Below are 286435 nucleotides of genomic sequence, written 5' to 3'. Positions count from 1 at the left end.
AAACTTAATGTGACACAGCAAATGAACAGTTTTAGCACAGTTTTTTTTTCAGGTCTTCAGACAAGGACAAGAGTTATGCTTGCTTGAAAATTTTATTGACACAACTGTTTGGTCCCAACACACAAAACAGCACTTGAGCCACAAAAGAAAGTGTTCAAACAAAGACAGCTAAGAAAAGAATTTTTTTCTTCTCCCTCCCATTCCAAAAAAAAAGATAGTGCATAAATTGAGGGCTTCAGTGACATTTTTTTTAAACAGACATGAATCTGAAGTAGTACATTTAATTGTTAAAGAATTTCATGGTTGTAATGCTTTTAAATCTGTAAGTCACATCATTCATTTAACCCTTTGAATAAAAAAATATATTGCAATTCAATTAGCTATTTTGTTACACTATGAACACAACTTCTCAAAAGTATTATTCTATTACTTTCAAACAGCGATTTCATCAGAATCACACATGAATCCAGAAAAGATATGCTGACCTCCATGAATGGTATAACCACCACACTCACTTTGACAAATACTGTATTCTCCTTTGAAGCAAAAACCTGGTTTTCTTTAGTATTCCAGATGACTTGTAGCTGCATCCCATGAGAATATAGTTTTAAGCTGGTCTTTTCTCCAATGTATGTTCTTCTGAAACAAAGATCTAGACTGATCAGTGTTAACCTTATCAAACCAAAGGTGAAAGCATGTGTTCTTGCATTTAACTCATTAAAAGTGTTCCAAGAAATACTACTTCTAAATTTCTTTCTATAGCAGTATGTCTGTAGAGGTTTACTAAGGACTCAAAATACTGAGCCATAATGCTCAGAAAAACTTCCAAGTGCTTCTTTGCATTCACAATGGCTATAAATTCACTACTGGTGATACTTGCATAAATTTAAAAGATTTTATAACAAAATCTGACTAGTAAAATTCTGTCTATAGCCATTACTCAGTGGCATTTCTTGTTGCTGGCTGAGAAATTAGAGCCTGTGCTCCGTCTCTTGTATATCACAATAGAACCCACCTAAAAAATTTTCAGTTGGCCAGTGGAAAACCTCTAGTATAGGTTCTTTCAATACTACAAACAATTTATTTGCTGCCTGGCAAATACAACCCATTGTAAATGCCATGGTTACCCAGAATGGGTATAAAAATCTCATACACTGGACATTTCTGCTAACTAGAGTTAAGGTCATCCACTGACTTAAACTCTCTTTCAAAAGCTGGCCCCTTCAAAAGCCAACACAAGACACCACAAATTGAAAAAACTTCCAACACTAGGAGTAAGTTTTAGAGTAAAACAAGACACAGCTAAAAGACAGCACATCAAAGAATAAGCTTCCCATTTACTGAACATGCTTAAAAATAGAAAACAAGGTTAAGCAGAACAACCTTAGCATTTCCACATGTAGTTAGAACTTTCCTTACAGGTGGAAATAGCATCAATATCTTCCATCACAAAACATTTTAATAAGACCAGCTCTATTATCTGTAATTTATGCATTAAATGCATATTTCAGAAATATCAGAATCTTCCTAACTTCACTTCTAGACACAATAAAGTGTGTGTGTCTGTATCTTAAACTCATAACACCAAGACAGTCTTTTCCTTAACCAAACCCATGCCAGACTGGAACTAAATATAAAAGGGAAGCTTAAAGCATCAATATTCTAGAAAGCTCCTAAGTGGAACTGAAAGCTACAGAAAATATTTAAAACTAGTTTTACAAAAAAATCCACATAATCTTCTACAGACATCTTTAGACAAAAGAATTCCCAATGCAGTTACAGGTCATCTGAAAGGTCAGAGAACAATTATCTCCTTCACCTTTGCCATTTCAGGTCAGCAAGTTAAAGTTTCTCAACAGGCTTTTGAAAGACAGATCATGCATTTTATTAATACTGTCTGAAACAATACCAGTAAGCAACAGCCTATAGAATACAATATGCTACATTTATGATTAACAACAACGAGGCTTAAAGAAAATAAAATCTGTTCAATTTTAGTTGAATTAATATTTTGCTTTTACTGAACACACATTTATGAAAAATCGTAAAATTTAAGAATAATTTAACTAATGCCAGAATTTTTTTTTTCAAAATAATAGAAAAAAATCTGCTAACAGCTGTGTTCAGTGTAAAAGGAACAAAATCTTCACGGAATACATTAAATACAAATTAATTCTTTTAGGCCTTTCATTAAAATACATAAGGGCTAGCAAATAGCTTTACTTTGTGCAGAGTCCATAGGTATTTGTCTTTCACACTAAAAAGAAAGAGTTAAAGCTTGGTTACAGGTGCAAGTGAGAAGTTTGCTGCCAATTTCACCTTGTTTTTGTGTTGCTTTTTGGCTGGGCTGTCCATCGCTTCCTTGTTTAGTTGGGTTTCAGAGGACTGACAGGGAGGTACTGAGGCATTCTCTATGGTGTTAGATACCACAGAACCAGAGGCCAATTTTTCTTGAGCTGTGGTAACAATTCTTTGTTTTTCTTCTTCTGTTAAAATCATTATCTCTAAAATAAGTAAGATAACTCAAGTTATTCATGTTCTGTTATTGAAAAATAAAGAAAATTTCTCTGGTAATAAGCAACAAAATATTTAAAAATAACTTGTCAGCCTGACTGAAGCCAGGAGATGTGTCATGTTCACCTCTGGAGCTGATGTAATGTTTGTTTCTGGCTCTGTCTGCATCATATACTATTTAGAAGGTTTCACTTAACTGTCACATATTAAATCTCTCAGCAATCGGAAAAGCACTGTGAAATTACTGTGGTGAAAAGGTTGCTACAGACTGAAAATGCCATTTTTGGGGTGGATAAGGTTCCGATAAAATTCACCCCCAAGAATCATAGTAGGTCACTTACGGTCAGTACTCAAGTTTCTGACGGAAGCCACTTGCATTTCCAACACATCCCATTGTGTGATATATATACATATGTATTTAAAATGGAACTTTATATAATCAACCATTTGTTTGATGCTTTATTTACCAGTTTGTATGAGTTATCATCCGTAAGTAATACAACATAAGAGCAAACTCTTACCAGAGAGAGGTGCAGGGCGTTCCTCAAACTGAATGAGGTCTGCAGACTCAAGAACCACTGGATCAGGTCTCAGTTGCGGGGATGGTAGGCAGGAAGGAACTGGCTCACACAAGAGGTCAACGGGAGATGTATTTGTGAGGCAAAGAAGTTCTTGCTCAGTTTGATTAGAACCTACAAAAATACAGGAACATCTTTGAAAGTATCTGTAAGCTGTAAAAGTGTCATTACTTCAGAGCTGATAAATGTAAAGTCTTCAAATGTGATTATGAGGATTTGAGACCTATGCCATGTTTAGAATACTAATATCAAACTAATTTAATTAATGCTAACCTCAGATTTACTCAAGAGTTAACTTAGTTAGATGCTTTTGATCCAGCAAATTACAATACAGCAGATGAAGCAGTAGTATGTTAAACCTATTGTTTGCCTGAGTAAATATACCCCCATAGTAAAATCTGGTATTTGCCAAACTTGAGTAATAGAAGAGCTGAGTAAACAAGACCTACAGGAACATCTTTAACAGAGAAGGGTAATTTACCAGACAACTCCCCTGCAGGCATATCAATACCCTATCAACTAATTATGTACCATTTAGCACATTTACATGTGAAAATTAAGCCGAAAGTTTCAAAATAAAGTGACTTGCCATTATTAAAAGCGACAAGCCTAGACTTCTGAAATAACTCAACAACCATTCCATGAGTTCTCCAACCTCCAGGTAGTAAAAGAATTGGAGACCACAGCACGATATGAACTACAAAGTCACCATTTCCTGGTTATTTTTACTTGGAGACAGATTTATACTAACAGGAGTGCCATTATTATTTGAAAATAAGTAACAACACAAAATCAACATAAAACGCCACAAAAGAGTACTATATTCTCATCAGAACATGGGAGGACATTCCTAGCAGAAGCTGCTACTGACCATCTTCTCTCATTAGCTTTATGCTTATAGACTTCAATTTCCACTAAAATCCATGGGAAACAGTACTGTAGCAGCTATGTATATACTGTCACCTGAGGACAACAGATGTCCTCGTCAAGAGGACACATGCTTAGCTACATACTTTAAGAAGTTCAGCAGCTTTCAAGACATAAAGCATTTTTACATAAGTTCAGATTGAGTAACTCACAGCTTTCCCCATGCTGCTTTGATTACTCTGCTTATTTCCTCTAAGAAAATAAATTTCTCATATAAATCAATTTTGCATTACCATTGCTAGGTGTTCCCAGACTTAGTTCCATTGATGAAGTGGATCCTGGGGTCTCCATAATATGTCCATTATTGTCAGCAAGTTGATTTCCATGATCATCCACATGATCAGCAGGGGGAAAACTAGGTGAGCTAAAACGAGCTACAAAAAGGCAAGTTCATTTGGTTCATTTACTCAAGTCACCTCTTAAGAAAAATGAAACTAAGATACTGCTCAAAATTCAAATAGCTTACTTTTCATATCATTCTTTAGTACCACAATTCTCTTATGGCCATGTCCTTTAATCCAGACCACCTACAGAGAAAAAAAAAGCAGAATTAAACATCAGCATGTGATAAGGTCAAAGCCTAAAGCAGCTTATACTCTGCCTTTCATCTAGCCTTGCACTGCCATTGTTTCTAAAATTAAATTAAACCATGTTGCTAATTTGTACCACACTACCCAAGTAAAAGCTCTGTCTCAAAAATAACTGATGCCAAAGGCAACCGATAGGGCTAGAAAGTATACTAACTATATATTAACAGAACTGTATGTTCAAACATTGAGTTTTAAAATTCCATTTCATCACTCTCCAGAAAGAATAATTTACTTAAAAGAAAGCTTATAGCCATGAACTGGGTCACAAAGTTATCCTAGAACACTTAGGACATGGGCATAAGAAAAAGCCACAGCAAAATTCCACTATGTGACACTTCTGATAAAGTCCCACAACTCTTTGCTCCTAAAACAAATAATCTACCCTGACCAAAATTAAGCTTCAGTACTATACAGTCATTCATTCAAGACAGAAATCAATTATCTCACTTGATAAAGATGCCAAGGATGTTTATGGCCTCACCAGGAACTGTTCTTAAGAAAAATCTGACCAAGATGTAAAAGAAAAATAAATTTTTCTCATTACACTCCAGATTCCTGAGAAGCTATTAAAAATAAAACTGCTATAAGACTCTGAAGAAAGTAATTATTCCAGTAATTCACACCAATTAATAGAAAACACAATTGTGTAATTATTTTTAATTCATGTGGAAATCTCAATGTAATTGTGCAAAACAGAATTCTTCTCACCTGTGGAATTGCTCCTAAGAGCTCTTCTAAATTACTGCATCCATACGCTTTAGGTTGCAGCACCTCTCCTGTGTATTTGCTATATGCTACTGGGAACTCATGAAGAAAAATCTGCTGATAGTGGTAAGTGTGAAGTAAGGACCTTACATTCTTTGCAAACATATACAGATTTGTAAGCTTCACGTACTCTTCTGCTGCACCATTGCTAAAAACCTATCAGAACAAGAGAAGAGAAAGAATTAGAGTGCATACTTCCATCTCCTGTAGTCACAGTATCTTTTCACTGAAGCACACCAGAAAGAAGAGCTTACATACCTCAATCAAGTAAGGTAGACTCTTCAGGAGTTCAGTGAAGGTCATAAATCCATATTCACAGGGATTAAGCGAAGTACTATGGATTGTTTCATAATGCTGTTTAAGCTGTTCAACAGAGAGAAAGGATGTTCCATCCCAGGACATCAACAAGACCAGCAATTGGGTAGTAAGAGTCCGCAGAGATTTTCTATTTATCAGCTGAATTTGCTTGCCAGATTCTGTGTCAACAATCTAGAAAAAAGAATTGATAATGAAGTTAGGGACAGAGAAGAGATTAATTTATAAATTGTGTAGATGGGCTTTGTTCAAGCACAGCTGTATCTGATATTACATACCAGCATCTGATAGTCCCCTTGCCAAGAGCACACAGGATAAAGCAGCTTATTATATGGAAAAATTTACTTTAAATATATGAAAGCTGTGTAGTAGTTTCTGCCCACATGGTAGACATGATTTTACTCTTTGTTCTAAGCCAGCTGGACCTGACTGTACACCAGCCTGAACACCAGCTGCTAAATTAACCTAACTGGAGCAACTAAACCAGTATACCCATGTACATGTAGATGTAAACTTTCTTTTCCACTGACATGTAATACCATCTATGTATTTACATGCAGAGTCAAAGCCTCAAACCATAGATCTAAACATTTAGGAATATAAAGCATTAGGAAACTGATAACTATTATGGTTATCTGGTGTCTATTGCTTTTACACAGTTAGAAGTCAGGTGAAAAAAAAACCCACCAATTTGTATTGTTAAAGTAAGTACCATAATATAATCTTTTACTTATTATTTGGTAAACAAGCAAGAGTTTTCCCAGAGAAAGTTGAAAGGTAACAAAGGTACAAAGAGAACATCATAGGAATATAGAAGCTACATTTAAAATCCCTTTGGACTTTCCTGCACCCAACTTAATGAAATCTTGTTTCTGCAGTACAATATTAAGCAGATTGAGGGATGTAATTTGAGACAGGAAATTCCTTAACAGAACATTACATACCTTTTAGAGGGATAAACTACAAAGATAAGAGATTACCTTTACAACATGGCAAAGTTTTTGCATTAAAGCTGAAACTGAGCTAACATCATAGTCATGAAGGCGCAGTGTGTACCCAAATGTTTTACTGTACTCTGTCAGTATATCAGTCATCATAAGGCAGTTGTCTTTCTGAGACCGCAGCAGTTTAACAAACTGAGCAGCAACTGCTTTGACTTGTTCTACCTCCGTGAGCGTGAGAATTTTCTCCTCCCCACATTCCAATACCTACAAAACAGAAATTACACTTTTCATTAGTGATTTACCTAGTCTGGATGAAAAAAAAGTGTAATCTGCAACTAAAGTTCAGTGCTTGCAGGCAATCATTTGATATGTAGCAGGGATCAGCTACCTCAAAAGATACTTATATAACAAGCAGAACTGTGTAATTTCTGAAATACAACAAAATAGGCACTTAAATAGTTATTAACCTTTCTAAAGCAGGTTTAACTTTACAGGAACTTAGCTCTAATTTTGATGCACTGAGTTTTGTAAATATTATCCAATTTAGAGAACTTGAATTTGTTAACAAATGCAGCTTGAACATGCTAAAAACCTCGGACATTTTACCAAAACAGCTGTACCAGATACTTGCTTAAATACAGCTGTCCAACATCAGTGCAAGTTATAAACTGTACACACCTCTAAAGTTAATGAGAAATATAACCCCTGCTGAAACAGTTGTACAGATCTCAAAAATGCTTTAGTACATTTTAGGATTTTAGAACTTACAAGTAAGACATCTGGTATGGCTTCAAAGAGTTCAAGTAGTTTTGTAAAACCATAGTAAGCAAGTTTGCACTGACGACCGAAGTGGTGGTGATAAGAAGGAATAAATTTATTGAAGGGCATTCGAAAATGGGGTTGATGGCGCAGTAAGTCTACTACCTCTTTAGAAAATTGTTTGGTTCTTTCAATTTCTTCTTGTGTACGTTCTAAAATTAAAAAAACAAAGCAAGAGCTATGTACCAATACACTTGTAAAATACAACAGAATATAATAAAATACAGCGTTTGAGTTTCAGCAAAATCACGTATCACACTAAGTCACTATTTTCTTCTACTCCTGAAGACCTTTACTAAACTTTAAACATGTAAGTCCAAAACAATCAGGCGATCACTTCAGAAGATGTTAAACAGCCAAATATGTTGGTATTTTTGCTGTGCGGAAAAAATCCACTCTCTAATCATTGCACAGAAAGTTTAACTACATCCAGAAGTAGCAACATTAATTATTTTATGTTTTCTGACACCTGCTTTCCTGTCTGTTCCATTAGAAGTGTTGCTAGAATGATAAATTCTTTATTTGCTAGAAGTTCATAACTTAGTTATGACGGTAGCAACACAAATATAAAAAACCCCAAGTCTAGGACAGCTTTAAAATAGTCAAAGGGTAATTTATTTGGCAACAATGAAAAAAATGTACATGGACTTACCTCTTTTGGGAATACAAATTACCATTTCATTGTCTTGCTGTGACAAACAGATGGTTGTATCTGGAATTTCTGATATAATATCAGACAGTTCACACACTCCGTACTCAGTAACATCCCAGTCCTTAGAGAAGCACCTGAAAGTTTTAGAAAATTGTGTAATACAAGTATTAATACATGCTGTGTAAGCAAAGAATGTGGAAATTGAGAGAATAAGCCTCAAATTCTAAAGAAATAAGCATAATTTCCACATTGGCAGAAACACTAGCATGTGAAACAATAGGGAAAAGTATTCCTAATTCAAATTATCTATCCATTCTAACCAGAAAACTAAGATGCACTGATGTTCACATGATACTGGAAGAAAGTGCTGTATAACAGCCAGTGGATGCCTCGGACTAGTTATGGCAAGTGACAGTGCAGAGTAATTTTTTTCAAGCTCAAGTTATAATTACATTTTCTTAAATCACTTATGTTATACAGCTCCATATAGCTACACTTTCAACAGTCAGTTTCTGCTTAATAGATACAGACATACACTCTTCTTAAATGGTATTAATTCATGAGTAGGCAGAGACCATATCCTGAAAAACACCATATTATGGTTCACAACACTATGTAAAATATTAAAAGGTATTTTACTCTCCCTGCTTCCCTGACAGGAAGTCTCAAAAGCAAGAACACTTCACATATATCCTTACTGAACAAATGGCCAGAGCTGACTACAATGGAGATGCACATTTAGTAGATTTAGAAACAACCAATAACGTGTTTTTGCCAATAGTGGAAACATAAGTAGAAGCATGCATTGCCAAAAAGAACCTATTGGCACATGCAGCACAAGAGCACACATGCAAAGGCAGACCATGTGTAGCACTAAGATGTTATGGTTTCTTCAAAGTACATTAAGCACTACTTTCTATCTTCCCATTAAAAAAGCCAAACCCCCCACTTTTTACCATGCTAGAACAGAACGTTATTCCTGGTAATAGCAAGACATGTTGTGCCATTGCTAGGTCCAGTTAAAGTAGTGCCTATTGACAATCAGTCCCTTTAAAGAAAACCTAACGCTAAAATTACCTTTTATTGTTCATGTTAACATGCCATGACCTGCTTGCAGTCATGACTTCAAAGACAACTAATTAACTACAATAAATGAACCTAGTACTCAAGGAAGCAGTGAAGTCTGCCAGAGAGCTTTAGTTTTCATTAGAAATTTGACTTCCACATCACAATGAAGAGGTAATGTAGTTTGTACTAAGATTTAGCAGTGCTGACTTCTCTTGCACTGTGTTTTAAAACCACCAATAACAAATGCGCCCTGCACAGATGTTCTTATTTCATTACAGATAACTTACCAGTGATAAGCCTGTAAAAATTCCCTCACAATAACTTGCTTACTGGCCTGGGACTTGAGAAGCTTCAGTAAGTCTTGTGTAAAGCGCTTCACTTGAGCTCTGTGCGTCAGAGTTAATAAGCGTTTGGAACCCATACCAAGAATCTGAAAGAAAATTTTTATTTGATCATTCACATCTAGCATCCTCTGATTCTTTTACAATATATTTAGAAGTCATTTCTTGTATAGGTAGGCTAGAAATAAAGGATAATACAGACAGTGTTTGGAAAGACAGCTTCATGAAGCCATACACTCACTGTACTAAGGCATGTCATCAAGAAATTAAGACATGCTTCCTCTGTGAGGGCTACTGCAACTGTTGCACATTTGTATTGGTTATTTTAAAATTCTAGGGCAAACTGGTATTCAAAGTAGCAAGCTAATGTGACCACAGTATTTCTTTTTTGTAACAATAGGCCACATGACTTATTTCACACAGATACCCTTCAAGTCACAAGGCTACACATCACAGCCTAACTTCCAAGCACTCAGCATTCGCAGTGTTCTTATGATAGAGAGCACAACTAAAACCTTTTACCCAAGCACTAGTCACAGGCTAAAAGCTGCTTCTAACTTTAATCTAAACCTCTGGAATAGAGAGTTAATTTCCCCAGAAGCCATTTTGTAAGCGTGGGGACAATAAAAACAAACAGAAGCAACATCTCAAAAAAGGAAACAGTTACACTCCAAGGTTCAATTAACCATCTCTTTCAAGGTGGACTAGGTAACTGCATTGCATCTATTATACAATACCAGCCAGTAATTCCAACAGATAAAGATACAATTCCCCAAATTAAAAGAAACAGTGCCATGTAACTCACTTGCAGTACATGAGGCACTGCTTCTAGCAGCTCCATTAATTTAGAATACCCATAGTCAGACACACGGCATTGTTTTGCAAAGTGATGATGGTAGGTTGGGATGAATTTACTGACAGGTATGACGCAGGACGGTTGACTTTTAAGTAGATCTATTACTTCTCTACTGAACTGAATAAGTTGTGGGTTACCTACAGGGCTCTTAGAACGTAGAAGCCAAGGATCTACAAAAAGAAAAAAAAAATCATATTACTGAACCTTTTATTAATACTCTTCCACCAAACACTACACTATTTGACACATGGTAGAGCACAGGAGAAAATTGGAATGAAGATTCAAGCTAAAAGTTTCTCTTATAAAATTTAACAATTAGACAAGATGTTTACTTTATGCTATTTTTTAGTAGAAAGATTAGTTCAGAGAAAAGATTTTAAATAGAAATATTTACCTGTAGTAGGAGGTGGTGGTTTGTTATGTATCCATTTAATAACTTTAATGCCATTTTGGGCAGTGGCAATGTTAACTCCAGGAACACAGGTAATTAGATGTTCTAAAGGAACGCCACCATTGCCTTCTGGCACCATTTCAAGATCACTGAACTCTGACATATAACAATCAGGAAAACTTTGGAAGAAAAAAAAAAACAACTTCCATTTACACTAAAATACTACTGTAATAATTGTCCTAAAAATATCATTATTTTTAGACACTTCCTGAGCAAGAGGCTTCAATATCTTATCAACAAATTACAGAAGTCTTTATAAAAATGTATATTTTAAATGTGTGCCTTTTTGCTCAACAAGAATTCCAGAAGTAGTAATTTCATAAGGCAATTACTTGCTATAAAGGATACCACCTTACATAAGAATCAGAGGTTTTTATACAACAGGCAGTTTCAAAGCATTACAGCCATCAGTAAAGTTTTAAATCTTTAACAGATCAGCCCCTAAAAGCCTAAATTAAAATACTTTACCTTAATAAAGGCACAGTACCCTCATGTGTCTGTAGAAGACTGTGAACTTGGGGAGCAAATGTCTTCAGAGACAAAATCACAAAAGGAATTCTGTAAGAATCTGGATCAAACTCATGCTCACTGTAAAAACAATAGGTTGAAGTTTATATGATCATTCTACACATAGCTTTAGCATAGTATGCCTGTGCACCCATACACACCCATAGTAAACATTATTCTACATGCATACAATGTTCTGCTACTAGCTGACAATACCACTGTGTACAGTCACAAGCAACTCCCATCTTTTCTTCACAAAAATTAACACAGCTACAGCTAACCTCCAGAAGACAAGCAACACTCAGAGGATCACAATTCTATTATCATTACACTAAATTTTTCAAAATAAATGTTAGCATCACATACCAGGCAGTTAACAGTGAACACCTGTGCTCTAGTAGCACAGTCTGGCTGCTGTTGAATAAAACAAAAAACTTTATAGATAGCTTCAGGAAATCTTCAGCCCAGTATGAATCACTTAAGTGTAGCTGGAGGATAAAGATGAATGATCAGTTCCAGCTATAATTACATAATAAAATTCAGGCTAACAGAAATCTCTACTATGTATAACCTTCCTATATAACCAGAGGAAGGTAGTTCTATATAACCAGAGGTAGGAAGGAGTTTCAGCTTCTGCTGAAGAAGTATTCAATCTTGGCAGCTGTGCTAGAACACAGTAACCTTACCTGAACAGACTGATCTGTAAGAACTGCCTAGAAAATTCACTGTGCCATCTATTTTCTGCCTGACTTATTCTCATAAGCATATAAACAGTGACTGGAGCATGCTATATGAACATATATACCTCAACTCTAATATACCTATAAGTGTTAAATGCTGTTGAAATATTTTGTAATATTTTTTAGTATTTTATACACAGCTTACATAAAGTCTTTATTCAGGCAATGCTGCTTACAAACAGGCTCGTGATATTCCAATTCTTCAAATATTATGGGACTACAGTTTGTAGATGAACCATCATGTGACTGTGAAGATCCCAATGGACTCTGCCGAGCCTGGCTGCTGGGTAGGAGGCACACCAGCCGCCCACTTCCTTGGTCACGGATTGCCACAGTATCTGTTAGTTTATACAAGTCCGATACAGTTAATTTACGCCCAAATCTAAAAGAAAAAAAAATGAAATACAAACACATTATAAACACAGTTAGAGAATGCAGTAATCTACATTTGCTGCTTAAGAAACAGGAATATGCTAGAAACTGTTCTATGCAAGGTGTTACGGTAACTAATCTATTCATCCCAATGCAGAAAAAAAAGTAAAATACTGAAAGTAAAACCCTCTAAGAAAGGCCAGTATTACAGTCATTGCCTCTGGATAGATAATATGCTGCAACATCTAACAACAAAAAACCCCCATAATTCTCCATAAACAAATCACACAAGATCAGACCATTTTTAGGAATACAGGAGAAAAAACAACAGTTAAGAACTTACTTTTTTTCATAGATTTCTGTGAATTTGAACACAGGCAGACAACAAGCAGGTGCATCCTGCAGAATGGACATCGTTTCAGAGCTATAAAAGAAGTTTTGTAACATTAGCACAAAGTTATTCTTAGTATTAGTCTCCAGCCCAAATTGGTGAGATATTTACAAATGTAGTTTATGAACTATAAAAATAATAGAACAACTTGCATTACTTTCCATCTCAGCACTACAAAAGTTGACACTTCAGATCAGGGGAGTGCAAGCAGTAACATTTCTGCTAATTCATTAGGTAATGTCTCTGAAGGAGTTGCGTCTTTCATAAGTGGTGGTAAGATTTTTGCATCCATAAAATACAACATTATAGCTGCAGCATTAGAAGTTACCGTCCTGGTCATTACATTATGAACTCTGAACAGGCACAAACTAAAACGCAAGAATGAAATAAAATTGTAAATTATACCATGGCAAATAGCACATAATTGTAGAATACTCTATACTCCAAGCACTATTTTCACTGGAGCTTTCTGGGAAAAAAATGAAGACAACTTTTTTCCTAATGCTTTCTTTCAGTAAGGAAAAAATTGAAACCAAAAATTACTTGTATTCTCACTATCAGCACTCTAGTTCCATCATCTTTCCATACAGAAAATGGAGATCAAAGAAACACCAACAGCATTTAAACTGTGTATCCCATCCTCAAAGAAAAAAATCATATGCATTTTCTTGAAGAGAAGAAGAAATAAAGATGCCAAGTGTAATCTTAACTTAGCTGCACAAACGAAGTCATTGAGGTATAACAGTATTAGAGAGAGTAATGGTGAAATTTAAGCACTATTAAAGAAATCTTGTCTCTCCAGATGCAACTTACATTTTAAGTAGTGTAAAAATGCTGAACTGTAAAGTAGCCTAGTTGTATTTAACACATTCATCAGGCCATAAGATGTTACTCTATTTCCCTATCATTCCTTTGCTCAATATTTCAAATTACCTCTCAGCTACTCAATACACACTAGAATAATTAAGAAGATGCCAGAGTGCTTATTACCTAAGTAGAGAGAGTGATTTACTAGTAGCTCCGGTTGCTAATGAGACCTGGATCCTTTTACTGCCAATTTTGTATCTGTGAAGAATGCTGACAGCACTGATCGCTTCTTGCAGATTTTCCATCTGAACTGTAGCCTTCAGTTGGTAGTCTGTATGAGGACTGAGCTCTACACTTTTCACCTGAAAGAAAGAAAGCACTTTGTACATTTATCACAAAATATTAGCCCAAGGCAAGCCAACACAACAGTAGCGCAGCCTTGCTTTGACCACAAGCCGAGTACAGTGCAAAAGAGAACAGAGTATGATGAACCATGGCCAATAGGAAAATGCAAATAAGAACCAAGTGCAATGAGCCTTGGCCAAAGCAAGGCCATGATATTCCCTTAACATGAGCATCATCTTTCCATGTAGATGATTATGCCAGAAGAATGTCATCTACAGATCAGACAGGAATAGAACCACTGCAGAAATGACATCTCCTTGCATAGCTGCTTTTTACCAGTTCACACACTCCATGTCTGTTTTTGATCACTTCTGATTCACAACAGAAACTCAGTTTTCACCGTGATTTTTAAGGTGATATTAGGAATTCAGCTTTACGGCTTAAAAAGATCATGCAGTTAAAGCCTGAGTCTCTTCCCTGCATGAGCCATTTACTAAGAATTTTATATACAAAACTTCAGAATACCAGATCTATGGAGATCACACGCAAATTAAGAACCTAGTGTAAGTGATGATTTTTTTTTTAAATGAAAAACATAATGCCTCATTTTAACCGTCATGTATGGATAGCTCTCCATTCCTACTCACTTAAAGCTAGACCACAAACATGTCCATAAATACATAAATAGGAAGTATTTAAAACAGATTTAATAAAAGGTATTTTAGACCCTACCTTGCCATGTCTTGAGAAAATTTCTTGTAAATTTTGCTGCAACTCTTTTCTGGACAATCTGTAATCTATATTGCTGATCTGAATGTCTGTACCATTTGCAAAAGGATCAGAGCAGTCTGTACCGCTGGTATTATTTACTATATTAAATGTGAGTGGAGATGATCTATTTGAGAGGTTTGGAGACATACTCCTGAGTAAAATAAACACATTTATGAGCTAAAGTACCTATTGCACAATTCATATATATGCACGTCTCAAAATTAATCAGAAAATAGACACAGGTCAAATGCACAAATACAGCACAGATTTCACCACAAGCAAAACACTTTAACAAGACAAATACTTCCTACAAGAAAGGAATTAATTCATATCATGTTTCAGTCACCGTATTTAGTAATACTTTTGACACCCAGTTTTCTCATATCTTACTAACACATTTAAAAAGTCAAATTCATTCACATGATTTTAATAATTGGCAAAGGCCAGATATTTAGGTCCATGAGAACTTAACATAGTTTACTACTGGGAATGTCAAAGGCACAGAAGTTAAGAGAAGGTGTCTAATACTTCTGAAGATTTTTCAGAAGCTTTAAAGACAAAGTTTGCAGGAAACAACTGCCACACAGTAAGTTTCTGAAAAAGAGTTCACTCAAACTTATATTTACATCCACCCTCTCTTAAGTGGTTCAGCACCATCACGCTTTCCTTTTGCCTCCACATAAATCAGTGCATTAAAGTAATGTGCTTAGCATACACAACTCCATATGCAGCTGTCAACAATCAATGTATATACTGAAGTCTCACTTCACCTCCCAAATAAGACATAGACACTTACCGAGATGACCAGCAACTCTGAGACATGAGTAAAGGACTCAGTTGTCTTGAGGCCGTCAACTTACTGAAAGCAGAGGGATAGCTGACCTGAAATACAGTTTCATCTTTATCTTTTTTATCTACAGGGGAATTGGTAATGCTCCTGGAAGCAGAGATCTCTTTTCTATTTAGACATATAAGAAAAAGAAAAACACATTATGTTGCAGAATTCACATTAAAAAAAAAAAAAAGTAGCAAACACTGATGTCTTTAAACATACTTCTGACTACTTTTACAGGTTGATTCTCCTGTTCCAGTTTTTTTGGTTGCCAGAGATACAGGAATTGCTGTATTAGAGTTACTCTGAGGAGAAAGAATTTGTTCTCTTAAATGTTCTTGCTGGTTTTCATTACTTCTATTGATGGTCTTTGATTCAAGGCGGCACAGCTCCTGCATGAAACAGATGAAAGGTCAGCATAAAAGCACAAGACATTCCTTGCTAGAGGCTCTCCTTGTGATGGAAACCTAGATAACTGACAATTTTTTCTTTAATAGCGTTTTCATTGGCACTTCATACCTAGGAATATTTGATTTTCTGTGACAAAAAATAGCAAACTGTCAATTACTTGAAATATGTTTGCTACACTGTACATCTACCCTACTTCTTAAAACTATCAAAGTGGGTCACTCTAGATGTTATACTCAACACCAATACAAGAGTCAAAACTGGCCTAGAATTTGAGACGAAATAAGTACCAGAAGTATTTTCAAATTGAGAAAAAGGTGGTAGGGAGAGTGAAAAAAAGCATCCTCAAATTCATCGCCTGCTTTCCAAGCAGATAAATATAGCTCTCATTCAGGAAGGTTAATATATATTACAGTTACTCATTAAATAGGATTGACAAGTTGAAGAAAGCTGTAACAGAAACAATCCTCAAAACATGAGGGAAAGCAAGAATACTAATAAAGGTGGAAGAATACCTGTAAACTTTTAACATTTGTGGGTTTGACGATAGACCCATGAATCTGGAATCCTCTCCCAGCAGAGCCTTTGGTACCAGAAGAGTGATCACTTGAGTCTTTATTGAGGAGGCATAGCTTTGTGTTCTTGTTAATTTTTTTGGGAGACTTCACCTTTTCAGCTCCTGCAGAGCTGGAGCTTTTTGTTTCATTAAGTTCTTTGTTTTTGGGAGTAAAAGACACTACAATCCTGTTGCCAAAAACATCTTCATTTTCCATTCGCTTCCGAGCCCGTTCAGCACTTTCTTGATTTAAAAAACGGAGAATTGCACTGCTTGCAGAAATGCTTAGCACCTTCCCTCCACAGTTGTCTGACAAACGCCTGAGTCTGTTACTGACACTTTTGCTGTCTCTGTTTGTTGGCAGATTATAAACATATAATAGCGTATGGCATGCCTGTTTAAAGGGAGTAAGATTTTAATTGATGTCAGAACACTCTTGTTCAAAACCAGTATTTTTACATTTATTCTGGTGACACATGCTCTCCCTTCACCCCCCCCCGAGTCACTCTTTTTAAACCATTCAATTTGTTTGAAAAACTCACACCAAGGTAGATCCTCAAACTTTCATCTCCAAGATAGTTTAACATTAGAAGAGACTAGAGTCCCTGATCAATGGATTAATACCTGACCACTTTTCCAGATATGAAAGCATCACTGTTTTCAACCCAAGAATTCTATATATTCTACATGTGCATGTGAACATGTAGTTCAGAAGTTACCTCAAAGAAAAAAGGCTGTGCGTGCCCTGCAAAGACAACACAGCAAATCCAGAGGGAATTGTCAGGAAGACAAAAAAAAACACTCAAGAAAACAGTAGACAAGTCAGTCAAAACTGCTAAGAAAGCAGAGCTGTCTTAATACACAACTAAGTTCTTACCCTTTCTGCCAGTGAAAAGCCTGTCACATACATTATCTGATAAATTTAGTGATAAGAATGTGACCGTGCTATTTTACTTCAGTTAAAGTACTTTTATTATTTCATTCTTTCAGTCAAAGCAGAAAGCATACATTCACATGGTAATAACTGAAACATAGACAATGGTTAAATACGCAGCATGCATCATGTCTCACCATAAAACCACACAATTTCAGCCTGCTTTCTCTCTAAGTTAGAAAAGAAGTTGACACTCTGAAATGTCTGTTGCATTAAGAATTAAAAACCTTACCGGCATTTTTAGTGGTAACCTTGGTGGCAAGTCTGAAATAAATTCTTCAAAACAAATAAGCTCATGAGCATGATGTAAGAGTGCTTCTGAAGCTTGGTTTTTATGTACCAAAATTATCCGAAAACCATGTCGATGTCTCAGGTCACTGAGTTCCAAAGCAAAGTTTACATCCGCTAGAGGAAAAAAAAAAAAAAAAAAAAAGGGGGAAAGAAAAAAAACAGAATGAACATGAAAAAAGCTAATAAAAAAATCAGATTAAACAAACACAACCCTGTGTCTTACTTGACAAGTTCTATTTATCACTGAAAATTTACAGTGAAAAAGCACCAGCTACAAGGCTTCTCAATAGCTATAATTTAAATTATCAGCAGTTAGTCTCAGACAAGGGCTTCCTTTTAATAGCAAGTTTAGCAATTTATCAGCAAGGCATTCAACTGGTACTGTGTACTTTACAACAAACGTTTGTTTAGCTTTAGGGAGAAACCCAAGGCAACACATGGCAATTAAATAGCTGAGTGGCTTGCACATTTAACGGTATAGTACACTGCTACAAGAATAAAAACCAAATCAAATAGATTTTGCTCAAAGTATTCTGAAAGATTACCATAAGGAAGACTCAATGAGTTTTACTTCATTAGCTTCCTGCTGAAGCTGTCTAACTTTAGACGGTATTTATACACATACCTACTGACACCCAACAGGACATCAGATTCCAGTGCTGATTTAACTAAGACAAGTTCTCATCTTACTGTCCCTACTTTTCCCTTGCTGACACTGACATTATTAATAATTCTCGAGCAATTCAGAGAAAGCTGATTGTAAACACAACCCTTGGAAAGCAGAACAGTGTCATACACAAAAGTGCTACTGAAGAAAGGAATTGAATTCTGCCCTATAGGCAAGTACCACTAACACTTACTTGACACAAGAACCACAGTGGCAGGTGCAGTGTGTGTATCAGCAAATCTCCTAAGACTCTGTCTGAGTTTGTCATCAGCAGCATTCTTTGCTGTAGCATTGATGTGTGCAACAGTCACCTGTGGAAATAAATAGATACACTCTAAAGAGAAGCCTGAACATGAACTACGCTTGCTTAGAATTAATTTTTAAAAAAGTTAACATAACTACAAGCTTTCACACGCACCTTTTATTTAGATAATTTAATGCACACATGCATGAAATAAAACATGTATGGATCTCAGACTGTTCTAAAGAGCAATGAACTTCAACCCTATTTGTTCAGCATTGTTTTAGGAATGACTTCTGTTCTGTGTTAAAGATCACAATTTATGTACCTTAAAAACATTGTCACCCCTCTTCCAAATGACGGTTTATGAAAACATAGCAAGTACTCACTATCAATTACTTTTACCTCGCATGAGCAGATAAACCATCAACATATATCTGCAGTTTAGGGGAGGGGGGAAGGGAATTTCTGGCTTAGAGACCTGCACAAAATGTTGAAAAAATACCAAGAAACAAAAGGTATTGATGGAAAAATATGCAGTGTTAAAGGGGCCCCAATCAATACCACTAATGTATAAGTGTCCTCACTAATCAGCACAGTAATCACTAACAAAAGTAAAAAAGTTCACAGAATCATAGTTCTTCTAAGTTAATGATTCAGTCACAGATTTGAAATATGACACTAAAAATGCCACCACCACTTCTCAGTGGATGAAATTAAAATCTCTGTGAACATTAAAACTAAAGCTAAAAGAGTAATCTAAATGTAATGGAATGCAGTTTCAGTTTTTAAAAAACATCACACCAGGGAAGTTCAGCATTACACACCCCATCCATAAACTAATTATAAGCTCATGCACAGAAGCTAACAAAGCTTTAGCGAACAAGAATCACTACTAGCACACTGCGTACACAAATTCAAGTAAAAACACCAAGTAGGTGCTGTTTTGATACCTGGCAGTTGTTTAGCTCCTGAATAACTTCTTTATTTTCTTTACTGATGTCACACACACAGATGAATTCTGCCTCTCTGTGACCTTTAAAAAACTTTTCACGAATTCTCTGTACAACTGCTATAGCTGAACGGCCAGTGGGGACTGAACAATTTTCAATATCCCAGAAGACTCCAATGGGGGGCAAGTTTTCCAGAATTTGGCCTGTTACTGCAACTTCCGGAGACCCTGTACAAGTTTGACAAAACAGTTAATTTTAGTCTCCAAATACTGAAAACATTAAAATTCGCATACTATAAACTTGCTCAGTAATGCAAGTTCAGTTTTATTTTCTTAAGGAATCTAAAAAACAGTCTTAAAGAGAAATTTAGTCACTGTTAAGTTAGGATAAAGATGCAAGACAACTTCAGCTTTACTTTTGAACTCAAAAAAAAAATAATCAAATAATGTATTTAAAAAACAATTCTATCAAGTGCTGAGCTGGCACATGCTCTGGAAACAGTCTGAAGTTGTGTCACACTAAACTTAGTGGGTGCTATCAGTAACAGAAGTGAAACATGGAAGTTGTTCAAATCCACAGTGTGAATTAGATAAAGAATCTAAACAAAACTGGAGGAGGTTACCAGTATAGCGACAGTGATTACAGAGAATTAAGGCAGCATGGAACAAACACAAAGGTATCCTACAGTTCAGGAGAGTGAGGTTAAGAGTCTTTGCTATTACAGACTAAGAAGTGCAGATAAAGTTCCTGGTGTTTCAGCACTCTGAATATCGATTTAATTTTGAATTACGATTATAAACACATTCCATCCGCACAAAACAACTGGAAAAGTAACATGAGGAATGACATAGAACCCTCACAGGTCAAAAACAAGCTAAGAACTAGTTAGCTACGAATATAAAATTAAGCACAGCAGACAAATGTCGTATTTGTCTGGGTATATGTTGACTAGTTATTTTTCTACAAGGGTCACTGGAAATGTCCTTGCAAAATGCAATTAATTGGGGTGTTGCACCTTATAAACCTAAAAATGGGTGTATTCTTAAAATGATGTAAAACTAATCTTTTTTTATTCTTCCATGACACTTACGTTTGTAACTTTCTACTATGATTTTGTAACTGAAGCAGTATTAACACTGTAGAAAGATCATATCATTATTTCACACAATATTTTCCTCAAGAACACCGAAAAAAGCTATATTGTAATTATAAACATTACAACTTTACTGCATATAAAGTGACAATAGACACTACAGACTAAGAAAATGTTTTTCAAAGAATGACTGAAGATATTTTCTTTATACACCTCCAGAACAATACAGCTTCCAAGTCCCTAGAATTACTTTATCTAGTTCTTAAAATGGTAAAAAACCCGTAATAGTAAAAAAAAAAAAAAATCAAAATTCTATGCAAACACCACAGTAAGTTAGCTAGGTAGTCAAAACATGTAAATCCAAGTTATGACTTCTCAAAACAGAAATAAGGTCTTTTTTTTCCCCCCCCCCACTGTTTAGTCTTCTAGGACTTTAGAGAAGTTTCCAGATAACAGTGCCATTTAAGAAAAAACTCTTCATGTGCAACAGTACTTAAGGAGGACATCCACTAAGTGCAAGTTTCAAACAAATGTGGTTTACCATATTTCTGTGGTGATTTGCCAAGGCTGCTTGCCAGTAGCAAACTCTTCTCATTTCCTGTTCCTTTGGTTCCACAGCCATTACATATTGGGATAGGAACAGGTGCAGCATGTGGACTTGGAGGAGGAATATTTGGCCAGATTTTAGCAGCATCAACTAGGCTGTTTCTGGTTGGCTGTTGGGACAATTTTTCAAAATACACGTTCATTTAGTATACAATATTAAACACATACTATTCCATGCTAGAGATACTCAGTTTCCCTTCTGCAACAAATGCAAGTTCTGATCTACTTTATAAAGTTAATTAACAAGAGTATCACCGCGTGAAGGAAGCTTCTGTCCTAAAGTCTTTCTTAGCATACTTAGCTCTGGATTTCCAAATGCAAGGAAAGAATCTATTGAAATCTGCACATCAAGATGCGTCATCTTTAAGAAGTACTAATATGTATTTAAAGGAAAAAAAAAAAAAGCCTAGCATGTGATATCAGCACAAGGTTGAATCACCTCTCTCACCCCTAGAATAGTGGTCATAATGCCAAACTTAATGAATTCACCATTTAGTTTATTGAAATGACGACATTTCACTCATATTGGAAATTCAAATTTGGAAGCTAAAGTAACACATCTTGCAAAGTTGTGTATATTATTTCACTTGAAATTCCTAATAAAATTCAAGTACAGTTTTAATCAGTTCGAGTATACTAAATTGGTATTGAAGTATAAATTACAAATTTGGGAGGACTGAACTAAGACCTATCAAACCAAACCAAAACTAGAATATCCTTACAGCATCAGACATTTCACTTGACTTACAGATGGATCTTTATTGATCAGCTGCCCAAGGATACATGTTAACTGTCATTAGCCTTTTCTCAGTTGCTACTATGGAACATTTTAATTGGAGCTGCCGAGATAACTGTCTTTCAAATCCAGTCAAGATTCTGCTCGAGTAGAGTACAGATCCCCTCTAAGCTCAACAATGTGTGAGTCTCTTTTGTCTTCCTATCAAATTGAATGTTACCTCAGAAAAGAGATCATCTTCCTAAAGGTTATCTGAAACATTTGGACTGTGCATCACCAACTAAGGGGATGCAAGCTGCAATCCATGGAAGCTGGTGTTTTGCTCAAATAACATTTCAGCATTAACCATATACCGTGCTTAACAAGTAAGAAACACTATGTGTACAAACCTTGCTCAAGCAGTCATTGCAGTAGTGAGAGCCCTTTAAACAAACTGAAGGTGCCACGTTTAGGTGCAAAGGGTTGGCGCACACACGTGATGTTAACTCCGACTGTGCAATATGCTCATCCAAGTGGCCTGTAGCCCCACTTGTGAATTCAGAACAAGGAAAATAGCCAGAAGATGTGCAGCTCGGAAGGGCTGGAAACTGATGCAGTTTGTGCACGTTACCATGACAGGACTGGAAATGGAGTTTTCCACAACAGGGCAGATGTTGACAGGAAGACAAACTGTTTTCTACACACATGCCAGGGAACTCACTCGCAATGCCTGCCAAATTGCTTCTAGCTGGAGGGTTCTTCAGTGAGGATGCAGACTGATAAGCAAATCCTGACCCTACTTGACAAGTAATCGTCCCAGTGCTTTTTGAGTCTAATATTGTGCCAGGGTGAATCAAGTTACCACCACCACCACCACAATGCATCTGTGGAGTACAAGAAGAGTCAGAGCCATGAGCACAGCAGCTTACTTTCGGGCCTGACGAAAGCTGTATTTGCTGTTGCTGAAGAGGATGAACATCAGGAAGTGGTACTGCAGGAAACAGTTTTGAGCCAGCATTATGAGGAGATGAAGCATCCTTCAACTCTGCAGCAACTTTCTTGTTCTCCATGTAATCTTTCTACAAAAGGAAAGCTCAGTTACATTCAGATACATAAACAATTTTATAGTATAAATGAGCATATTCTTAGACTGTTACCATTTTGACACTAACCTAGATTTTGAAAAGCATTATCTTTATGATTACTATTACCTCACTGTCTGAACATGTAAAATATTAAGAGAAACATGCCAGTTATGTGTGCCAGCCTGAGATATCTTGATATCGGTGGATTTCGGAAGCAACAAAACCAAAAAGCTATAAAGCAAATAGCAATGGGTCTGTAAAACAGAATTTAGAAAGCAGAAAACTGTTAGGCTAAGACTGAGAAATACTCTGCAATTACAAAGCAAAACAAGATTTATTTCTTGTAATAGCAAACGTAGATGGATGCGATGTAAAGTAAAAAAACCCACAATTTGGAGGTACATAAGTAATTACCTACTTCAAATAAGGACTTTAAAATTGTATTACAGTTTTAGAAATAATGCATTAAGAGATTAAGACTGTTAAAAAGGAGATATAAAGGCGACGAAAGACCTTAAATTCCCATGCAGATTTTGTACTTACCACAGTAACTGCTGTCTCCTCCTCCCCTCCCCACTCGCCCCCTTTTGTCAGCAATAACACTGCAGTTAGTTATACCACTCTGTACCAGGATAGCAACCGGGCTTTTAGTAAAGCAACGAATTACCGTTTTCGCACTGCAAGGCAAAGACTTTTCAGAAGAAGAAAAGCAATTAGAAAGTTTCCACAGCCATGGTTTAGCATCATTCTCTTGTTGCTGAAGCCATCCAAATGATCTATTGCAGAGGTTCTCCGTCCTGTTTCCTTCCATCATACAGCCAAACAAAAATGTTCAACATTCTTTCATTTCCCCTTCCTTTCATTCTTCCCACCTGATAAAGAGGAAAAAAAAACAAAAATGTAAGCTTTAAATAACTTTTACATTAATATAGAAAAAAAATGCGGTCTTATGAATTCTACTACTTCTAGATCTCTGGACCTGCATTATTTATGTTAAATTTAATTATGCACATGGGACATGGCCTTGACTATTCCTGTTTAGTACAGAAATATTCCTCATGATCTGCAGCACAGCTGAGGCAGTCCGAGGGAAACACTATTTAAGTACATGGCATTAACTACAGACTCCCAGAAAGGTACTGCTGCTGACATGAAATATTCCCTGAAACATTCAGTGCATTCTCCTTGAAAGAGAGGGCAGGAGGTAGGTTTTCCAAGGACAGCTCATCAGTAAATACCAAATAGGTGCAACTGAACTCAGCTGGAAGAATTAAGCTGCATATTCACTGGCTTTCCATTAGCTAACAAAACTATATATACACCTATATCAAACACACAACATTTAGTATTTAAACAGAGCTTTAAATTATTAAAATTATTTACAAATATTTCTCTTAATTCTCAAGCTACCCCACTGCACACCATATCAATTTAGCATTAGAGAGCCACAAAGAAGCAAAGCAACTTGTTTAAGGCCCAGTCACACTGTGCTAGAAAAACTATGATTATCGCCCGTACATGCACTGCATTCATTACACTACACTCCTGGTTTTTTGCATTTCATGTTAAACAGAATAACCATGGGATGCATTCCAATTGCCCTAGCAGTGTTTTTAAGACAAAAGTTTTCTGTTTTGGTTTTGGGGTTTTTTTTTGTTTTTTTTTTTTTTTTTCTTTTTTTAGCAGAAACGTTTATTCACACGAACCCTAAGTACCCACAAATTCTGCTGTATAGAGTTGTAAGTTGCAAAGCTCTCTAACTCTTGAATACGTTACTTTTAAAAACGTCTGACAGCACCACTCGGTTCAGGAATTCAAACGACCCGTAAGCTGCGTTAACCACCCACGCCCGCGCTTCGCCCCCGGCGCCCGGCAACTCCCCGGGCGCTTACAGCCCAGCTCGCCCCGGCCGCAACCCGGGGAGCGCCGGCGGGGCCCGACCCCCCGCGCCCACACCCCCAGCCCCAGCGCACCCCGAGGCGCTGCCGGGCGAACGGCCGCTCCCTCCCTCCCTCCCGCCCGGCCGCGGGGCGGCGCCGGGCCGAGACCGTTGTGCGGCTCCGCCCGGGGGCCGGGCTGCCGCCCGCGAGGGGAGCGGGCCCCGGCCCCGCCATTCCGCCGGGGCCTTCCCGCTGCTGCAGGCCGGTGGGGGCCGCCCCGGGGTGGCGGGAGCGGACGGGCCCAGCTCAGCGTTGCTCTGCCCCCGCCGCTCCTCACCTGAGCCGCCCCCCGCGCCGCCGGCCCCCACACGCCGCCGGGTCCCCTCACACCCCTTTGTTGTCCTCCCTCCTCCCTCTCCGCTCCTTCTGCCGTCAAGCGACACCGAGCGCCGGAAACCAGTCCGCTGCCGCAAATGCGGCTGTCGTAACGTCCCACTCCCTCCTCCTCCTTCTATTTCTTCTCCTCTTCTTCTTCTTTTATCTTCTTCCTCCTCCTCCTCCCGGGCGCGCCGTGGGCCGCTCTGGGCTGGGAGCGATGGTTTTTAAACCTGCCCGGGGCTCTCGGCAGCCGTCGGCGTGCTGGCCGGGGCGGAGCCCAACAACACCCCCGGCCCGGGGTAGAGGGGCTGCGAAGGAGCCCGCGCTCCGTCCTGAGGGGATGAGGGCGACCCCGCTCAGAGGCAGAGGGGCGCTCCGCGGCCGGCCCGCTGACAAACGCCCCTCTTCCCCCTTACACCGGGACCTCCTCACCCCTTACACTGCAGGGCCGGACAGAGCGGGAGGAGCCGGCCCCGGGGCCTCCGGGTATTCCTGTGGCGGGGCCGCGGCTGCCGGCAGGTACTGGAGCTGCTGTGCGCGCCGTTCAGGCATACGGCAGGCAGTGAGGAAACTGCCGCGGCGTTGAACTGGGCTCTTACAGGTAATGTTTAACGCCTTGTGCAGAATTTAGCTTTCACTTAAAGCTTTTTTTTTGTTTGTTTGTTTTTTGCTAACACATAAAAAAGTCTCAGTAGGTTGCCAGGGACGGACAGTTTTAACCACTTTTAAAAGCCTGTTTACTTGAAGGCAGTGTATAGTCCTAAACCCAAGGACAGCAGCTGAATATCAGTATATTCAGAAATCTGCTGTTTGCTTATTTTAACAGAAGTTTGTGACCTCTTTGTACTGTTCTCTGGATCGCTTTGGGCATCATTAGCTGTGTATAAAGAAATAACCCAAGTAAGATATATACAGCTTAAAAATATTAAGCAATTACTGGCTAACAAAAAAGAACAACTTACTAACAAGCCTCTGGATTAGACATTAATGTGGTCCTCACCCCCTGATAAAACACCTGAAGTCTGCTGGCCAAACAAGCACCAAGAAAAGGGTCAGCCTCCTCTGCTACCTCAGTTTTAATAACTTGTCATTCACTTAGTTTGTTGCTATAGAGCAGTGCCTTAAAAGCACCTGGCTTGCCAGCTGATTGTACATTGAAATGCAGAGCTGGGTGACCATACCTACAACAGGTATGGATGATAGCAGAAGTCTCTGATGAGCCCTACTAAGAACACTCGCCACCAACTTGACTTTCCCCGGTGCCAGTCCCAGTTACAGATGCATAGACACAAATAGACAGAAATTAAGGCATAACACTAACATTTATTAAGAGCAAACATATGAAAGATTACAAATAATAGTAAAATAAAAGAGTTTGCAGCAGTGTAAGAGGAAGGGGTCCCATACTCACAATCCTTATGGCAAACTAGGGGAGTCTGTGGGACAGATGGTAAGGTGGCAGCTTCTGTACAGAAGACATCCCTGAAGAATCTCACAATTTGGGGTCTTTATACCTGCTTTTTATACTCTTTGAGGAGAGATCTAATAATCCTCACCCATGTACGGAGAGATCCAGTAATCATTATACACATGTACGTAGAGGTCTGATAACCATCATGCACTGAGACAGTTGTGGGTTTTTTGTTCTTACAGGGGAACTACACAAATACACAGCTGTGGTCATGATTAGTCCCATATGTGGAAAATTGTGGCTCATTTGTAATGCTGAGCTAGCTCTTTAGCTCTGTTACAATCTTGGTATGACAGGAGGGTTGTACAGTTTGTGATTTGATATAACAGGAGGGTGGTATGACCATGGCTTCTTCTGTCCTCTAGAAGGTAACACCAGACTAGCTCCCCAGCTCTGTTTAACCTTCGACCTGTGCCCAGAGTCAGTCACTGACGAGTTTTTAGCAACAATAATGCCAAGGTCTAAGGCCTCGCAAAGTCTTGCCCCTGCTACGATGGTTCACTCAGGGTGTAATGCTGCTGTGTACCAAGGCCTTGCATGGTGTTATATTTTGCTTTGCTTAACAAGCCAGAGATATTAATGAACATTTAACAGTTTCATGAAAAATTTGTCAGTTCAAGATATCAAAAGGGTTTTAAAGTAGTGAGAATCTGTTTCTTGCTTAAGCATGTGGAAATCCAATTTTACTTATACAGACTGCAGAGAATTATCTAACATCTTTAAAGCGACAGAAATAGGTTTTATTGATGTTAAATATTTGCTCTTCAGTGACAGCAATATTTCCATATAATATTCTGATACATATGTTTGTCACATCTTGTTATGAGTATCAGTAATCCATTTAAAAAAAAAGTTCAGTAGTTTGTAATTACAATTGATGAGCATTTCATCCGTGGAGTGAGTGGTTCTGTGGTGAGTTATTTAATTCTTGCAGCAAAGCAAATCTTGTTTCCCATAAGAAGCTTATTGACAAAAGATAAGGTGTTGCAACCTTACCAGAACTTAAAGTGTATCCATTTTTGCCCACTTAGTTTTCATGGAAGAGTCAGCGTGGCGTTCTCATTAAAATAGCCAGCACATGAACCCTAGCACCACAAAAATCTGCCATTTGTTAATTATTAATCAGTAAACTAAAAATAAATGCATAAAATACTTTCTTCTTCTCCTCTGCTAATTTTAAAACAGACAAATGTTCTCATTCTTCTTTCAAACAAGGCAATGATAGCAATTATAGTAACCTTCTTCTTAATATTTATTGCTTGTGTACAGTAGTGCCTCTGAGCCTCTGGCACTTGCTAGGGTGCTGTTACACTGGTTTGGAATTGGATGAGGGGTTAAACAGCTTCCTCTGAAATATGAGAATTTTTGCTATGTTTTACAAGTATTTCAAGATGAGAACTATTAAAAATACTCAGGTGTACCTTTGATATAATCTCTGTACTCATGCTATCCTCAGAGATTTGTTCAAAGAGTTGAAATAAAATGTCCTTTGTCCCAAACTTGCAAACAACGTACACATTTTTTAATTACTGGGGACATACTACAATAGTATGTGGTTTATTTTCTGTAACTTATCTGATAATAAAAACATTCCGGAGTAATGACAGAACTGCCAGTTGCTGGTAACCCAATTTTTAAAATACCTAATTTAGTTTTCTATTCCTAGTTGTATAATAGTTTGTCTCCATTTATTTCTGCTGAACATCTGACCTCAAAATATAAATATTTTGCTGAATACCTGACCTGAAAGTTTAATTGTTTTACTGACCCTTTTCAGTTAAAGTTATCTTAGCTGTGGATAGATTTCTTTTAGTGGAGTATTCTTACAGAATAGCGTCTGTCCTCTTTGTTACAGTCCCAGCCTTGTTCTACAGAATCTGGGAGAGGCACGTTCCCAGTTTAGGCAGTGAAGTTTTTTCAGGATCAGACTCTGCTCCAGGCCTGGTATTGCATCACAGTAGTAAATGAAACAGGGATGGGGGCCCCTGCTGTGGGTGCCTCTCATCTGGCAGTTTGGAAAGCGTGCTGCTGGGGTGTGAAGTGATACTTGGTGACATACAGCCATATGAATGTGGGCTGGAGTGTATCTACATATATGTGATAACTTGTGTTTTTGTTTTGACTCGGGGAAACAAATGCCAGACACGCCTAATGACCAAGTGTTTGTGTACACTGTTGGGTGGGAACACACCTTGGGCACCTGAGGCAGCCTCCGCATACCTCAGTGCCCTTCCCATCCATCCAGCGTGGTGAGGGCACTGCGAGTAATTAGTTGGCTGCGTTGAGCTGAGCTCCGTCCAATTGTCTGCGGGGAGCAACTTCCCCCTGCGGATGCTTGCAGCTCCTTTTCTGGAATGGTGACACAATGCTGAGATAGAGATGAGTGCAAGTGTCTAATATTTCACAGGCTGCATTGTCCTTGTGAAACAGGCTTCAGTGACACAGAAGCCTTTTCCTTGGTTGTGAAAAGAGGACCTTAGTCTAAAAATGTTGCATTGACATTAAATAGTCTCACCGCTTGGACTTTCGGAAGAGGCCTTCGGGATTAAAAAAAAAAATGAATATTTGATGTAAAGCTTGTCCTCTTTTAGAATATTTCAAGGGAAAACATACTTAAAATTATAGCATGGTGGTAAATGCTGATTTATTAACACCTGAGAAGATGCAGGCCCTTGTGCACACTGTAGCCCACAAGGGCTGGTAACAGGGCTGAGCGTGAGGGTGCTCAGAGCACGCGGCCGGTCGCTCCCCACTTTGGGGGTGACGGCTGAGGGCGGGAGCCGAGCCGAGCCCGCCCCGGCCGCCGCCCCCCCCAAGCGCCTTTTGAAAGTAGCGAAAGTTTCCAAACCTCCCAGCAGACGCGCTGTGGCGGCGCTGATTGGCGGAGCCCTCCGCGGCACGTGACCGGCGGCCAATGGGGCGGCCGGGCCGGGCCGAGCCGAGCCGAGCCGAGCGGTGGCTGCCGGCGCGGCGCGAGCTCCCCGCGGCTGTGGCGGCGGTGTTGGTGAGAGCGGGGCTGCCCCCACTGCCCGAGCGCCCTTGCCACGGGTAGAGGAGGGAAGGGCGGTTTTGGTGCGGCGCAGCCCCTCCTGGCGCCCCTGGTCGTGCGGCGGTAACTGGGGCAGGGTCGGGGTGTCGGAGCTGGGACTTGCCTCTCTGCGGGCCGCTCGCCCCTTCCCGCGGCCTTCCTTGCGAGCTTGTGTCGCCTCCTGTTTGTGGAGCTGCTCTTGCGGTAGCTGGTGGGGAGGGGAATGGAGCGGAGCGTGGGAGTCGTGCCCGCTGGTTTAACTCCCTCCTGGCTTCGTGCTCCGACTGGGAATGGGGAGCCCCAGAGCGCTGCCCAGCTGGAAGCATCAAGATTAGGCGTTTCGAGAGAGAAAACTTCCTCGAGCTTCCGTAGAAATCACTGGAAACTCGGAAGTATTGGAATTGGGCTGATATTTGAAAACACGAAGGCTTTGCTGAATAAAGCTTTTCGGTAGAGAAGACCCTGAGAAGATGACCCTTTTCAGCGCTGGCTGTGGGAGTCTGTAGTAATCCTGGCACTCTGACCTTTTCCTTGTCTTTCTCTGTTGTGGTGATTTTCTTTTGTATTGCTTAAACAAAAGAAAATAGGCTCTTGTGTTACAGGAAGACCCTTGCAAGGAGACTGCTGTTGTAAGAAAATGTAATTTTCATAGGATGGGAATGTTACTTTTCAGGAGCAAAGAGGGGTTTTGTTTTGGTTTATATTTAGGGAAAAACGTTTAATAAGAGCTTAATCATCTCTGCTGTGGATAATTCAGCAGTATTTATGGTGCTGTTTTACTTTTTTTATTACAATATTAATTTATCTGACTTGGACCATCAGGTATTGCTACAGAAATAGGGCAACATGGTTCACCAAGCTAAAATGTTATTTAAAAAAAAAAAAATTCGGTATGCAGAGTTGTCTTGAGTCCTCTATGCTAGGACTGCAACATAATCTAAGATGAGGTCCTCATGAATTTGGTGACCTCAGACTGATTCCCAAGTTGAAGTTCCTTCAATAATTTTGTGTGTGGCTTTTCTTAATGTTGTGTGTTTTTTTTTTTTTTTTTCCTTAAGAATTTTGCAATTCTGCTCTCACTTGTATGAAATTGTTTCCTGCAGCACTTATGCTGAGATATTTTTCTCCTTGCAGAAGTCCGTTCCCCACACCCATGAACATTTCCACTTCCTGTATGATGTAGAGGTTTTACAATGTTTGTGACCAGCACTTGTGCTGCTTGTATGCCGGAAATCTGGCCACATGTCTCTTCTGCCTTCACGTGTGTGAAAACAAATAAGGTGCAGCCTGTGTATGCCTGGTATATACTATGACTTTCTCTCCTTGTTTTTTTCCACATTTGCCAATGTTTAACAAAACATTATTAAAACCTCTTTCACCCCTTTTGCTCTCCCCCCTTTTGTAGTGAGCCTAGACAATGAAGAGTTCTTAATTGGTTTAATTAATTACTCTCCAGGCATTTTGCATGCTGTCTCTAAGCTGTTAAAAATCAAGGGGAGAAGGCAGTAGGGGGAAAACAAAAAGTCAAAGACCTAACCTTGCTACAGGCAGTTTAGAAAGATTTATGTGAGTGGTTTTTTGTTGTGGTTTTTTTTTTTTTTTTTTTTCAAAACAAATTTCAGAAAATAAAAAGAGGCTTTAATACTTTGTGTAAAACTTGAAATTTTCCTTTTCAGTTTAGGTCTGTATCTTGCATCTTTGGATAGTTTGAAAATCCATGTGAGATAAGATGTAGTGCAGGTGTACAGGGAATGTAATAGGTCTTCCTTTTGTGTTATGGACAAAGAGCATGTGCCTGTGGCATGGGACAGTAGTGAAACAATCTCTGCCATGTTGTGTTATCTCTGTGGTATAAATATAGGTCCACAGTCCTTGCATGTGTTTGCAGTTTAACAATTAATTTTAAATTATAAGTACTGTTTTGTAATGGGTACCATGAAACAGAGCGTATTAGTAACAGAGAACATCCTTAGTGGGTCCATAGTCCTATATTTACAAAGAGAGAAACCAAAGGGGACAGCATCTAAATGTTTCTGTCAAAGTTACCAAGGTTCTGTGGAACTCTTAAATCTTATGGCTTGGTTAGGGAAAGTTTCATATGTGACCATACAATCTTAAAAAAATGCAAATTAGTGCATTCTTGTAGTCCTTCCAAAGTGCAGTGTAAAAACAAGTGAGAGCCAGATAAGAGCAAATTCGAGCTTTTGGGGCCAACAGGAGCTGTGTCTTTTGGTTTCAAAAGGTTATTTGAAAGCTTTTGGGAGCAAAATGTCTTGCATTCCATCTTTATCTTGTTTGACTTCCTTTTGTTGACTGTCTGAACACAAATACGGGATTTATTATAATGCTTGCTCAGAAGAATTCCTCTTTGGAGACTTCTGAAATGTATTTTAATTTGTGTAGCAAAACCAGGCATACCCTGAGTTGAATCTCTGTTCTTGAAGAAATACAGAAACTTCCTGTTGTCTGAGTGGTGAGAAATAACTATCTAAAGGAAACTCTGACTTGTTCTCTGGAGTGGTTTGGCCACAGTAATGGATGCTGGTCCTTCTTGGTTTTTCATTGAAACTGCATCGCTTCTTTGTGTCTGTCCCTCATCTGCAGAAGAGAAGTTTTTTCTTCACAAGTGCACTGCAAGGATTGGTGTATGTCTGCACAGTGCCTTGAGCATAAGGACATGCTCATTAACATCAAAGGTACTTTCAGTTCGCTTAAAAATAATAGACTAGATGTGTTGTAAACTATCCCAATGGTTTACTAATTATGCTTGGTCAGGATTTTCTATTTAATGGGCAAGGGTACTATTTGGAAAATCACTCTTTCTAACATTCCTTTTCATCTTCCTCCTTCCTTCCCCCCCAGTGCATACTTCTATAAATGCATATGAAGAGCAGCAGCCTTGAGACTTCTTGCTGGAAGTGTGTCAATACATCACTCAGTGGTTTTATTTGTTAAAAGAAAGATGTAGTTTTGTCTTATTAACATTTTGTGTTAGGAATCTGAATTATAAAAACTAAAACCTGGTAACTTTCCCCCGTACCTTCCAGCTCCCCTTCTAAATAATGCTGTAATTTCTGCGTGTGTGTAGCTGAGGTGTGCGAGCACAGCCCAGTTAGCTGTGACAGCTGCTTATTCTTTGCTCAATAATCTGAAAATCACCTATGCTGTGAAAAGGACTTGTGCATTGCAGCATTGCTTGGGTAGGTAAGAATTGGGCTTTAGATCACCAGACTACTTTGAGTACTTAATAGTGTTTTCTGTAGTAGAGGTGAGAACCACTAATATTTGTTTCAGCAGAGTTACTAAATAGATGGCTGTTAATCCTGTTTAAACCAGGTGATTTTCTGGAGAGGAAAGTCTCAATGTGGGTTATGAATGATTTTTTTCTATGGAGTTCAGTGGATGTGCAGTGGATGTATGCTTTCTTCAGCTATGACATGTTTCTCAGAAGGTCTAATCCAGCATTTCCTGAGTATCATAAATAAGAAAAGTAAAAGGCAAGACTGATATCTAAATGGTCTTTGAAGTCTTTGGCTGTTTTCCTCTATTTCATAAGGATTACCTCTAGGAAATGTTTTGCTGAGTAGATCTGGAGCTGAAACTTGGTAGAATAACTGTTTCCTCAGTCATTAGATTTCAGTGATACATTTTTCTGAGAACTGTCATTGTCATGAATTGTTCAACTCGACTTTTATTTACTGTTCTTGATCTATTTGGGTTTATATTAATTTGATAATGTCTGTGTGGAATCTGCCTCACCCAGGGTTGGACATGGGCAGATTATCCAGAGCATTAGGTTTGATATTTCTCTACTGTCAAGACTAACTCATATAAAATGATATTAGTGAGTGACCTGCTTATTAGAGTGCATAATGCAGATCAGAGGGCATTTATTTAATTGTGGTATCCAGATACTTAAGTCTTCAAGTGGGAGTGACCAACTTCAGGTTATTGATTCCCCTGTGGCTCTTTCATGTGTCATTCCCACTTGGGACTATGTCCTATGACTGGGTTTATGCTGGCACAGGGACAATTGAGTGGTCTGGATTGCTCACTGGATTGCTGCAATCTCTCTGCATACCTAGTCCAGTCAGGTGGTATCCCACTAAAATCTCTGTGGAGACTTTATCCTCATTTCCCTGGGAATTTCTGGAGCTCCCTTCTCCCATGGCTTTCTGAGGTATCCAGATATATTGTGGTTCTCAGACATACATGTATTGTGATATTTCAGGTTTAAAATTGGGTAGTTTTGTCTATATCAACCTAGGCAGAAATTTTTCACGTGTCCATCAGTTATGTCCTTAAAAAGCTTAAGTGTTCCTGGTAATGTTAACACAGGAAATTAGTATGTTGAATACATTATCTGTGTCTCTCTGAAGTTTCTCTTTAATTTCATGGTGTCTTCAGGGTTGTTGAAATCAACCTTAATTACACTGTTTTTGGAGCTGAAGTTGTGCCTGAGATGTTTTCTCTTTTACTTGTGTTCTCTGTGTGTTGGCAGAGCTGCAGCTTGATGCTCGGTGCTGTGTGGTCAGAGAGTGGGGAAGATACTTACTGGTGGGGATGTGGTGTGAGCATCCAGCAGACTTGGGAGAACTGGAGAAAGGGACCTGATTACTCAGTAGTGATTCTTTCACATTTATGGTATATCTGACGGAGCCCTGTCAAGGCTGCTCTTCAGTTTGGTCTTCAGATGTGCAGTGACTTTCTGCGAGGAGGGATGCACTGATGTGCATCAAAAAGTACTGACATAGATCACTGCATTAGTTCTTATGCCCAATCCTTTTGTTTTCCAGGGGGAGAAAAATGACACAGGAGTTTTAAACTTAGAGGACTCATAATGGAAGACACAGAAGGACATAATTTCAACTCAGTAGAAGAGGAAACCGGATACTGGAAAGAGTTGGCTATGAAATACAAGCAGTGGTAAGGCAGTGGCTTCATTCCTCTTAAATTGTTTGATAGAGAGCATAAGACTGCATGCAAAGACATAGGTAGCACCACATAGGGGAGTAGATTCAGGGTGGTTCAGCTATATTAAGTGGCAGCAGTAGCAATGCTTCTGCATGAGCTACAGTGGCCCAGAATCCCTTATGCTTGTTTGAGCGGTGGATCTGTGGTGCCGTGGCACTGTCGGTGTTGGCTTCTGCTCTGGTCCGAGTAGGACTCGGTGCTGAAATTGTGCCTCTGACTGCAGTCTGTGGGCAGCCCAGGTAAATGTAACTCACTGCAGAACCTTGTTGGGGGTGGGTGGTCTGGGTCATTGCAGAGAGAGATCCTGCTGTTCCTTCTTTAGATCTCTGTGGATCAAGAACAGTTTGACAGCATGCACATGGAGAATCCCCAGCTGAGAATGGACATACTTGGCTCTTCCCCTTAGCTCAGTATGTTGCTCTAAATGCAGTAACTGGTGAAAAAAATCAAGACTTTTTAAATGCTAATATTGGTAGGTCCTTTCTTAGACTAGATGTTCAGACCTTTTTGATGAATTCTGTTGCTGGACTTACTGTCTAGTGCTGAGAATACACAGGAGGAATTGCGTGAATTCCAAGAAGGGAGTCGAGAGTATGAAGCTGAACTGGAAACTCAGCTGCAGCAAACAGAGTCCAGAAACAGAGACCTTCTGTCAGAAAACAATCGTCTGCGAATGGAACTGGAGGCAGTTAAGGTAAGAGTGGATGATGCATACAGTATCTGTACATCCTAAGTGCAAAGGTGAATGAGACAGGCATGTGCAGATTCAACTTGCCTTGTGGAGCATTATATAACAACTGAACAGAAAACTGCAGAAAAAAAAGTATTGAAAAATTAAGACATACCAATCTGTTGTCTGCTTTGGGGGTGTTGGATACCTTGGTAATGCTCCTGTACCCCTGTTTGCAAGGTGTGGCTCTGTGTCAGGGTAGATTTGAGACAGGAGAAAATTGTTTGCAGTAGAGTAAACATGAGCATAACTGAGCTGCTGTTTTATTACTTATTCCATCTACTTAGTGCTTTTGTTCACAGCTTTCTTGCTGTCTGCATTGTGAAGACACAGATAATATTGCAGAACAATCAAAATATAAACATTTTTGCATTATGTAAGAAAACTCAGTAGTTTTAAACATTTTTTTACATAGTTGTGTATTTATTATCTGGCATCCCAGATAAGATGGGAAGTAGCAGCCAGTGGGTAACACATAGAACTGAGACACAAAACAGTTTCTGTCCTGGTTTTGTTACTGAATCTGTCTGTACTTGGGGGAAAAGTAATTTATCCACTTCACACTTGGTTAGCCTTCTGTGAAACTAAGAACCATCTAAAAAGCATTAACTTCCATAATTATAAAACATAAGGGATGTGAACTTTTTGAGATTGAACTTCTTACCAGAATGACTTAAGAAATAATGAAGCTATCTAGAGTGTGAAGAATGATGAGTCTGCCTCATTTCAATCCCATTAAAGATGTTGCTAGTCCCCTGTGCTAGGTGACAGATTTAGGAAATACTGGTAAGTTTCCTTAAACTTGAAAAAAAATTGTCACTGAAGTTGGTGTGCTGTTTAAAGGTTTGATCTTGTTGGCCTTTTAGTTAAAGGTGAGACGTAGTCACCCAAGAAAGAGTAGGCTGTATTTTGTAGGGCTAGGTCAATATCTGTGGAAGCATAGATTAATTTAATTATACTTCTTCTACTTAATTGGATACAGTGATGAGTTAATGGGAGTTAAAGTATTTGTGTAAGGATTAATACAGATTTGCAACCCCTTTTGTCTAAGCTGTTGTCCGAATTACTGTATTAAGGAAATACTCTTCCATCCCAGACAGATGTCCTGTCCCTCTATCACCAACTTAGTGATCTTCTCCCCACTTTTTGACAGCAAAGCCTCCAAGACTTGTTTTGTTCTGTATGTTATGTTGCACTGATGTTTGTTCTTGTATTTAATTGCCTTAGCAGTATTAAATGTTGTGTGGAGTATTGGTCTGCTGTTCCATGTAGCCACATAAGCGCATGGAAGCTGATGGGTGTGGAGAGAAGGCATAAGTTTGACAAAAATAAAACCTGCAGTTCATTAAATTCAGGAGGGTGTGGACTATTTTCTTTTTCTAGAGGAGCTAGGATGAGAGAAGGGGACAATGAACCAGCCAAAGCAATTAAAAATAAAACCAGTAGGAAACAATATAGAACTTCAGAAAGTGGAGGGTAAATATATTTTAGAAAAATCTTAAATTATTCTTCACAGTAGGTAACTTTATTAAAACATATTCTGCTTGAAACAAACCTTTTAACAATTAGCTATTAATGTGGCCTGCAAACTGCAGTAACAGTCTGCAGCGAAGGAACAGAGACTCCATTGATGGCCAGATCAGCTGATAGCTTATTACAATTGGCTAAAAATAAAGACTCAAGCCTTGCAGTTCTGGTCTTTTATCTGAATCAATTCAAGAGCAAAGCATTAAACTAGTGAAGCTATTGAGCAGCAGTGTTAACTGAGCCCACCATCTGGGTCAACACTAGTGAACTTTGCCAGGCCCACACAGCTTGTGGCTTTGAGCTTACCAGCCTAGTGTGTGTGCTTGTTCCCCCCTCAGAAACCAGCATTCACACTACTTAAAAATAAATGGAAATAATGCTTTGGAGGGTTTGTTTAGAGTCTTGAAAAGCTAGTTGAAAGTAATCTACCTCTTAGAGCTTGAGGGCTCTTAAATTCAGCATGTAACTATGCTTCAGAGATTCAGAATTATAGCACTGTCACCACACTGTAATCAAATAAGGATTTCTTAATTCAGAATGGATATCTCTTTCCCTCCTTGACTATACATTTCATGTGCTAAAATAGCTATCTTCAAATTATCAGTCATGCTAGACTACATGCCACGGTTTTCAAATTCCAGTGCGTGGATTTGTTTCCAGTGCCGTCAAGTGTATTGTACTTAAAATCTGGATGGAGAAAGCACTTCAGGAATGCTATATTACTCTTGGAGTTTCTCTGTCATGTTGAAGTGAGCTGATAGCAGGGTGGTGGAATGTAAAGTGTTTTAGTAGATGGTGTGCTGTCATGTGATGTAGAGTTAACTGAATGTAGCTGCGATAGCAGGAGAGAGTGATGGAGAAGCTAAGTCTTCCTTTCCGCCTGTGCCTCTCTTAAATGTACCTTTGTGTGCATGCTTTAAAGGAAGGCAGAGTTTTAGGTTCATGTCCAAAGCATGTTGCACAACTGCAGCTGAGATAGTTTGCGATCTAGAACTCTGAACCTGCTTTGGGCTACTAAAAGCACAGGGGCACTGGAGAGTCCTGCTGGTTCCACAGCACTATGTAAGTGTCATGCTTGGATTATTTTTTTTTTATTGTTATTTAGGCTCTTAAGTACTGCTTGACTTTTTATTAGAGTTGAAAATAAGTGGCTTCTCTTGCATCCTGCTTTGTGTGCTGCTAAAGCTCTTGGGACTCAAAAATTGTGCTGAGTCTCACTGTCTGGGAGAGCAGGGAATGGCCCTGTGCTGTGGAGGTCAGGAACTATTCCCCAGCACTGTTGTTTGATAAGCAGTGACTGGAAGAGCTCTTGTCTGCTGGCAGCCCAGAAGTATGTGAGCTTTGGCATTTTACCATATGTAAGGTGATGTTTCTCAAGAACAATGTCATAGAAAGAGAACATGTGTTGCTAAGTCACTAATATGATGTTTGATTTGCCCTTGATTAGGAGAAGATTGAAATGCAGCATTCGGAAGGATACAGGCAAATCTCTGCACTGGAAGATGACTTGGCACAGACAAAAGCTATCAAAGATCAACTTCAGAAATACATTCGAGAACTTGAGCAAGCAAATGATGACTTGGAAAGAGCAAAAAGGTGACCCAACTTCTGTGTTTTCTTTTTCCTCCTCTGTTCTGTCCTGTGAGTGTGGTGTTGCTGAGCTTAGCACTGCCATCACTTAGTTGATGATTGTAAAGATGTTTGGGGCAGATTGGAAGTGTGATAATTTTTTTTCCCTTCCATTGCCCCCACTGCATGCTTTCATATCTTACAAGCTAAAATAAAAAATAATACTAAACCAAAGCAAACAAGACAAAAATTCTACATTATCTTTTTTCTTGTGAGAGAGGGTGTTCCTCTGTCTGCTTGAAGGATCTGGTAGTGACATTTTGTGCACTCTTTTTCAGAGCCACTATAATGTCCCTTGAGGATTTTGAACAGCGTTTAAATCAGGCTATTGAAAGAAATGCTTTTCTGGAGAGTGAGCTGGATGAGAAAGAAAACCTTCTGGAGTCCGTGCAGCGTCTGAAAGATGAAGCTAGAGGTTAGACAGAAATTCCTTGCGTTGTTCCCTTTCTCCCCTCCTGGCTTTTAGCTGTTCAGCTCTCTCCATATATCTTAGAGCTAGGCTTTTAAGTTCACATCTTTTAAATCTATCTGAAATGTAGAAGCAAATGAGGAAGCTTTAAAACTGTCCCCCCCACTCGTTGAACTCCTGACCTTGTTCCAGAGCTGCTCACAGAAGCAAAAGTCTGTTCCAGCCTTCTTCTAATCTGTGGTAATGCTTTGAGGCTTTAGGGGGTTACGAAGAGCCAGTCCAGCTGGGGCATGTGCTGGTCTGACTTCCTGTAACCCATGAAGCTCAGCCTTAATAACTACTAACCTCACTATGTCCTGGCCTGTGAAAAGTGGAGTCAATGAAACACTAATGGGGCAGTAAAACAGGAGCGCTGTGACTGTCTTCTAGTTACCTTTGAATAGCCTCATGTTCTAGCTGCTTGATATCTATCAATAAGGCTGAGTGAGAAGAGAGAGACCATGGAGCTGGAAAAATGCCTTCTATTTTTCAGATCTGTTCAGGTTCTGTGCCCTTGAGAGGTTTTTATAAGCTACAGTCTGGCTGTGGGACAGAAGTGCTCTATTCCTTGGCTTGATAGTGGTGTGGCTTCCACCTGGCTTCAACTCAGGTTTCCTTCATGTGGAAACCAGGGTAGAAGAGAAAAGGGTACAATCCATAGGATCTCAACCTGGCAGGGAGCTGGAATGTAGCCAAGGTGTGCCAAGCTGCCTAGCCTCAGTCTTGATGTGCCTCTTCTTATCAGCCTGTAGCATTTGGAAAGTAGATAATTCCCTGCCTCAAACGGAGGCTTGTGAAAGGGTGTGAAAATTAAAGCCAGGTAACAGCAACTGAACTAATACTACAGAAACATTTTGAGCCACAATACTAGAAAAGCCTTTAGTGATCATCTGGATTTTGAACATATGCCTGAAATAAGATTTACAAGGATAAGTGACTTGACTTCACAAGGGGGAAAAGTCTTTTGAGCAAAACATTCTCACCTGTTTTTATCTTGGTGGATGCATACTCCAGAGGCTTGATTTGTGTTGCTTCCTTTACAGATCTACGACAAGAGCTTGCAGTGCAGCAGAAACAAGAGAAACCCAAAACACCGATGCAAACTACTCTGGAAACAGAAAGAACAGACACTGCAGTTCAAGCGTCTTTATCTGTGCCTTCAACTCCCTTGGTGCACCGGGCACCCAACATCAACATACCCACCCCTGTGACATTTAGGAGAGGTGACTGACAGAGAACCAGCACAGAAATATTATTTGATGCTCTTATTTTTACTATAATTTCTGGCTACAGGAGAAATGAGAAGAAGGGCGCAGAGTTGAGTCTTTTGGTTAAATACACCCAAATCCAGTCACCATGGTCTCAGTATTCAAAGACTCTGATTTTGGGGTTTATTAATAGGCTGTTCATTTCCATTTGACTTGAACTGTCTAGTAAACATAATTGTGAGGGACAAGATGAGCTGTTGGGGCTTTACTAATAGGTCATAACTGGCCCAGAGATATTGGGTTAACTTAGGGGAAGGATTTTAGAAACTTCAGTGTGATCTTTAATGTCACACTCATGTCACTTGAATTGGCTTCTTTGTGAGAGTAGGTGCTCTTTGAGAGAGGCTTTCTTTTTACTCTGGAACAGCAGGACACCGATAAGTCATCCTAGTTGTCTGTACTAAATGACTATGTCTCTGCTTTCATGTTAATAATATCAGTTACTTGTTTTTTGTTATCACCAATTATTTCAATATTTGAAACCTCTAACACTCTCCCATCTTCTTACTTAAAAAGCCAGAAATCTGTGTAACTCTTTTCGTGTGTATGTGTAAACGGAGTTGTACTGTCACATTCTGATGATTCGATATTATAGCTCTGAGCACTAACAAAGTTTGATTGTGGGCTTCAATATGCTTAACCTAAAACTGTGTGTCTTCTGTGGGTGAATTAATGCCTCTGTAAAAGTGAGAGGATTTGGTGATTTGTAGTAAAATGAGAGATGATGGTCCTCTCTGAGGACACATCCCTCTGGTTCCACTGCAGCAACAGAGATGCAAAGTAGGCTGGTAGAACAGATCTCTAGAAACCCAAGCCACAGCATGTCTAGGGACTTTAGCTTAGGATAGTGTAACTTGAGCTGTCTTAGGGAGACAGTGCTTCATATTCCTAATGGATATGAAAGATCTGGAGGTGAGATACAAAATGGTGAAGATATTGATGTTTCCTCTGCTCTGCATGTCGGGCTGTCTTCTGACTTCCAATGTCAAAGCTGCTTTTTTTTTTTTTTTTTTTTTTTTTTAATGAGCAATGTATACTTCTTTAACCTGCCCTGCAGGTCTTGAGGACAGTTATGGTGCAACTCCTCTTACACCTGCTGCAAGAATATCTGCACTTAACATCGTGGGAGACTTGCTGCGAAAAGTGGGGGTGAGTGATTACATGGTAGGCAATGCAATTGAAAAGGTAGAGCTGTCTGAGACTGCAGCCAGCATTATTTGTGCTGCTGTTCAGGGAGACTGGAAAGAGTAACTTGCCTCCAGGTTAGCTAAGCATGGCCTTGAAATTTGATCTGGATTTGATATGTTTCTGTCCAACCCCTGAATGAAGATGGACCTTGCTCTGCTTTTCTAATGCTTTGCACTATGAGTTTCTGAAAACACATGTGCAGAAAGAATAAATCAGCATGAGTAAATTAAGAAGGGATTTGCTCCTATGAAAGGCAGAGGAGAAAGCAGGCTGGTGCCTGCTGTCCAGAGGTTTCTGGTGAACCTTAAGAGTCCAGTAGTCTTTTGAGCAAAGCCTAATGTCATGTTGAGCTGTAGTTTGACATTTAAGGTAGTGCTGATGCTAGAAAAGTTATCCTATGATTTCCTTCTGTTTTCTCCCTTATGCCCCAGTGCTGTGTTGGCACAAGCATTTATATGAATCTTTGGGCTGAGCTGCAGAACTGATACAGCTGAACCCAGCAACAAAGACAGAGTGATCTGGGATGAGTGTGTGTTAGAGAATAGGTTATCTGTGGCTCAGCTCCTTCACCTAGTACATACAACCTACATGTGTCTAGGGAAACAGAGAGCTTAAATGAATATTTAGTAATCTAAAAAGTGATGCCTGCAAGAAAGGTGTCAAAATCTCCCTGAGGAAGCTGAAGATTTTGTGTTCCTGCTGGTGAACAGCATCAACTCTTTAACCTCTCCTACAGAAACAAATTCAGCTTTAGAGACATTGTTGTCCCTCAAACAGGGTATGTTACCCAGTGTGCAAAAAGCCAATCTTACACACAGAGCTGAGAGATCATTTTATTCCACATTTGCAGAAAGAGGGGTGCTAGGTGGTAATTCCACAGAGCTAGCACATCACACAAGAACTTCAAGGTATTTTACACTTCAGGCTACACAAATACGTATCTACTATAATGACCATAGGGTGGTTTCTTATCACTTTATCTCTCATTGGTTAGTAATATGACTTTTGTTGATTTAAAGTTACAGTGTGTTTTAATTTTTCTGCACAGGCTCAAAGGGTAAGGGTCTTTATTTGGGCAGGGGTCCTCAGAGCAGTGGGTGTGATTTTTATTCTTACAATGAAGATAGTTCCTCCAAAGGACACTCCAATCTTTAAGTAAGCTGATTTATGGTAAACAATTTTAATGAGCTTCCGTATTTCAGGATGTAGTTCTTCAAGGACAGTAGCTCCTGATGAGAAGTTCCTTACTAAATCATTGCAGATGGTTTAAAGAACAGACTGACCTAACTGATATCCTATATGTCCTTGTACTTGATGAGAAACATTTGTGTGGGCTACAAAATGATGGGCTTAATCTCTTCAGAAATTCAGAATTCATGCTGCACTGTGGTTGGGCAGGTTCCGCTACTAGACAACTCATAAAAGAAACCGAAAAAAACAAACCTGAACATTCTTAATGCCATTTTGGTGTGCCGCAGTGCCATCTTGTGAAAGGGAAGGGTGTGATATCTGACACTTACTATATCTGTGTTTACATTAGGCTTTGGAGTCCAAACTTGCATCTTGCCGAAATTTTGTGTATGACCAGTCTCCAAACAGAACCACGGTGTCTATGTACATGAACAGAGATGTTCTTGAAACACGCCTGAGTCATCAGCCTCTGTGTGATACAGGGTGAGTCTATTCTCTACTGTTGTGTCTTTGTGAGAACTGTTGGTGTTAGAACTTAGTGTCTGGTACTGTACTATTTAGTATTACTACTTTTTTTTTGGTAGAGTCAGATTTGTTTTTGAAAGACATAAAATTTAGTTATTCAGGATTATGATTTGAATGTTTCAGATCAGTTTAAAATTTGGAATCACTAGCTGCTGAAATCCAAAGACTAGATGGAATCAAGTTTTGAAAAACCACAAATTGAAAGCAATTGTAACATGTTTTATTATAAACCCAATGTTTAAATGGGATATGAAGTACAACAGAGGAGTTCTTGCTTACTGGCTCAATTTGTTTTATGCCTTACGCTCTTGCACAAATGATGTCTCTGGAACATTTTGGCAGGTAAGGACTTCCTTTAGCACAGTTAAGATTCTCATTTATGTGAGAACTGGTAAAAGGCAAATAATAGATTCACTCAGAGTGCTTTATGGTTGCTAAGATGTTTTTCCAAGGAGCAGCTGACAGGAAGTTACCTGAATGGACTTATAAATTTGTCTGAAAGTATGTACTGTTAAAAAAACCAACCAAACAAACAAAAAACAAAGAAAACAAAACAAAAACAAACAAACAACAACAACAACAAAAAACCAAACAAAAACAAAAAAAAGGAAAACAAAACAACAAACCAACAAAACCACCAGAAAAGAAATGAAGAAAAATCAGCAAGGTTATTGCAAATTGCAGTTTAGTGCCACCTTAAACCCTGTCAGTTCTGTACTGCACGTTCTTTAGATTCCCTGTAAATTAAATGCCTACACTACAGTTTGTTCCAAACTTAGTTATTCAGCAAGACCCTTGCCCTGGGAATACTGATTTGACCTGTTACCCAAAGTTGCTGTGTGGAAGAAGTACACCACATTGTACTTGATATCCCAGCCTGGGGAGAAACCTCATGAAAGCTCCTACAGGAAAGCTTCAAGGGCCATATATTTACATACACATTCAGCTGATTATACATTTACTGCTGTAATGCTAGAACTGAAATTCCAACACCTGTAAAAGATAGCCTCTTGCTACTCAGAGGGAAACATAGCCATGTGTTGCAGTGGAAACTCAGCCCGGTTAAGTAGTGGGCTCACTTAGGTGCTCAGAGTGATATTCTCTTATCTGTTGATTTCTCAAGCTGAGTGGTGTACTCTGGAAGTGACCAGTTACTCTGAAGATGGTAACACTGAGCAAGAAATGCACTAACTTCTATTTTGTATTTTCAGGTTAGTGAAACGCCTGGAGTTTGGAACACGGGCTTCAAATATTCCAGGACCAGTGAGCCATCCCTCGCAAAGTGTTGTCAAGATGCTGCTATGAAAAGCCTGGCTGGCTTTGGAAAAGGAATATATATAAACATATATATTTTAAACTTTAGTTTTAAAGAAAATATCAATGAGCAAACAGGCAGCAGTCTCAGGGGAGGTGAGAACTGAGCAAGAAGCTGCAACTGGCAATGGCCTCCTGTGGCCTTGCCCAGTCTGGCCTTGGCCAAGTTCTGTGGGTAGTGTGATAAAGCAATGCCGCCTAGCAGTGCAGGACTTAAATTGCTTCATACATCAGTTGCTGTACATGGCTCACTGAAAGTTGTTTCTTTTGACACTGCCAGTCAAACTCATTGTCCCTCTACCTACAACAGAGACAGTATTCCCTATGCAGTTCCTCAGGCTTTGGCTTTTGGTGTTAATACAGCACCATGGCTTAAGTTCTAGTTGTGCTGACTTTCTATCATGGATGTTGTGTGCTGCAGTCACCCAAATTAGAGGAGTATTTTTACCTGGAGAAAGGCGTATTTCTGTGGGGAAGATGCTCAGCTCTGTGGGATGTTTGCTGGTCAGAATCTTGCTACACAAAAACCTGCCTCTATAGTGGTAAGATGGTTCTGTAAGCAATGATTTGCCGTTAAGAACAAGTCATGGTTAAAGGTGAGGAATGCCTAGTGCTTAAGAGTACTCAGGAGATCCCAGAGCTAACAGCAAGGTAGGAGACTTTGGACTTGCTTAGCATACAGACATCTTTTTGCCATATTGTGACCCATAAAGCCTGGTTGTTGTAGGAAGCAAGAGAGCTGATTAAGTTCCTAGTTCTAACATCTGAATAGGTAGGTTTTACTGCTTTCCAAACATCCCTTTATTAATGTGCCTTGGGTATTAATGATTTTTTTCTTGTTTTATTATTTTTTCTATGATAATATATGCTAGTTGTTACTAATTTAGAAATGGGTTTTTAACCTGAAAACTTCTTTATGCTAGACAAATGTATACGAGTAGAGAATTATTTTTAAATTAGTTTTTTCCCCTATAGAATATTACTGTGTTTTTCTTTTTTTTTTTTTTTTTTTTTTAATTGAATAGGTGCACTCACAGTATTAATGTATCTTATGGAAGCCTGTACTTGCAAATAATAATCATGTAATCATGACTAAACAATTTATGGTTTCTTTGCAGGGGGTGGGGTAGGGAGGGCTTGACAAAAGAATGCATAAATGGGTTTGGGTATTCTTGTTTTTATTTTTTGTTTTGTTTTGAGGGTTTTTTTATGTTGCTGTGGGTTTTTGGTGGGTATGTTTTTGTTTGTTTGGTTTGGTGTTTTTTTTTTTTTTTTTTAGAAAATACTGTGAAAACAGCCACCGATGCATCTATTTCTCTGGAATAGGAAATAACTACAGATCATTTCCATATCTACAAAGTTGGCTTAACTGGGGAGCAGAATAAAGCTTATTTTCAATGCTAGTTGTTGATTCATTTTGAGATTTTTTGCAAGTTGTCACTGTGGTTTATGCACAGATGTTTGCTACCAGTTTCTTGAATGTTTCTGATCAATGGTGCTGAAAGAGACCTTGTTTTGCTGAACTGTACACAAAGATTTTCCTACACCTCTTTCTTCTCATGGTTTCCTACCCTAAGGAATGTAAATACTGCCACAGCTAAAGATGCCTCTGGGATTTACAGTGCTTATTTCTGGCATTGAGCTCTCTTAGAATCTCAAACTCTGGCTGTTTTAACATGATTTTTGTCCTCTCGCACACAGAGTATACACTCTTCTTACCCACGAGGAGCAGAAGCATGTGGGCTGTTTATAGTTGTGCTGACACATGAACTATGGTTCAGTGGACTGTGTAGCCTGGAGGGAGCAGTCAAGACAAGTTTGGTTTTCCTTATCTTGCCAGAATTTGCCTGCTTTGTGAGAAAGCTGGCTTGCAGTCAGATTGAGATACAGCCTTGAGATATGGTAGAAAGTTGGAAAATCATGGCAGTGCTAGTATTATATATCTTACAGATATGCTATTAATGAGACCACAGATATAATCAGACAGACTAGAAGTGGATATGTTATTGAGAATTGTCAAAATAATTTAGTCTAGAACAGTCACTTCTAATGGTACAGAGTGGGATGTGTTTTTAGGAGAGGAACTTCAATTTGGCCACTGTTGCAGAAGAATGCTTTCTGTGGTGTTACTAAAGAAACTGACTCCTTGTCTTGTCACAGGCTTTGCACAACAGGCACTGGAACCCGAGTTTCTCAAGTGATAAGGGAGTGTTCTAACCATGAGACCAACATCTACCATTATGCATGTGGATTTTCTAGATTAATTCTTATTACAAGTTTCCATGTTCAGTTTGCTGGTTCTGCTCCAAGCATTGGTGCTCTAGACCATTTTATATGAAGTCTGACTTCCTTGGTCTCCTTGTTCCCACACACGCAGGCTCACAAGTTGTGTGTTTAACAGCCAGCTCTTGAGCATGTTTACAGAGCTGGTCTGCATGGCTGATGAAGTAATGAAAAGGTCTTATCTGATAGCTCCTAACTGCCTCCTGCAGCTTGCCATCTAAATTGCACTAAATGGACTCTTATTTAAACTCTTCCTTTATGCTTTTGTGAGCAGAGAGCATTCTTTGGGCTCTGATTCTGCTGGCTAAATGGTGCCTATCTGAATCTCCAGTTCATGATCTCTGTGCCTTCTGGAACAATGCTTAGATTTAGAAAACGGTTGCATTAGCTGTCAAGGTGGATGTTTTTGCATGACTTGCTCTCCTTGAAGTCACACTGCTTAAGGTTCACAGACTTGGCATAAACTCTCTGTACTCGATTTTGAGTAATTCTGCACCTGGATTTGCTGTGCATGGCTGTCTGCTGCCCCAGTATGACTAGCTAGCTGTTCTCGGAAAGTACTGGAGCTGCATGGATTTTGTGGTAGGTCCTGATAGTTCCCAGGAATGGGCTGTGGTCCTATTGGAGTGCTCCAAAAATAAAATGTAACTATGTGCAGTTCCTTTAATGCAGAATAGCTTGGCTTGGATCACTGCATTTGGTGTGGGCTGCTGTTTCTAATTTAGACGCTTTAGTTGAAAATCTCCCCACATGTAGAGACTTCAAGGGTGGGTTCAGTTGCCTGAAAACAGACGTTTTAGGGCCCTGCCTGCTTTCAAGTTGCTGCACCAAAGTGCTGCAAGTCACCTGCTGGTCCTATGTCATGTCTGTCAGTCCTTGGATACATCCTAGGGCACCTCAGCACTATGTGTCCATGAGGTAATCAAACCTGTCCTAAGTACTTCATGTCATTTTACATTCAGTTTGGTGTACCTTTTCTTTATTCCTTGAAAAGCAATTGCAAAGGCGAAAATCAGGGTTTTGTTCTAATGATTACAGATGACTTTTTCTAAAAAATATTTGACTTGTAAAGAAGCTCTACTGCATCCCCCATTCCCTTGGAGCATGCTGCATTGCACCCAAGTCACATATATACACAAGAATACTGGAGTAGTTTTTATAGATTTTTATTAGTGTGTAAGCACATCCATGGTGCATATAAAACTGTAACAGTTGACTTAATTTGAACAAATGATATTTTATTTTTCAGTAAGTGATTAAAAAGGCACTTCCACCTTGTGAATGGTGCATCAGGGGTGTAGTAACCAGGAAAATACCTTATATTAATTGAATACTCAAGACAAAATGGAAGTTTAAGAAAAGATTAACTGACCAATGCTTTTTTTTTTTTTCCCCTTCCAACAGTCTCACAAATCCTGTGTAAACTATAGTTCACTGGGATTGGAATCATCTGAGGTACTAAAGCTCACTTTCTGGAAGATTCTCAAAGTGAATTACTCTGTTAAAAAAACCTTTTCAAATACACTTCATGGTAAAATAAGTTTTGGAGTACTTCTAACATCAGTTGATACATTGGAGACAAGGCAGTTGTGCTTTTATCATTGTCAGAGGAGTGGGTGTATGTGACCTTGACACTAAGAGTAGACTTATACAGTGCTAAATATTGTCCTCCCTCCCCTCGCTGCAGTGCAATTTTAAAAAGCGTGTTTATTCACTGGCTTTTGTTCCATTGAAATCTCCATCTCTTGCATCCATTTCTTCATCACCTCCTTCTGTTGCATTCTCAATTATTCTTCGGCCTCCAGATCTACGTGGTGGGGCAAAAGATGCTGGCTCATTTCCCCTCCTGCAATAAGAGGGGGGAAAAAAAATAATAAAAAAATCAGGTATTAGGTCACTTGCAGTCCTCACAAATAAACACAGAGTTTTGTAACAGTACCTGTGGGGCTTATGTTTTTAAATGCAGAACAGCTGTGGGCCTCTTAATACCTCTTTCTGTTCTATAGCATGTAAGAATAATTTGGGAACAGGTTGAAACTCCCTGGGATGGGATTCTTGTACTTTTGTTTAAAGTTCTCCTCTAAATAGTCTCATCTGCCCCAAGCCTTGCCCCCACTCTTCCCTGCATTTCACTGTTTTCCCCTATGGTGTCTGCAGCTGGTTGTGCTTGGAAGGAATGGGAAAGGGCCCTGCTTGTACCCACGACAGCAGGGAAGGGTCCTCCTTGCCCTTTTAAAAGAGCAAGGGGAGAACAGCTTATGCTGAAGCTGACCTGCAGGTGGAATAAACCCACCAGTTACTGAAGGCCCATGAGACCTGGGACTGGAGCGGTGCTGTGGATGTCAGCAGGTATTTTTGAGCCCTCAGTCCCCCTCTGCAGAGGCTGCATTGATCAGAGCACCACAGGTGCCTTGACACATCTCGCATCCTAGGTTGTGAGTAGCTCAAATCTCTTTCCCAACAGAGAGAGGACACCAGTGCTGCTTTGGAACTGTGTTGTAACTCAGGTGCTGACACTTAACAGTGCAAGTGTCTTGCAGAAGTGCTTATAGAAAATGCTTTTTCCCATCTCGCCCCCTTTTCCTCTCCCATTTCCCTCCCATCCCCATATATTTCATAGCCGCAGCTCAAGGCAGGGACACTTTAGTCCTCAAGGTTAATTTTTTGGGGAGGTGTGAGCAAGTGAGACAGAAGATTGGTTTGTCTCTTCTTGGCCTCCATTGCTACTGTGTTACAAAACACGTAAGTTTTGTAATCTGGCCTCTCACTTGCCCCCATTAAGCAAACCTTTGTAAAGGCTTGAGACCACAGATACAAGCAATAAAATAAATTCATGATCACTGAATGTTGTGCCAAAATTACTAATTTGGTGTTAAATACACCCAACTCTGCACTTTTGGGTACAGCAATCATGCGTAAATATTTAAAGGCTTGTCTTGTCCTTGCAAAAGACTAAGCCAGTGGTGCCCTTTCTAAAGCAGCTATTTAAGTCCTGAGTTCAATCTTCCATGTACGGGAAGTGGGTAGGAACTTTGGCTGGACTAACTTATTTCAGAGGCACAAATCTGTGTTTCCAGGGTGGAAATGTGATGTAGTCTGTCTTCCCCAATTTTGCCCTTAAACTTCAGTGTGAGCAAGCAATTAGCTGGATAATAAAGGTTCATTTAAGATCTGCTGTTAGTTAACTGTAGTTGTTCTGGTGCCGATGGCATGTATTGAACACAAGGGTATGTCATTTCTATTCTAGCAGGTGCTTGACAGTCTTAACAGCAGTGTCTATTATTTTATGATAGCAGATATTTGTTATTACTGCGTAACAGGAAAGTTCTAGTTAGGTCAGTAAATGCATTAATTCTTGTCACTAAAGGAAGAGCTCTTTATCCCCTTGAACTCCTGCTATCTGGACTCAATTACTGATGAGAAATTTCTAAGATAACTCTTTAAGCTGCAGTAATCCACTGAAGCGTTATAAAGGAACATGGAACTCGTGGGGAGTAACAGCAAGAGTCTAACCAAATTGTGCAATACAGTTTTGGCTACAAAGAGAACTCCGTATCACACACTAACCACTTATTAACATAAACTATTGCAGCATGCATCAACTTAATACTTCTTTAAACTGGTATTAGCCCTGTGGATGAGCACTCTTTGTTCGTATCTGTTCCTCTTAAACAGGTTTATGGGTTTAATAATATTCATGTGGGCATTCGCATTAGTATCTTTAGAATAATGCGTATAGTTGAGGCAAGCCTTGAGCATTAGTGATTGCTTAGTAGCTCTGTATTTAATCTACCTGTGAACAAGTGCTACGGGAGTAGTGCTTGAATAACAGTCTGACTGGACATATTAGGCTGACTAAAAGGCACATGCAAGGACAAGACATCATCTTTAAATATTTGTGTATTCACAGCAAAATCCAGCATATGTAAAATAGAAGATATACAAATATTACAAGGCAGTAGCTATTTAATTTTTGCAACAGCAGATATTATTCCTATCTCCAGAGAATGTGATAAAGTATAATATAATACTGTGCTAGGTTACAGTGTTAATACTAATTTCTGTGTCCGTGCTTTATGCTTTAATAACAGTAGACAAACAACATGACTGCAAAATAGCTCTAAAGGCCTAAGTAATAGCTATTTGTAAGCAATACAAGCACGGAGTGCTAAGTAATGAAAGATAAGATTTTCTCTTTTGTCTGTCATTGTGTGGTATAAGTTCAGTAATTCACATGCAAGTAAGATCTTACCAAATCTCAGGTGAGTTAGATGAGATCTTACCTTAGAGTCAGCGTTACATTATGTGCAAGAAATACTGTGAAATTCTAATGACATGCTGTGACGCTTCATATTCATTAGTCTTTTTAATCAATTTTACTAACCAATGGTGTATTTGATTTGAAAAATTTTAATCTTTGTGGCTGTGCACAAAGATGAGGTGCAAAAAAGACAATTTTCATGCAGAAAAAGTCAGAGTACTTTATTAGGTACTCTATTGGTAGAGCTTGTGAGAATGCAACATGGGTGAGTCTACATCAGTACGTAACCTACTTGTAAGAAAGATGTATCACTGATGAAAAGCTGATGGTAGCTAGATTATTGTAATATTTGTCTCTTTTTGATAAAACAGATTAATGCCAAGATATCCAAGCCTTCACAGTTTGCAGAAACCTCACATAATTTTATAAACCTCACAGAATTTTTACTTGGGCCAAAGAAAATGGAAATTTGTGGAACACAAGCTAGCTGCAAAGTTGAAGGCATGGTACCTGCTTAGTCATGCGAAGGTTCCTGTGTCCCTCTGAAACAGAGATAGAGAGTCCTGGGCAGTTATACTAAGCACATGGTCATGATCAGAGGTAGGTAGATTAATTTTAAATAATTAAACAAAGTACATTACAGCCAATTACATTACATTCAGATAAAACAAAAATGAGCCTCATGCTATTCTATGTAAAAAGGGCTGAACACAGCCACTCCTTTGTAAAGTGGCCAGCAGCATGTGCCACCCAAGATGGTGCTAATAGAAAAGGCTACCACATCCCTAACCCTTCATTTTGCAGTTAATACACATCTGAAGGTTCATGCATGTTCCTGGTAAGCACAGTGGCAAACTGCTTCTAGAACACAACTAGTCAAGTGCTTTACTGTCATCTGAAATATTGTTGATTTTAGGTAGAAAACAAAGTTTTACATTGTGATGATGCAGATAGAACAATTTCCTTATAATTCAAATCAGCCTCTTTATTTCAGTGAGCTTGTGTTTTCAAACCCAGTGAGTGCAGGAGAACTCTGAATCAGCTGACTGACCACAGCTTTATCTTTTTCCCCAGTCAGTTTTAATAAGAAAATGCAAAGGGACGTTTTGATCTTTTCCTTTGTCTGATGACACTGAATCCCATTGTGGTGAAGTCCAAAAAGACTTTTGCAGAAGAGTTATATAATGTGCTTTGCCTTCTGTCACCTGTGATGTTGTCTAAGACTTTACGATTGTGTGAGTTGTCCATGTTTGAAAGTGTGAAAAGCAGAAGCATTTCTACCTGTTTGTGACTGCTTCTGGAGAAATACATACAGCCATTATAAAAGGGGTGTTTTCCAAAATAACCAAGCCTAATTCTGTTCCTATTTAAGCCAACAGGAGTTTTGATTAGAAACAGAGTAAGGCCTGTGCCATGTTATCACAGTTGTTCATCTCAGAGATGAAATCCTGACATTGCTGCAGTGTATGAAATGCACTTCACCTTCTGATTTGGACCTTTTGTTGTACCTGCCAAGCTAATGCAAGGAGTGAGTAACTTTGCAGCATTATCAGCATCTGTTCTTTAGCAGCTTTTTTTTCACTTCTCTAGTTTACTTCTAAATTTCAAGGCTGTCAGTGAGTGGGAACAGCTATCCCAAACAAGGGCATTCTACCTGAGCTTGCTCTTCAGTGCTGCAACCTCACGGCCCAGGGCATCGTTACTCTCAGTAGCTTCATCCAGCTCTCTCTGCAGCTTCCTGCGGTTTGCATTAATACGCTGAGACTCTTCCTCAGCCTCCTCCAGCTGCCTTTTCAGTTGCTTGAGTCGTGTGTTGCCCTTCTCGGCCTAAAAGGAGATTTTAGAGTAATGCCTTGAAAGAGATACAATAGCTTTACATTCCTCATTTTAATTTCATACTTCTCTTGAGAGTTTTACTGAAACATGGCCTGAATCAAAGGTAGAAGTTTAAAATCTAAAAAATATAAAAATAACTTTGTTTTGTGGGAGTTCATTTTGTTGATAGACACTGTATTCAGACACTACCTTGTTTCTTTTGCTGCACAGTCCTACCTCTGCTTTTCTGGCTTGCAGGTTGGTGGCATTAGGCAAAGCTAAAATTTTAAACAAAAACGTGTTCATAATCTCCATTCATATACCCATAAGGATGTTGTGCACAGTCCTGTATATCACTGTGCAGTCAGACCATTGCAGCTGGCTCATTGACAAGGACTAGTGCTTTGGCACTTGACTCAGCAGGGAAGAAGAATTATATTGTCCTGTCTTTTAGCAAAGGGCTATGTAACTCCCAGCATAGAATCCAGGCAGACAGCATGCTTTCTAGAAAGGTATTTCTTTAAGGCAGAACATGGACTTTTCCTTTCTTTGGCTAAAACCTGAAAATCCCCGTCCCCCAGACTAAGACCCTCATGACACAGCCTAATACCTGATCTTTGTACTGTTCCGCTTGCTTTCTTTCATCCTCCACCTGCAGCAATGCATCCTTTAGCTTCTTGTCCTTCTGGCGCAACGTCTTGGCTGCAGCCTGCTTCTCTCTGCAAACGACAGTGCAACGTTTGGTGATGTGGAAGGTCTATAGTCTTCACCTGCCTCAGGCATGTTGCTCATGAAACTGGCACCAAGGACCCATATGTTAAAGGCCTTACTGAATTTAACAGATGAATTCTAAGCAAAACTTAAAGGTCATGTTCTTCTGGTCAAAACAAATATGTGTCTTTGCTCTGTGCTTGAGGTGCTCCAGGAGATCTGTTCTAAAACACAAGGTGATTTCCTCAAGAAATAATCCTACAAATGGCACAATGTGTTATGGTAATTAACCTGGTCGGGTCATAGGGTAGTTACTATAAAACATAGGGGAGCAGATCCTTGTCTTTGATACCAGTAGAACTTTTCAGCTATGAAGTGGTTCTTAATCAGAACCTGTAACACCACCAGTTACTGGCCATGTGTCTAAGAAATGGCTTTACCAAGCATTAAAGGCACTGAGAGCCTCATGACACAAATCCTGTACACCTTTGTTTACTTTCTGTCTCATTATCTGGAACAATAAATGGACATTTGTGCCCTCTGGGAGACCAATACCTGGCTTCCTGTTCCAATTGCTCTTCAAGAGAAGCAATTTTGGCCTCCAGAGCAGCAATTGTAGTTTTGAATTTGGACTTCACAGCTCCCTCCATCTCCTGCAGCTTACTCTTCAGCTCTTTGTTCTGCCTCTCCAGTTGCTGCCGAGCATTTTCATTCTTCTGTGCAGTTGAGCGCTCTGTTGCCAGCTCATTGTTCAGCTGCTCTGCCTGCAAGGGTGAGAATGGATGCTGTCAAAAGTGTTGCATGCTTTCAGAGAAATGACAGGTGGCAATTTGGGGTGGCAATTCTCCAAATATTTATTCAGAACCACAAATAGCTTTTGCTGGAATACAAACAAAGTGACGTGCTGAAATGAGCTCTACCTGCTGTACTGCTTTCCTCATACGATCACCCATGGCCTCTATGTTGCTTTGTTCCTCTTCTAGCTCTTCCTCCAGTTGGGCAATTCTTGCCTCCAGACGCCGTTTATCATCCTGAAGGCTTGTCCTGTGAGTTTAAATTTAGTAAGTGTGTAGTTATGGATCTGACCAGTTGACTGTGTCTGAAACTATTATGAACTACCAATAATTCATAAAGAAAAGAGAACTAGTGAAACCAGTGAAATATATTAAACTAATCATATATGTGCATGTTGTGTTGTCAAAACGAGATGACTATTGGGAGAGGAACATAACTTCTCTTGGCAGCCATGCAACATTCAGCAGCATGTTTACAGCCTTGTGAGTAATCCAGTCTATTCCTACCTTCCAGAAGTAGCACTTGCAAGTTCCTCTGCCATCTCTTCTTTCTCCAGATCTGCTTGTTTGCGAGCTCTCTCTGCAGCAGCCAGATCCTAGGAGAAAAGGAAAAGGCAGTATAGTAAAGAAATGAACAAATAAATGTTCAAACAGTTATAGCATGATACATAGGCCTGTAAACTTTCTAAAACAGATATAAGATGGGTTGTCTTGTTAACAGAATAAATTCTTGTCATACCATAAATGCTAGGGAAGTACAATGAAATACAATTTATCCAGCCAGTCAGCTGGTTTCTATTTTATGGGTTTTAGTCACAAGATTGCCATTTAATACACATAGGAATAACAGCACTAACGAGACTTCAGAAATGTATAGCTACTGAAAACAATTTGTGTTGGATCATACAGTTAATTTCCCTTTAAGACTGGTGAACTGTGCCTTTCTCCAAGGTGATTTTTTTCAGCTGAATCAGGCTATGCTCAGATGTAGATCCAGCAACTTTAGTGGAGTGCATGGAGCACGTGGAATTTGTTACAAGTGGTTCTTATAGCTTTCCATCCCTGATAGCTATTATTTCAGTGCAGTTATGTTTTGCTACTGAAGGTCATGTGTAGTCTGCTTCATACTGCTCTAAGTTCACCACTTTACCTCTTGAAGCTGGATAAGTTCTGCTTCCAAGCCCTTTGCTTTCTTCTCATTTTCTCTGGCTGTAGCAAATATTTCTTCTCTGGCAGCCCGTGCATCATCCAGCTCTCGTTGGTAGTCCTTCATCTGAGCCTTGTTGAAAAGAATAAGAGAGATTTATTTTTTCTGTAGAAATAAATTTGGACAAAATACAACACATACACATTTACATAGTCATAATGCCTACTTAAATTATATTTTCTGGAGAGATCAGCTAGCACATGTTGGAAAGGTCTGAAACGCGATTCCAAGAAGAGTGACGCTTCCACCTGCACACTGTGACTTTTGTAACGCCTGTTGTCCATATTTCTTCTGAATATTTGGGTACATGTGCAGTCTTAATCTTTCCGATACATGCATTTTTGTTGTTTAGCTGTCAGCATATGACAGAACAGCTGATATGGAGGCTTACAGTATAAACAGGAGAATTCTAATTCAGAGACAATGTAATTTCTGAACAGTCTTTCTGTCACTTCTAAGTGTTAGAACCAGGATTGAAGTCCTGTAATAGATTTTACCGTCTAGCCCTTTCTCTAGGTAGGAATCTGTGTTTTTATTCATGTGGGTAAGTCAACAGCGGATAAGTGTTGGCCAGGGAATTTTAGAACCTCTCTGCAATAGTGAAATTTAAGATTTTCATCGTTTTGCATGTGAAGTTTTCCATTGTCTCTCAAACTGAGCATTTTACAGTACAGATACATGAATCTGGGAGTCTAATTAAAAATTCCCCTCTAACCAATTATCTGTAATAGGCATCAAGTTCATAGATGTCACCTAACTTTCATATTGTGACTGTACAAAAACAGAAGTAGGAAAAACTGTATTTATGGGATTATATACCTGTAATTTGCGAAGTTGTTTGATGGCTTCTTCCCGAGCTTTATTAGCAGAATCAGCTTGGCTTTCTAGGTCTTTAACGTCAATCTCCAGCTTCTTTTTAGCTGCAGCTGCCAGGGCACGTTGCTTCCGTTCATCTTCCAGTTCTGTTTCATATTCATGGAGCTGATCATTAAAGAAAATAACTTAAGTTTGGGAAAGTCCTTGATCACTCTTAAACACTTTGTGTATGTATACAGCCCCCTGTATCTCTATGAATTGTGATTTCCCTGGCAGTTAAAATAGATTTTCATTTTGTCCAAAACCTAAAGATTCTTGAAAGGAGTCAGCATGTATTCACAGAAAAATGTATATTACAAAGCGATGACTACAGCAGTTGCCCTTGCTGTCAGTAGGCTGTGTCTTCTCTGTTTTTATTTCCAATGATTTTGTATCCATTCAGTGCACCTTGGAAAGGCAGATATATTAGAAGCTGTCTTTTTTCACTTGCACTGAGAATATAGGGAAGATTCTTTTGACTGTGTCAGAAATAACAATTCATATGTTTTATATTATATTGGTTGTAGTGTTAAGTTGCTACACCTGTTGGTAGTTGTGGATCTGCTACTGAAACAGCAAGTAACCTGTTATATAGTTTTGTTCCTTTTTCAGTAAAATAACCTATTTTATAACCTTTTTTTAATTGTTATTATTTGCAAAGCACAAGGGAATATGATGTTTTCTTCTCATTCTAGTAAGGTGTTTTTAATAATGGCATGAGGCTGGGTATTTTCAACTGGCTTGTTAGATATTTACAAAGGCAATAATAGAGAATGGTACCTGTTTAAGGAGTTGTCTTCTCTTCTCCTCATTCTGTTCATCTCTGGCTTGCAAATCTCTTTCAAATTGGCCTTTCAGGGCCTGCATGTTAACCTCCAACCTGAGTTTGGCATCTTCAGCAGCCTGTAGCTCATCTTCTAGCTCTTCTAATTGTGTCTTCATCTCTTCTACTTGCTGTTCAAGGGTCCGCTTAGATTTTTCCAATTCGTGGACCTTTCAAGCAATGAGCATTTAATAGACTTATTATAAGAAATAAAAGTAATTCTAGTTAAACACAATCTGACTGCAGTATAGGCCATACTTGAAAACATCAGCTCTGGACAATGAATGAACTAATTTGCACTGAAAATGGTAAATTAGCATTTTTTGTATACTTGCAAATATTTCTTAAAATAACCTGAGATTCTCTTTATCCCAAACTTTCATTTTTAATCTTATCAATTATTATAATTGAATTTATTTAGTGTTAGATGTAATACTATTATATCACTGTAATAAAAGAAGTGATTGGCAATGCTTCAGTTGAAATTTGTTGCAGCTGTACAAGTAAATGTTAGGTTGGTGGTAATGTCAAATATAACTAATAAAATCAGATTCGTGGAGTTTACAACTTCAAAGCTGTTTAATAAAGTATTTAGAATGTCTTTAATGTTTTTTCAGTCTTAGAAATCAGTAAGAATCTTCATGCTTGAGATCATGTTAAAAATAAAGATGGCTAACAGTTACTTAGCCAAGTCTCTTGAAAGTTTGGACACATATAGAATAACCTTTGAATTCTGTACGAAATATCTGATCTTGCTGAATGGATTTGTGTGCTGCATAGAATTTCCCACACTGAAAACAATGATCTGTTAATTAGCTGCAATTTTAAGTTATTGTTGTGGAAATTATTCTAAGCCCAAAACTTACATTCTTGCCAACATCATCTTTGGAGCTAACAAGATCTTCCATTTCAGCTTTCAACATTTTGTTTGTTCTCTCCAGTTCTTCTTTGGCTTCCAAAGCCTCTTCAAGTGCTCGGGCCAATGACAAAGCCTTTGTTTCTTTTTCTCTAGCTTCAGCTTCTGCTCTGTCCCTTTCATCTGCATATTTTGAAGAGATGTTTTTCTCTTCAGCTAGCATCTGTAAAAAGGTAGTGTTAGTACTGGAAGTTATTGATAATTAGTAATAGGGTTTTACTATTGCAACAGTCTTGTCAGTTGTTAATGACAGAGAAAAATCTCAGCTTTTTGATAGAGGAATATAAATACAAAATTAACCAGTGTATTTGTAATTAAATTTTAGTTTATTTTTTGTCCCTGCTTCATCTTTCACTAAATCAGTGGAGGCTCTGTGAATTCCAGAGAAGTTCGGTGTTGACAGAGCAAGGGAGAATCTTAAATCCATACCTGATCAAACTTCTTCTGTTTCTTCTCCAGGTTGGAGACCAGCTGGCGCTGGTTGTCCAAGTCCACCACCAGGTCATCCAGCTCCTGCTGGAGTCTGTTCTTGGTTTTTTCCAGTTTGTCGTAAGAAGCAGCCTTTTCCTCAAACTGTTGTGTGAGACTTTCAATTTCCTTCTGAAGTTTCTTTTTGCCTTCTTCCATGGTTTCTATTGTGCTGGAATATTCCTGCAGCTTCTTCTTAGAGTCAGAGAGCTGAAATTTTAATTCATAGAACAAATCTTATAGCAGTCACAACAAATCTTGGCAGAGAAGATGGCCATGAGACAACCAAGACATACAAATCTTATCTAATGTGAAGCTAGTGACTAGTTTTCTATCACCCAGCCTTCATAAAATGAGGTAGACCACAGCCCTAGCGTGATCATACAGGCCTAGTGTGAAAGACTATCTTGGGAGCTACCTTGCATTTGTACCTGTCCTAGAGATCACAATTTAAAGAGGAGAGAGACTGCTGGCTCCATCATGGAGCTTCACTGACGCTGTTTGAGCTAACAGCACTAGTTCCCTGAAGGTCCATGTGCTGTGCCAGGATAGTTCTACAGTTCTGAAACCTCTGGAATTACTGTCAAAACTCTCAGTGATGGAGCTAGTGTTTAAGCTATGGCACTGATACCTGTATTGTCAGTGTTGAAATATGTCTCTCCAGATTTTGTTTTGCTTCTACTTCTTCATCCAACTGCTCTTGCAAGCTGTTCTTCTCATCCTCCAACTGCCGAAGCTTGGTAGACACATTTAGCTTCTGCCGCGTTTCTTCCTGAAGCAGCTCCTACAGTCACCACATCAATCAGCAATACAGTGATTAGTCTTTTTATAGTGCATTTTATAAATATTTTGATGAGCTGTTACTGGATGCAGGTTTACCTGTGTATCTTGTAGCTGAGATCCTAAGGTTGCAACATCTTTGGTCAATTTGATTGTCTTGCTTTCTGCTTCATTGAGCAAACCAGTAACATTTTCAACTTCAACCTATGAGACACCACAATGAATAAACTCAGTTATTTTGCACAACTTAAAAATCTTCCTCCAAACTTTAGTTTGCTCTAGATTAAAATCCTAACTTTGAACAGGATCTGAATCTGTTCCTATGCTTTTGGGTCACCTCAAGCACCAACAGTGTTTCTATCTTAACTGGAATTCACAATTTTGCCATAATTTTTCTGGACAATATGTGGGATTTAAGTCGTGTGGAACTAAATCCTACACACAAATTCTGGAGTGCCTGCACATGTCATCTTTGGGACCTGTGTATTAAGAACCCCAAGGTCTAATGCCTTTTTTGTCCAGTTTACCTTAGTATTTTATTACTGTATATCAACAACTAGTCATATTCATAAGGCAATATTAGTATGTTCCTTTCAGTTCATTGTAACGGGGAATGGGGATTTTTATGGATTTTCCTTCTTCTTCACAAGTTTGACAGAAGTTGATGTATTTTGATTATATTTTCTTATTTATCCACTAACCTAAAATAATAAAGAAAAGCTTAGTGCTGCTATGAACAAAGTTGTAACAATAAGCTTCATTAGTATAGCTCGACATTGAACATCTACCAAAGAACCATTTAAAATTATCTTTAGTTATTTCTGATTAGATGCTAAATCACAGATAAGTGAGCATTCTCATTTCCTTGTCATTTTTTTCTGAGCACATCTTATATGTTTAATAGCTCATTAATCCATTTCCAGTAGCCACATTCCTATCAATATTCCCCACCACCCAAAAATGAATGAGCAGAAAGAAACTCTGTAAACATGCAGCACAGCCACTGAACCAGTGGTGACATTACAGGCTGCAATATGTACAGAGGGATGGTGAGACTAAAAGCTCTCAGTTCCATGAGACAGAGTGGTTGTAATTGTTTAATTGTGTGATAATTGCGGTAAGTGTTCAAGGTAGGAACCCTAAAGATGACAAAAATGAGCATTTCTGCTGAAGTCAACAGAGCCAGGATTCTTCCAGATATACCCTCACAGAACAGTATAAACCAATGTTCTCAAGCCCAAGGTGTTACAGCAAAAGGTCAAACTCCTTCCCACCTGTAGCTTATGAACTTTTTCATTGAGTTCTGTCCGAATACGCTCTCCATCAGTGTATTTGGACTGTAACTCTTGCAGCTGTACTTCCAGCTTCTTCTTTTTGTGCTCCATATCTTGTTTAGCCTGATTCAGGCTCCTGACTTCATTAGCCAGATCAACGTTGTCTTTCTCCAGTGTCTGTTTGGTCTTATCCAAGTTTGCTTTAGCCTACAAGCATAAGGTGAAGAAAGATAATCTATAAAAGGAAGCCATGTTATTAGTGGATATTTCTCAATAAGATGGGTTTCTGTTTACTCGTTTAAACTGTTCCAGCTGCTCTGTTAGCTCTTCCACAGCTTGAGTGTGCTTTTGCCTCATCTCCTGGACCTGGGCTTCATGAGTTCGAGTCTCCTCCTCCAGAGCTCTCTTCAGCACTGTGACCTCCTGTTCACGCTTCGCTCTGGAAAGTAACACACATAAATGGAGCAGCAGCAAAGAGTGTTCCAGTCACTGGGAAAATAGCACTACTGCACAGTTACTAGACAGTACTGTAAAGTACTAGACAGTACTGTAAAGTAAGCTTGGTGACATTTATTTTTGGCCCATGTGCTGCATCTCCTTACCTGAGCTCTTGCTGGGTGGCTGTGGTATCCAAAGTATCCTCAAGTTCTGTTTTAAGAGCCTCCAGCTCTTCACCTAGGTCTCTCTTCTGTTTTTCGGCTTTGTTTCTTGCAGCTCTTTCAGATTCCAAGTCTTCTTGGAGATCAGAGATGTGAGATTCCAACTCACGGATCTTCTTGAGGGCATTGTTCTTCTGACTAGTTTCATCTTCAAGCCTGAAAAGAGAGTATTTAATTGTATATATTAAAAGCCAAAAATCATTTCACTTTGACAAAATCGGTATACAGAGATTAAAGGTTTCTAGGTTCCATGCAAGAAAGTACCAAAGAAAGAGAGGGGGTTGATGCAAGAAGGATCTGGCAGCTGTTCTTCATCAGGACACAATTCCTGGAGATGCTGATCAGCCCATTCAGCAAAAGTTTTGGTTCAGTATTGTCCCTTTTAAATTCATACAGAAAATCCACTGAGACTCTGGAATTGATCAAGGTCAGTAATTTTTGCGTTTTGCCAATGAAGTATGTGGTTACATTTCTTTCTTTACTTGATGGCACTGCCAATGCCATTGGGAAGAGGCATTTTCATTGATATCTGGAGGTAAGACTACGTGTCTATGGGCAAAAAATAGTATAATTATTTTTTGTAAAAGGGAATTTGGAAAATGGGGAAAGCATGCAGGGAGTATGTAACTGAGAGAGGGGATTCATGGCTGCAGCATCCCAGCAACTGGGAAGGGGAGAGATACATGTTCCAGCCTGGGCTTTCAACCTTGTATGCAGATTCATGAGTGAGTACCTGGCTAGAGCAGCCTGCAGCTCTTCTTCCTTCTTGGCTAGTTGTGCCTTCAGCTCAGCAATTTGTGCCTGGAGCTCTGCGATTTGCTCATGTAGATCACCTGACTCCCCTTCCAACTTCCTCTTAATTTTCTCCAGTTCTTGTCTGCTCTTCTCTTCCTTCTTCAGTCGCACTGAGAAAGTAAGCATTTTGGTCATGGGAGTGTGTTAATTGAAGGAGTCCTTAATCCAACCTTTAACTTAGGCAAAAAAATGTTCTGGCCTCCAGTGAGGCCATACATGGAACTACAAGTCACTGCATTTCTGAAGCAACATGCAATAACTTACTGTCATTATTTATTTCTAGCCATCCCAAAGAATAATTTATGTATCTTTCTCCTGAGGAAGCATTACGTTTTCTTCTCAATTTTCCCTCCTCTTTTGTATGTAAAATACAGGTATCTATCGTTTATGCATCCTGGGGTTTTGGTGATTCTCATGCACAAAATTGCTTCAACATAAGAAAATTGGAAAACACCCCACAAATTTTTTTTAAGTTCTCTCCAGATTATGTTTATGGGTTTTTTGTGTGCCAAAGCAAAAAAAAAAAAACAATATAAAACAGTTTTGTTCATGTTACCTTCGAGTTCTGAAATCATAGATTCATGCTTGTTTTTCAGCTTTGTAAGATTTTTGGCTTTTTCTTCTTCTTCTGCAAGATTTGTTGTTAGATCACTTATTCTTTCCTCAAGGAGTTTTCTTTCCTTAAGAAAAATAAAAGACTTCTGTTAACAAAAGTGTCTGTCATTGCTGATCATGAAGCAACTCTTTGCCAACTAAAAATGTCCAAGATACTGTCTTTTTAGGCTATATTTCTTAAGATTATAGTCATATATTTCAATTTGTGAATTACAGAGGAGCTGAGGAGTGCTTCCATATTCTCTAATCTGCTATTAGAATCTTGTACTCACTCTAATGGCTGGTAAGTACAAGGCCCAGTTCAGAGGAGCATCCTCTTTCAAAAAGTATAGGAATACATGCTTACTTCCAGCTTCAGTAATGAAGTCTGGTTGAAATTAGTTGAAAACCAAGACAGTTATTTATGCTGAGGCCAAGAAGACATCTCTTCCACTGACTGTGCTTGACTGCTATTGGTTATTTTACTTGAAAAAATTGTTACCACAATAGACCTCAAACCCAGTAGTTTTACACAATTTTGAATTGTTTAAATGAACATGGAAAAATTATGAGGAATTTATTCGACAGAGGCTGGACTAATGGTCTGGTCAATCTGTACACCCATGAGACTATATAAGAGTACTCCTAGCAGAAGAGAAAGTTTTCTCTCATCTTGCACAAATGGTTCTTTTTCACAAAGAAAATGGACCCACAATGCTTACTTTGGTTAGCTTGTTATTCTGATCTTCCATTATGAGAATATCATCTTCCATTTTCTTTATCTTGCCATCTGCTGTCACTTTTTCAAGTTGCAGTTTCTGCCTTGCAGCTTCTTCTTCTTCCAGCTGTTCCTCCAGGTCCTTTGAGGGGAAAAAGAAATCCACAAAACATCAACTCTGGAAGTACAATACTGCTTAGATTATAAGAAATGTTTAATGTTTGTCACTGTATGTGGGGTATGTTGTAGCCTTTGTTGTTTTTATTAAAAACTAGGCAACCTCTAATGCTTGGTGATTTAGAAGGAAAGATTTGTTAAAATATTCTTTTAGAGAAAAGAATATTTAAAATTAGGATGGGGAAGAAGAGAACTCTGGAGGAAAGAGCATCAGCTGATTGTTCTTACTTCAGTGGCACAGACATATTCTACAGAGGGCTGAATAGCAAACACTTTCATAAGATCTAAGGTTTGCCAGTCTCCATTCTTTGTGAGATACAAGTTACTATCTCTATTTGTCGCTTATGCCTCCTTACCAGCATTTGTTGTTGCATCTTTTTCTTTTCTGCTTGCAACTGCTGGCTGCGCTCCTCCTCTTCCTCAATTCTGGCTTCCATCTCATGCAGAATTTCTTCCAGCTCTTGTTTCTTAGCAGCTAAACGGACTCTCATCTCTTCAGCTTCAGCATACAGTTCAGTTTCTGCCTGAAGCTGTTCCTGAAGGAGGTTCTTCTCTTCACAAAGCTATGCAAATAAAATGGATAGGAAGTGAAGTCTTGGACTGCAAACTGCCCCACAGTGTCTTTTTACTAGATAGTCCTAGCGTACAGGCAGGCAGCTCTACCACAGGTTCTTGTGTGGGTGCTAGGCCTCAACTGGGAGTTTGCCTGCACTGAACTTTTGTTCTGGACCATCGCTGTGAATACAATCTTGAGTACAAAGAAAAAAGACACCTAATTTGTAATAGCTTCTAGAAATGGTGAAAGAATAGCTAGCATTTCCCAGAGGCTCAGAGCTGCAAATCACCTGTGTGTGTTTCAGTTCCAGCTCCTTCAATTCACTCTCTGCTTTTTGTTGTCTTTCCTTAGTTTTTTGTAGTTCTTCATCTTTGGCCTGCATTTCTTCTTCCTGGCGGGTGACTTGCAGCAGTGGTTTCACCTGAAAATAAAAAGTTCTTTTAAGAATGTTTTCTGTCAGTATTTATGTTATTGAGCATGGTACTTAAAGGTGCCCTGCTGACTGGCACTAATGGTAGCATTGTCTGTTGTTGCTCAGGTAGTGGACAAATACTGTCCAGCCAAGCTTGATGTAAGCATCTTTAAACCAGCAAGCTTCAGCAGTGTTGGTCTTGGCCATCTCTGTGTTAATTCTTGGAGCCTTGTTAGCACCTCTGCCTCCAATAGTGTCACTTTTTGAATGGCTCCAAGGCTGGTTTTGTCCATTGATAATGTACAAAATCTACATCTTCTGCATAGAAAGGCAATGTGCACATGCAGGTGTGTGTTACTGCCTATTTTTGGTTGCAGAGGAGGTTGCTATCAATGCAAGTAGGAACAGTTTTCTGAACTGAAAGTGAAGACCATTCTTGAGGGGGGAAAACAAACAAACAAATAAACAACAAAAAACAAACAGGCCTCTTCAATAGGCAAATGGACTTAATTTGCTTGAGTTCCTAGTAGGAAGATGGTTAGTGTCCCAGTTCAGGGAGCTACTGGGTCCCCCATAGATATGACTCTTCATGTTCACAAAATTCAGTTTTACTCTGTCTTATTATTCACCCCTATGAAATTATTTAATTTTTGGCAATTAAAAAAGGTCCCCAAACATGCAAAATCTTTTATGAATCTCTGGTTAACTAGTTTGTTTTTTTCTCAGGCTAGAATTAACTTTAATGTTAATGACATTATATAACTATCCAGAGTATTTCTTAACCCAAAATTTTATGAAGCTAATGAGGCTTCGGCCATCAGCTGCAATGGACTTTGGAACAAGGAGTGTGCCTCACATGGTATGCCTCAGTATCTTGTGCATTTAATTTCTTTTGAAAAGCTGAGGAGAGAGAGATTCACTGATAGCAGTCACTCACTTTAGTGAACAGTCTCCACCACTGCCAGTTCCTCAGCTTCAGGTAAGCAGCACAATTTCTTTGGATAACCTTCATTGCAGTCAGCTGTTGCTGTCTCTTGGCAAAGGCTCTGCGATTAAAATCATAAAGCAAATTGGTTTAGTCTGAGGATATAAGGTCTCTGCAAGATATACACATTAAGCAAAGAAACTGTGGCGTAAGTCTGCTGATTAGCCACATGGCTTGAGGATTCAGGCACAAATTAATTTGTCACTTAAACTGTGACTGTGATTTCTTGAGGAAATGTGATAATTGTTTAGCTTTCTGGTATTGTATTTAGTCTTCTGTTTTTTGGCTGTTTGTACTCCATAGGTAGGCACAAACCACAAAGTATAGATCTAGTTCTGGATGTGAATATCTTCCCAGAGTACATGAGCACTCGGAACTTGCATTGATCATCATTCTTGAAACCTATTGTATTTAAATTTCTTTGCTCAGCAATCTGAAAGCCTTGGTAGTGTGCAGAAAAAAGGCACTATTGTTAATAGATTTGTGATGTACATTAACTGAGATCATGCTAGATGATCAGTTCTTCATGCCCAAGCTGTGGAAGAAATTATTTTATGTTTTACAAATGCCAGTGGTGTTGCTACTTGTAATAGTGCATAAAACTCCAGTCATAGGCTAGGATGCTCCTTCTGCTTGTACAAACACATGTTTAAATGATGGGTCATTTCCTCAGAGAGCTTACTGTACAGAGGGTGTAAGCAGCCTTACAATGTAACTGCATCCTTTTAATAATACCTAATAAGCCTCTTCTGGGCAGGAAGTGAGTCCTTCATTGGACACAAGTTGAGCTCTAATGCAATACAAATAAGAGATGATAATAATAAAACGTCTTATTATCTTCAGTTTGTTGTACAGAGAACTAAAGGCTTCTATAGATACTCTGCTGCAAAAGACGTTCTTTTTATTAGTACATAGTCTTACTTTCTTGCTAGGTATCCTCGGCACTGAGCCTGGAAGGCGATAATAACATCTGTGATCTTCAGGTCTCTCTCTTCTTCCAGGTGAGCCAGAACGCCAGTTCTGAAGAAGATTTTACTCTGTCCAATTCTGTACAAGTTGGGATCAAGTTCTAATGCTTTGATCTGGAGGAAACCAGGGATATTTGTTAACTCCATTGCTGAGGTTTACGGTATTAAAAGTTACTTCTCATTTCTGTGTACTCTCAACAGCTTTTATATACGTATTAAAGACCTGATTATCAATAGGATCAAAAATGTTTTCCTCACCATCAGTATGCAAGCCTGCTTCCCATCCATGAATCCTTTAGGAATAGCATTTGCAGCAAGAATTTCATATCTGCCGAAAGACATTGATGTTAGGGAGGTTGAAACACATCAGATTATTTTGTACAGACAAACATGTATTACACCACCATTAAACCCAGAGTTAGGACCGACTGAGGGATTCCTACCTCTGACGAAACTCCTGGAAGACAATCCTGTTGGGGAATCCTTGCCGGCAGATACGAATACCTTCTAAGACACCATTGCAGCGCAACTGCTCCAGCACTAAATGGGCATCAAGTTTGCCAGCCTGAAGAAGGAACAGAAAGTATTTTTAGCACAGTAGATATTTATAAAAATGTTACCAGCCGCATATCTATGTTTGAAGACATCATTCAGCTCTGCGATGTGCTGGTACAGTGAGCAGCTCAACATGAATAATGTGCCAGGAGTCTGAAAATTGAGTATTTGAAATTTACCCTTTTTTCATGATTTGGAATGATACAGCGGACAAAGTTGGGATTGGTATTCCTTAAGGTGGTCATCAGTTTGGTCAGCTGCTCCTTATAGAGTTGTCCAACTGTACGGAACATGCCTTTCTTGGTTTTTGAAGCACTAGGGAGTGAGCTTTCAGTCATCTTGGCCATCTGGTCCAGCCCAACTATACGATCCACTGAAATATAGAACAGAATATAAATTATATAAATTGTCCTCACCTCACATTATATCTGCCACTGGTGTTGTTAAACTGCAGCTTCCCAAAGAGGACCAGTATATTTTTGGTGCAGTAGAAATGTACTAACAAAAGTACTAAAAGAGCCTTCTGGGTAAATAGTCTACTTCTGCCAAACAAGTAAATGAGGATCTTTGTTAACTAGTGACAGAATGGAGCAACTAAATACGCCGAATGTATTTTATTTTATGCTTGCTCAAAAAAGGACAGCCCATCTGCAAAATATCCAATTGGTAGGCTGGTGTCAGAACCAGGAACAACATTTCTTGACGCCCATCTGTTACCCAGTGGTTCTCAAAGTCTAGCTAATAATGTCCCTTAGTTATTTGATAATTCAGAGACACCTTGCTGGTGTCTGCATGCACGTTTATGTCCATATATTAAATATTTATACTCTAGTATACATGTTACAGATCCATATAAACTTTTTTAAAACAAAGTTTTATATGCATACAGACATTCTTCTGATTGAGTTTTGCTGAGATTGTACAGCACTGGAGAGAACTGTGCAGGACTTCTGGGAGAGGAGTATTTAAGGTAAGTCATTCATAAAACCCAATAATAACCTCTATTAAATGAGATCTACAATATCACATATTCAGCAACATTGTAACAAATAATTTTTATTCTGTTGCTGAATAATATTAAGGAAATTTTTTTATAGTGCTTAAAACTATCTAATGATACTTTCCATAAATATGTCTTTAGAACATATTATTCTTGATTCTTATTTTAATCTCTTCTATGATTATAATTTTCACACTTCTGTCCTGCCAGCAAGGGATGGCAGTCGAAAAGTTCTGGTAGAAGTTTCTCCCTCTAAACCACATTTCTGATTTAGAGTTACAATTCATACCATCTTTCCAAAGGTCTGCTACAAATTTATCTGAAGACTGGTTCAGCAGAGAAGTCACATTGTCATTTAGCGGATCCATGTTCTTTGTTAGCCAGGCAGTTGCATTGTAGGTAACCTGCAGGAAAGAGTGATACATCAAAAATCAGTTATTGATAAACACATCTGGAGTGACCAAGAGCATAGGGCACTGTCTTAACACAAAATCATACATATAGTAATGTGAAAAGCTTTCTGTGGTTGAGAGCTGAGTTGAGTATTTCTTCTTACATGTACTAGCACCTGCAAAGCTTTTTGCAGACTTATCCATGGCAAGGCACCTGCCTTGCCTTTAAAAAATCTACTTGCTAGAAGGAGTCTGAATTATTTGGATTTTCAATAATGCCCGTGCTGGTTATTTTTGTTTTCATGTGAGTTTAGCACAGCAATTAATGTTTTGCAAATCTTATTTTATGATATGTAATTAAAGCACTTAATATATACATTTTATAATTAAAGCTGTCCCATATCAATGTGGGTAGCAGACCATTTTTTTTACCATATGGGCATCAAAGAATCAAATTTCCCTAAGTCAAAATAGATCAATCTGTCCAGTACCTTTCCTGCATAGTGCATTATACAGAATTCAGTTTTATCCTTAAGTTGCTTGGGCTTCTGGAATTTGGGATGGTTGCCTTGTTCTTGACATAGTTTCTCCACAAAGGATGTGTCAGTAGCTTTGGGGAACCAGCATTCTTCATCCAGCAGAGCCAGGACGCCTGGAGGGTTGGTCTGCAATGTAAGCAATATCAGATCAGTATCATCACAGGCAGAGACAGAGAAAAGCACCACCTTCTTTATCCCTTATGTTACAAATCCTCCCAGGCAACAAAGGATCTGAAATACCTTAAATGGCTCTCTCATTATACCCATACATAACTGACTCTCATGCAACCTGTGTAGTATCCCACTTATAGAGATATAATCTTACTGGTCTTTCAATCAGCTCAATGCAAGGTTGCAGGTCAAGGCCAAAGTCAATGAAATTCCATTCAATGCCCTCTCGCTGGTATTCCTCTTGCTCCAATATAAACATTGTGTGGTTGAAAAGCTGCTGAAGTTTTTCATTAGTGTAATTGATGCACAGCTGCTCAAAGGAATTGATCTGTGAGGAGGAAAAAAGTGATTTCCTAGTGTTAGAAAGAGACCTTCAAGAGGGAACTTAAATGCCAAGATGAAATTTGCTATCTTCTATTTCTTTTTACATATTGCAATAATTCAAGTATAAGGATCAATATTTTTCTAATATAAGGTCTTGAAAATTTACGGTAAGTTCTCAAGGGGTAAATTTTTGTACTGGGAGCTATTCAATAAACCATAAAAAGCAGACCCTGGCTTTAAACACTGAGCCCTGCAGAAGCCCATCAGGAGCAGGCTGCCAGCCCTAACCCTTCCTGCCCAAGGGAAAGGCAAGCAGCCAGAAATATTATAGTAGACCTGTGGGTCCTGCTGGCCATTGGCTGCTAGCCAACTTGAAATAACCAAATTGCTTTTGTGGCTCTGAACTTAGATTTTTGTCTTCTTATATCCCAGCCACTGCATGATAATAAGGAGTTTAGCCAACTTGTGTCCCATAGTATGTACCTCAAAAATTTCAAATCCAGCAATATCAAGGATCCCCAAGAAGGAAGCACCTTGTCTTTTTGTTTTATCAAGAGCTTTGTTTACGCGAGCTAGAATCCAACGGAAAAGACGTTCAAATTGTGCCTTGGCCAAAGCCTCTATGGCAAAGTCTGCCTGAAAAAAAGGAGAGAAAATTTTAAGTGGAAGAAGAATCCAATTAACTGCCAATTTCTGTAGAGATAATGAGATAGAAAACTGACATTTCCCTTTAGGCAAGGTGTAAGAAGAAAACAAGAAAAAACAGTTTCAGGAGAGCTGATCAGACTGCAAGTAGATACCTGCTCTTTGGTCTGAGCTTTCTGAACGACATCTCGTCCTACTTTGATCCTTGGGGTTAGAATAGATCTTGTGAAATCTGTCACATTAATCCCCATCAGGTGACACACTTTTTGTGCAGCTAGAATAAAAGAGTGATACTTTATTTCAGATTGAATTTTCTCTTATCAGGTCAGTAAGTGTGAATACAAGCAGCTGAGCAAATATGTGAAGTTATTTATCTTCCTTAAAAGCTCCTTTATTGTACATACAAGAGGATGTATATATACTTTCTGTAAAACTGTTCTTCATGATCCAAGTGGCAAATTCACCATCAATTTATGGATTCAAGATTACTAGAAAAGATAATGATAATTGAGCTGATTTTAAGAATGGTGTATCTTTTAAAGCCTGAGAAGTATGTATGTAATAACAATCAAATAAAAAATACCGATAAAGAGTGCTTACTCAGCTGCTATTTTATTAACATCATGAAATTAACTAAATCTTTTAAGGGGCAAATCATACCAGTATTGTCTGGCATAGAAGCCTGATCGGTGTTTCTCTCCTTCTTGAAGACAATATTACCCAGTTGTAGGACAGATGAAACAACCCTCAATATAGCTGTAAGAGAAGCAGATAATATAAATGAGGAACAGAATGGACACATTTGGAAAGTTCTATTCTCTGCAATAATGAAGATTCATCTTATTGCCTATGGTAGTCTGTACCTCTATGGAAAGAGCTAGGTTTGCTTTAAAATCCTGTGCCATTAACTGCAGGAGTTTGAGAGCTGATTGAGCAGCATCTCAACAATCTGTGCAGTGGAGTAAATAGGCCAGACTGAGAGCACCAGCACCTCTGAGCTAAGTTGGGCTTGCTCCCCAGGCAGACCCCAAGGTGTCAGGAATTCATCTCCCACTCACAGTGTTTTATAGCACCTTCCCTGCTCAGTCACTTGACAAGCTGTATCTCTGTCTTTAAAACTTAAAAGTATCTATGAGTTACCAGTAGCTTCAAAAATGTGCGGCACTTCTGAAGCTCCAGTTATGCAGGTACATGTGGATATTTAGCTGTGCAACTAACATCAAATGTATACAAGTCTCTGAAGGATTAGTGTTGAAGTACAGAAAAGTAATTGCTTAATGTTTGATTACTAAAATACATATAAACGTGATGTTGCCTAACTTTGGGCAGTAAAATCTACTGGTATGCTACAGATGAGATTGTATGAATCTAGAGAGTTCTATTTGTTCGGTAAACTTACACAGGAGAAGAATACTGTCCTAATGGTCTTATAATTTAGAACATGTGATCAAAGGGTTCAGACAGTAACATAATGACTCCTATTGTTGTAATGGAGAATGCTGCTATGAACACTAATACACATGCCCTGGCAGGAGAACGAACTGGTCTTCATCAGCAACATCATCTGAATTTACCAAGACTGGGATTTGCACTGTTGTCCTGAAAGACAAGACATTTTTTCTCAGCACCACTCAGTCACTGATGCAGGGGTGGGACGTGACGGAGCTCTGCTCCTGGTTGCCACAGCTGGTCCAAGGTTCAAGTGATGGGGCGATGCTGGTTTTGCCACCAGGTGTCACTTGGGACATAGCAATTTGCATCCATGGGCGATGCACACTGGCATGCACCCGCTGAAGCCCTGTACACTTCCAGGAATAGGGAGAGGTAAAAGCTGTGCAGATAGATGACTCTGGCAGGCCCACATTTTTGAGATAGTTTAGTTGTTGTTCATGCTCTTTGATTTTATTTCACTTTTCTCTGAATCAGTGAATAGAAATATGAGCTATTTGAGCCTGTTCCATTTTTGAGAAGTTTTGCCTTAATGGATAACCTTCACTCTCTTTCCATAAGACATCTATGATTTAATGCTTCTAATACCTCCTGAGAAGGAGGGAAAGCTACGGACAGTAATTCACAGTGCACTTAGAAACAGCAGCTATGTAATGGTTGGTAATAGCTTTACACAGTGGAAATAACAGGCAAACAAGTTAAATAACATGAGCACATTTAGAATCCTCCAGTTGGTGGTTCATTCAGGATCACAGTTCTCCAGAGAAACATGGACATAAAATCTAAATAATTTTCTTACACGAATGTAGAATCTTACTTCATATGCATATTTTGCAAAGTGATTATTCTGGACAGAATTAACCTCTATGCATTAGCATCTCTATATAGTGTCCCTTCAGATGTGTAACTTGAATACAATCTTGCTAACAATTCTCACCTATCTGTTCCTCCTCAGTAAAGCCCATAATTGTCATGGCTTCCAAGGTCTCCTGAAACATCTCATCATCTTGTTGAGCCGGAATAGGCACATGGCCATTAGATAGAAAGGTATAATTGTTGAAGCCTTCCAGCAACAGATCATCTAAAAAGCAAAGAAGAAAAGCTTTACTTAAGTGCATCAACTTAATGCTCTTGGTTCATGAGTTCTCCCAATGAACAACAGGGAAAACCCCAGTATTTTCACTAAAGGAAGACTCTGCTTTTATGAGTTTAGGGTTTTGTGGTGCACAAATATTTTAAAGGTAACTCCTCATATAGCAAGCTTGATTGTGTTAAGTTTCCAGTTTTCATTAGTAACTGGGGAATGTCTCTGCCCCTCAGTGGAATTTTGCACCCTATGGACTCAGATCTGAGCCCTTCTTCCCAAAAGTCTTTCATTTACTGCCATGTGTAACCTACTCAGAATTATGCCTCTCCCTGTGGGGATTCATATCAGGTAATAATAAGAATGGAACTAGGTAAAATCTGTAGTTGGCCAGATCAAAAGACTCTTCAGCCCTATACTGTGGCCAACAGCAGATTCTTTGGTAAGGAGCATAAAAAAAAAGGGAAAATACAGATTTATCCACTGATTTATACATTCTTTGGCAATCAATGATTTAGGGAAATATGTCATATTTGAACCATGATGTTCCAGTACATATTATGTCTAAACCTTTTTTGGATCCACTTACACTTTTCACCTTCTCGACATTCTGAAGCTATGGGTTTAACAGTGTAATAATGTGCTGTGGGAAAGACATTATCTTAATTTGTTTTAAAACCACGAGCCAATATTTTTATTGGGAAGCCCCATTTCTTTTGTGTATAAAATAATTAATAACTCTTCCCTATTCATCTTTGCAATATCTTTCAAGATGGGATCTGAATGGGTTTACATCTCCTGTAAATTGAAACATCCTGTAAACTGCAAACAACCTGGCTCAAACAGGTAGGCATCAGTTGAAGCTTTCTTACAATTCACTTGAGAGAGTTATTTTCTATAGCTAAAGAGATGTTTATTTATAGAAAGGATTTAATGACATATAGTTAAAGAAGTTAAGATAAATTACTTAAGTAAGCCGTTGCTCAGACTGTTCAAAGATATCTAAGAATCATTAGCAAGTAACTTACTTCTCATTTGTTCAGAAGCTCCAGCAATCAAATAGTAAAAGATATGAAATGTTCGCTCATCTTTAGCCTGACGAATAGCACGGGATTTTTCAAGCAAATCTGTTTGTCAAGTGTGTTAAAAAAAATCAGTAACATATTTCAGTCCTCCCTTAATTGTGCCATCAGCCTCAGAACCATCAATAACATTGCTGAAATATTTGCCATGAGCTTGTCTAACATGAATGTGCATCTGATTCTATGGCAGGAGCTCTGGTATTGGTATAATTATCACCACAATGAGCAGATCAGTTTCCTACCTCTTACTGTATGGTAAATTCTGGTAATCAGAGTAATAAGCACCACAATAGACAGAAACACTTCTAAAATCAGATACATAAAAATATTATTCATGATATAATTCACACCACTTAAAATGAAGTACCAATATGGTTCTTTCAACATAAGGTGGAGTTGCTAGAAAAAAAGCTCTTGAGGCCAGTATTGTAGGTATAAAAGCAATAAAAGCAAACTTTATTTATGGTCCATTTTTGTAACTATAAACTACTAAAAATGCGGTTGGCAATCACCAGTCAGTGATTCACTCTTTAAAAGCTATAGTGCTATAGATAAAACTTCAGTTAAGACCAAAAAAAATTAAAACTTGATTTATTCTAAAGATCACTTGTCACAATAAGAGCAGAAAGATAAACTGTTTGTTGTTTAATGCTACACCCAGGAGTTAAGGTCCTTCTTTATAGTTGCATCTTTCTTTCTCTTTCTTATTATTGGAGCAAGCAGCTCCTTGTCTATGTAAAGATGAGCAATGCAGCACTGAAAAATCTAGCTACATGTTAATTTGTTCATTAAAACGCACTATCTCATAAATACAGCCAAGGGAAGAGGCAACAGTACTTGGCAAGTGAAGTCAGGCTAAGCTGAATTTCTCTGAAATTTCTGTACTTTTTTCCTGAAAAAAATACATCAAGGTTATTGATATATAGCTCACTGCTCTGGATGTGTCATTTGAAACAGCAGGGCAGCATTTAGGATACAGAGTGGGCAAGTTCTCTGGGAATATCTAGGACTTGGTGCTATCTGGGGCATCAACACCAGCAAAATATTTGCTTCACTTCAGTTGAGTGACTTTCTGCATGTAATTTCTGACCATGACTGTCTAACAAAATATGCAGAGTTCAATCCAATTTCAGGCTAAATTGTTCCTTGGTTTGACAAAGGGAGCAGAACAGTAAGGACCCTGAGATAGCTCTTCTGACTGCACCATGTTCTTTGCCTTTTCCTGTCTCTTTTGTCTTTATTAATATAAAGTCTTTAGAGGGGTGGAAGAAAAAGGTATATTACTTTTATTTAAAAGACCCCCTCAATCCTCCAGATATGCATTAGAAAGCTGTCATACTAGGTATCATATAGAAGTCTCCCTTAACAGATTATTCTCAGTGCTTTTTCTCGGAATGCCTCTATCCCAGTACAACATACATGACCTCTGGTATACCTAAACAGCAGGGCAGATGCAGCCACAGGTTTGATCATTCAGTCTGCAAGGCTCAGGACCCTTCCCTTGCAGAAGCCAGGGTGCACAGGGCTGAGGGTCAGATCGTAATGAGCATCTGAACTTAATCCCAACATGCTGTCAGGACAAGGACAAAGTGCCAAACCTGGACTTGAAAACTGAGAAGCACTCTCCAAGTTCCAGGGAGAACTGTAGTGATAATACTGAACATTCACTGTTTTTTCAAAGTGCCTGTCACAGCACCAGTAAGAAACAGTAAAGCTTAAAAACTTTTTAGGCAGCTGGAAACGTAGACCACAGAAAACCAGAGTGACCCATGCAGGATCACACTGATAGGAAACAAAAAGACCTCAAGATCACATGCAGTCTTAACCACAAAACAATCTCTTCCCACTATTGTATTATTGGGACTCTGCTTTTAAAGTCCCCTGCTGTTGCTTTAGGTATGGGGCTTCCATTTTCTGAAGCTGTATATGGGGAATAGCACGCTTTCCTATAGCTAAGAAAACAGACTTGAAAATGTAAACATGAGTAAGACAAACTGAGAAGCTGGTATCAGCATAAATGGAGTCACTTCGCTCCATCTGTGTTTATATCAGCCTCAGCAATATTTGCCTTTCTTAGACATGCCATGCAGCTTGTTTATCTTACTTCCTTCTGCTCACCCTAGTTAGCTTCCAGTGCAGCCCACTGAAAAGGATACAAGTCTCTATGTTTGCTCCGACAATGTAGCCTGTCACATCAAAGTTGATGCGGATGAATTTACCCTGTGAATGAAAAGAAGATCTAGATTGGGCTATTCTTTCAGGTTATGCCAGGTTTTCCAATATTAGTATCTAGCCTGTTTAATAAGACATGTATATCATTCTCTTAAGAGTAACATCCTCTCCTGATAGGACAACCCATGGAAAAGCCTGGAAGGAAGTGAACTTCTCTGATGTTCCCTCTGCAGAGATTTGCCCCCATGTTTCATTTAGGCACTTAGAGGGAAAGGAGTCCTCCCTACTGGACCAGGCTTTGGAACCTGAGGATAGGACAGACAAAATCCACAAGGTCAATGAAGGAATAGCATTGGATCTGTGTAACTCCCTCTGCTGAGGTTCATCTGCATGGATCCCTGAACTTTTCAGGGAGAGAGCAGAGGTTCAAGAGGAGGGTCTGCAGGGAAAACAAGTATCTGTCAGCATTCCCAGAAAAAAGTGTCATCAAATAGTGACAGCCCTCAACTCATCATTTTAACTTGAATCTGTATGACTGGCTTTTCTTTTTCTCCTGTAGTTTTAAATTTAATATATTAACCACTCCTGCTAAGTAACAGTCGCACCTTTATGAGATATATGCTCAATAATGGTGCAAAGAAAAATAAAGTACAGATCTTGTTTGCAAATATGCTGAAGGTGGATATGTCCTGGATCCAGAATTGACTCTGGAAGGCCACACATAGACTGCTAAATTGTGAGAGGATAATGGTACTGTCAAGTTTGAGCTTGATCTCTAATCTTCTATATGGCCGAATTCCTATTTCAGAGAGGAATTCTAAACTGGTTTTAAGGGATGAGTTTTAAGATGCTCTTTAGAGAAAAGCACCAATGAAGGCCACTGTCTGTACATTGTGTTTTAAATGATGCTATACCTCCCCCCGACATGGACCCAACTGGATTTCTCCTACTTACAAATCTGGAGGAGTTGTCATTCTTCACAGTTTTGGCATTTCCAAAAGCTTCGAGAATAGGGTTTGCCTGTAGAAGCTGTTTTTCCAGCTCACCCTAAAATTCATTCAGAAGCAGTTAACCCTAAACTTCATAATTACTTAATTAAAACCAACATGTGCACTGGAGAAAAATGTGAAAGATAATTTAAGCCTCTAACTTTTTTTTTTTTCTGAATACTGCACTTCATGTGGATTTGTACTCATTCTCTGTTAATCTTTGTGTTTATATAGTTATGCAGTTGACTGCTGTCCTGTATACATGACCCTTTTCCAGCCCTGTTGCCTGTGACAGATCATAGTCTCTTAATCTGTTTAGCATCATCACTGGCCTTTCTTAAAAAAAAGGGTCATTCAATGTCAATTTTTTTTTTCCAGTTTAATATCATTTTTAGAAGGGATATTCTTAAAGGAACCTCTAGCATGTCTTTTTCTAGTTAGTTTATTGAGATCCTTTGCTAGCAAATGACGATGTAATTAGAATAACTTGCTGAGAATCATTTTAATGTAATGCAGCACAAAGCTACAAAGCTACAAAGCAGATTTCATCAAGTCTATTAATAGTGATGCATGCAAGGCTATTTAGGTTAAACATGGAAATGCACTGATTTATTTCAAACTAAGATAATGAATTCTCATGCAAACACACAAACTTTGTATTACATTGTTAATTGTGATTGGTAATTACTAATGAAACAAATCATGCAGTGAAACAAGCATGCATTTAATACTCCTATTTCTAAACAAATCAGTAAAGTTGAAAAAAACCTTCGCCTATGAATACAGGTTTTCTGAACTTTTAATTCAACTCTGTCCTATGAGGTCACTCACTTTCACAGTTGCTTCTTGTCATGCTATTCTTTGAGTACTACTCTTCAGTAGCATGCATTATTTCAAATAACTCACCCTGAAAAGGAAGAAGTCCCTGATAGATAATATGATATTATTTAAATTAATTAGAAAATCAGGCAATATTTATGTTGACTCTATGGGAAATAATTTGGAAAATGACAGTGCTTCCCAATTAGTGTGCAAAATTGGTAACCTTTCTTAAAATGCCATTCCTGAATGTTTTGTAACCTATGTGGCAATGATGAGAGCTGCCTCAAAAATATCATTAAAAAGTAACAGATTGTTAACCAATTTCTAAACCTATCTACATGGTCACAAAACGGGAGGATGACCGCCTTCCTGAAAGAATAGATCTTTTGAGAGTGAAGGCATGTATCAAGACTGCATTTTGAAACAAGAAGAGAAAAGCTACACCAAAAATCCCCCAAAGCTTACTACTTAACAGTTGGAGGAAGAGGGAAGCAAGATTTCCAAACAGGCTAATACAGGAGTCCTAGAATAAGTAATGATTTCCTAAAAGTCCCTGAAGTTTGACTGTATTTGAGCAACTCTTTCCAGTTACACTCTGTAGACTTAAAACCACCACTGTAAGCATAGGATGTTGCTGAAGTCACATGGTGACAGCTAAAATAGAGCCTTGTCTGCTAAACTGAGACATGTACCACATGCTTCTAGTGAGAACTGAACTATGCCATCAACTTGGGGTACAAAACTGTGGCTCCAAATTATGTATGCAATTTTTAGTCCACTGAACTCCACAGAGTTGCCTATGCCATCAACTTGGGGTACAAAACTGTGGCTCCAAATTATGTATGCAATTTTTAGTCCACTGAACTCCACAGAGTTGCCTATGCCAGCAATGAATTAGTTTTTTTGCAAGGAGCTTGTCAAATGAAGTACTCAATTAACTAAGGGGCAACCCATTGCTGTTTGTCATAGCCAAAGTCTGAGAGGCAGCAGTTAGAATGGGGAAAAAATCCCATTTGCCTGGCACAGAAACAGGAAAAATATGCCAGCATACCTGCCTATATTCCCAAAGCATTGGTATGCTTGTATGGCACACCGTGATACAGGAGGGCCCATGAGAGCCTGTAAGAAACTGCCATAACACACCTGCAGACACACGCTGCAGTGGGAATTGCTCTGTTGCACATCATAGCAGCAAGCTAGGAACATGCTAACCTTTGTGGATGTGAACAACTCTCAACAGTTACATGAAAATGTAAAATTGAAAGCAATATCAAATGGAAAGCATGCAGCCACTGTGAGGTTTAGGAATTATTTCACAACAGTCCCAAAAAGTTCAACCTGAAGCACAGAAAGCATTTGGGTATTTACACTCAGAAATCATGTTGCTCAGTTTCAGGCTGAGTGGCTCTTTCAGGATCGTGGGAAATTTCATTCAAACTATGGCAATTTGAACACACACATATAGAAGAGAGTGATCTTTGAAAGATGACCCTGCCTGTGTCAGACCTCATCCTTTACCATGGAGCCTGACACAGTTAGGGTTGATTTGTGAGAGCATTTGGCGCTATTGTTGCTTTTTATCATATCATACAACATATTTCAACAAAATGTCTCTTAAATTTTTGAGGTGCAACAATAGCATGCAGATCTACACTCAGTGCCTTAAACACACATCAAACAGTCTAAGTTACTCACGTAAGAAAAAGATGGACCTTGCTGTATTGAATAACGTGGTATAAAACAAGTGTCAGTATCATTTCCATTACATAGACATTTTTATTGTTTTTCCTGTATTAAAATAACCAATACACAGTTTCCATGCAAATAAACCAGGAATATAAATACAAACAATCTATTGCAGACATACCAAGAGTACAAATACCATTAACATATATAAAACATTTTAACTGAAGAAAAAAAACAACCCTGAAGCAAAGGGATGGGTTTTGGATCCAGTCCCAGATTAGTCTCCCAGGATCAGACAAGGACAGATATTTTTATGGTAAATTCCCAGTTCTTCTCTGGTGCAACTGCGACATTTTGCTATTCATTATTTTTTAATGACTGAAATTGCAGTATCCTAAGTCTCAGTCACTGAATTACTGTTAGCATGTCATAGACTTTCTCTCAGCTCCTGTCTGGTGGCTGTTTGCCTTCAGGTCTGTCTCAGGGCCAATCTGATCCTGAGACTCACTTAATTCTCCAGGAGAGCCAGCAGCAACTGCAGTTACATGCCTGTTAGGGATGGCCTTGAAACCACAAGTTCATTTCCCCCAGCCACTGAGCAGGGACCCAGTAGGAAGAAATAAGTTTTTTTGCATAAACATTCAACAAAGGAAAATGATGCCTTTAGTCTTGAACTGTTTCTGCTAAATTTAATCACAGATTTCTAGAAAACACGACCCAAAGGGACATCTACTCCCTCCCCTGTCCCAAAGCAGAATCTGCTGTACATAAACAAAATTTATTTATGGTGGAAGAGGCCAGGCTGCACACCCTGTGCTCTGGAGTCCTCTGCCTGCTGGCATACAGGGTAGACAAGAGCAGCTGCAAGACCCAGCACAGGTGTGGTCATGAGATTTTTACTTTGTTTCCCATTACCCTACTATTTACTTATTTTGTACCTAGTCTTGCATTTAGGACACACTGAAATGTCTTCTTGAATTAAGCCTTTTGTCATAAAAGTGAAATGCCACATTTTTTTTGCAGAAGTTTGAGTAACTGACTGGAAGGCTGGAAATGACATAGGACCTGGAGTTGTAACACTCAAAACGGCAAAGATGGTTGAGAGCCTCAGCCACACTAATGATCTCCAGGAACTGGTCAGGTATAAGCTTGTATTATGGTTCAGAGCAAGAAAATTAACCTTAGTCACTAAGGCAAGACTTTTACAAATTTTGAAGGAAGAAGGGACTTTAAAAAAATTGTACCTTTCAAAATTGTTCTCTCTGACAGAGGAATAAAAACTAAAGACAAGTTTTATCCTGGGATTCCTTGCTAGTTAGTAAGAAAACTCACTCGCAAACAAAGCCAATCAAAACTCTGGGTGTTTAAACACTGGTATACATTTTTGTGATTCATTTGGACAATGTGTTAGTTAAAGGCTTTCCCAAACTTCTCAGTTGCCAGAGGCCAAGGGTAAAATAAGGATCCAAGCCCTTGCAGACTTCAAGGCCTTCATACTAGGTTATAAATAGGTGCTATGCCTATGTAAAGCTATGAATACTTCTCTTCTTGCGAAGTACATTCTGATTTGATGCCTAAAGGGGTGTCAAACAAAAGGTTTTTTCCATAAACACAGAGCTGTGATGTAATTGTGTACTCTTAATATGTCAACTGTTTGGCAAGCCATAGAGATTGACTTGCTGTTAGCATAGTCAGCTCAGTACAGTCCTAACAGGCTTGAAGAAGAGTTGAATGCAGAAGAGCTCACTTACAGTGATGCTGATGTCCTTTTTGCCCTTATGTGATGAAGCAACAACAGCCAGGTACTGAATGACCTTTTTGGTGTTTTCTGTCTTGCCAGCACCAGATTCACCTCTGAGGGGAAAGAAAATAACACAAAAGAAAGTAGGTAATTAGTGGGACTCCTTCTGCCATGTGATGTATTTAGTGTATAAAAACAGGACTGGAAACTGCCTGGCTCAGTTAGTATTTACCCCAGAACACCGTCTCTCCAAACCCACCTGACTTCAGCATGCAAAGAACGCATTATCAGAGCTATATATCTGTCCCGTTAGTATTTTGACTGGACATTGGGCCATTTAAGGCAATTCTAAAACATGATGCATTTTTGAACAGCATTTCATCTTGCTTTGGCAGCATCTGAACATTTATGAGATGTGGAGCTGGCAGGGAGTCTGCTTGTATTTTAAGACCAAAAAATACAACATTAACGATGATGTAGTACAGCCGTAAGAAAAAACATCAACAGTAATACAACCGTTTTCTCTTCTGAAACTCTGACATTAAAGTAGGCTAACAGTTTGTATCAGTGCTGGAGAATAAACAAATGATCCCACCTCATCTGAACTACATGTTCAAATGCTCCTTGAATTCAGTGGGACCAGAGCTGGGACTGCCTGAGGTGTCCCTGCTAACTGGGTGGTAAGGGACAGCTCGTGGGGGGAGATGTCTGACCAGCAGAAATGGCACCCCAGCTGTGCTCTGGGCAGTGCCCCATGGGGAGAAGGAAGGCAGTGGTAATGTTTCACCTTCCAGAGGACTTCCAGGCTGGAGTTTATTTACAACTCTGAAGCCCTTCCTTAAAGCAAAATAGTGGTTTTCAAAGTTCAGGTACAAGGGCCAGATTTATAGTCTTTTCTTAGAAGATCATTTCCAGCCTACTTTTCCCTAAGTGTCACATTACGTTGTTTCACGTCTGCTAGATACCTTTGGCTCTGATGATTATATAGATGAAAATGTTTTTATACTGTCCTGTCTCAGCAATCAAAAAGGGTCTTCAATTGGGTGTGGCTGTAATAAAGTAGTTCTCTCAACTGTATCAAGCTAGTGCTGTGAGGAGGGCAACAGTCTAAATGTAAGTTTGACCTCTTTGAATTTAAACTAAAATGGATTTAAAAATAAAAACAAAAATACATTAAAAAATCCCATGGGTATTTGTAAAATCTTTTGAAGCTGAAACTATTTAGCTGGATCCATTGCAGTTCTGCTTCTTTTCCTAATTAGGAAATACAGGAGTTAATTTTCCCTACCAAGGGACCAGTGATAAATGGATATAAAAAATATGGGTAAATGCTGGGCAGAACTTTCAAGATGGAATGACATTGATGTAAACCTTAGGAAAGCAGAAACAATTCTTGCCTGAGGTATGACATGATGTGAAGTGGTTCTTCTGGCTTTTACAGTTTTAACCAGAAAAAATTGAGATTAATATGTTCCTTTTCACAAGACCTGGGTTAATTTGCACAGTTTAGAGGTTGGTTTCATCTCTGCCTGGGCTCCAGTGCTAAAACATTTCCATGTTTTATTGATAAAAATTAAGTGTCCTGGGAACAATTCCAAAACAAGCACACCAATTTGAAGACATATGCATGCAAAGTTTTCAAATAAATCTACCTTGCAACTTTGTTTCTTTGGAAAAAATAAAAAAAAAAAAAAACCTTTCTTCAAACAAACCCCAGGCTTTGAACTATTCCATTTTATTAAAGGTTACTTGTAGTTCATCACTACAGGAATTGCATTTCCTTTCTCCCAGGGCAACAGTGCCCATCATTTGGCTTTCCCCTGAATCCCTGTGAGTATTACCATATATGGCATCATTTTACTTGTAATTATCCTACCATACTGTAATGCTTGAGTTACTTAACATTTTGTTCTGTGCTTTCATCCTTAACTCTTTGCTCCTTCACATGTTGGGGGTTTTCCTATTTTCTGCAGATACACTTTGAGGCTTTAACTTCCTTTTGAAGAGGACGATAAAAAGTTCTTCAACATGAAATGGAAAAACTTCAACATGAGATGGAAAACAGACAGGATCTCAACAGCAACAAGTAGGAAAAATATATCTAAGTTCAATAAGTAATGAAGAATAATGTCCAATAGCTGATAAATACATCTAGTTTTTCAACACATCAGATGATTTTTAAATGTCTGTGACAATAGACAGATCTGATAAACAAGTATCCATTAAACAACATTAGTAGCCCTCATTTTCTGAAGGATGCATCACAGCTGTATGACAACATCTAGATTTCATCTCAGTGATAAAATACCATGTGTTTAAAAACTAACTAATCAGAGGGAATGTCTAGATCAGGTTCAATGCCTCTAAGCACAGAGAAGCTTACAAGGGAAGAGACCCAGGAGGAAGAGAGCATGTGAATCTCTTAGTTCACAAGTGAATTAAATTCTTCCTAGAAATATTGAGCTGCAACTGAATTGGTCATGCTGCTTTTTTTTTCCCTCTGCATTCACCTTGAAGTACAATCATTTCTGGGGTGGCAGAAACAACTTTCATTGTGAAGTGGTATGAGAAATCCCACCTGTTTTAAAATCCACATGCTCTCCCATGTTCAGTGACTAAATTTTTAAAGATGGGTCTTTTTCTTGCAAGCATCTTTCAGTGCTATTGGCATAGACCATACACAACAGGGTTCCTCCAAGGAGGCATCTGCTTCTCTCTCCTGAGTGCCTGTTCTCCCCAGTCTTTGCCCCTAAATTATGTTCCAAAGAGGCTGTTCACCATATAAATGCTGTTACCGCTGTCCTAATCATGATCTTTTGGGAGCAGACTGATCATTTGTTTAATTGAAGCATCTCAAATCATTCTTGTTGCCTGCCATACATAGAGGCAGCACATTTACTGCCAGTTCTGTTCTTGGCACACAGCTCAGAGGGGCAACACAAAAAAAACAGATCCCAAGCAGGTCCCATTGCACAGTTCTGATCATCCCAACAGCAGTACTTTATCTACTTCCCATACATGTTTTCCTCCTAAGAAACTCCTTAGCTTTCCCAGAGCAAAAGGGTCTACTAGGCTTACAGGCTTGCTCTGTTAAAAACACCCCTCACAATGTGTGGCATAGTTTAAATTTATTCTTCCCTCATTTCTTGCTATACACTGTTTTAGGAGCTGAGTACAGGATTTAAAGCACATAAGCTCACATACATAGTATTCAGCTATAGCAGAGGTTTTGTACCACATGAGCTACTAAATCCTTCATGACTCCATTACCTTCACCTTAAATTAAAATTATCCCAGTTAGAATAGGCTTCCAAATTAGGACAAGATTAGACTAGCAAATTGGCCCCATTGTTGTGGGGTGAGCCTGTGGTGTAGCTAGGACTCTTGTACATTTGGGTCTAAATTGTTTTTTTTTGTTGAAAATTTTGTTGAAAATTTTAAAGCTTTCTATATTAATATTATGACATAAGACTTAGCTTAATTCCACTTTTGGAAACATCTAAAAAGTAACAGCAGAATTTATTTCCATCATTTGTTTCAGTAAGCAATGAACCACAAAAATTGCCCATTCACACATTTCTTAATCTGTCTATGCTGGCGCTGTGGGAAGCCCCTGTGCACACAGCAGTCAATGAGGTGCTCTAAATCACATTAGGGCTTGGCAGGCTTTATCCTGCAGTATGAGATGTGCAGAGATAATGACAATCTTTGTCCTAGACCAGCTGTACCCCACTAGAGACCAGCCTCAGAAGCCAGCCCACTGATCCTAATCATTTACTTATAAAAAATTCCCCAAAGAGACCATGTTGGTTCAGCACCAAGCTCCACCCCAGGTCTGAAAGCTACACAAGATATCTGTATGGGAGGAGGGCCAGGCAGCAACGCTTGCCAGCTCCAGCTGAGATTTAGTGAGCTGGGAAAGAAGAGTTTAGCTCTCTTGTGGAGGAGTCTTTTGACTAATGGGGCTTTGCAGTTTGGAGGATGTTCTGGATGACTCTGCTTCTTGACATGTGTCAGGGGAGAAAGTGGGCTGAAGTCCCGTGGCTGGGTGAGGCTCTGCAGGGTTTGTCCGAAACAAGAGAGGGGAGGAAGGGGAAAAGGGCAGCATGGTCACAGCCTCACTCAATATTTTGTCTGTTACTTTATCAAATTAAGTGGAAATGGCACCCTGCTACCACATATTTTTATAGAAGCTATTCGAACTAAATACATGTATAAAAAAAAGTACAAGGTAATGAAAAAGCATATGATTATATGTACAAATCAAGTGTTTAACAAGTATTTGTTTTCATAGGCTTCACATTACCCCAAACTTTCAGAATTTTGATCAGATATTTTTTCTTCATTCATTTAAGGTGCTTTTTTGTTTAACTGATACTTGTGCATAGTCATTTTAGTCACATCTGCTCTCTAGAAAATAATCTACCCACTCTTCAGGACGTGGCTAAAATGTGATAACCCCAAGATCAGACAGGTTTAAGAGGAGATCTTTAAAACACTCATGTGCTTAGCTATGCAAATAAGAACCTGTGGAATTTTTAGTAAAAAACTTTTTGAAAACTCCAGGAGAATCCACTTGTATCTTTAGAAACCAAACAACTGAGACACCAGAAGTCTCCTTTGAGGAGACTTACATTGGAAGAAGCTTGAAAAGTCACAAGCCTGTTGGCTTGCCATCGCTTAGTGCAATTCACACTTAATTGCTGATGCACCAAGGTTGCTCAGATCTCTGAGTAACTGAACAGGTTTCTTGGGATTTTTCCTTCAGCAACATCTAATGTGCTGGTCAACACAGACCAGCATGGTCTTTGCAAGAGTGAATACAGAATATTTCATGGCCAATTCAGATGTCAAAGAAGAGAGACAGCAGTGGGGGAGGCCTAAGGGCAGGCCGGAATTTCAAGGAATCCCAATAGCCAGGCAGAGCAGTGAAGGCTGCCCAGAACAGTACAGGGACCAAAACATAAGGATGGAAAAGTCTTAACCCCCTTAATTTTCAGACACATAAAATAATAAGATTTCATGCCCTTAGTGCAGTATTATATATATTGTATGTGTATTACATATGTTACTTTGCATTATGTTACGTTATAATAATGCAGCCACAAATATATAAGTAAGCACAGCCATGGTATAAAGCTTCTTATGTTCCAGAGAGGCAGCTTGTAAATGTGCATGATAGGATGTGTGGGTTTGAGGCTGACTGTAAAGTAGCAGTGACGAACTAGCAGGGAATGACATGAGAGGATGTTCAGGGATGCTGCCCATGGGAAAGAGCTAACAGCAGAGAGGAAGTGTGCACAGAGGAGAGCAGATCAAAGGCAGTATGTGTGTAGTTATTAATAAAATGTAGAGGAAATAATGAAGTCTATGAAAGATGGGGAATTCTGAGGAAGCATTCGAACCCATGAGTATTAAAGACATATGGAACATTTTAAACATACCACAGTTAATCACACAAAGGGTAGGTATTGGAAAAGAATGCAAACACTTAACCACATGAGGGTAGGTTCAATGAACTGAGGGTGAAGTCCTGAGAATGAGCGTATTTATACTCAGAAACACGGAATCACGCCTAGTTCTCAGATGTCCCTGCCTATGCCTCAGCGTCATTTCAGGCGAGTCCCAGCGACTCAGCATCCCACCAGGCTTTTGGTTTCCAGGTGAGCTCTATTAACAGTGGAATAACTTTGCTGGAGTACTACAAAGCACACAGCACAGGGTACTTAAAAACAAAGTGCACGATTTCTGCTTGCATTTTGACATCACTATTTTGGCTATCCTGCTGAATTGCCATAAGGTGAATAGCAAAAAGTTATTTGTGGGAGATGGGTGGGAGTAATTGGAAGAATGCAAGAGCCTACACTGCAGCATCACTGAACATAAGTGAGTTTCTGGCAGCATCCACAACTACTTATATAGGAACCCTTACAGCTACAGTTTTTACAGTTCAGGTAATTGGAAAGTTTGAGTCTGTAGCTTTTTGAAGATCCCAGCTGATCAAAGCCAACGAAGTCTTCAGTTATGGTTACATATTTTAGGCAAAAAGATAATTTCTTAGAATTTTTAGCAATTCTATAAAATAAAGCAAATTGCTTCCACTTGACAGCTGCCCAGCTGAAAGCCAAGTGAACTTCCTTCTTTCTGTACAGCCAAAAAAGGCCAACAAGGGTGATAAACCAGTAGTGGTTAAGGTTGTATATGTTGGTTTTCGCTTGACTAATTTTCATGGTTTAAAAGATGTGTGAGGACTCTTTTAAGCTATGGGTCACGATGCCCATCCAACATACAGCAGTTATTCTAAACATTTCAATGAATCACTTACTGTGGCTGTTTTCAAAACAGAAAGACATTTTATTCTCTCTATTTTATGTATTACTGCTGTGAAACACCTTATGTTTCCAACTTAGATGGCTAGGTGAAAAAAAGGTATTTTCAATATATGGTAGCTGTCAGAAGTGAATCCTTCAATGGATTTTCATGTAAAAAAAAGGCATAGATTTGCAAAAGAAAGTCCCTTTCTTAAAAATCCTAATATTCCAAAGTGAAAAGAAGATCTGAAGATTTACTAATGAAAAAATAAACTGAAGTACAGGAAGAGAAGGAGGAAATGCATATTGTAAATTAGTCTTCATTACCATGGCATGTTTCATCCTGGGAAGAATGTGATGGTCAATTTTTATTTCATCATTGCAGCAATCTTAGATTTCTTTTTTGGTATTAATGCATTTTTGGACAGATTCTTGATTTATATACTTACATGTAATGAATTCTTGTTACAACAGAGGTGAGAGTTATGCTAGCCTTTATGGTACCAGATACAGTACATCATTTTTATTCTTTCTTAGGTGATAAACTTTTTCCAATTAGCAGTGGCACTCACAAGTAAATGTATGTCTGGTGACCAGTAGCAGTGCTTTTTAAAAGCTGTTTTATAAATATATGCAGTCAATCAGGAGCAACATTTTCACAGATAACCTAAGACCAGTGCAGTTTGGGACTATGTATTTATAATACTTGACAGACTACAGCATCACTGTATGAACCTGCTATAAATAATATGCATGCCACTTTCTGCAAACAATAATAAGTATTTTCACAGGATCAAATCCTACCTTTGAACAGGAAAACTGGAAGATGGCTAATACTACAAACACAAAATTACGTCAAAAGCATCATCAGTGGCATTCAAATAAATAAAGCCAACTAACTAGCCACAGAGGAATGAAGAAATGGTCAAAACTGAAGGTGAAATAGGAGATCCCTGTCCAATTCATCAGTCTGAGTGTTTTGCAAAATAGGTAGGAATGATAAACCACTGGGATTTTGTGGAGCAGTAAACTGTGCACAGCAATGCTTATTGCAGCACAGCAGCTGAACCCCCCACACTAGTGCTGTCCAAGCACCGGTGGGTCAAAACTCAAGGAGGAGGCCTTCAGCAAGCCGGGACACAATAAAATTGGAGGGTCCAAACCAGGGTTGGCTTAGCTGGTGTTTCACTATTGTCTAAACTGATTAGGTAGGGACTGCAGAAGGGTCCAACCCGTGCACTGCTGCTGAGCCTGGCCGTGTGCACTGGTGTCAGGGGTGTCCGCTGCCAGCCCGGAGGTACCGGTCCTGCCCCCATCTAGCTACCGGATATGCAAACAGCACAAAACAGCAGCATGAACAGGAAAGATCACGCTTTTCTGCAATTCCAGCTGAATTAGGAAGTTGTGGTGAGTCACCAACAGCTAAATATGAAAAGCTATTCAATAAATATCTGGGATGGTCTGTGTTCCTCAGTTTTTTCTGTTCCTCAGCTTCCTCTAGGAACCTTGTAAAATCCTTTGTTCTCTCTAAACACTCAGTTTTACAACTATACTCCCCAGTTGTTCATTGTAAACTCTTAAATCGCTGGATTCAGAAAGTCAATTTAAAGAAATAAGTTTGCGCATTAAAGACTGCCTACAACACTGATACCTGATTTTTATGTTATCAACAAGTAAACTGAAGTAAACAATCTACTGAAGTAGATTTACTTGTTGATTTACTCTACTGAGTAGTTTACTTGTTTATCTACTGGGATAGATTTAGGACTGGACTTCAAGCTGACTGAAGATGAAGAGAATATGTCCATTCCATCAAAATTTGACATACATTTGAATAAAAAAATAGATTGTAATATTGGGATATACTAAAATATATTAGTTTACTTACGTGCACAGGATAGACTGGTCTTCTCGATCTGTGAACAAAGGGAAAAAAAAATCTATTAATTAGGGAAAATGGCTGTCCTGACAGAAGCACTTATATTTATAAGGTTTTACACTGAACATCCTAAACCTTCCAAAATCTGGAAATCTATGATTAGTAAAAAGTACTGGATTCACATCTTATTTAATTTGCCCTTGCATTTAAACAACCATCTCTAATGGAGATATTTTGTACAAAAAATGAACAAAAGGTTAAGAGTTCAAAAATATTTTTTGTAAATTCCATTAGAGATGAACTGTAATGAGGACAGCAGAAAGACCAGGCTCTCTATAAGAAGATTATAACTGAAAATTTCAAACCTGAAACTCAAGTTTTCACTATGCTTATGAAGTATGGCTACCAGCCCACTTGAGACAGTCTGGACAGATAAGGCATCAAAAACTAAAATATTTTAAGCTGGTCATGAAAAGCTTTGAATTTTGAAAGCAGAGAAGTTCAGATACCTGAATAATGTACTCACTATTTCATTTCAGACAGATACAACTTTTATCAAGAGGACAAGTAATTTATTTGAGATGTCCTTCAAATAATAAGATAAAACAAGATACTTCACCTATTTTACAAGAGCATGTCAACAAGTACATAAGTATTCTTCATGCTTTTTACTATGAACAGGACCATCAAACACATTTTGGATCATCATGATTTATAAAATGGTGGGCCAAACCCTCTATTTCTGCTATGTGAGGCAAGTCAGAGGTTTCTGCGCAGCAGAGTCCAGTATGCTGTAATACTGCAGGAAGGTTTAGGATTACATCCTGGCTCCATAACCTGCTCTTGCAGCGTTCCTCCCTGCTTATGCTTTTGGAGTTTCTCTTTACCTTCAGAACGTTTACACAGAATTTTCTATGAAAAGGCTGATCTCAGGCTAAGATCTCTAGACTGTGATGGACAGTGAATACACACAGACGTTTCATAATGTGCTCCACAATGTTAAACTATTTTGTAAAGCTCCATTGAAGCAAGACTTCCAGAAAAGTCTGTGGTAATGGGGGGCTTTACAATTTGCCCTCTATGTAAAGATGCTTCACTACCGTGTTTGCTGTGATCAGTTCTGAGGTAGAACAGTCTTTTTCACTGTGGAAATAGTCAAATATTGGGACAGATTTCCCAGACAGTGTGGTATATCCACCCTTGGAGCTATTTGGAAGTAGATTTGAACAAGGGTCTGAGCAACCTGCCCTGGCACTGAGGTTGGCCTTTCTTTGAGTGAGACTGTCACAGACCTTCTTTTACAGACTGCAGAAAACTCTTCTGACTTAGGAAAATAAGTTCCCAGGCAGGTCAAATACATTCTTGAAAAGTGTGCATAGTTAACAAATCTGAGACTTGAGGGAGATAATTAAAGCAGAAGCAACTGATTCTGTATGGTTTGGCATTATTTATCAAATGCAGAGCTAGCATTAGCCCAGTGGAGCCTCCAGTCAGAGGTTAAGACATGAACTCCTTCCTCCTTTAATTCAGTGGGTGGGGTGATTTGCAGGGCTACCTATCTGATTGCTTACCCCCAAATGCTGACCCTGTATGTAATAAATACCGAGAGATAAACAAGCTTTCTGTACAGTGTAAAGATAATGGAGATAAATTCGACCTATTAAGCTTGCAAGTTGTAATTGCTGCTTGGACCACAGCCAGTCTAGGAAAAGCAGTAGAGGATTCTGCTATGGCTTGGATTAATATTAAACAACTGTTTTACTCGCAGTTTCTCAATAGCTATAACATTAACTGCTTTATTGATCACTCACACAGCAAATGGTGTGACTTTACTGCTTTGTTCGGTAAATTGGTGCAAAATTACTCACTACTTTTGTATTTGAGATATTTGTCAGCAATCAGCACAGCAGGACTCTTCCACATAAACATTTGGGAGGAGAGGAGCTGTAAGCCATGTTTATTTTTCACTGCAGGATATGCACTAGGCTTTCTTTTAAGTTAAAAAAGTGAGAACACGGTAGAATTTCTGCTAAAAATACACTGTTGTGTAAATAGAAACCATGGGTATATATTGATATTTCATCACAAACCCATAAATACCATAAAGAAAATAAAAGTGACTCCTTGATAGAGTTGCCAGTGGAATTTCTGAGCTCAGGGAACATTAGAAAAAGTCAGTCTCCTCCAAGCCAAGTATTTTCTCACTACTCTTTGCTGCCCATTGCTGACCTTCTTTTGCTCTGCAGTAAGTTAAAAACCTCTCCTGAAGGTATCTCATAAACTGGCCCACCGCAGGGGTTTGCATGAGTGCACACATATGGGCAGTTCTGCTGAAATGTAAGAGCAGAAGAAGGATTAGGAACATCAGAAGTTGCACCAAGTACCCTCTGGGACTGAGAACAGGCCATGCAAGCCAAGACTGGGTTACTGAATTTCTCTGGACTCGATCAGCCCAGCCCTGCATACAGATAGTGGGAACAAACCCTGCTGAAAGGGGAGTAAGAGGGAAGGGAGGAAACAGTGGGTCTTTGGTCCAGGAAGGACTCAAACTGAAATCTGGGACTTCTGGGTGGTTGCTGGCTCTCCAAGGATGCCTTCTGGTGAAGCAGCACTTCAGTGATTCTGAGTGACTGCAACTTGCTTGAGGGCTAGTGGGAGTTCTTGGAGGGGAAAAAAGCAATTATTTATTTGCTTTCAGCTTTCTCTTGTAGTCTGAGAGGCTTCCAGGATTTGACCTATGTGATTTGCCTGTTCTCTGCAAGTGAACAACCACATGGCATTCTTGCAAGCTTCCCTCTTGGTCATTGGACTTATCCCCTTCTAATTTCCCTTGTGTTTGGCAGCCATATGAAATCTCAAAGCTTTCAGCCCTGTATTGCTGAACTGTGCAGCGTGTCCTGCGAAACCTCATGCTGACTAACTGTCCTGGGAACATTCATGGAGGGAGAATTCCAGATGTTACTCTATTTCCTTCAGTAGTTCTAACAAATTGCAAAGGTAAGGAGGAAATGTATCAGGAAATCTAATCCTATTCTGTTATGACTTGAGATGCAGATACTGGTCTCAATTACTTTCAAGGGCTCTCCTGTTTGGCTACTCCTATTTCTGTTCTATAATGTTTTATTTTATATAGAAAGGACTGTGCCCTATTTTGGGAGTCTGCAACTTTATGTAGGTAGATGGATCAGAAGAGAATGACTCACATGAATAAAACTCCTTAAACATAATTCCTGGGGCTTAAAAAGTAACAAAATATGTGTTCTAGATTCCAATATCTTTTTGGTTAATGCCTTTTTAAAGAATTTGGCACTACCTGTAAGACTATCATATCCACTCCCTGTACGTCTGTATTAGATGTTTTTGACATTTAAAAAATTTCTCCTCAGTTTTCAATAGCACAGAGATCTACATTTACATTCTAAACCCCACCAGCTTTCTTAAACACTCAGTTGACATTTTTGTTTTTCTGGAATTTGCTTAGCTTTATCACCAAACACCTCCAGATTGCTTGTAAGAATCATATGCCCCTCTGTTCTTGATAGACCAGCCAGCTCTACTAAATCACAAACAAAATCTGATGGTTTATCACAATGAAGCAGCAAGTTGGCAGCTTTACCATAAAAGGAGAAAGACAGACTGAAACCATGTTCCAACATTCGCTTACTGCTTCTTTACATTTACTAATAATGACACTGCATAAAGGGGACATTTCTGTACAGTCTTGTTAAAGACACAGTAAACAGATGGTTTTTCACAGCAGCCTCCTTTTCTAAGATCCTGGGAACAGTGTTTCCCTCCCATACCTCCCAGTAACTATCAGGTTGTTTGTTTTTCCATCTTTAACTCAAGTTTGCATAAAAATGGCTTTGCAGAAAATAAATAACCTTCTTGAATCTGCAGAAAGTTGTGATATATCTTCTCCATGATGATATATTGCCAGAGAACTTAAGCCTAAACATCCACATGAAAACTTTTTATCTATTACTACTGCTACATAACCTGACTTTTCACATTTGTATTGTTTATCACTGATTTGCCGTTTGCTGCATGCAGGGAAGATGGCAGAAGGCAGCAGAATTACTCCTCTTTACAGGACCAGTGTCTCAGCTCCATCAACCCTGGAGGTTGGCAGTGCTGCAGGAAGAAGTCATCCACCCACCTCCAGCTCCTCTTCCCTGGCCCGCACTGCCCTCTCCTTGCTGCTGTGACCAGTGTTCATGCAGCCACACTGTGCCCCAGGAAGGGGTGACACACCTTAGAACTAATTCAGCAAAAAGCAAGGGATGGTTTTCACCTGGAGCAGTTTTGCATGATGACTGCATGAAGAGTGGTGCTGGCAGTACAGGAGTTGGAATGTTGGTCAAGCCCTCGTATGGCAGCTGTGCCCCTGGGGAGCTACTTCATCCGAAACACAGGAGAGAGAGGTGGGTGCAGAAGCATAGGGTGATTTTTATGATTACAGCCTCTAAGTGTAGTAGTAGTCAGCTAACTTGTCTGTATAGACAGTTGGTGGGGCCCAGTTCAGTGTGGTAGTTCCTGGGGACAGATACACACACAAAATGCTCTTGTGGAATATTCTTTTATTTGTTATATTCTCTTAGTCTTATAGGTTAAAGAAAACTGAAGTGGATAAAGTTTATTCTTATTCTGGCTGGAAATGAGCATCAGTGACTGTGCCTGGGCAGCAATCATACTGCATTAGTGATGTGGAAATCAGTAGATTCAACAAGATATCCAGCACTCCAGTTTGAGCATGAGACAGCATAATTGTGATTTGTAAAGGGGTCTTGGGGGCTCAGACCCACTTGAAACAAGTGGAAAGTTTATCTCTGCCCAGCCAACATCTTTGTTAATTCCCGTGTCCTGTGAGATGTCAGCTTTTCTTCATATTTGGAAGAAATTCCAATTATCTTATTTCTGTTAACCGTGGCTAAGTGTTATTACCAGAACAACTTTGATGGGACTTAATCATCATCCCTAATAAATACATTAACCAAATAAGTCTCTAAAGCAGAGGAGGAGTGCAATGTGCACACCTCATGTCTTCTGCTGGATGTTTGTGCCAACAGAGGAGGGGGTGAGAATGTGAAGGGCTGTGATTCCCTGACAATGAACCTGCAATAGGACCAGCGATCTGCAGACACCAAGGCTTGATTCACTAAAAGATAAAGGTTCCCTGAGACATCTGAACAAGCTGATTGCTCTTGACCAAGTGGCCCTAGTCATGAAGTACCAGAATGTAATTCTTCAGTCTCATGAATTTAAGATATATTTTACTTTGGCAAGAAGAAACTATGCAAGTTTCCCAGGTAAGGAGCAATACTGAGATTTCACAAGGAAAACATTCAGTGCCCTGATCCATGTTGATGAGTAAGAATTTTTGTTTATATTTCATTTACAAATATGCTTAAAAAAGCTATGAAACTTTCTATGTCTATACATGTTGTGTGCACACACACACACAACCATGTTGACACCCAGTTTCACCACTCCAATGTGAATATAATTTGGCTGAATAACTAGAGTTATTTTGAGGTTTGGTTTAGTTTTATGCACAAAACATGAGTACGTTTTTACAAACAAAAGCATAGCTTTAAAACCAGCTGGGGCCCTCTTCAGAGATGGAGAGACTCCAAAATGGCATGTGCAAGTAAATAAGCAAGTAAAGCGTGGGTGTCCTGGGCTTGTGATGCAAGCTCTTGTGGAACTGCTCCCTGGCTGTTGTGCCAGCTGTGTGTGGTTAGGATGGGAGGTGGTGGAAGAGCATTCTCTTAAAGGTTCAACTGATGATCTATTCCCTCCTCTTTTCTTTCTACTTGCTCTCCCCCTCCTCTCTGCTGTCAAGGAGAATTCCTTGCAAAGGGGGCACATGAACAATGAGGTGTAAAGTTTCCCCAAGAGTTGGTGGGGCCAGTTAAATTATTATGAGCATCAAAAAAGTGAATAGAAAGAAGCATGAACTCTTGCTGCCTCCTTCCAGCACCCAGCCTGGGAGTCACAGCTGCACCCAGGCTGTTCCAGGTCCAGTTAATAACCACAGCAAAGGGGAAGCAGCTCCAGTGGCTTTACCACTGCTTGGGAAAGCATGTTAGGAAGGTGAGGAGACAGTCAGAGAGAGGAAGAGTGAAAGAGGTACTCAATGTTGCTGGGATCCGGCTGATCTATGCTGATACTAGTTTCGTGTTAAGCAGAAAAGTCATGTACTATCAGGCCAAAACAATTCTCCTGTTTCAGTGCAGGCTGTAGTATCATGTTTTTTCCTCTTTCCTGTAGATAGCTTGTAGCCCTTTCCCAGTTGTTTTTCCCCATCCTATTTTTAGGGACAAGTAGCAGTATTCTGCACAGCTGAATGAGAACACTGCTGATGACCTGCAGGAGCCAGAAGCTTCTTGCAGAGCTCACCTGCAAGGTTTGCTGCTTAAATAAAGGATCTGAGGAAATAAGATTGTTCTGACTTCAGAGCCAGCCTGGAGCTCTGGGATAGTGCTGGATGCGGACTGCAGTGGTCAGAAGATTATCTGGAAAATAGGTATGTGGCTGTGGTTTAGCAGGATGAGTTTATGCCAAGTTTGTTTTAACTGTGGTTACATCAAAAATTATACTTACTGAACTACATTATTTTAAAAGTACCTTCCCCCTCAGTCCTACACGTATTTTACATGTCTGTCTTCATTAATAACTCTGCTGTTATAGTATGGAGGAAGGTCTGTTTTCTTTTATTGTTGCTTTATTGATTATTCTTCTCTGCTGCACTGTAGCTCTGCCTTCTGGGATGCACTCGAATAAAGGAACTGAAATAGCTCCAGAAAATAAATGTCAGATAAGCCATAGGAATAAAAAATGTTGACATTGTAGATACCTAATTCTCTGGGTTTAGAATTGAATTAACTATATTTCAAACACATCTGAAAATCTAGGGTTCTAAAGTCAGGAACCCAAGATATCATTAGGTAAGCAACTTAAGTAAATACTCTTTGGGAAATTAATCTTCAGCAGTCCTAAGAATTTTGTTATCTGGGTTATTTTGTTATATTACAGTTAGTACATATGAGCACTCCAGACTTTCTTTAAGGAAGAGAAAGAACTGTTTTGATGCTTTTGATATCAGTCATGATTGATGTGTGTGTGTATATATATATTGCTTGTATCAAAATGACAGGGCTTTGATTGGTGTTTTCAGTCGGTAGAAGGCTGCCTGGTGTCAGGCAATTACACTTTTGTGGATTTGATGGCCTGGCACACACATGTAAAATTATCTTTTTTTGTTATGGGGAAGGAGTTCGTCTAGTCTAAATCTTGGTTTAGAAAATAGCAATTAACTATGATATGCCAAACTGACTACTTGTAACTTCTAGTAAATTATTCAGATTCAAGTTTCAAGTAGGGTAAGTACAGGAGTATTGTAATCATTGTGATTACGATGTGCTGTACACTTAGACAAATACTGTGTAATTTCATTTGCATAATCAGATAAAGTGCACAGTGGTTTTGAATAGATGTGTTTCCCCAAAACAATCACAGTTCTGTGTACGTATGTAAACATTACAAATCAATACTGGGTACTAATCTAGCTGTTAAACTGGAATTTTGAGATGCTGTTTATTGTTTTTGTCAGTCCTTAAGCTCCAAACTGGAAAGCCCTAAGCTTTAGGGCCAAGCCTGTAAACCTTGCTGAGCCATAGTTACCGGCCAGAATTTCTGCAGGATCAGCTCCCAATGAGGGCATTTACATTCAAAACGTTTTGTAGAGCCCTGGTTTCCTGGAGCACCAAGGTTGCTGTGAGATGGCAGCCAGTTGTGTCCCTGTAGTCTGTAAGTGTTGCAGCCTCATACATTCATCACTATAGCTTTTTTATCCATAAATTATGTTTTTTCCATAGAGCAAAAGCTCCTCAGTCTGTCACTAGTGACTACAGGAGGAGGGCTCTGTGACTTTCGGAAGATTTCTTTGCCTCATTTGGGGCCTGACTGCTGTCCCATTGCTGCTCACTGCTGTTCTTGTTAGAAAACAGAGCATGTCTCAACCTAGGGGTCCAGAGCATTGGACTGTAATAAACGTAGCCCCAAAACATTATTGAATTTGCTTTGCTAGGGGTGTGAGAGAGAGAGGAGAGGTGCCGACAGACCCAGCAGTGCTAGCAGCTAACTTTGGAATAGTCTCCACTGGTGGAGAGGGAGCATTTTCCATGCCCGTATTTGCCAAAACTATTTGCTTGACTTTGAAACCTTCCCACATGCCTCGATACAGATGGGTATAAGGATTGTTTTTCCTTTTTGAGTCACAGTGTTTGTGGACTGCTGTTCCTGCCAAAGAATTCCTCTGAAACTTCTAGAAAGCCCATGTTGCCCTCCATAACAGATCTTTTCTGGCTGTGCTTCTTGCAGGAGCGTGTATGGAGTTATAAGGTGTTTGCTCCCATGTTAGCAGGCAGAAATTTCTAGGAACTGCAGCATTAAACTGGCCTACCTTGCAGCATGCTCCTGTAGGCTGTGTCCGCGATAGCATAGATGTGGGGTGGCATCTCGTGCCTCTTCTTTCCCTTGTACATGTCAATAATCTTCTCTGAATAAATGGGCAGCTGTTTGTATGGATTTATCACAACGCAGAAGAGACCTGAATAAGTCTGCAAGGAAATTAAAATAAAACCCAGAATTACTATCACGTGCCATCTCTAGTGTGGGAAACATAAGCATCAGCTACATTGAACTAACAGGATTTTGGCAAATAACACTCTTTTGTATTCTGCCTAGTGTAACAAATGAAGAGCGATTTCTAAATGTACATGGGTGGATGGTTTCCAAGTGCACAAATAATTGTTTCTAGTAAGCAAACTGCTAGAAAGTATGTGAATTTAGCAATGGGTAGAAACACGATGATCTAATGTTAGAGCTTCTTGACTTCAGTTATTTTCAGTGTGTAATGAATCACCCTTATCTGTGATGATGTAATAACTTTAAAAATTCTTAGTATTTCTTTATATGTGTATTTTCATACCAGAGTATGTCCTTTTCTCAGGTAGGTTTCACATTTTGTAAAATGAAATCCTAGGTAAGAAGCTTGGATTGATGTTACAAAGTTTTTTTAAAAAAGATTCTATGAACACTGTGTAACAATAATGATTGATGAGAGTCCTTGAAAAAAAAGTATTCAAGTTCCAAATAGATGTCTCAACAGAACAGTCATGCCTTTACTACATGACTGTTTCGGTAAGAAATTTAAGGAAGAATATAGTTTCTGCTTATAGTTTAATGTAGGTATTCACATAAAAATATATAGATAAACAAACAAGAGCATTGGCTACCAGATAGCTGTTCAGGTTCTGTTAGTTGTTTTTGCTTGCGTTTTGTTTGGTTTTTTGTTTGTTTGTTTGTTTTTAAATTTTATTTTATTTTTAAAATTTTCCTTTATTTCAGAAAGCTCCAGCTATTGAGCTGGAGCAGAAATAATAGCATATGATAATAGATGGTGAGCCATATTTCACAAACATTTTCTAAAAGTAACAAATTTGCAAGGGTTTTTAATTAAAAAAAAATATTTAAAGCACCAAAATAAAAAATTATGAAGGTTTAATTGATATATTATTTCAATTAATTATTGATTATAATTGCAGGGGTATTGTGATATTTAAGCTGGCCTAAGCTGGCCCATGGATGTTAGTTTTAAAACCATGGTAGTTTAAAAAACCTGAAATAATGAAATTACGTTCTGACTTAGGCATAAATGGTTTTGGATTGTTTTATTTTTTTTATCGTTGTTGTGCTATGTGAAGGAGCGCTTTGCGGCGTGCAGCTGCTGCTGTGCGTTGATCTCAGGGCTGTGCCCAAGGATGGCTCAAGCTGCCTCGGTTCCCCCCTAGGAAGCACTGCAGCACAGAGCTGTAAAATGGCATCTGGGAGGCTTGGTTCTGGGCGCAGGGATTTCCCTTTCCAGACCATAATAGGAAATGGCACAACACAGTCTCAGCACTGCCTGAGCTCTTTATATGGTATTGAGCAAACAGTGAGAGCATCCACCAGCAGCGAGGAGCGGGTTGGGTGCTCCACACTGGGCAGGAGAAGGTCTGGGGTGCCCTGGGTGGTGATGAGGACCTCCTGCTGTTTCAGGTTGTGACTGCATCACCGTAGTCTCAAGTTATCTAACAAGAAAATCAAGCTCAAAATCTTCACCAGTTCTCAATATCCCCAAGCTAAACCCATCGATGTGGAAGGTAGATGATTACTCTGCTGGATTTTCATTGACACTGGAGTTCAGAATGAAACTCTGTGCTAATCGTGTCAGAATGAACTTTGATGCTGCTGGGACAATACATCTGAAAAGTGACAGGTTTTTTTATCCTAGAATGACCACCAACGCCCTTACGGAAAGGAAAGGCAGGCCTTTTTTTCAGTAGAAATAGATTTACTGTATGCACTGAACTAATCACTCCCAACCAAGTAAAATAATAGGAGAAAAAATTTTCAATTCAGGGAAATATTTAGGCCTCCCTTCCCTGAGATTTCTAGGCATTTGCTTGACTTGCCACATGCAGGGCTGTTTACATACCCAGGCATGCAGTAGCATACCTTGGAAGAGCTAACTTTGTGGCCCAAGAAACAGGTTATTAAGGCAGGGCAAAAGCCTGAGCTGATGAAGTTCAGGAATCCCCATGTCTAACTGGACTGTGTCTGGTGTCATCTCTCACCTCGGGAAGGTTGAGCAAGACCTCTTGGTTTCATTAATTGTAGTTCTAGGTATCTGCTTTACAAGGATTTGGGGAAACCAGATTAATATATGTGATGTTTTGAAGGTAAGCGAGCCAGTTGGCTAAGCATGTGGTTGAAGGTGGGGGGATTTGAAGTTTCTCTGCCTTAAATCACTCTCCTTGGGGCACGGTCTATCCAGAGTGGGGGACCCCCAGCCATATCTCTCCCCGGAGGGTCTGAAGGCAGAACATGATTTGAAATATTTGAAGGACACTGTTTGTAGGAGTGCTGAGCTTGTGTATCCATTGGACAGCTACTGCTGATGGGCATTTAAGAGAGAGTGGCACAAATGCCCACAACTACAGTACAAATGCCTAGGTTTGGGCAGAAGAATCCCACCTCTGGTTCCAATATGCACATACAGCTTTCTGTATTTAAGAAAGCATTTTGCACTTTTAGGCAAAGACTGAATTAGTAGTGCCTGTGAAAACAGGCACAGAAGCTTGATTCTACTCTCAAATCCACTGAAGTTGCATTTCTATTTTATTGATGTTTATATAATCATTTTTGGTCTAATTTGTGTGTGGGCAAGGAAGATTCTGTTTGTTTTGAGCAATGTGAAACGTGAATTAGTGGCAACACGCTTCTTGCCCTTCTTTCTTAATTATCTGTGATGAAGGAAAAGTCCAGGGAGTTTTTCCAGTGTACAGTGAATTTCTGCACTGAATCTTTTTATTTAATAATAATTAATATGAATGCAGGGGGTGGATGATTAATTTTTTTTTTTTTCAGCTAGGTTGACTTTTTTTTCTTTAGCAGAATTAGGAATCTCCATCTGCATCAGTGATGCTCTAAAGGGGAAAATGTTAATGTCAAGTTTTCTTTGTGTGTGTGGAACTCCAAGGGAGGCAACATCGGCATTGCATGTCAAAGCCAGGGGGTCAGTTGTTTACAGTTAGTTTTGCAAGTGGATGAGACTCAAATTCTGTTTAGATGCCCCCCCCCCCTTTTTTTTTTTTAAGAGGTATAACAGTATCTAGTAGGGCAGCACTGCGTAAGGCTGGAGAGTTTTAAGCAGGTTTTAGTTAATTAAAATACTAATAACTTTTTGCAATACAAGTCAAAATAATTTCTTTATAACTGTTAATTTACTACCATCTTAAAATCTAGTCTCTTGAGAAAGAAAACTTGTTCAGATACACTTCCATTTTTGTCTCCATGAAAAACTCTTTAATTTCTAATGGCATTATCCACTTTTAGAAATTAATTTCCTCTTCCTGTAGAAAGTAGAAATTCACAAAAATCCACAAAGTAAACACATTGGAAATCTTGGAGCATCTATGCCGAGTGCTGCTGAGAACAACAACAACAAAGAAATAAACCCCACATGTTTTATCCTACTATTCTTTTGCTAATTCTTTTTAGATCTTGCAACAATGCAGAACATTTTCAGAAAAAAATCTATTTTTGTAATTAATGCTGCATGTTCTGATATAATAGAACATATGTCCATATGTTCACCTGCAAACTTAAAATCCAGTAAACTCATACTGAAAAGATGGGAAATCTAGCTTCTTTCAGGAATCTTGGTGATGTGCATTTTAGTGCATTCCTGAAGGAACGATCTTGAGCTTAGCTCTTTGAAGTTATGCATAACAATTAAATAGTTCTTTTGTTGTCCTGTATATAACTATCTCATTTTCTGCTTCATTTCCTACTTTCCAAATAGCATTCCTCATATTAATAATGAGAGCTCTACTCCTGCTTCTAAAACCTTGTTATTTAAGCCCTGTACTTTCTTTTCCTCATCAGTGGTCTGTCATGCAAGTAAAATTTTCATAGATTCAAACTGTAGATTACTTTTCTGCACCATACCATAAGGATCCTCCGTGTAAAATCAAAGATAACAGCTAAGTCCCATGAAAACTTTCTGGGCTTTTTTACTGTGCAGTTTGCTAACTGTTGATGCCTATAGATTACAAGGTTATTAATGTCAAAATATGCTTGTGTTAATATACTTGTGTGGACTGGAAGAATAATCTTGTCCCTAATTCACATGAGAATAGAGAACATTGTAATTTTTCCAGGCTTGTCTGATCTGTAAATTGACCAACATGCAGGGAAAAAAAAAAAAAAAAGTATTAGTGGTTGTGTGACGTTGATTCAGTAACACACTGGCGTGTATGAGTACTCTCACTTGAATTCCAGTGGGTTTATTCATTTAATCGAACATAAGGTTTTACTCAAGCACCCACCAAACCAAAACTTGTCAGCTGCCTTTCAGTGGGAGTTTTGCCTGAGGAAAAGACTGCATGATTTGGCTTTTCCGTATGTTCTTTTTATAGCTTACTGGAAACTTTCTCAGGTTTACATTGAAGTAATTCAGAAGTCCCTATTGATTTTTTTTTTTTTTTTTTTTTTTTTAAATTATTTTTTTAAACAGCAGGACTGAGGTGGTGTTCATCTATCAGAAAGTACTTTCCAAGCCAACAATATCCTTTAACAATCAGCAAGTTTTGGGGAAGAAACCTTCAAGTGTTTTAATTTAGTTAAGTAAAGAAGCAATTATTAAAGATGCAGCAGAATCATGGGGAATAAAATGAACTAAATACAATTTTAGTTTAGGATGCCATTACTGAGGGGTTAGTACTTTCATGGCAGTGTTACACGCAGGGACTGTATCCTTGACAGCGGATGGGATCCACATCATTTGTGATGGGACATGGTAGCATGCAATAGGAAATGCTGTGTGCGTGTTCAATTCTACTTACATAAATTAAACCTGAGAAGTATCTCTCCCTTAGATTGTGGAGCACTGAAGCTTCATTGAGGCAAGTCAGCTCTGCCATGTCCTCTACTTTGGAGAACTTTGGAGGGTTCATCTTCTGGATGTCATCCTTGCTCAGTGTAACTTTCTTTCCATTTTCTGCCAGTTCAACTGTCACCTCATCCCCTTTCTCTTCCTTGATACTTGCTGCTTCAAATCCATGTTTCTCTGATGGAATCCATACCAGTCTCTTCGCTGACCAGTCAGCCTGGGCAAGTGGGTTATTAATGAAGTTTTTGTCCACAAAGAGGAATTTCTCATCATCGCTGAGAGCTTTTTGAGCCATTTTGACTCAGTAGTCACCTGTTGAGGAAGCAAAATATTCTGCTTTAAAGGGAGGCAAACATGGAGACATTCCAGGTAAAACACATTTGTCAAATCTGCCGTGTGATAAATCCAAATCACTATAAGTCCTGTGTCATATCTCACATTTCCATGCAGATAATTTTGGGTGCCTGCTTGAATACCTTAGTATCTGCATTTGGATTCCCATTCATTTGTTACTCTGTCTGAAATCACCTAAATCAAAAGCTTCATGGCACTAAAACAAAGGACAACACCTGGTCTTATTACTTTATTTATGCTGTACTGAAGATCAGAGAGAAAAGTAAGGCATAACTAATGTCTGTGCAGTGAGACTGTCAGGACAGCACCAAGACTACCAGCTGAACAGCTTCCTGCAGCCTCATCTCTTGCCCATCACAGAGGGAATTGAATTCAGATATATTTCTCATCACAACTTCTTATCACCCAAATCATGTTGGGTGCATACTGAAATACCAGTGCAATAATGAAATAATTAGTAGAAGAACAGTTCCCAGGCTGTGTTCCAGAAAGGACAGAAATGAACTTTTCTTACAGAGGACTATTTCCAATCACTCTAATACCATTTCATTTGGAGAAGAATAAGATTAAGAAAAGGTCAAAAGAAAAAAGCAGAAAAAAAAATAGTTATCATTAGTGCCAGTGGAGAAGTAATTTAGAGTTAACACCTTTCCATGGTTCAGATGGTGCAAGCTGATCATTTATGAAGGGCAAATGTCTACCACATGAGACCGAGAAGAAATAAAACAAGCCTGGAAATTGCATCAGCTATTAGATAATCTGAACCATGATGCTCAAATTGGAGGGATGATGCATCTGTGTCATGAAGTTGCACATGGATGAAACAGCATCGTGCAGCTGGATGTATCTGCTCCGTAGGTGGGAGCAGTGGGAGTGCTTCAGCTGCTTTGCACCATGTTTGAGAGGGAAGAGGCAGCTTCTCTCCTGCTCTGGCCAGTGGAAGTTAGGATGTAGCTGCAGGATCTGCACTGGTAATGCTGGAGCTTCCCTAAGTGTTCTGCTTTGTCCTATGGGACACAGCTCTAAATGAGGAAAGGAGTAAACAGAGGACTTCTTGTGGTTTGCTACAGGGCAGGGAAGAGCAGGGCTAATCAGGAAACCTGCCATGCAGTGGAGCAGAGAGGGGAGCTGGGAAGGAGCTATAGTGGGGAACAGGGAAGAGTGTGTGCCCAAGAAAAACATCTCTAGGAGACAGAGGCTGTTTCATTTCCTTATTGAGAATCAGTTTAATATTTAGAGCATTCAAACAAGCATGAATCTTGAGGGAGCTTGGAGAACTGACTGCTAAAGTTGTCAGCAGTCAACCCGTAAGCAGAATGATATTTGTAAAGACCAAGCTCTGTGGTTCATAGCCAAGTGGACACCCTGTGCTCTGGGAGTATCAGAGATTGGTTTCCAAATATTTGTCCCTGAAGCCTTCCCACAGATTAATGTTCTTTTGCAAGGCCAGACTGTGTGAGGGCTCTGAGAGAGAAACATGGATCAAGCAGAAGGTGACATAAAGCTTAAAAACAGAACTAGGATTTTAGAGGCGCCTAAGAGGGTTAGATTCTATCCCACTGAAATTCAGTGGAAATTAGATGCCCCAGCTCCTCAAACTCCCTCAACAATTGTCTCCTCTAAATAAGAGAACAGCTTTCCTCTAACCATGCTCATTCTAGAGCCACCAGCCTTGACTGGAAATCCCAAAAAGGAGAATTCACTCAGGTCATCCCTGCACACACAATGTGCAAGGTGGTGTGAGTGGACAGGAGGGAGACCCTAACAGCTTGGGTCCGTGCATTGCCGCCGGCCCGCGCGCAGTGCTCCCTGCTGTCGAATCTCCACGAGGGAGCTCTGTAGGATGTGGCTCTTTGCTTGCTCCCAGGGGATTCTTGGAAGAGAGCTGCAAGAGGAAACTATTTGACCTCTGTGTGGATTAAGGCAGAAAATGTTCCCTCATTGCCAAGAGGGCTGGTAGAGCCACACAGTTCCAATAATGGAGATGGTATTCTCTCCAGCTGAGCTTTCCAGCTGGCGGCTGCAGCGTGAAGCCGACCGGAGAGGGGAATGGTGGGAGCACTGCCCCATCACCAGGAGCATGGGGCTCAGGGAGCAGCAGGAGCCTGCCATGGCCTCTTTCCTCCCGCTGCGGTACCAATGGGCACGGCATGTTCTCTGCCCCACTGCCCCAGCAGTGCAGGAGGAACTGCTGTGGCAATGGAGTGGGAGGATTTCCGTCCATCCTAGGCCTAGAAGAGAGAGCTATATGGTCATCCTGAAGCATCAGAAAGGTTGGATCGTGCTGCCTGTGCCTAAGTGCCAAGTGACAGCACATTCAAGTCAATAGGAATTTGGTATTGCTGTCAGAAACAGCAAAAATTAGACTGAACTGCAGAGCTGAGTTTCACAAGAGTCAAACTGCTACTTTGAGACTGCCCACAAACAGGGATGGTGGAAATCAAACTGAATCATCCTGACCATCTACCTCAAAAACCCAACTGAAGATAAAACTGTTGGCCTGCTACAAAGCATGTTCCCAGTGGGACAACCCAAAAGTTCTTTGCTTTTTGTTGCCCAAGGACCAAGGGAAAGTTCCTTTCCTTGTTACATGCAAAGTCAAAAAGATCTTCCACAGGTCACAGCATGAAACAGAGAGCCAGTCTGTCTGTGTTCAACTACATTCTCCTACTCCTTCCTGCATGTAAAACTTTCTGCACCTTGTTACTTAAATACAGTCTTTTTGAAAGTGAGATGAGGTTGGAAGGTGTAAGAGGTGGCATGAACTGCAGAGCTTGGAAATACAGTTTTTTATCCCCTAGATCTAAGTACTATGTTTAACTAGTTTAAACATAGTAAGAATAGACAGTCTGAGCTGGATCTTTTAACTCCTTTGTAACACAATGAGGAGAAAACATGGATTTGTGCAAAAAGAACTTTTCTTGACTGATCCTCTGGAATCTGAGGATAAAGTTTGAGTAGCAGCTGAGTACTACTGTATTAAAAAATGAAATGCAGTTATGAAGTGTGGCTTAATGAATATTAATTAATGCATATTAATAATAAAGGAGGGTTTCTGAATGGAAGGTGTAGAAGACAAGCTCCACAAACTCAACTAGATTTATCCTAGTGAGGTGCTGTGCACTGAACTAATAAGCTGATGAAACTTTCTGATTAATAATTGGCAATAAACCTTCTGGTCCACCTCTGATTGAGACTGAACTGCACTGGTCCAGCATATGATTGATATTGGGGAAATGGGGGACAGATTCATTATTACCTATTGAGAACGTTCCCTAAAAGCAAAATTTACCCCTTAGCCAGTTCCTGTGTTGCATCTGTAGGGCTGGCTGAGAGGAATAGGGAACAATATCTTATCTGTGCAAGGGGAGGTAAAAGGTTCTCATCTATTCTTTTATGTATCCGTTAGCCTGAATCTCATACAAGAGTAAATACTTTTATACTCAGAGGTGAGCTATCCTGAGGAAGGGAGGAATAAAAGGGAGGAAAAGCAATCACAGAAATACTACTGATAGGAAGTTTCTTGCCTCAGAAATGTGCCAAATTACACTGAGCTGCATCCATTACACTTATCTAAACCCCAAATGTGAACATACACATGGACATGCATGCTTCTACCACTTACTTTCTATTCCTCCTTCTGCTGTCCCACTGCAGATATATCCAGTTGATCTTCACTGTCTTTTCCCTAATCTCAATGACAGAAGTTGAATGCTGTCTTTACAATCAGTTTATCCTGTGTATATTATTCCAAGGACAAAGTATAAATATCTCCAGGAAGTGCACTTTTAATTAAAAGGTTATTGGCCAAGTAGAATTGCCTCCTGGGTCAGACCTTAGAGGGACTGCTTTTCTCCTAATGAGAAGATAAAGGACACTTCTCCCTTCCTCTGCAGGATGTGCATGTCAGTATAAAAGTTTATTGCAGCTGTATAGGGAATAATTATTAGAACAGAAGGACATACAACCAAGTATGTGAATAATTTTCAGAAACCAAGTCCTGCTCTCATAAGTGTTTTCTGATGGTAGAGTGTAGTGGTACCCTGCTGCTTGACTCAAACTGTATCTCTTGGGCTACAGTAGTTCTTGACTATATTATTTCCAGGTTGCTTATCTTTTACTTTTCCAGTACTTAACTGAATTACCCAACTGAGCATTGCTTGAAAAAAAGAAAAACTAGGGGTGATTCCTAATCTTGTGAACTTTGTTTGGGATCTGGTTCCCCTGCACTATCAGCTTTGTCACGATCACTGCTACCAGTGTCTCCTGGCCTCTCACCTCTCCCCACTGGTCACCAGGACCACCCCTCAAATGCTTACTCTCATCATGGACATTTTCATCTGAACGTGAAGGTATAATCAGTACTAGTTTATGCTTGTTCAACCATGGAAGAGGAAAAATCTATATTTTAAGAAAACATTTTCAGTAATTCCAGAGAGCTGTTTATTTTTTTGTTTGTTTGGTGTTTGTTTTTAATGCATTTTATACATACTTTAATCAAATTGTCTGTAAGTGCCTTGGTCTCCCACTGGGTCTTCTCACCTCTGCTAATGCAAGCTACTACATAACTCTGATTAAACAGTTGATAGCTCTTTTAATACTCCAAGGAAATTGAGCCAGGTTATTACCTGTGTTATAAACTGTAAAAATTTAAAAAGAAGGAAAAAATACTTGTACTGCATCATGTGATAATAGATTTCCTTTATCTAGAAAATACCAGATATTTCAAATACCCCCACGTCATTCTATTAAGTAAATCAGATTCTGCATATTCATCAGAAGTCAAATAATCCGTATTTTAACTGGGCTTTGCACAAGTTGGAAAGCTATCTCTAGCTCTTGACTTCTCCTAAAATTAACATACTTAAAAGCCAACATATTTGCAACTAATAAGTCTCAGTGAATTATAAAGAGTCGGGATCTTCTGCATACATCTATGCATGCTACCATATATGGCGATGTTCTTCTCAATACTAGCTGTTCCACAAAAATGTAATGATAACAAATTCAAAACAAATACCTTTTAGGGACTAGTGTGTCAATTGCAAATGAGATAATAAAAATCATTGTTTACATCTAAGCGAATACAGCCAGAGGAGTATCATGTACTAAATTAAAGTGACTACTAATTTAGCACTGTGCTCTCTGCGGGTTCATCGGTTTAGCCTCTGTGTTAGTGGCTTGAGGGAACTGTGAACATTGGGAGTTCAGCAAGTCAGTCTGTCCAGAGAGTCTTGTTGCAAGCTGTCTGTCAGGGCAAAGCTCTGAGTGAAAGAGGAATGGGCTTGTTTTTAAACAAGTGTATTTTAGAAAAGGTTTTACTGAGGTGTATGTATTAGCTAATGATGACAAACCTTCTGATTTCCCTTATATTTAAAATATCTCATGTTACTTCTTGATTATGCACACACATATACTCTCATACATATAACATTTATATAGGTGTGCACACACACAGACACACACGCACGTATATATATATACGTGCGTGTGTGTCTGTGAAAGAGAAGCCAGTGAAATGGGATGACAGTAAAGCTGCTTTCTATACCGCCATCTACTGTCGTCTGAATTTATTCACAGTATTTTGTTAAACGTTTGCTTTCTTTTCCATTTAAAAACCAGGCATATCACATTTAAATTATTCGAATTAGTGTCGTTCAGTGAATTGTCAGATGAAACTTTATTCTCAGCATATTAAAAACATGCATATGTAATGCTAAGGCATTTTTTGTAAAAATGTTTCCACGTCTTCTAATTTTTAAGCATTTTTCCCATTTAAAGACCAAGTCACTGACAAACTAATTATTTTATTTGGTTATACTTTCTTTAAACAGCATGGGAAGTGCACCAAGTTCCTTTATTAGGACTGGAAAAGTAGAAATACTTAAAGGAGAGCCGAGCAGAGGCTGCCTCGTACAAAGGCACATGCGTGGGCTCCGTGCCGTGTGTCCCCCACCACACAGTGTGCAGCTCCTGCACTGCAGCCCGCAACTTCAGGGCTTCAATCGGCGGTAGCAGCGTCAGAAGTGACTCAGGAACAGGCTAGAACCTCTGTGCACATTTTCAAACGTGCATGGTCTAACGCAATGTTAAACAGAACCCAATCAGTGACACACAAATCGGGATAAACCGTTTGAGCATGTCCGATGGGTCTGTTCCCATCTCTAATGTGTGTGTTACCTGCAGGTTAATTCACTGAACGTCTTTGCTAAGTAACGTAGTAGTGAGCTTGCCAGACTGCTCCATCCCAAAGCGCGGCAAGCCCCCAGCCCCGTTCCCAGCCGGCAGCTCCGGCCCCCGCGGTACTCACAGGCGTCCAGTTAGGGGAGCAGAGGGTGGATTGGAGAGTCGGGAACCTGCACAGCCACCAGCCGGGACAGTCCAAGTCCTCGCCGCCTTTGCAGCCTCCCTATATAGAGGAGGAGAATCTTGTCAGTGGGGAGGGGCCCTGGAAACCACGTCCTGCTGGAAAATGCTCTCGGTACCTGGGTTAAAAAAGACAGCCTGAGCCAAGGAGCTCATTCCCAGCAGGGCCTAACGCTGGGCTGCTGCCCCTGCCCCGAGCCACTCTTTAGGGAAGCGGGCTGGTTCTGGCTTTCGGGAAGGCTTGAAAGGGGTGCCCCTAACTCAAAAGGGGTGCCCCTAACTCAAAAGGGGTGCCCCTCACAAGTTCAGAGGTTTTGCTTTTTCCTGGGGTGAAACTGTTTGGCCAGGCAAATGGACCTTTAACTCCTTCCTGCCTTGGCAGCATCCTCTCCCCCCATGGCCCCCTGCCCAGAAGGACAAAGGGCAGGTCATGGTCCTGCGTGGCATGGGAGGTTTCCCACCCACTGTCAGTGCATTTTCTTGGAGCCAAGTCAAGTCCCTGAGTTCAGGGGTTGCTTGGGAGAGGAAGGTTATTCCTAGCACAGCAGGGATGTGTGGGTGGAGGTTGCTCTGGGTCTCCGTGTGTTTATGTGACATTCGGAGCCTGAGGCTGGTTTAAGCCTCCTTTGCCCATGGGGAACAAGAGGGTTGTTTCCCACCTTCTCAGTGGATTTGTTGAAGTTTCTCTTGTGATCCAGTGCACAGCTCAGTTCCTGAGAAAGGACTGTAAATACTTTTTCATATATAAGAAATACCTCCCTCTATCCATAAAAGGAAGAAGAGAAGTGATAAATAGCTGAGGGGGAACAGTCCCCAGGATACAGTGGAAAGAACAGGCGGCAGGCACAGTATGCTGGGGGGGAGAGGAGGACAGGGCACTGGGATCCAGACCTGCAGGGGTTACGGAGTCGTCTGGTCCTCGTCAAACCTTCCTCACACCCCCCCAAACCTTCAGTCTCCATCTCCTCCCCCTCCTTCCCCTGCTAGTATCCAACAGCCATGTGCAGCAAGACCTGTGGATGGAGACATCCCAAAAAGGGAAAGCTAGGATCATCTAGGAATTCCCATCAACGTGCCAAATACAAAATACCGAAACAACCCCCTCTCAGCAACAGACTAAATATGGTGTATACCCAAAGGATCAGAGCATAGTCCTGGATGAAATAATTTCTCTTGACATCAACAGCCTTGATGAGGCTCATATTGGTCTCGGCATCCTAAAAAAAATACCTGAGGGAGGCTGGGCTGAAAACCTCTGCTCCCACTCAGTCGAAGTACCAACGCTTGAAGGTGTGATGGACCTGCAGACCCTTCTTCTAGCTCTGGCCAGCAATGAACAAATTTGGGTAAACAGGAGAGAGGGGAAGAACATTGGGGTTTCTTCCCTGCAACATTTCAGAAATAGGAGGTATGAACTCATGTTCAGGCCTTAGCTGAAGAAGACCAGATTTGCCAACACAGTCGCACAGTCCCAGCGGGTGCGGCCTGTCCTTCCAGATGGAGGGTCAGTGTCCACTGCGGTGTGGGGCTGCTGCACAACCATGCAAAGAGCCCTCCTGAAAGGCAGCGGTGCCGTATCAGACTCGTGCATGTGTGACTGTGTTGGAGCAAAGCCAGGGGAAATGATCGCCGGGACGTAAAGCCAAGAAACTTGCCCTTGTTAGCAGAAAGTTCCTCACAGGGTAGTTCAACCTATTTTTTATTATTTTTTTTGCAGTTTCTCGGTTGCAGAGTTAACTTTTAAGTAGGAATACAATGAATATAAAATAATGAAATGCAAGGGGATCCTCTGAAAACGGTGATCATTTTAACATGCACCAAAGTTATCCTTAGAAGTTAATTTTAAACCTACACAGCTGTTTCACAAAAACAGGCACATTTAATAGTAGCTTAAAAAGGAGTGGAAATTATTCCGGCTGGTTTGCAAACCGCTGCATGTGCACATGCAGGCTTGCTGCCCGAGTAGTGTGTTTAACAGAGGCAGTGGTGGAGGGTGATATATGATGTGACATTAAACCGAGCTGGAAAGTCTTAAAAGTATTACTGCTGGGACTGAAACAGTTGCACTCTGGAGCCATGTGGGGTAGGAACTGATAAGTGCAAGGGTGACTTCCAGCCTTCACTTTAATGTAAGTATATACTAGTACAAGAGCCTGGTTGGACTTTCCTATATGCTGTAGTATTTTTTTTTAAACCAACGTTGCCTCAGAAAGAAAGCTGTGGATTCCCAGTGGACAATGCCTTTGTGACAACAAATAAGCTTTATTTAAACACCCACACACACTGATTTGTTTATTTGTTTTAATTACTTTTCTATAAAAAAAATAAAGTATTGAGCAGCCTGTCCTTAAAATATGCCCTTGCTGAATTTGCACTGTAAATATTGTACTTGGAAAAAAAAAAAAAAGAGAACTCGAGAAGGAAAGAAGTTAGCTTCCAGCTGCCTTACCACAGTGTAACCTAAATACAGAAGAGCATGGATGGTGATGTTAGTTTGTTAAATGTCAGGTAAGCAATTTTTTTTCTGTTTAAAAATGTTTTTACCTAAGTTTACCAACCATGCTTCTCTAAGCCAACATACGTAATTGGAGCTGACAAGCGTACCAGAGGGTTACCACCTGTGTTAAGCTGTGCTCTTGCAACAGGAGGGACAATCTGTGTCCAAAGTAGAACAATTAATTATGGGAGTAGTCTGACGAGGTAAATAGTCACCAGCTGCTTAATGTTAAGCTTTGTTCTTATTGCTGCCTGCAGGTCAGGTGAAGTATGTGAAGCACACAAGTCAATTCTGAAGCAGTTGGACGCAAGCTGCTGTTGAAAGGGTGTCTTTGCAAGTGTGAACAAATATTTTGGGGGTTTTTTTCCTAAACATAATCACCCAATGATAATAACTTCTCCGGAAAACTGATCAACTGACACTGAGATTCAGCTTGATACAAAGGGTGCTCAGGAAGGAAAGCGTAACAGACTCCTTGGAGCGTGTTGATAAAGCTTAGAAAAAAATTTCCCCTGTGCATGACAGAAACTAATACCTCTGAAACAGCACTGATGCAGTGGAGTCTGTAAACATAGTTTCCTCTGATTCTAGAGGAGAGCAAAAATTTAGTTTTAAAGAATTTTTTTTTTTTTTTAGTACTTGAGGCTTAAGTTCTTCCAAAGTGCTTTCCAGATCTGATATCCATACCAAACTTCACTGGCTCCTTGTCACCTTCGCTTGTGATATCATGCTTAGACAAAGAACAGACTCTTTTAACGTCTCTCCGTAACAGTCTCAGTTACAGTGTTCTATCTTCAATAAAATTCAGAAATGCATTTTGCTCATGAAACCCCCCGAACTTCTACATGCTTGTATCTTTTTTTCATTTTCTGATGTCAGTAGAAAGAATAAGGACAGTTAATGCAAGACATCACTGCCTGTAATTAAGTTAGATGAAGCATCTTAAAGTATTTGAGAAGAAAACTTTTGTCCATGCTCATCTAGGTGACGATTTCATCTAAAACCTGAACCTTTGACTCTAGGGTTGTGAATTATTTTCATCTACTGACCTCACTTAGTTTAAACTTTTAAGGAATTATTTTTTACACAATGCAGCTATATTTTACAGGCTTTGCAATTACTCTTCATCTGTTAACAAGTAATGCAGCCTGATGTTCATAGGACTTGCTATATGTCTGCATCTTGAAAGATGCTCTCATATTTCATGTAGTGTCAGGATAAATTCTAGACCGTTAATACTGTGGTTAGACCAGTGTATTTTCATAGACCTATTTCAAAGCTTTGTTGTATGAATAAATATCACTGGAAATGCACTTTAATTTTAATTTGCTTGTAGAATGACTATACTTTGAAACAAGAGCTTGTTCCAAAACCCCCAATCTATAATGTAAGGGTATTAGAGAATTAGATGAAATGCATGTTGCACTGAGAGCAAACGGGCCAGCTCTACCCACTGTTCCAGCGCAGGATCTTGACAAAGGGCTGAAGCTGCAATCCCCAAAGAAAATAGTCCCGAGATTGCCTCTGTCTTACATAGATTTCTTCTCTGATTTAAGATATACACCTTCACCTCAAAGCTCAGCAAAGGACACCCTTGTAACCACCTCTGCTCTCATGGCTGTGAAGACCATGAGCCTGCTGAGCTGTGTGCTTGGGAAAGGGCAAGTACCAAACATCCCTTTGCTGCCTTCAACCAGAACAAAAATTTTATTTAATTTCTACCACTAAAAATACATTTCCTAGGGAAAATGCAGCACCTGGGCAGCTTCTGTATGATCTGTGGTGGGACAGAAAGCAGATGCAATGGCTTTGGTTACACTGGAAGATTTGCATAGCGTAAGTTATGGTAAGTAAGGGATGAACTCCTTGCTGAGGCTCCAAATGGATAAATGCAACTTCTCCTTTCAACCTGTAACTTTCTCTGCAATTTCACATTAGAGGCCAGGCTGCTTATCAAAATAAAAAGATATCTGTAATGCTAACTGGGTCAAATCAAGATAAAGGCAAAACTCTGTGGTCTGTACAACTCAGGGTCCTTTCACTTCAATTCACAAACTGCATGTTCTCTTCCTTTTTTTCCCCACTTACTGTACTATTTATCTAACAGTTAAGTTTTTTTAAGAACACAACCTTAGAAATTTATTTTTACAAAACTCCCCTCAGGACCACTGGAAACATTAACATCTACACATTTTTTTAAAATTAGTAGAGAAAATAGCTAACCTGTTGTTTTTTATGTACCTCTGAAAGTTTGGCTTTTAAAATAAATTACCATTTCAAAACATGTAAATACCTCAGCTAAAAAGAGTTCTGGGAATCAGTAATCTACTATCAACTTTATTTTTAGCTTTGCCTGACTTTGAGTTTCATGTTGTTTGGGGAAAAAAAAGTTCCTCCCCTCCCATATACTCAACATTACACTGTACAATTTATAGCAACTCCAGATGGAAAAGACTTGCCCTCATTTGTTTGCTGGCATGAAGATAAATATAGTCCTAATTTCCGGAGAATTAAAAACTACTATTGCTTTAAAGCACTTCAATTTTCTATTAAAATTTCTTTTCCCATACTTATCCAAAAGTAGCAGTTTCTTTTTAATGAATTATTATTAAAATGCTTAGTTTGAGTACTTTCAAAATACCACACAATAAAACTGAAAAATTTTATTCAGAAACACAGCACAGACACAGAAAGACATAACATAATAAGGAAAGTGCAGAAATTATAAGGTATCTGATAATTTTTTATAAAATAAACCCTGTATTCTTAGGCCTGATTCTAAACACAGGGTTCACTAGTCTGACTTCATACAGTTTTCCTTCTATCAGCACTGGAGGAAGAGAGCCTTTGCTAAAATTTTTTTCCTTGACAATAAGTATGACTCTCTTGTCCTGTCTCATGGGTAGATCTAATAAGCTGAAATGGTCCCTCAGTAACGTTGGGGAAATTAATGCAAAGAATAATTTCTTAAATTAACTCTTACAGATCTTTATATAAGAAATTAGCATATGAAAGATATCATCTGGTTGTACTTCGTAAAACAAGGGGCTCTTTGATGCTCGTACCAGCCATCCTTCCTGGTTCTGGAATCCTATCTGAAAATGAAACAGACATAAATATTCACACACATCTGGAGATCCAAAGGCATGTTATTTTGTACTGTTATCAACTTTGATACGGAATATCATCATGGGAAACTTGGCCAATTTTACAGGGCTGCTTTTCCATGCAGCTGTTTGAGATAAGAGCTTTGCATTACTACAGATGAGATTTCAGACAACTTCAACTCAGCTATAGTGAACAAACTAACAGAAACACCAGATTCCATATGTTTTATCAGGATTCCCAGTCTGTATACTTGGAATATTAATTCAACTAAATAAGCAAGATAACTTCTAATACGGAAAGCAAGTTAGATGTTAAAATATGAGACTTGAAGGGTCTAGTTTATGAATGGACTTGATTACCTTAATATGCAGTCTAATTAAAATAGCTAGATAATTAGTATTTTAAAGCCAATGCCTTTAGATCTGCACTGACATATATTCCACAAATACAGGCAGAAATTAATTGCAGACTATAGTTATTTAAAGGTTAAAAGCCTTGAAACTTATATTTTTGTTTAGTTCAAAAAGCAATGTGCTGTCATGTCTTATGATTAATCCTCAGTTTTGTAAGTAACTAAACAATTAAAACCCCATGTGGAATTATATTGGAGTCAACAGGGCAAGGTGACCCTGAACAGAATCAATTTCAGAACTGAGCTACAAAGTTATATTTTAAAAACAATTTTTCTATGCACCAAATTTGTTTTTTAAAATGGAGAAATTTCTGATAGGAATAATTAGTTTCTAACAAAGAGATCACTTAGAACAGTTTTGGTATTGAAATTTTATTTCTTCAGCCCCCTCTTCTGGCAGAAGGGAAACAACATTGTCTCAATGAATTAACTGTTAAGAAAAGGCATTTAATGCTTCTCTCACACTTTATAGATGTCAATAGTATCTCAGGCCTCACATTTTTCAAATTTTTGGATACAAAAGAAATAGTTGATAGCACTAACACAACAGTACTAAATTCTCACTGTAGAATGTGAAGTAATATGCCAAGCAGACTATTTGATGGAAAAATCTGGACCAGTGATCCCATTCATTCTGTAGCTTTGGCAGTATGAATCATAACCAGTCAAAAAGCAGACCAGAAAGGGAAAATAAGATTTAGTAGTGTTCTACTATAGAGCAATGAACTCTGGAGCTTAAGCTTCATGCAGTAACTGGGATATGACCTCAGAAAAGGTTTATGCCCATATACAAAACTGACAGCTACAAGATTTAAGAACTTGCTGCAGAAATCAGGTAAATTAGAACAGATGAGGAACAAAGAGATGCGCCCACTATTTAACATTCTCTACTGAGAATTCAGGTTAAATTCTTGTATTAAATTGCCAGTGTAGTAAGACTGTCTCTAGCTGACCCATTCCAGATTTGTAATAATGCAAGGGAGTAAAATTTGGCCAGTTTACCTTTTAGGAAAATGGTAAAGGAGTTTGGTGCATGACCTTTCCGATACTGAAAATTGGGATATTAGTATTTTCTGGTCTTTACTAGTAGCTGCAGAGCAAAACTAGTGGTATTCTTGAGGTATAAACACAGCTCTGCTGAAGAATTTTTCTTACAAAAGAGGTGCCAGCTCAAAGCATTTCTTGCACAGAGAACAAGGGACATTGTGTCCATTGACATGTTTATACTGTTAGATGTGTATGTATCATATAGAAAATCCAGTCACAAATAAAACTGCAAAAATGATCCCATACCCACACCCACCTTTTTGATTTCTCTCAGTAGGTAGTTTGCCAAGGTTCTGCTTTGGATAATTCAGCAAAGACACTTTTGGAAGGGTATTCTGGGTGCTTTCTTCTTTACCACCATGTAAGAAATGAGAGATAATTCCATACAAGAGTGGTCTGCTTCGAAGAGAAATGACAAAAGCAGTCTCTGAAATACTGAGCATTAAAAAACCACCCTTTCCTCAGAACTTCTGAGACCTTAATGTTTACTTCTAGAATATATCTTTAGAGTAATTATTTAAAATACATTATGCCAAGTGTCATATAAATAAGCACAGGCTAAGCCCACCCTGAACACCAACACTCTCCTCAAAAGCTCACACTAAGAGACACTCTCAACTAAGCTCCAGATCCCCTGTAGGTGAAGAACTGGAGCAGGCTTAGCACAAGAACACAGATCCACATTCTCACTCATGGAGTATGAAGGATCAGACTTTGGTGGGCTGCACATCCCAAACTTGATTCTTCCAAGCACATGACAGATTCTGACAGCCACAAGCTACAGAGAACTGAACATGTGTAAACCTGCTTCAGTACCCTAGCTCATCAATGCAGTTTTATCAGAGCATTGTGAATTTATATCTAATCTCAGAGCACAATAATCTTTTTATTGCTCTTACAAAGCAACTCACAGATATGCAGAGTGTTATCTGTTTTCTGCTTCTGACTGTAAAGAAGACTGTACTGGTAAGAGGCTTGTGTTTTGTTGTGTAAGTACACTATGTGCAGAATGCTATAGAGTTGGCAGAATTAAATGTTAGTTTTGAGTATGTCTGAAAATGGTCCCATGTCTGACATTGTGAGTTTGAATCCAGCATGTCAGAGGAGCCCTGTGATCTAGCTACATTTCAATTGGTGAGAACATTTATATGTGATTTATAGTAACACCAAAGAGAAAAACAGATGCAGAACAGAATATATTGTGCATTCCAAAATCACTCCTTACACTGATTTTCCATTTGCGTCTTCGACTATGTTCAGCTCTTTGGCAAGAAACTGTCTATCCAGGGGTACTTCAGGCTGGCCAGACTCTGGAAAAGAGATTTCCCCCAAAATCTTAAGACTGTTAAGAACAATATCACCAAATAACATTTAAAGACAGCTCAGGAGATTTCAACAGCGAATGAGAGCACGCACCTCCCTTTTAAACTATTAATATCGAACAGAATATTGTAATTTCAGGGAACTTACTTAAATGTTAGTTCTTCATACTCATATAATTTACAGTAGCAGATTACAATTTTTATCTTTACTCTAAAATCTAAGAAAAATATTAAAGAAGTCTTACAGTATAATCAGGCAAACAACTCTTTCTCTAAAGAGGCAGTTATCAAACAGATTTCATACATTCCATACACATACAGACTATCTCCATTTCCTCTTCTTGAGAAGAACCTTTGTGTATGTACTTTAAGAGTGAAATAGATCAAATTATTAAATAGCAAATGTAATTGCTGTATCTAAGCACAGCTACAGAACTTCAAATTTCAAATACAAGTTAGCAATAGCTGCAAAAATAAGTGCTGTACCACACAAATTAAAGATCCTATTTAGATGTAGTCTGATAACTCTGAAATATTGGTAATTTAGCACAGCCAGTAACAGTAATACTTAACGGCAGTTCTTGAAAAATATGGACCTTCTTCATATGCTTTTTTGTTATTTAAGCTGAGGATGTTAACCACATTTCTGATACGGTAGGTAGGCACGACTTGCCAGAATTGCTGTAATTCAGACTATCAACTACTTTATGTATGTATTACTTTAATTATTTCTCAAAGAAATTCTGTTCATTGGTAGGATTTCTATTTTTCTTATTTTAGCCAAATGCCAGTGAGAAAAAAAAAAAAGAGATATAGGCTTTAAAAATAGTTAGCCATTTTCAAAAACAAAAGCAGGTATTTCAATGAAGGTATTTTAATTTTGCAGGCTGCCAGGAAGTTTTCTTGCTCTTTGATCAACTGCTTTGTCAAAGCATCTACCTCAAGGACAAGGAGCGAAAGGTAAATTTTCTTGAAAACTAATGGTATGATTTGGCTTAACACTGCAAGTAAAGCCGTGGAGAGTGTTCATACCTTATTTATTTCCAAGTGAACATAAGATTGTGCAGAGTCCCACTTATTAATGTCCAAGTATCAGCGGAATTACTCAACCAAACAGTAAATGTCTATTAATACATTGATGACAGCAAAAATTCAGCCCCAATACCTGCAGTTAAAACAGATGCTGCGTATTTATATTTGTTATATTCCAGGTATTCACGAATTAGTTCGTTGATTAAGAGATTTTCATGAGACAGTGGTGGCCGTGGTTCACTTTGGTCATCCAGTGCATTAAAAACTTCAGCTCTGATCCTTGCTTTTATTTGTCCAAGAGCACCTCTTTTTTCCAGTGTGTCCTTTAAAACTATTACCAAAAAAAGAACTGTTAATGTAAAGCCAAACGTATTTAGGCAGCGCTTATCATACACAGTATAAACATATTTTCGGCATATTCACAGTGAAATAAAAATAAGATATCCGCACCTATGCATAGACCAGTAGGCAATAACAGTATGAACGTTACAGACTTCAAGGAAGTCGCACTTACATTATTTCTAGTCGTAAACATACGTTCTAGCAGTTTCAGAAGTGGGATGTAACTGGACCAAGGTGTTTTTAACGAGTGAAAACCAGTCCAAGATAAATGACCAGGTGCCTGTGGGGGGGCTCAGGGACGTTTCTCTCGCGGCTCGGGTGGTGTGAGGCGCCGGCGGCGACTACGAGACCCAACTGGCCACCGGGCACATGAGGTAAATCCTGCTGCCCGCCCTTTCGGTGCCCCCGCCGCTCCCCGGGCTCCCCACCCTCTCCAGCACCCTTCCACCCCCACGACCTGCTTTCAGCTCCGCTACCGTCGCCATCGCCCAACGGCCGCACCAAGCACCCGGATGAGGCAGCCGGGGGGCGGCCACTGCGCAGGCGCGGCGCTGGGAGGCGGGAGCGGGCTGTCGGGCGGGGTCGGCGCGGCCCCCCTGCGCGGGGAGCGGCTCCGCAGCCCCGGAGCGATCCCCGGCGCTGCCGCTGGCGCTATCGCCGGCCTGTCCGCTGGCAAGGTCAGGCCGGGATAAAATAATTAGCGGCGCCTCCGTGGTGGGTATGGAGTTACCGCTCGGTCTCCTGCCCGTAGCTCAGTCCCGTCAGGCGGGGCGGGGAGGGAGCGGACGGCGCTTCAGGGTTACTGTGCTTTTTCCCATCTGTAATTTGAAAGTTTGTCAGTGTACTTTACTTGAAGGTGAAGAAGGCTATTGTGACTGAATTTTCGGCTTCAAAGGAGGAAAAAAGAAAAAAAAAAAAAAAAAAACTTGGAGAATGAGAGTTTCTCCCTCGTGTAGCGGAGGAGTTTTGTAGTGAGTCCCCGAAAGATTAACGTTTAATTAAAAGGACTGGACAAAGTTGAGCTTTTAATTAAAAGGGTTTGCCAAAATGTAACCGTATACTGGGTGTTTTGCATGTCTGTGAGGATCCCTGGTGTGCCTGGAGGCATGCGTGTATGCTTCACATCGCAGGGATGAGTCGACAGTGTTTATTTTGTGAATGTATTAAGTATTTCCCAAAGGAAATGCAGCCAGTGCGGATGAACAAACTGGATTTGTCATGGTCTAGATGGATCAGCCTGCTTGGGCTTGAAGGAAAATGTGAGTCGTCTTAAGCAATAAACCACTTACAGCCTTGAAGGGTGGGGTAAAGATTTTTTTGTTGGGATTTTTTTTTTTTTTTTTATTTTTACATTACCTCTCTAAGCAAGTATTTTACATTATGAGCTTCCAGAGAATATCTGGCAGGGATCAATAAATAAAAATCAGGCAAAAAGAAGTCTTTAGGAGTAATGGTGAAGTTAATCTGTTCCTTTAACACAGTGGTACCTTTCAGTGAGTCAGCAGCAGTGGGTGCCTCTGTCTATCCTAAGTCTGCTGCCCAGATCCCTAGTGCAACTGGTGATGAGCGACTGCTTACCTTTACAATGCATGGTGTTCTCACAGTCAAAACATTTTTCTCTGCATCCTTCCAAATTTCTCCATGCTGATGTGGGTCACTATTCTACTACACCCAATTTCCAGTTGATAAATTGTTGCTGTTTTCCACCTGTATTTCCTATCCAGCTTTAAATTGTATCCTACAAAGCAAAGTTTAGGCTCCAAAATAGAACTTTGGGTTTGTTTTTTCTGATTGAAAGGAAATGCCTTTAAAAATAAGATTGCTGTTTCTATTTTATGTATTAATCTGTGTTTTGAAAGATGTTGTTATAACAGTGGTTTGTGAAATCCACATTTGGTGACTTTCTGGTAGTCTGAGGTCTTGGATCTGTATCTCTGCAGGTTTGGGCCTGTGTCGGTTCTGTTTTTTCTCCTCCATGATGAATATTTCTTTGTTGCTGTTGCTTAGAGTTTTTAAGGGAAGGAGATGTAATTAATTGGAAGGGAAATAATTTGAGGTGCAGATCCAAGTATCTTTATTTGGATTTATTTATAATGAGAAACATCATTAACCTGGTGCATGACCATTGGTACAGGGACAGATTGAGGCTGAAAACCAAATCATTGTATTGAAGTAATTGGCAGGTTTGAATTGTGAGAGTGTAACTTAAGTTTTGTTAGTCTTTTAGCATACAATAGTATCTGGAGAAAAACACGTGTGGATAAAAATGTATTTTTCCTGACACTCCTCACTTCATGCTAATTTACTGTCGTCTTGTTTGGGACAATCCCTGCATACGATCTCTAGATCCTAAATAACTTTCTGCTGTATCATTTAAACTATAAGTTTATATTCTATTATTGCACACAGTATATGTATAAAAGTGTCAGCTCTTAGAAGCTGTATTAATATATTTATATTTTTTTCTGGTTTACTACTTTATTAATAATGCTGTTGAAAAAGAAAAGCTCTTCCAACTTAACTGTGGGATAGCTTTTATTCATTGTCAGAGCTATTATTATTTATATGTGCTGTAGAGCAACCAGGAGAAAAAACATTCCTTACAGCTGCGGGGCAGTAGGATAACAGATGTTGGAGACTGTGGTGTAACTTTTTCAACAGGAGTCATACAGTGATCATCAAGACATCAAAAAACAACCTACCAAGGTATCTGATACCATTTTAAGATGAGTGTAGAGAGTGCACAAAACAGGACAGAAATATTCTTAATACAAATAAGGGGAATAAGACTTCAACATTTAGCTGTTGTCTTGCAAATTTAACATGGTATGAACTAAGGTATGGGTTAAGCTGTCACAAACTTGTATAGTTTCTGACACCCGATTTGTTTGGTTTGATCTTTCTGTGACGACTGTGCTCTGTTTGTCAAGGCATACCTGACCTCGGTGTGTGCTGAACTCTACTGCTGCTCCTCGACACGACACCCTGGGAGTGCGAGAGAGCCGGCGGGACAGACCAGAAGTGCTGCAGTCGGATGGGCAGCCTGGCCATGGCCGGCCACCAGCACAGCTCTGAAACTGCAGTGAGGATGTGCAGGTAAGTAAAAAAAGCAATCGGTGATAAGGTTTTTGTATGTGTGATGCTTGCTTTTTAGTTATATGTTAGATAAATGTAACCTGTCTCTCTTCTAACAACTTTGTCTGTTCCCGTTACTGCTCTGGATGCAAAAGAACATTTTAAATTGAAGTTATTTATGTAACTTGTGTGATTAAAGCTTTCAGATGTTACTGGAGGGCAGCTTGCAACCACCAAGCTCTTCCCTGCAGCCTGTGATGCCATTCCTACATATGTGCCATCCGTACTCCAGCTGGTCTATTCTGGTGCGTTGGTCAGCAGAGCATGGGTGCTGTCTGTGGGTTTAACCGATGCATTTTAAATACAGTGTTTGGAGTGCATTGTGAGACACAACAAAATGCAACTGCAGGGGCTGTGCCGTTATTTAAACTAGCCCGTATTTTGGTGCAGACTTGGTTGTGGGTGATGTTATTTTGGTTCAGTCCATGATCGTCAACTTGAACTAGTTCAGGGCTCTGAAACCAGTTTAACTGGTTCGCGTTGAAAAGTGGAGTATTTGAAGGTGAGCCTCGGCTTTCACTGCGACCTTCCCGAGGGACGGTGCCGTGGCCCCGTCGCGCAGGGCCCGGGTGCCGGCAGGGCACTACCGGGCCTCCCCGCAGGCGCTGCGTGGGGTCCCCGTGCGGAGGGGCCGGAGCAGCGTCCCGGAGAGGGGAGTGGCGCGGTGCCCGCCGGTGGCTGTGCTCGGGCCCGGCGGGCTGCTGAGGGCAGCCGACACGGGCAGGCGGCGAGGCGCGGCCACGCCTGCGCCCTGGTGAGGCTGAGGGGGAGGCGCGGGGGATTTGTGTTGAACAAAGGCTCTGGCCGAGCTCGCAGCCTCCTGGGCCCGTCCTCCTGCGCCGAGCCGGGGTGCGCCCCTCCCGCGGCGCTGCCGCCGGGCCGGGCCGCGCGCCGCCGCCTGCTCCCGCCCCCGCCGAGGCGGGGCGGCGCCGCCGGGCTCGGCATCCCCGTGACCGCGGAGCCAATCAGGGCGCCGCGCTGGCGCTGCCGGCCCGTCTCCGCCCGCCGCCGCCCGGGTGCGGAGAGGCGCGGAGAGGTGCGGAGAGGGGGAAGCGCAGGGCTGCCGCGGGAGCCCGCGGTCGCCTCGCCGCGCCCCATGGGGATCGAGAGCTTCTGCAGCGCGGACGCCTCCGAGCTCCTCTGGGTGAGCGGCGGGGCGGGTGCTGCTCGGCGGCGGCCGGTATTGGGCTCCGAGGGATGGCGGGGAGCCGGGTGGGACGAGGGATGGTCGGGGGCCGCGCCCGGCGGCGGGAGCCTCCCGTGCCGGCGCTCCTCCGTGGGTAGAGCGCGGGGGGCTGCGACGCGCCGCGGCCGTGCGCCAGCCCCGCCGGCCGCCGCGGCGTGCGGGCAGGAGCACCGGCGCGGAGCGGCCGCGGGCTGGGCGGAGGGACTGGGCCGTGGACGGCGCTCGCTGGTCTCCGGCTCAGTGCGAGGTCCCCGCGCCTGGGTCGCAGAGCGGGAGCTGGCGTGCCTCGTGTGCGGGGCTTCCGGCAGGGCAGTGCTGGCGGGGGGACGGGACCGGTGAGTGAGAGCTTGCTGGGGAGACTGGAAACGAGTTCCCCGGCGACCGCAGCCTCCTTTGCCTGCTGCCTTTGGCCGCTCGTCCGCGTTACTCAGGGCTGTGCGGGTAAGATCAGTAACGGTGACTGACCGCTGCCATCGTACTGAGGAGTGGTGAGCTCTCCTGTGAAGGAGGCGAAAGATAAGCTTTCTGCAGGCGTGTTTTCATAGCAGTGTATCTACTCTTCCTTAATGGAGAGTGGTGAGCTCAGCCTGCAGTGGGTAAACTGAAAACCAGTTATGCACAGGTGAGTGATGTAGAAACGTTGCAGTGTGGGTCTTGCTCAGCTGAGCCGTGGGGTTCCTCTGCACAGGCGCGGGCGGCGGTGAGGCCCCTGGGTGGGCAGGAGGGTGGTGAAAATCCTTCTGAGGAGGAAACAGGTTGTATGGAGAAGGAGGTTGTTTGGAGGAGAGCAAGCTGGAAGTTAAGAAAGAAGAAAGTGGGATGAGAGCTAGTGAAGGCAGTGTAGGGGTAAGAGGAAAACGTGGATTTTCTTAGGCTGTTGAAAGAACTTTTAATGTATTCATCAGATGTTTTCCAAGTAGTATTGAGCTAATGAACTGCCTTACTAGTAAAAAAAAAATAAAATTGGATGTCTCAACAAATGCCATTGTACTATTTGTCTCAAGAACCATTAAGATATTACTTAGTAGATATATTTAAAATCATTAAGGTTTTAAGACACTTTGCTCTTCCAGCTGATCAAAAGTGACTCTGTTAGTCTGCTTTTACATTGCTTATGTTCATCTCTTTTCAGGTAATTTTCAGATTTTTCAGAACTGGCTAAATTATGAGTTGTCATGAAACATATTTTTTATCCTCTCCTAGAATGAGACATTTTATTTGAAGAGCCTTAGAGAAAACATGTTTCAGAATTCAGTTTATGGAAAAACTGATTTGAGAGAGTAGTAGTTTTGTGACAAGGAGCTGCCAGTTCTTTGAACTGTGGAATTGAAACACTGAGTTTCAGAAGCAAGATCTGAACTTAGGATGTTGGAAACAACTAGTTCTAACTATAGGATTTCTGTTGGCAGATTCTTTTATTATGGAAACAGTTACAATTCTTGTATATACTACAGCCATTTCTGATATTTGTGGTGTGTCATAAGTACTCCATACGGTTTTTTTTCACTAGTTGCATTGGTTCCCAAGAATATAGATGGTTTTGTGATTTGTCATCCTTCTTCAAATCATGTGGAATCAGCCTTTCATTTCTTCCAGCTAAAGATCCTGTGGGTGTGGTTGGTTGATTTTTGGATTGTTCTCATCCTGAAAAAGAACTGTTGTGAATTGCAGTTGGTGTAAGATGTGTCTGGAAAAATATTCTTCCTGACTGAACTTGTCCTCATAAACAACACTCTATCTAGTTTGTTGTTGTCTTGTTCCCAGTAGTGGAGAGGATAGTAATGCTGGTTTTGTTGCTTGTGAATACTCTGGCTGCTTTATTTTCTGGTACTACCATTGTTGCTACTGTTTGAAGTTGATGTTATAATGGATTTTCAGAAAATGCCTATGTATATTGCATGTTTTACTGAGGTTCTGGGTATTACCTGTGTGTGTGAGACTGTCCTTGGCTTGTGGACTGCACTCTTCTGCTCCCCAGGGCTGGGTGGTTGCTGGATACCCGGTGGCACACGGTACTGCATTCTTGTGGTGAACTACATGGCTGCATCAGCTGTTTTGGTTGGTGCTGAAGCCTTGCTAGTGAAGCAGTGGAATTTCCTACCACTGGCAAACTCAGCTTCAAGGAAGAGAGGTATTTTCTGTAAAGGGTGGTGCTGAGTTGGGGCAACTCAGTTTTAAATTGTGGGGAAGACTTTTCAGGCTGAAAGGAGCTATTCGACCGTTAAAGACTGTATGCTAATCTTATTAAGCTTTGCTGGCCAGGATTTTTCTTGTTTGCACACCCAAGGAATGTTATTGTTGAAAGTTCTTGTCTGAGAATGAAACAGATTGGTTTTATTTAATACTTACTTGGAAAGGTCATCAGCCCAAGCAAGTTTACTATCATCTTTGTCACTCTTTCTCCCACACCCCCTTCCGCCCTTTAACCTATCTCTGTGACCCCCTCAGCATATTAACTTCACTGCAATCAGATTTGCTTACAGAACTTAACTGTTTCTTGCTTCCTTTGAACCAGACTCCCTTTTTGGAAGAGTACTGTTTCATCCTTGTTTTCTCTAGCATTACTGAGTATCTCAGAAGGAGTATCTCATCCAAAATATAAAGAAAGGTACAGCTGTGTAAGATAAAATTACTAATAGCTGTTGATGACTAAAAGCTTTAAAAGAATATGATGGGCTGGGATAACGTTTTGTGCTACTTGCATTTTGGTTCAGAGACTTTAAAGGCCTGTTTAAACAGGAAAACTTTTCTGTGACCTGACGTGCTAAGATAGCTTTTCCAAGAGTATCACTAGTGTATGAATGTTACCTACTTCGCTTCAATACCAGTGTGTAAAAAAGAATAAGGTGGGGTGTGGAACTCTGTCATTCTAGGTAAGCAGAAGTGTCTGGGCAGCTGTAGAACTTACTGTACACTTTGGCCTGCTGATCTAGCTGTTTGGATATATGCACGAATGCAGGATCGGTGGTCTCAGTGCAGTTACATTTGGAGATAGTCTGCTGGTTTTCCTTTCTTTTGAATAAAGTTTTGGGGTAGCTTATGTTTTTCAGAGCCTGTAAACTATGCAGTATCACATTTAGAGAAGTCTTCTCATATTGCATATTGTTAAAGGAAGAGGTTAAGAGTTTTTGTGGCACTTTGAGTTTTCAAGGCTAACCTCCAATAGGGCTTATATGAAAAAAGAGATATGAATGAAAAAGTGAGTTCACACTAAGCAGTTCTTTACAGTCCTTCCCCAACTGCTTTGCCAGGTTTTACAGGAAGTAATTTTTTTACAAGTTTTATAGGAAATCATTCATTAGAAGATGCTTGCAAGTCATATAGAACCTGAAATTTTTGATATTCTTGCTTTTACTTAAGGAAGTGCGAAAGAAATGGCTTATATTTATATAAGCTCCTATCATGTCCTTCACAGGCAAAGACATAGTTCTTTTTAAAATTAATTTAGATAGAAGTTAACTCTAATTCTTTATCTCAGTGGAAACTTAGTGGAAATTTTTCCCACATTTTTTTAGTTGGACTTCTGGTGGTTGAGGAAGGATTGAAAGCAAGTAATTCCATTAATTTCTAGGAGAAAAAGCAAGTTTTCATCTCCTCTGTTTTGTTTTGAGTCCTGTAATGATTCAAACTGTCTGCCTGTGTAAACGCAGGCCTGTTGCTTTCCTGTTGGTGCAGAAAGCTGCTGTGGAGGCTCTTCTCTGCCAGTAGAGAAATTACATCCAAACGCTCTATGCTATGTTTAGCATTTCTTCATATGGAACCAAACTACAGGAGATGAGCAGAATGGTTGAGAAAATGTGAGGCAGAGCCCCGCAGACAAAATCCAGGGACCAGTTTGGTGGGATTGGGATGATTCCCTTGCTGTTGTGTAGAGTTCTGTCTGAGGTTTGCAGGTATGTTTTGTCTGCCTTAATAAATGTATTTTCTTGAGTGTTTGTCCAGAGACATGTTTTGTATGTAGGTTGACACTGTTATAACTAGGGGAGATCTACCAGCCTCTCTCAGATGGTTGCAGACATGTTAGGATCTTCTAAGATTATAATGTGTCTTGATAGGATTTTATGAAGAAAAAAATAATTCTTTAATTCATTATAATGGTTAGCTGACATTTGTGAAGTGATATTGTGTGATGTAAACAGCAGCTATGCTTATATTGTTTATGAGGACATTAGGACACTGATAGTTTTCCTGAAATAGACTTCTGAAAGAAAACCAGGCTTTTTATGTAAGGAGTAATTTCATGTTCTGAAGTTCTGTGGCTTATGCTTTCATGCATTAGAGAAGCAGCAGATTGGCACATATCTTGGAACCCTGCAGCTTTTTGCAGTGTAAAATATGTCTAGTGGTTTTTCAGTGTGTTTGTGGCAGAACTGGGAAGGGAGTTTGAGGTGCTGAGTGAGCTTGATAAAAGTTGTGAGTTTAGACTCTTCCTTGAACTGTACAGGTGTCAGGTTTATGAATGCATTTGTGACCAGAGTTTAAAAGACTGTGCAGATCAGAAAACTACCTACATTTGCTGACATAGGAGGGTCATATGTGGACAGCATTTGGAACAGAAGAGGAGCAGCAGCAGAGTGCTAAACAGAAAAATCTTTACACAAAATGGTGCCTTTATTATAACCAATTGCCTGATTCTCATGGCTTGGTGGTGATTGGGTTTTTCAGTGATGAAAGCCAAAGGCTTATTTGTCTGCTTTCTCTTGTTTAAACCTGTAAAACATTTTTGTTGGTTATGTGGATGAGGGTCTAAATTTACATAGAAAATAAGTTTAATTTCTAATATAAATTTATCTCGCTTGATTCAGGATAGATCAGTTCAGGGGGAATACAGGAAAATGAAGCCCAATATTCTGTTGTTGATGGGGATTTTCTTAACAGATGACCTGTCATTCTATAGCTATCAGTTCAAGGTTCTTCAGAAAAGTTAAATGAGGAAAAAAACCCAGCAAAATGCCTGAATAACGCGTGCTGTTCCATGCAATTACAATGCAGCTTACATTGATACGCTGTGCTATACTGGGACTAAGTGAAGGTTAACCTGGGTTGCACTGAAGTCATTCTGGGTCACATCTCTAAAAAGCCTACTGCTGGGTACTGACCTTTTGCTTACTTTTAATAGAGTCAGAATTCCATGCATTACTGTTTTCTCACTGTTTGCATCTGTGGTAGCTTCAGATACAGTTTATCCCAACTTCAGCTGTTATCTTAGTCCCTTTGTAAGATTATTACCCAGGTGTGTTCAGACTTCTCATGGTGGTTTGAACTCAGTACGGAGGCTGTTGCATTATTAAGCAAAAGTCCTTGTTCTGGTGCAAAAAGGAGATGAGAGCAGAAATTTTTTTCCTGTATCCTTTTAAATAACAGTGGTTTCAGTGAAAAACTTTACAGAAGAGTAAAAACCATCCTTTTGATTCTGAAACTGTGAATAGTAATTATTTTGTTGTCATGTGGCCAAGTATTGTCTCATGGTACTTGCAGATATGGCAGGGTACAGAAATGCTACCTCTGTAGAAAGAAGCTAAACATTTTAATTTTACAAGTGCTGATGTAATCTGTCATGTGTTTCCCTGACACAAAAAAATAGTCATAGTTAAGTGATTTTTAGCTTCTTGGATTACAAAGATCAGCTCTTGTAAATTCCACAGCTGCAGGTGCTCCTTTCTCTGGCAACTTGTTAGCACCAGCTTCTTATTTTAGGCTAAATGGAAACAAAGGCAAAATATGCTTTTTATTGTCATTTTACACAGTTTCTGCTGATGCAGTGCTGTCTATAAGAAAGGATTTAAACTCTGTTGTAAACATTAGGAAATACTGATGTTTGGGTTTGGGTTTTGGACAAGAAGGCTCAGACACCTGGTTTAAGTTCAGGACCAGGTATTGGAATGTAGAGCCTTTTTCTTGGCTGTGTTAACAGGTCAGATCTGCATTACGTAAGGAACTTAGTCTTGCTAAAACCGTTTCCAATAAAAAACATTATGAGAAATTAAGGGTATTTCTCTGTCAGTAGAAACACTCATATTTTCCTCTGTAAATCTTCTTTATATAATTGATTTAAAAAAATTAGGACACCTGCTTATTATGTGAATTTTTTTTTTCTTTTAAACATTTCCCCCTCTTGCTCTAACAATCTTGTCTCATGACAGCATTAAGAGACTATAAGAATAAAGCTTAGATTTCAGAATTACTTTGAAACAAAGGGAGAAGGGACATGGTCTTTCCCTCCATCTGAGGTCTTGATATGAACCTGATATTTTGGGAGTCTGGGCTAGAAGTCTTGCTTGTGAAAGATTTAAGGCTTTTTATTCAGACACAAGACTTACACTTCAAAGTCTTAATTGGAGACCTGTATTTTTCAAACTTTTGTTAAACTATTATTTGTTCCTTGCTTCCCTGACCTCTACTAGCATTTTAACGAATGAACTTCAGATTTAATAGCAGTAGTTTTATTCCATTCATGGTTTTATGAGGAGAAATGTTTTGTGTTCTCACTCTTTTGTGAACACCCTTATCCCACCCTGCACCCAAGACTTTCTTATCAAGTAAGAGAAGATCCTCAACTGCATGGTAGGCTTAGTTCTCCTGTAGTAATGAAAAAAACAAAACAAAACAACCAACAACAAACCAAAACAGAACCTCCGTGATTTCCATGAGAGTTGGAGATCTGAATCTAATTCATACATCCCAATGTGTTAATTACCATTAATGTTTCTTATTTCACCTTTGTGGCAGTAAAAGAACAAAAAGGCAGAAGCTTATTTATCGAATTGAGATGTTATTGGCTTGAAGAAATGTCTGATAAGTCCCGAAGTCTATTCCCAAACCAGCAGTCTGACACACTATGTTCATTTGTTCCACTACTTGTGGTAATTGGGTATAGGTCTCTGCAGGAGCATAATTTCATCATTTCATTTTGCAGAAATAGTTTTTAGAGTCTGTGGAGGTCTGGGAATGAGATCCAAGTATCTGGTTATGTGGCTTTTACTTTTTCGTAGAGACCTGGTTTTGTGTGTCCTAAAAATAAAAAATCACTCCTGGCTAGCTTTCATTAAGCACAGAAAGTAGCAGTTGGAAAAATATTAATTTAAAATGCTCATACAGATTTTACAATTTTCTTCTACTTCATATTTGCAGATTCCACCCTTAAATGATACAATAAACCAATAAACCATTAATTTCATGTAGGTAGTATAGGTCTTCAAAGGAATTGACAGTGTATTGGAAGCTTTATTTAAATGCAGCATCAGCTCACTTTATACACATTACAGCAAAGGTACCATTTTACTTGTACATTCTGCACTAACTTCAATTGCATGAAGAATTGTGACATTTTGTCCCAGGAGAGATCCATGCATTTTGGGTAACTTCCTGTTTATTAAGGAAAAAAGCTAGAGGAAATAAATGTCAACAAAGGTGAAAAGGTATGTTGATTCTTGTATATTATGCTACTTAATCTAGAATTGATTACAGAGCCATTGGATCTTGTAATGCAAGTAGCAATTTTTCCAAAATAATTTCAATGTAATATGCATAGTATTTTTAAGGGATTTATAAATGTAAATAGGAGGTTTGTGGTGGTGGTTTATAGTGTCATGTACCTCAGTTAGAGTCTTGTTTGCCACTGTTAAGGATGCTGTTACTGTCTGCTGCTTATTTCTGTGAATATTGCTGAGCAGACAGGAGAGCTGCAGGTGTGGGTGTTTTGCTGCTTTTTGTGGGAGTTCTGGAGTTTTTCTTGTATGAATCTGTTGCTTGTTTTATCAACCTGTCACCTCTTGTGTTTTAAGCCTGAACAGTAAGCACAACAGGGCAAATGTTATGCTGGTGAAGACTGTCTATGATTGTGTTTGTTATACGCTCTATTCTAAGTATGCTCTTAGAGAAATGGTGAGCTTCATTCAGCATATTTCATGATCTGACTCAAAAATGTGAATAGCAGAATAAAGATGCTGTATTTACAGTGTTTTGAGAACATTGTTTAAGTCTGTCTTTGGAATTTCTGAAGGTAAATTGAACAAAATTTACTTGGCAAGCTGAGTATCTTTGGAGAGCTCTTTTAAGTTCATCACTTGAAAACAGACTGTCTTCTAATTTACTGCAAAATCTCAATCACTTTGTATTTCTTTGTTTTCCTTAATTCCCAGCATGTTCAACAGGGTCTCTGTTTCTACTCTTGGTTTTGATGGAGAATGGTGGTGTCAGGGACTTCTAAAGCAAGGTCAGAGTTCCTTTAAAGCAGCCTTAAAGAGAGAGGTCCTTTTCTGCACCCCTTTTCCCCCGCATTGTCCATTGATGCTAGTATCTCTTCTGAGGCTGTAGGCTCAGCCAGATCAGGCAAATCTATCTGGGGAGAGGCAGACAGGAAATTTGCTGTCCTAGATAGTGTAAACTAAAGACCAAGGGCCTTGTGGCATCTGAGGGAGAACAGTTGAGTCAGCTCATGGGTTCATAGGTGCTACGCTGGGGAATGTTAAGTATGATATCTAGAGCAGCCAGATTGTGAGACTTCACATTTCAATGAGAAAGTGATGCTATTATAATGAAGTTGTCAGCAGCAATTACAGTCATAGTGTCTGAGAGAGCTAATTACTTGCGTTCTACTAAATGTAAGCATTGCATCAAACAAAAAAATGTCTTTTACTGCTAGGAAAATTAAGATTGAGAAACCATATCTTGGTATTACAAAGGAGGTGGCTCTTCTGTGGGTGATATCAAAGTAGTGGTTACACACTGATGTCAGTGTCAAACTCCATTTGTGTTTGTATTTGTTGACTGTGATATTAAGATTCCAGTGTGGCTTTGTGATTTGTATTTTTTTTTCATAGGAGTGTGGTAATGCTTAGAGTAATTATTCAGTCGCAGCTGGTTCATGCAGGTGGATTTAACAGTCTGGTTGGCAGCTTGCATCTCTAGCACACTTGCACACAGCAGGCATGAAACTGAGCAATTTTGGTCTTTCCATTTCTGCCAGTGAGAATTTTAAAATGTGCTGTGGGTCAAGCGGAATTATTGATGTGAGAACAGGCGGCCGCTGGCTGCTAACTTAACAGCCTTTCCTGCCTGTCCTCAGAGGAGGCATGCAGGAGGTATACAGCTTCCCTGTAGTCTTTCTTCCATCAGCAGAGACAGAATAATTGATCTTTTGTGTTGCAATTTTGTTTTACAGTTCTACTGCCAATGTTTTTATCTTGCCTGTTCCTGAGATTTTGGACAGGAATTAACATAGTTCTTTATTTTCCAAGGGTTTTATGCACTGTTAAATAAGTGGTTTACCTGTGAAAAGATTCACATGATTCTGGGTAACGCCAAGCATTTCTTGTGTTCTTCTTGGAGACAGGAGGTTTCACTTCAAATGTGAGGGGAAGCCTTTTTGTCCCATAAGAGAAAACATGCTATTGGGCATGAAAACTGTGGACTGGTATTTTTTTCAGCCACAGTACTGGTGATGGAAATGAAAACTGAGAAATAGGTCAGATACATTAAAAAATACCAGTTTGCTATTCTGGGAAACTTTAAAATTGTTCAGGGATTTTAAAAGGAAAAAAAACCCCAACCTGAAGCTGTTTAACATCTGAGATGTGGTACTTCTGGACTAGACTAAAACTAAGACAACAGCAGGTCTCTTTTCTCCCAACATCTGCTAAGAAAGGAGCATCACGCTGACTCTTCTCCTGTGGTCATATAGTTTATGCAATCCAATAGCTATAGACTTAACCCCTTATTTCCTCCTTCATGGGTGGAGTCTGCTAGTTTGTGTAGGCTTTCAGTGGATACTTGGATGTCTGTCATTTGATGTGCTCTTGCAAAGCAGAAGGGTTAGCTGATCAGTCAGAGTGAAAATTGTTATTAATTTTTGAGATGTGAAAATGGGGCAACTTAGTGCTTTAATAGGATTTGGTAAAATAGTGTTTCTAAAACTTGAGTCAGAAAAAATGTCATTAATTTGCTAATTAATGTTTGTAAAATACAGAAGTCAGGTTTAGTGAATGTTTCTGCATTGATCTGTAAAGAGTTTTGATTTGTGCTGCAGAAAGATAAAACTCTGAAACTGGATTTATATAAAGCAAATGGAGAAGCATGCACTTTCAACTGGCAGAACTAGTCTAGATTTGTGTAACTGACCATGGTGATTTGAATATGAATGCATATTGGTTTTGTGCTGAGTGTGACATGTCTTCCAGCCACAGCTGAACCTCATAAAGCTAGGGTATCCTAGTAGAACTTGGGGTATGCCTTTCTTCTGTAATGGATTGAGTTCTTGACTTTTTCCACTGAGGGCTTTAACATTTCAGTTCAGACAGGGAGCCTGCTTCTGATGTGACCTCCTGACAGTCCCCTGTCCTGCTTGTTGGTTCACTCAAGACTGGCCTGAGCACCTTTTGGACAGGCATTAACTGGGAAATGTGCTCCAGTGGCTGATGGTCAGTCTGGTCAATCTGCAGAGGAGCCTGCAACTCCACTTGTGTGAACCTGAGTGAAAAGCATCTTGTGAGGATGCTGGGTGCCCAGCAGCTAGCAGTGGGTCTACAGCTCTATTCCTGTCTGCGCTACTGCCTGGTGTAGTCATAGCCTGAGCAAGTTGTACCTGGGGAATCAGGAGGGAAAAATACCACCATTTCTGTCTTCATGCATGCTTTCCTTTTGTTATCTGAAATACATGTAAAACAGAAAGGGCTTCTGCACCTCACCTGTGTGTTAGCCCTTTTTCTTGTACAGAGAGTAGTGTATTTAAGCTAAGCAGACTCCTATTTGACATCAACAGCCTTTGGATCAAATCCTGGAAAAATATGAAAGGAGATACACTGACATTGCTGTAGCTGTTAAATTCTAGCAGTAATCTTACCCCAAACTGCCCATTTGTCTCAACTTTCTGTTCTTAACCATGAAGTGCCATTGCATCATACCGTCTTGCCTTTCATGCAGAAACACCTCCAGATAATTTGCAATTATGAAAGTCAAATGAAAGATTGCACATGTTTTTAGAATATCCTCCAGCCAATAATGCATAGCAGTCATGCATACAGCACTTCTTTTTTTTTATTTAGACACGTGGCAGTGACATAGGCATTACCTGCTCTGTCCTTTCTGGTAATTTCCTGATTCACTTTACAGGAACCATTTAAAAACACTGAAAAAAGATAGTAACTTTCTTAAGCAATGTGTGTGTCTCCAAAAATTTACTCAAAGTGTCACTGCTCATGTTTGTTTGTTGTAAAGCTGATTACATTCTGTCAATTTACTTGTATAATCACACATAACTGTCTTAATTTGTGAATTGTAAGCTGTTCTGCAGAGTCATGAGACTTTTCCTTGGTTGTTGTGCTGGAGCAGAGCAGCTGGGAATTAGAAAGCCAAAAGCATTTGTGTGATGACTAAACGTAAGGATGACTCAGCTGAAATTTCTGATGATGTTATGCAGTCAGGGGACTTAAGTGTGTGGCTTGCCCACAGTGTCTCACAGCCACTGCCTTGTCACGAACAACTTGCGTGACCCCTGTGCAGATACACTCAAACACAACTGGGCATTTTGATGCTCTACTAGTGTTAATTTATTTGAATTGGCAGTATTAAGTTCGGAGATAATTTTTTTTTTTTTTTAGCTGACATTAAAAATTGTATGAAGTGAGAAGGATTTTTAGAATATTGTGGGATTAGAGAAGAAAAATAACATCTGTGTGTCCTGTGCATACTGTCTGTTGTATCTGAGAAGGAAGGCCCAGAATCTGACAGAAATTGAGAGGGAAGTGGGGAAGGAAAATATTTTTGTTAATACATTGTCAAAAGAAGTTATTTAAAAAAAACAGCCAACCAAACAACAACAAAACAATTTAATGTGGAATGGTCAAATTTGAGGGGAAACCGGTTCTACGGTAAAATAATATCTGGTTAGCCTCCAGTTGAAATTTTTGCAAGTTATGTTTTCTGTTTCTCTTTAGATCTGTTTTCTTCTGTGTTTGAAACTGTTTAATCAGTGGAAGATGGGGACAAATAAGGATCAAACTGTGGCTATTCTGAGAAGTGAGATAAGTTTCCAGCTTTGATGTTGTAATAGAGGGGACAGGCACAACAGCTCCTTTTGGTTCTGTTTCTTTATCTATAAAATAATGGCACTTATTTCTGTAGAGAAGGATTACTGACTGCCACTATGTCCCAGTAGTGGTACTGGTGTTCTGTGCAGTTGTAAGTTTTGCAACTGTCTGAAAAAATGCTTTGCAATTGAAAATGACACTTCAGTTAGCAAGCCTTTGGGTGTGGGACTGCTACTCTTGGCTGCGTGGCTTTTAAACAGAAGCCTGTGAGCTATGCTTCAGCTGTGAAATATTGCAGTCCATTTGCAGCAGTGATATCTCTGTATTGCATCATTCTGTTGGAAAGTCAGAAATTTGCAGCACTCGAGAGGAAGTGTCCCTTGTCATAACTTTACAGCAAAGTCAGTAATTTTAAGGTAAAATTTCCTGCAAGAGATTTCCCTGACTCAATCATAAATATGGTATGAAAGTTCATTTTACTAAATAGCCTGTCATCATAAATAGTCCTTGTACCAGTAATGGAAATGGTGATCACATTTTTATTACTCTAAGTGTCAGTTTTCATTTTGATTGTATGTTGTTTTATCTTGTTTTCGAGACTTCTGTTGAAAAAAAATTGCATTATATTGATTTACGATTTCCTGTTGTTGAGTAGGAAACAGGCTGCAAGGGTGAGCCTTTTACTTAGTTCTGTGCCCTGTTGTTACAAAGATACCAGGAAGTCTCAACTAGATTTGCTGCGGACAGCTTGGGAGCTATGAGACTACTTTAAAAATAGTGAACTGATGTTGCTTTGTGCTGTTCACTTTTACTGTGTGCCAGATAATGTTTTCACACTGCAATTTGGGAATGTGGTATATCTGAGTATTTATACATAGACACAGAGTGATTATAATGGGAGATATCTTGCATTGTCATGTTATTTTTCTGCAATAATGTGAAAATACTTGATTAATACTCTTAAAGATCCTGATAAGTACTGTTAAAGATCACGGTATTACATTTGGGTGAGTTACATGTTGTGGTAGCTGTGTGTAACCAACAAAAGTGACTCTAATGTCACCTTGTGAAGGTTTAAAACTTCTCAGCTACAAAAAGTGCGATGAAATTAGATGGGTCACAGAATGGTGTCAGTTTAATACAAGTATAAACAAACACACAAGATATACTGAACAAGGCAGGTAGTGGCTATTTCTTTTTTTAAATACTAAAGTTCTGTGCTTGCTTTTTCTTCACCTTGATCTGTTTTATCTCCCCAGGATTGGAATCTGACATGGCATGCAGAAAATCCAGACTTCACCCAGTGCTTTCAGAGCACAATCCTGGTCTGGATTCCTTGCATTTACCTGTGGCTCTGCTTCCCAGTGTACTTTTTATACCTTCGTCGTCATGACAGGGGATACATACAGATGTCAACCCTCAACAAAGCTAAAACGGTATGTGACTTTTTAAAATCAGAACTTATTAAGCTTATTTGGAAGTTTGATTTTATTTTCAGCTATGTTTTAGCATACTATTTCTGTTAAGCATCATTCTTGGCCTGCATGCACGCTTTAGGTGTAACTTACTTGTTCTGCTTGTGTTTGATTTCCAAGCCTTATATATTTCCATTGCTCTTATATCAGTAGGCTTTCTGAAGCTTACTCTGACATAGCAAAAAAGCATACAAATCCTATGTAAAACCAGCTGGAGAAGACTATTTTAAGGCAATTCAATCTCGAGGCCTTTATTTCAGTAATGAAAAGAATTTATTATTCTGTCAGCTCCTGAAATTACACAGCATAGATTTCTAGAACTGCTGCAAGTGGTGTATTCCACTTCTTTGTGAAATAGATACTTAATGTTTTGGTATTTTTGTCTTGTGGTTTTGGTGTTGGTTTTTTTTTTTTTTTTTTTTCCCTCCTGTAGAATAAGTGAAAGGTTTTAAGAAGGTCTATAATAGCATGGTGTATTGGAGAGTTTTTATCTCTGTAGTGTGTAATTCAGGAGTGGGATTCACCAGCTTTCTGCTTTATAATACATTGAATTATATGATACTAAAAGTTAACTTTTTTCTTCTAGTGGGGATCAAATAGGTAAAGCCAAATTACTCTTCTTTTTTGCATGTTGTAGAATTGCCCAAAAGAGGTGATATGATTACGACTCCTTTTCTACTAACGCATAACATCTAGTGTTCATGTATATATTTTGCTGCCTAATCTGTGTGAAGTGATGTATGAAATACACTTTTGTATTGCAGGCTTTGGGTTTAATACTGTGGATAGTCTGCTGGGCAGACCTCTTCTACTCTTTCCAGGAAAGAAGTCAAAATATTTTTCGAGCTCCATTTTTTCTTGTTAGTCCTACAGTATTGGGTATAACAATGGTAAGTTCTTCTGTTTTGACCTTTGTTCCTGCAAAGCCTTAAGCAATAAAATGCATCTTAGTATTACTCAGAGTGTTGTAATTTTTTAAGCTACAATCTTAACTGCAGATTAAGTCTGTAGCACTGTGAAATACTGACTCTGAAATGTCTGCTTTCTTTTAATACAAAAATTAGAAGAAAACCTCAGCCAGGCTGCACTCAGTGCATTGCATGTCAGCAGACAAGCCAGTGCTAGTTGTCTTGCCTTATTTTGGTACACTTGAGCTACCATGCATTTAATGGCTTGACTCAAGAATGGGGTGGGGGAATGATTAAACTTAGATAATACAAATCACACTGAACTTCGTAAAAGCCTGTTGAAGGCATTGCATTATTATCTTACTACAAACTCTCTTGCATGTGACATTTAGTGCATGTTTTCTTTGTTATGTTTGATGGCATGTTGGAAAGTCTTCAATACCACATGATGCACAAAGGTGTCCCGAGCTAACTCTTTCTACCTAGGTGCACAAGTATTGTCTACTTTCATACCAGTATCTCTGCAGCCTGCATTTCCAGGAAAATGCCTTGCTATTTATTGTCAGTTGCCTTACATTTATCACAGAATTGGAATGGTAGTGATTAACCATGATACTTGAGGAGGGGACAGAACACGACCACCCCAACAGCAAGAACAACAAAAAAAACCCAAACCAAAATAACTCAACAGCCCTGAAACATACTGACAGATGCAAGAGCTGTTAAATAGTTTGTGGTCATTTAACAATGCAGTTGTCAGGCTTTTGTCAGGCTGATTGGAAATGCATGTTCCAGCAGACAAGTCAGATTACTAAGTTGTACCAGCTTCCTAAAGTACTTTGAAAATGCACAAAATACAGGAATAGAGTAATGTTTGGTCAGTGATGTCTGGTGTTGTGGTTTGTATGGAAAGAAATATTTTTATTTTAAAAATAATTAATCAGGAAATACTTGGAAAGGGTATAGCGTCACTGTAATTGCATGTTGATTTGTGATGAAGAACCAGAAAAGTAAAGAAATAAAGACTGGAAGCTTTTGACATTGGTTTTGCGTTTGTGGTTATTTACATCTATGTAATAGATATTCCCTTTACCTTTTTTGTCGACTTCTTATTTTACTGCTCCAGAGAATTTCCTATTTAGACATATTTTTGAATTAAACTTAAAATCTCTGGGTGTTAGAATGTCTGGGAGATACTGGATTTAAAATGTTAAGTAAGAACACTTTAACTTTGTATATGTGTATAGCGTGTTGTAAAACTTAAAGCTTGTGAATATATTTTTATCTTATTTGTCCACAGTTGCTTGCCACGTTTTTAATACAGTATGAAAGGATAAAAGGAGTCCAGTCTTCAGGTGTAATGATGATTTTCTGGTTCATCTCATTGTCATGTGCCACAGTGGTTTTTAGATCCAAAATAATACATGCCTTAAATACGGTAAGTGGTTGCTAGCCTCATTCAGTTGAAAATAAACCCAAATGCTGCAGTAATAGAGTAGTTGCTTACTAATTATGCCCGTCAAGTCAGTTAATGATCCATTCAGTGTACCTTCATTCCTTGGGTTACAAAAGCAAAACAAGCAAGACTTAATGGCTTTTGTTTTGAAATGCTAGTGAAATTCATAGTGATCTTAACTAGCAACAGTTGGCAAGAAAAATCTGTTAGCTGTTCCAGAAAGCGGATGTGTCTGCTTGAGTACAATAAAAGCGTACAATCTTTGATATGAAACTGTTCTGGGAATTTACGTCGTCTTCCTGTTGATTATGCAGTGGATTTCCTGAAACACTTGGTTTGATGGTAATGTGGTCTCATCTGCTGAGACAGAAAATGAAAGTGTACAAGTGAAATACTTGTATGTCAATCTGCTTTATAGTAAGGCCTCCTCAAGTAACAGATTAATTGTGGAGCTGCCTGAAAATGGCATATCACTTTTATTTCTTGAAACCTTTAAGCCATGTTGTGAGTTTTGAGAACTTTAAGCTAATGTTTGTCTTTATCTGTTCAGAGTGGGATTTTAGTGGTGGGTGTGTGTGTATCCATCCATCCATCCCTGTGCTCTGATTGTCTGTGGATTATGCTTTATGTGTCAGTCCCAGTCTAAAAATTGGAAGAACCTCTGGAATTTGAGCACAGCACAACAAACTGTAATTAAATTCTGCTTCTCTATTTCTTATTTTCTTTGTGCATACTAATTAACAAATTTGCTTTGAAAACTCACTACTGCCCAGTGCATAAATGCCTTACTCATGTAAAGAATACCTTGATTTCAAATTGGGGCCTGCTGTGTTGGTACAAACTGTGTCTTAAAGAGAGCTTCTCTACAGAAGAAGTTCAGCCTAGTGTGTCTGTGGCAGTGACTGATTAAAAATAAATGGTATCTTTCATCTCCTCCTCCCACTCTTTACCTTCTCTTTACCAAAATAGACATTGACTTTAATTTGCATGGGGGTGGGTAGTGTAACATTTATGTAGCTTGCAGAATTTACAGTAAGGAGGTGTTTTATGTTTAATAGTAATGTGTTGTTTTAAAGAAATTCCTCAAGCCTTCTAATTGGAATATTACCTTCCTTTGTAGGGTGCTGAAGTGGATGCATTTCGTTATGTCACCTTCTGCATCTACTTCATCCTGTTACTTGTACAGCTCATCCTGTGTTGTTTTCCAGAACGACCACCTTTGTTTTCTGAAACAGTAAATGATTCTGTAAGTGTTCAGTCCATACTAAGTGCTGAGTATCATATGTACAATATTCTGTACAATGTTACAGCGCCATAGTCTCCCAGATGCCAAATAATTAAAAACCTCTTAACTTGCTTTCAATACAGTGTTCTTTCTGGTCTTTAGTTGGTGATCCACAAGATGAAGCCCATAACATGCAAAACAGGGTGGGCTGTATTTAGGAGAAAGAGCAAAATCACTGTTTCAGTCATTCCTGAGTAGAAGGTTGTCATATGTATTTATATTCGGTAGTGCTTCTGGCAATCAGTGGGAAATACTGATTGGAAATGCTGTCCTCCTAGTCATCTGGTACCATTCAGTAGGCAATAACTTCTAAGGGTGTGTGTTCCCTTCATGTTGAAGGTGGGGAAGAATAATCTACACTTGGCTAACTTGTGAATCTGGATATATGCATTTGATTTCCATATTTACCTCTCTTGTGTCAACCAAAAATCTAACCAGCTCAACTGCAAAAGTAGTTAACGTTAGAGGGTGGTCTGGATGTAGAAATTTAACTTTATCTAGACATGATCTCTCTTGCATGTGTTGTTAATTACATGTGCTAGCTATATGGCATGGATCTAAAGTGACCCAAGGGATGCTGCATCGTTATACTGCTTGCTTAGCCCCGGGCTAGACCTTCTGAGTCACAGTGGAGTGATGCCTGTCACTGCCTGGAGTTTGGATGTGCCAAGTTTAGAAACCTCAGTTCTGTATTTTTTCTTACAGGCATAATTCTGGTTTGATGAATGTTAGGTGATGCTGAACAATGAAGGAAGGTGTGAAATGTGTGAGGGGGGAAATAAGTGTTGCCTTTGTAACTGTGGAAAAGGCCTGTAACCAGCTGCACTTAGCACAGTTACCCTTTCTGTCGGTAACCAGTGTGCCGGGGAAGCTCTGCATTACTCCTGGCAGACAGTCTGTGTGTATATGCCTGGAAAGAATAGTATACTGCAGAGTCTTTGGATCCTCTTCATCTTTGGGTTCTTTTCATCTCATTCAGGGATGAAAGGTGCTTGACAGGATACTGTGGATTTATGGAAACTTTCTTTTCTGCTTTGATCATGGTTACAATAATTACAAGGTGTGTGTGAGATCACAGTGGTTTGGTTTTGTGTTCTGAGTATTTCTAGGAGTGTCTAGGAAATTGGACAGACTTCAAATTTTAACCTTTTTTCATGAGTGGTGGTTTTGTTGAATGTTATGATGGGGAAAAGAACAAAGCAAGTCATGTTAGTCAATCTTAAATTCTGCTTTATTCCCTTCTGTGAAGCATTTCCAAACCAGAAATGTTTAAGCTTTGAGTAAAATCTTATATGTTCACTTAAGCAAAAAAAAAACTACAGTGAAATTTCAAAGATGTAGATACTGATGTATATAAAAGTGAAACAATGTGGTTTGTCTCTTGTTTTTGCTTTGTTTACATTACATAAGTCCAGACTTGTTACAACTTGCTGTCTTCATTCTATCTGGCATAAATGTCAGTAGGATTAATAGTTCTTTCTGCAATAACGATTTAATTTTATCAAAAATAGTATTATCTTAACAATAATGAATATGTTTTAATATTTTAAACTTTTTCTTTATGCAAATGAAGTTCAGTTCAAGATCTGCTGGGCTCCTGAATGTAAGCTTTCCACCTGCAAGTAGATTAAGAAAAAGTATAAAGGAAAAAAGTAATACACCATTTTATGTAAAGTTATTTTGAAATTTTGTTGAAACTGAAAGTATTCCCTGTATTTGCTGAGGTAGAAATATGTGTGTCAGGAATGTTGGCATGGCTGAAAGTACTCACCCCACCCTCCTATTTTTTTTTATTTTATTATTTTTTTTTTTTACTCCTGAGTTTAAAAACTTCTATTTATTCATTAAGTGATGATGTTGGATTTGCATGCAGTAATTTTGTTTCAGGTATTTAAATACTTTGGAAATGTGGAACTCTTATCTGCTTTCATAAAAAAAAAAAAAAAATTAAAAATCTGTTTTATGCATACCGTTCCCTACGAAGTTGCAAAAAATTGTCCTGTGAGGACAAAATGCAGGAGCCTGTTACACGTATCTTGATTACAACACACTTGAATACAGTTTAGTGTAGAAGCCAGTTTACACGAACATGAGTTGAAGAATGCAGATCTTGGAAACACTTGGCTCTGGCTGTTTAATTGCAGTACTCTAATGATGTTTGGTGACTTTTCTGTAGATGGAAATACCTGATTGGCTCCAATTATAGTTACTGATTAAAAACCTAGTGGTTTATGTGCCAAAGGAGTGGCTGGTTTTAGTATTCTTTAGATGCTGTTCAGAGAAGTGAAAGAAGGAAGAGAGAAATCTGCACTGGAATTCTGCAAGTAAATCACTTCTAGTGCCTTTGAAATTCTTCCAGTCTTCCTTTCTGCTGTTTTAATCCAACCAGATTAGGAGAGGTTGTTAACCTGAAGAGTAGTTAAAACATCCAGCCATTGCACTGGATGTAGAACACTGGGTAGCTGCGATCTTTATGGATACTTAAGTTTCCCATGCTAATTGATGAATGAGATGCGGGGTTTTTAGAGGTGGGTTTGACAATGCTTTTATGGAGTTTACAAGTTGTTTTTCATTTGTGCATCAGTTTTGATGAAGTCACAGAATTTAACTGCTAGAACAGTAGAACTGAATTCTTCATTTGTGACTATACCCAATTAACATATTTACACTCTCATATGGTAACATGCCTTGCATTGATGCAGGTAGACACTGACCATGTCACTTTGAGATTGTCTGACCTGCACTGTTTTATAAAATTCCATCAACTACTTGTTGCCTTGTTGATAAGGAGCATAGCTGTTCATTTGTCCCAGTGGTGTAGTCTGCTGACAGCCCCAAAGCTGTGCTTGGGTTTTCTGAACAAGCTCTCAACTTCATAAATGATGAAGTTTAGTAATACGAAGAAAAATACTAGGAATAAATGGAATTTAAAAAGCATCTTTTCTGCCTGGTTTGTTTCTTTTGGCCCTGTATCAGTCACTTTATCTATGGATTGATTTTTATTTTTTTTTTTCTCCTTTAGAATCCATGTCCAGAATTTTGTGCCTCTTTCCTCTCCAGAATCACATTCTGGTGGATCACTGGGTAAGATCAAGATGGTGCATAAAGCGCTGGTAGAAGTTAGATGGCATTTTAGGATCTTGCTTTCAGAGTTAAATTAGCAGTAATCATGCAATGATAATTTTAGTTGTTTTGGTGTGTTGTTTGGTAGGTAGATTAAATGGAATTTTTTTTATTTGATTAATCTTTTTTACTTCCTTTGTAGGGTCTTTGTAATTTTAAATGTTGCCAGTATATATTTCATATGTTTGCTGATAATACAAAAAAATTTTTTTGGGAAATATAAGAAGGTAGAAATTATCTACTGCATTTAGAAACTAAGGCATTCAAAACTGTTAGCTCTTTTTGTCTAACAGGTTCTCTTTTTTTTTTTTGGTCAATTTAGCTTTAGTTACGCTGAATGATTTGATCACAACACATGTTCTTGTGAGTTAAAACACAGAAACATGTAAAATAATATTGGTGTGTAGTTGTGGTTGGTACTTGGCCAGAGTTCCATCAGAAAGCTAGATGAAAGGAATAGCTTTGTAAAATTAAAGGCTAACAAAGATTTTGAAATTTGGTAGGCATGGGAATATTGTCTGGTTGATTTTCAAATGAGATCACTTCATCCTTCCTTTTATTTTCCCTGAAATTTTAATTCAGTGGCATATATTAGATCCTTAGATGTTTTGGTGTCTAATTCTCACAGTAAATACAGGAGGGCGTATGTTTTAGCATCTGGATCTGTGTTGCTACAGATACTAATTCTTGCATGCATTTTTTTTAAGAGCTGGCTGTTTTGGGATGTAAGGACCACTGTCTTATTGCATATCTCTAGTGCTCTTAAGTATGTAATGCTGATTCTTTCTAATACAGGTTGATGGTTCAGGGTTATCGGAGACCTTTGGAAGCTAAGGATTTGTGGTCGTTAAATAAAGAGGACAAATCGGAGGAGATAGTGCCAGGTTTGGCTAGAAACTGGGCAAAAGAGTGGGCAAAGACCAAGAGGTAAGTTCCGTTGTCCTGGCTGGCAGTTCTTCCAAGATGTGGAGGTTCAAAAGCTCAAGTTACTCAGCCTCTATTTAGAGGTGTTGGTCATCTGTTATCAGGCCTACCTTTGTAAGGCCCGAGAGGCAGCTTTGTATTTGTCCTTAAGTGCATACAGAACAGGAACCAAGTGGGGTGTTGTGTGTCCTCTTTGCAAAGAGCTGCATTAAATTTCCCTTAGTGTTTCATGATTCAAAGCCAATTGGGCTCCCTCTATAGTTAGTGAAGCCTGAAGAGGGCAGTTCAGGATGCAGAAGTGAGTTTATTTCTTCCCTTTGATTATATAAGGAGCCTGGGCATCTAAACCAGATGACTAAAATTAGACAGACTACATGCCTACAGTTTCCATCCTGCTTTCATCATCTTTTACTGCAGCAAACAGAAGTACCTTTTCATTGAAGGAAAATTGCTTGCTTGCTTACACAGTGTATTTTTACATAAAGCTTGTCCTCAGAAGTTCAGAAGTATGTAGTTTGACATAAGCCAGATGTATGAATTGAATGTGTTCAGTCCGTTGGGGATGACTCGGTTTAAATCTGACTGCAGTCTTTTAACTCTGGTGATAGAAGTGAGGTCTTGATGTTGATGGAGGTTCAGCATACTGGGTTCTAGAATAATGATGTTCTTTGCTCTTTGTTTAACACAAGTTACTGCCCTATTTCTCATTCCCTGGAGCAGATCTATAGGAGATTCAACAGGAACGTTACCTCTCCTTCCAAAGACAACCATTTCTGTATGGCCAGTTTGTTCAGCTATGGGTGTATGATTAAAAAGATGTTTGATTGACAGTAAAACCCAGTTAAACTATTAAAAGGGGCAGTAAACAGCTTCTAAACAGCTAATTTTTATGTTGTGCATTTTTCCATTTGGCTTTATGCTTGAATAAAGGCTACATTTTATACCTACTTTTATTTCAGGCAACCATTAAACATGTTATACTCACCTAAAAACCAGCAAAAATCAAGCAATTCAAGTGGTGATGTGACAGAAGAGGCTGAAGCTTTGATTATAAAACCATCTCAAAAGAGTTCTGAAGCATCTTTATTCAAGGTGTTATATAAAACCTTTGGACCATATTTTCTCATGAGCTTCCTGTTTAAAGCTGCACATGATCTCTTGATGTTTGCTGGCCCGGAAATTCTGAAGTAAGACCTATATACTTTATTATTCTACTCAAAGTATGTAGACGGATTTTAAAAGATGCTGGTATTTTACTCACCAAGCTGCTTTGCTTTCAGCTAGTGCAATGGGAAAGAGCTGTTATGCAAGTTATAGACCATGCACAGATGATTTTGGTCCATTGGTTTTCAAATTATAACATCATGCATTAAATGTTTGACTTTTTATGTTCCTTTCCAACACTAGGAAAGCCAGGCAAGAAACATAATGAACAATAGGAGGAGAGTTTATTTAATTCTAAACTGTAATGATTGTGGGACTGCAAGTCACAGTATGTGAAGCAGCAGAGAGCTGAGGGGGTAGGAGGAGTTACATTATTTTAAGGTGAGAAGTAGTAATACAACTGTAAGGGGTTGTATTTTAGCTGGAGGGAATATGAGACTTTAGTGTAGCTCCAAGAGAATGCTGCACATGTAAAGTATGTTGTACTTTATGTTTTGAAGGAGTATGTTGTTAGGAGGAGGGAGTGATGTGTGCTAGTATAAAATGATATACAGTTTCTAAGAAGTTTGCTAAAGTGTTTTGTCTGAGGTTGGTACTTTGGGTGCTTGCATGACCCATATAATGTTTGGAATAATCTAAGGTTGTAACCCTGACATTTCATTCTGAATTGCATATATTAAGAGAAGTAATTCCTCTCTCCACAGATTGCTGATCAACTTTGTAAATAACAAAGCTGCCCCAAACTGGCAAGGCTATTTTTATACAGGGCTGCTGTTTGTTTGTGCATGTCTTCAGACACTGATTCTTCACCAGTATTTTCATATTTGCTTTGTAACTGGAATGAGGCTCAAAACAGCTATTGTTGGTGTAATTTATCGAAAGGTAGGTGTTTCTTTAAATATATGACAATACCTCTCAGTGACTGCAAATACATTACTTAAGTCTGAATAATTAGTTTGGAGACTCTGGTAGGCTGATCCTAACTCCTACTAGAAATATGAGAGTATCTAATTTGGAAATAAAAGCCTTTAAGATAGAGAGTAATTTTCTGATTTACTAGTTAAAGTTCAGTCACCACCTTCTTGATACTGCTAAACAAGAAACCATGTCTCATTTAGACTAAGAGTGTGAAACTGTTCCAGTTTGTGCAGAAATTAAGATACATCTCCATTTACAGTTTCATTTGGGATTTGTTAGCAGTGCCACCTCAACTTAGAATAAGCTAGAACATTTTAGAAGGCTGTGGACTGATTGCTCTGCGTGAGAAAAATGTGTGACAAAAGTGAAGATTCTGCTCTTACACTAAAAAACAGAACAAGCAAACAGTACCCTCCTGCAAGCAATAAAACCACCAACCAACCCTATTAATTCTTTATTACTTTAAACCAAGCTCCTTGCTTCAGACTATAAAACTTGTATTTTGTAAGATGTGCAGGGTAAGTAGAATACGAAGCAGGAAAAGGATTGCTTGTAATTTTGAAGATGAAACTCTGTAAAGCAATTGAATTCTGTGGAAAAAATACAAATGAGTAAGTCTTCCTTCGTGTTGCCTTAATTGTTTTTATTTTTAATCTGCACCTAGGCACTTGTTATCACAAATTCTGCTAGGAAGACTTCTACTGTGGGTGAGATTGTGAATCTAATGTCTGTGGATGCTCAGAGATTCATGGACTTGGCTACCTACATAAACATGATTTGGTCTGCTCCCCTCCAGGTGATATTAGCACTGTACTTATTGTGGCAGGTGAGTACTGTGTCTCGTTTCCTGTTTTGGCTTTGGCTGTGTGCTGCTTCCTGTGGTCGCAACTACAGACAGCTGTTGTTCAGACCACTGGAGGGTTTACTGCAGTGTGGAGAACATGCTGTTTGCTTAGAAGCCATTCAGAGCTGCTTTTGTCACTTGTCAAGAAGCTTCTTCATTTGCACATCTGAGTGCATGGGGGAGGATGCAGATGGGAGCTTCTATCTTTTAGGGGACTGCAGCACCTATAGTATCTCACTTGATTTAAAGAAAAGTGGTCTTTGTTCTGCACTCTGAGAGTCACTGTATGGGATACTTGCTATTTCTAGTCCAGATAGTCACCAGGCTGACTCTTCTCCATTCTTACTGCTGATCAGAAAGGTAATCAATTCCCCAGGAAGTCAACCACTCCCTGCATGGGTCTCTACTTAGAAGAACAGACAAACCAGCAAAACATTAAAAGATCTCTGTGTGTGTGTGTATATATATGTATATAGATACTGACCTGTATCTATATGTACCTCTCTATATGGGGGCTATGTATGTATATTTAAAAAATCAAAGCACCTAAACATCAACCCAAGCCCCTACTTGATCCTCCTCTTCTTCCCCCCAAGCTGTTCTTGGAAAAGGAAGAAGTGGTTGAAAAGCTATTTTGAAATACTTTTCTGTAGCATATACAGTGGTTTGACCCAAGATTTGTAAAAATTAGTTGTAATAAATGTTTACAATTAAGTGCTTTTCAGAATTTAGGTCCTTCAGTGCTGGCAGGTGTGGCTGTCATGATCCTTCTGGTTCCAATCAATGCTGTGATGGCAATGAAGACAAAAACCTACCAGGTTAGAACCTTTATATATGCATCAGAGTGCTTTTAAGAAACATGTTCTGTTCTTTGACTTGTTCCTGAGGTTTGTCTTTTCAAATTTTTTATCTCCCTCTATCCCGTAAAAAAAGGAAAGGGAAAGAAAGGTCACAGGTGTTGTATATGCAGAGTAAGCAAACTCATGTATTTTTTGGCCTGATAGTGTATCTGTGCATAATGGTCTAAAAATTTTGCGGTAGTTAAGACCAGGGTAGCAGGTTAGCCAGCTTCTAGAAATGCCCAATGGTTGGATTTGGATTAGTTTAGATTTTAACTTGCTGCCTAGCAAGTGAAGTGCAAACTTAAACTACTGTCTGCCTAATGAACCTTAATGAGTGAAATATTCACATTTCTTGAATGGGGGTTGCAGCGTTGGGGATATGTGTGGTTTGTTCTCGGTTTGTTTTTTTTTTCCCTGGAGGGATGAAGAAGGAGAAGTCTTAGTTGTTGGCTGTTCTTGATCCCTAGTCCATTTTGTTCAGAGGTGATCAGTTTGTTACAGAGTGTGCACATAAGTAAATGTTTTCTCATGTTTTTCTATTGCAAAAACTACTTCCAGCAGCCCCTTTCTGGTACAGACTTCACTACTAACTGAATTTACCAAACATGAGAGAAGATTGATTTATTTAAATGAAACCTTTTAGCTCTAGATGCTCATCAAAATAGACCACAGCATTTGGTTCCTACGTGGGAGAAGTAGGGATATCTAGTGGTCACAGCCACACTGCCACTGGTAACAGCTGTCTGGGATAGATGTACCGGTGCAGTCTACTCACTCTGCCTAGTGCTGGGTCAGAACATTGCTTCAGGTTTGCACTGCCCTCATTAAAATACTTTACGAAGATGGAAACTTCTGATGGACTTTCTTCTTATGGCTGAATGGAAAGCCTTTTGCCTTAGTGCACCACCACAAAGCCATTGATAATGCTGAATATGAAGCAAAACCCAAGTTTGATCTAAGGTTAGATGCAAACTGCACATCACTGAAGCTTGATTATAGTGGCTTATTTTTTAACTGCGTATTGTACTTAGGAGGAGAGTCCCAGGGCTCCCAGAGGCAGGGTTACTCCCACTTAAACCAGTGGCACGATTGTTTTGATCTTGGTTTGGTTTTTTAGTTGCATGAAGCATTCTTTTAATTGGTTTAAAACATCTTGTTAATTCTGCATATTTGTTTGTTCAGATAGCATCTCAGATTTCCTGCTTGGGAAGCTAGTAAGCTTTTGATGATAATGAGGTAAATTTTGCCATTGCAAAATACAAAGCTCAGAACTTTGTGGCTCTGCCAAGTATTGTGCTCTGCTAATTATTTTTTGGTATGTTGTTTTTAGGTGGCTCAAATGAAGAGCAAAGACAACAGAATTAAGCTGATGAATGAAATTCTCAATGGGATTAAAGTTCTGAAACTTTATGCTTGGGAATTAGCCTTCAGAGAGAAAGTATTAGAGATCAGACAGAAAGAACTCAAAGTCCTAAAAAAATCTGCTTACCTTGCTGCAATGGCAACCTTCACTTGGGTTTGTGCTCCTTTTTTGGTAAGTGAAACAAATCTAAAAGTCTGCTCTCCTTTTTGGAATCATGCTTTCCAAGGCAATGCTTGAGAACTTGTTTTGATTTTATTTTTTAATGAGTGGAAGAGTCATAATGCCCTCTGCAGCAGTGGGAAATTGAACACAGGTCTCCACTTCTCTATGAAAAAGCACTAGTGTTTTCTTTGAAACTTAGTAACATCCAAGTTGGATGTATTCTAGAAATTAGTGCTTGAAGTACTTCAAAATAAAAACCTCCTCTGCATCCCACTCTATTTTTGGTGGTGAACTTCAGGAACCTAAGATTAAATACACTGTGAGATTTAGAAGAGGTTACTAAAGCACATAGTACCCTCCAGGTGGTAGCTGTGGCAGAGTATAACTTCCCTATTTCAGCATCTTCCCGAGAGCAGCAGGTCCTTAGATAAGAGTCTCTGAATGGGACATTGTGCACCAGATGTACCTCTGGCCTGCGCTCTCCCATCATCTGTTTAAGAACAACATGGAGAGGTAAAGCTGGTAAGCTAGTGTATACCCTGGGATTGCTTCAAAGTCTTCTTTTTTTAAAAAAGATATATATTTTTGCTATGTGAAACATCCCTGCTGTGTTCGTGGTTAGCTTAAACTATTAAAAGGGAAAGAAGGGTGAGATCACATAAAAATTGCTTCAGACCGTATTAGAATAAGGGACTATTGCTCTTGTCTGCAAAAGCAAACAAAAGCCATTACTACATTAGGGTAAAATATGTGATGTTCCAGTTGAAGGTGTTTAAGTGTACTTTCCAGTCTCAGATTCCTTCCCTGAAAACATTTGTAGTGTTTACATTATGTTTTGGGAGTGATGAAAGGCAGAAGCAGTGCCCTGGGTAGGAAACATCAGCTGCATTATTAAGTGAATGCTTTTCTAAAAGATGTCTGAGATGGTTTTAATATAAATACATTATTAAACGAAGTTTCTAAATAAAATTCTTCAGGTAGACTCCTTAATGCTGTTCTGTGCAGTCTGAGAAAACAAATTTGCCTAACTAGTAGCTCTAGCTGAGAGTAGCTCTAGCTCTGTTTCAGGGCACATTGTGAATGTGTGGCCATGGTCCTACCCCTTAGGGGGTTTGGCACTGGGGCAAGAACGGTACTGCCTGAAGTTTAAGGCTGCAGTTTTACATTCTGTTTCTCAGATTTTTGTTCTTTCATATATGTTCTTCTGAACTTCTGATTAAAAAAATATTGCAAGTGCCTACTTGAAAGCGCTTTTGACATGCAAAACTCTATTTTCTCTACTCCTTCTCCTGTTTCCATGGCCAGGCCTCTTTAAAACATTGTTTAATAATGGTGTCAGGAAACTATTCATTTTGCAGTACTTCCCCTACTGCTGTATGTGCTGGTAAGGGTGTATTTCAGACTAATTGCTGGTAACATAGGAGTGCCAACATGCTGCCTGTGAAGTTTTTCTTTGGACCCTGTCTTGTTTCTGATCTCTGTGGGATGGCTTTCTCCCTGGGATATGGTTGTCCAAACCAAAGCTGTACAAACAAGCTACTGAATCATGCACAGCTGAGTCAGCCACTGTATGAAGAACAATACATGTCACAGCAGTCTTGTTGAGGTATGATTGTTAACATGGAAGAAAACACTGTGAAGGGAATAGATCTGAAAGGGAACGTTTAGTTTTACTTAGTTTACTTGAAGTTTATTATAATTTAATCAACACATTTTAAAAAAAAGTAAACATATGGATTTTTGGGAATTATTTTTATACCTTATGATTGATGATAACAATGGTTCGATGTTCATCTTGTTTAGCATGGATCTTAAGCTTTTTTGTTGTGAACTGTTTAGGTACTATCAGGTTTCATCTTTGTAATGCAGTAACATTTCAGGTTTCTTGGAAAACAATCTGTCCATGAAAGTGGGTTGTACTTGGAAATCTGGGGTTGTGGTAGTCTCTGCAAAATAAAAAATGGGTTAGCTTTGGGGTGTTTCTGACTTCTTTCTGTATGTTACTTATCCAGTATCTGGTACTGTGGGGAGTGCTCTAAAACTGAAAGAGTAGCAAGAAAGACTGTGATCGTTTCCTCTGCTTCCCTTCTCCTGCAGGGTGACCACAAATAGCCTGGGATGTTTGTGGCTTCACCCTCGCTGTGTGAAGAAAGTGACCGCTTAACACCTCTCCAAGAGGAACCTTTGACTTCGTTTTACAATGATAGATTTAAATCAAATGTGTGTTTTGTAAAAAAACTATTGGGAACAAGGAAGTTACTAGAACATTACTCTTTCTTTGATTTGTAGACCTCTGATTCCAGTTGTCAGACTATGTGACTCCTGAGTTAGTTGCTTTAAAAAAAGTTACCCTAACTTTAACAATTACACTTTGTTTCAGGTTGCCTTGTCCACATTTGCTGTGTACGTCACAATAGACACGAACAACATCTTGGATGCTCAGAAGGCATTTGTTTCCCTAGCATTATTCAACATCCTCAGGTTTCCATTGAACATGCTTCCTATGGTTATCAGCAGCATAGTGGAAGTAAGACTTCAGTCATTACCAGGTGTTTCTGTGCAGAAGTAGCCACTGGGTGGAAAGATTACATTCCTGTGCTTAGAGAATGTTCGCTGGTAAAATTCAGCCACTTCAGAAAGGGGGCTTTGCACTTCCTGTGCATTGTGATGTGCAAGCAAAATTATCAGTCCAATTCATGGTGGATGGGTGTTCCTGAAATCAACCATATTTCTTGTGATTTGGGAAGTGCAAGTTTGATGACTATCCAAGAAACTTCAATGGATTTAAGGAGGGATTAGGAGTGCGTAACTGTGTAATGCATACGTAGTGCAAAACAACAAGCTCTTAAATGTAATGAGCAAAGTATAAGATAGTTTTGCATCCCTTTCCCATGCAGGCCAGTGTCTCCTTGAAGCGCCTTAGGGTGTTCCTGTCTCATGAAGAGTTAGATCCAGACAGCATAATCAGGGGTCCCATCACGGAGGGTGAGTTTCTTTTCCTGTTGAAAATCAGCATGTGCAAGTTTTGGGTGACTTCACAATGTTTCTTTGGTTTCTGTAAACACTTGCTGCGTTTTGGTGGATTTCACTGATAAATTTTAGCCAGAAACCAGAGAAAGGGGTTTGTAAAATGAAAATTATACAAAGTTTCTACCACCTTCTCAGGTAACTTCTTTCCTCTCCCCAGTTCCTGTGTCTGAACTACGAAATGGTTGCATACAGATACAGATGGTCACTTCAGAAATCACTTGTTTAAGTGTAGTCATTTGAAGTTTGTAGGCAGTAAGCACAGAATATAATAATCAGTGCTGTGCCAAAACCCAACATTTTGAAGAACAATCATGTAACACTTCAGTACCCTTGAAGGAGAACTTCCGGCAAATGCCTCTACTTTCTGTTTTGTGCAGAAAGTGTCGCTCCCAGCGTCAATCCTGCTGTATCCAGTGTTTCTGTTCTGCTTATATAAAGCTGTTTAGGACATAGATAAACACAAAGCCAGATTTAGTTACAAACTAACTCCCTTTTTCTTGCAAAACAAAACTTGGCTTTAACTCCATCAGCCACTTAAATTATTTTTCTTACTTCCTTTTTACTAACAAAGTGAAACCCTCATCACTCCCTCATGCGGTTGGCTAAGCTCTGTATCATTTTAGTCACTTGACTTTCTGGTAAGCAGTCATCTGCTGTGGTGTTGTTTTTTTGTTTTTTTTTTTTTTTTCCCCCTCTTCATCTTACTTTTGGGAATATCTCCTCCCCTTACTCAACCATGAATACATTGCTTGCAAATCTTTAGTGTGGTGGGTTTGTTTTTTTTTAAATCCATAATGGGTCATACTTGTATAGTGATGTAAATATTTACCTAAGCGAAGGATTTATTGCATACTTTGTTGAATTAAGAGTGGTGTATTTTGAGTTGTCACTAAAAATCTGCAGGTGCCAGTGCCCTGCAACATTTCACTGAACTGTATTTTTGGTCAAAGTTATTTTATTTGGTAGTTTGATTTATTTTGCTTTATAATTGTAGTAACTTGGCTTCATACATAGAATTGGCAGTTTAGCTGATGCTTCCACTGAAGCATAAATCAGATTGAGGCTGCTAGTTTCTTGAACTGACTTTGCAGTGCGGCAGTGGGGTTGCTGGATGAAAGAGGGTGCAGCTGAGTAAGTCAGGATTTTTGTATAGCTGATGTTCATGTACTTCCTGGTTACTGAGTAAGTGTAACCTCAGAACCTCTGCTGCCTTGATAAATTCGGTGAAAGCAGAAGACAAGTTTTTAATAAGCAGTGTGTGGTTGTTCTGCTGGAAAAGTAGCTTCATACGTCTCCTTATATGTGCTTAGATTGACTTCTGTGGCATGATCCAGAGCATACAATTTAGCTGCTTGCATTGGCACTTTTATAAATATGAATTTTCTATTTGTCAGCTGAAGGATGCATTGTTGTAAAGAATGCAACATTTAACTGGTCCAAAAATGATCCTCCTTCACTCAACAGGTGAGAATTAGTATCCTTTGTTCCATTCCATAATCTTACTGCATCATAAATGATCTGTGTTTGAATTATAAAGTCTATACGCAGAAGAGTTTGTTTCCTTAAAGGAACAAGAGAACAAATAAAATCTTGGTCTATATAATTTTTTTTCCAAACCAGAGGCTTCATGAACTAGAGGGATTTACAAAGTATGTTGTATGTATGGAATGCATGAAGAGGAGTAGCAAGAGTTACAATGGCAGGAGAGAAAGCCTCAAGAGATTTCAGGCTCTTGCTCTGTGCTGCAGGTGGGATGAGCTCCATCTAGGGGATGCAGCCAGATTAGCCCCTTGCAGTTATCCCTAGTCCCTCATGTTTGCACTATGTCCTCAGAGTCCTCCTTTTAAAATTTTACTCCAGCTTAACTGTAGCCATCCTTGATTCCTGTCCTGTAGAAAATCAGTGAAGAACCTTGCACATGCTATAATTAACAAAGTAACTGTGGTGATGCAGCTACAAGCTGTGTCTTCCCTGTCCCCTTCTATAATTTTGACTGTACTTTCTTGGGCCTTACATTGCATGTCCTTTGGGACAAGGATGCTGTTTGGGAAGCATCCTTTGGTATTTACATTTGTGTTCACTGAACATTTGAGTGAAATGTTGACAGCTTGTGTCACAGCGCTTTTTTTTTTTTTCTTTTTTCTTCCCTTTTTGACTAATTAGATAAGATGCTATGTCATAAATAAAAGAGCTCGGTGCTTTCTGAATGAGAGGTTTGCATTTTTAAACAGTTAAAGTTTCTGTGCTATGTCAGCATTTGCAGTGGTTGTTCACATTGCATCTGACTTTATATGGGCCGTTCAGTAGACTGTTTTAACTAGTGGGATGTGCCAGCAAGCAAGGCTGAATTATGTACGCTTTATTTCAGCATTAATTTCACCGTTCCTGAAGGCTCCTTGGTAGCTGTTGTTGGTCAAGTTGGCTGTGGAAAGTCTTCACTGCTGTCTGCATTACTGGGGGAGATGGACAAGAAGGAAGGCTATGTGGTTGTCAAGGTGTGATGTGTCTGAAGAATTGTTCAGCTATTTGTGCATATTGCCAGAGGGATTCTGGAGTTCCTAATGTTTTGAAGAGGGGAAGAGACAGCGTTTCAAATGAATGCATTTTTTAGCCTGATTTCCTGGCAAGCCATGTACATATCTTAGCCTGCACTCGGTGTAATTACGTTTTAATTTTTGACCCAACAACTTCTAAATTTGTTGGTTTCGGATTTAATCAAATACATGGAATTACAGAGGTCTCAAAGATAAGTATTCTGGTGAGTCTTGTTGACAGCCAGGTATGAGGTGGGGAAGACCCTATTATACATACTCCAGCCTGAGGAAGAGCAGTATTGGTTCATACCTTCTTAGGCATCAGAGAATTACAAGGGGAGAAGGTACAGCCAGATACCCAAACATGGGAAAACCTGCTGTTGTAGTTTGTACTTTCTTAGACATCAGAGTTGTACAGAGCTCACAGAGGAAAAATGACCTGGAAGTAAGTAAGTGAAAGTCCTTGTTTTGGATTTTGCTGCTGCTGTAATGTACAGAAAGTGAATTATTTTACAAGCAAAACAAATATGTTACATTTAAAAGAATGCACATTTAGTCATCTCCAAAATTCTGGAAAAGTCACGCGAGATCTGAATCACTGATTAATTGTGCAGAAAGAGAAGGCGGAACTAATCTTCAAAGCAGAATGCTTTGCAGTAGCTCAATCTCTGCCTTTGAAGTGACTTTTATATAAAATCTACTTCCCCTGCTTTGTGCAGAAATCTCTTGGCAGGGATGCATTTGTTAAACACTTGCATTCCAGATGAAATTGTTTTATGCAGAACATAATTTATAACTATAGGAAAGAACTAATGACTTTTGACATTCAGTAATTGTGCAGAGATTTCTCTAAACAAATGTTTCTTCCAGGTTTATGTTAGAGGATCATACTTCGTTTGAAGTCCTTTATTTTCCCCCAATACACTTTGTTACATTCACTTGTGGAGAAGATTATAACAATAACATTTTGGAGGAAGTGGTAGCCCAAGAACTCCATGCAGTTTTGAAATGACCATAGGCAATTCGGGGTGATTAGCACTGCCTGCCTCACAAAGCCCTGCTGTGCTTTGACTTTGTGTGGAGACATTTAGTCTAAAGTACTGAATAAGTACTGAATAAATAACTGTGTTTTTCTTGCAGGGCTCAGTTGCCTACGTTCCTCAGCAAGCCTGGGTCCAAAATGCAACTCTGGAAGATAACATTATCTTTGGAAGGGAGATGAATGAGAGCCGGTATAAGCGTGTGATTGAGGCTTGTGCACTGCTTCCTGATATAGAGATTCTTCCTACAGGAGACAAAACAGAAATAGGAGAAAAGGTATTTCAATACCCACTCTATCATAACAGTGCTATTGCTTGTAGCTAAGGCCATATGACTTCTGTCCTACTTTAAGATAAAGTTGTATTGAATTTAAAACATTCAGAGTAGAAATCCTCTAGAATAAGAGGCAAACTTGAGCAGCATGTTTTTCCTTGTCTTTTAAGCTTCAAAGGGGAGGAAACCTGCTCTCAATTACAAATATAAAACCAGCTTGCAATGACAGCTTCTATTTGTCTCTAAGTTGCCATGGTCACAAAGCAGCAAAATGTATGGAAACAGGAGGTGAAAAATCTTTTGAACAATTCATTTAGTAAAACAAGCAAACACACACATACCCCACCCCCAAGCCCCAGAAAACAAACCGCAAAAACAACCACCACCCCAAAACTGGCCCTTGGTTGCAAAAGTATGCGTGGTGTGGGATTTAGAAACTTGCATAGGTGTTGTAGTGCTCTGCTATGGGAGCAGGACCGGGTGTCCCCCAACCGCGTGGCCAGCAGGGTATGGTATGTAACCTGCTTGGCGTTCTGCTAAGTTGATGTTCTCCAGAAGACTGGGATATGTAGGGATATGTGCTTTGCCTGCTGACTAGTTATAGGTGGGTTATAGCTGCCAACTGCCAGCCCCAGATTCACTAAAGAGTGCAGGTTTATCTTCCTTATTGGTGAGCAGGTCAACCAAATTATAGAGTGTGAATAGAGTTTATTAAATCAGAGACAGCACTGCAGAAATACAGCTGAGAAGAGTAGCCTCTGAACGTACAGAGTGAGGTAGGTTGGTCTGGTTTAATTGCTTTACAGTTGTTTCTTTTGACTAGTCCTTCACTGACAGTGAGAACTTCATAGATGTGCTTCCTTCCAGGAGGATTTTGACTGGTTGCTTATGCTGTTGTGGTAGTGAAGTTACTTGTGATGGAGATCTGTTTCGTACAATGCTGAAATTTCTCTAATTTGCATAAACCACGTATGACTTGTCTTTCACAAACTGTAGCAAGACATGTCTTTTCAGCTGTAAATAAAGGATGATATTTTCTTGTTTCCCTAGGGTGTGAATTTGTCTGGAGGACAGAAACAACGAGTCAGTCTTGCTCGGGCAGTTTACTGTAATGCAGATGTCTATTTATTTGATGATCCTTTATCAGCTGTTGATGCTCATGTTGGGAAACATATTTTTGAAAAAGTTATTGGACCAAAAGGAATCCTGAAAAATAAAGTATGTCCTAATGAGATACTTGTCTCTAGAGAATGTTTTGTTTTTCTTTGCTGAGTTAAAATGATTCCAAGTTTAAGTTGCATATTCAGTCTTTTTTGTTTCATACATCTGCAAAATGAAAGGATCATTCTGAGATTTTTAGAGGACTTTTATAAAACAGTGAGTTTCTATAATGAAATGTGCTCTTCTGTAATTCAAAATTCTTTGATGGAAAAATGAAGACAAGGACAGTATTTTTTCTTAAAAATACTGCATGCCTGTCCATAGTTATTACTGTATTATACACAGAATTCAGGCAGCTAGAGCAGTAGTTCAACCATTGTATTTACTAATTTGTGTGTGTGTTTTTTTTTTTTCTTTTGCTATTTAGACGCGGGTTTTGGTAACCCACGCAATCAACTATCTGCCTCAAATGGATACAATTCTGGTAATGTCTGATGGAGAAATTTCTGAGATGGGCTCCTATCAGGAACTGCTGAAGCAAGATGGGGCTTTTGCTGAATTTCTTCGTACATATGCCAATGCTGAACAAAGCACAGAGACCAGCGGTAAGTTTACAAATAAATTCTCTTAAGATAAGCTGATGTGTGGCATGTTAAGGGAGTCATGTTAAAGGAAAAATAGTGGTAGTGGAAGGAAATCTAAAAGAAATTACTGTTTCTTGTGATGTACCTATAGGCAGAGGTGTTTATTTCTTGAGGGTGTTGAAGGTTGTGAGATTAAATGCACCTTTCCTAGCATTTTAGGAAAATGTGGAGCAGATCTGTAGTAAAATTCCTCTCATATCAAAATTCAGATGGTTGTGAGATCAAGTAAAGGCCAACTGGAGTTTATACACCCTTCCTGTGCTTATTTGGGTGTGTCATGTTTATGCAGATAATTCCTTTAGGGATGGGGAAGAAGCAGCTAGTTTTTCTAGGTGATGTCCCTGACTCCTGCTTCTGCTTTACAAAACAGCTGTAGAGCTGCACTGATACAGAACTATATGTTAGGTTTTTTCTTTTTACATGTAAATGGTTTCAGTATTGGATTTTAATAAGGGAAACTAGTCTCTTGCCTCCAGCCTGTTTTCTTAAGCGTCTTGCCTGTGGTGATTTCATGACACTCCTCGATATGCTCATGCCAAAAAGTATGAGGGGTGCTTGCACTGTGCTCACTGGGGTGAAGTAGTTGTCGTGTACTTGAGGCCTGTTTGGTAGCAAATGGCTGCTGCTGAGTGCTGCAGAGCAGGCTCTTCAGAACAAGGAAGATTGAGCCTAGTTTTCCTTTAATTTTCTGTTTGGAAAAGCCTTGGTTCCCACCAATTCCCTAGAGGGAAAACAGGAATTTTTAGTCTAATCCTGACATGCTTCATAACAGGAAAACCAGAAATGGTGCCATATCTAGCTGCACTGATGAAGCTGTGAAGTGTTAAAGAGGTGTTGAATGGCTGCCTTTGGCAAGGGGCTGCTATTGATATTCATCCACGAGTTCTTTGTGAGGGCTGGGATAGTCTTCCTTAATCTTTAAAGCTGCCCTCTAGTTTTGAAGGGCAGTCTGTTGTCAGCCTGGAGGCTGTAAACAGCAGAGCTCATTTCCTGGATGTGGAAGGTGGCATCTTCTCCTGGCTCCCTCTCATGCATCCAGCCATCCCAGATGGGGAGCTGGATTTGGAGGTGGTGTGTCGAGCTGAGGCTCAAGGTCAGGATGCCCTGCTGTAGGCTAGCTCCCCTCTTGGAAGAGTCTCTTGATATGTCTCGGTTGTCATTCTGTGCTTTGGGTGGACACTTTCTGTAGAATGTTCTATGAGTGGGTTCTCACACTGTGTAAAGCATTGTGGGAAGAGATTTTATGGAAACAATCAGGTTAACTTCTGTGTATTTTGTGTAGGTGCTCCTGTAGCTACTTAGGGCACAGTCAGACTTGTTGCAGTCTTTAGTGTGTGATACTTCCAGAGACAAATTAACTTTCTTTGCACTTCCCTAGGAAGTTAACAAGTTGATTTGTACAAAGATTTGCCTCCTTTAATAGCCTTGTTCTTTTAACCTTTGTCTCCTCCCCTTTCTGAGTGTATGGTAGGTTTTGAAGTCCGTTACATTAAACTGAGTTACTTTACTTGCCTGTTAAAATACTGAATCTTCTTTTGCAAAGTGAGCCAGTGTTCTATCTTTTGCCATGCTTTTCTGCAGTTGTCTAATAAGAGGCACTTTTAACTTGAATATGATTCTGGTGATTCGGAGAAGATTGCTGTATTGCAGCAAATTTGTTTCTCAGTTTTGGCCAAGTGGTCTGCCAATGATAAAAATTGAGAAATAGGGGCATTATTTGTCTGATTCACAGTAATAATATTAATATTTATCAGATGTGTAAAAGGTCCCTAGATATTACTAAAAAAATCACAGGTTCTTGGATAAAGAGATCTGCCTTTGAGTTCTGTGAGTGTTCATTTTTGGTGTTGTCCCATGTCTCCCCCTACCCCAACTTGTAGCTGTTGCTGCAGTAGCTCTTGCTCTAGAGATAGCAAATAGTTACTTGAAGATTACCTTTCTTAGGGCTGTTTTTCCTTGTCTCACATATAGACTAATGCAGCAGATGTTAATTTTTGTTTTGACGAGTTGAGGTTTTGCTGTATTTTCCAAATGGCTTCAGCATAAACTTGGTTTGTCCTTGAAAGTCCTGGAGCTATTTTTAGTGTTTGGAGGGAGTAAAAGTGGCTCCACAGAAGTGCAACTGCACTGTAAGTTTGAAATACTTTTTAACTTTCTGGTTCATCTTTGGTCTTGACTGCAGTACCTGAAAGATAGAGATGTACAGCACAATTAGTAATTCTAAATCTGGTTTGCATTGTGTGGGCTGTGCTTCAGATGGTTGTCTCCCCTGCATTTGCCTCTGTGACCTTGCAGTCAGATAAAAAGCTGAAAGACCTTTCAACAGCTACTCATCTTATTTTATATGAGAATTACCAGCACAACAGGCTTACTCAGTTTTGGTTTGGAGGGATATCCTGGTTTGGGCTGGAATAAGAGTTCATGTTCATTTTGGTAGCACTCCTCCAGCTACCAAAACAAACATGAACTCTATTCCAGCCCGAACCAGGACAAGGGGAAAAGTGGTAAAAGTATTCTGAGAGGTGCTAAGGGTCTGGCCTGTAGGGTTTAGTTCAACAATCTGCATATCTTGAAAGGAAGGGTCTTGGTCTGTCACCTGTAGCTGTTCAATTTGTATGTCTTTTTTTTCTTAAAGTTGGTGGACTTAATCCCCCAAATTCCAGCTGTTGTCCTGTTACAAACTAGAAATCTGCTCTCTGGAAAATGTAGTCTGGTACAGGAGTGAGAATCACAGGGCCTTGCTTGGCCTCTGTATAAATTGCTTCCCAATCGCAGCAGTGAGGAAAAATTTTTAAAAGTGCCGAATTTGAAAGGCAGATGTCTTCCTCGCTGAATAACTTTATATTATACACTAGATAGCAGTGTGTATTTCATAATACAAATTAATTCTGTGTTACGGGCTGGGGTTTCATATCTGCAAGGAAAAACACTGTGCCTGCACAATCAGTACTGTCTCCCAGTAAAACCCAGAACACCTGTATTTTGTGGCTGTGCTTTTTTCAAACAGCAGGAGACTTGATTTAAGCTTAATGGCATCATTGGATAGTCAAGATTGCTTTTAGGGATGGCTGGGTGCTTCTCTCCTTTCTGACTTCTTGGAAGGCAAGAGTTAAATATTTTGAGATGTGTTGGCTCTTTCCCAAATGCTATTGTGGAGTCTGGAGCAAGTAGCAATTCAGGAAACACCTGTTTCTGTCAGGAAATAATCTGACTTTCACTTAAATCCATTTTACTGCTAGCAAAATTCAGCTGTTTCCTTTCTCTCTACTGAAGTAAAAGCTATTTGCAGCCTCTGCCCCAAATGGCAGAAGCAAATACTGGTTCAAGATGAGTGCTGTTAAGGTATCAAGATGGTTGGAAGAATGAAGTATCTATTTCTTACTAATCTGTCTATGCAGGATGATGACTGAGGACTACATGGTAGATGGGACTAAGTAAACCTGTGCTACCACAGCTCTCCTTCTCTCATTGATGTTGCGTGACTAAAGCAAGGCAGAAGAGCAGAGCTGTGGGAGGACAGGCGTAGCCCTGTGAACAGAAGTTGCCACTCTGAGAACATGGTGCTTTGCATCTTTATTGTTAAGGTCAGGGACTCTCCTAAGAATCTTGAATGAAGTCTCTTCCTCACCACCCGGGAAACTGTGTATGGTAGTTCCCTGTATCTAGTGAGTTTTTTCTGTCATTGTCAGTATGAGGCCACTTCAGAGTCACTTTTTTGATTATCTCTTCATCAGTGCATAGCTTGAAGGAAAGGAAGTTTCTTGAGCATTTACTTGTAGCCATCTGACTTGACTGAGTTTTTCTTTTAACTCAGCATTGTTGTGGTGTGTGTGTTTTTTTTTTTGTTGTTGTTGTTGTTGGTTTTGTTTTTTTTTTTTTTTTTTTTGACTGTGTATGATGCTTGGGATTAAAAAAAGGTCCATTTCAGCCAATTTGATTCTGCCATGGGTATTTATGGTTTTGTGGTTTAGATGTACTACTTGAATGCATTTGTGTTTGTAAAGATTGAAAATGTTTGAGTTGTGTTCTGGAAAAAGTTAATTATATATACTTTTAGACTCGGATCCTTCATTAGAAGGAACGATTCAACCCCTGGAAACAGGTAACAGCTTTTTTGCCCTGTGGCTTTATATCAGTGCTTGTGTTGGAGTAGCATGAGTAGCTGCAGTTCATGTACAATAGATTGAGTTGTTTCTAGAAGAATTTTGTCTGCACAATAGAGGGTAGCTGCTTGGTTTGCATGGTACTTGTTTGTGTGACGTTGCAGTGGTTGGTGTGTCAGCTTGTAGATAACTCAGCAGCAGCAATTTTTTATCTCAAACACTACCATGAGGAAGCTTTAGAAAAACTTTAAAGTTACCTGCTGGACTTGGGAGTGTTCTGAGTGGGCCCAGAGAGCCTTTGCTCAGGATTGAACCCTGAAGGTCCCTTTTGCTCTCACAGGTGTATTCAGCACTAAGCAGCTCTTCCCTTCTATCATTGCTGGACACAGTTTTCAGCAGAGCCTTCATTAGTGAGCAGGTAAACGCAGTATAAGCAGGAAATCTTTGTAGCCTACAACACGAAATCAAATTTAAGAGCTGTTAGGACAGTATGGTGTATTTGTGGTTTTGTTTTGTTTGTGTGGGTTTAGAACTTCAGTGATGCTCTAAAGTGATATGATGCTAGGAAACTTGCTGGTTTTCATATAGGAGCCTTTCAAAAGGAGTCCTGGCAAGTGCTCAGTATAACCAGCAGTCCCATATTGGTTTGATCTCATTTGTAAAAATAAGAACTAAATCATTGAACTCAATTTTTTCACATTTTTTTCTGTTTCTGGATCACAACAGTTTAGCTTTGGGTTTTTAGAGTAATGAACCAATGTTCTGTTTGCAGACACAGGATGGAATAGCTTTATGTTCAAGCAATCCATGCTTAATGTTTTGATTGAACTGGTTTATGCGTATATTTTGCTTTAGTATAAAAACATGAAAATGTCAGAGTCTAGATCTACACATATTTTCCCACATATCTTTTGAATAGATGCAGGTGGACTTTTTTGTTTGCATAAGCCTTTTAAAATGCAAAATTCTGTTTTTGTTACAAATCAACTGAATCAACTTTCATACTTGAGAATAGAGTTCCATTTAATGGACAGTTATTTTTCTGGAGTCGGTCATTTGGTCTGTATTAGGAAAATGATGGCATAACTTGAACCTAGAAGTTTTATTCATGGCCCTGTATTACGCCGATTTAAGTTGCCCAGAGCAAGCTTAGTATTTCAGGCTGACAAGTTTTGTGAAGTATTTTAGACAGTTGTCTTGTGTGTGCTGCATCATATTACAAATGGGATGTTGCGGGATAACAATACTTTTTTTTTTTTTTGAGAAGTGACATTAGTAGAAGGATCTCTTGCTTAAATTAATGATTCCTGTGGTTGCTTAAAAACTCCAGTCTTTTGCATGTTGCTTCCTGCTTAATTTTGTAGGAATGCTCAAAGTTAATAGCATATACCTTCTGTATTTACAGCTTCACTCCATAATTTGCTAGAATGTCTTCTCATTGTGCTCTAAAATGAAAATAATTTATAGTTAATTGTGTAAAAGATGTGGTTTGAAAAGGAGTGGTTGGATTGTTTGTTCCCCACAGAGTTAGTCATTGTGTGACTTGGTATTGCATGCTTTTTAAAATCAAGTATGTCCTCATAATTTTATTACATTATTATTACTGGCCTGCATTTGATAGAAAAAATAGAAAAATAAATGTTTGTTGTTTTGGCAACTTATGCTGTTGGGGTGAAACTAAACTGATTTGTTCACCTGGTCAGTTACCTCTTAGTGTATGTACTTACTTGTGTTCCCAGCTTTATTTGCTTATTAGGACTGCACCTGGCATTTAGAATTGAAACGAAATCTTTATATCTTTCTACTTCTTTTTTTTCATATTTACTTTTCACACCCCTCCAGATACAAATAGTCCATCTGGAAAGGAAGGAAAGCCTATAGAAAATGGAGTTCTTGTGAATGAAGCCTCTGGAAAGTTGATACATAGGTGTGTGTTCTTTCCTCCCTTCTTTCTTTCCTCCCTTCCCCCCCCCCCCCGTTACTCAGTCACGGACAAACAGTAATTTGGTGTTTGTGGTATTTGTTAGAGGAAAAGGTATCTTGCTGGATCCAGCAGCCCAAGAGAGATGAGGCTGCTGTTGTTCCGTAGCTCCAGGTTCAACAGTAGCAAGGCTGAAGATGTTTTCCGAGCAGGCACATGCACTTAGAATGTACATACACACCACATATATACATGGCCAGCCGCCCAGATGACAGACACTTAAGAGCACCCGCACAAACACAGCACCAAATAGCTTCATCCTGTTGCCATCTCTGGCTGAGGAGGATGGAGGTTCACTAGTGAGAATATAATATATGTGATCCCTCCTCTAGTTGGGCCGAGGCACTCAGTCTGCGCAGTCATTGCCCCTGGGTCCTAGTCTCCCCAGTTGCTAGCAAATGGGCATGTGAACCTCAGAGGCTGCAGCCCCACTCCAGCTGTTGGGACAGGCTGTTGTGCATGCATGTCTGCACACACAGACCTCTTTTCCTACTCTTCTTTCCACGTGAAGAAACAATTGTGTTGTGACAAGATACAGTGGGTTTGGCTCACATGGAAAGGAGGGTGTCATATTGGCTAGTCCAGCTTCGAGTATGCTTTCCCAAGGCTTCTGCATTTGACTGCTGTCAGGTGGGATGAAGGGCTAAGTGGACCTCTAGTCTGATCTAGTACAGCTGCTATTATGCTTGAAGGAGCCCAAAGGCACTCACTCTGATTATACCTTCCCACAGTCAGTTTCGTTGTCTATGCCTTATTCTTGTGCTCTAGAGATACTGTGTTTCTGGAAGCTAATCGATGCCTGGGAGTCCACTTGCCCATATTGGTACCAGTGTGAGAGTACCCTTTTTGCACTCCAGCAGTTGCAGTGCATATGATAGGGTTTGTAAAGACTAATGCTGATGATCACCGAGCATTTTTCTTTTGGGAGTTTGATTGCTCAACCAAGACTTCTTTGGCTAGCCTGTTAATTGTATCTGAAGATGGATACTTGAGAACTGAATGCCATCAGGGAGGATTAGGAGTGGGCTGTGAGGGGAGGAGGAAAGCCATAGTAACCACTGGCCTGATGATGAGTGGTTAGGAGATTGATTATCACCAGAGTAATGTAAGCCACTAAGTTGGTGGTGTGGACTGTTGGAGTCTGTCTATGAAGTAAACACCTGGCCTGTGTCATGCTAAGGCTGAGAAATAAATGTCTTCAAACAGGCAACTCAGTAACTCTTCAACATACAGCAGAGACACGGGGAAGTCACAGCACCAGAGCAGCACAGCAGAGCTGCAGAAGCCACTTGCTGAAAAGAATTCGTGGAAGCTGACAGAGGCTGATACAGCAAAGACGGGAAGGGTAAGGTCTCCTGTTGCCGCTTCCTGTACACTCTTGCAATTTCAGAAAAATCCCCAGGGTCCAGAAGAAAATAGCTTCCAAAGACCGTGTAACTGGGGTGAAAGAGGTCTGAGTGGATCCTTGGACTTGCTGATTGTTGTGTAGTACTTCATAGAAGTGTTGCTGTGCCTTCTGCTTCCAAAGCTGAGCCCCAGGTTTGCATGCAGAAAGAGTGCTGACACCAAAGTTTTTAAGATGATGGGCCTGACCACATCAAAGTTTAAAATAAGAAATAAAAACCTTGCAGCTATTTCTTGGAGAGAGGTTGTGACCAATTAGGTGACCAAATGAAATCTGCCCTTCAGTGTAAGGAGCTGGAATTGACTCAGATGAATTTAAGCCAAGTTTCCACTGTAGACCGAAGTATCTAATCCCAGGATACCCAGGGCTTTCTGAGAAACCTGAGAGTGAGGTTCCTGGGAAAATGAGTTAGACCTCCTAGCAGTGTTGCTTGAATCCTCTGGTTAAAGATAGATCATAGGTTACAAGCCACGTGGATCAAGGATTTAATTAAAGGCTATATAGTCTTGTAAAAAGACAGAACCAAAATCTGGAACTCCTCCGTGAAGTTTTTGACTCTGCCACCGATGCTGTGTGTTACTTCAGGCAGTGCTCTCCCTACCCTTCCCTTTCCTTAGAAGACAAAGGAAAGATGATGTGTGCCTGCCCTTGAGGGATGTCTGGTCTGCCATATCTTCATAGAACACTTTGCAGCTTGTGTTCCCAAGCAGTGGCTCTCTAGAGTGCAACTGTAGGGTTTTTATGGCCTGATGCAGAGATATTGACTTTAAATAGGGGTTGAAAAAGGGGGAAATTGCTGGGTTTGAAACTTAATTTGCAAAAGAAATTCAATATTTTTTTTTTCTTCTGTCTTCAGGTAAAGGCAACAGTGTACTGGGACTACATGAAAGCGATTGGACTCTTTATCTCTTTCTTGAGCATTTTCCTCTTCATGTGTAATCATATAGCTTCCCTATCTTCCAACTACTGGCTAAGTTTATGGACAGATGATCCTGTTATCAATGGGACACAGCAGTACACAAATGTTAGACTGGGAGTGTATGGAGCACTGGGAATTTCTCAAGGTTTGCTTGGTCTTACCTATTTTAAGATGATCTGTTTCAGAATGTTTCTAATGCTCTTGGTGACCTTGTATCGATTTCTTTTTCCTTTGTAGAAAGATTTTAAGCTTGAGTGAATAAAAACAAAAAGGCAAGCAAACCAACCTATAAAATTACTTAGCGAATATGGTTTTCTTCTATTTGTACAAAGCAAGAATGGAAGTGCTTTGCAGGGGCTGATGAGCCAGCAGCAGTTCGTGACAAAATGTCTGACCCAGGAAACGGCTCCCTGGCCTGTAAATGGACCACGCTAGCCTGGTTTGCAGGGACAGTTTGTCGCAGGAGGCCATGGCTACGCTGACTGCCTTGCAGCCATGGCCTGGCTGAGCTGTGAGCTGGGTTTCTTCTCACTGTTTGAGGGTCCATCCAAGGCACCCCAGGGAGGCCAGCTGAGCAATTTTTTATATATCCCCTTCATGGTCAAAGTTTGCTTGCCATGAAACCTAACACCCCAAGTTACCCCACTTCATAATTGCAATAAAAATCCTTCCATAAAAACTGAATGCCACCTTAAAATTCAGTGGTCTTTAAGGAAAATGCTCCAATATGACACAAAAATTTGTAATAGAGAAACAACTTTTTCCATCAGAGAAATGTAGTGTTTTCACTGATGGGTGTTTTTTGTTTATTTTTTTGTTTGTTTGTTTGGGTTTTTTTGTTTGTTTTTGTTTGTTTGTTTTTAATATTACTTGAAGTAATTGCTGACTCTACCTGTAGTGAACCCCAGTTCTCAGGATTATCGTAGTAGAGACATGCTAATGACAAGTGATGACAAAATGGAGAAAAAAATTTCGTGATAGAGCTGGAAGTAGTTAAAAATAAATCTTCTTTTCTAGGTATTGCTGTGTTTGGCTACTCGATGGTTGTATCAATAGGGGGAATATTTGCTTCACGACACCTGCACCTTAACCTGCTGCACAATGTCCTCAGGTCTCCAATGAGTTTTTTTGAACGTACACCCAGTGGAAATCTGGTGAACCGTTTCTCTAAGGAGATAGATACCATTGACTCCACCATTCCACCAATCATCAAGATGTTCATGGGCTCGACATTTAATGTGATTGGGGCTTGTATCATCATTCTGCTGGCCACACCTATAGCTGCTGTCATTATTCCACCCCTGGGACTTGTCTACTTGTTTGTGCAGGTAGGGGGTTTTACCTGGGGGCACTGGGACCAGCGGAGACTCATCCTCTGTTATTTAAGACAGTTATTTTTTGACTCTGCACTGGAATGGATTTTAATGTGTTTGTCTTGTCATGCTTGACTGGTTTATTGATGGTTTTGTATGGTTTATTGATTAGCTGATGTTAGCAGAGCACTTCCTTCCATCGTCAAGTATAGAATGGCTTCTGTGCGAAGGTAATCCTTTAATAACTAAGCAGACTTTGTAAAAATGTTAGATTTTGAGACGAATTCTGTGTAGGTTGTTGCTCAGAGCCCAAATAGAGAAAATGCACAGGCTTTTCTAAAACTTGCTCCCAAACAAAAGAGTAGCCTTTAGAGGGGTATGTGTGCATGGTGGATGTGCCTGTTTTGCCAGACTGTTGTTTACAGAGCAAGGGAAACAATGGCAGCCTTTAGCCTTTCACTCCTGCCTTGTGTAGGCAGGCTGTGCTTCCTACCCTCTTGCTTTATTCTTAGAAATGTAGTGGAGCCAGTACAGATCAGAGAGAAGGAGCTGGGTTTCGATTTTGACTCTTGAATTAGTGAATCCTGTCAGGCTCCATTAGCAAACCTTAAAGGTAGTCATATGAGTGTGTTACACTGTTGAACTAAGCTTGCAAAGAAGATAAGGAGGAGAAAATGGCTGTCGGGTGAGTTGGTTTGATTGGCAGCTGTTTAAAGACAGCAGCAGAGTGGATGTAATGGTCTTTCTAGGCCTGAAAGTGTTGGAGAAGGCATGTATTCCCATGTGTAAGTTGAATCTCTAACTCACAGCCCAAATGGTAGAGAACTCTCTTAGGATTCCCTTTGTCTTTTCAGATGCGGTTTGTATGTAACCATAGTTTTCATACTCTGATTTGCAGAGATTTTATGTGGCTACTTCTCGCCAGCTCAAACGCCTTGAGTCTGTCAGTCGTTCTCCTGTATATTCTCATTTCAATGAGACCCTCCTGGGAGTCAGTGTCATTCGAGCCTTTGAGGAGCAGAAACGTTTCATAAAGCAGAACGACATGAAAGTGGATGAAAATCAGAAAGCTTATTATCCAAGCATTGTTGCAAACAGGTAAGAATGGGGTTGACATCTTGAAAGGCAGTTATATGGGGTACTGCTGCCTGTGCTCCTTATAAACCACAGCTCTCAGCATACTTTTTCAGGGTAGGGAAACCTGTGTGAATAGATCAGTTTCACATGTTTTGCTTAAACTTCTGTGATGGAATTAAGGTTACTTCTGAATTTCTTCTTTCTAATAGGAACTATCCTGCTTTACTTCTGGGTAATATTTTTAAAGTTTTTATTCACTGATCCCAGTGTTAATCACAACTGCTTTCTGACCTAAGAATGGAATTTTTGCACCTGAAAGGTTTATTAATTTTGGATGCCTCTAGGTTTTCATGCTGTTGGGGCAGAACCTCAGACATAATACAGTTTCCTTGTCACTGGCAGTATGTAGATGCCATATTATTAATCTTTTCATAAGCAAGTTGTGTGACAGAGCATTGGTTGGCTACATTCCTAATTGTGAGTGGGTGAATTACCAGAAAGATGCATTACATTTTTGTGTCTCGCAGGTGGCTGGCTGTCCGTCTGGAGTATGTGGGGAACTGTATTGTCCTCTTTGCAGCATTGTTTGCAGTGATTGCACGCAACAGACTCAGTGCAGGACTGGTTGGCCTCTCAGTGTCTTATTCACTGCAGGTAATTTTACCTAATATAAGGAATGTAGGAAGAGAATAATAGCTAAAAATAGCATCTGGGAAGATGCTAGAAAGTTTCTTTTATGCCTGTGTGAGGGGATGTTGCTAAGATGACTCATCCCCTGCATATCAAAGGCATCTGGACTTTTCTCCTGTCTAGCACTGGTTAGCCAGGATCTTGTCTGTGTTTATGCATTCCATGAACTTGCAGTGCTTTGGTTGTTTCACGTTTTTTATTTATTGCAGGTAACACATTTAGTGTAAACTGCTTCTAGACTTCTTTTCTCATTGCAGATTACAGCATACTTGAACTGGCTAGTTCGTATGTCATCTGAGCTGGAAACCAACATTGTTGCTGTTGAAAGAGTCAAAGAATATGCTGAAATGGAGAAGGAGGTACATTGAGTTGTCCACCACAGCTGTAGAAGTCAGTGCCCTGTTCTGAGGTGCAGCCTGACTGAAAGGGTTGGAGGGTGCAGCTGGGCATGTTCTGAGCAGAGGGATGGAATAGAGCTTAGTGCTGTCAGTGCTTTGATTCAAGTCACCTAACAACTAATTTCATCTGCAGTTGTGCCCCTTTGGGCTATAGGACGGAGTTCCCCATGGCTTCTTTGCCATGCCTGTCCCTTGAACCTGACTGGAGTCACTATTTTTGCAGCCAGACCGTATGAGGACCCTTCCTAGAATTTTTTTTCTCAGGTTCTGGTAGCAGACCAGTGTTTATACAGTTAAAAGCTTTGTTGTTCGGCCCTGGCACTGGATGCAATGGGATGTGTTCTCTTCACTCCCACCTCTGTGGGAGGCTGAGGCAGCAGCTGTTTAGTTTACCAGTTTGTTAATCTTCAGTGTTTATGTCTCAGTTAAACTGCTTTGTTGCATGTCTGGCTTCCTCAATGGTTTCCTTACTAGGGTGGAGGTGTACAGCCAGGTTATCAGAATACATGTTGCCTGTATGATGTTGCTGTTTATAAGAGGAAAGTTTACCCAGCAAGTGAGACTTGTGATAGCAAAGCCCTTGTCTACATATACCATTTAATCTGCTTTGGGGTAGCTCTTTCTCTCTCTTCCATCATCTTTACAGTTCCTTTTGCAAATTACACACTAACAAGGATTTCTCTTAATTGCTTTAATTGCTTTCCTCAAGTCCTCTGAGCCCATGTCCACTTGAAGGAGGACCTGATCAGATATGTTTCTGTGGTTCTTTCAGGCTGAATGGAGTATTGAACAAACTGCCCCAGCAAGTACCTGGCCTGAGGAAGGGAAGGTTGAGTTTCGAGGCTATGGTTTACGTTATCGGGAAGACTTGGATTTGGTTCTGAAAAACATAAATGTTACTATAGATGGGGGTGAGAAGGTAATGGATCTAAATTTATGGTAGAGTGTTGCTGTTTCTAAGTCTGTACATGTAGGCCAAAGAGAGGTCTAACCCTGTTCTGTAGGGTGTCTCAGGTCCTTAAGAACTAGAAGAACTTCTGTAGAATCAGTCTAACTGTAACTGGCAGATGTAGTGGGCTCTTACCCTTTTCAAGGTCTGTCCTGCATCATGGGATAAAGATACACTGCTACCTGGGCTTGTGAAGCATCTTCTGGTCTGGTTTTGTAAGGAAGTGAGGTTTATTCTGTCTTCTTTCCCCTTCCCAGGAAATTCTGCTAATTTCTTTGCTGTAAGCAAAGAGGAGTACAGGTTGCAGAGAGATGAAGTTCATTACAATTTCAAGAAAATGAGCTACTAAGAGAGGAGGAGGCCCTGATGTAGTGAAGCAGAAGTTGCAGTGTACGACTCTGCAGGAAAAAATGAGACTTCAGAGTAGATTGTCTGGATCTGGCCAAACTGATGGTGATATGTGTGTGTCTCCTACTGCTTCCTTGCCCCATGTGCTCACACATATCCTGCCCCAGTCCTGTGTGGATTCTCTGATGTCTGATAATAGTGTGATCTTGCACAGCAACATAAAATGTAGCTGCAAGACAGATCTACCGTCTGGCTTCCTTCCAGCCATGAAAATGATTGGGTGACTGGAGCACCTCCCTTGTGAGGCCAGGCTCAGAGAGCTGGGGTTGTTCAGCCTGAAGAAGAGGAGGCTTCAGGGAGACCTTAGAGTGGCTTTCCAGTGCTTAAAGGGGGCTCTAGGAAAAGTGATGGTGGGGGGATAGGATTTGAGGGGTGATGGGTTTAAACTGTAAGAGGGTAGATTTAGATTAGATATAAGGATGAAATTCCTTACTGTGAGGGTGGTGAGGCCCTTGGTGCAGGTTGCCCAGAGAAGCTGTGGCTGTCCCCTCCCTGGAAGGGTTCAAGGCCAGGTTGGACGGGGCTTTGAGCAACCTGGTCTGGTGGAAGGTGTCCCTGGCCATGGCAGGTGGTTGGAACTAGGTGATCTTTAAGGTCCCTTCCAACTCAAACCATTCTTTGATTCCTTATTTGTGGTGTCCAACTAGGCATTTCCTTTTTTCCTGAGTGCGTGCTTTCTATCTACAAATATGGGCAGAACACTGCTTCAAGAGTATTTACAAAGGGCAGAGATGGCAAGAGATAGCAACCAACCAAACTAGCAATCTTTTATATTTATTTAAAAAAATTAAAGGAATTTGTGAAGACTTCAGTCTAACTGGGAAGCCAATCACACAGTATGAAACTTAATGCTTTGGGTATATTTTTGCTATAAATTCAAACAAGATAAATGTCAACTCAACAATTTTTAACAGTGAAGCATGAACCAAACAAAGGATTAGAAAAACCTTGGCCTGCTCTACTCAATTCTATCTGCCTTTCTAGAAAAATTGAAAACTTCTGTGATTGAATTGCAAATTTTGACTGCTTTTTGTTCTTGTTTTGTCATATCCAGTGATTTCTCTTTCCCTTTGATCAGCCTCAATTTGTTATGCTGTTTTGGGGTGTTGATAGCCCAGCAAATATGACAACTTCAGAAAATGTGTCAACTTCAGGAGAATGCTTGCAAATGGCTTTAACTCTTCCCCAGAGTACTTCGTTCCTGTATTTCTTCCCAACAGATTGGAATAGTTGGAAGAACGGGCGCTGGAAAATCCTCACTTACTTTAGGTTTGTTTCGGATTAATGAAGCAGCTGAAGGAGAAATCATTATTGATGGGGTTAATATTGCAAAGATAGGGCTCCATGACTTGCGGTTCAAGATCACCATCATCCCTCAGGTAGGTGCAAAATCCTACCATTACCAGAACTTGTTTTGTAACAATGCTGTTTATGTAATGTACTGTGGAGAATATATTTATTCCTTTTCTGATCTATAGCTATGAAACCAAAGTAATTTCAGCATGCTCTTTCATGGACTTGAAACCAAGTTTTTCTCCTAGTCTGGCTTCAGTTTCCTTGTGCTGGGTAACAAGTAGGAGCTTGCCTATGGTCAGGTTGTGATGTGGAAGCAAAACCTTGGCCTTTGGGCTCATGGGCTTTGTCAGCACCTCAGGCTGGTCACTTAATGCTATGGACAGCCTAGCCTGAGTGGGGAGGTCTGACCCCAGCTGAACACCAGATCCAGGTCTCTTAGGTAATGGGGACCGTTGCTCTTTTGGACAGTAGAGGGGAAGTAAAGTCTGAGTATTTCCACTTGTGGAGAGCCCTCAGGGGAGTTTTTCTAGAGGTCAGTTTCATCTCATTTTGGTTCCATTCTGGTTAGAGATGGCATGAAGTTACTTCATAGTCCAGTTATGAGGGATTGGGATTTTTGCATTGCTATTTCAGTCTTGATACTTACTCCTTGGGCCTTTGTACAAAGCATTCTGACTTTGGTGGGATCTTGTGAGCAAGGTATGCAGTACTGTTCACTCACAGAAGCCTGCACAGAACCATCCTAGTCTGGCCCAGAAACTGTGCTTTTGATAGTCCAAAATGTTTGGAAGTACAGCTTTAAAAGCACTGGACTTCTTACTGTGTAGTTTTCATTGCCTGCCTGTTCTGATTCCAAGTAAGACCATAAAATGAGTTTATAGAAATCACCGTTACAGCACGCTGGCAAAAACAAGTGAGTAGACTGTAAGAGGTTTTCTACACCACTTCTTTTGGAAATCTGGAGACTTTGCTTTCTCCTTTTGATCACTTTGCATCAGTCTAACACTACTAGTTCAAAAGTATTTCCAAAGTAGTATTTCTCCACATCCAAGAAAAAAATTGCATACATTAATACTGCAGCTGATTACTTTTGAAATATTTACAGATGATGTAATTCCCTAAGAAGTGAAAAATTGACATAATAGTCCCTGCTGACAGAAGGTTGGGCAGGGAGTGCCTGTTCTTTAACTTAGTAGTCCAGTAAAAAGAAAGTTGGCCGTTTTTTTGCCTTTTCTTCTTTTTTTTTCCCCCCCTTCTCTTCTGGATTCATGAATTACTGACTCATGGAAAGGTTTGGAGTGCCAGAGTATGCAAAGGGCAGAGGTCAGGCCCTCAAGAGGAATAAGGGTGAGGCAGAATAGCTTGCTGTTACTGGAAAAAGTGAGATCTTGGTCCTAAATCCAGTAAACTAGCTTGCTTGTAGATGTATCTGGACATGTTGTTTTCCTTTCACTATCTAAGAAATGCTTTTGGAGCACCTGCCATGTTCTGTGTACATTGTTGATTATCTTTTTCTGTGACTAGGATCCAATCTTGTTTTCTGGCTCTTTGCGTATGAATCTTGACCCTTTTGACCAACACTCTGATGAAGATATTTGGAGGTCTTTGGAATTGGCTCACCTGAAAAACTTTGTATCATCCCTTCCTGATAAACTTAATCATGAGTGTGCTGAAGGTGGAGAGAACCTCAGGTATGTCAAAGAACCATGCTTTTGAAAATTGCCTTAAGAACAAATGAGGAGTGAGAGGCGCGTGTGCCCTCCCATTTGTAGCTAGACTTTGCATTTCCAGAAACCTTGCAGCTCACCTGGGACAGTATGTAGCTAGACCCTAGCAATAGCAGTGCAGTGTGGGGCTCCCCCACGCCGTGTGAGAATTTGGATAAGGTGTTGGGGAATTCTTAATGCATGACCAGGCAATCAACCAACTAGGTTTTATTCAACATGTTTTAAACTCTCCTGTTTGGGAACTTAAAGTAATTTAGGAAATACTCAGAGTGCTGCAAGGTTTGACAGCTGAGGCAGTATTGGAAAGGATTTTAGTAGCAGCAGCCTGCTATTTGTAGTGGGTGTGTGAACTTACCATGGCTCTTGCCCAACAGATGCAATTTTTCTAAGTTGTTAGCTTGCCTGTTGCACTGTAACAGGGATATATGTTCAGTCTGTAGAAACCATTTAAAGTCCAGTCCTCAACACCATTGATTCAGTGAATCAGTTATGCTGAAATGATTTGTAATGTAGTCTCTTACTACATTGCCAGGACTTCATTGTGAGGGGATTGTAGTTTTAGATGCTGTTAGATATTCTGCAGTAAAGTAGCAAGACTGACCTTATCTATTTAGGTGGATTCTTGGCACCTATACTTTAGAACAAGGAATTACTAGGCTGCAAATTGAATACTGCAAATTTGTTCTGACTTGTTTCCCCACCCTCCCATCCCATCTGCATAGTGTGGGACAGCGCCAGTTGGTATGCCTGGCACGAGCTCTGCTCAGGAAGTCCAAAATCCTCGTCCTAGATGAAGCCACAGCTGCTGTTGATCTTGAAACAGATAAGCTTATACAGTCAACAATAAAGTCTCAATTTGAAGAATGTACTGTATTAACTATAGCACATCGTCTGAACACGATCATGGACTACACAAGGTAAAGTAATACTACTCTTATCTTGAAGAATAGCATGTGTGACCTGCATTGTGCTCTACTTAGATGAGCATCTTTGTGTAAGCTTAATGTTTACTAGTGCATTTCTAGCCACCTCTCCACAGAGCTGCTGGAACCCTTGTTTGGATGGGTGGGGGGTGGAGGTGTTGCGGTTTGCTGTGGCTGTGCTCAGCCTGGGCAGCTCCTCTGATCCCTCTGTCACACTGCTGTTGTGCCATTCCTGCCCAGACAAACCCAGAAGGTGGGGAAGCGAGGACCCGAGTCTGCTCCTGGGTCTTGCCCTAATTTAGGCACAGTTGGAAGAAGAATCAGAATTTTAGGGAGCTCATACCCTCAGCTAGGCACAGACAGCATAAGGAATCAAATGGGCAGTTCCTGCTCTTGTTTGAAGTTTATTTGACATTTCTCTGTCCATCACTTCTGGTTATAGTTCATACAGCCTCCCTCATCCTCAGCTGCCTTGCTAAGGTGTCATTCAGAGCAGAGTTATTCTCTCATAATTTCAGTTTTAAGCTCTCATGTCTTTTTTATCACAGAAAGGCAGAGAGCAAAGTGACCGTGGTAAGATTTTTGTGTACTTTTGTAGGCCTCTCTTTGTGCTGTCATTAGTGAAAGAGACAGGAGCCTTGCCTGTGCCAGGCCCAGACCAGCAGTACTGTCAGCAGATGAACGCCCCATTCCGTCACGGCAGTGGGTAGCACTGTGCAGCAGCACCTGCTGAGGGCTTAGTGAGCGTCTCTGGGGTGCCTGCCCAGTTAGTGGAGGTATCTGAAGGCAGTGGTTTAACTGTGAGCTGACTGTACTGACTGTGGTAACTTGCTTTGTGAACTTCCTAATTCCAGTTGCATGTTTGTTTTGCATACTCTATGTCTGCATTTGTATTTTGTCAGCAGAAGCTGTATAACAGCAGTTGATGCGGTGCAGTATTATGGGAAGGTTATCCCAAATTTTGCAAGGTCTTAGGAGCTCACCCTGACAAGAAGTGCTGCCATCTAGTTGCTGGCTGGCTCAGAGCACAGTCAGAAGTCTCATGGCTGCCTGCAAATGACTGGGTAAACATGTTACATAAAAAATAGACTAGACAGACCATCTGCAGTGAGGTCAGGCGGGACTGAGAACCTCTGTCCATTCATACAGTCTGGACTGGCTTTGCTTGCATATAATGGCTATGTTAGAGTCAATTTCTGTCTGTGCAGACATATCTGTGTTCATTGACTTTCTGAATCTTCTTGTGACCACCTTCTCTATTTTTTTTCCTTGTTTTACAGAGTTTTAGTCCTGGACAGAGGAGAAGTGGTGGAGTGTGGTAGCCCAGACCACCTTCTTCAGGAAAAAGGCATTTTCTATAGCATGGCCAAAGATTCAGGCTTGGTGTAGCATTTGAACTTGGTTAGTTTCTGCAGGGAAGGAGGAGGTGACATGTTCAGAGAATTGTAACTTCCCCTGAGCTGGTGTGAACTGTACAGTTCAGTTTCAGATCTAGTGAAGTCAGCCAGAGCATGGTGATGGAAGTAACATAAAAATGCAATTTTTTTTCTTTTTTAATTCTCCTTAGTACTGATTTTAGCCAGCTTTAGGAGGAGTACATACACTGTGCAAAACACTTCAGAGACTTCTAATTTTTCCCTGAAATCTGTCATTATATGCTCAGACGTAAGGCAGAGTGATTCATCAGAGAGGTTCAGAAAAGCTTTTTCTTTTTATCTGCTTTTATGTTCTGAAGTCTCCCTTTTTTTTGTTCAAAACATTTTTGCAAATGCTAGTTATTTGCTTGTTTGCTGATTTCTCATTTGATGAGCCATCTACTGTGGGATGCACTTGGAACATTTTGTGGCATATAGTACTATAGTCCAAAGATTTTTCTTCTTGTGAAATAACGTGTGTGCCAGACTTTCTCATTATGGCATTTACTGTACATGGTTAATGCTTTTATGCATTGTCCTAAAGGTTTCATGTGTTTACAGTGTATAGCAGCAAGTTCACTATATACGTCAGTAGTGCTGATGTGAAAAAGCACAGTCAACTTCAAAGCAGTATTTAAGCATGTCTAGAATGACAATCACTTCCAAAACCAAGTTCGTGCAGCAGTTGGTGCGTTGCAGTATTCAGTACCTGATCTTACACCCAGTTCAACTCAGGAATTCTGACTTGGGTGGCAAATCCTGGTTATGCTTGTGGAGACTAGGCTGAGAAGTGAGGATTTGCCTGAGCAGAGGCTGTAGGCTCAACGTGACATTGATTGTAATACCCTTGGTTTTGGCAGCTGCGTGCTTTAATAGAAGCTCTGTCACATCAAGGACCATTCGCCTTATATCAAAGAAACATGCCCTTCATGCTGCTGCTGTTGACTCGAAAATTTTGTGGAAAACTGTTCTGTTACAGTTGTTTGTGTTTTTTTAAGTTTTACTGTTTTTCAAGTTGTGTGTCAGAGGGGTCTAACAATTCAATTAGCAATGGAGTCTGGTTTTCAAGATCCATGTTGAATGGTCAGTTTTCTGTGGGAAGAAAGAAGTTACTTTTCTCATGTTCTGCTTAGTCTTAAAGTCTTTAAAGGAAAATGCTGGAAGAAGGCAAACGATGTCAGACAAACCCAAAATACTCAGCACTCTGAGAATGTGGACTTCTGTTAATGATATTGCTGACCTTAATACTAGACAATAGTCGTCTTTAGAATAAAGCTATTTATTTTTTGTAAATTATGACTCTCTGAAATTGAATAGACCGAAATTTTCTTTGCTATTTTTTGTAATGACTATACAAATATTTGCAAAGAACTTGCAGTAAAAAAAAATTGTTTGAAAGATAACATGAAGTGTCATTTCTTGCTTTGTCTTTGACAAAGGGTTAACTTTGTAGGTTCAGGTTTTTGCCTTGAAAATAGAAATTACTGGTGTTGCTTAGACTAGCCAGGTGGCTAGGCCTGATCTCTGGGAGGTGATAGGGTGGGTAAGGAACCTTGAGTGCAAACAGCCATGTGCTGTGGTAGGGCTGGATCACATCCCACGATCTCTCTTGTAACTTGAGTATTGTGGTTTGTTGAGCAGACCAGTTAGTAACGGTGGATCCACAGAGCAGGATTCGGCAGTGCTGTGGATCTTTGTTACCCCGGTGTCCATGGCCAGTGTCTGCCACATTGCCCAGGCAGCTTGGTGGTAATTTTCTCTGTGGAAATGGAATGATCAAGGGATGATTTGGGAGTTCGGGAAGGAGCAGTGGGTTTTGGTTTTTCAGATCACCTAACATGCAGCATTGTGATGGACAGAAGGGTAGAAAGATTGGAATAAAGGGTTAGTAAGGAGCAGAGAAATGGGCTTGTTGGGTAAGGTGCATGGCTGGTGATGTTTTACTCAGCTGGATTAAAATGGAGACAGATCCATCTGCAGAGAAGACCCAGAGGAGGAACTGTGAATATCACCAGGAGAGCTTTCCTGCTTGGGGACAGTCATCTTCCAGGGGCACTTGGTGATCCTTCCACTCCCTCCTCAGAGAGCCCTGGCAAGGCAAGGGGAGAGGGGCTGCTGGCACTGGGTGACCAGACAGCAAAGCTCTCTGTGCCTCCCTCCTTGCCTATGCAAACTGGTTCTCACCAACACCTTCCTGGAGGCAGAGCTGTGGGGAACATCCAGTAAAGAAATTCAGACAGGATTTCAGGTAACTTTAAAAAGTATTGTGGGCTTAGTGTAACGTGTTACTGAAATGAGGACTCTGCAACTACTCTTCAGGTTTGGGATTGAATTCAAAGGAAGTTGTATTGCTTGAGTTCTTACTTCTGTGCAAACTGCTTTCAGATTCGAGGAAATGATGCTTTCCATTGCACACTGATTAACAGATTTACAAGCCTTCACATATTAATGTGAGTCAGTCCTTTGAAAAAAGTGGAACTGCACTTGGGAGCATGGTTTGAAATACAGAGCTTGCAGAATTATGCTTCTGCTCTGTAAAATATTTGCAGTGGAGTTTGTGTAGGAATGACTTAAACTGCATTTGCTATCTCAAACTAAGTACACTGAAAAGTGTCACTGGATGTTCTCCTGTTCATGGGCTGGTTTTGATCATTTGGAGAACTGCATGTCTCAAATGTTGTGTTTTGCAGGATAACCTTCTAAATAGTGCAGTAAGGGATCAGAAGACTGCTCTTTATGTATGCTTCAGTCTAGTTCTTTTTCAGTGGTGTGGCTGTTAATATGCATCATTGTGTTCTCCCAGTTTTATGTATTTATACAATTGCTAGCACAAACCGTTCTGCCCCAGCTCTGGAGTAGATACTCTTTTCTGTTTGCCCTAAATACACATCAGTGCTTTGTGCTATTACTGCACCGATTCATGATCTTGATTCCATAAGTCTTCGCATAAAAATGATGAACATCTTGTCTGGATGGAATTTGAACAAAATTATATTATGCATGTTGAGACTAAGTCTGAACTATCCTTTACCGCACACAGAGCTAGCTGAACAAATGCAGCTTGCTTCCCACAGAACCTGTGTGTAAGAGCAGTGTCATGTAGGTACTTCGGGGTTGGAGCGGCGTAGCTGTGAGATCCTGTTGCAGCTAGGAAAGAGAAGGCCTTGTACCGATCCCTGCCTGCAGTGTTACTGGGACCAACTGCAGAAAATTATGCAACTTGCTGCAAGGTAAGGTATTAGAATCTGGCATTAAAACCAATAGATTTTCCTTATTTAATCTGTTTTAATTTTTGTGCGGGTTGTTTGGACCTAATGCTTATTTAGTACTTGGCACACTTTCAGCACTTCCAGACAAGTGAAATCTCTCCTGAGGGCATCCGAGCTGGTACAACCCCGGGGGATGAGCCTTCCCCACAGCTGCCGGGGGAAGCACTGGTGAATTCAGGGGTCAGGGTGAATTCCAGCCACTGTGCTCAGAGTTACGTAGCAGACGTATTTTCTTTGAAAGCCGTGATGTCACATTTTCATTCATGCAGGAAAGCAATAATGCCAGCTCTGACAGAGCGTCTGGGACAGGAGGTGGGGACTGTACTGGGAGCCTGCACTGCAGCGAGCACCTTTGCCCTGGGGAGGGACGTGAGCTGGGCACCTTCCTCCTGGTACAGGGTTTCCCTGAAGTGTGCTGCTCTGGCGTGGCCTGAGTTCGCCCTGTTCTTATCCTCCTGGTGAAGAGAACTCTGCCTTCACAGCTGGCAGTCTGGTGCTTCTGGAGGTGGGTGGGTTCTCCTTTGCTACAGAGCATATGGAAGCCTAGCTCCATGGTTTTTCTTTCTTTTTTTCTTTTTTGATAAAGACGGCACAATTAATTTCATTCAGATCAGCATTAAAAATGGAAACCTTATTTAGCTGCATTGCTGGCTATTTATGTGTATTTTGTGAAAAATTTGCCAGACATGTGTCAGGCCCAAAAGTAAGTGGCCAGACTTGGCATCTTTGCTCTTACATAGAGCAAGGCTCTGCCTTTCCAGTTCAATCTACGCTTTTTGCTCTGTGGACCATTCCTTCCAGTCTTTGAGAAGACCCTTATCTTTCAAAGCAAAGCTCTTACATTTCAGAACCGCTTTGTTCTGATCTGTTCATTAAAAGGTGAGGCATCTATGAAAGCAGTTCAGATCCTGTTGTGCTGTATCTTCTCTTAGAACAGTAATGTGTGTGTGACTCCAGCCCCTGTGAAGCTAATGGTGGTGTTCTTAATGATAAGAAACATTTAACATATTTATAATTAAACATGTTGATATTTATAAAAGAGTAAAAGAAAACTGTTGAATTAACTGTATCGGATTTCAGTGCATGTTGATATATCCTGGCTGACATTATTTGCTGCAACATGGAAAATACCTCACATCTGGAAGAGCTGATTCCGCTGAAAAAAGAGCCCAGGATTTTCAGGAGACATGCAAATAACACTGTAGCACTTTGTGTGTGTGAATAAAGCTACTTCCAGAAAACTGTTCCTGGTCTTGAGCCCTCTCTGAAGATACCTTTTGTTGGCTTGACCACAGTGTTGCACAGAAATGGTTGTGCTCTGGGTCACTGATGCCTTTAACATGTTGGCATTCCAGTGCATCTTGCAACCATCCAGGGAACTAGCAGTACAACTTACAAACTCCATGTTCGGCATGAACTTGGTGTAAAGTAATTTCATTATAGAAACACTTTCGTTATTTTCTAGCTTTAGTAATTTTGGTATTACCTTAGACTTGGGCCCATGGGACAAGAATCTTTTGGGTTTTTTTGGTGTTTTTTCACTCCTACATATGCTGAGCTTTCACTTTGCTTGAGGTAGCTCTAAATGAGGAGGGAAAAGGAGAAAAAAAAAAAAAAGTAAAATCACTTGGAATTGAAAGCACTAGCTCTTGGTGTCCAGATTGGACAGACAGATGAAACAGTGAAGGCACTAATTACGCTCTTGACCTCATTTCCCACAACTGCATGGCAGCCCTATGCTGGCTCAGCTGTTGGAGCAGGTGGCTTTGAGAGGGTGAAACGCTGCTGTGGGCGGGTAGGACAGGGAGCTGGGCCCCGGGGCTGTCTGCTGGCCGTGCTCACTGGCTCCCAAACCCCTGGCTCTGGTTCTGCCTCCACACAGAGCCTGGCCTGGCCATCCAGCCGCAGCCCGCTGTGGGGGGGAGCACAGCTCGGCCTCTGGCGAGACAGGGCTTGGAAATGTGGGTTCTCCTGCAGAAACGCAGGGACATTGCATGTTCTTGCTGTGGTCTAGGTAAAAAGTTGCTTTTTTCCTCTTGAGTCCCTACTGGACCTAGTGTGAAACACTTGTTTTGCTCCAAATAGAAAAATAAGGAGTTGGAGAACCATGGAGATGTCAATAAACCCTCTTTAGTGGATTTTATTTGGACTTTGAGTGGGTAGCTACTGCTGAGCTAAACACAGCTGCTCTGTGTATGCTGCACTCATGCTGCACAGTAGCAATCAAAAATTAATGCTGCAAAAGTGTAGCTAGGGCAAGTCCAGGCACTCCTCTTGATCAGCTGTAGACATGCAGATTACTGGAGGTGTTGGACATACTTTTAACATTTAAAATTTCTTCAGAGCAACTTTGGGAGTAGGCTGTTACCATAGTTCCGAGCCTGCTGTAGTTACCTCCTGTGCTACTTGCATAATTCAGTCAAATTGTCTAATCTAGGAAGAAGTACTTTTGCAAAGACCCAGCAGACCTGTCATTTTAAACATGGCTTTCTGTTCCTTAAACCAGAGTTTCAAGAGAGGATGGTCTTCTCCAAGCATTAACCCTTTTATATATTTTGCTTTGATCAGCTTCTAGATAACTTCTTTGTGATGACTGTTACCTTTTTTTGTGAGACTTGAGCTCCCAATTTGTCACTTATTTACAGTACCACTTTTGGACCTGAACTTGGGGACCCTGGCTTATCTGAAATGTGGGGTTTTGTCACATGTGATTTTGAGAATCCCCTTTCTTGTGCCCTTCCAGCACAGCTTGATGTGTGAAAGCCGATTGTATTTTTACTTGCTCTCAGTTTGTGCAAGCCAACAGTAAAACTGCACCCTTTCAAAGATTGCCAGTGTGAAAGTATGTTTTGATTATTTTCCCCTTCTGTTGCCTTCTCTCTTCATTACCAACTTAGGAACGGAAAGTGAGCATTGAAAAGATGTTTATATCAGAGATTATGGTAGGCTAAAAGATGTCTGTCAGAATTACCCAGCAATATGGGCACTTCTGTTTCTCTTTGACCACAGTTAAAAAGAAAAAATACCTAACTTTTATCTCACTAGTTTTAAACGCTCCTGGTTTTGAGATCCATTGATAAACCTTTAGAGTGCTCATACCTTGTATCTGTTGTTTGAATGTTTTTTGTTGTCTCTGCTCTTTAGTAAGGTTTAGAGAAAGTAGAGGGGAAAAAATTGCCTCTTTCCTGGTATTTGAGCACCAGTATGGCAACAGGCATTGGACTTGTATCTTAGGCACTTGTCCAGCTGAAACTTAACTGCTCTTAACATGGGTGAAGAGGCTACAGAACAGCTGTCAGAGAAGAAGCTGCTGGGTCTTGATGGGTCTGGGTTGACTCTTGCCGGTTTGAACTCTCCCATCCCCTCCCCCATTACTCCTTGTTATACTGTATATACTTTAGCTTGCTGAAGAGACCCATTTCAATACTTGATTCTATTTTTATTTCAGCTTTCTAGAAAATTAAGTGCTTTAACAAAAGTCACAGTAAACAGCAGTATCTCACAGTGTGATTTGCTTGCCACATTATCTTGTGATTCCTGAGAGAGACTTGGGGACAGCTCTGACCGCAGCTCCTCAGCACTGGGGGAAGCCCAGGAAGGCTTTGCTTTCAGCTGTTGTTTTGCTTTGTTAAAGTAACATCTGCAAGATGACCATACCCGAAGCGCTGCGGCACTGGGCTGGCACATGCAGGAGATAAACTTGCCCTCAAGAAGAAAACCAGGATTACACCAGGCCAACAGGTGAGTCCCTGCTGCTTCCCCCATCTCCAGACTGCCACGCTGCAGGGATCAGAGGAGTGCCCTTCCCATCACACAAGTTCCTTGTGGCCAAATTCAATTCAGAAACGTTGGCGTTGATGTTCGGACACGCTCTGCTGTGACCGCCTGGCATTTGGCAGCAGGGCTGCTCCGAGCCTTCAAGCAGAAGGAACGGTGCTCTGCTGCCTGCTCCCAGCCAAGTGACTCCTGCAGCAGTGAGCCCATGCCTAAGCTGGCGTGCTCTCTTCCTCCAGGCAGTCTGTCACCCTCTGCACAGCGTGGTTCACTCGGGGCCCCTCCAAAGCTGACACGGAAGAAGATGAGAGTGGATCTGATCCCCAGCTGCAACAACAGGCAGCCCACAGGCAGCCGTATGCTCTCGGGGTTAGTAGCATCCCACCTTTTCTTCCCTGTTCCCCCAGTGTTTGTGCACTTGGGGTGGCTAGATCCAGCTGCTGCTGTGGAGTCCACATCTGTGTCAGAACAGCGCTCAGGTGAGCAGCCCTTAAGACACTGGCTAAACACTAAATTTGTTCTGCCTGGAACTTAGGACAAGCTGTAAATAGTTAAGTTTGCTTGCTGCCACTTAAATTCTTGTTTGCTGTTCATAAAACCTTGTTGGTTTTTAAAAATAATCTGTGTAATCTTTAAGTATGGCAGTATATTTGGACTCCATTTATAGTATAAATTCGAAACACTGTGGTCTTTTTCATTTGGCTTGTTTGCTTTTATACCATAAAAACAACAAAGCATTTAAGTTCTGACTGACTCATTTTCAAAAGAAGAGTGAGGTTTTGATATCCGGAAACACAATGAAAATGGAATCGTGAAGTTTCCTATGGAAATAATGTGTATCCCAAGTCATCCCTTTTCATCTACTCACTGCGGTTACAGCTCAAACAAGATTTGGTTGAGTGTCAGGCATTTTAGAGTGAAACCTAGATAACTCCATTACGAGATCAATTATTCCTGATAGTGGTGGCATTATGGTATGTATACTCCATAAATGGGTCATGCAAGGCCTGATTCTTCCATCAGTCTGTAGAACAGTCCCTTCTGAGCTATTAAGTGTTCCAGAGTATCAAATTCAGCTATCTGGCCATTTTCCAAGACTAAAATCCTGTGAACATTAAAACATAAGTGTAAGCTTGGGGATATACCAGCAGCTGTAATACACTTAGTTATTTCTACTTATTTCTAAAATAAATTTCAGTACTTATTATTCAAACAAGCTTTCCAGCAGCTTTTCAGCTGGGAAACAGCTGTGGGATAGAAACAGGTTTCTGATGAGTAACTATTCAAATACTGAGTTTGTGGGAGGGGAGTTTTTTGGCAACTGAGACTGGAGTGAGATCTCTGATCATGTATTTTAGCTTCATGATTTTAAGATGACGCAAAGAGCTGTACCCACACTTTTTCTGTCAGCGGGGGTGAAAAAGGGGTCCAACACAGTGTGAAATGCATCATGTGGGAATAAATGATCTTTTGATTAACCTACTGGTGCCTAGCTGATTAAGATAGCTGCTACAATCACTAAGGCAAAGCTTTGAGTGTTAAACAAGAAAAGGACAGAAATGAAATTGCTGTTCACTGACACTGTGTGGTTTGTCTAGTTCACACAGGTTGCCTGTGTCTTCATTCCTCCTCAGCAAGACGGCTGAAGATATTACCTGTCACAGTCCATGATGGTGTTGATCCGGTGAGCTATTGTTAACACTGTGCTGTCTTTGAACTGAGTTCTCAGGGTGGACTGAATCTGAAGATCAGTTTCAAAATCTACTGCTGCTGTGGCCTCATCTAGAATGAGGATTTTGGGTTTCCGAAGAAGTGCTCTGGCCAGACAAAGTAGCTGTTTCTGACCAGTGCTGCAAGAAAGGAGGAGGATGGTAAACTGAGAGCATATGTGATTTATCTGAAAATAGTAATGAAAAGGTGATTGTTCCCTTTCCCTGAAAGGGTGATTGAGGCTGGTGGCACTGCAGGTTAACAGCATGAAACAAGCTAAAGAAACAAAGGGACTGTATTACTATAGCACCCAGGAGATCTGTACTTGGAACACAATTCCCGTGTTTTACGTGCTGCACAAACAGAAGCCACCACAATGATTAAGTCTCAAAGGTCTTCCACTTGATGTCTAATGATTTGATTTCATGCTGCTAAACAGGACAATAATGCAGCAATTTGCTGTCTGGGTATCTTTTTATTTTATTTATTTTTTTTTAAAACTTATTAGACAATTTGTCCCACTAACTCTCTGTTCCCCTAGGCCATGGGCTGGCGCTGCCCTGCCACTGTCTTTCAGCAGATGAGGTACCTTAGGTTTTCGCCTTGGTCACTGCACTTATATTCCAACTGATCTGGCAAATCTGCAACAAAGTTCTTGAGCTGAGTCAGTTCCAAAGCTGTCCAGATGTCTGCATCAGTGTATTGGTTTAATGGGTCGAGGTTCAGTCTTAGAGAGCCAGAAAACAAAACTGGATCCTGATCACAGAGACAGTACAGAAATTAATTATAGAAATAAGCTCTCCTGTTTTTCCCTGCTGGGTGCAAATCTGTGGCTAACGTCATATTGAATGGGAGAACAGCATGGCATAGAGGTGATTTCCAACTTTGAAGTTTGTGAATGTCCCTCTTCTCACAGAATCTTTCTAAATCCTTCTTAGATGTAAAGACTTACAACACTGCTGAAACATTTTGGAAAATAATTTCATACCTGGGGAATGACAGTTATCTTGCTTCTAAGGTCATGGAGACCTAGCTGAGCAATATCTAGTCCATCAATTAGGATTGCTCCTTCCGCAGCTTCCACCAATCGCAGCAATCCCACAGCAAGAGTAGATTTCCCAGCTCCTGTTCTTCCAGTTATGCCGATCTGTAAATTGCAAGAGAAAGGTTTTGGGTTTGATGTTGATCATTTTCCACAGTCAGACAGACCTGTCGTGTAGTTCCTCCGGGCCTTTTGAAGAGAGACAGCTTTGCATGGATCAAATCTTCAGGGCTGTTCAAGATTCACAGTCTAGCAATACGTTCTTAAAGCTAGTAATTTATAATTGGTAATTGTTTTGTATGAAAAGGAATCTTGAAAGCCCTTGATGGGAAGAATAACTACAAGACTTAGCAGCTAGAACAGGGCCTTGATGTGGCACTAGATCTATAAGGTGTAATTCCTTTGCTGTAACTCTGCTAACCTTCTGTGAAATGAAATATCACACAGAAGAATGTCTGGTGTATGCAGCAATCCTGGAAATGCTGCTTTGTACTAGAAGTGTGCAGTGTGATAGACGGGCTCATACCTTACTGCAGCTTCCACACTTACAAGTTACTGTACCTTGGTGCAGGGCAGGGGCTGTATCTGCCCAGGTCTGATCACTGCAAAGCGCTGCTCACGCTCTGTAGCTCTTCTGAAACAAGTGGCTTTGCTTACCTTCTCTTGCCCATGGATGGTTAGGTTGACATGCTTCAGTGCTAACTCCAAATTTGGCCTGTATTGCAAACTATAGTTTCTAAATTCAATTCTTCCTTCAGTGAGCCAAACTTGACCTTGAGGTTTGCCATTCAGAGTCCAGGGTGCCTAAATAGATGAAAACAAACAGCAAGGTATAAAATAAATTTGAATTACCAAATCCAGTGGCTGTACTGAAATGGGAAGCTTATGAAGACATCTATGCCAAATTCCCCTGATCTATTTACTGTTTCCAAACCAGAAAAAGGCCTCTAACTTTCTTATTGCAAATGTTGACTTTTTACTTTATGCAAAGCAGCCAATCGTCTTAACTGAAAATGGGGATAAACATTTGTTTGCATGTCAGAGTTCTGACACTATGAGTGGTTCAATAAAAAAAGATTTATATGCCCCTATAAACAGGACTGTGAAAGTGTCCTTTGGTAGGATCTCAGGGCAGCATGTAGAGAAATAATTTCAATTACTGAACAAAAATGACTGCAGTGGAGGCTTTTAGTGGCTGAAAGGCTATCTAGCAGTCATCAGTTATCAGAGAGTTGCATCTGAACTCATGCAATAAATACATACTCCAAATTTGGGCAGAAAATACAGCTCATTCCATGAGTGTTACCAAGTGAAGCTATTTTAATGGCAATCTAATGCTTAACTGTCTTAAGGAAATAATGATGATTGGTGGTTATAAAATAAGTCTAGTCAGCTGGATAAAAAACAAATGCTGCAGTTCTCTAAAGGAAACATAACTGGCCTTTTAGACAGGGAAAACTAGGGGGTTTGTCCAGGTGGAACAGAAAAGTTACTAGTTTAGTTTGCAGAGATGTTCAGTTGTGCTAGTAAGGTCAATAGTTGGTTAGCTACCTCCTTAGGAGTCCTCAAGTATTCTCTCACTCTTTCCACAGAAACAATGTTGTTCTCTATTTCTGTCCAGGAGCGCACCATCCAGTTCAGAACACCAGTTATCTAGCAGCAAGAAACAGAAGCATTAGGGCAGATAAAATAAGTCTTGACCTGTACTTGCAAGGTACCTGGTACTTTGTCTTAGTGTTTATTTATAAAGACCTCTTCATTGGCTAATTACTTCAGGAAATCATCCCTTAAAAGGCTAAAAAATAACCATGGATCCTTGTGGAAGTTTGTTAAGCTGTGTTTAAAGACCCTAGCCAGTTCCTCCCATAGCTGCTTCTCAGCAAGTATATAGGGAATGAAATGCTACTGACTTAGATGCTAAAAGATAGCATAGCTATTTCTTAGGCTATTGTGTAAGTAACCTACAAGCAGGTAAGAGAGATGCTGGAGACCTTGCTTCAGTTGCTCAGAGCATGCTGCAACTTAAGCATGAGTTCCCATGCAGGAGGAAGAAGATGGCTGGTGTGCGTGGTTAACATTCGTTCCGTAAGAGTCCACATGCTCCAGATGCTCTGTGTTTCAGCAGTGATAGTAGGGTTTGGTAGGAGAAGGCATCCAGAAAGCCACAGAAATAGTTCATAATTTTTTAGAAATTAAAATGTAATTTGCTTTTGATGAAAGGCAAACATGGTATTACTTCAATGCTGAGTTACCTGAAGAGCATATGAAATGGAGAAGCCAGCAGTTCCTGGGCTAAGATGTGTTCTGCCCATTGCTGTAAATAGTGCTGCAAACAACACGATGCCATTTCCTAAAAACTCCAGGTTTGTGGCAAGCCACCTGAAAGAGATGGAGAGTATAGGGCTGTTGCTGGGTGCCCTCTCCCTTTCTCCCAAGAGAATGTGTGATTACTCTGCAAAACGCCTGTGGAGCTTCTGGGGTACAGGATGCTCAACAAAGCTCTTGTCATGCCCTGGTTGCTCTTATCAAGCCACTTTGGAGCTCCTGAATGGCAGCACCAGTCTGAACTGCTCGTCTCTGTTAGGATTTTCTCCAAGGCCTGGTGGATGAGAGCAGCCAGCACACAGTTTCTTTTTGGATGAGTTGGTCTAACATTTCTTCCTCCTTCTGGTACTCCTCACGGGTTTCATGACTTGTGGCTGATGACTCTATTGTCTGATGGGTTCTGCATATACCACAAGCCTCATGCACTCTGTCATGTGAGGATGGGCCTCGCCAGGCACACACTTCAGCTTCCTGCATTTTGGACACCAAGTGATACCTCTAGCAGTGTGTCAGGGTGTGTGTGTGCCTAGCCACGCGCCTGCTGTGGGAGCATACTGGTTGTGTGAGGGGCACAGTGCGAGTGATAACGAGAGGCTACCCTACCGCCCCCCAAACAGAGTGCACAGTGCACTACTGCACCTTCTCCTGTGTACCTCCACCCAAGCCCCAAGAGCAGCCATCTCCACTCACCAAGGCCATGGGACTAAACTATCATTTTTTCTATATTATGGATTTGTACCTGTCAGCAACTGCTCCGGGGAAGCATATTCGCTGATTTTCATCCACTAGAAAATTGCTCTTCAAAATAAACCTCTCCTGGTCCTTGTAAGCACGGATCACACTGCTCCCTTGGAAGGTTTCTGAAATGTGGGAGTAGATGGGCGACCTGCTGGCAGCCTCCCTGCGTCTCAGCTGGCAGGAGGTGATGACGTAGAAGTGCTGGTACAAAAGGAAATGGAAAATGAAGCGATTAGAAAGTTAATGCTTCCATGGAGGTGCTCCACAGAAATCTGGGCAGGGCTCAACAAGTGCAATAGTATGTACTATCCTAGTGTTATAAAACCTAATGTGCAGGTAGGAGATATCCTTAAAAGGTGAAGTAGAGTTTCTGCCTGTGTTACGTCCTATATTCATTAACACCACGGTTAGTTAATGCAAAGAAGCCAGGGTAGTCTGAAATCACAAAGCCTCAAAACTCACATTTACTTTCTCTTGTAGACCAGCACTTTGCTTGATGGAGAACAGAGGCATACTTGCACGCTTATTTGCCCTTCCTTCATGTTCAGTCTTACCTGGCAAAGCATTTGAGGTTTCAGAGTGCAATGGGAGAGCTGCATGGCATATGTGGATATATTAAAAAGCAGTGAAGGAAATCTAGAGGAAAGAAGAATGCCTTTGGTCTTAATATGGTTTCATTTACAGTAATGGAGAGAAGGAATATAGCCCTAGGCAGGACTTGATCTGGACTTCAGAAAAGCACAAGTCTCTTTGTGAGGTCTCTGGGGTGCTTTGGAAGGCTGAGATGATATGGGAAGAGCCACTGACATTACTCTTGTTTGAGATGATGAAACTAGTTTTTGCATGACTGTTCCCAAGAAGTGGAAGGAGGCTTTCTGCAAGGACTGCTTCAGCTGTTCCTGTCTGTGTATCTCTGTGAGCTCCTACCTGGAATACAGCATAAAGAACAGTCAAGGGCACTATGCCCATTGCTGCCTTTGGTGTAGCCACTATAATCACAAGGTAGATCTCCAGCAAGTTGAACAAGAATCCCAGCAAGGACTTCAGCTTGTCAGGGATGACAGAATCAATAGCATCCATTTCTCTGGAGAAGCGGTTCAGCAAGTTTCCGATGGGTGTTTGCTCAAAGAAGACCATTGGGGATCTAGCAGTGTTCCTCAGCAACTGCAGAAACAGTTCATGCGATGCTACCACACCACCAAGAAGGACTGCTGCTGTGGAGGCAAATCTGCCAAGGGCTGTAATATAAAAAATGGTAATTACTAGGTCTGAACAAACTTATCTTGGATCATGATTTTGGCTTAGTACTGTGAATGCTACACTACTGAAAGCTGACTTTCTCTGTGGTAGCAATTAAGCCAAACCTCAGAGCAGCAGGGTAAACTACCCTTTCTGTAGGGTAGTTACAGAGGGGCAGAAGACCACCTAAGCAAGTTTGATGGGGGCCACAGATTCAGCAACTTAAACACACAGTACAAATTCTTTATTCTTCACAAAATAAGCTTGACTGGAATGACTTTGAATTACTTCAAGTCTTAAGATTTCCTGCCTCCAGATTCACTGTTTGCACAGAAGTGTACCCAACCTTCCCCACTCTTTTCAATTTGTTCAAAGCTTTCTCAGTATTTTGTTCCTTGGGCTGCGATTTTCCCAGATTTTATTTCTGTCCTAGAAGAAGTGATTGGTTTGGTGGTTTGTTTTTTTGTTTTTTTTTTTTTTTTTTTAAGAGTGATGACAAAAATTGTGACCATTTTTAAAGAGTAAGATTTAAAGAAATGTAGAATTCCATAACTTTATCTTTCTTCTCTCTTTACACTCAAAAGATCTAAACCAAGATTTAATGCAATATGGAGAAGAGCCACTGCTTGCACTTGGATAAGATTAATTTATCTTGGAGGAGTGGAAAGGAATAAAAGGAACAAAGATATGCAAAAGACATTGGATACAAGGGGGCAGGATAGAAAAGTAAGGAAGTTGTTCTTCCATTGCTGAATATTGTTTTAGGGGCTCAGGTCATTTTGTTTCAGCAGGAAATATAGAGGAAGACATTATTTGTCATGGTTGCTGAAAGGCACGGGAGAACTCTTCTAGCATACCATGAAGTAGAATTTCAGGCAGTAACGCTGGAAATCCTGTTCAGATCCCTTAGAAATTCTCTCTGTGTGTCAGAGCCTGTAGTTTTAGGTCCCATGCCAAACCTTTAGGGCTGGTGCCAAAAGCACAGAAGGCTAAGAGCCCATGGGTATGCACTTGTTTACATTCTGAGAAAACATCCTGGATATGGGAAAGGGAAATGGAAATACAGAGAATTAGGTGAGCAAGTTAAATGAACCTTGAACGACTCCTAGTGCACCAAAGACTCCAACTCTCAGCTCTGTGTGCTGTTGTGTCCCGTTGTGGACAGGGTCATCTGTCCATATGCTGAGCCAGTAACCACGAGAAAATGACACAGCTTGCTGACACGTGAACAACAGGATGATGTACACACACAGTGGTAAGCCTGTCACCTTCAGGTAGGCTGCATAAATTGAAGTATTAACCTAGAGCAAAACAATTGGGGAAAAATAGGAGAGATTGGGGGAATCAAGCTTGTTAGCAAGGAAAAGCAGCTATGAAACAAGGAATGATCTATTGTAGTGTGTCTACTCAGTTATCTATCATGGGCCATAGCAACTATGTTAATTCTTTTTTTGTTTTCATCATTGATGAATAATAAAGCCATGCTTAAATAAATCCATGGTGTTAATGAGTGATTACTGTCAACTGATGAATGTTACTGCAGTAGGCTTGTGTTACTTCTGGAAGACACATAAGGTTTTCCTTAGGCCTGGCAGTGATTTTCATTTGTTCTTGATGTGACAGAACTATCATGGATTCCACTGACTGCTTGTGTAAGTAGCTGCTGGTCAGCAGAGCTGAGGAGATCCCAGTCTGGCTAATACTGTGCTTCCCTAGGGTACCAGCCGCCTCCTTTGGGGTGTCTGACTTATCATCTATTCACAGTTTCTCAGCTATTTGCTTCCTCCCCATGTTTTACTGCTGCTACAACGTGCCCTGAATACACACCTCACCCATCCCTGGCTCCTAACTGGAATCCCATGCCTGCCTCTTTCCTTTCACAGTAGCCTCCTCCCCTCAGCCTTTTGAGGTGTTTCCCTTGAGCAAGATGAGAACAGTGATGTGCCTCTTTGCCCCTTCCCACCAGCCTCGAGTTTGTGAACAGACTCAAGACTACAAGTCCTTTGTAATCTATCCTCCTCTTCTGTCCCTTACCACCACTTCACCCTGGTTGCACTTTCCCCCTTCAGGTCAACTCTTGACTCAGGATCTCTCTCCTCAGGTGGCCATAAATTCCACACACCCCCCTTATTTCCATAATGTGCTCTCAGCAGTGTATGTGCATTATTCCTATTTTGGAACCAGTGCTTAGATTGGGGCATCCAGGGAGGTACATTTTGCATAGAATGTGTAAAATGTAATAAAATATAAATATGTAAAATAACGCTGAAATGACATTGTCTCAATTGTAACGCAAACTTGTACTGCTCACCTGACTTTCCTGGAGTTGCAATGGTTTAACTTAGGCAGTGAGCTGACCTGCCTGCCATGAGTGGGTCAGTAGCAAACCCATGGTCTGTGTCTTTGCCTTTAGGAGAAGGTGCTATGCTTACCCTGCCATGCTGAGTTTTCTCTTCCTTTGTTAATCTTCCTGCGGTGGCTACAGCAGTTGTACAGTCTTGACTTATAGGAATGGTCTCCCTTCCCATAGCAGATTTGTCTGAATTGTCACTTCATAAAGAAAACAAAAATCCTTTCAATTTTTGCCAAGGCAATGAGTATTTTAATACTGGATCTCCTTACCTAGCTGCCCCTATATTCATGCCTATTTTGAGGGCTGCAGTTTTTGGGGTCCTCCAGAGTGACCCCAACCATTGTCCATATTTATGAGAGGGACTGGGCTTTGTCACGCTATTAACAAACAGAGGCTTTAAGTATTCATTAGCTGTGGCTAGATTGAAATGAGTCAGACCTTACAGCCTCACTGTGAAGGAAAAAGCAAGCAAATGTATCAACAGGCCTTGTATGTGAGCCCTGGAACAAGTTCTGTCTCCTCGTGAAATAAGGAAAAAATGTTAGCCTCCATATTCAAGAGAAGTTTCTTACCTATTCTTGAGTTTTGCTTATTTGCTCTTATTAATTTACAGATCAATCCCAAACCTCAGTAAGAGCCTCCATATAGGCTTCTATGGGCTTTTGGAGCAAGTTCTTCAGTGTTGGAGACAGCTTTAAGCTTACCTAGAGAGCTGCTTCTGTGATGGACCATTTCTAGAGGTGATGGTGCCTTTGGTGTCTCCTATAGCTGTCAAATAAATGAATTTTTTTTCTAAATGCTTTAGAATCCCATTTTGTCCTGTATAGCCTTTGAGAAACTGGTAATACAGATGAAAGACTCATTACAAAGAATTGTTTCTAAGGTGAGGCTTGAAGAATGGCACATATAGCGGGTAATTCTGTTTACTGCATGATTGTTGTCTACTTAGATGGAACTGTTTATTCAAAAGCCAGTTTTGAGGTGATGAGTCAGTTAATTTGACAGGCATATTTTTCCCCACACAAAGCAATAGGTTACTGTGACTGGATGTCAGCTTTAAATGTCCCTAATAAAATGTATGTAGTACTGGCTTTTCCATTTTCATTCTTTTCTCTCTTCCCAATTGTGAACAGCAGCAGACCCCCCTCCCCCACCAGTTCTTTAATGTTAAGTATAATAGTAAGGAAACAATTGACTGATAGACCTGGGAAGAATGATTCCAACTCATTTGGGTTACCTGGAAAACCAGCACCTGCCTTCTCTTCTGCAGTAATGTGTGAATGAAGAAATTCTGCAAAGGTCCCATTTCTCTGTAGAAGTTCTTGGTAGGAACCAACTTCTGAGATGGTTCCATCCACCAGAAAGACAATGTTGTCCACTTGAGGCAAAGTGTTGATTGTGTGAGTCACTAGCACACGAGTCTGCTTGAATAAAGAAGGAATAGTTAAAGTTATTCTGGTGCTTCCTTGCTCACTCAAGCTGTTCCAGTCAGCTGTCTTCTAAAGACAGACGTGTACTCAGTGTGAGCTATGATTTTTACTAAGTTGGAGATATTTTTGTTATTTATTCTATCACTTCTGTCTCTGATAAAGTTTATCTTTGCAGCACAGCTTTGTGCACATTTTGAAAGTGGAGAACTCTGTGTGGAGGGGTGAATCAACGTGCTTTGTCACGCACGCCATAAAAGAATGAGGATGGGAACTGACGCCTGAAGTCCTAGGCTAGCATCCTGTGTGTATGAGGACCTTTTGCTTGGCTCACTGACCAGTTCCATGTTGTTGATTCCCCTTAGGCTGAAGTTCTGAAGTAGAATGATGTTATTGGGAGAGTATGTAAAATTTACTGTCACTGAGATCAATATTTCAGAATTAAATTTGTGACTGAAAACTTCATCAACCTGAATGGAGTCAGAGTGCAAGTCCTTTTCATTTAAATTTCTGAGCATATTTGCACAGATAATTACATGCAGGAAAGAACATAAAGTAATTTTTCCCTAGATAATATTTCTATAGTTCTATATTTCTAATATACAATCAAGCCCTTTGAGCACTGCTTAAGTCTGATACATTCTTTCTTCACCAGTCTTTCTGTTTCAATTCAATAATTACAATGTGATACTTGCAACCAAACCACATGAAGAGAAAGGTAATTATAATCAGACATGACTGTTTTATTTGGACTTTCTAATGAAAGAAGTTGCCTATTTTCCTTCTACAATGTGAAACTGAATCAAGTATTTGTAGGCAATGTATACCATGAAACAAAGAGATGCCCCAACATCGCTTCTCATGTAACCCCATTTATCCAGATTGCTTGTCAGTAGACAAACACCAAGGAATAACAAAAGGCAACTGATGCAAAAAAGAATGGAAGAGACATGTTTAAGATGGATTTTAAGGCTGAAGTATAAGTGATGAACATTTGGGTGACAGAACTGTAAAGGCGCCACTGAACTATTCAGAAGTGATGGGATTAGACATTATGATAAAATACAATGAGCTGGAAGAGATCAGACAACTCTTCCTAACTATACTAGAAGTAAATCACAGGAAGGGGAAGGATAATGTTGACAGAAACCAAAAGAACTATAAACCTGCTATAGAAGTAAGGCTGAAACTAGACAGTCTTTGTGAGGAACCTAACTTCTCAGTTTTCCTCCTCCGAGGTGAGATTCACTTCAAGACTTCCATGTGCTGTGTGGACTGCAGGTTACGCATTCCACTTCCACTGCTGCTGACAGTAGTACCTGCTGCGACTAGCAAAAAAGAACTGGAGAGCCTTTGATAAAGTGAGTAACCCACCTTAATGGGAGCATAGCAGGGGCCCTGATAATTAGATGCATTTTGCAATCTTTCACTGTTCAGGGTTGATAACACACCTTGTCCTTCAGTAAGCCATTGGGTCCAAGAACATGTTCAAAAATGTGCTGTCCAACATGGGCATCAACAGCTGAGAGGGGGTCATCAAGTAGGTAAATCGAAGCCCTCTGGTACACGGCACGAGCAAGGTTCACTCTTTGCTTCTGCCCTCCAGATATATTTATTCCCTGTAAAAATGCATTTTTGCTGTTTATTCCAAAGCAACAGCATATTTGCCAACTGTTGGCTCCTTTTTACACTGAGGTTTTATGATTTCCCTATTAAATCAGTTCATCTCCCTCACTTTCTCACTCCCTCCAAACAGGGCTCTTGAGATACAGAGGCAGATTCTCTTGAGCAACTCCAAGCTTCTGCAAAAGAGGACCCAAGAATAACCTGCATTTGTTGATTTTTGTCTTAAGCATCTCTCGTATCTGGTTAGGATAACTGTCAGGAGGTGGGCTTCCGTCCCCATTAAATCATGGTCTGACTTCTCAGAAATTACTGAGCACCTGCCTCCTGCAAGTTTAGTCCTTTTGTAGGTTTTTTACGCTGGACACCCAAAGTTGTAGCTACTCATGAAAAAGTTGGCCAAAATATAAACTTAGGCCAGTACCTTCTCTCCTATTTCACTCTTCCGCCCCGCAGGGAAGCTCTCCAAATCAGGTTGCAGTGCGCAAGCATCTATCACTTTATTGAACCATGTTTCATCTATCTCTTTCCCAAAGAGAATATTATCTTCCACTGAAGCATTTTGTATCCAGGCTTGCTGGGGGACATAAGCTGCAGTGTCCTATAAAAATGGAAGTGGAAGAACATAAATGATCTTTTTCATAAGCTCAACTTGACACTGTGGGAACCATCTTTGAAGAAAAACTCTCCCAATTAGATTTATAGAAATCTGAAAAGATCACCACCACTGACGGGTCTCAGGGGGCTTTGCAAAATAGGAGTCTGCACTCTCATTATCTTACAGAGAAGGGAACAGAGGTGCAGGTACATGATGCAGTTTACCAGGATGCCACTTCAGCTCACTGTCAGAGTGGGAAATGGATCTGGATCTTTGAAGTCCTGTCCCAGTTCACATTCCCATGGGCCAGGCTCATCTGAGACATCTTAAACACCTTCAGATAATTGAATGTGGGCTGCTACATACAGCCTTTGTTAAAATTCAGCAGTAAATGGGTTTTCATCAAGTACCTGATGCCTTGGTTAATACCTTACTGTTCCCAGAGACAGCCTAATTAGAAGCAAATGCTCAGGGGAAAATTTACCTTCATGGTCACGTAGCCGTCCATCTTCTCCAGCTCACCAAGCAATGCTGACAGCAAGGAGGACTTTCCAGCACCCACCTGGCCAACTACAGCAATCAAGGAGCCTTGGGGCACAGTAAGATTTACACTATAGAGAAAAGATTAGTCTCTTATCAACTTCTAGATAAGCTTTTTGAAAAGATAACCAAAATTATTGCTCTTGTATTGTAGTGATAAAAATGTACCAACTAAACCCCTGATTTCATACTTGAGGCCTCAGCTGCACAGGGTTACTCTTCCCATCTGCTGACTTTTTGAAGCAGAACAGGAGTCTTCCCTTCAAAGACACCTCCAACCAGAAAGTCATCTTCTGCATCCCCATCTGAGTTTCAAACCCAGATCCAAGACCCAGATCCCTACTCTGGAGACCAGCTAGTTCAAAGCACTGGATATAAAACATTCCTGAACATCAGAACTTTTCAACACCGTTTTTCTCTAAAACTGAAATGCCATTTGAAATAACCACATAGTGATGTCATATATAATATCTGCATACCATCAATTCTACTATTTTGATTTAAATTACTGTAATTTCATATTTGGACAAGGAAATTGTGTAAAGAAAGCAGTCTCCATATATTAAGGCAACATCCAGATATAGGCACCTTTCCATTTATGTGCTTCCAAGCATAAAAGCAAGATTACATTTTGTCTGGCTTTATAATTTTCACAATTCAATATTAAATATGAAGCAAACTCAGAATCCTCTAGATGTTCCACACTGGTTTCACTTCAGCCCTGAGGAATTATTTCATTCAGCATCCACCCTGACCTACAGAACTGAGATGACTAAGGGTAAGTCTGTACCTTCTAAGACAAGGAGAAGTTTCTTTGCTCCAGCAAAATGTCCCATTTCTTATGGTGATACATGCCTGTACTAAAATATGAGGAGAAACAGCACTCGTAAATTCAAAGGTAGGTACAGAAACGTCCCTAATAATGTGACTTTATGTTTCAGTGTGTATTTCTAGTACATAAAATGAACCTTAAGTATGAAATGAAGGGGTTAATTACCAGATTAGATTTCATTGTTAGAAATAAATAGGCCTGAGAGATAAAGTGACAGTAAGAGAGAAACATTTTTCTCTCTTGACTCTGGTAGGTTCCCTAAGAGTAGAAGCTGAACAATGGAAGCTACTCCTTTTCTAAGACAACAGTGCTAACAAAAATGCTTACCACTGTCAGAAGTGTTTCTGTTTGAGCTCTCAGGATTCAGTTCTTCCAGATTCAGAAAAGCTGCTAAGCGGTTTAAAGAAACTTTGGCCTGAAATGAAGAAGCACACATGAGAGCAAGGTTTAGAATAAAAGTTAGCTAAAATCCAAAGTGAAGACTTCAACTTGAAGACCCAATTCAGATGTTGACTAGCTGCTATGTTGCAGATGTTGTAGGCTTAGATGGACAAATGCAGCTCTCCCTTATGTTAACTGCCTTTATTTCTACTTAGCTTAGCAAAACCCCATATTCTTTCCTGTGTTTTCTCTTCTGTTCACACAGTGAAATTGGTGCTTTTTTTCTCCAATTCACCCTGCAATCTTTCCAGTGATTGCTTCTGTACATGAAGAGCTGTGACAGTCTTCTTGGGGTGCAAGAGGGAAATTAATTTCCCAGTTTCTTACTGGACAGTGACTTGCTTTTCTCTCTGGCCTGGGCTAGCAGGGTTTCCGCTGATCTCCCATGGAGATTTTGCTCCATCTATTCTGATTTCTGCGATTAAAACCAGAACTGGAAGCACCTCTCAGATCTAAGGGTGCTTGTGATTGGCCCCAAAATACTTAAGAGTTGTTCTTGGTGACCACTTCGTCAATATATGGAGCCTTACTGAAAAACAATACTACAGCATACCTTTAGCTGCAAGTCCTTGCACTTCACTACTGCACAATAGCAATTAAGTAGCTAATCCTGATGTTCAAAGTCCTAAGAAATCCCTACCTTTACCCGTTAATGGTGATATGTAAAAAACCACTTGTGGCCAAAGAAGAAGGAATGTAGCCTGCAATTAACCTGGACAGCAGCGTTTATGGAGAATGGCAGGAAGGAGTGTGCAGTATTGAGAATGTTGATTAGTGTTAAGGATACAAAGGCCTTCTGAGCATCCAGGATGTGTGTGTGATCCACCAGGGTGTAGACAGCAAACATGACAAATGCAATCTGAAAGGGAGCAAAAGAAAAGCAAACCATTTGCTTCAGACAGGGAAAAGAATGGTTCAAGGGTGACAGGCCCCTTCTGAAAGACCTTGGAACCCATTTAGTTAAATCCAGGCTATCACCCATATACATGATACTCATCCTGCAAATATCACAGGCAAAGATCTTGCATGTTGGTGACAAAAACAAGTCTGATCATTTGATGTTTGTTCTGCTTTAAGAAAGTTTTGGTGCTGCAACCACAGCAAGGTGAAAGCAAAGCCAGTTCCCATTGAAAACACACATGGCTGAGCTGCAACAGCAAGTAAAAAAGTGGCTTGTGCAGCTACTGACTGCGCCATGATCTCTGTCTAGCTTGGAGGTCTCCAGGTGGTTCTTGCAAAGCAGGCTCAGTCTGCCTGGAGTACACTGCCAGACCAGACAACTCGTCCATTGAACTGTTAGGACAGTGTAAAAGTCTGTGTGGCTGATTCCACTGGGGGTCAGCAAATCTCATGAGACCACCAACTCCTCCAGGCAGATATTATCTTTAGCTGCCCCACAGGAAAAATCTGTCCAGACAGGATCACAAAGAGAAATGGAAGTAATAGCACATGCTTTATGTAGGAAGGTGAACCACTCACCAGGAAAGTTGATGAATGGAAAGAAGCTAGAGATGCTGAGAAGAGAATCTGAGATCTTTTTAGGGCCTGTAGTTCTTGCTTCCGTATACCAAGCACTTTCTCCATGAAGGCTTTCTCCCAGCCGTACAGTTTGATTACTTTAATGTCACTGAGAATGGCATTGGTGAGTTTTGCCCGCTCATCTTTATGTTTCATCTGGGTCTCCTGTAATAAATGTTTGAGCTTTATCATTTAATGTTGAAAGTTTAACAGTGCAATTATTCTGAAAAAAACACCTTATTACTGCCTATGAATCCCGAATAAATTTCCCTGCAGTTGAGCTATGTATACTGTTTTGCTTACGAATCTTCCAGACTGGGCAATATTTTGCTTTTTATCTTCAGAGCTTTATTTTTACTGGCAATACTTAAAAAACACAGAAAAGGTGGGCAAACAAGGTAAAAGACTGAACACGCAAGATCTTACTCTAAACTTCAGGAAACTTTGCAGGCTTTGAATTGTCCTATGTTTCTTCAAACAGTCATGGTCAGCATGAATAATAAATATTAAGTTACGTTAGTGACATGCTTCAGTACAATACTACTTCTTTTTTTTCTTCCCAACATGCATGCCTACTGTGATCATCACTAGCCTTGGGATTCATGTAATCCTTCCTTGTAAGAGCATGACAGCCTTTAACTTAGATTTAAAAGTAGTATCCTAGCATAATTCAGGTCAGCAAACCACTTAATTTTTATGAAGCAAAATGTACCTGAAACTGACTCCTCTTCTTAGTGATCATGAAATTCAGAGGCAAAAGAAAAAGGAATACAACAATTGAAGTCAAGGCAGATGGCCCAAGAAGCTGCCAGGAGAGAAAAGGAAAGTGGAAGAACTTCTGGTGATTATTTGAAGTTACTGTTTACCATTCCCCTTTCTCACCCTCCCTCTTATTTGAACTTATGCCTGACATGCCTCATGCATAAGGCTTTACTCTAATCTTGCCTTTGCCTTTCCTGGGAATTGTGCTCCCTAAGTACATTGTTAATTCTTCAGGCAGGGTAACCCCTGTCATCAGACTCTGCTGAATTTATTTGCTTCCCTTTTAGGAACTAGATTAGTGCTGAAAGCCATACAGAAGTATGCTGGCAATCCCAAGTCATTTGTGTTTCTGCCCATCTGTTCTTGGATGTGTTAAGGAGGACATCTTGTGGCTGGCAAAAGTAAGTGACCCGAAACAAAACCTGGTTTTGTTTAAAAAACAAACCCTCAACAAACTATTCTTGAAGCATAAATAACCCAGCTTGTCTGAATTTATATCTACTAGTGAGATGAAATGGTAGCACTATACTGTGCCACATACTCTCGGGACAGCGCTTGGATACCAGGACTCAGTAATCTGCATATCAAAATAGAGAGCTTGTTTCTCATGGTTTAGTTACGTCTCTCTACAGGTGGCTTACATTTGCTAGAGAGGTGAGTGCTTGTATATATGGACAGATAGAAATATTCTCTACACAAACAGTCTATGAACAGTAGCAAACAAAGTGTTAATTATGCAACCACACTCAGCTTGTCAACTTCACTAGAAAAGGGATGATGATTTTTTACAAGTCTAATATCATGGCTACTAATTTTCCAAGGTCATAGTATTCTGCCAGGCACAAAACACAGTCCACCCTGGTAAGCAAAGGAAGGTCTCAAAGGCCTCTGCAAAGCTCTTGGGAATCATCTGTCTCTATAGTGCTCATACTTCCACTTGGTGTGCTGCCAAAAACAAGGACTAAGAAATAGGGCTTTATCTTGCTGAGAAAACACCACACATTGAATTAAGGGGAAAAATGGATCTTTTAGATTATCATCCTTTATTTCTAATTCAGGTTTTGCTCTCTCCTTGATAAACTCCCTTGATACCTATGAAATTCAGTGTATCCAATCATCCTTTTGAATATCATATAACTATGCTTCCAACTGTTTCAGGGATCTTGTGGTAATCAGGCTTCAGGATGAAGTATGTCAAGTATTTCAGACTATTCCCCTTTATGTTCTGTAACTATGCTAAGGAGCTGGAACTGGACTCTCAGCCTGCACTGGGCCACTACATTTTGGTTGGAAAGAGAAGTGACAGAGGAAAATCTGAGGCAGGAGTTTATTGGTCAGCTGAGAATAATCATACTCACAGTCTCTTCTCTAAAAAAAGACTAAACGCTGAGTACACAGGCAAGAAGATGAAGTGAAGGATCAGGTGAGGATTCTATACCAATAGAATCTAATTGGTAATTCTATACCAATCTTCTAAAAAGAAAAGTGAATCCACTATGCTACAGAACTAAAAAATATACAGCAATTTCAGGTTATTCAAACTAGTGAAGCTTTAAGCAGAATTTTGAAAACTCCTTTCTCCTTTGATACCTAGAAGAGAAAGGGTTTGATAAGTACTGTTATCATATTTTACCTGCCACAGGAAGACAAAGCAGATGATAATCCGAATAGGGGCAAGCCAGGTCCCATTAAAATAGACAATCAGATCCATTAGTTTTTGGACATCAACAGATACCAGATTAACAATTTCACCTACTGTTGCTGCTTTCCTTGATGCATTTGACATAACTAGAATCTAGACAGGGTAGAAAACAAAGGAAAAATGGCATCAAATGTCTTTCGTCCAAAAATCAAACAACATTTTTTTCTTTATAAAGAAATAAAGAAAAAGAGGTGGAGAAAAATGTCAAATCCTAGGTACTGGAAACATGCTGTTGCCTGGGATATGTGACTTTACATTAAGATTAAGAATTTACTCCTTTCCCTAAACAAAATGTATAGTATAAGAAAGGTTACGTTGCTTTTTCTTCTTTTATTTTCTTGGTTTCTCCTTCAGAGGTAAGATTGGAAAAACAGATAGTAAAATACCTCCACCATACTGTTCAGAGATTAATATAGCACAGAATTACATCCTAAAAGTAGTTTCCAGTAACATCTCCCCTGATACTGTTAAGAATAATGTATCAACAATGTCTTAACTACTAAGGTAGGGCTAGAAAGAAATGAAGCTGAAAAAGAAGACTCACCTTCCTGTACACAAGCCCTGTTACTGCAGTTTTCAATCTCAACCCCAGAACAAGACACATGTACATATATCGTTGTTCAAACAGTGTCTGGAGACAAGCCAAAAGGAACATAGTGAAAGCATAGAAATAACCATGCCAGCTAGGTGCTTCTTGATCTTCAATGAACTCCAGGAAAAGGCTGCAAGACAAAAGCAGTATGTTGATGAATCCATGTAGAACTGATGTACAAATCCAGGCTGGGAGAGGAGTGGATGGAGAGCAGCCCTGTGGAGAAGGACTTGGGGCTGTTGGTTGATGGAAAACTGCCTGTGAGCCAGCAATGTGCGCTCGCAGCCCAGAAAGCCAACCCTGTCCTGGGCTGCATCAAGAGCAGGGTGGCCAGCAGGGTGAGGGAGGGGATTCTCCCCCTCTGCTCCGCTCTGGGGAGACCCCCCTGCAGTGCTGGGGCCAGCTCGGGGGCCCCCAACACCAGAAGGACACGGACCTGCTTGAGTAAGTCCAGAGGAGACCACAAAGATGATCAGGAGCTGGAGCAGCTCCCCTGGGAGGCCAGGGTCAGAGAGTTGGGGGTGGTCAGCCTGGAGAAGAGAAGGCTCCGGGGAGACCTTACAGCAGCCTCCCAGTACTTAAATGGGGAAGGACTCTTTATCAGGGAGTTAATTGATAGCAAGGGGTAATGGTTTCAAACTGTAAGAGGGTAGATTTAGATTAGATATAAGGATATATATTAGATATATCCTTACTGTGTGGGTGGTGAGGCCCTGGCACAGGTTGCCCAGAGAAGCTGTGGCTGCCCCCTCCCTGGAAGGGTTCAAGGCCAGGTTGGACGGGGCTTTGAGCAACCTGGGCTGGTGGAAGGTGTCCCTGACATAGCAGGGGGGTTGGAACTAGGTGATCTTTAAGGTCCCTTCCACCCCAAACCATTCTGTGATTCCATGATAAATATCAGACACACAAAAATGCAAAAACACCAGGGATTTTTCTGTATTCTCTCTGGCTGATGTTTATCAGTAAAATAGCAGAAGAGTCGGAAAAACTTGTAAGTATACTATGTCTTATAATATCCTGATTTTTGACATTTAGCCACTCTTGGTTTTGAAGCAATCTTTGATCTCAGCATCCTCTCAGGGGAGAACTCATTTTCAGTGTTAAGGATGGTTCCCGAATTTTATTAATTTTTCAGAAATATGCAAATTGGGAGCCATAATCTAAGGAAGTTATTGACATTTCCAGATCTTCTCTTAATCATGACTAGTAAGTGATTTTTGCCCTTTAAAATACACTGTAATGCAGGTTTGTGTTGTACCAACACAATCCACAAAGCATTATGTTAATTGACAAGAGAAGCTATTTAAGATGTGTAGGATGCACATCTGTGCTCTTTATGGTTAGTTATACAATTTATAAATAATTACTTATATAATTTAGAAATAATAGGAGCCTTAAGACTACAGCAAGTAGCTGACAGCCCATGTAAATGAAGTGATATGTAGAACCACCAAATAACTCACTCCTGTTCTCGTAAAGTTTTCAAAAGGTTTAATGCAGCCTGTCTTCCACTGTTGGAATACAGCAGTGGAGAACGTGTGCACAGCTTCAGACACGGGTTTGTTTTTCTTTTCCTGATGAGCTGACTGTGGGCTTAGCACAAATAATAATCCAGCTCTTTTCATCAGCAACAGGAGATGTCAAAAGGTAAGTGTTTGTGTGCGCACCTCTGTGGGTGCTGGCCTACACATCTCTGTGTGAGCTCATGCACACAGCAATCTTGTACATGTGATAGAAATATGATATAAATACAAACATACCTCAGTAACTTTGGGATGGAGAACAAGAAGACATCACAGATAACTAAGCAGGCAGTGCTGAGAAGGAAATAGGTTCCAAACATGTTCCAAAACACTTTCAGTAACAGCCCGCTCTTACTGTGCTCTGACTGCAGTAGAACCTCTGTCTCTTCGGGTTCTGCTATGCCAGTTTCACTTTTCTGACCCTTTTTAAATGCAGCAGACTCCATTTTTCTAATGAAAGAAATGAGAAAGATAGCCACTACTGGAGAAAGCTTAGGAACCTTGTGCTTTCAAAAAATCATTAAATATCTTACACTGACTCTCATGTTCAGTATAAATGCTCATCAAAAAATGATCCCTCTCACAAAAAACTTACAGTTTTGTGCTTCCAGGAATGGAATGATGTTCTCCAGCAGATTGCCACACTTAAAATCAGATTCTGCACAAAGGAATTCGCTCACTGTGCACTCACACAGTGAAGAGTAAAGACCCCAGGTTTTGATTGCAGAGTGTTAGCTGGACTATTTTATATGAACTATCCTTTTCTTCTTGTTGTTTAATGGACAAATAATTCAGTGGAATTGAATCTTTCAACTATTCTCTTGTCCAGATAGGAAGCATCTAGCAAAGCTTATGTTCAGAGCCTGAATATGTGCTGAAGCAGTCTATCTAGCACTCTGTGGGGAATGGAGGGAATTACTGCCTGTTCTGAGATGTCATGCCAGCACCTGTGAGCTTGTTTGCTTGTATCATCTAGAGGCAAGAGAGAAACTGCCCAGCTGAGCCCATGACACACTCTCTAAATCAAGTACTCACTGCTGGGTTCTACTATGACACTTCTTCCATTCTCTTTCAGCCCAGGCAACAATTTCTTCAGAGGAGTCCTCTTTCCTCACTGGCCACAAGTCATCCACCCTCAAGGACTGCTGACAGCCTTTCCAGACAAGCCTGGAGAACACACAGACTGCTGTAAGGTAAGCACAGAAGGATTTGTTGTGCATGTAACATTTTCAAAACAGATGAACTTTAATTTAGTGCACCATGGTGAGCACACAGGGACTTACTTACATGAACACTACTCAGGACTGTCCTTTCCCAGAATGAATACGGATATTTAGGAACAGCAGTTTTGTTTCAAATCCCTATGCTATCTTCTGTCAATATAATGAGGATTTGCAAGTAAGCCCTAATTTCTAGTCCATACTGCCAACTGGGTCTCAGGCAGTGGGGGACAAAGTTCAGTTTAACTTACTCTGTGGCTCAGCAAAACACAGATGAGGCCTTATCATAGTGGACATTAGGCCCAAGGTATGTAATCATTTTACTTCTGAATGCTAAGCAGCAGGCTGGGACAGTGTCCTCATTCACTATTTTCCCCTTGCCCAGCATTTGTTACAGGAAGGTCTGGCAGGCAGAGAGGGCTGTGGTTGGTGTACAATGATCTTATGAGATTGCTGAGGTCTATTTCAGGATTGGGAGGGCACTGGAAGGGAGCTGAAAGGGTAAAGAGAATAATCTAGAATCACAAATTTGTGTTTTGAACTACTTTGAGAAAAGTAAGCTAAATTTTTATAATTTTATCTTGTCAGAATACCTCAAGTCCCCAGAGAAAGGATTTAGACCCATACTGTATAAGCTAACTTGGGGGCTGAGATATTCTGTACTGGCCATCATCTACACCCTCTCTTATGCTGCTGATATTCTGATATTCTAGCAAAACCATGTTTTTTCTGTGTTTTCTTACCCAGAGAACCACCAGTATGTGATTTTGGAAAGAAAAGAGCTGCTGGCTTCTGGACACTGATTCTGATGGGAAGAAAAACATGGGTGATATTTATATATAGAAAAGGGCATGTGTCAGATGAATATAATCCCTTTCTGTGCTCCCCCAGGAAAACAACTCAAGAAGTTACATACCCATTCATTGATGCTGACAGTGTAACTGTATTGTGGAGGATCAATGGGATCAGGAGACTTTGGAGAATTAGACTTTGAAAAATGTCTCAGGTGGAGGAACAAAGAATATAATTTTTCATACTCAAGACATTTATTTTCTGAAGCACAGAGCTCTGCCATACTCATACCTTAAATAGAGTACTGCTGCACAGGAGAGCATGGGGAAGCAATACAATCCCTGTCTACTGGTTTCAATGAAAATAAACATCAGTATAAATAGAAAAATTTTTTAGTTTTTCAAAACATACATAGAGATACAGAATACTGTTACTCCAAATTCTGCAAGTTACCTTTTAAAACTGTCAGCCTTTATAGAGAATGGTGTATCTTACATCTCCTAGATACTCATATTCCTGGGTATCCCCATAAATTTACATTACTGTTTGATCAATGAAGCAATGCATTATGAAAATCTACGCTATACTTACGGGATTGTTGACTGCTTTAAAGAATGGAGGGTGATCAACTAAGCAGAATAACACAAGTTCTCCTAGCACCAGGCTAGCATAAAGGTAAGTTGTAATGTGGTGGAAATGGTCTTCCAGGAAGCCCTAAGAAACAGAATACTGTTTAGAATGAGGTAAGAACCTTAACACGAGATCAGCAGAGAAACATAGCTTCTCAAGTTCTACCAGCTATAAGCTCTGAGTTTTGGTTCAAAGCCTGAAGTGCATTTATTTAACTGTAGTTATGTACAGCAACTTAAATAGATAAGTCCTGAAACTGGAATATCAGAAAATGCTAAGTAATGGGCACGTTTATTATTTATAGTGACAGTTTTATCATGAGGCTTCATAGCAGTCTAGTCAAGTCAGATGTCCACATTGCATCATTATTCTGTGAACTTTGGGTACCCTGAGGGATAGACGCTCCTTGCTCACCTAGTGGGATGAGTTGTTGATGTAATAAAGCACCTGCCAGGTTTTACTATAAATGGTGTGCCTAAGGGGCTCCATGTGGGGCTCTCTAATTTTGTGAATGAGAAAAACTAAGGAAAAAGTCTGAGTATTTTTTGAACTGTATTTTGGTAGCAAGAAGTGCAAAGTGTTATTTCTACAAGAGGGCTGGTGCCTGAGTATCATTCAACACAGCAGGAACAAGCAATAGTGGTTGCATATTATTCCCCTATTACTTAAACACACAGGTAATGTAAAAATTTGTTTATCCCTTGTTGTGAAGAAAAGGTACAACTGTTCACCTGGGGAAAATGGCCACTGACAGTAAGTCTCAGATGTGTAAACCCAGCCAGCACTCCTCCACAAATAAACAAATATTCACCACAAATACTCAAATAATAAAAATATATATCAACATACTTATGTTGATACGAAATCTGGCATAAATCCAGTTTTTAGTGACAGTGTTTATGTTCATTTTGCTTTTATTCATATACAAAGTCTGCTGAATTCTCAGAAAGACACAATATGTCTACATTGAAAGGAATAACATGAATGGGGGTGACAATGTGTCATCAATCATTTTTCTCAGCACATATTTTAAGAGAGGAATTTGGTTCTCCACCTCACAATGAGGCAAAAAGAATCCTGTTGTTTAGACTTCATACCCCTGCATATTGACATGTGATTTCACTTACTCTTTCCAGGGCATGCTGGACTTTGGAACTAAATATCACAACAACGGCCATGAATGAGAGCAGCCAGTAAATCAACAGGACACCTGATGACTGGATGCCCATCATTCTTTCTGCTTGGGTAAGGAACATGGCAAGGATCTGTGAGGAAGTACAAATTTGTCCAAATAAATAGCTGGTAATGGAATGCCAAACATTATTACCAAATTAACAGATACAATAAAGAAAAACCAGTTAGTTTCTTGCCCAAACATTTAAAGATGTTCAGAGCTGCAGTATTGTTCCTAAAAGGCTAAAACTGAACAGTATTGTATGCAATTTTGCACTCAAGACTGTCTCTCCAGAAAGGACAAATAATAGAGCTACAAGTGAGCCAACAGGCTGGGAGGATCTAGGCTATGAATATGCAATGACAGAAGAGGAGGATAGGCATTTGGGTTGAACAGAAATCCCATTTCACTCTAAAACATACTAAATTGCATACTGTGGTTATGAAAAACTAGACCTTGTCCTCTTGTTGTGAGGGCTCTTTCTAAACACTACTGCTACCTCGGCTCTTGTGAGGTATACTCTGCCCACAGGGCTCTATGCTGTAGCTGTAGACCCAGTGGTCTGCTCCAACTCCAAGCCTCTGCTGCCATCACACAGCAGAAACTCACAAAACCCATCTCCAGCCTTCTACTCCCCACCAGCTTTGTGCTCAAAAATACTGAGAAACATGGGAAATACAAGATCTGCACCAGGAGGGCTCAGCTGAGCCATATGCAGACAAAACAAAGTAAGAATTACCATTGTGATTCCCACCACAGCAGGGCTAATGAAGAATGCTGGAGCCCGTGGAATTCCTTGGCTTATCTCCCACAGTAAGAAGAAGACATTAGAAAAACACAGCATTACCAGGATAAATCCAAGGACCTGTGGCAGAGACAGCAAACACATTGTTGGAATGGATTGAAATGATGATGGGACGATCTACCGAACTGAATGCTCCAAGCAGCTTGGGCAGTAAGACTGGAGAGGTGAAAGAGCAGATTTGGGACAGAGTGTGTTACAGGAAGTAGCGGGGAACCAAATGGGAGTAAAGGGAAAATCTTATGACAGTTCTTCCTAAAACTGTACTTGATTTATACTGACCTGACTTGACCTGAGTCAGCAAATGTCAAAGCAAGCACAGAGATGGATCATCAGGAAAGAGTTAATGATTTAGAAAAATTAAGTTGTGCATCAAAGTTGTGATGATGTTAGGATCAAACACCATCTTCCACCCTTACCATTTTGGTTTTGAAGATGTGGGACATCCTGATATAGCCTTTGTTTTTGTGTCGAAGATAGTAGTAGTAGAAAGGAAAACAGATCCAAAGATAGGTACAAGGGATCCAAGCAATGACTGTACTCTCAAAGCACCAGGTAAATCTTGGGGTGTTTGTATACCATGTCTGGTTCCAGTCCTGTCACAGAATAAACACAGAAGTGAAACAGTAAAGCTAATGTATGCAGAATTTCAGCAGCTAATGCTACAGCTGAGGTCTACTATAATGGTAGAGGAATTTGATTTATGGTTCCAAATGTAAAAAAAACATTTGGCAACAGAAGTACTGCTGAAGAATAGTAAGGTGTCACATGTCACAGGTGAGGGAGGGAGGACTCAGCAGTAGTATTTTGGAGGGAATAGAAGCAGAGAAGGAAAAAAAAAAAAGGTTTGAAAAAATTAAATATGCCAAAGAGAAGACATCATGTATCACAACTAGAGAGAAAATAAGAGGATATTTAAGTTATTGAATGTGGAATGAGAAAAAGTAATTTGGGAAAAAAAAAAAGATTATCAGCATTTGGGAACCATTAGGATAGTCAGTAGGGAATGACCAGTGAAATGGAGAATTGGAGGAAAGGAGTGTCCTGGTGCATAAACTGCATGACAACTGCATTTGCTCAGATGTATTTATAATCCGTTTGTAATTCCTCACTGAACAAACAGTTGGATCTCATCTGCTAATATAACAACACTAAAAATACACCAAGCTATAGATAAATAGGTGAGGGTATTTTTTTTCTTCTGCTGCTTGTGCAGGTGGTTTGAGTCTTTTATGTAGAGGACATAATGCAAAGCAAGGCTAGGGGAAGGAATCCCTTGATGAAAAGAGGAAGCAGATAACTGCTCACAAATTATTATGGGAGTTTAATCAACCCTGGGGGTAGAAAGCCATGGGACTGATCAACTCCTTAAAGTCCTTTTAAGAATCTGGACTGATCAACTCATTAGCTCTTCTAAAGGTATTTCTATAGTGGGTCATTCAGCAGATACTTTCTGAAGACAACAAAGGGACAAATTTCAGTTCCCATCCAGCAGTGCAGGTGGCCCGCACGCTCCCACGCAACTCTCGTCAAAGTTACTGCAACTGGGCAAACACTCGGGCTGTTCTCTATTTGGGTGAAAACTTGTCCCTGGGAGGCAAAGTCCGTAACACCAGCAACCTCTCGTGGAACACACTTCAGTCCACAACGTGTCAGCCGCCTTACTCAAATACCACGCCGGCAACGGCTCCGCGGCAGGAGGCTCCGTGGGTGCTGGGGTGTTGCGGCCCCACGCAGGAGGAACCCACGCCCCCCGCCGCCGCAGTTCACTCACCCAGAGCCCGGCGGAGCCCTCCGGGGAGCCGCAGATCCAGCCACCCACCGCCATGGCGCCCGCCGACCCGCCGGCGGGGCGGGCTGGCGTGGGGCGGGGCGGCTGGGCGGGGGCGGGCCGCCTGCGGCCCCGGGCTCTCCGCTCCGCCCCCTCAGCGCCGGCGGAACGGGAGCGCTGACCGCGCCGCGCATGGGGGGGAGCCCCGGAGCGCCCCGTCCCGTCCCGGCTGGGGGCGACGGGCGAAGTCCGGCCGGCAACCGCTCGGGGACGGGCCTGGGTTCGTGTGGCCCGGCAGCAGGAGCGCGCCGAGGCGGAGCCCCCCGGCAGCAGGATGGGGCAGGAGCCGGGGGCCCCCGCGCCTCAGCCGCGGCGGGCGGCCAGCGGGGCGCCGTGTCGCCTCAGACGGGAACGGCCCGGGGGAACGCGGGGAGCGACCCGTGAGGGCCTCGGCGGGCTCCGGGGAGCGGCGGGGGCGGGACGGCCTGCGGCGGGGAGCGGGCCCGCCGGGCCGGCAGGGGGCAGCACCCGCCGGCGCGGCGCCGCGCGGCTCTTCCGACGGCGCTGAGTCAGGGCGGTGGCGGCGGCGGCGGGATGCGGGCCCGGGCGGCGGCCGCGCTGCTCTGCGCGTTGTGCTGCGCCCTGGCGCGGGGCTCGGAGGACATCGTCGTGGGCTGCGGCGGCTTCGTGAAGTCCGACGTGGAGATCAACTACTCCCTGATCGAGGTGGGCGCCCGGCGGCCCTGGCGCCCCGTGCTCCGCTCAGGCTCGGCCGGGGCGCTGCCCGCGGCCCGTTTGCCCTGCCCGCTGTTTGAGTTGCCTGTGCTTGCGACGTGGTTTCGGTTGACCCGGGGCTCTTCAGGCGTTTTTTTTCCGAGGCCGGGGCTGAACTCCGCCGGCTTTGCCCTTCTTGAAATGAACCTTTTTTCCCTGTTACCCCCTGGGAACACGCGGGTGCTGCTGTGTAAAAGCACTTGGCTAGAGAATGTCTGTTTCTGCCTTTGCTCACGTTTTTAAAAATACCTTTTTGTCTTTTTTTGTTTTCTTTAGATTAAGTTATATACAAAACATGGTACTCTGAAATACCAGACAGACTGTGCTCCAAACAATGGGTATTTCATGATTCCCCTCTATGATAAGGTAAGAAACTGAAATACCAGGTCTGATCTGCCAGCAGATTAAATGTCAGAACATGAAACATTTGAATCAGGACACATTTGAATCAGAAGTTGGTTTTGGACCAAGCTTCTAACTGTTACTTACTTCTTAGTGCTGTACTAAGTATTATGAGAAAAGCCAGGTAACTAGCTCCGGTGTTGCGTTTGTGCTATTTATCTGAATGGCTGCAACATTGGGAGTTACTGCTAACATCCATCTCCTAGCAGCTGTACAAACACTGCACAAAAAGTACAGGTTCCTACAGAGTACAGATAAAACTTTCAGTTATATCTCTATAGAAGTAAAAATAAATCTGTATGAGAATGTGTTTTGTTATGACTGAATTGAAAATAATTTAAGTGACTAATTGCAGATATTAAAAATGTCTTAAAAAATAATGATACAGGAAGCTCAGAACATATCAGAAGTTTGGTGTCTGTTTAGACTGGAAACATTTACATTCAGATTAAATACAAAGTGCCCTTAGGTGGTCTATGTGTTTTGCTCTTTTAAAGAGCTAGTTAACTTACGGATCAGAAATAGAATCATAGAATGGTTTGAGTTGGAACGAACCTTGAAAGGTCATCTAGTCCAACCACCAAATAAGTCCTTCCCTTCCCAATCTTAGAATGTAAGATGCTTTTCGATCTCAGTGATTTCATTTGTAAGTCTTTGAGCCTTTTGATGGATGAACATCGGAACGTATGTGGTAGAACATACGTGGTGCCCACTGATTTAAAGAGGATCTCTGTGTAGATTAATATCATTTGGTGCAGAGCTTTTAATTAGATTGAAATTTTGTTATCCTGTGTTTGGGCAGAGTGAGTAGGACCTCCTAGTGGAAGTACTAAAGTCTAATTTAGAGCACATCTGTTGGGGCAGGTAGAGATAGATTTGAACACTTTTTAACACTGAGTTGCTTGAATCTGAGCCAGGTTTGTTTTGGAAGTGGTGTAAACATGATGATATTTAATTTTTGTTCTTAGCTGGCAGGATGTAAGCCCAGCATCCCAGTCTGTCTGGGTAGATATTGCTGCTTCTTTGAACAGCGTATCTTAGGTAAGAGGAAGGGAAAATGAGACACTTAAGTCTTGTGTTACTCTCTGCAGCATGATCCTTGTGTTCTGACTTGTTTTCATTCTTTAGCTAAATTGAATTTAGATCAGTGAAGACAGTTACTGCTTTTTTATTTTTAGGGGGATTTCATTCTTAAAATTGAGCCTCCCCTAGGGTGGAGTTTCGGTAAGTGCTTGTATGTCTTCTTACAATAGGACGGTGTATCTGCAATGTGGGACTTAACTATCTCTAACTTCTAGCTGGCAGGGAAGATCAAGTGCTTTTCGAAAGAGATAAGCCCTACTGTATGGTTATAATAACTAAAATGTACTTACTGTACCACAGGAAAATAAAGTTATAAGGTAGACATTGACAAAGTAACCTATGAACTGATTTGAAGGAATGTGGAGGTTTTTGACAGAAATGGCTGCAATGGGAGGGGGAAGGGATTTCAGCATTGGGATTTGTGGGTGCTTTAACTTTCCTGAGGCAAGACTTCCAGAGAAACACTTGTGTGCTTGAGTTAATGCATTTCTATGAGAGTTTTGTAAAGCTAAAGTAGAATTGCTTCGTGATTGCTCTCTCACTAACTACCATGCTGTTTCATTGTTTTTCCCCTCCAGAACCAACCAGTGTAGACATCCATGTGGATGGCATTAATGACATTTGCACGAAGGGAGGTGATATTAACTTTGTGTTCACAGGATTTTCTGTGAACGGAAAGGTTAGTCTTCTTTACCTTTATTTATTCCATCTTATGCTAATTCTGCCTTCATAAAAATATTCTACAACTGCCCTGCAAGTTATTTTTGTTCATTTATAGTCTGGTTTCTTTTCATGTTGACAGGTTCTCAGCAAAGGTCAGACATTAGGTCCTGCTGGAGTACAGGTTGTACTGAGAAATGCTGGCAGTGACATAAACATACAAGCAACTATTACACAACCTGGAGGAAAGTGAGTGTGTGTGATACATACTTAATTCATCTGCTCATTTACATAGGATTCTTTCAATTCTGCCATATTGACTGGGATTATAGTAGTTCTGAAATATTTTATCTAACATGTATATACAGTCTGGATTGTTTTTTAGCAAAAAAATATTTGTTACTATTTCTGAAAAAACATAACCCCTTTCTTGCCTTACAGGTTTGCTTTCTTTAAAGTGCTTCCTGGTGAATATGAAATCTTTGCATCTCATCCTACCTGGATGTTGAAAGAGGTTAGAGCCTACAAAAGTTTTGGTTTACCTACTTAGTGAGGGCGGATCTGTTGGACCTTGTCTTGATCAACTAGTGTGAAGAAGGGTTTTTGTGAGTGGACAAGGTTAATGGAGTTTTCATAAATTTAATTTAGGTAGTTAAAAAACTGCCTCATGCAGTCCCGGTTTGGAGATAGTGGAGCCATCCGGGGAAGGACTGGCAAACAAGCTCTTGCTTTTTGTCTTCTAATCCTGTATATTTTGCAGGAGCTTGAATATTGTGACAGATGCTCTTATCCTTACCTCTCAGACTGCTTGCCTTCTGAGGAGCTCTGAGATTCTGACCAGTTCCTAAATCAGTAAAACAGGAAAAACACTGTTTTGCAAAGTATCTTTGCCTTAATGTCTTTGTGTTTGAATAGTCTGGACTGCTGCTCTGTCCTCTATTTCTGTTGTTGAATATACAGCTTCTGATTGTTATTTAAATGATGTAAATGAGATCTAATACCTTCTTTTGATGAAAACGTGTATGTTTATGTATTTCAGTCAAACACAGTGGTACGGGTGACAAGTTCTAATGCTTATGCTGCTAGCCCTCTGATTGTTGCAGGCTACAATGTTTCTGGGTCAGTAAGGAGTGATGGAGAACCAATGAAAGGGGTCATGTTTCTCCTTTTCTCTTCTTCTGTCACTAAAGAGGTAATGGTGTATCAGTACCTTTTCAGTATGATTATAGACATAAATAAGAAGGAGCTAAATAGCTTCTAGATTCATATTGCTCCGATACTCGTCTCTGTCCTTCATTGAGATTGGCTTACAGAAAAGATAAACTGTATGACTCCTGAAGCTGTGTTTTTTCATTTATTTTTTGAGTTTAGGTTTGTTGCGTTTTTTTGTTTGTGTTTTTTTGTTTGTTTGTTTGTTTTTTTTTTTTTTTTCGACAAGGCCCTTGTACAACATTTGTGTACATGATGAGTTTTCACATGATCTCCATGGAATTACTCAGATCTGTAACACAATAGCCATCTGTTTAAATATTGGCAAAATTGAGGTTTAAGGTCTACTTAATTTTTGGACACAAATTAGAAAGTTCTTTTAACTTCAACCTTTTGATCTCTTCATTATTATTTTCAAGAAACCAGGTTCCTCAACAATCAGGCTGTTCAGGGGCATAGAAAACAGACTTGAACTGAAGCACACAACAAGCTCACAACCTGTTACTGATCTGTATATTCCCTGTGGGTCAGCAGTGTTAAGGGCTACAGTTTTAAGACAGTATTTTTTCAGTTACACCTTTTTTCATGTTAAATGTTGGTTAGTAAATGTGTTCTCTCGTGAGGATGACACTTCATGATGAAAGACCAGCTTCTGGCACAAGACACAAGAAGTTGACAGACAAATCCTGCAATTTGCTGTATAGTAGCTGTAATTTGTCTTCGACATGAGGTCTTAGTTGCTCTTTGCCCTCTTCATGTGAGGACAAAGTCCAACAGCTTCTATTGCCACCTTAAAACCGTGTTATGAAATGAGTGTGAAACATTTGGCCATGTACTGTGATTTGTTATGTAGAGCTCTGTTCTGTAATGTTAACCTTGTCCACAGAACTGAAGTCAGTTAATGTTAAGACATGCAATACAGTTCTGGGGTACTGGAGGGATGTTAAATTTCCCAATTTTCTGTCTGTGTTACCATAAAGTTGATTATTTTAACATTTCTTTCCTCTTTTACCTATACATGACTTTTAAGCTATGCTATCAGACTCTGCCTCTAAAATGATTTTGTACTTCCCATCCTTCATTCACAGTATGGTATTTTGAACCCTCCTACATCCCCCCCTGAAACTATTTTCTCTGCTCTCCCATGAGAAAAAAATTTGTATTGCATTATATACCACAGGATGTTGTGGGCTGCAATATTTCTCCTGTGGATGGATTCCAGTCAAGAGATGAGTCTCTATCTTATTTGTGCAATGTTGTATCAAAGGAAGATGGATCTTTCAGCTTTCTTTCTCTGCCAAGTGGGAAATATACTGTGGTAAGTAGTTAGAAGGTTCATTGCTTGTCTATCCATTGAGTTATTAACTTTAATTTTCTAAACTAGATCATGCATGACTTTGTAGCTGTTAAAACTGAAATAGTTGAAATATTTTGAATGGAATCAAATAATTAGAACCTTCAACTTAAAGTATATGTCAGTGAAGTAAGTTGCTGTGATAGGGCTCTGTAGTGTGGTTTCTGAGGAAAGACTTATTTGCAAATCATGTTCTGAATTACATTGAATACATTGGCTGGTCACAGAGCAACACCTAGAGGCTGCTGGAAGACTGAAAAGTTCACTTGGCTAAAACCACCTCATGTCCTTTAAGCCCTCTGTTTTCTTTTTTGCCCATTCTCTTTATTGTGTCTGTATAGTGTGGGAGCATGGTAGTCTGTGCACTGCCTAGAGTGATGGTCCTGCATTCTCAGACTGCATGAAGTGGGATTCAAACTTCTCTCATTCCTTTAACCCTTCTAGTGATCATGCAGTCTTCTATCTGTAAGCTCTTGCACATTGCAGTACCTTTGCTGTATTCTGAGTAGAGGGTTACTTTTCTGTCTCTTCGGATAATCTCATATGATTTTCATCAGTCAGTTTTGAAATACCACCTTTATTCTTCTCTCCCTCCCTCTTGAGTTATTTTTTCCAGCAAGTTTGCATCCTGTTTGATTGATTGAGGTGCCTGATGGTGATGAAGGATGTGGAGAAATTCTGTTGTCATAGCCTCTTAGGAGTCAAAGCAATGTGTCTTCTTCCAGATACCGTTCTACAGGGGAGAGAGAATTACCTTTGATGTTGCACCATCTAGATTGGAGTTCCTCGTAGAGCATGACAGTTTACAGATTGAGGTAAGGCATTCAGAGGAAATAATTTTGTGCCATTCATTCCTGTGAAAGCATAACTGATTTTAGCAGAAAGCAGGTGTAATGTGGAAAAACTTCTTTGTAAGAAGTTTGAAGACATTGGTTACGCATACCTTCTTGCTTAGCAGGTAGAAGACAATATCTAGCATTGTGCTGTATTTCTACACTTCACTCCGTTTTACTAGGAAGAACCAAAATGGGAGAAAGCTGTCCACTGTTTGCACTTTCATGTCCATGTTGCAAACAGGCAGTAATCTTTCAGGTTGCTTAAATTTTCTCATTCAGATTGTCGTATTTCGGGAGAAGGGCCTGTAGTTTTGTATGGTTTGCAGAGTGCCTTGTGTAATGGCATGATCTGTGATTTGGACTTTCTGAACTGTACTCATGCAGATAAATTGAGAACCTGTTCCTGTACTTAGGGGAACAGTATGCCTGGAGATTGATATGTACTTTCATTGTGATTATCCTGGTACATTTTTTTCCTAAAGCTGGAAATAAATTTCCTTTGTATGTGTGTGTGAGGAAAACAGTTGGTGTTGACTGCTGTAGGTGCATGTTTGCTTTTACTGAGTAAAGATTAATGTTAAATTTTTTCCCTTTCCAGCCTGTTTTCCATGTGATGGGTTTCTCTGTCACAGGCAGGGTGTTGAATGGGCCTGAAGGAGAAGGAGTTGCTGATGCCACTGTGACTCTGAACAATCAGATTAAAGGTACGTCATGGTCTTGGTCTGTGTTGCTGCGGGGAAGCCTTTATTAATCTCATATGCAGGACTGGTGTATGAGATGGAGTTAACTCTTCAGGATAATACACTACTTTTGTTGCAATTTGTTTTAAATAGTAAAATGTTTTTCATGCTGTTGATTAATTTTGCATTTTCTAGCTTAGATGGGAATATTAGGTATTCATTGGTTTTGCTGTTGAAAATTTATTTTATTGCAACTCTATACCAAATTGTGCTTTGAAATACAGAAATAGAGGTTGGTCTAGCAAGAAAGCATAATACTGTTTCTTTGTTGTGCAATGTAAATTTAAAATAGCCTAAAGTAGTACATGCCCTCTGACTCTTGACACATAAGGATAGACAATCAACACATGCTCTGGTTTTTAATTCTTCTCATTATTTGTTACAGTAAAAACAAAAGCTGACGGCTCTTTCCGCCTTGAGAACATAACAACAGGTACATACACAATTCATGCCAGGAAAGAGCATCTGTTCTTCGATACTATTACTGTGAAGATTGCACCAAATACACCTCAGCTGGCAAATATCATTGCAACAGGGTAAGTATTGGTGTCGTAATGAAAATGTAATTTGATATGTGGACAGGGTCTTGAAAATGGGTTGTCCTTTCCCATACTGTGCCCAGACTTGCGTACTGTTGTCAGGAGCTAAATGCTGCTTGAGAAATTCAAGATAAATAGGACAGCATGAATGCAGGATAATGTTTTGTTCACAGTATTTTGCTTAACACTAGTTAAGTTTAGAGCACCCTCTTAATAACCTCTCCCTTGCAAATGAAGATGCTAAGTCGTAGGTATATTGAGCAATTTTAGAACAGTGTATGAACCAAGAAAGAAAGAGGGGCTTTCTGCCGCTGATGTGCACTTCAGATAACCCTCCTTCTGTGCAAGAGTGGAGCTACATAACCGTCTGGTGCAGTGTGGTACCAAACCTTACATTTTATTGCTCACTCTCAAGGTCATAGTCTTCCATGAATTGTCTTTTTCTTGTTTGTGATTCTTTGACTGCTGAGCATAAACTGGTATGATGGTGACAGGATGATTTCAGGATTGTAAGGCTGTGTAGTGGTGGGAGATACTGTGTGAGCTGAAGAAGGACAAGAGGGGCATGGTTCTGTGTCTAGGAGCTTCTCCTCAGCAGGAAATAGTGGTGACCTTCCAGAGAAGTGACAACAAGGAATTTACTGAGGCAAACAGCAACTAGCTCATACAGACTTAGCTAGCTAATTATGAAAAAAACCCAAACCTGTGCTGTTAAATTATGAGTTACAGTTTTTTCAGTCACTAAATATGTTGTGCTGTTGAAGGTGAAAAGTAAAACTTAACAGCTTCTAATTTGTCATCTTGTGTTTTCACAAACGTAGGTGTACTAGGGTTGTGTTCTAGTGAAGTACATATCACATTTGAGGTCTTTGACACAGAACACTTGAAACTATTTAAAACCTGAGGGATGGCAATCCTAAGTCAATTGCCTGCCTAGCCCAAAAAAAAGAAAAAAGGCTTGAAGTGTTTGGGTTGATAGCAGGGAAGAGGTGAAGCAAGTTGCTTGCAAATAAAAACATAACATCATGGTGATTTCATTGTAAAAGAAAAGATCCCATTAATCGTGCATGAGTTTTCACTTGCTCCACTGTGTTTGCTTATAGTATCTCTTTTGAAATGAACATTTCTTCAGGAGAAATCAATTCCAATTCCTGTGTTAGCACCTTAACATAGTGAGGTTTACTTTTTAAGGAAGTTTTAAAGCAAGTATTTTTTATGAGCTTTGGTAAATCAAGATATTTATTGTGATGACTGACTTCTATTTAATAGATTCAGTGTGTGTGGCTGGATCTCAGTAGCTCGTTTCCCTGACACAGTCAAACAGCTTAGTAAATACAAGGTAACCATGATGCCTCAAGACAAGGACAAAGCATCACTGATTACAACAGAAACTGACCCGCATGGAGCATTTTGTTTTAAGGCAAAATCGGGTACATACAATGTTCAGGTAAGAATGAGTTTCCATTTCTTCATTGTAGGACTCTCACGAGGTTTTAGAAGATTTTAAATATTTAATTTCTAAAGTTTGAGAAACTGAATTTAGTTTTTCCTGGTTCTTTTCTCCTGTTTGCACTATTTAAACAGTAACAGTTATTTCCTTTTTTTTCTTTAATAAGCTGAGATTCCCATCCTTGTCCTTTACACTTGTTAAAAGGAGATCAGGCCATTGGGGTTGCAAGTTCTTATTTCTCTCTCTTCTTAGTTGTGATGTCCCTTATATCACTTTTTAATCATAATACATTATCCTGTGAGTGAGACGTGTAATGTTTACCTTTCTCAGGTGCCTAAATGGTTCCTGAGAGTGTAGGTCACAGCAGAACCTGTAGCAGAACCACTGTGAATTTTTCATTGTGGGAGGTAGTGCAGACTGGAAGGTAATGAAGTGCATGGTTTTAAGGTCTCTAACTGTCTTCACAGATAGTGAAATAGCCTAATGTAGAAGCAGCAGTACATCCTGAAGTGAAATTCACTCAGACTTTTGCAACTGAGCTGTTTGGAGCATTTTTAGCTCAGTTTTATTGCAATTCTTTGGAAGCTTTTTAATACAGAATTTTGAAAAGCATGTTTGGGAGGCTGGTTTTGCTTTGCCTGAGATTTACAGTAAATTCTATTTTCTAATTTCTGATAACTGGATTGAACTCGGAACAATTGAGTGTATTTGGACTCATATCTAAAAGCTGATAATGTCTTGATATATGTACTCTACAGGTAATTATTCCAGAAGCTGAGACTAGAGCAGGATTGGCTTTGAAACCCAAGATGTTCCCTGTTACTGTTACAGACAGACCTGTAATGGATGTGACCTTCTCTCAGTTTTTGGCATCTGTCTCAGGGAAGATCTCTTGTTTAGGTAAGCCAGTTTTGAAGGTGAAGTGGAAATGGGGACAGAGAAGTTTAGCACTGCATGTGTGAATGCGTACTGTTTCAATAAAGACACTTGCTGTGGTTAGTCCCATCAGCAGATGGGTAAATTTATCAGCATGTAAGTAAATTGCATATAGATAAGGCAGCTCTTCTTTTGGGAGACACTAGAGCCTAATAAGGTACCTTAATAAACTCTGGAGTAAGGTTATGTACCTATTTTTAATACTTGCTAGGAATAAGCAAGTATCCCTCCCTCCGGAAGGAATCCTGACCTGTTTAATACCTTCCTCAGAAGATGGCTAAGTTCTAGAAGTAAATGCGTCTGGCTGATACTAGGGATACTGTATATCAATCAGAGAAGTACTGGAGGCAAAAAAAGACATCTTTAAAACAAAAAACAAAACCAAAGAAACAACACCCCCCACCCTCCCCCACCCCCCAAAAAAGGCAGTGCATGTAAAAACCTGTAGGTTCAAGCTGTTGTTAGAAGCTTGCAATCTCTGTTCTCTTTTATAAGCATTTTGTCTTTGGTTTTGTCTCAGGTTTCTCTCTACTGCTATTTTTCTTCATTACTTGACTTACTTGATTCTTGATTCACTGAGTTCAGCAGATGATGATTAGAGCTTGACTTTTGTGATTTTTACCCCTTCCTTTTTCCTCTGAGGCCTTTCTGCACTTTGTGTTCGGCTCTCAGGTGTTTATTGGGCCCTGTAGTCTCTGCAGGGCAAGGTGGACCCAGTGATTTAATGTTGGCCTCTGGTTGTTACTTGCCATTAGGTAAAATAATACAATTAACAAACTTCCTGAAAAATGCATAAAAGCACTGGTAAACACTTAAGAAATAAGAGTTTTACTTGGAAACGTTCTCTACTGGAAGAGAGTAATCATTTTAATGTTAGTATGCATGAATCTTGCTTGTAGTAGGGGTTTTGGAGGCAAAGGTGGCAAGCCAGAATGCAGTCTCATTTTCTACTGTCTTTTCGACAAAGATGCTTGTGGTGATCTGGTGGTGACATTACAGTCTGTGAGCCGCCAGGGTGAAAAACGCAACCTGCAGCTCTCTGGAAGCATGGACTCAGTGGCATTCACATTTGAAAATGTACTACCTGGCAAATACAAAGGTAGGATCATGGGGAACTGCTTGATGTATTACCTTAGTAGCTCAATTTGGGACTTAATCTGTATATTTCCATTATTATAGATGCCATTTACAGTATGCCAACATGGAACTAGTTTTGAAACTTGAGAGAATCTGGAAAAATACTATATAACAGTGCATCAAGTTTTCTTAATCTTGAGCCCTTTTCTCAGCTTAACAGGTAACGGCTCCCCAAACTTTTATGGTCTACATGGCTGGTGTGAGGACAAAGAGCTTTGTCCCAAGCCTAAGAACAGGGGCACACCCTAGTTCTTCTGCTTCCAGAATACCCCTCTTAAGAGCAATATGCATTTTGGCCAGCCTGTCTTGGACAACTATGAAAATAAATTGTTTTCCAGGGAAAGGTGTAGAAGGAGTATACACAGATTGCTCTTTTAATAAATGAGTCAGAACATGCTTCTGCCATGTGAAATTGGAGTTAGGTTCTGATATCCTCTAGGCTTCTTTGACTATCACAATGGTAGTGCACATTGCAGAACTTTCCAGGGTGACCAGACTTCATTATTCCTTTTTATAATAGCCTTTCTGTTACGAGATGTGCTGGATTCCTGGTGATGCTGTGAGCCAGGTCTGATACTACAGTCACTGTTGCATATCTGGCTTTGAAGATTATTGTCAGGGAATTTAGAGTGAGACAAGCTTTTTTTATCACAGAACCTGCCCTTAGTCACACAGTTTTATATTAGTAAAATGCTTTGTGTGATGTGTATTCTAGTAAGCATTGTACATGAAGACTGGTGCTGGAAGAATAAGTCTTTGGAGTTGGAAGTCATGGAGGAAGATGTTTCAGGAGTAGAATTCAGGCAGACTGGATATATGCTGAGGTGTTCTCTTTCTCATGCAATTACACTGGTACGTAGGTAACAAACGTATTTTTTTAATGAATTTGTGTAAGTAGGTTGGCTTATGCTTGGAATCAAGGCTTTCTCATGTCTCTAGGGAGTCACACAGCACAGCAATGTTGATGTTTAGAGTGCTTTGAGATTTGCCTCTTAGATTCGGTAAAATGGTCTTGTATTGTTAGCTGCTATAAAAGAGACACATTAATGTATCTTTAAGCAAATACTGTTTTCATTTTGTTGTTTGATAGTTATTAATAGTGAATTGTGTTGTGGCTTCACAGGAATTTTATCAGGATGGAAATGGACCAGAGAATGTTGGTGTTTATAACCTGTCCAAAGGAGTTAATAGATTCTGTCTTTCAAAGCCAGGTAATAGCTCTAAAATGTTAGTTTAAAAAACTGAAAGAACCAGTCAACTGAACTGCTGGGAATTTAGAAAAAAAAATTAAATCTGTTGTGGTTTGTGAGAGGCATTGTTTTAGTTACATCTGTATATAAGTGTTCTGTTCCGAGTTTTTAGAATTTTCCTACTATTTAGTCCTTCACTGAAATACGGATTCCAGAAGTAAAATTTTTTTTTTTGTGTTTCAGACTTGGTAAAGGGCTTTGATCTTTGATTTGTTCATATGGGTTCTCTTTGTCGGTCACATTAGAATGTAACTGACAAATTGAAGTTTCATTTCAGTATAGGATTCTTAAGGGGTAACTGTTGAAAGTATCACAGGGTTATCTATAACAGGAAAAAAGAATGTTTTAAAAGTAGCTATTTTTTTCTCCTTTTAATGTTTTAGAGCTAATTCTCTGTTATGGCCCCTTAGCAAAACAGTTAACGTATTTTTTTTTGGTTCAGTTTTCAACTTTGAACATTTCATCCTTAGAGCCAGTGATCTCATTCACAATACAGTAATACAGTGGTTCTATAATTAAAGGGATCAGCTATGGCACCATAATAGGTTACTTCTGAGCTTGTTTAGTTTGTTGTGTTTGTAATTATGATTTTCTGTAGTGATGCCTAATTGTGTTTTGTATCAGTGTACATTAGAAACTGTGCAGCTTCCAGTTGTGATCTATGAGTGGAGAGATGAATTTACAAGTGTCAGTGTGAAAGGCAGTAGATATATAATAACATTTTGTAATTGTTTATACCTCAGACCTTGTGATCTTGAGAATTCAGCCAACACAGTAAGCTTGAATTTTTTCAGCAAATCAGTTTTGACTTAATGTTTACAGGTGTATATGAAGTGACCCCACGTTCCTGCCACCAGTTTGAACATGACTATTACACTTATGACACGTAAGAGCAAAATCTGGTTTTGATCTTATGCCTATAAGTATGGTTTCATAAAGCTTCCTTCTGCTGCAGCTGCTTGCTTTCAGCGATTCAGGTTGTATTGCTATTACTGTTTCTAACCAATAGAGGGAAGCCTTAGCAAAGTGTATCAGATGTGTTCTCTTGCCCTTTCTAGTCTTAAGAAATAATCCACTAATGATAGGCTTTAAAGATGCTTGTGCTACTTTAAACAGACAGAAGGTATTATGTTGATTCTGCTATGTAACAAAGCAGAGATAGTTCAGTGGAATCTGTTGATCACTTCTGAGAGCTGAAATGCAAAAAACAGGATAGTAATTTTACGAAGTGGTGTATACCATTGTTGTACATCCCAGTGGCCATGACTGTGGTAATTTGATTCTGTTCACCCCACTTTTTGCAAGCTGAATAAATATACCCCCTAATGACAAGTAAGCAGTGCTGATATTCCTAAGTCAGCCATGTTTTATTGGTTATTCATAGGTTATGGTCTGGCAATGTGCTTAATGGCTCTTTGCTTCCTAAAAGAGGGTTTCTGCTCCCAGACTACTTCTAATTCATGAACATGGCAGAAAACAAAATCAGCATTAAAATCTGATTATTTACTGCCATGTTAGCAAATTAAAAGTACTTCAAAGAGAGATATGCTAAACATGAAAGCCAGCACAAAGTGAGTAAATGGAATGAAGCAGAAACCCTCTTTTGGCAGCAAAGCATCATTAGACTTGGGGCATCTTGGGGACTATATCTAATATGACAAACTTTTGAGCGTCCTTCTGCTGTGAGAAAAGGGACTGTACATATGAAATCAATCAAATCAGTTTTAGCTTGAGAGGAAGCAGGAGGCACAGAGGAAGGAATTGATTTGGCCAATGTCATGCAGTGGTTTGGGGTTCAGGGCTGGAAAATGCTCCCTTTCCAGTATGCTATCATCTCAGCACTACAGCTCTGCTGTGTAATTTGTGTATTGCCTTTTATAAAGCATTTCAAACTTAGGGATGGGAGCACAAACTATGCAAAAATAAGAATAGGTTATTTTCTTTAGGAGGAGGTGCTTGAATTCATGTCTTTGTTATTGGATTTACAGGTCCTCTCCTAGCATACTGACGCTCACTGCAGTTCGACACCATGTCCTTGGCACAATTGTAACCGATAAACTGATGGATGTGACTATTACCATTAAGTAAGAACAAAGAAATTTTGGGCCTATAAAAAATGGAAGAAAGAGACATCTCTCAAAGTTTTACTCCAGTTTCAATACTGCAGTGGCTGCTTTATAAGGGGATGGCATCCAAGTCTAGACAGCAAGAGGTTTTTATGCTAACCTGTGCTTTGAGTTCTTTGTAGACAGTTAAATAATTCTCAGCCCTCATTTTGAACACTGCCACTTTATTTCAGTATAGCCTTTTCCTACTTGTGTGTCATGGTAAAAAGGAATGATTTTTCTGAGTTTTTATACACTTTAATGAACTGAAATATCATAATTCAGAGGATATTGTTTTAGCTTAGGTCAGAGCTCTTTAGCACTGGCTTTTATTTTTTTCCTTTTTTGTTTTCTCAAAATGAGAATCTGCCACTTTAGAGCATTGTTACTGGTGTGAAGAGGGTTATAAAAAGAAAACCATGCAGAGTGATTACACACTAATGTGCCAATTTATGTTTAGCTGAACAGACAGCTCACTAGGGAGCACTGATTTGTGAACAGCTTTAATTGTATGAGGTGCCAGATCTGCCTGGAAGTGTCTGATAATGATGAGTGCTTTATTAATGCTCTGCTGATGTCTTCTTGTTCTAGACTATGGGTTCTCAAACTTTTTTGAGTGTAGAAAACATCTTTTTAGAGAACATATTACCTGCAGAGCATTGCCTCTAGTTCCCTGAGTTTAATGAAGCCATAGCTGCAACTACAGCAGCTGGAAAAGAAACATTGAGACATCAGAGTGCCTTTAGGATTTTAAAAACAACTTAGTGAGGAGGTGAATATTATACTGACCTTCTAGGCTGATTGAGTTTTTTGAGACTTATTGGCAAGTGCTTTGAAGGCAGCTCCATTGCCACAGACCATTTCTGTTCAAGCCTGCCTGAAACTTGTCAGCCAAAGTCCGATTTGTGAGATGCCATCAACATAAAAGGAACAGCTCTGGATTTAAAAACAAGACAGTTGTTTTTACAAGTCCCTGTTGGTGTACCAGATGGCAGTGACTTGTTAACCTTCAGTTAACCAGAAAAAAACCAAACCACCCCAACCAAAAATAAAGCCGACTTGTAACAATTTTTGATGATGGCTTGTTTAAAAAATAACACTGTAGTAATTCGTTATGAGTATCATGAGACTGTGTGTGTGTCTGTACAGATTTTTAATAGGTTTTGGAACAAAAAAAAATTTTTTTATACGTTTCTGTATTGTCTCTGGACTGCATTGAAAGAACTTAGGGCCTTGATGATACTACGATAGAGCAATAGTATTTGTTTCTCTTAAGAAAGACAGAATATAGGTGAAGACTGAAGCAGGAGATGGAAATATACTGTTAATCTAAAGTGGTTGTAGGAAAAGTAATCGTGATCATTTCAGTTCAGTCCTCACAGAGAATTTTGTAATGTTCTGTGACAGTTTTTCAGAGTATTGTAGACGGGACAGAAGGTCAGATACAAAGGATGGTTGGACACTAGAAGAAATTGCTAGGGAAGAGAGGATATAAGATCAGGGACAGCAAAACAAGATGCATTGTTCTGAGATGATTTAAAGAACTTGGTTAAATTTATCTAGCAATCTGTTCAATGGACAGTGACAAGATAGCTAGATAGTTCAAATGTGTAGGGCAGATAGGTTAGAACTCAGAGCTTTTCCTGGGAATCGCCAGCTACTGGAAATACTTATTTGTGGTAGAAAATATTTTCTCATTGTTTACTCTGTTCCTGAGAGATACATGCTGAGAGAAAGTTCCTAATTCTGAAAAAAAAAAGTGAGCTTACCAGTGTTTTTGTGAGGTTACTAGCTTGTTCTCAGCTTTGGAATTCCAGCCTTTCTCTTGTAGCTTAGGGCTTTGTTAAAGGTATTTTTGCAGACTGCTCATTTGACTTAAGAATTTACCACTCCTGCTGGCTTGTTAGTGCTTCTGTGGGAGGTTATTGCCCCTGCAGCAGGGCTCACGTCTGGTACTTGATGCAAAATCAAGACTCTCTACTTACCAAAACCTAAGCTAAGATGCTGGACTCTGCAGAGTCGTTGAGATGTAGGCATGTGACCCTGACTCTGCAGTGGGATGCTGAGGCACAGCAGAGGGGAGGAGGCGGCGGCGGCGGCGGCAACAGAGCCGCAACTTCTTGAATGGTTATAGCATGGTGGGGCAGAATTTGTGAGAATTGCAGATTTCCCTCTAGGTCAGGTAGGTTACCTGTAGTCCCTAGGAATGACCCTTTCTAGTATTAACTGATTGAAGTGGAGGTTAAAAGTTTTATTTATGCTTGGAATAAATAGAATTAAAAAGGAATGGATTTATAAAAAAATCCTGGGACTTGCCTGCTGTGGCATAAAGGCAGTAATTAACAGATACAACAAGCTCTTATACCTTCATATGAAAGCTCATGATTTTGTTTTCTCCTCCATGTTTTCAGGTCATCCATTGACAGTGAACCTGCCTTAGTTTTAGGGCCCCTGAAATCTCTACAGGAGTTACGTAGGGAGCAGCAGCTTGCAGAAATTGAGACCCGCCGACAGGAGAGAGAAAAGAAGGGGCAAGAGGAGGAAGGAACAAAACCACCAGTGCAAGAAATGGTAGAGGAACTCCATGGACCTTTCTTGTATGAATTTTCCTACTGGGCAAGGTAATACCAAGCTCCAGTGGACAAGGTGTATTCTTTGTGCTGGTGTTTCCACTAAACAGCACAGTGATATATTCCATATAGGAAAAGAGCGGCTGTATGAGTATCCATACCTGTTCTTCTTGACTGTCAGCTAAATGGAAACTAGTACCACATAAGAAGAATTTTGCTTTCGTTATTGTTGATACTTTTTCCTTGGGGTATTTAGATGGCTTCCTGGGTCAATAAAGCAATACTCTTTTACATGAGTGTTGCTAATTCCATTGTCTTCTAATTGTATTTTATTTGTGTTTTACAGGTCTGGAGAGAAAATTACTGTGACACCGTCATCAAAAGAGCTGCTTTTCTACCCAGCATATGTGGAAACAGTTGTTAGTGGAGGTAAATATAAATAAAACTTAGTTTGAAAGGAGTAGATTTTTAAGGCAGAAATGTATCCTTATGGATCAATGTATGAATAGCTCTTCAAAGGTAATGTTAGGAAAGTTTCAGATAAAGCTACTTCTTTGGGCCAATTTCACTCTGGAATTTGGAAGTGTGGGTATTTGGTAGTGGGTGCAAATACAGTTTTTATCAGCAGAATATGCCTCCAGGTGCTGAAAGACCACCTGGCACAAGAGGAAGGGCTAGATTTCTGGATACGACGCCAGATTCTTAGAATTGTTCATATTACTCTTGTCTACCAAAATAGTTGTGCAAAAGCAATGTTTATATTTTGAATTTGTTACCAAATTCATGTTTCTATTAAGTTTTATTTGTAGTAAGTTAAAATAATAAAAATATTCACAAAAAAGTAAACTTCAAAATTGTCAGGTTTATCATCAGTCAGTTGATGCCAGTTGTTAAGTCAGTGTCCATCTTGTTCTCAGGTTCCTGAGTGAACGTACTCTCTTGGAAATCACTAGAAAATGTTAGGTACCCCTTTTTATGTTCCTCTTTTTGCACATTATTAATACATTGGAGGAAATAAAATTTTGCTTATGTCATTAAACATGGCACATTCTGACCTGAATTTGATCTCAAATAGTTGTGTCAAAGTTTAGTGTAATATCAGCTAGAAGGGAGTATTCTTGGAACTTTGTCTGTGTGGCTGCAGTATATGTAACGATGAATCCTCAAAGCACTTAGCAAATCTAGATTGTTTTGGAGATGTGCTTATAGCTTTTGGATTTAGTTATTGATTTTGGGAATAATCAGATGTTTTAAGGTGTGTTGAGAGACCCTGCAATTGTGTGTGTTGATCTTTTATTCTAAGGTAAAAGAAGATCAACTGTTCTCTTTGGAAATAGTAAACTCTTGCTATAAGACAGAATGGTGAGTGTATTTTTGTCTTTCTTTTTGTCTTAAATCCCCTCTGCAATGGTCAAGAGAGTTGTCCTGGAAAGCTGATAGAGATTCATGGAAAAGCAGGCTTATTTCTGGAAGGGCGAATTCATCCTGAACTGGAAGGTGTTGAGATTGTCATTGGTGAAAAGGGAGCAACTTCTCCACTTATAACGGTTTTCACCGATGGCAAAGGTGCTTACAGGTAATTAACAGATTTGGTTTGATCTTTTGGGGTCTTTAGTTAAAGTGCAGTGGTGACTTGACAACATGTATGTGATATCCAAGTGCTTTTTTTAAAACTAATTCTTCTTTTCTTTTATTTGAAGTGTTGGGCCTCTCCACAGTGACTTGGAATATACAGTTACTGCTCAGAAGGAAGGGTTTGTTTTAACTGCAGTAGAAGGAACGGTTGGGGACTTCAAAGCTTTTGCTCTTGCTGGAGTGACATTTGAGGTAATGTTCTTAACACTTTGGGTTCTGCATGAATAGTGTGTGCAGTTAGAGCTAGACAGGCAAAGAAGCTAACCCACATCTCCCACTCAAGCACAAATGGGTGTGGGTTCTGGGGATAGTTTTGTCATGGGGAAACAAATCTCAGTGGATGAGCTCAGTTGTGTTGTAGAACGTGACTTGCTATGCAGAAGATACTTTGCAAGGTTTATAGAGTGAAAGTTAAAGCCTGCAGTCCAAAATACCGGCTTTATTTGCATTTGTAGAGTTGGACCGTATTTTAATGAGTTTTATCCCTCAAGGTGATTTTTTTCATGTACAGTCTGGTCGAACTAGTACCTGGTTCTAGCCTTTGGGATAATTTGTTCTGGCCCCCAGCATGTCCTGTGAAGTGACAGAGAATGACTCTTGTGGTAGCACATGTGATGTGTGGTTATGACTGCCCAGGTGTTGAGAGCACAAACTCCTGTAGCCCTGCAGTCTCTGCAGATGTGGCTAGTTTTCATCTGCTTACAGCTGAGTGCTCAGAGCCAGCACATCTGTGCACTCTGCAAGGGGCTTCTGAGTTGAACCCTTCTTCATAAAGCAACCCTTGCTTACACTTAAAATTATTGCGTTTTCAAAAATAGATCAAATCAGAGGATGACCAGGCTCTTGCTGGAGTTCTCTTGTCTCTCAGTGGAGGGATGTTTCGATCCAACCTCCTTACACAGGATAATGGCATGCTGACTTTTTCCAATCTGGTAAGTTGAAATTGATTCTACTGAATGTTGACTGCATGTGCAATGCTGCGTTACTCTGCCCTCCAAAATGTGGGTGCTATTGGCTCTCTTCAGTGGCAGGGGGATGTATGGTCTCCTTGAAATTGTAACCCACAATGAGAGATGTAGGTCCCTCAGAGTGGGCAGCACTTCACATCTTCCATTTGTTAAGATTTAAAATCTAACGTGATAAGAGGTTTCTCCCCAATAGGTAGTAGATGATGTTGATTGATCTCAGTTACTAATTTGCAGTTTGTAAACATGAAACAAGCCAATTTGTTGATGATCATTTGAGAGTCTTTAGAGGAAAGAAATCTAATTAGCCTATTGATCTGTACATGTGTGTAGACATGCCTGAATAGTTTCCTTGCAGACATCCTTCTCTGCTGGTCACTTTCCTGTCCTTGAGGTCTTGCGGTAAGGCTTTAGGGCCATAGTTTCCTTTCCCTCTTCAGGATTTATCACCTGGTGGAGTTCCATTGGTTTACTGTCCAATATGCTCCCTGTTTTTTCAATGCTCATATTTTCTGACCAGTTTAACATATGGTTGGGAGGGAGAACTTTAGCTCTTCATGGAGCTCTTGCAGAAACAAAGAGTTGTTTGGAGTTGGTGAATTTTTGTGTCATTATCAGTAAACAGCTTGTTTTATGCTCTTTTGCAGAGCCCAGGGCAGTATTATTTTAAACCCATGATGAAAGAGTTTCGCTTTGAACCATCCTCACAAATGATTGAAGTGCAGGAAGGACAAAATCTTAAAATTCGGATAACTGGTTACAGAACAGCTTACAGGTCAGTAGAGCTGAAATGCCATGCAAAATGCTATATACTGTATCAGGATACATTATGCAAAATGTGTCTTTTCTCCTGATGCACCTCTGTTCTGAAGGTTTGGAGAGTACTTTCGAGGGCACAGTTTAACCTTATTGTGCTGTGTATAAGTACTTTTTTTAGCTTTTTCTCATGGATGTGGATATATGGCTAAGCCTAAGTGACTGGACTGTAAGGAGAAACATTGCTGTCAAAGCACTCTGTCAGTGGCACTGGAAGTGGCTCGTGCTATGTCCAGTGGGAGAGGAGAGGACTATTCTAGGGATGGTAGACCAATTCAGGTATCTGACTTGAAGATCCCTCCTTTCCTTGCCCTCAGGGATAAGTGCTGCAGTTCATGGAGGTCAGGGAACTTGGATTCCTTAAGTTGTGTTCTGAACTGCAGCTAATTCTAATGCTTTAAACAGTTTTACATATACATTATAAATTCCCTTTTTAATTTCCATGTTATGCCAAATATATTAAGTGAATTTTCCATCAGTTATAACAATAAAATGTCTTTAATGTATACATTAAAACAGCATCTGCACATTTGTAGCAATTGGTTCTCTTTATACCTCTAGCTGTTACGGCACAGTTTCTTCTTTAAATGGAGAGCCTGAGCAGGGAGTCTCAGTAGAAGCTGTGGGGCAGAAGGACTGTAGCATCTATGGAGAAGACACAATAACTGATGAAGAGGGCAAATTCAGGCTACGTGGCCTTCTGGTAAGGATTAGAATGCTCTTTGTAATTTACTTTTCTGTTACCGTGATAATGGAGCAGTAAAATGTGGTTTATTAATTAGCTGACAATTTCTGTTTTCCCACCATAGTTGCTAGCTCAGATTCCCTTGAGGCTCTGTTAGGAAACACTGTCATGTAGTAAACATTCATTCTAGTAAAGGGGGAAAAAACTTTTTAGTGTAAGTCTGTGGAACTTGCTGCCAGCATACTGTGATGGTCTCCCACAAACACCAAGCAGTTTGCATGACATGACACGAGCCCCTGGTCAGCGCACTCAGTGTGTCCAGCAGATTTTCAACAGTGTTCCCTGTTACAGCAGGGAGTTTTAGTTAAAAGAATTTGGGGAAGCATTTAGTTTTTCTTATGAAAATACTGTGACAGCATATTTTTAGCAGGACATTGGGTGCGTGTATGATGTTGTTTGAACAGCGTGTGTGTGAAGTAAGCTGTTCTGCAGGAACTGTGGAAGCTGAATATATGGGACCACTATGTATGGGGTAAGCAGTTTGCTGAAGTAGAAAGCAGTTATTTGATCAGGTTTTAATCCTGTTTAATGTATTTTCTTTCTAGCTAAAACACTTCACAGCAGATGATTTCTTTTAATGCTATAATGTAATAAACTAGTGAAAGTTCTGTGATAGTCCTTTTGTAATTGCTGGCAGTAAAGACCCCTAATAGTGTTATTGAGTTAATTTTTTTATTTGGGATAAGGGAAATGTTAACTGGGTAGAGTTAGATCTGTTTGGGTGGTATATCTTAAGTGGTGTGTTTAAAAAATTCTCTTACTGTTTTCTAAAATTAAAGTATGTATTATTCAGTGTTGGGGTTTATCATCTGAATGTTGCTTTTAGCCTGGTTGTGTGTATCATGTCCAACTCAAAGCTGAAGGCAATGATCACATCGAAAGAGCTTTGCCACAGCATCGGGCAATTGAGGTAATTTTTTCTTTTTTTGTAGAATCACTTAAATATGAAATGCATCTGTCTAGGCTTAATGTCTGTTCTGTCAGCAGCAACGTAGTTGAATGCGTTCTATTTAGACAAGTGGCTTTCAGCAAGTTAGCTCCCTAAATACAAGCCCCATATTGTCTGTCAGCATCATAGCTTAAAATTGAAGTAGGATAAAGCCCAAACAGAAAACAAGTGAAAAAGGTTCTTTCGCAGTCACAAAAACTATACATCAAGAAAGGAGAGCATAAATGTATAGAATACTTTTCAGCATTTCTTTATGATGTGGAACAAAGCAGTAGCAACTTGAGGATGTCATAAATTGTCATGTTAGCTTATCCTTGTGTTTAGCTATTGATTGATCAATTTTGTTATGCTGTATTTGGTCCAAATTCTGCAGTCTCAGGTGACATTGTCATTTGGACTAGCAAATCTTTATAAAATGTAATAATAACTTTGAATTGAAAACTGATGTAATTTTGTTAAATATTCCTCCGTCCTTACAGATTCAGATTTGCTACCTCACATTTATTTCTTGATATCCAGCAAAGGTTAATTAGCCTTTGTTAGTTGTCCAGAACTTTCAGAGGGAGATGGTCATTATTTGAGCTCAAACACCTACCTGGCCAGGGTGCCCTTCTTTGCAGCAAAACAGAAGGGCAGAAATCTTTCAAGTCCTTAGTGTTTTCTTTAAGGGTACTTGCTGGTTGTCAAGGGGAAGAGAATAGCGACCCAAATTCTAGAAAATCATATGAAAGTTATGTACTGCAAATGACAACTGTATGCAGTAGCTTCTGTTAATGTATCCTGGCTAGCTTGCCTTTTTCTTCAGGAGAGAGAAGTGTTTGAAAGACACCTGGAGGAAAAATGTACAGCCTCAGTGTCACCAGAGTGTTGATATGGCACCTAGCCTAACTGTAACCTGTCTGTTACTTCAGTTATTATTTGAGTAAATGTCTTTCCCTACTCTAATCAGAGTTCAGATTTAGAAACACAAAGGTTTCATGTGTTAAACAATTTTGAAGGATATAAAGTTACATATTTTGAAGTAGGTTATGTTATGATATGAGCACATTCTTCATTAATCATTTGTATAAGCATCCTAGCATAGTAATAGGCATCTCTCAGCACAGATACAAAACACTGAGACCAGCATTCAGGTATTAGGGAGTCCTGTGTATGTAACTCAGCCTCTTCCAAAATGATGTGTGCTTTTGATATTTCTTCCATTTTTAGTTTAACTTAATGCCATCGGCCTTGTACTGTTAATGCGCAAGTCTGTAATTGTGACCTGTGCAGTCTGGAGGAAAAATACTTGCAATTGGAAACCCTTCAAGCTTCTGTGTGGTTAGTGTAGAACAAAATTCACTTGTTGTTTAAAATTATGAGCAATATTTTTGTTGTGCTAAGTGTCCTCTGTTAACTGTTACTCTTTTGGTAAAAGCATGACTGTGTTTCATGTTGCAGGTTGGGAACAGTGACATCGATGATGTTAATATTATAGCATTCCGACAAATTAATCAATTTGATTTAAGTGGAAATGTAATTACATCTTCCGAATATCTCTCCACATTATGTGTAAGTTCAAGCCTTTCATCTTTGGGAAACCAATGGCAAATACACTTGACAATGTGTTTTTTTTGTTGTTTTTTTTTGTTTGTTTGTTTTTGGTTTTTTTTTTTCACCGTCACTGGATATTGTTCAGTAGCCAGAGCACACATTTAATTCAAATTATGACTAATACTTTAATGAAGGTGAATTTGAATTCCAGATAGAATTAAGATTGCAGTGTTCCAGACTGCTTTGCTTTAATGTTTCCATTTTTCACGGGCATATATTTAAAATACTTTCTCAGGTTGGCCTGTATATTTCTGGGTCTGCTTCCCTGATTAGGGATGCCCTGTCTGTAAGGAGGGCAAGACACCAAAAGTGAATTGAGTGCTCTGTATCAGAGAACTGCATTAATTCCTGAAATACCTGGAGTTTTTGACATGCATGTCTGCTCAGAGAAGGTACCATATGAATGCAACAATACCATAGGACACATGAATTTAGAAGTACAGTTATAAGACACAGTATGAGACAAATAGTAAAGCTGAAATTTTCAAAAATCAAAAGACTGCATTGTGATCTGAAAAAACTTACTAAACACCTGTGATGCTTTTGGCTTAGAGTGCAAATGCTGGAAATATCTGCAAATGGTGTTAGTGTGGCAGGAATTATAGTACCGTTTCTCAGGTTTAAAAGCTTCTTGAAATCTTACCGACAAATATAAATACATTGCCTGGACTTCTTTCAGACTAGTCTGTTATGCATCTCACCTGCCAAGATTGTATGTTACGCTGTTGTGTTTTTTGGGAGACATCCAAAGGATCCAACACTCAGAGCAGGTGTGAAGGGAAAATGTATTGCTTTACTGAAAAGTACCTGAGCAATCTTCCCAACTTTCTGGGGAAATTTAGATCCTTGCAGTTCAGCCTAAGCAAGTAGGAATTGATGTCAAAATTTGATTATAGGGAAGTTACCAAAGTCTGTACCTGTTTCATGTTAGTTTGGGTCTTGTGTTGTGTATAATGCATGGTGCTGTTGATGGACGCATATCATGACCCTTGCTTTCAAGGCAGAAATTTTTGTCTCTGAAGGATGTGCTAAGATTTGACACGGACACAAGTGAGTGGCTTTGTGACCTTAGTCTGGTCTCTTCTGGTTGCACGGGCTTGATGAAACAACTGGAAACATGCTGGTGAGCTGTGATTTGAGCTGCGAACACATTAGCACTACGCAGAATCAGTGAGAATTTAGTTGAGCTGTGTCTGCAAGGAGATCAGAGTCTTGGCAAATATCTGATCCAGAGGTTTACGAACAATGCTATAGATGCTAGAAGGCTGCTTCAGTGTGATCCACTCCTGTGTCCTCTGGAGGAGATTCAGTGGCTGATAAACCTTTGTATGTACAGGCAGTCTCATGTGCTGCTGCGCCTCCCAGCCTTATTTAACTATGATACAACCCTCTTTTAATTATGTTGGTTTCTGAGCAAACTGTATTTGCTGAGGACTTAGGCCTATTCTGTACCTTGAGGATGTCTAGCTTGTTAAATAAGTGTAGAGAAATTGAATAGAGCAAAATGAGCCTATCTGAGAAATAGAAACAACCTGCAGCTGCAAATTCTTGTGAAACTGCTGGGATTATTTAAAAGAATTACTCAGTTCTTGTTGATGCACAGCACAGACTACTTTTAATACACTTGATACGTTAAAATGTCAGATATCAGTTGTTCCTAATTTATTTCAAGTCCTGTAAAAAGACTGTTTCTATGACTTTCACATCCCAGATTAGAACAATTCCAGGTGTTCTTACTTGACAACTTTCTGTTTATAAAACACATGATGATTTTTGAAGTGCTTTTATCCCTTAAGATGTGAGATGGCTGAAATACCTATTGTGATGCAGGCTCAGAAATACCTGGTTTGTGCTTTCTTCTTTCCCTCGCAGGTGAAGCTCTACAAAAGTGAAAATCTTGACAACCCAATTCATACAGTCAACTTAGGCCTATCCCTATTTTTCCATTTCCCACCACTGCTCCGAGATGGAGAGGTAAGAATATTGCTGAATAATTTGCTTAAGTCACTTAAATTTATTTTTTATTTGTTAAGGACACTGAAGTGTTATTTCTGGTGTGCCCGCAGTACTGTATTCATGCTGGAGTGACCAGTGTCTCAGAAGAGTTGAAGCCCGTTAAACTGATTTTTGCCTTTAAATCTGATTTTGTCTCAGACTGCTGCTGATACTGTAGACTGAGTGTATTTTTTTTTTACCCACAGAATTATGTGGTGCTCCTGGATTCTACACTGTCTAAATCACAGTATGACTACACCCTGCCTCAAGTTTCATTCACTGCTATTGGGTATCATAAGCACATTACACTGATCTTCAGTCCCACTGTAAGTACAAAATACTTAAATGTTCAAGTGTTCACCTTGAGAGCGATGTCTGGTAGTGTATATATAGCCTGCGTGTATTTTGTGGTCTTGGCCGAACTTTCTATTAATGTAAAGAGCTTTATGAGCAGCACTAAAGTGACAATGAATTTGGGTTTGGCCACATTTAGGGCATTGAGCAGGGATGTAATAAGCTGGTATCTTACGGGAGGCAAGTCAGGAATTCAGGAAGGGATTGTAGCCATGACACTCACTGAAAGGTTGCAGTAACTGAGGTCTGAAGGAAAAAGATAGGAATGTTGTCAGAATTCCTTTAAAGACTTCTGTATATATGAGAAGTATCACCAGGCCAGAAAGGGAGCTTCAGTTACTGGAGCTGAGGTAAAGGATACAGCGGAGTGGTTTCAAGCTAGCATCAGGGGAAAATGTCTCCCTTGAGGGAGGGAAGTGTACTTCTGCACTTCTGAACAGTGCAGTCAATTTATTGAAGTGTACGTTCTGTAATACTTAAATGACCAATTTCTTCTCTGCATCACTGCATGTTCAGATGCCATCAAAACATGAGAGAAACATGAAACAGCAGCTATAAATGAAGGATTCAGAGGTGCCTAAAAGATTTTTGTGCTAGTATGGTTGCTGTAGTATTGGGATCATAGAGGCTCGGGCAGCATGTGATGGGTGAGTCAAAGGATACCAGGTTGACTGTAAAGTAGAGACTGACCATCAGTGAATTAGCTTTAAAAAACAGCAAACCCCAGGAAGAAGGTAACAGATTAATGAATCTGATCAAGGGGACTGCTGTGAAGTTGGTAGGTAAAATCTATCTTAGAGCAGCACTTAGAAGGAATTCATATGGGAAGGATTGGACGTGCCATGTGATCTTATTGCTGGTGTTGCTTAAAGCTGAGGGATTTCATGGTCAAAATGACTGTTAAAAAAAAAAATCCATGGTTCCCACTGTTTTCAGAGGAAGCTGCCTGAACAAGATATTGCCCAAGGATCTTACATTGCGTTACCACTGACACTGCTTCTGTTGTTGGCTGGTTACAACCACGATAAGGTAGGTCATGTTTTGGGTTTTTTACTTATCCCAATTATTATTGTCCTATCAATGAATACTTTGTACTGTGTTAAGTGAGGGCTTGTGGAGGTGGTTATCCAGACAGATGCAGTCAGCAGTCACCTTATGTGACACATTTTAAGAAAAGCCACAGTGTAGCCAAGTTTTTGGACAATTGCCTTCCTTTAAAAAAACTTACTGTGAAGGTGAGTTCCTGTGCCTGTTCTGAATTTTGTCTTCTCATTTGATGGCTCTGAGAAGAAAAACAATACAGCATCATTCAAATTCAGATAACAAGACTCAGTGATATTAGGAATGAAAATAATTATTTTATTGGCTTCAGGAACAATCAGACTGGAAAAAATCTTGCACGTCATTGGGTCTAGTCTCTTTAGCTTTACACCCTCCCTAGTGAAAAGCTCTCGAGGAATATAACTACCGGCTATATAACTTGCTCTGTTTTTGTTAACAAGCCATGCTCTTCTAGTCGTCTCTGATATGACTGGATTTCAGTTTTGCTGATAAAAGAAAATTGTCTGTGCAGTTTGATTTAGTCTCAAACATGGGTAAGGCAGCACAGAACATGGGATTCTCTAGGATTTTCTACAGTGTCAGTGAAAGTGCCACCACTGAAAATAGCAGCCGTTTTCTAGACTCAGGGCTCCAAACTGCCGTTTTTGGCTAGATGACTGAAGAAAAAAAGTTACTGACAATCATTTTAATTTTTGATTATCAGAAATTCCCAGAAGTTTGGATCGATTACTTCCCAAGATTTCCTGATATCTCTGTAGATGTGCCATTTACATAATAGATTATTTTTGTTTGGGGATGCGTGGGTCTAAAGAATGTTACCATTCAGACCTTACACACCATTGTAACCAAAAGCTGCTTTCCCTTTATTTTTGCCCAGCTTATTCCCTTATTGCTGCAGCTGACAACTCGACTGCAAGGAGTGCGGGCTCTTGGACAGACGGGTTCTGACACAGGTGGCTCAGAGGATGCAAAGAGACAAACGAAAAAACAGAAGACAAGACGGACGTGAGATGAAAGGATGATTGCTTGAAGTGGTGCTCCGTCAAACTGGAGCCTGAGGAAGCGAAGCCACTAAAACATGTTTTTGTTGAATTTGCGGACTTTACATTTTCGTTGTTGCTACATGAGCACTGTTTGTCACATGAGCTCCATTTTGGTTGTAAATTTTATATGAAGTCTATAGATTTCCTTGTTGTAAAGTAATGAAATTAATGCTTCTGTCGTGACTGTGAGTGCGTCTCACATACTTGAAGATGATTAATGTTTTGGTTTTTTTTTTTTTCTTTTCAGTGGAACAGATCATTCTGTCTTCATTAATGATTTGTAAAAGCAGTGGTAGTAGACTGCTTGACTTCACTTTCAGTCTCTATGTTTTGGGATCATTTTTCCTTACCTTTTGAAATACCCACTTTACAGAAGCAGCACACAGGGATTTTACTATAGCAGTGGTGCTTGAAACAAAGTTTTGGGGACATACATGAACGAGTAAGTCACATCTTTGGCACTTACAGTTCAGCAGCTTGATTGAGCCAGTCTGTCATCTGCACAGCTGTGATTTCAGTTCTTATCCAATGATTATGTTATCTTTGATTAAAATCAAGTTTTTGCCCTATGAAGACAAATGGTTAATGTCAGGCAAGTTCTGAACACTGCAAAAGTAGTGTTTAAATTTCAGTTTCATATGCAGTGTGATCTCTTTAGACCTCCAGTATTCCTGAAGTGGCTCCAGCTGGTTGTACTATTCTTTCCAAAACTGTACTGTGTTCTCGGTGACACCTATTCACTCGTGTGGCTGTCATGTCTCCTGCTCAGGTCATGTGCAACCTTTTTGCCAATTGATGATTGATTTCCACCCCCACACACACACTTTTACCTTTTTTTTTTTTTTTTTACTTTAAGAAACGTCAGCTTTTTGAAAATGTACAGTCCAACCTGTACAGTCCCAGTAATGTAGTCTGTAATAAATAACTGTTTCTTACAGGCTATCTTTTGACTCTTGTTTGAAGTAGACAGTTGGACATACACAGTTTAAATGTTAATGGGGCTTTTTATTGACAAATATCATAAAGGTTAATAGAGCTTTTGAAAGATACACATAAATGCCTACAAATATTGCAAAGATATTGGTACTGCCAGTAAGTGGCAATGTTTCTCTTTTACAGTACTTGAAGTAAAGTCCCTTTACATTTAAATATTTAAGCTTACAAAGCCGACCATTCTTAGAAACATGGATGGTAAAGGTTTGATGCTCTTTTTGTTGGTATTTTGCATTAGTTTGGGCTTAAATAATGAAAACTTAATTTGGTGATCATTCTAATCTCAGAGGGAAATTCTATCAAGATCGTAATAAAAATTAAGAATGTTGGAAAAGCATGTATATATAGAGTTTGAGATGAAGCTCTAAGAAACTATCATGCTCTCTACTTAATGACCTTGAATTTTATATTGCTGTGATGAAATATATGGAGAAAAAACAACATGTTGTAAGACTTGTAATAAATTGTACATTTTCAATACATCTTTATTTTAAACTGGTGAATGTTAAGAAAGGTATTGCTACTTTGGAGGAATGTATAAAGAAGAAATGCACGTGTCCATGTGCCTTGAGTGAGTACCAGATATTCTGACCTGTGGGACTTGCTGATGATTGACCTTAAACATTGGAAATGCTGTTAATAAAAATTAAAAAAAAAAAAAAAAGTGTTAATGCTTGCTGATTTAATTCTGGCATCTAAACTTAAGATTGCCCAGTGTCTTGTCTCAATTTTTTTTTTTTTTTTTTTGCCTTCTGCAGCATACTGGTGGCTTACTCGCTCTCAGCCCCATGTTTTGAGGTTTATTTGCTTTTGAAGTGTTTATTCCTAACAAAAACTAGCTTCCAGTTTCTCACTTGGCAGAGAAGTCATGGTGCGCTTTGAGAAGATGGGGGAAACTAACGTATGAGATAACTTTCTAAAGCAGAACTAAATGCCAAGAAATCAATATCTCCAATTATATTTAGAAACCCATAATCAGATACACAGACCCAAGCAGAAAAATCAGCCATGTGGTCTCTCAAATCCCCAGAGCCACATGCACAAAGTGAGGACAGACGGAGGGAACATGCTGGTCTGCAGGGGCGGGCTCCTGCCTCCCGCTGCTCCTGGGGTGGTGGCAGCTCCACCCTGGCGGTGTGATAGAGCCTGGAGCTCCAGAGGATCTCCATCACACGGCGTGGCTGTTTTACTGTGCTTTCCAGTGCAGAAATGGTGGATTTGGTTTAGGATTACCTTCAGTGCTCTTCTGAGTTGACTATTTAGTTATCATTTGCTCTGCATATCTAAGGTTTGCAGTTGATTTTGTGCTCTTAAAACCAAGAGTTCAGTACCAGTTGTACTGGCCTTTTCAGTATTGCCTATTGAAAATGTCAGTTAAAGCTGCCTATTGCATCTTTAATTTATGTTAATAAAATAAATGCAGAATGGGACTAATATTTAGATGTTGACTCCTACTAGAAAACTTTCAAGGCTCAGCGTTTACTGTTCTTTATTGCAGGCACAATAGTGAATGAACGATTCACTCGTTTGGTGAGCTAAATATGGGCAAATGGCTAAATTCTGTTGGAAATGAGAGTAAGGCCCTCCGGCTAATGATGGTATTGCATGTTACAGGATTTTTCTACCAAAAGCAATAATAAATATCACAAATATTTGCTTGGTTCATCAGTGATGCACAGAATTCTATTGTTCAAGAATGAAATGGATCATTAATACTGAATTTTGCAATTTCTTTATAGATGATTCAGCTTAGTTTCTAAAACATCGTCTTTATTACATGGCTGTTGGAATCCAAGAACAAGTACGTTTGATGCATAAGCAATAATGTTAAATAAAGATACAGCAATTCAAAAAACAAATGTGCTTAAAAGCAAGAAAACAAATGCTTAGAGAAATGAGAATTCTCAGCAAGGGTGGAGAAGCACAGGTTTCTTCATAGTTAGTAGTCTTTGTTGCCTTTATTTTTAAAATCCAAATTTCAATATTTGCTGAGTTGTACCATTTAGTGTAAGACACATAGCTGTGTGAATCCGATTCTTGGGGTTAAGTGTTCATTTGTTTTTCTTAATTAAGAACATGTAGGGGGAAAAATGCTATGTAGTGTGAGACTGGGTTTGTAGACCTCTTTGGGGCCAAACAGAGGGTGAAGTGTCCAACATGCCAGCCAGCTCACTGTTTCCATTTCTACAGAGGATGGGATTTCAGGAGGAAATCTCTAAAGTGAATGTCACTGCTTTATGTGCTGATGTACTGACTGAGGCTCCTCACCTTCTACCAGGTTACTTTTTACACAGCAGAACAACTAAGATCCTTGCCAACTTCTCTAATCCACCAAAGAAGGAAAGAAAAAAAATTCAGTCAAGGCTGACAGCAAACATGCCATCCTCTGATATGGTGGTTCAATACTATGGTGTTATCCTTAGATATTTTACTTTCTATCACCAAATATGTCTGTACTGTGAAAATAAGGCAATGCTGTGGGCCTTCAGCATTACCCATCTGAGACCACAACTTGATTCCTGCTGCTGTTCTTCCTTGTAGGAATTCTGTTCTTCAGATATTGCAAGTGCAACTGTAGAATTAGCAATTTTAATTCTCAGCCCTGTGCTGAGGAAACATGGACTAAGCACTGAGGCTTCTGAAGGTAAGATGGCTTTGAAAATCCTAGTGGACATCTAAGTAACTGACTTGTCCAAAAAAGCTGAGGCTGAATTGAACCCTGAAGTGATTGGTGTCTAATTTTGCTCCTATTCAGTATTCCTTGATTTGTATGGTATCTGTATTTCTATGTTTTCGAGTCTGAAAGTAATTTAAATTGGGCTTCTTGCAAAGGCAGGTGTAATGAGTGGTGTAGAAAAGGCCTGAATGGTTGTAAATTGCCTGAGCTGAGCACAACAGCATTGGCTCAGATCACACCCAGTGATGGGTTCACATTACATGCGGTAAGACGTGTTTTTCTTGCAAATAGATTGGTGGCTTTAGAAAATCTCTGAAAGTCTCTGAAAATTCAGTAAATCTATTTGGTGCATTATTGACTAATGCCAGAACTCTGTAATTTTTTTTTTTTACATTTAAAAGAACACCAGTTAGTTTAGTCTCTGTCATTCAGTCATTTCTTTAAACCTGGGACAGGCTCATACATCCTTGTACAAATGAAGAGCAGCTCAACACTAATTAGCATTCCCTGACTCTTCATGGATTATTATTAGCGAATGCAACTTTTCCCCTTAAATGTTTTACAGAGCTTTTGTGAGCTTTTTACATCAGCTAGCTTGTCCTTTCAAATTTCTATTATACCTTTTGTAATTGCTTTCTGTCTATATTTGATGTGTTGTTGCTTTACTCCAGTAACTTCCATTATCACTTTTAACTGTTTGCTATTACTGGGATCAACATGATTGCATTATTTACACTGTTTGCTCTAAATATAATTTTTTCTTGTTCTCCCTCCTCCTCTCCCACCATCTTTCTGGGAATATCAGAGCTTAGCAACATGTTACTGTCTAAAGTCTTACTTGTTAACTTCATAGCCTAAGACCATGATTACCTTAAGCCCAATGATATATTATCATAAAGCACTAAATACCTACCAGACCATTACTGAATTTATCATAGCTAAGAGTGCAATAAACAGTGAAAGATAAACCTGGTTTTTACTGCCTGTGGAAGTCAGCAGGTTGATTCTTCCTTTAATTCTCATCTTTGTCAATGCTAGAATAATTAAATTCTCATCATAAAGACTCTAGTTGCTTCACAGGTCTCTCATCATGCTGAGTCTAACTACACCTTTTTTTTTTTTTTTATCTTTAAAGCATAGTGTTGGGATAAACCATCAACAAATTCCCGTTCCAAGCCTTCCTACTCTCAAGCACAAAAAAACCCCTAATAGGGTCTTAAGTAAAACACATGAAAAGGAACTATTTTCTTTCTATGGTCTCTAGCATTTGCTGCATTAAAGTGTTTTCTACTAATGCAGTCATTAGGAAACACGTTAATTTCCTCCAACCTGTACCCAGGGCTTGTTCTTCCAGAAGGAAGAGACAGGATGCTGCCCAGGCCCTCCTCCCCCTTTTCCTCAGTATATGTGGTGTGTGACAGACATGGATGATTTCTCTTAGCGGATGAACTCAGGAGTTCATTCAGTGCACAGCTGCAGGCTTGGGGCCTGGGTTGTTTGTTTTCTGTTCTGCAGACAGGCCTGACAAAGTTTAACCAGCACCTGTAATTCCCAGCTCATCTGAAACAGCCATGTCACTAAAGGAGTGAAGCCCTTTATGTGCAGAGAGAAAAATTATTTTGTTTTAATAAGCATGGCAATTGGATGCAAATTTGCTTATGTATTTAAAATCAGAAATGGTGTTTCCCTTCTATTCTGCACTCCAGCTGTATATTCCATTATCCCTGGGGAGGCTCGATATGATTGCGGAGTACAAGTACAAGGGACTCTTGTCATTCTTTCTGGAGTAAGGGAAGGACAAACTATAACTAGTAAGTGTCAGCTCTCAAACAAGTGCCATTAGGATTGTAAGCTTGTATTAATAAGGATTCATGTGGTTATGTGTGCTCATACAAAGATCAGTACAGAAGTCCAGCAGTGGTATCTCAAATCACAGTGAGCAGATATGGAATTGGTGATATACAGTGAAGTCAGAACTTCACAAAGTAAACAAGTTTTTAAAAAACATATTAACATGCTGCTTTTCATGTTTATAGCTGTACAAATCTTATCTGTGTTTTTATATTTTTACTTTTCTCCCCTGTGTATTTTTTGGCTCTCTGTGGCCCAGGTGTGAGAATGGAGTAAGGGATGCTGTGGCAATTCTGAGCAGTGAGCTCTGACTGAAGGATGGGAAATAAGACCATGAATTTCACTTTTTATAGTATGGATGGTCTTTGTGAAGTGACAATTTTGCTTTCAATACTTTTTATTTCTGGTGATCTCCCAGGTAGAAGATGACCAAAAAGAGATGTTGGTGTTTTGGGAATTAACTTTCATTTGTGTGTGTGTAACTTCCAGCTCTATGAGCCAGCACTTTGGTTCATGGAGATTCAGATCCTGGGCTGAGTCCCATGTGTATGAAGCAGTTTGGGTATTGTGGAAAAGACAAAACAAATCTCTTATCTCCCTTTCCACATGGTACCTTACAGAACTGCAGCACTGCAGCAGGGAGAAACAGCAAGAAATGGAGACATACTACTGGTAGTAAATATGTGAAGCAACAACAGATACCCATAGGTCTTGGAGAAGATGGGGTGATTAATGTCATCAGTACTGAATCTGATTTGCATGTGCATCACAAAACCCTAAATAAAAACACAAGAAATTTATCCTGTACTTCATTAAACATGAATATTCAACAAATTTAATTACTTAATTTGAATGCAGGCATTTGTCCTTACTGGGAGCTGAATTAGACATCTAGCTTATCCTTATTTGCTCACTTTTTCTTTTTTTCTTCTAATTATAAGACAGTAAGGGGCTTCTAGGACATGGTTAGCTCAGTGGTGATCATCACCTTAGCTGGATGCTCTGCTGTCCCATGCTGACATTGTCTTAATCTTCCTTAAAATATGAGCAGGCTGCAATCTTTCTCTGTAACTCAGCTTCCTGGAGCACTGAAGGCCAGTGTTCAGAGATACTTCAGGGCTTAAAGGATGGAATTTCTTAAAGGATCTAGGCAAGCAATGTCATTATTTCACAGGGATTTCATCAAAATCACAGATCGACGTACTTTAAAATCTCTAATATCATTATTTCACAGGGATTTCATCAAAATCACAGATCTACGTACTTTAAAATCTCTAATAAACACCTACTTGCATTTTCAGGTACCTAAATAAGTCTCTTGACTCTTTGACCCTATGAGCCCAGACCTGCGGTCTCACAGTGCTCTTTATGCTGATTTATTCTGACTCTTTGTTCTGTTTGCCCAAATCAGAGGAGTTTTGCCATATTTTATAGTAGGAGAGCTGGCGGTTCCAACATTCCTGACTGGCAGCTCACAAAGCAAGGTGGAAGTCATCATAAAAGACCTTTCAGGGACTGGGATGCTAAGGCAGGATGTTCCAGTAACACCCACAGACACTTCAGCAGCAAGTCAGGTTGTCTGCCTCCTAAACCTGCCAGAGCCATTTCTCTAAGAGGGAGTGAGGGGAATCTAGGCTTTGAAAGTCAAGCAATAGGAGTTAAAATAAGAATATAGTATTAATTATAAAATGAAAATCTCTGCTTCTGGTCCTTGAAACCTGCTACCAGCTCTCCCTGCTGTCTAAAATATATAGAATAGATGACTGTTTTATGAGCTGTTGCTTTTCCTGCATCCATTGCCACAAGGGCACTGGGTAGTCAAACACCTATTACCAGGCTGCAAGCATGATCTCTTCAGAAGACTGAGGCTATGCCCCAGCAAAACATTTGTTGTGTAGTTCCAGGATCAGATGTAGAGTTGTGCATAAATATAGCTCCAGTCTTTAGGTATGTTTTGGCTGCACTTTTTCTATGTAGACAGATCTACAGCAAAAACTGCAAAATACTGAAAAAGCTCAGCTTACCAATAAAGAAAATATGGCCTACACAACTAGAAGGCTTCCTCTCTGTTATAGGCTTCAGTCCTTTAAATATCAGCTACATAAATACGGAAAGAAAGTGGAAGAGAAGATAAAAGATGAGAGCACAAACATATTTGGCTATTAAGCTTTTATTCCTCATTGTGCTGTACAACATTTCTTTTCTCCATCAAACTAATTAGCGAAAAACTCCATCCATAAAGCCCTGCCTGAGCTTATTGCTAGGTCAATGAGCCTATGTTCTTTCTTGTAGTGAATGCTGTCTGTGATTATTGCATTCATTAATTTTTATATAGGAAATAATACCTCTGCCTTGATCTATATAAACACATAGATTTCTGTTCCAAATCAAACTTCCTCTGTAGCGTGTGCTGTTGCTGGGAGAGAAGCAGAGAGCTAGTATAGTGTCAAATCAAGTTAAAGAATGCAATTTCATAAAAATAACCAATGGTAGTTAGTGCTTATTATATTATGCAGGATAAACTGGGGCACACAAGTTGCATTGATTACAGATTGGGTGATCTGTAACTCTGAAAACAAAACATTCAATATATCCTGACTACAGACACGGATGTGCTGTTAGACAACTGAGCTCTTTTCCATATGCTCAAGATACAGCATTAGGTAAGGCTGGACAAGGATCTGCATTCACTGTTGCTGACTTTATTGCTCAGACTAGATCCTGTCTGTAGTGATGATGATGGTAAAGTGGAGGATGAAACCTTGGTGCAAACGTTGTGGTGCTGAGCACTAGGTAAAATCAAGGGCAATTGAAAGAGAAGTTCTCTCTCTGATCTGCACAAAGACAGTGGGGTCCAGGATAGGAAGAGTTAGCTCCTGGTATAAATGGAGGAAAAATTCTTCTGCTAATCTAATTTTGATTATCAAGCTGGCCATAAGGAGAGTGGTGCTGATGTGAAGTGATTCTCTCCAAATCAAGCTGGGCAATGACTGGAGGAACACCACCATTATTATGCAACCTTCCTTCCTCTGAAATACTCCAGCAAGAGGCCATGAAATCCAGTGACTCCATCTTTCCCAGCTGTGGTTCCCAGAGGTTGAGCGCTCACATGTGACAGAAATGTCAGCTCTGATGGAAGTGAGGGGCACTTCTGCCATTTTTCTCATACAAGATTCTTAGGTCAGACGACTTTTACTCCTTTCCGTCTGCTGATCCTATGTCTCCAGTGCAGAATTGACCCACAATCAAAGTCATTCAGTGCTGAATTTTCTATAGCATGTTTCATGCTCAAGTGTAAGCCAATTCACAAACTACATTTTACTCTTATGTGGAGAGAGAAGAGCTTAATTCCACATCTTCTTATCTCATCAAGTTTGTTTTGTTCAGCCTTTAGAAAGATCTCTGAGGTGTTACCTGTGAGCTACACCTTCTTGGTGTGTGTGCTTCTTTCTTTAACTGTTTAAGCTCCTATCTCTTGAGAATCCAAACTCCAGCTCTAGTTCTGGTGAATATAACCCAGATCTTCATCTAAAATCATTATTTACTTTACAAAACTCACTAAGTAAATTCTAATTCCTTGTGTTTTATTAATCTTATTTGCTGTGATATTTTCTTTAATAATTAGACTATATGTCAGAGTCTACAGCTGACATCCAGTACGTGGTTTCACACATATTTATACTTTGAGAATTCCTCATATTCACTTGCTCCACAGCTGTAAGGTATGTATCAGTCCCAGCTTCCAAACTCACATTACCACTTTTCAGAAAAAGGTCTTGTCAAGAGCAAGGAAATTTTTAATCTGCTTTTCATTGACGTACTGGAAATTTGCTATTTTTAGTGCTAAATGGCATGGACATTGTCCCAAACTGTTATTTTATTTACTAGCTGAAGTGTGGAGGCTTTCTGAAAGCCAAGCTGAAGATCTAATGACCCATCATTCTAGACACCTTGCCTATCTACGTAAGAAAATGGACCTGCTTAAAGCCCAAAAGCCTCACAGTCTAAATGGTTCAGACAGATAAAAGATGATAGGAAATTCAAGTGTGCATAGTCTGTATGATGGCCAACAAGATCCAAAGAGGTCAAGATCCACATCACAGTGACTGAACTCTGCAGCGCCCAGTCCCCAGACAGCTGCTCCCTGCTAGAGCATCCACGCCCCCACATCACAGACTCTTGGCGGACGAAGCCTTTGGATGTATCTTTAGGAGGGCAACATGGTGTTTCTGGGATCTGGGAAAAAGGGACTGAAAGAAAGCACATATTGCCACTCAAGTCCTTAGTTTTTCATCTTCTCCTAAAGATAAGAATTTGAACTTTATTGTTTTAAGATAGAGTAGAGGGTTGGTCTTTTAACAAACATGATGATACAGCTATCTGAGCATTTGACAACTTCCTTTCTTTTCTCCTAACATTACCCCTTTTTAGGTGTGTTCTATCAGTTTTGTTTTCCATATCACAAGAGGAGAAGAGCAACAGATGTGCCTCTATTTTCTTCAGGGTCTTGCAAATCTTGCCTGGGGATATTAGCTAGTTTCTGTTTTCTTCTAATTTCCTTCTGTTTGAACGAGTAAGATATAACAGGGTGAATCCATCTGCATATTTGTACTTCTCAGATGAGGATTATTTCATTTGCAAGGAGCTTAATGGAATTCTGAAGATTCAGATTTGTTTATCATTATAGGGGATGGGACGACATTTCTGCTTAAAAAATAATTACTAGAATATAGCACATTTGCGAGACCCTGCCTGGATTGAGAAGAAAACCCCCACATTCTCAAGGGAGCTGTTGGTCCTTTTGCCATTTATAAAACCAACTCTAAAATGATGGCTTTAGTGATTAAAGACTGAAAGAAAGAGGTCTAAGAATAACCAATGGGTTTTCCAGCATATGTTAATATATTCTGTTTGGAAAGGTTACTTCTATTTATATTCCAGATGAAAATACTTTGTGACTTTATGGCATTTTTTTCTACAGAAGCTAAGCACTCAGGTTAACACAGAGAATAAGAGTCTTAAAAAAATTGTGATAGATTAAATTAATGGGGAAGTGTTGATTTCAATAAAAACACGATTTAAAATATTGGAAATAAAGAAACATGCTGATACAGTCAATTTTTAATGTTGAATAATTAAAAAATTATTTTTATATATATGTAGTAAATGTCATACTATAATGATAACAAATTTAAAAAATGGAACAAGAAATTTTAATTTAATAAAAACAGTTCTGTATTCTTCTAAAAAACTTCTGGAAATTTCATTTTACTGGATTTTTATGTTTGTGGGTTTTGGTTTTGGTTTTTTTTTTTTTTTTTCTTCATGTTGTAACAGAAAGAAATCTAAAATTGCCAGGTCTTTTTCCTGGAAAGAAAACTTGTATATTCAAACAGCTCCATCCAGAGCACCCAGAATGTTTTGCAGTGAGCACAGCCTTTTCCTGAAAGCTCACAATTATGCAGGCTAGCTGTCTAATCTGAGAAATTCAGGTGGATATGTGATTTTCCTGGCAGGCAGTGGGGTCCTACAACTATGTCTTTGCCGCTGTGAGAAACAAGCTTCTCACCCTGTAGAAATTTGCTACCTCATCCTTCCCCCTCCTCAGGGGAAATCTATTGGTAAGTTAAATTAGGTCTGAGCAGGAAAGAATTTTCCAGATCTCCAAAGCGGTTTGAAGCTTGGAAATTTTTTCCTTCCTTTTCCTGGTTAGGACATAAAGAAGGCCTTCCTCACTTTTTTCCTGAAATACTTTCCACACCTTTACATCCAATCCCACCTTTGCCACTCAAAGCACTGGTTTAGAGAGTAGGAAATCATTCAGATTCCAGTCATTCCTCCCTGCTAGTCAGGGTGAAGGAGATCTTAGCATCTCAAGAAGGTGTTTTAAATACAAAGCTAGGAGACACAGCTATCTTCGCTGTGAATTAGCTGCTGCAGTGTTGAACTCAGCACAGCAAAACCTGAATAAATAAATCAGGGATGGTAGCTTCACAGCATCCTGGTTAAAAAGCTACTAACACTGAAGGGAACTAGTTTTAGGGAGCTCAGATGTCTCTACAATACACCGCAGTCAGGTGGCTGTGAGCATCCCCTCAGCTGATGACAATGACATGACCTGAAGCTGCAGATAACAATAATACCATGCAGTGTTTGGTGTTGGGGGTAGGACTAGCAAAACCCAAATTTCTGACCAGTCCAATCTGTTGGAGCCACGAGGACGTTTTAATCAGGGAAAGAGATAAATAGCCAGATAGTTTTATTGCAGCTCATAACATGTAAAGTACCAGACAGGCTACTACTTAGACTGTGGGTGCTAATAGCCTCCTGAGAAACCATGACATGGCGTGTGCACTGCATGCAGCGTTAGCAGGACTATCTAACTGCTGGTGTCAATCTTGCAAAGCGGGGAGAGGGCCTCTGCCTGCTCTGCAGTATTTCTGTTGCAGCATCACTAGCCTCCTGTAAACCCCTGAAAGCAGAAAGATCCCCCACAGGATGTGCTCTTTTACCTCTGAAGAATAAAAATGAGTCCAAACTCATATGCTCCAGTAAGTGCTTCCTGGGCTTGTCAGCAGCATACATGCAAAGAGGAACAATATACCTTCCATGCTTCAACAATGTTTCCCTGATTATTGATGAATACCTTAGAGGACCACCACCTGTACCCTCCTCTTCCCCACTTTTAAAGTAACCTCATTTACATAGATTTACTGCTTAAATTATGCTGGCAGCTGCAGTTTTACTGGCCCAGATCAAGGGGCTTGAGGGGAAAGCCCTGCTTGTTAGTGAACTGGATGATGGCTGGGAGTTGGTATAAAAGGCCCAGCCCATAGGCACCTGAGGCCTAGGTTTAGGGTCTGTTTGTGAGACAGGAAGCCTGAGGGAGAGAGAAAGGAATGGTGCCATTTGGGAGCTGCAAGTGTGCCTGGGGCCTACAGCAGTGGAGAGACTTGGCTATGACTGACATCCCTGCAGAAACAGGAGCTGAGAAGTTTTCTCTGTCATGGGAGAAGGCCGTGTTTAAGCACCCAGAAACATAAAGCTGTAAAACAAAAAGACCTTACAGCCACAAGACTTAAGGCTTGTGAGATGAGGGGTTTTTCATCTGGGTCTCCTGAAGAACAGCTCTACCCTGGAAGGTTGGAAGGGAACCTGAGTTTGCAGAGGAGGATGCAGTAAGGGGACAAGCCCTTCTCCTGAATAATGAGGTAAGTTGTCCCACCAGGTACTTTGTAATTTTTGGAGACAGCATTGTGCCTCTGCACTTACATGTGTGGGAGCAGGTGTAGCTGCCATCAATGAGATAATAACAGAAGAGTTGGCTTCTAGTTCCTGCAGTTAGTGTGATGTTGTTCACTGATATAGGTATTCATGGGCTTAGCAGAGTCTGCTGTGTCTGTATGGAGAAGAATTTGAAAGCAAGGAAGAGTCTGTAGCAAACTCTTCGACTTCTGAAAACAAGTCTTGAAAAGCTTGCTTGTTGCAAATGGTGTCCAGAGGCTTTCTTTGCTCAGCTCTGAATTTGCTGGTTAGTCTGAGCTCTTCAGGTACTATTTTGCCCTGTGCTGCAATTGCCGTAAATGGGTGTTACTCTGTTGAACACTGCTTCTTTTGACTGGGGATCTAATTATTACTAAAATGAAGATGCACTTGCAAGCTAAATGCTTGAGCTTGTAGACTGTTTTGGAGCTAACTCTGAAAAACTCACTTTTTTTTTTTTTCCCACAGTATTTTTTGTCTTAATATTCTTCTTGTTCCTTTTCAAGTCTTGCTGCTTCTGGGAGGAGTGAGGAATAGATTGTTTTCATTATCACTATTTCAGAATGGGGGGCAGGAGATCATAATGATCCTATTTCACACTTTCATGAGCTGCCATGTGGTGATGACATATGCCCTCCTTCAGGAAGTACTACCAAGAGCCTCCCAATTTCTGCTGAGCCATATTGCCATTCCCAAAACTATATATATGTTCCCCACAGTATATATAACATGGTACTCCCTATACCTATGTAAATAATTGATATTCACAATTCTAGGCAGTAAGTAAAGGATTTATAACGACATCTCTCAGAAGCCCTGTCTTCTACTTTCTGCTTGTTGTTTTGGTCTCAAAACAGAAGAGTTGTTTATTAGGCCCAGAAATAATACATGCCCCAAAACAGAAAAGAAAACTAGGGCTACTTGATGGTATTGGAATTTTAGTGGGATATAATTATGGATGAATCTTGGACAGCAGACAAGACTTAATGTAACTTCTCAAAGGGGAAAAAAGAAAGTTAGTGTTTCATCTTGACCCACTGTGGTCTAAAAGAAAGATCATCTCCTCTGTGTCACTTATGATCTAGAGCTACTGTTCTCTCTGTCATCACTTTTCATAATCCTTAGCATGCATATGTTGTCTTTCAGGATTGTAATATGAGATGATGTGGCTGTGAGCCAAGCAGTATTTTTAGTGTTGAGTGCTTTCAAGGAAGGAGAGCAAAGCCTTGCTGATACAGTGAAAATTGAAGTATCAAAACAAATCTGATCTTTCTTGATGTGGTAGGAAGAACTGTACAGTATGTGAGTGTGACCATGCTGGAGCAGATTGATGCTGTACAGACTTTTGATGACTAGGTGTTGATGTGTGCGGAACAGAAAGCTGAAGAGCAGTAGGTAAGTGTAGTGAGCTGCAGAGAAAAGCCAAAGAATGGAAGAATTTGGAAGCAAAGCAAAAAAGTCCGCATTTTGGTATTCCTGTTTAAGGTATCAGCTGCAGAAGTAATATCGTATCTCTGCAGCTAGCATTGAATAAATATGATGTAGAAACATGTGATTTCCTGGTATGTCACACATGAAACAATCTTCACAGGATGACTTGGGGTGTGTCCTGGGAATGGGCCAAAGATTTTTCTTTCACTTGTAGTAAGCAGAAAAGATATCATAAATAAATCATACCTGAGAAGAGTAATTTCTGCTCCTTAAGTTGCTCATCAGACCTGAATACGATAAACTAAATGACAGCAATTTCAATATAAAGTCAATTATCTGTGTGTAGCAAATTAAAATTAGACACATTCTTTAGTCTGGAAATTCATCCCAATGTAGAATTCAATTTGCTTCCTATTGAAAAGTAGCGTGTCTCTCTCGGATAGAGCATCAGTGTGCATCAGTTCAGGAGGAGCATTGACTTGACAGTCATGGAAAGCCATTGACTCTCCTCTCCCTAATCCTACTGGAGAGCTTTTACAGGAATGATATGGTAAGATTTTGTTATTCAGAATGTTGTTTGAAAGCTTTGAGCCTTTAGAGGATGATGAGTGTGGGGTTTAGTATTTTTTTTAAGAACTGTCAGAGTTTTTCTTACTCATGTGCTTCTGGATTTAGGCAAAATAATACAGGGTTACTAGAATGCATACTTTTTAATAGTTGAACTGAACAAGAATAGAGTTCAGAAATGGAGTCAGGGTTATTAAAAGCAAATGGAGTTATGTCTCCTGGAGGTGTGCTCCAAAACATACTCTAATTCTGAAATTCATCCAAATAGTGTTTTCCTCCTCTTCTAGACTTGGAGGAAGGAGTTGGTGGTGATGGCTTGAAAGAAAGGGAGGCAGGTTCATTGAGAGTTAGGATAGGGACACAGTTTTTGAGAAGATCTTTGATTTTATTTCTGCTCTCTTGTATAACCTGCACTGGCACCTTCACTTCTGTTTGCTGCTTTCCCTTCTCGTGCTTTACCTTCCCTGAGTTTAGTCTCACTATATTGGTTATTGTGTCTTTTGTCTAAATTTATTTTTAGTAATCTGAGGTAGTTGAATGTTGTAGTCATTAGTCTTCCATCAACAGCATAAACAAAGATGCCTTCAATTTATTCAGGAAAAAAAAAGTAAATTATTAATTTTAAGAAAAATTATTGAGCAACTGTCTGTGTTGGGTTTATGTGAGTGGCAGGGTTTTGGTATCGGGGAGGGGACTACAGCAGTGGCCCCTGTGAGAAGCTTCTCAAAGCTCCCCTGGATCCAAGTCAGACTCACCTCTGGCCAAGGCTGAGCCAATTAGCAATGATGACTGCACCTCCATGATAATGTGTTTAAGGAGGGGAACCTGGGAGGATGAGTTGAGAGGGAGACACCTGGCCAAAACACCAAGGTTAGTGGAAGAGAGGAGGAGGAGAAGGGAAGTTGCACTGGAGTAGAGACTCCCCTGCAGCCCTTGGTGAGAGGGCAGGCCGTGCCCCTGCAGCCAATGGACGTCACAGTGGAGCAGATGTCCACCTGCAGCCTGTGGAGGACCCCACAATGGAGCAGATGTCTGGGCCTGAGGAAGGCAGGGACACTGAGGGAAGTCCTCATTATTGTAGCTCTTTGCTGGGAGGACTATGACATGTGGGAGGGACCCACTATGGAGCAGCTCAGGAAGAGCTGCAGTCCATGGGAAGGACTCATGTTGTATAAAGTTTGTGAAGGACTGTCTACTGTGAGAGGGACCCCACTCTGGAGCAGGGGAAGAGTGTGAGGAGTCCTCCTACTGTGGAGGAAGGAGTGGCAGAGACAGTGGGTGATGACCTGATTGCAACCCCCATTCTCTGTCCCCCTGTGCCACCAGAGGGGAGGAGGTAGAGAAATTGGGAGCAAAGCTGAGCCCTGGAAGAAGGGAGGGGTGAGGGCAAAAGGTGCTTTTAAGATGCTGTCCTATTCTGGTAAGTGTTGTTGGTGTTTGAATTAATTTGATGTTCTTTGTCATCCCATAATGAGTCTGTCTTTTTGCCTGTGACCATAATTGGTGAGTTATTCCCCCCAGCTTTATCTCAATCCCCAGAGCCTTTTGTTTTATTTTCTCCTTCCCATTCCTGAGGGGGAAGGAGTGAGCCAGTGGCTTCATGGTGCTCAGTTGCTCTCTGGGCTCAAACCATGACACCTGCAAATTTGGATGTCCTGTCTGCACCCTCTCTCACTGGAAATAATGTATGAACCACTTGAGGATGAGATGGAACTTCCATGTGCTGTGTGGATCAATTTTTTCTAAGACACATGATTCTTTGGCTCAGATGGTAGCTTGTATTTCCAATGGCTTTGACAGAGGTTTCAGAGGTTATCAAAATATCCAGCTTTAATGCTGTGAATGCATTTAAAGGGAAGAATTCTGAATCCATAATGCACTAGATAATGCTTATTAAATTACTTTCTGATACTATGCTAATTTCTTTTATGACCCGTTGAACCCCTGGTCTCGAGACTGTCCGTAGAAAGTACATCAGAATAAGTGTTGGCAGCATCTGATGCTCCTTTTAATTCTGCAGTGATTTTTCTACCATTGGCAGTCTGAGAAAGAGACTAAGTGTATGAGGCAAACCTAAAACAAAATTATAATCCAGAATTCAGTTGTTAGACAAAATGTCCTCTAGTCTGCTTTGAAGGATTGGAAGGCTTGTGGCAGAGGGAACAGGGGCAGGTTTACTCTCTAGTGCTTTCTGTGCTGAATTGAGTGCCATGCAGCTGTATGAACTGACCCATTATACACACCCTACACACAGAGGGTATGTTCATGTTTCACTGATGGTGGTTTATGTAAGTATATCTAAACTTGCTCTAACCTATCTGTAGTAGTCCAGATCTCAGCCTGTGTTGTAGAACAGGTTAATTTACCCATTTGGTGAGACTCTACTATCCAAGAAGTTTCCATAGGGCTGTAATACTAGTATATGAATGTCCTGCCCTTCTCCTGGAGGAAGCCTCCTGTGACTCTCTGCACAAGCCTGCTTCCCATGCAGCTGCTTTCTTTGTGCTTTTCCGGTCCCACGTTTGCTGGGGACTTGTATGTGTGTGATAATGAGTGGCATTAAACTTTGGTCCTTCTAGGGGTTTTCCTGGGGTCCAGGTAGGACTGACTGCCATCCACTTCATAATCTCATCAACACAGAGTAAATTTTTACCTAATAGCTCCACACTGCCAGGTGTTTCTGGCTGAGTTCTTTAAGGTCCAATTCAAGAAAATTGTTCAGCACACACTTAAATTTCACCTGTGCTTGTGTGCTTTGGATGAGAGTCATCTTCAAAGAAATGAGAAAGGCATTTAAGTGATTAGATGGGACTGCATAGTTACTTGTTAGACTTTTGTCTGTGGATTGTATCTTATTGAATGTAATTCTGCCCCTGTCTTGCTTTTAAATAAAGTTCATGTATATTTTGTCTGTTCCCATCCTGGCCTTTGGGAGTAGTCAGCATTAATCATACCAGGTATTGGCACAGATCTGTTAACCAGAAGCCAGACTGTTGCAGGGCACTGGAAAAGCCCAGAAGGACTGGAAACATGCTCTTATGTTCATTTATACACAAATAAGGGTTTTTCCCCCCAGATGATTTGAAACAGTGCTACAGGAAAACTATCCACCACTTCCAAACCAGACATCTTTAAGACTTCATGTTTGCTGTGTGAGAACTCCTTCAGAGGCCCCTGATTTTGAGCAAAGAGTCAGTTCCTGTAAGTGGCTTGCCATGTCCTGCTGTGGGTACAAAAATGCATCCCCTGAGGTGATGGGAGGTTGGGGTGGGGGTGTGTGCCTGTCTTGTCATCCTACTCTTTTGGTTCCTTTCTGCTCCTTCATGAAAAGTGGGTGACTGCAGACCTCCTCCTTGATACCCTGCTGTGGTGGATAAGACTTCAGGGTATGGTGGGTTCATTCCCTGTACTTCACAGGGCTGTGGAACTGGTTGTAGCTGGGCTGGGTGAGGGGATCTGTACACAGTGGGGTAGGGCTTCAATGAGTGCCATGCCTGGGGTGGCCGGGCTGCCTTCCTCCAGTGTTCTGGAGATACAGGGCCCTGTGTGCGTGCAGTTGCTCCTCTCCAGGCTCATAAGGGCACCTGGAGATGTTAACAGCCAACAGCCCTGCAAATGGATGTTCCGTGCTCATCCCTTGATATGGCTGTGGGCACACAAGATGGCGGCTGTTGTTACCTCAGGGCGGGGGCAGACAGATAGTGTGGGATGGGATGGCTGAGCTGATCCCAGTGGTTCAGTACTGAGGGTGCCTTCTGTCTGAGAGCAGAGGAGGACCTGTGTGAGGAAGATTGTAATATTACAATGATAACCTGTTTTTTTTTTTTTTTTTTTTTTTTCTGCCGAAGATTCAGCCTACATAATAGCAAAGCAAGTTTTGTAGGGAGATGTAATATCTCTTGCTAAACCAATGGGTGCCATTAGAATAACCAACTATCTAGCTTTAGAGTATATGAGTTTTTTTCCTTCAGAAAAGCGTGGTTTCCTTGGGTTTCTACCCTCCCCACAATGTGGGGACTGATGCTTCCCACAAGATGGCCAGGAGGTACCTGTTGCTGTCCTTGGAGACATGGCTTCCAACGCTTTGTACAGTGTACATACCAGTTAAAGCATTAGAGGACACTTCGAGCTTTGCAAATAGGCCTATTGTGTGGTATTTTCCTTATCCCATTCCTAAAACTGTGCTTTTAATACTGGGAATATTCAAGTTGTTTGGGAATACCTGTGTACCCTAATATTTATTCTGTAGCATCCACTGTGTTCTGACAGACTGCAGATGACCTGCTACATTGTTTTGCTCTCCCTGAGTTCAATGGAGGGTATTTAAGTGAGTGAGAAATACTTGCAAGGATGTGATTTTCTAGACCAGGGCCTTATTTTATGGATTTTTGTCTAACATGGGCTATCCTCCTTACTGCAAATCTGTCATGTTTTTTCCTTCTTTTAAAAATATTGACAGAGGGAAAACACCTGTAAGAGTCCTTGCAGTGGCTCTACTGGGGTGACACACAAAACATGCTCTGTGTACCCTTGTCTTGGATTTCAAGTGAAATTTAAATGAAGTCTTAAATGAGAACTCACATGCAACCAGCCAGGGCAGGAGTTGGAAGAGATGGCATTTTGTACTGTGACATCTTGTTGCCTGAGAAGGCAGTAGGAAAGCGGTCAAAGAGGAAAAGCCTCTCTAGCACATTCTAAAAGCTTGGTATGTGTAAAACAGTGTGGTATATATAAAAGCCTGGCTGTGGTTTAGGGTGGGCTGTACCAGCACAGTCTAGTCCAAGCCAAGTTTTTTCTGTTTGATTACCAAACCTATTATTGAGCAAACCCCTGCAACAGGTGTTTGATCTTCCTCCCTGCTGTAGTCAGAAAGTTCCAGCTGAATCTAGGAAACTTACATCTGAAAGATTTCCTACGCTGTTAGTTCAAAGTGTGCTTGAACAAGGTCATGTCTCCTCTACTGTGGAACTATTTTAGGAGAAAGAGTGCTACTTAAAATCAAATTACGTTATTTATGTAAATCTATTTTACTATTGCACATTAAGGAAGCAGTTAACCTTAAGTTGTCCTTGTACTTGAAAAACTACTGTTAAGCTTTTTTTGACTTGTGAGCTCTTACAAGTTTTAAGCACATATTTACAGATTTTCTTCTCGAGAGGAATGCAAGCAACCTGCCAGTCATTCCTGTCTGACAGGGACTGTAACTAAATGGCACTTCCTCTTTGGGGGTGGGGGGGTGTGTGTTTGGAAAAAGCAGACAGCTAGCAAAGCCTTTCTCTTCCTTGAAGCAATCTTGCTGGTCGGCAATGACTGTGTTCCAACAATGGAAGACTTTGGCAGGCATCAGGGTGAGCTGTGGTTATTGAAAAATAGGCTGAAGTAGCAGCATCTGGCAGCTTGAAGAATCTCTGGCAGTGTGATGATAACTTGTCTAGTACTGTCATCCTCTGAGCTCAGCAGGACCAGAAAAAATCCTGATGACCTATGGAGGATATGGAAAAGTTGTGGGTTTTTTCTTCTTCACCAAGAAATTATTATTTTCTTGCAGCATGAAAGATCGTTTTAGCATTTGCAGAAATAAAGCCAGAGTGTCTCCACTGGCTGCTAAGGACAACCTGGCCTAAGTGTTACAGTTTCATTTTCAGTGGAAAGGATGAAATAATCAACTTGAACATCATGTTTCCTTCAGAAATCTTATTGCTACAGCAAATAACTATCTCTTTAAGGGGAAAGGGTTGAAGTTACCCCTCTTTTTAGTGTGTGAATTTGGCGGTGTGCTGGCAGTTTGTTTCAGTTCGGTAAAGTGAGTAGATAATCTGCAGTGTAACTGGGAAAAGATCAGATGAAAGCCTAAATGGGAACTGGATGATTCCTGGGTACAGAAGCAGGCCATTTTCCCAAGTGATATGGAGCTCTGGAGCTGTGAAGATACAGGATCAGCAGGGACAACTATTTTCATCTGACAGGTCAGATAATTTTGCAGCCACTGTAAGCACTGTTGCAGGGTGCCTAATTGCTATTTAAATGAATATCTGAACTTCACAGTTGTGAAAAAGCCAGTGTTTTAGTCTGGGTGGAAGCCCTTTTATCCTGTGTCTGATAGTGTTTGGCTGGCATTTTGGAGAGTAGAGTAGTGTTATTGACTGTCCAACTGAATTATTCCACGCAGCCAGATTGAAGCTAAATAGGTCCCTTTTGTCCCTTCTGGAAAGAATGTGTGCCAAAATGAGGGCTACTGTGGTGGTCACTGAGAGATGAAGATGCCTGAAAAACTGATTTCAACATTTGGTCTTCAGATAGCACACAAATTTGTATTTGGATCTTGAAAAATGAATTAAGCCAGTCTTTTTTTTCTTCCTGAGTGGGAGAGGTGCACTGAAGAGATTTATATATGCATATACACAGAACTGATAGATTTCTGGGACTAATCCCAAGTACAGGATATTGTTCTGCAAATAGATGAAGGTGGATGTGTATGACAAGAGTTCCTGTATCTGGAGAAGCTTGCCCATCTGCACTAGGTGTGGGTCTGAATCAAAGTGTTAGAGTGAAAGTCATCCTCTTGGGAATTATGGGCAACTTTTAAATTCTGGAACTAAGCTTTGTATTTCAACTTATTCCAATGTTTTTCTCAGTCAACCATTATTTTTCATTAGCAGCTGCCTAAAAATGCTCTGGAAGCTGTCTTATATGAATATAATAGAGTAAAATACAGTCTGAATATTTATACAGTGCCAAGTATTAATTAACATGAAAGATACCAGCAATTGACTGAACCCTCTGCAAGTAATTTTATTAATATGTTTAATCCTTATTAATGACATATAATTATTTGGGTACATGTTTTCCTAGCACATTTAACACTTTCAGGTTTATTCCTAGGGTTTAGCTTATCTCTACTATGAAGGAAACAATGGAGCCACGTGCTCTAGTTTTCCAGCCTCTAGCTAAACCTCCAAGGACTTCATTTAGAAGGAGCTATTGTAAAGGAATGGCAGCATGGAGACCACCACCAGGGACCTTTTGAGTGCAGGTATGCATTTGGAACTAGGGAGGGAGACCAGTGTTTCTCACATTAAACTGAATCTTGTTTAAAGGTGTGCATGTGACTCCTTGAAGCCTTTGAAAATCCCATGAGGTATCTGCTTCAAATTGTTTTTAGTCAGACTTGATGTTCCAGTGACATGCTTGATTAAAATTTGCATGATGGAATGAGTGAGTTCTTAGCTACCTGATGAAAACCACGATTATATGTAAGGCTGTTGTCATGGTACAGTACACATCTGAGCTAGTTTTGAGATACTGTGGCATATGAGCCAGTTTGACACTGAATTAAGTTTTTAAATGGCACAATTCCTTTTCCAGTTGTGTCCTTCTGTGTGTTGTGTATATGTGTTTTAAAAACAATTCCAAATCATAAGAGTTTGTGTGAATTAATTTTGCCATTTGCTTCATTCTTTTCTTGAACGAAAATATCAGTAAGGTCTAAAACACAGAGTAGTGAACATACTCTGTAGTCTCTTGGCAACTGGTGTCTACCTGCTCCTGGCTTTTTGTTGTACTTGTTTTATGTTGATGTATAAGCAGCACTTGATCAGAGGACAAAGTACAAACTACTGCTGTGAGCTGGAATTTCAGCTGACATGAACTGAAACTGGTGGAGCACCGACGTTTTTACACATGCTCACAACTTTGTATGTACAGTGGCTTGTGTCATGTTAAATCCATATATATTCCTATTAATTTTTGTAGTGGCTTTGAATTACCATACCCTTGACAGAGTAACATTTTATTTATCAGTTCTTCTCTAAGTGTGATGTACTGCTGGGTTGGATGTGCACTAAAAGCAAACCACAAGACTTAGATATTTTTATTCCAAATTTCAAACACTTACAAGCAACAAATGATGCATTTGAAGGTGTGCATCTTTGCAAATTCATCTGTAGTCATTGCAGTAGATGTTAAGAGTTACACAGTGATAGGAGAATAATGCTTTAAATCTGGAATTGCATTTTGTTAATCTGAGGGGTGAATATGAATTGAGGAAAGAAATGAAAAAATAGGTTTAGTTCTTGAAGCAATATTTCATTAGTAGGGGAAAAAACCCAACCAACCAACAAACCCCAAAACCTGCATATCTAAAATGTTCGTCAGTGCAGGCAAATAATTAATTTTCCTCCTAACAAATATATGTTGATTTCCAGTAATTATAGAAAAAAACGAAATGTTTCTTCTAGGAATTGTTTTTTTCCCATTACTTTATTAGTTGAGAATATTTACTAATGGCTGAATTATAATGAATATTACTTTTCACTATCTCGATTTTTCTTTAAATGGAGCTTGCTGAAGGCGCTTGAAATCCATCCCAATTATTGTATCATACAGTTATTGTAAAACTCATAATTAGACATGATGCTTTTCTTACTCTGCACTAAAGAGCTTGCTTTTCTAATATTGTGTAATTTCCCTAGTCACCTCTTTGGTGACAAATGTTTATTACCACAAATACTGCAAAGTATGTGGCAGAAAAGTTAAAGGAGTTGAATTCTCTTGTGCAGGGGGCTGCTAGCAAAGCACTGATCGAATGGACTAGCTGGCTGATATATAAAGTGTTTGTTATCACTAGTGGTGAAAACCAGTAATTGTGCTGAGGATTTAGTTATACCAGCGATGTGTTAATGATGATAGTGAGGCTGGAACGGTGTTGCATGTTGCCTTGCAGTGGTGTGGCTCTTGAGGGCTTGTCTCTGCCCTCTTCTCAGGTAGTATGGTTACCGTTTAATGCAACTTTCCCGGGATGATGCAGTTTAAGCTCCCACTGCTACTTGAAGTAGTTAGTTGGCTCTAAGTCTCAATGGAGCACATGGGGTATTACTTGAACCACTGTGTGTGAGAGTGAGCAGTGCAGTAAATCTTCCGGTCATGGCTGCAATATGAGACCTGCTGGGGGCTGAGATGCCACTGAAGAATAAGTTGACCACTTTCAGGGAAGAAAGGAGATGACTGTATTGCAGGAAGCTTCAGAAAATGTTGCAAGCTTGACTGTGCAAACATAAAGCCTTGTGACTTAAAGTTTGTATTTTATCTTATAAATGACATGAGTTACTGGAAAATCAAGGCTTGAATGTTAAGACTTGTCTCTTCTGAATGCAGTTTCCTGATTGAGGGGAGGTAGCATTAACCACTTTACAACTACCTAGTATTTGTGGGTCACAAAATGAAGTCATGAATACAGGTGTAAGAATGACAAGATTGAGGAAGAAACCATTAACAAACAATATATAAAGTATAAGAGTGTTTCTGGAACACTAGGAAATAATTTCTCTCTAGAGGGCCATGCACTCTTCTGGTATCAGCCAGCCTGGCTCTGCTGAATGTGCATGTGCCAGGGCCTGGCCTCTGCTCAGCACTGTTCTTGGCAGAGGGCAGTAAGCTCTATGGGAAGCAGAGTGTGCTGCTGTGAGCTGTGTACTCTTCCTGACAACTTAGTTTTAACTCAAATGGAATAGGTAATAAAAAGTGTCTCCGTATTACTGAGTATTATTAGGGATGTGCTATATCTGAACAGCTGTGAAGAATTAGTAATGATAAAATTATAGGTGAATCGAAAGGGAATTTATATACTGCTTCTGCAAAGTTGACTTTAGGGTTAAGTAAAACCCTGAAGACGTATCAATGAAAAATATTAAGGGTGTCAGGCAGTGGATAGTAATTTAAATAAAATTAGCCTAACAACCTAAAATACTTAGAATAATAAACATCTCTAGCCACAAGAGGCTCATTTTACTTAATTCAGAAATATTAAGCAGTCTGTATAATCATACTTGAACACACGATGAAGAATGGATGTGGAAATGAGAATATTACATTTGCTAAGTCTACTGAGTTAGTCAGAAGCATACATCAATACCTAATATCTACTTTTCCTCATTAAACATGTGAGCCTTTTGCTATCTTCATCTGGATATTATATTGACTACAAAATGGAGTAAGGCACTTGCTTAAGTTTGCCAATAATAAAAGCATAATATGTAATATGACAGATGTGGATAACAATCGAGTAAAACAGACTCCTTCCTTACTGTTCCACCATAAACCTTGGTCTGTCTGTTGGTGACCAAATAGTGTCAGCTGCCTGTGGGATGGTATAAAAAACTAAACAAAATATATCAAGTGTCTCTGGACATGGGATTATGTGAAGAGAAAAGAAAGCTTTGGTGATGACTTGTAATTCTGCTTAGTTATCTTTATAGTTGCTCACTGTGGGGACGGGGTGAGTCAGATGTTTCATGCGGGTAGTTTTCTTTAGATGGCAGACTAATTTTCCTGAAATGTGTTGGTATGTGGTGATGTCCAAGTTGTTTCTGTGCACAAGTTCGATGCAGAAACGACATCCTTCCAATTAAATAAATAGCCTAGGTTATCTCAATCCTCAGATCTAGCAATTTTCTTTATTCTAAAAGCCAGAAAAATAATTTTACTCTTGTAAAATAATAATTAATATCCTCTTTTCTCATCTTTAATGCATTTAGATGACTAATTCTTCTCTTAGCATATAAATGGTCCTTATGGCATTGCATCTTAATTTTTACGGGGGACTTTAAATAGTATGGATTAACTGTTTACCATTCCCTTTCAACTCTGTTATGAGATTTACAAGACATTCATTAGTAACTACCCAGTGTGTAAAGCCAGAGAGCGATAAAATCTTCCTGATTAAGTGATCATTATGGTGTCAGTCTCAACAGATGGGATTATCAAGTGAAAGAGGGGCATTATTTCTTTCAGATACCCATTGATGAAAAAAATCTACTGGCTGCTTAAAATAAACATGATGTTATTTCCTGGCAATGACAGCACTGGTATAAGGTGATTATGGCTTCTGTAGATTCCTGGGGGCTGTCCTTTTACTTAAAAAATAGTTGGCCTAGAAATCTGACTCCTATGTAATTTTTCTTAGTTTCAGGCACTGTGTTGATGAAAAGGTGGAGATTTAAATAAAAGCTATAAAAGACAATGCATGGCTGATTCTGTTAGCATTTCACTTCAAAGCTGCACTATATCCTGAACTGAGTCTTCCAGACAACCTTGCTTACTATGTGTTGGCTTTTGGGGAATGACTTTAGTGCATGTGATTTATTTGGATATCCCCAGAATAAATCAAGAAGTTCCACTGTAGGTACACTTCAACTGTGGATTCAGGTGGTCTTTGAAGATGACTGCAGGACATCTTCAAAACATGCATGGTGGAAACATATAACAGAGGACCAGGATAAGTCTAAAACAAAGTGAAAAAAGCCTTATAGTTTACAAAGTGTCAATGCAAGTGCCTTAACACCAACTGCTTAAGTTACTGATTGTCTACTACAGCCCTGAATTACTGAATAATATCAAGAATCAGACTGACACTATTCTTCCCATGCATTACCATTGTAGGTGGAAGATATAGTTCTTTTACATCCTGAAATTCCTGATTGTATTGGATTTGTGTGTAGTTGGAGAGAAGGAAATGAGAAATTTGGATACTGCAGTAGGAAAAAATATCTATGCTGCTTAGATAAGGACTTTTATATTAATATTTTTTCCTTCTACCTACTTTGTTCAGTTTATTTTTTCTGTTTGTCAGTACATAGTGCTGTAGCAGTTAGAGATCTACTTAAATTGAAATCTGGCTACTCCCCAAAATCCTGGGTTCTTGTCACACCAGTCTAAACTCTTTCCCACTTAGGGAGGGCAGATTCAGTATTAAGCCTGCATCCACAAGAGCAGGGTTGGAACTCTGAACACAGTTGGATTCTAGAAATTCACATGAAAGGTTATGCTAATACTAGAGGATACATAAAACCCAGACTGCATTGAAATCAATAGCAACAATGTTATTCATTGAAGTGGGGCTAGGTGTTTTCTCACTACTAGTAATTAGTTACAATGTGAAATGTGTTATTACTGTATTAGATATGATGTTAGATGCAATGCAATATCACCCCCATCAAGAAGTCTAAGCATCTTTCTGAAGGATAAGAGTCACAAACCACTATATGGACATGGTCTATTAACAGGTTATATTGGAGACATACCAAATAATTAGATTGCTTCCTAAATAGCAGGCATTTATTGAGTGCCAGCAATGATCTAATCCTTCAGTAAATAATAAACCAATCCATTTGAAATAGCTTTATTGTGTTAATCGGTCTCAAGCAGTTATGGGTTACCCTAGCAGAAGTTTATGAAGTGACTTAAAATGGGAGCTGTGAATGCAGAAGAGGAGGACTGTTAAGAAAAGTAATTAACGTTATTGAAAATAGAATTTGTTCCTGTGATGTGGGAGTGCTGATTGAACACAAGCTCCACTTACATTTTGTTGTGCAATAGATTTTTTTTTTTTTTTTTTAATAACACTGCAGGTGAATTGTGATGGAGAAGAGAGAATAACTGGAGTAGATATTTTTTGAATGTTTTATTTATAGCAGCTTAGGAAGGATGCAGAGCGAGGTCTATGTGAAATAGCTGTTCTGCAATACACTTACAAAGTTTTGAAAGAAAAAGCCTATAAATTGATTTTAAAATTAAATAATGTCTGCTTGATGTTAGTCATTTAAAAAATGTCATGTTTTAAATTTAAGCTAACAGCTTAGCTTTGACATCTGAACTTTATTATTAAATTTGCTTTTTTACAGCTGACAATAGAATTTTATACATCAAATCAAGAAATTTAAGAAAAATGTGTTTGTAAGCCTTAGGTATCTTTTAGAGCCCTGGAAAGTATGGATGCACTTTGTCCTTAATATGTATACATGAACACTGTAAGATGTATATGCTAGGTGCTTGCATTTAGACATGAACTACTACATCTGTGAACTGTTCAGGAATATTCTACTGCAATCTGTGTAACACCTGTTTTCCTAAGCTATTTTTTTTCTTGTTGTGGAGGTGACAAGGGGAACAATGGTACAATCTTCTCACATCTTTCCTAAACATTACGTGTCTGTATGTGTAAGTTGGTACTTCCTAACTCTTCAGTATCACAGTAGACTTGTAACACTGATTGTCCAATAGTGATCTCCAACTTTCAATATAAGAAAAGAGTTATTACCAAGGGTGTCTGAATGGGATGCTTTCAGGTGGTGTAAACTTTAAGATGCTCAGGTGAGGGGAAAAATTGTAACAGATAAACAGGCACCCATGAATGTGCAGTGTGGTTGGGTCTGATGAGACTTAATGAAGGGAGGTGTTCACTATTTTATCAACAAAAAATTTTTGGTCAACTGAAACTACTAAACTTTTTTGTTGGGGTCATGGAGGAAAATATGGAAGCTAAATGTATAACACTTAGTTTCTTCCCTTGCAATGACTTCTGATTTCAAAATGCTCTACCCTTATTTAAATAAGAGTGAAGTAACACTATGTTACTCTGAGTAAAAACATTTCTTTTGTTCTGTCAGTGAACCGAAGAATCAATTTGCTTGTACAGCTTTGCTGTGGAGTAGTGTACCATTTTTTTAGCACTTGCTTTCCTGACTATAAATGCATTTTAATTCTGTTTCACTTTAACATTCTTCCATCTCTCAGGCTTTTTCCTCCCAGCTTTTTATGTACAATATTTGAATTACATGGGCAAGATAAGGATGCTGCTCATTGAAAAGTGTGACAGGCTGGCATTAACCTGTCCAGAATTCATGTCTGGTAGACCAGATACTGTTTAGATAAACTATATATTCAGACTCTAAAAGCTTTTAATCAGTAAACCAATGCCCTTTTCTTTAACAATACTGTAGTATGAGATCAGATCCCTTACACATTTTCAGTAATGCATGGTCAACACAGACACTAGTGCAGTGTTACACAAGCACATCTGTCTTTTGGAAGGATGAAACAAGCTGTTCTTGTTGCTTAAGCTCTGGTTTCTAGAGTGGTGTTGTATTAGTGTGGTTTATTTCCTTGTGGGATATTAAAAATCCATCAACACATCAGCAATATCTGATACTGGCAGAAGGCTCATTCACTGCACATACCTGAAGCAGTTACTTTCTATGTCCAGCAGTTCTGTGGGTGTTTCCTCTCCCTTGCTGTGTGAGCTGGCACAGACAGGACACAGGAACAACCACAAACAATGGATGAAATACAATGAGTACATTTTTCTCACTACCTCATAACCTGGGGGATCTCCACAGCAGCATCTGGGCAGCGTCATGCAAGCAGGGATACAGGTACCGCGGAGCTCAGTCCTTTCTAGCCAGAGAGAGAAGAAAGAAAAGATCTTGAACCTGCTGGTTTTGTAGGAATATATCAGGGATTTTTGCAGATGTAGTTTTCCACTGTGCTTTGATCTTTCCCACAGCAGGGTGGGAATCTCAAGGATGTTTAAGGTGCTTTTGGGTCTCACAGGCCTATGCTATCTAACAGAGGCATTCTACCTGGCAAGCACACAAAGCTAAACAACAATTACTATGATATGTGTGTTTTTCAACATCCCTAGCTGCAAGTCATCTGAGCCAATCTTCCACTGTATTCCCACATTTGCCTTCCATTGAACTGGCCCTATGTTTGGTTGTGAAGGAACTGGTATCGTTGGTTCAACAGTGGTCTGGCTGTCAGAGGAAAGACTGCATGAAGGAGGCTGTTCTCTCTGGCAAACAAAAGAATCTAGTCTGTGTAGATCTAGATCAGGCTTTTGCATTTTTCCTTGACAGATGGTTGCTCTCTGACCCTGGCTTCAGTTCAGGTCCATCAGTACTTTAAGTTATTTACTCTCTAAGGCAGCGCTCATGCATTCCAGGGTGTACGAAGGAGAGTGTTAAGAAAAAGTTAGGTGCATTTGGAGATGGACAGCAGTGCTAGGATGATTTGCAGCACATGTTGCCATTAGTGCATGTTTGCAGCTTTTGTGGATTTTTATTTTCTCTTAAACTGCTCTAGATGGCAGTGGAGGTGAAAGGGATTGCCTGGGGAGATTGTCAGCTTCTGCTTCTAAACCTGACAGTGGCTGTAGACACAACTGCCCAGGACTGGCTGTGGAACAGCTGGCTACTCTGTGCTTTTGGACCCTGAACTATACTTGCCAAGCAGAGGACTATCAGCCAATCCTGGGTGGAGAGGAGTCAGCCTGGGTCACAACTAGATGCCCAGGCAGAAATATAGCTGGGAGCAGGCAGCCCTCAGGGAGGGGCTGTGAGGCTGAGCCACAGGGGGACAGGGCAGATGCCCATGAAAGGGTCAGAATGGTAGGGAAAGGAGGTACTAAAGGGGGCTTTTTTTTTTTTAGGTGTTAGTTCAGGAATTGCCTGTGATTTTTAATCTGTTTGTATTCAACAATCCTTAGCACAGCCCTGCTAGCAATCACTAGTTTGTGACTGCTGAACTGCATCCTTTGAGCCTTTTGAAAGCTATTTGTTTCCATATCTCTGACAGTGTTGTTGCTGTTCATCTGGGAAGCCTGCATGTCTTCTGTAGTTAAGCGTTTTCTCTTGCCAAAGCCCATTGGCAGAAAGCCAGAGCTTTAACCTACCTTCACCTAATCAATCTCTTAAATCACTGTGGAAGGAAGTGGTGCTCAAAGCTGACCTTGGGGGTTTAGCAGAAGATATGTCCTGCTCATACACCTGAGTCTTCAGCCACCAGGGAAGAGCACAACTGTCAGCTCTGTGGGAAGTCAGCTTGTTTCTCCTGAGGATCTGGGGCAATCGGGTCTGTGATAAGCTCATTTTCTTAACTGTTCATATCTACCAAATCAAAGATCCCTGTCCTGTTCCCAGGGTCCATCAATGGATGGGACCGCTGAAAACCCCTGATGTGCTGTGAAGCATAGGTGACTGGGGTTTTGGCCAGGATAGTTTTCAGCATGCAAATTGAATGAAGGGGTTGTAGACATGACATATTTGTGGATCAGCCCAAGTGTGTGAAACTCCCACTAGGAAGTAAGAGATGCAGTGTTAGTCTACAAGGAGAGGGTGGTGGGTAGTGAATCACAGGAGACAAACTTGTCTTATTTGGGAAGAGGCTGAGAATAGACTTGCCATCCCTGTTTCAGTTTGTCAAAGTGGAACTGTCATAATTTTTTTGCTCTCTTCTGCACATCACCAAGGGTGGAATTATCCCTGTTGCAGATTGTAAGAAAAAAAAAGTCTGGGCTCTCTTGTTGAATCGGGCATAGCATGAACTTCAGGAACCCAGCTGTTGCTTCAGGGATGCATTTGGCCCAGTGGATGTCACATTAGCACATACAGAGCACAAAATGCCCTTCTGAAAATTTCTATTGATTTTTAAGACAAACAAAATAAAGCAGAGTATGAACACAAATGCATTTTTCCCCTTCTGCAGAGATATTACAAATACTGTATAATACTAGAGGGACAGATGCTGCAAGGGGATTAAGTGAGCCATTTAAACATGGGGGGCCTGATGGTAAATCTTTTACAAGAGAGTTTCCGAATCAAGGTCTTTGATTCATCTGGATTCAAGTTGCTTATACTGAGTGCACACCATATAATTCTTCTGCTTTGTCAGACTTTTTATGACCAAGGCACAGATGATGTTGAGTAATTTTGGTGATCATAATTCAGAAGATCAAGTTAGGTGGCATTTGTGTGCTTAATGTTGATTCAGAGTTCTGCCCTATGTAATTTCATACTGATAATGAAGCTCTTTTATAATGATATAACATTTCCAGGTATTCATATTATTGAGGACAGGATTTTATTTTTTGTTACAGTCTGGACAAGGGGTCTGTGCAGTGGGTGGTCAACTGGCTGCCAGGCAGCACCCAGAGGGTGGGGGGAAATAGCTCCTTTTCAAACTGGCAACCTGTCACAAAGGGGGTCCCACAGGGATCAATACTGGCCCCGGCGCTGTTTAATATCTTCCTAAGTGATCGGGATGATGGGATCCAGTGTACCCTGATGAAATTTGCCAATGATACCAAACTGAGTGGGAAAATGGATGCTTCAGAAGGGAGAGCCACCCTGCAGGGAGACCTGGCTGGGCTGGAAGAGGTGGCTGGCAAGAACCTTATGAAGCTCAACAAGGACAAGTGTAAGGTCTTGCACCTGGGAAAACATCATCCATCAGTGCAGCACAGGCTGAGATCTACCCAGCTGGGGAGCAGCTCTGCAGAAAAGGACCTGAGGGTCCCGGTGGACAACAAGCTCAGTGTGAGTGACCAGTGGGCTGCAGCAGCAAAGAAAGAAAATGGGATGCTGGGCTGCATCAACGAGGGCATCACCAGCAGAGATAAAGAAGTCATTATCCCACTCGACTCAGCACTTGCCAGGCCACACCTGGGACACTCTGAGTTTTGGTCCCCGCTGTGCAAAAAAAGCTGTGGGCAGGCTGGAGAGGGTCCAGAGGAGGGTCACAAAGGTGATCAAGGACCCGGGCAGCCTGTCCTATGAGGAAAGGCTGAGAGAATGGGGCTTGTTCAGCCTTGAGAAGAGAAGTTCTAGGGGAGACCTTATCACCATGTTCCAGTATTTAAAGGGTGGCTACAGAGAAGATGGAGACTCCCTTTTTACAAGGAGCCACATGGAAAAGACTAGGGGTAATGGGTACAAGTCACTGCTGAGGAGATTCCAATTGGACATAAGAAGAAAACTTCACAATGGGAACAACCAGCCACTGGAATAATCTCCCCAGGGAAGCGGTGGATTTACCAATATTGGTCACTTTTAAGATTCGGCTGGACAGAGTGCTGCGCCATCTTGTCTAGACCATGCTTTTGCCAGAAAGGTTGGACTAGATGATCCTTGAGGTCCCTTCCACCCTGGGATTCTAGGATTCATAAAGCTATTATACTACATGGTGCATACCATACATATACACTGACTATACACATACTATATACTGGGGCCTGTTCTTCTCCCTCCTCCTCACGCTATGCCTTTCTGTTGTGCGGACTTTGAGTGTGCTAGGTCCAAAGTTATTGCTATTGCTGGTCTACAGGCTTGTTGAGACTGAAGTCGCCGTTGCAGGCAAACATGATCTAGCAGAACCTGATTGATTGCATTCCCCTTCCTCTTAAAGAAACTGAACTTCTCTAATCTCCTACATTTCATCCCCACAGTGGATGGATCTAGCAGTGACTCAAGACATAGCAGATGTGTCTGCTTCAGATGTTTGATGGGGAGGGAGAAAATTGGGAGGGAATATGCAAGATGCAACTGAATAGTTGGGCCTGGAATGTGAGACATCTGAAGACTGACAGCTTTCTGTCCCCAGCACAAATTACTGCATTGTAGGTACTGCATCCAGTGCAGTCCTGTTTGGAAGGTTAATATGGTTCACATGGTTCTCTACAAAGGTTGTATCTTTGCAGTATATGATGGGTGATCCCCTCAGCAGCATTTATCCCTTTAAGCTTGAGTGAACAAGGTGTGCAAGAAGGAAGATATGCAAAAGAAGACAGTGATTTTCAAACAATCCCTTATGTGATAATTTATTCCTACTACAGGCTTCTAAAATATAGTTTTGTCTTTCTAGAGCTGTTTTCTCCTCCTCCTTTCTGGATATGACCAGAAACTTTCTTTTAAAATGTAAGTCAACAATAAAATACAATACATTGTGTGACTGTGCTGAACTCACGATGAAAAATGGGGTTAGTCCTGATAAATCTAAACCAGTTGTATTAAAAAAAAAAAAAAAAAAAAATTACATGGTCCGGACTTTAAGTGTTTTTCAGTGGTTACGCTTATGTGGTAGGAATGGGAGGGACAAAGTACTTGACCAAGTGGGGTCTGCAAGAGGTAAACATATGCCAGCATGTTCAGTTGAGTAGACACAAGAAGTATTGGACTAGATGCTTCAGCTATTTTTCTGGGAGAAACAGTTTGATCCTTCATGTTAAAAGTGAGTCAAGGTGCCTGTTTTAACTGTAAAATGCCTTAATCACACACTTATGGGATGTTTTTTTCCATGGGTCAGTGCAAACCAATAAATGTTTTTCAGAAGCTGTGCCTTATCTGGTCTGATAAACAAATAAACAAAATTAATGAAAAAAAAATAATTTAGTTCTGCTTTAATAGGCAGAGGAATTGCAGATTATCCACTTCTGGTAGTCAAGAATTTAACGTGTAATGAAATCTGAGCCCCACTTTTGCCACTAAAGCATATGAATCATGCAACTGGAGCCTCTGTCCACCTCAACCTTTTCTAGGTCAACAACACAGAAGCTTATCTATGGCACGTATATGGTGACTATTCTGACACCCTCTTTATCTTCTAGGACTGGGTCATGTGAAATTTATTCTTGTCAGGTCACAATGATGGTAAACTCCACAAAAATGGAGGTGAAACCTTCAGGGAGCTTTGCAGAAATGTAAATGCTGTGTATGGATGTGTCTGCTTTTGGTCTCTTGGTTAAAGAGCCAGCCCTGGAGCCTTTGGCCAAGGCAAGGTTTTCTTTCACTGCAAAAAGCAAGATGTGATGCAGGAAGGAGAACCTTTCATTCAGGGATTGTAACTGACTGCTGGCCAGGTCTAAAGGGGCATGGCAAGCAGAGCCACCACCGGTGGTTCTGCAGGGAGAACCAGCCTTGTTTTCCATATTAGGGGTATGCAGCCAGGGGTTTGTTTTGAGCTGGATCCTGTAAGCAAGCAACTATAACCTCCTGTATTCTTGGTATGTGGCCTTGGAATCTGACCAAGTTTTACAGTTCCCATAACCCATTATTCCTGCAGCATGGAAAGAGTTTTCATGCATTTTCTGATTATTTTAGGGATTGGAAGGACAAGAAGAGGCACCTTCCTGGTTATGTCACTAAGACATTATATTTGTTGTTCTTGTTGTGGTCAATATGTTCTTTCCCTACATTTGTATTCACTTTGTTCTTAGATCAAATCTATACTTTCATATGTGTAAGCAAGATATTTAATTTTAAAACTCTTAATTACAAGTATTTCCCTTCAACTTCATTCTCTCTTCCCAAGGCAATGGAAATCTATAGCATATTCTCCAAAAGACCTTTTGTTCTTGTATAATGAGTTATACTTTGACTTGGGACACATCATTGTTGTCTTTTTAATTTGAAGCCCAGCAGCATATTTTCCTCAAGACTTCAGCCAGAGTATTTTATTTTTCTGAAGTGCTGCAAGAGAAAGTTCTGGTAATCAATCTTGGATACAAGCACAGGATTTAAAGTTTAGCTAGCAGAGAAAATGAGAAATAGCTAGGTCTTGCAGTATTTTAGCTTTTAATATGGCAATAGATGAGAGGTTGACTAAAAGTTAAGTGGGTGTAACTACACGCATATGCTTGGGCTTGTACATGAGCATGCACATGTATAGGCTAGCTGTGGCTGCCAGTCATTATAGGTCAGATGTGATGATGATTAAGTATGGTTTGGGAGATGAGCCTTAAATAGAGAAGTTCCAGAGTCCTACTCTGACTGCATCATCTGTCCTCTTCTGTGTGACCTTCTATGTGTTGTCCAGTATGTGGCAAGCACTATTCTGCTGTTGCAAGTTGGTCTCTGGACAAAGCTCATCAAGTACTGCAGTTTTAGAGCAAAAGAAACCAGCTCACTTCTAAGAGCTGTCAAAGACATCTTTCCCAGAACTGGCTGCTGTATCCTGAGGTGTGAGACCAGTACTTGCTAATACCCATTGTACAAATAGCAACCAAGGAGCCCACAGGTACAGTGGCTGCATTTGAAAGCACATCCTGCTTTCAGGTCTTCTATTTTATACCCTAAATTCTCTCTTGAGTCCTGATGTGGAATCATCTACATTCTTCCTACGTACAAATAACCCCCATCTATTGTTCCTTTGTCCATGCCTTCTCTACATTGTATAATCTTTTGGGGGGTTTTGTTGCAGCTTGGTCTTAACTTCAATAACTGAAACAACTGTGAATAAAACTTTCCTTTTAAATATAAATACATTATACAGAAATATATACTGATTTTATTGCTAGACATGTGTTTAAGGGATAGGATTTAAACATGTAGTTAAATGTTTTGGCAGAGAATAAGTTGAGAGATCAGATTTCAAAAGCAGGACTGTGAGGTTTGATCTCACAATGTGCCACGACAGGCATACAGACAGCAACATCTGTATCCATGGATCATGTCTGGGAGTTTTGTCACTGGAATTGATGGAGCTGGAATCTCATATCCCATGAGCTGCTGGGCTTACAACACTGGAACAAGTGTTTGCATATCTAGGTAAAGTCATGAGAGAAGAGTTTGTGAAATTCTGGAAGTGGTCCCTTATGCGTCTCCAAGTTAGCTTGAGTTCTTAGTGGTTTAAAAGTTACTGCCCTGGAACAAAATGAGGTTGCTCAGTGAAAACAGAGGAAAGACTGCTGGTTTTTCATTGATTTTGTATGTTCTTTCTTTGGCACATTGTCTTCCAGAAAAATATAATTCTTGACTCTTTTTGTTGGTCTGAGCCTCTACAACTTAGTTTCCAAGCATGCTGTGTGGACTGCTATATATACTGGCAGAGCTAAGTCCCCAACTCAGTGATTTTTGTAAAACCATCTTTCTGCCTAGAAGGAGCTGTTGGTGGCCCGAGTATTTGTCTTTTTAATGGTCAGGCACTGCCTAACTACTTGGCTCCAATTTCTGAACGGATATGTTCCATGGGGCAGGCATTCAAAATGATCAGACACTCAGGGCAGACATCTAATGCCTTCTTGTATGTTCTTCCTGTACATTAAAAGTTTTAATAAGATTCTATCACTACACAAAACTGGTGTACCTGCTGCTTGCTGAAAGCTTAAATACTTCAGGGAAATGTATTAAAACAGTAGTTTATTCCCAGAAACACCAACAAGCCTGTTGTTAATCAAGTATGTACACCCAGGTATTCATGCACATCACAAGACATTTTCTAAGATTTATTGTGCAGCAGATGTTAAACTTTATGCTCTTTAGTTTTCTGGTGTGTTTCTTTACCCTTTTCTAAATAATGGAGATTTTTGCTATCTTCCCGTTCTGTTTATAAAAAAATCCAAAGGCACACTAGAAAACTCTAGTACTGGAAGTTCAACAGCTGTCAGAACACTGGAAAGAGATTGTTTTGGAAAGGGTATGTTAGAATAACAGTCTGCTGAATATTCAAGTGTGCTCTATTTACTTTGTCATTCAACTTCTCTGATAGTCAAGGAACAATTAGATTGCTTTAACGACTGGGTTGCAGCCTATGCTTCTCCTAGTTGGGCATAAGGCAAGAGAACAGGGAAGAGGTAATTATGAGCAAAATGGTAGGATGTTAGTAAATTAATATGCCCTGGTTTGAAATTTTGGGGTGGTATAATTGCTATACAGGAGTACTGTGGGTTATGGTGTGCTTTCTTTCAGATGTCAGGTCATGCAAATATTTATGGAAAGCCTTGAATAATAAATGGAGCAGTCTGTGCATTTCTAAGTCTGTCATGCTTAGTTTCAGCTGGGACTTGGGATAGGTTAGGTGTGCAGTTCAGCCTGCTGCCCCTGCCCTCCCCAGGTGCACAGCAGACTGAAAGGGTTCACTGCCTGGCACTCAGTGAACCTGTCCTGTGGCTATGAGTACTTACTGGGCTACCAGCAGGGCACAACAGACCATTTACTTAAACAGCATTTTTAGTCCTGATCTGTTGCAGTTTGTCCTTCAAAATTCCAATTTTCCTACTGAAGTGGCCCACAAACTTAATTTTGTCAAAGGTTTGATCTAATGTCTTTTTATTTAAATCCTAGAAAACATTTGTTCTGATTTCCCAAGCTATTGTATTTCTTGCTTCTACTGAGACACGATGCCTCTGTACCTCCCTTTCTTACCTTCTCCTGTTTAAGGTTAAAATTTTTTCTTTACTATTTAAGAGCAGCTGAGATGGGAAACTAACAACCCCTCTTTCTAGCCTCAGCAGGCTGTTTGACTTCTACTTTGTGAAAACACAGTAAGGCATGTGCATGGAGAGCATGCTGCATTACCTGGCACAGCCTGGAAACACCCTAACTTGCTTTAGACTTGCTATGACTGTTCATGGCTGAATGTGTTATTCAGTATTACTAATGATGGCAGAGCAGAGTCCTGGAGAAATAATTATACCAGTTGTCGGAAAAAGTCTTGCCTCAAGGTAAAAAAAATTTTGACATATCTCTAGATTACTGTTTGCCTAATGCTGATAGTAACGTATAAGTGAAACTCAAAAAATGAAGATGGAGTTGCATAAGTAAACACAAAAGCCTTCCTTGTTGTCAATACCAAATACCTTGTGCATAGAGTGAATTTCTGAGTATCTGATGACTTGTGGTTATCTATATATAAATATAGATGCCTAGTATTCCAGTATGCAAATAAGAAGCAGTTTCTCCCAAGTCCCCTGACTTATTTTTCTCTACCAGCAAAATAGGAAGTAATGTCTGTTTGTGCTGAAGGTGTGAATCATGAGTTGAGATTGATATTTTCCTGAGGCTTTAGTAGTGATTTGAAAAGTCTTCTCATATTAATTATTTCCTATCTTCTAATACAGGTTATTTCCAGTTTACTAGTAGGAAAATTGAGACAGGGAAGCCAAGGATGTGTATATATATAGATTTTTTTTTTTTAATCTCTGTTTCTGAATGTCTTTGCAAAGCAGCCTCTTCAATACTTAAGAGATGTTTTAAAAATGCAGACTTACTAAGTATCAAACTGCAGTTTTCTGCCCTTGAACACTGAAAAATCTTTCTTTTGGATGGGGGAATACATATAAAGAACCAATTTATCTTAAGAGAAAACAAATAATACAGTTTTCTGTATTGCTTGCAGCTGCTGTTGGCCTTATGTGAAAGTTACTATGCTTTTTTTCAGGACAGTGGCACATATATGTACATTCAAGTCATCTGGCAGGACAGAACGAACCCAGCAGGTTTTATGAGACTACTTTGAGTGATATGGAGAGGTATGATTACTTAATATGTTCACTTTGCTTGAAGGAAGCACATGAGAATTTCTTTTGTGTAAATCCAGTACAAGCACTGGTAGCTTTAGTTTGCATTGGAGCTCCACTGAAGTTGCACACTGAGATCAAAAGAATAGTAGGTATTTTTTTGATTAACACAACTTCTGATAACTGATGTTTTTAATTTGCTTCCAAGCTGTGTTTTTGTAACCCTGCTACTATCCAGGTAGCATTAAAGATTAGAAAAATAATAATAATTTTTCAGAGTGTTTTAGTTTTATTATAGTGCTGTATGAATGCTTATGAAAGTAAGTTATTAATATCATTGAATTTGGCTAGTACAAGACATGCTGTGTATAGACGAGGAACAGGATTTCTTTTGTTTGTGCAACTTTGGTACTTCTTAGTCCTAATCTGAAGAAGCTTTTAATTCAACCTTTACCTGAATTCACCTGAACAGCGAATATCAAATGGCAGGCTAATTGTAGGTGTTGGGCTATAACTTCTAGTATCCCGAGGGCTGGGCTAAGGAACCCATTGACTTGTCATACAGGAGTCACTTGTGACTAACAATTAACACCCAGGTGAATGCAAGAGTGATAAAGTTAGCATGAGTTTGGAGAAACAGATTTTTTTTTTTTTTTTAATGCATCCTAGATTCTTTTTCCACTGGCTCTACAGAGGAGAAAGAGCTTTTTTGGCAGCAGATGCTGAATCAATGAAAATTAAAAAACTTGAGATGTATTGTAATATATCTGAAAATTATTTGAATTCATTTGTCTTTTGTAAGTCACAAACAGTTAATGGAAAGTGTTTTGATCTAGTCAGAAGGAAATAGTCAGGTACATCTGGAAAAAGGTGAAATTTTGGTTAGAAATAAAAACTTTTCTCCAAATTTTGTGGAAAAGGGACCTGTAAACATTACAAAGTCACTGGACCATAAATGCAGAGTTTAGCACTATTAGAATTTCAGCTCGGTGGCTGTATTAAAAATCAGGGGCATCTAAATATATTTTTAAGAGCTGTCACACTGTACACAATATCTAAAGAGGGGAACTTTAGCCTGATAGCTTTGAATGAAAATACTTAAATTTGTCTCTATCAAGTATAGTATAACATTTCACAATACACATTCATTAATACACACAATATCAATCAATCAATGTACAGCTTGATGCTGTGATGGATGATTGTGATGAATTGTTTAAGGGACAGGCTGGAAGAATTACTTGACTTTGTCTTCCAGCCTAAGATTTCCCCCATGCTTGCTGTCACATATGAAGATATAGTTGTACCAGAAGATTAAGTGTCTGGTCTTGAACAACATGCTGAAGATAAAGACTTTTCAAGGGGCATGAAATGAAAACATATTTTGATTTTTTTTTTTTTTTTTTTTTTTTTTTTTAAGCTGTAATTGAGTTTGCTCTTTGAGGGAACAGAGTGATGACAATTGGCTGCATTTACAAAAACACCTCACGAGTCTCAGCAGAGGTGTATTTAATGTGAGATGGGAAAGGTTATTTCTTCTGTCTGTTCCCCCTCACTTATGTTAAACAGTGACAATATATGTTGACGTTCTTGTGGATAATTTTATAAACTGCTGATTACTTTAATTATTAAGTTAGCTTTCTGGGCTCTCTAATAGACCTGCATATTGAGGTGTAGTGCCCCCCAGCCTTCTACCTACAGCCTCACCAGCAGTATAAGATGTGATTCTGTCACGTGCAGCCCAGCATCACTGGTGTCTGTTGCTGGCACTGCTTGGGGATGTTGACTCATTTCAAAGTGGCCACAGGAAAGGGGTTTTGGATGTTTTCTTTAAAATACTTCAATAAAATGAGGGCACACACTGAAAACAGTTTAATATTGAACTGGAGAAACCGGGTTACCTTGGTATTGTAGAGGCACAGGCAACATGTCTTCAAGGAGTTAGTGGTTGTTTGAAAAGATGGAATAGAAGCAGCATGGTGCTGATGTTGTGTTACACCACAGAGCAATCCTTCAGTCTGCAGTATGGAGGAGTGATCTGCAGTGCAGTGAAGGAGGTCTCCAAATGCTTCAGCAAGTAAGCTGAAGGGTTGATTAAGTAACTAGACAGCTTGGGAGCCAGTGGTGGGCAAAAGAGGGGATATCCAGCATGCAGTGTGAAGCAATTGTCCACCACAAACAGCCACAAGGGGGTGTGCATCTCTGCTGATATAACAGTTTATTATCACTGTATATATAACCTGTGGTTATAACAGTATTATACGTTGGGATGTAATTAGACATTATAAATTTGTATTTACTAGCTACACATAACCTCTCCTGTTTTCTTGTAAACTGCTCTGGCACACCTCAAATGTGGAGTGTAGGCTGATGAGCAGAATAAATCATTCCTAAGGTTTTGTAAAGGTTTTACTCAAACAGAAAAACCATACATCTAAATCACAGCCACAGATGCAGACTTTACAGTGTCAAACTTTGGTAACTGTACATCATTGAATTAATCTTTCCCTACAACATATTTATGGAAATATATGAAATGTCTGCATATATCTTGCTGTTACCTCATGGCTCTGTGGAGATTGACATATAAATGTTAATGACCGGAAAAGACAGAGAGATTAGATGCAGCATATTGCTTTAATCTGCAGGGGAGGTTGCTCAGGAAAACTTGGTTGTTTTACATAATCCTGTCAAAATGCCTCCTAAGGTAAGGTAGGAATGTGGTTAACATGGTTTTGCCATGTGAGTCTCTTCCTATTTAAGCTATCGTTGCCTTTTTATATAGTACTTGAGCTAACATCTACCCCATCTGTTTGTTTGAACCTCTGATGAGATGCTGTTTACACTTACATAACTGCATTTTAATTTTTATGTCAGATCTTACTGATGAGTGCCTAAGTGTATTAAATAACTGTAGTCCCCTCGAGGTGACTTGTAAGATATCAGAGATACTACCAGGATAAATGCACCTGCAGTGAAGTTTTCCAGCCTCTAGACTGTGACAAATGATGCCGCCTTCTCATTTTTTCCTGCTGCCAGAAATCTTGAGGTTGTCTTAAATCATGGTTTTTTTTTTTTTTTTTTGCTAAATGTTGAAGGCTGTGTGTTTTGTCTCTTGCCATGAGATCTTTAGTATAAAGAATGCTCAGTCCTTTTGTGCTGCCTCCTGACTCTCTTGGATGGAGATTAAGAGAACTTCAAATCTTAAAATCCCCCTTACCTGTGCCCCCTCCCTGCTCCCAAGGAGTGTAAAATCCCCATCTCACTCAGACTGCAGTCTGGATTGAGACATGCAGTCAAGATATGTCAAATGCTCAGGACTCACGTGATATCTTGTAGCTGGTTTAGAGGAGCAGAATCTTCAATGTAGCCAGGAAACAAGTCGTCTGTTCTGTGTAATGTCACCTTGTAAGGTGTTGGTCTTCAACTGTCAAATGATATAATTCAGTGATACTTATATACATCAAGCAATGGCCCTGTTTTCCCATTTATCCTAGGATTCCTTTGTTTTGCATAAAACCAGATTAATATTTTTTTTTGCTTTTAAAAGAAGAAATGTGTGTGGGTTCTTAGTATGTAATGTTTGGGTTACCCAGTAGATATGTTCTACTAATAACAGTTAATATGCTCTGCCTCTCCATCTGCAGCCAAGTAGGCCAGAGGTGGTTGTACAGAAAGATCCTTGATCAGCATAAACTGTTTAATAAATTTCCTTTGTCTGCAGAAACTGATTTACAGTTGTGTTGTTAGCAAAGCTTAAGTAGTATGATTCTGTTTTTGATCAACTTTGACAGATATGGCTATATACTGTAAAGGACGTATGAACTCTTATTTGCATAAAACATGACTGTATAAATATTGGGGAATTAATTTTAGATAACATTCTTGGATGACCAAGAAAAGTCCCTATACTATTTAAATTTCAGTTTTTAAGTTATATTTGTTTTGGCTTTGGTTGAAGCATTGTAAAACAAACAAGGTGGCAGCTGACTCAAAGGAAAGCATTGTGAATGATGTTTCTGGTGGCAAAATGCAATTTCCTTGCAAGAGTGAGACACTTAAATGAATGAAGTCTGCTAACAGTATTAGCTTAGCATTCCCTCTTTGTTCATATATAATCTAAAAAAGTATTGTGATTTGTATTGGCAAGACATCAAGACAACAGATCAGAGTTTTGGAATCTGAGCTGTATTTGAGGGTTTAGAGGTAGATGGTATAGATCACATTCAAACAACTTTGGCTTTTTCAAAGAGCTAGTTTTATATTTTTACGATTAAATTTTGGTCACTTTAAATATACTATTTTAAATCTCTGGCTTAAATGTTAAAAGAAAGTGAAAAATGCTGGGTTTGCTTTTAAAACTCTTTGTATAATGCCGAACTACTATGTTCTGTAAATTCATCCCAATATAATTTTTATTAATAACCCTATGCATTACAACAAAATTGGTCAGTAGCTGACCTGGAAGACCTCTCTGCGGCTCTTGTATACCAGGGATAAGGAATAAGAAATGTAGTCTGATATAGCTACTGTTATAAAGTAATACTTTAAGCAGGGAGGATTTAGCTAGCACTGTAGATCAGAAAACCTGGGGGGTATTTCCTATGGTTACCTTCAGGGCAGAGTTTAAAGCAAGAGGGCGACGCATTTCAGTAATGACTGAAGAACTAAAGAAAATGCCCTTTCAGTCTGGCAGAATAAGCTCTTAATATACTGCAAAGTGGGTTTTTCTTTGGGTATTATGTGTTCAGTCTCTGAGAAGCCTATTTTCTCCCTGATGGTGTCACACTGCCGACTTCCTACAAGGCCTGTATCTCTAATAAATCTAGAATGATCAAATTTTGAGCGATGCAGACTTTTGCAGTTCTAGAAAAGGTGAAGTGAGTTGCTTCCTCTGAACTTCTGAAAACTTGAGGAACAGAGCTCAGCCATAGCCCCTTTGCTCTGGCATGGTGCATGTTCTTTGCTTTATCAAACCAAATGCGGGATTAAAATGTTGGTTGTCTAGAGAGGGAGTGATAGGAATTGATGGATGACATACACGCCTCGGTTTATCTGTGTGATCAGATAAGAGGTGCTTCTAGACAGAAATTCTGTCTTCAACAGTGGATAGATATTAAGGCTGAGGGGAATATAACAAAGTATGGAGTGTATGTTCCCCAGTCCCCTCCTCAACTGATGGTTTGGTGACTCCCTCGCTGGGAGCTGCAGACCAAATGCCATGATTGATATCATCCCCGATGAACTCTATGGATTTATCTAATCTCTTGAACCCATTTATACTTCTTTGACTCTTGCAATGTCCAGTGGCAACAGATTTACTACCTATTGTATGGCTGGGGAGGGTTGAAAGGGAAAGGAGGGTTTATCTGAATTCATAACTAATTCTGAGCAGATTAAAAGTCAGGGGAAGATTAATAGCAGGTAGAAGGCCTTGTAAGGAAGAATGGAAAGTCTTTGATGAAACAACAGTCAAATTAAGTGTCCACTGGACAGGCAGGTTTGTATTTCAGAGAAAACCTATGACAAACAGCTGTTATAAAAGTACTTGCCTGGGTGGTATTAAGGTGAGCCAAGGGGTTTTTCTGCAGTGTTTTGGAGGTTGACTGTTGATTGGTGGAAGGAGGGATTGTTGACTGGCAGGGACCAGGAGAAGGGAGTTGGTGATGGAGACTGGCCTACCCAACCCACAGGTAGAGATACCTAGTTCAATAACACATGCTAAGGCTTCCAAGGCAAAAGCATTGTACAAATATGAGTAAATAAGTATACAGCCTTTTTTCTTTATGTATATTTTCTTGAGGTTTATGTATCTGGGTGAAAGAATAAATGTGTCTGTTCTGGTGTGTGTTGTTTGTTTGTTTTTTAAAGCTGGATGAGTGGCTGGGCTCAAGGGATTACCTGGAGGCTGCAGTTCCCTCTGGGATTGTGCAAGCTGCTTCTATGCAAAATGGTAAAGGCAGGAGCCTTTACCTCCTGGAAGAAGACACCAACAGGTTTTAGAACAAACAGACTTAAATTGAAACAGCTGTGGTACAGGGGAACACTTTATCCGAGTTTGAGACTGTCCTGTAAAAATGAAGAAAGTGTAAAGAGAAAAGTCAGTGTTGTAGGCTTCAGGCAGTGTTATCTGAATTTGTCTGAAATTCCCACAGGATTCAAGCAAAATTAAAATTAGTGTAAAACCTGCCTGAGTTTTTGAGATTCCCCAGTGAACTCATGTTTACTCATGTTCTGCAGACTTGAATTTATTTTTCCCTCTCGGACCAGTCAGTTCCTGAAAACTGAGTTTGATTTCAAGTCTGCTGTTTCAACATGGCTTAGGGAGGGAGGATAAGGAGAAAGAGATCACTTTCTGTTTTTTAAAATGTTTCAAGGGTTGCCTTTAGACTATCACCCTCTAGCACTGTTTTGAGGAAATTGAGACAAGTTTATGTGAAACTTTAACCTAGAGAGTTTTAATATATTCCTCACAACAATGGCAGTTGTTTTCCTTTTATACTTTAGATGTATTGGGGTTTCATCCCAGCTGTAAAACTGGGATGTAAAAAAAGGTTGTGCAAGACATTGTGATGTTAAAGTAGAAGGATGCAACACAAGTTAGGTTCTCCTTAACCCGCATCACTCAAGTCTTGGTTTCCAGTAATATGCCCATGCAAGTAAATAAGTCATGCCCCTTTTAAAAAGTGAACAAACAAAATCAAACAAAAAACCCCAACCCCACAACCCCCCCAAAGCAAACAAAAAACCCCACACACCACCACACACTCCCAGCCCCTACCAATACCATAGTATACCTAGAAGAAAAGGTATGAAGGTATGAACAGTAAAACCCCTCATCATATGGATGAGATTAGCTGGTAATTAAAAAGCCAACCAATTTGAGTTAAGAGGTGGATTAATTAGATAAAACAGCAGGAAATCTAATTTACTCAGCAACTTATTTTTAATCCCAGTCAAGATTTTTATCATGGCTTCTATGAAGCTTGTAGGAGTCAGATTTAATTATACCCATGTGGAATGACCCACATCTCTTAAGTTTTATGCATGTTATAATTCATTTTATTTATAAATAGATGCACATTTAAGATCTAAAGAGAGTATCAAGACCATTTGTTTGGGAGTTTTGATGCATTAATACTGAAACTGCAGAGGGAGACAGAGTTTTAGCTGGTGATCTAAAGTAGTGAATTTTCTTAATTCCCTCCCATATATAAAAAAAAAAAAAATGTATTTTTTCTGTTCATGGCGTTAGAACTATCCTTTTATCACTAGGTACTTAATTCTTTATGGAAGGTGGATAGGCAGCAAGTACATCTTCCCTATATAGTTGAACATGCTTTGAAAGGTAGTTGTTGTCCTGAACACTTTTCTTAATAGGCACCTTAGAAAATGCACATATCCAAACTTAAAATTGAATAAACAACGTGCAGCAGTCGTGAGATGTGCTGTCAGCAGGGGATAGTGCTGTAGCTGTAATACCTTGCACAAGTATATGCTGAATGGTTTTGATGGCTTGACAGAACCTAAGTTGGAAAGAGAACACTACTTGATTA

General features: G+C 39.9%; 7 protein-coding genes across 24 annotated transcripts; 3 read left to right on the top strand and 4 right to left on the bottom strand.

Annotated features, from left to right (window-relative positions):
• Positions 1 to 73: 73 nt before the first annotated feature.
• Positions 74 to 25372, bottom strand: MARF1 (meiosis regulator and mRNA stability factor 1). 3 transcript variants are annotated; one of them, XM_042798320.1, is made up of 27 exons: positions 25352 to 25372; positions 23802 to 24006; positions 22460 to 23128; positions 21270 to 21444; positions 19636 to 19862; positions 18635 to 18752; positions 17716 to 17888; positions 16509 to 16943; positions 15808 to 15977; positions 15550 to 15711; positions 14715 to 14904; positions 13821 to 13999; positions 12783 to 12863; positions 12213 to 12449; positions 11289 to 11408; positions 10764 to 10939; positions 10319 to 10539; positions 9460 to 9602; positions 8105 to 8238; positions 7402 to 7604; positions 6670 to 6897; positions 5633 to 5863; positions 5318 to 5530; positions 4486 to 4546; positions 4253 to 4393; positions 3036 to 3206; positions 74 to 2504 (listed from the first exon to the last, which is right to left on the bottom strand). In XM_042798320.1, the coding sequence occupies exons 2-27, from the start codon at positions 23946 to 23948 to the stop codon at positions 2272 to 2274; spliced, it is 5238 nt and encodes a 1745-aa protein (XP_042654254.1). In that variant the 5' UTR covers positions 23949 to 24006; positions 25352 to 25372; the 3' UTR covers positions 74 to 2271. The 3 variants fall into 3 exon arrangements, with proteins under 3 accessions (XP_042654254.1, XP_042654255.1, XP_032839635.1); XM_042798321.1 differs by lacking the exon at positions 4253 to 4393; XM_032983744.1 differs by lacking the exon at positions 25352 to 25372 and having other exon boundaries at positions 22460 to 23124; positions 23802 to 23909.
• A 184-nt stretch (positions 25373 to 25556) lies between these two features.
• Positions 25557 to 46088, top strand: NDE1 (nudE neurodevelopment protein 1). 9 transcript variants are annotated; one of them, XM_032983758.2, is made up of 11 exons: positions 29732 to 29867; positions 31026 to 31171; positions 32496 to 32587; positions 34688 to 34817; positions 35406 to 35559; positions 38570 to 38718; positions 39030 to 39166; positions 40243 to 40422; positions 41525 to 41616; positions 43196 to 43329; positions 44583 to 46088. In XM_032983758.2, the coding sequence occupies exons 4-11, from the start codon at positions 34732 to 34734 to the stop codon at positions 44674 to 44676; spliced, it is 1026 nt and encodes a 341-aa protein (XP_032839649.1). In that variant the 5' UTR covers positions 29732 to 29867; positions 31026 to 31171; positions 32496 to 32587; positions 34688 to 34731; the 3' UTR covers positions 44677 to 46088. The 9 variants fall into 9 exon arrangements, with proteins under 9 accessions (XP_032839656.1, XP_032839649.1, XP_032839650.1 ...); XM_032983759.2 differs by having other exon boundaries at positions 31026 to 31191; XM_032983764.2 differs by lacking the exon at positions 32496 to 32587.
• Positions 46089 to 48118: 2030 nt separating this feature from the next.
• MYH11 (myosin heavy chain 11) lies at positions 48119 to 109878 on the bottom strand. 3 transcript variants are annotated; one of them, XM_032983656.2, is made up of 43 exons: positions 109743 to 109878; positions 103032 to 103390; positions 98045 to 98201; positions 89587 to 89614; positions 81398 to 81500; positions 79656 to 79676; positions 77104 to 77196; positions 76134 to 76197; positions 73924 to 74022; positions 72749 to 72892; positions 71023 to 71118; positions 70518 to 70636; positions 70201 to 70353; positions 69548 to 69721; positions 69175 to 69348; positions 68581 to 68695; positions 67471 to 67664; positions 67180 to 67301; positions 66995 to 67064; positions 66690 to 66850; positions 65721 to 65829; positions 64661 to 64792; positions 64172 to 64378; positions 63643 to 63780; positions 62883 to 63006; positions 62265 to 62436; positions 61475 to 61687; positions 61167 to 61311; positions 60873 to 61079; positions 59698 to 59802; positions 59450 to 59602; positions 58780 to 59028; positions 58301 to 58513; positions 57392 to 57604; positions 56576 to 56737; positions 55700 to 55828; positions 55057 to 55145; positions 54676 to 54799; positions 54311 to 54519; positions 53655 to 53763; positions 52884 to 53056; positions 51740 to 51771; positions 48707 to 48814 (listed from the first exon to the last, which is right to left on the bottom strand). In XM_032983656.2, the coding sequence occupies exons 2-42, from the start codon at positions 103371 to 103373 to the stop codon at positions 51744 to 51746; spliced, it is 5832 nt and encodes a 1943-aa protein (XP_032839547.1). In that variant the 5' UTR covers positions 103374 to 103390; positions 109743 to 109878; the 3' UTR covers positions 48707 to 48814; positions 51740 to 51743. The 3 variants fall into 3 exon arrangements, with proteins under 3 accessions (XP_032839545.1, XP_032839546.1, XP_032839547.1); XM_032983654.2 differs by lacking the exon at positions 51740 to 51771 and having other exon boundaries at positions 48119 to 48814; positions 109743 to 109874; XM_032983655.2 differs by lacking the exons at positions 51740 to 51771; positions 79656 to 79676 and having other exon boundaries at positions 48119 to 48814; positions 109743 to 109874.
• A 5065-nt stretch (positions 109879 to 114943) lies between these two features.
• On the bottom strand, positions 114944 to 120127 carry CEP20 (centrosomal protein 20). 3 transcript variants are annotated; one of them, XM_032983815.1, is made up of 5 exons: positions 120016 to 120126; positions 119350 to 119547; positions 118088 to 118172; positions 117119 to 117261; positions 114944 to 115390 (listed from the first exon to the last, which is right to left on the bottom strand). In XM_032983815.1, the coding sequence occupies exons 1-5, from the start codon at positions 120041 to 120043 to the stop codon at positions 115314 to 115316; spliced, it is 531 nt and encodes a 176-aa protein (XP_032839706.1). In that variant the 5' UTR covers positions 120044 to 120126; the 3' UTR covers positions 114944 to 115313. The 3 variants fall into 3 exon arrangements, with proteins under 3 accessions (XP_032839706.1, XP_032839707.1, XP_032839708.1); XM_032983816.1 differs by having other exon boundaries at positions 117119 to 117258; XM_032983817.1 differs by lacking the exons at positions 114944 to 115390; positions 117119 to 117261 and having other exon boundaries at positions 118084 to 118172; positions 120016 to 120127.
• A 3542-nt stretch (positions 120128 to 123669) lies between these two features.
• Positions 123670 to 178949, top strand: LOC104357627 (multidrug resistance-associated protein 1). Of its 2 annotated transcripts, XM_032983661.2 has the most exons (32): positions 123670 to 123837; positions 137165 to 137341; positions 138145 to 138270; positions 139589 to 139726; positions 140865 to 140990; positions 144052 to 144113; positions 144948 to 145079; positions 146036 to 146263; positions 146945 to 147122; positions 147823 to 147984; positions 148728 to 148820; positions 150175 to 150378; positions 152750 to 152896; positions 153267 to 153354; positions 154794 to 154863; positions 155768 to 155894; positions 157074 to 157250; positions 158298 to 158465; positions 158836 to 159013; positions 163110 to 163154; positions 164998 to 165082; positions 166343 to 166481; positions 167398 to 167605; positions 168478 to 168788; positions 169672 to 169871; positions 170378 to 170504; positions 170798 to 170899; positions 171711 to 171857; positions 173516 to 173674; positions 175116 to 175282; positions 176041 to 176235; positions 177522 to 178949. In XM_032983661.2, the coding sequence occupies exons 1-32, from the start codon at positions 123790 to 123792 to the stop codon at positions 177628 to 177630; spliced, it is 4623 nt and encodes a 1540-aa protein (XP_032839552.2). In that variant the 5' UTR covers positions 123670 to 123789; the 3' UTR covers positions 177631 to 178949. The 2 variants fall into 2 exon arrangements, with proteins under 2 accessions (XP_032839552.2, XP_042654867.1); XM_042798933.1 differs by lacking the exon at positions 171711 to 171857 and having other exon boundaries at positions 123688 to 123837.
• Positions 178950 to 184100: 5151 nt separating this feature from the next.
• Positions 184101 to 212502, bottom strand: LOC104357626 (ATP-binding cassette sub-family C member 6). The gene is made up of 31 exons (XM_042798932.1): positions 212057 to 212502; positions 210702 to 210878; positions 210220 to 210345; positions 209434 to 209571; positions 208268 to 208390; positions 207628 to 207689; positions 206700 to 206831; positions 205902 to 206114; positions 204094 to 204271; positions 203481 to 203642; positions 201798 to 201890; positions 201047 to 201250; positions 200280 to 200426; positions 199454 to 199541; positions 199085 to 199154; positions 198239 to 198365; positions 197581 to 197757; positions 196985 to 197152; positions 195344 to 195527; positions 194811 to 194874; positions 194186 to 194303; positions 192847 to 193054; positions 191442 to 191752; positions 190516 to 190715; positions 189704 to 189830; positions 189003 to 189104; positions 188109 to 188255; positions 187398 to 187556; positions 186999 to 187165; positions 186355 to 186549; positions 184101 to 185804 (listed from the first exon to the last, which is right to left on the bottom strand). The coding sequence occupies exons 1-31, from the start codon at positions 212108 to 212110 to the stop codon at positions 185696 to 185698; spliced, it is 4530 nt and encodes a 1509-aa protein (XP_042654866.1). The 5' UTR covers positions 212111 to 212502; the 3' UTR covers positions 184101 to 185695.
• Positions 212503 to 212608: 106 nt separating this feature from the next.
• Positions 212609 to 241912, top strand: LOC104357799 (nodal modulator 1). Of its 3 annotated transcripts, XM_032983675.2 has the most exons (31): positions 212609 to 212779; positions 213104 to 213193; positions 214408 to 214453; positions 214891 to 214991; positions 215115 to 215221; positions 215414 to 215486; positions 216012 to 216164; positions 217362 to 217499; positions 218261 to 218350; positions 218970 to 219075; positions 219497 to 219647; positions 220920 to 221097; positions 221859 to 222000; positions 223004 to 223135; positions 223889 to 224025; positions 224297 to 224384; positions 225246 to 225309; positions 226412 to 226507; positions 228940 to 229149; positions 229445 to 229527; positions 230515 to 230674; positions 230799 to 230925; positions 231552 to 231665; positions 232346 to 232473; positions 233076 to 233217; positions 234086 to 234169; positions 235649 to 235759; positions 237674 to 237775; positions 238003 to 238122; positions 239087 to 239179; positions 240090 to 241912. In XM_032983675.2, the coding sequence occupies exons 1-31, from the start codon at positions 212648 to 212650 to the stop codon at positions 240219 to 240221; spliced, it is 3630 nt and encodes a 1209-aa protein (XP_032839566.2). In that variant the 5' UTR covers positions 212609 to 212647; the 3' UTR covers positions 240222 to 241912. The 3 variants fall into 3 exon arrangements, 1 of the variants encoding a protein (XP_032839566.2); XR_006165856.1 differs by lacking the exons at positions 235649 to 235759; positions 237674 to 237775; positions 238003 to 238122; positions 239087 to 239179; positions 240090 to 241912 and adding an exon at positions 233630 to 233731 and having other exon boundaries at positions 234086 to 234162; XR_006165855.1 differs by lacking the exons at positions 235649 to 235759; positions 237674 to 237775; positions 238003 to 238122; positions 239087 to 239179; positions 240090 to 241912 and adding an exon at positions 233627 to 233731 and having other exon boundaries at positions 234086 to 234162.
• The last annotated feature ends 44523 nt before the right edge of the window (positions 241913 to 286435 follow it).

Source organism: Tyto alba, unplaced genomic scaffold, assembly GCF_018691265.1.
Source record: "Tyto alba isolate M040663 unplaced genomic scaffold, T.alba_DEE_v4.0 Super-Scaffold_28, whole genome shotgun sequence".
Classification (NCBI taxonomy): Eukaryota; Metazoa; Chordata; class Aves; order Strigiformes; family Tytonidae; genus Tyto; species Tyto alba.
This window is presented reverse-complemented; position numbering and strand designations above follow the sequence as displayed.

What these genes read in the sequence shown, in the direction of transcription:
- NDE1 (XM_032983765.2), top strand. Translation starts at nt 34,732, where the DNA reads ATGGAAGACACAGAAGGACATAATTTCAACTCAGTAGAAGAGGAAACC. An exon ending in TCTGAAAGATGAAGCTAGAG is followed by an intron (nt 39,167 to 40,242) that starts GTTAGACAGAAA and finishes CTTCCTTTACAG; the next exon opens with ATCTACGACAAGAGCTTGCA. An exon ending in CAGCCTCTGTGTGATACAGG is followed by an intron (nt 43,330 to 44,582) that starts GTGAGTCTATTC and finishes TTGTATTTTCAG; the next exon opens with GTTAGTGAAACGCCTGGAGT.
- LOC104357627 (XM_032983661.2), top strand. Translation starts at nt 123,790, where the DNA reads ATGGGGATCGAGAGCTTCTGCAGCGCGGACGCCTCCGAGCTCCTCTGG. An exon ending in CACTGTACTTATTGTGGCAG is followed by an intron (nt 147,985 to 148,727) that starts GTGAGTACTGTG and finishes AGTGCTTTTCAG; the next exon opens with AATTTAGGTCCTTCAGTGCT. An exon ending in GATCCTCCTTCACTCAACAG is followed by an intron (nt 154,864 to 155,767) that starts GTGAGAATTAGT and finishes GCTTTATTTCAG; the next exon opens with CATTAATTTCACCGTTCCTG.
- LOC104357626 (XM_042798932.1), bottom strand. Translation starts at nt 212,110, where the DNA reads ATGGCGGTGGGTGGCTGGATCTGCGGCTCCCCGGAGGGCTCCGCCGGG. An exon ending in CTGTGGTGGGAATCACAATG is followed by an intron (nt 209,572 to 210,219) that starts GTAATTCTTACT and finishes ACTTCCTCACAG; the next exon opens with ATCCTTGCCATGTTCCTTAC. An exon ending in CCATAAACGCTGCTGTCCAG is followed by an intron (nt 199,542 to 200,279) that starts GTTAATTGCAGG and finishes TCTTCATTTCAG; the next exon opens with GCCAAAGTTTCTTTAAACCG.
- CEP20 (XM_032983815.1), bottom strand. Translation starts at nt 120,043, where the DNA reads ATGGCGACGGTAGCGGAGCTGAAAGCAG. An exon ending in GGTAGCGGAGCTGAAAGCAG is followed by an intron (nt 119,548 to 120,015) that starts GTCGTGGGGGTG and finishes TTTTGGTAATAG; the next exon opens with TTTTAAAGGACACACTGGAA. An exon ending in AGCATCTGTTTTAACTGCAG is followed by an intron (nt 118,173 to 119,349) that starts GTATTGGGGCTG and finishes TCTCTTTTCCAG; the next exon opens with AGTCTGGCCAGCCTGAAGTA.
- LOC104357799 (XM_032983675.2), top strand. Translation starts at nt 212,648, where the DNA reads ATGCGGGCCCGGGCGGCGGCCGCGCTGCTCTGCGCGTTGTGCTGCGCC. An exon ending in GATTTTCTGTGAACGGAAAG is followed by an intron (nt 214,992 to 215,114) that starts GTTAGTCTTCTT and finishes TCATGTTGACAG; the next exon opens with GTTCTCAGCAAAGGTCAGAC. An exon ending in ACTACCTGGCAAATACAAAG is followed by an intron (nt 223,136 to 223,888) that starts GTAGGATCATGG and finishes TGTGTATTCTAG; the next exon opens with TAAGCATTGTACATGAAGAC.
- MARF1 (XM_042798320.1), bottom strand. Translation starts at nt 23,948, where the DNA reads ATGATGGAAGGAAACAGGACGGAGAACCTCTGCAATAGATCATTTGGA. An exon ending in AATTTGTATTCCCAAAAGAG is followed by an intron (nt 7,605 to 8,104) that starts GTAAGTCCATGT and finishes TTTTAATTTTAG; the next exon opens with AACGTACACAAGAAGAAATT. An exon ending in GTCTACCTTACTTGATTGAG is followed by an intron (nt 5,531 to 5,632) that starts GTATGTAAGCTC and finishes TTGTTCTGATAG; the next exon opens with GTTTTTAGCAATGGTGCAGC.
- MYH11 (XM_032983654.2), bottom strand. Translation starts at nt 103,373, where the DNA reads ATGGCTCAAAAAGCTCTCAGCGATGATGAGAAATTCCTCTTTGTGGAC. An exon ending in AACAGAAGAAGTTTGATCAG is followed by an intron (nt 58,514 to 58,779) that starts GTATGGATTTAA and finishes ACCTTTTTACAG; the next exon opens with ATGCTAGCTGAAGAGAAAAA. An exon ending in GCACTGAAGAGCAAGCTCAG is followed by an intron (nt 48,815 to 52,883) that starts GTAGAATGCCCT and finishes CTCTTATTGCAG; the next exon opens with GAGGGGAAATGAGCCAGCAT.